This window comes from Balearica regulorum, chromosome 15 (assembly GCF_011004875.1).
Source record: "Balearica regulorum gibbericeps isolate bBalReg1 chromosome 15, bBalReg1.pri, whole genome shotgun sequence".
NCBI lineage: Eukaryota > Metazoa > Chordata > Aves > Gruiformes > Gruidae > Balearica > Balearica regulorum.
In genome coordinates, this window is record NC_046198.1 from 15255671 (window position 1) to 15499463 (window position 243793).

The 243793-nt window shown below is 40.0% G+C and overlaps 6 protein-coding genes and 1 long non-coding RNA gene across 11 annotated transcripts; 2 read left to right on the forward strand and 5 right to left on the reverse strand.

Moving 5' to 3' along the window:
- Window positions 1–38243: 38243 nt before the first annotated feature.
- On the reverse strand, window positions 38244–50023 carry NPTX2 (neuronal pentraxin 2). Its single transcript, XM_010297963.2, has 5 exons — window positions 49427–50023; window positions 47741–47957; window positions 43965–44209; window positions 42181–42360; window positions 38244–39882 (listed from the first exon to the last, which is right to left on the reverse strand). The coding sequence occupies exons 1-5, from the start codon at window positions 49877–49879 to the stop codon at window positions 39655–39657; spliced, it is 1323 nt and encodes a 440-aa protein (XP_010296265.2). The 5' UTR covers window positions 49880–50023; the 3' UTR covers window positions 38244–39654.
- Window positions 50024–107166: 57143 nt separating this feature from the next.
- BAIAP2L1 (BAR/IMD domain containing adaptor protein 2 like 1) lies at window positions 107167–146549 on the forward strand. Its single transcript, XM_075768101.1, has 14 exons — window positions 107167–107455; window positions 116691–116766; window positions 120380–120466; window positions 137965–138026; window positions 138109–138180; window positions 138500–138637; window positions 139994–140146; window positions 140613–140780; window positions 141548–141698; window positions 142884–143091; window positions 143408–143485; window positions 143829–143994; window positions 145237–145277; window positions 145788–146549. Exons 1-14 carry the CDS (start codon window positions 107405–107407, stop codon window positions 145861–145863), a joined length of 1527 nt encoding a protein of 508 aa, XP_075624216.1. The 5' UTR covers window positions 107167–107404; the 3' UTR covers window positions 145864–146549.
- On the reverse strand, window positions 122799–138629 carry LOC142604052 (uncharacterized). The gene is made up of 4 exons (XR_012837954.1): window positions 138448–138629; window positions 134699–134777; window positions 128446–128552; window positions 122799–122902 (listed from the first exon to the last, which is right to left on the reverse strand). It is a non-coding gene; the product is annotated as an uncharacterized LOC142604052 (long non-coding RNA).
- An 815-nt stretch (window positions 146550–147364) lies between the features above and the next one.
- BRI3 (brain protein I3) lies at window positions 147365–162414 on the reverse strand. Its single transcript, XM_075768102.1, has 3 exons — window positions 161892–162414; window positions 160122–160236; window positions 147365–147753 (listed from the first exon to the last, which is right to left on the reverse strand). Exons 1-3 carry the CDS (start codon window positions 162055–162057, stop codon window positions 147621–147623), a joined length of 414 nt encoding a protein of 137 aa, XP_075624217.1. The 5' UTR covers window positions 162058–162414; the 3' UTR covers window positions 147365–147620.
- A 3727-nt stretch (window positions 162415–166141) lies between these two features.
- TECPR1 (tectonin beta-propeller repeat containing 1) lies at window positions 166142–190279 on the forward strand. 4 transcript variants are annotated; one of them, XM_075767424.1, is made up of 25 exons: window positions 166142–166299; window positions 167921–168153; window positions 169588–169770; window positions 170284–170406; window positions 171088–171213; window positions 172733–172907; window positions 173004–173104; window positions 174561–174662; window positions 175055–175200; window positions 176043–176569; window positions 177402–177547; window positions 178470–178625; window positions 179161–179310; window positions 179958–180115; window positions 181293–181420; window positions 181708–181810; window positions 182487–182583; window positions 182974–183053; window positions 183380–183436; window positions 184939–185113; window positions 186304–186439; window positions 186780–186872; window positions 187595–187701; window positions 188168–188287; window positions 188978–190279. In XM_075767424.1, the coding sequence occupies exons 2-25, from the start codon at window positions 167923–167925 to the stop codon at window positions 189170–189172; spliced, it is 3615 nt and encodes a 1204-aa protein (XP_075623539.1). In that variant the 5' UTR covers window positions 166142–166299; window positions 167921–167922; the 3' UTR covers window positions 189173–190279. The 4 variants fall into 4 exon arrangements, with proteins under 4 accessions (XP_075623539.1, XP_075623540.1, XP_075623541.1 ...); XM_075767425.1 differs by having other exon boundaries at window positions 166142–166295; XM_075767426.1 differs by having other exon boundaries at window positions 166164–166299; window positions 169588–169727.
- A 3403-nt stretch (window positions 190280–193682) lies between these two features.
- On the reverse strand, window positions 193683–197526 carry BHLHA15 (basic helix-loop-helix family member a15). Its single transcript, XM_075767682.1, has 2 exons — window positions 197231–197526; window positions 193683–194975 (listed from the first exon to the last, which is right to left on the reverse strand). Exon 2 carries the CDS (start codon window positions 194937–194939, stop codon window positions 194439–194441), a length of 501 nt encoding a protein of 166 aa, XP_075623797.1. The 5' UTR covers window positions 194940–194975; window positions 197231–197526; the 3' UTR covers window positions 193683–194438.
- Window positions 197527–198850: 1324 nt separating this feature from the next.
- On the reverse strand, window positions 198851–241331 carry LMTK2 (lemur tyrosine kinase 2). 2 transcript variants are annotated; one of them, XR_012837819.1, is made up of 15 exons: window positions 240974–241319; window positions 226356–226480; window positions 225419–225563; window positions 223553–223626; window positions 222903–223021; window positions 221418–221505; window positions 214214–214347; window positions 211610–211694; window positions 211024–211145; window positions 209406–209555; window positions 206279–209168; window positions 204654–204789; window positions 204004–204252; window positions 202762–202883; window positions 198851–199799 (listed from the first exon to the last, which is right to left on the reverse strand). XR_012837819.1 is itself a non-coding variant. In XM_075767071.1 (14 exons), exons 1-14 carry the CDS (start codon window positions 241128–241130, stop codon window positions 202855–202857), a joined length of 4503 nt encoding a protein of 1500 aa, XP_075623186.1. In that variant the 5' UTR covers window positions 241131–241331; the 3' UTR covers window positions 201449–202854. The 2 variants fall into 2 exon arrangements, 1 of the variants encoding a protein (XP_075623186.1); XM_075767071.1 differs by lacking the exon at window positions 198851–199799 and having other exon boundaries at window positions 201449–202883; window positions 240974–241331.
- Between the last annotated feature and the right edge of the window lie 2462 nt (window positions 241332–243793).

A 243793-nucleotide genomic window follows, 5' to 3' on the forward strand; every position in this document is an offset into this window, starting at 1 on the left:
GCATGATTGGCTACAGGTAACTAGACACACAGGAGATTCCCAATGTACAAGTGATACCAAAATAACTACACAGCTCATTTTAATTATGATGAGTACAGCATGAACAGAGCATGAAGAAACAAGCACAATACTATGCTATTAAAATATACAAAGGACAGACAAATAGAGAAAATGGAAGAGGAGCAATAGTGAAACAACCCAAACGTCAGCCTTTTTGAGAAAACTTGTTTTTAGACCTCTCTAAATTAAAAGGTGTAGAAGAAAACACAGACCTTTTCCCCTCTCAGTATCACCTGCACTACAGTAACTGTGAAATCTCAGATAGAACTGGTATGTCTACTAAAAATAAGAGAATATAGACTGTAACATGATCACCCAGGAACAAGGCACTCAATATCTTCTGTTCCTTTTCCAAATGTACAAATTTTGCTCCCCAACTCATTCCTTTCAACCATTAAAACCAGGAATCATATGATAGAGTATTTGGATGACGGTTTGTTTTCTAATGGCTTTTAAAGCACTAAAACTTTTTAAAAGATCACAATCCATTTGATAGTAAATGTTCACCTCTAAATTCCATCAACTGTCTTCTACTCTTGAAACATCATTGGATCACTTGGGGATAGACCATATTGACAACAATTTCATTGATATGACAGCGATCCCACCAAGGAATTGTACCAATTGAGGTATTTCTAATCAAGGAGCAGGAAATGGAGCTGAGGAGATGCCCTCACCTCTTCCCAGTCTCTGTTCTGCACTTTGCTGTCGGTGTTGGGAGCAGGACTGGCAGAAGCTGCAGCGGCGCAGCCCTGGCTGCTGAGCTCCTGCCAGCCAAGGGCACCAGTTTGCTCTGGAAAGCATCCGGGCAATGGTCCTCACATTGAAAGCTGTGCAATTTCCTCTAAAAAATGTCATTCAAGTCTGTGGCTTTCAACCCCGTTTCAGACACACACATAAAACTGAAATGTGAAATTTCACTGAAATAAAACCTGGGGAGTTGGCCAGGCTTATCTAGGAGTTTTGTAGCCAACTAGGATGTCCTTGAGGCCGAGCAGCTCATGTTTGTCTGGAAGCTCAGGAATAAGCACACCAGATGCTCCAAGCAGCAGCTCTGGATTTCTTTGGGGCCAACACAAACTCAGATGCTACAGAAGCAACAAGCAATCACTTTCCCAGGTTACCAGCAACGCAGGGTTCGGATAGCTCCGCTCCATGTTTTCTGCTGCAGGCACAGGGCAGGGTCTCCCAAGTGCAGCCACATCCCCTTCACCCCAACTGTGGTCCCCAGCCCTAACGCAAGCGCAGCGGTGCTGCAGCCTCTCACGGGGGATCTCCGCAGGCAGCACCTTCTCCGCCACGCTCCCACCCCCCCAGTGGAAATCACAGACTGGACAACACTTGTTTCACACACAAACACCTCCAACCTACAGTAAAGACTACAGACCTTCCTATCTGTATTCTCATTAAGCCCGTGCCTAGAATTTATTCAAACTGAATTGCAGTTTAAACTCTGCTACAGCTATAAATATCTCCTAGAGGCAGGCAAAGACAACTACTTTTATGTTCTCACAGCCCTTTTTTCTCTAGTTTGGTTCACGTTGAATATCATTGTAGATGTTGCTGTTTCTCTTTTTCCCAACTGTAAATATTTGGTTCCATTTTCATTGCTTCTTGTCCCTTATCTTTAATATCACATAAATAGAAACCTGCACAGTTTCTCCATTTACAAATACATCAAGATTAATTTGCATGTTGAAAGCTTAAATCAAATATTTTAAACCGGACATGGATAAAACAGTAATCCACTGCTGGGCTGAATTCCAAACAAATAAATAAAATAGATTTCACATCAAAGCAATAAACAATAGCAACGCCAATTACTCATTAGAATTCCCGCTCTGCCAACATGACTGACAAATACTTTATAAAAGCAACGGAAATAACAACAAAAATCTCAAGCCCCCAAACTATCATTACTCTTCGTCCTTGTCTAGACCACATCGGCGTGCGTTTCCCAAATACCTGGGGCTCTGAAGCACTTAGGGGTTACAGTTCATTTAAATACCGAAATCAGCCTATGTGACGGGAAAGGAATCAATGCATTTCCATTTAATTTCTAATTCACCTGTAAGACAGCAAAGTGTCACGGCTCATTCTTTTTCTGAGCCATCAACGGTATTGCTTTTAAAGCTGCCTCTCTATCTGCTGCAAATATCCCCCTTTCTGTGGGGACAGACCGTGAGATTTTAAGTGCTGCCCTAAGCAAGCTATTACCAACCCAAGAGTCACCGTGACTCACACACATCCCCACGGCTGAGTCACAGCTCCTCCTCTGCTCTACTACTCCCTTCCAAGATCCGAGGGAGGCAATTCACTCTCTAACAGTAATTACGCCCGCCCGGAAAACAGAGAGGCTGGGTATTGCCAATCTGTAGTATTCAAATATTATGAGTCAGCCCCCTCCCCAAAGTCATGTGGCTGGCTTAAAAAGTCACGTAGTTTTAAAAATATTAAGTTTGTGGGATTTTTTTTTTTTATTCACTTTCTGATTGTTATTTTTAGCTGGTTTAAAGCATGCTTCTCTCTCCCACCTCCTCTCTTCTCTGCTCTCCTGCAAAATGAAAGGCGAGATTCTCACATATTGACTCGATTTCATGCTTCAGAAAAGACACTTCATAATACAGCAGGCAGGTTCAGACCACGTGAGGTGGCACCACTGGGAGCAGAGGGCCACCTTCCATCGTCCAACAGACGCAGTTCAAGCTAGGACGCCAAAAATTCACTCCAAATTTAACATCTTTTGTTCTTCGCCCCTCTCAATGCTCTGCTGAAGGAATAATATTTAGCTGTAATAGCAGGGAGTGTCTCTATCTATATCAGGGTTTTGTGGAGGATGGGGGAACTTGTTTCAAGCCCCCAGAAGCAGCAATACATACTGAGCAACGGCTGTTACCTGTGAAATCTCACTCAAATCTTAGGGCTTGCACAGGTACAATTTAACTTTTCAGCAACAATTCCTCTCCTCATGCTTCCTGCTCGGGATGGCCACCACACAGCCAAATTCCGTTAAGACCAGTTTACTCCAGAAGCCCCACAGCCTCCCACACGGTGACTTACACCACCGAGCAATGCTGTTAAACTGCAGCTACAGGAGCAGAGATCAGGATCTGCTCCGCTTCCATGTAAAGCCCACCCAGCCTGCAGATCCTCACGGATCAGCCTTGCCAGCTCCTCGCTGCAGCCCAGCGAGGGCCGAGTGGCCAGATGGGATTTTTGGCCTACAGCCTCAACTTTGTCTCCAGCGTACTGAAGTCAGACCTAAAAATTATACGATGAGGGGGAGTTATTCAGAATTTATATGTACGAGGGGAATGAGTACCCAAAAGAGCATCTCTGCAGTAGGTGACCGCCTTTTTGAGTGCCTGCCTTTAGGGCTTTTCTTCTTGAGGACACGCACAAGGCTTCTTGTAGCCTGGTAATGAAAATCCCTTCCTTCGCTGCTCTGTACTATTTCCCTACACGGCAGAGCTCAAAGCAAACGAGCACTGCCCAGGGCTTCATGAATATTGTAGCCTTGATCTCCTCCTAGGTCAATGGTTGCGTCAGAGAGGCTGCACGCTCGCGTGAGGATCCACCCCTACCGCCTGCAGGATTGGGGCACACGTGCTGGCTGTAGGGTTCAGGGAACGGAGCTGTGGTGTGACTCCATAAGGAAAATATAGACAAATGCAAGCACAGAAAGGGAGGCAAGACATGCTGATGTTGTTTCCATTAAAAAGGAAGAAATCCAGTATTCTCTTGAAAAAGTATTTGTTTGCTTTTTAAACAAAGCCCACAACTACAGAACCACTGCTCTTTTTCTTTCTTCTACTTCCCACCACAATTCTGAATCAGTTTGTCCTGCAATCCTAGTGTGGAGGCGGATTGAAGCCTTTGGTCAGGTTACCTTTCAGCATTTAAACAAATAGTACATACAAGGGCTATGTAAGCTGCTTGGCAGCAGTTTCTTGTCCTTTCCATTCACAAGGGTACAAAGAAGTACACAAGAAGCTTGTCCTATTCTGCAACCTCCTCCTCCTCGGGAAGGGGCAGTGCCTTGGAGTATAACACCATCTTCCTTATTCTAAACAAAAATCGTTATCAGTTGTCAGACGAAAGCAGCTCTTTCTCTGTTTCATTATTGGGATCACAAGACAACATACTCTTCCAAGAGTTTTACCCCCAGGTTTAGGCATGTCTGGCTTATTCATCCTAAAGTTTTTGAGTCCTTCCACTGCTAGTGGAAGAGAAATCATATAAATAGAAAATCATATGAATAGAAATCAAGAGAAATCATATGAATACGAAGGAAAAACTTGCCACAGTGCTCTGTATACCTGTGTACTGTCACAGCTGAACTGAGCACCTGTATGTGGGGATACACCTAATACACCAGTCAAGATAGACCACTCTATAGAAAAAGCAAAATATTATACAGTTCTAAATATCCATTTTCCCCACCAGTGACATTTCTGCAGGAACAAACAAGAACAGCCTAGTACTTACAAGTGCTTAACACTTCATAACAATGACTCCTATAAAAAATTTTAAAAATGATGTTGCAACATGAATATCAATAGATACAGGCACCAGCTCTTCCAACTGGACTTTTGTAGTCATTGTACCAGGTCACATCTGTGACTAGTTTGTAGTGAACAAGATGTTCTCAAATCCATGAGTAAAGAAGAAAATCTTACAATAGGGTAAACATTAAACCTATTTGGTGGGCAGTGATGTGTTGCTGTCTGAAAATGAATACTGTTCTCCAATGTTTAATCCCCGATGACTCACACACTCCAGTATTCTTTAACAAAGAGTACGTTGGCAATTTTTAGCCCACCTCCCCAAGGCATTTTCTCGTTGTCAGGAGGTTACTATAAATCCCAAGTGTCCAACTTGCTCTCATCAATGTCAGAAAAAGTCCTTTGAAACTTTTTTCCCCTGCAGGGAACCCTTTGCATCCTCATCCTAGAAATCCTTGCATCTATTTTTCAGCAGTATCAGTGAAATAATAACATTGAAATGCTATAGTACATCATTTTTAATGTGCCTGCCAAGCCCTACATGAATCAAGCCACCAGCTACAGTCAGGCTCCACTCACAGTGCACCAGCGTTACTTCTCACTACCGTAAATAATCTAAACAAGTAGTTTTCTCTGTAAGACTTTAAATCCAACTATAAACACCCTCGCCTTTGATGATCCCTCCCGATTCCCACCATGCCTATCATAGAAGCACGGTCTAGGTTGAGAGGTGTGGAAATACAAAGAAAAAAAAACCAACAAAACATTCCACATTTCGGTGTGTTGTGGCTTCCTCATCTCTCCAAGGGGTTGCACAATGAGGGGGGAGATCTAGTTAGTTCGCTTGCTTCCCAGTGGGAAGAAAAGAAGCTGAGACTGCCTTCCTAGCGAGTGCTAGTCCCATTAAGAGCTCTTGCTCTTGGCTTTCTCCCAGGCTAAGCACTGCCTCTCTCCCCTTCTGCAGTATTTTTCCTTGATTTTTACTTCTCAGAAGTATGGAAGGAGATAGCATGAACCAGTCAAACCAGAGTTTGCAATTAATCTGCAGGAAAACCCTTGTCCGTGCAGCTCAGTTGCTCGTTAGTTTTGCGCAGCTCATTGCCTTGGGTACCAACTTGCCGTTGTTTCATCTATCACCACACAAAGGAGCACTTAATTGCTCTATTTACTGTAAATGAAAGAGGTTAGTATATCCATCAACTTTAACCAGTGTTGCAAATGAACAAAAAATACACCCTACGTAACAGTGGCCATTAGTACCTTCAAGCAAAGCGATATTAAGCCCTTTTTCATTTTGAAAGCATTAACAACACAATCACTAACGGATTTTTAGTTACTCATGTTTCGGTCTCCCAAGACTGTCCCACAGGGGCATAAGGGTTTACAGCAGTTACGCATACATGTAAGAGCTTTGAGGGACCTCGATACAGTACACCAGAAACAATACCACATTTTTTGTGCTGCACAGCATTTCATAATTATCATCCAAATGTCAGTTAACTACGTGGCTTTCTATATGACACCTTTAAAAGATTAAATATTGAGGAACATGCAATTTGCTTTTCTGGGAAAATATGGCACAAAATCTGCACATGATAATTTCAAGGTTTTTGCAGGTTTTTTTTAAATCGAATAAAGTTTTGCTACTTTTCCAAGAAATACGTACAAAATAAATCATTGTAGCTGCATAGTTTATACAGGCAATAAAATATACACTGCTTAGCATTCAGGGCAATAATATATGATATGAAATGAATACAAGTACTGTAGAAACTTATATTCATAGTGTATAAATCATAAAGAAGTCTTATGGTCTGGTACTTGCAAACGACTTCCAAACTCAGAAAAGTTCCTCCTATACCATGGATGGAAACGTGGCCCAGTGAAGAATTTTGCCATTATTGCCAATTTTGCTGGTTCTTTTAAGCATTTAAGAATTCTTGGATTCTCCAGGCCAATGATCACATATGCATGTATGTAATTCCTTTACTCAGATGACAAAAGGAAAGTATACATGTGTTTGCATATTCTGGACTCTTCTGGCAAATTCCTAGCTGAAGATAAATCACCATCAGCCACTCTTCTGTTTGAAAACCCCTGGCACTTGGCCACTCCATTTGTTCCCATCCAGCTAGCAAAAGGAAAGCTCAGTTTTTCAGGAATGAACTTTCACCAATCATCACCTTACCACAAGCAAATGCTCCATCTCTTCTCTAAGAAGAAACTCAAAGTAGTAAATCACTCACCTAGTTTTCAGGACACAATGTGATGACAGCAATGAGTGGCTGATCTTCTGCCCAAACTCTGTATGGCAAGTCAGGTTTGAAGTGCCTTGAAGGGCTGGTGGCAAAATTTAGTTCAGTTCAAATTTTGGTCCCAGTTGGACTTGGAATTTGTACAGGACTACAGGAGGGAAGCAATGGAGTAACACAGACCAGAAACCGGTCTGATGCCAGCCTCTAGGGCTTGTGTCTCCATTACTTTGTGCCTCACGTCCTGACTTATCTCAGTGAAATATGGATCTGAAACATCACCATGCTGGAATTTTACCCTCTCAGTGTAAAATTACCAGGCAAAGAAAAATTCCAGCATTTTAAATGTCTCACTTTCCCAAACACGTCAACTTCTTTTTTCCCTTTCCTCTTTTTAAGAAGGAAAGACAACGTACATTTTCAAAAAAATTTAAAAATCTGTAACATAATCAAAAAACAAAGTGGCTGGAAAAATTAGAGCAGTGATAGGATCTCCTTGGAACAAAGTGGATAAGATCTAGAAAGCCACATAAACAGGGTCAATTTTTTAAATCCTTAACAGAACTAAGCTTAATCTGCCATCCCTCCACCTCTGATCTCAGTCCCTCATTACTCTGAGTGACAGCCATTGCAAGAAAGCATCATGAAGATACAAAACATGAATCTATATTGATTTTTCCTCTCAATACCAAAAGCAGTCTCTCTGGGAGAAGATACAGAAAGACACATATAACACCAATAATAGGTTATGCAGAATTTAAATAAAAGGCATCAAAACTGAAGGCCGGATCTTCAGCTGTCAAAACCAAAAGCAAATATATCCATGCTGATTTGCAGCAGCCATCAGTCCAGCCCTATGCAATTAGTCCCAGTAGGGTCTTTATAAATACTGGTTTTTAATTGAATAGACCTACAATTTGTATTCCAGCTTCATATAGAGACATACATATACCTTGGAATATTTTTTCTGTAACTGTTCCCACTTTTCCAAAATGGAGTCCTAAGAATTATTGCATACAAAGTATTTTTTATTGAAGAGAAATGCGAAAGCCAAAGCTCCACTCGGATTCATTTGTCAATGCAAAATAAAAATAAATCAAAGCTCAGCTATCATGGCAGTACTCATTTCAAGAAAGCCTCCTTTTAGCTTCAGGCTATATTCCTTCTTTGTGCTTGTGGCACAGGAAAGTTGTCAGTTAAATTACTGGCCTCCACAGTGTCTTTTCTACATTTTGTATGACTTCATGGCCGATTTCTTGAGCAACTAAGCCCCTCTTCCAACACAAGAGGAGAAATCTCATGGCTTGCTTTATCGTGCGTATCATTCACAGTTTATTTTTCTTCATTCAGTAGATTACTTCAGGAAAAAAAAAACAACTTAGAGAATGGCTTTTCAGGGAAGACAATTTCTACTAACGCCTCCTCAGTTTTTCTTTTACAAGAGAGACATTAGTACTATGTCATATTTAACAAAGCACTTTGTAAGCATTCATTAATCATGTAGTGCCCCTGAGAGGCACATTATGTAATGTTTAATCTGCTCAGCTGAGGCTGTAAGTACAAGAAACCTCTCAAAATGTTATCAGCTTTACAATACGAAGAGATGTATTTTAAGTATGACCAGCGCAAGCAAGCAAGCAATTGCTCTCTGTCCTCCAGGTCCCTGCATCAACAGTAATTTTTCCCCATTGATTGTAACAGAGCTATGTTAAAGTTCACAGAAAAGATACACTTTTTGCTTCCAAAAGCCACTGCAGATATTATATACACAACCTCTGAGTGCCCAAGGGTTGATTTGCAAAGATACCGACGTTTTCCTCACCGGCCACGTATTTCCACGTGCCACAGCCCACAGCGCAGCCCTCCCCAGCGCGAGCCCGGCTTGCAGCAAGCCCAAAGATCACCAGCTCAGCACCGGTGTTGCTCTCTATCCCCTTTTGTGGGTATTTCATGAGAAATAAGATCTCTGTGCAGAAAAGGGACACAGGCCATAGGCATCCACGAGTGGGTCATCCACGAGCGGGTCATCCACGAGCTGCCTCTTTCCACACTGCCAGAACAAACATCTCTTGTAACTAAACCCCTCTAAACTCTGCAGCAACGCTCTCCTTTCCCCCTTATCCCTCTGCAGGAACAGCCAGTCCTGACTCTTTGCACCAACGTCAGTGCAAGCTTTGGAGAAAAATCCATCCTCAGGAAACATTAAATGGGAAAAGACGACAGCTGTGAGCCCCAGACAGAGGCTTTGCACTGTGTCAAATAGGGACCAACAAAGATGTTGCATTAATTAATACACTGTTTTAAAGAATTGTTACTTGGTTTTCATATATAGTGACTGAAACAGTAAAGGCAAAGGAACAGAATTCACTGAATAATTCATAGGAAAGGTCTCCTTTGTATTTTTTGTTTTATATCTCTCTTTAAATCTGCATTATGAGTACAGAAAACATTTTGTACAATGGTATAAAAGCCTCCATAACTATTGATAATTTGGGCATGAAAACCTCCTTCCTTTTCCTCCTTACGATCAGCAGAAAAAAAATCTAAATTCACAAAATCCTTGCTTCCATCACAGTCAACAGATACTCTGAAATCACCTTGACAGAGGAATATAAATGATATTTGTGTAGGAACTTGAAGGAAGTTAGTCTTTGACAGCACCTCTGGAGACAAGTCATTTGTACCATCATGGCCACCTGCGTCCACTGATCCAAGACACACAGAACTGTTATCAGTCTCGTTTAGACATGGTCCTTCTTCTCCTGAGGTGAATGCAGTAAATAAATGAATAAAGACAGATCACCTTTATAACTCACAGAACTACTGAAGCCTAAAAATATTAGCATTTTCTAGTACGTAGGCCAGCTCTAGCCAATTTCATCCCTAATGAATGAGAATTCAGCTCTAAATCCAAACTAAATCCAGTGGAGCTACTCCACATCAAGCTGATAGCCAGCTGGATTTTTCTTTACTAGCAAGAACCAGCTTAAGCAGAAGCTTGCTCGATGGTGTCCTTCAATACGTGTTCATTCGCCGGCAGCCAGAGGAAGGGACACAAGCAGCAGCTGAGGGAGGAAGGTGAAAGCGAAGCACAGAGGTAGGCTGGGACAGGTTCCGCGGTCACGGAAGCGATGCTGCAAGGAATGGGGCAACTTGTTTGCGCAGACATGCCGGAAAAACCAAAGGGCTCAGTAAGTCGTCAGAGCTCCCTGCACAGCTCTCGGGTGAAGGACCCCGGGCCAGGACTGGGCAGTGCCAGAGCAAAGAGCGTCAAAGCAGCAGAGCTGCTCTCAGGGGCTCACGGAGGTGAAAGAGGAGAGAACTGCAGCAGCGTCTGCAGTGGGGACAGGGCTGCGACAGGGTGGGAAGCTCTAAGAGGAAGTTACTGACTGTAACTCCCGCAGTAACTCCCTCCTTCCATGCACTTAGCTAGTGTTTCCAAAAAAAGAGACCCTGGCTCAAGAGAGCTATGTTTCCTAACAAACATGCACGTGTTTTGGGATCAGGGGGCCTTTTAGTTATTATATTTTTCCCATCATTAATGGAGAGATACTGATCTGCCTTCTGATACAAACAGGTCAAATTTAAATCATTCCTGATTTAAAAGTGGACAACTGACCTCATTCTGTAGTGCATATCGCTTTCTGGGAAAGAAATTACCATTTCTAGGCTTTCTCTTCATTTCTGGTATTCCCCTCCCATCTCCCAGTTATCAATATTTCAGTTCCACTACATGAGAAGTTTCTGTGCCACTTGTGTTTCCTCTATTGCCACGGATCCCTATGCAGTCTTTAAACCTTCCATTTTAACCAGTTCTCTATTTCAAAACGTCTTGCTTTGTAGAATACAAAGCTTTTTAAAAGCTTCATTTTGTAGGTATGGACCTGCTTCCTGTATTGCTTTTATTATTAGCTGGTACATTCAGGCAAAAGCTGAACAATAGAATTAAGCTATCAAGACAACAGAGCTGTATATTTAAGGCATGCTATCTGTCCTATCAGCCTTTAAAAAAAAAAAAAAAAAAAAGCAGCAGGTTCACACTTGTGAGCTAGTTATAAGGGTTTCTGCAGCTCTCCTTCTTAAAAGGATCTATTTAAATGTTGTATGACATCTATTTTCTCTCTGGGAATATCTTTGTAGTGTTTCATCTATCTTTGCCATCAAAAAAAGAGCTGGCTATACTGCAAGCCGCTGGAGATTGCGTATTCTCAGGCTCCCTGGCAGCTGCTGGCTGGTTTCACGTTTTCTGGCATCACTGAATCTAGCACCTCTTTTTTACCATTATTCAATGAAAAGTTCAGGGAAGTAGCTTTGTTTTTTCTAGGCTTCTTGAATTCTTATTGTTCATCCAATGTGTGTCCTAGCATGCACACATCATCAGGGAGTTGCTGGCAATTAGTAAGAGCAGGAAACGAGGACACCCAAGCTCTAAGCTCAGCCCTGGCACTGGCACATAGTAGTGGCACATTCATTGGGGCAGGTCTGGGAAGTGTTTCTACAGTGCCAAGGAACTAGTTGATAATTTTGTTTACGAGAAAAAGAAAAACTCGGGGCGGGGGGGATTGCTTTCAAAGAGTCACAGGAACATTGACAAAAAATGAATCTGGAGGGTCCTCTTTTCAGAGCACGTCACGTGAGGTCCTTGGGACCAGACACATCACAACACCATCTTTTCAGAGAAAAAAAAAAAATAATGTCGCAATGTACATAATTATCTCTGCAAATTGTAGAGGATGTGTGACTGGCATCTATTCCTTTAGCATAAACAGTATTGGCCCATATTACAGTTCAAGCTGCCTTCTTGTTTAAATAAATTATAATAAGCCTGAAATACAAGATGACTTGGGGAATGGAGGTCAACCCGAGTTTAAAGCAAGGTATGATTCTTTAATGCTGGAGAGTGGAGAAGCGGAGTACTTATGCCCAAATGCCTGATATCAGATCACAGAGGCACAGCTACAGACACCCCATCAGTATCACCAGGCAAGTTCTGCACTGGGTAGAAGTATACGAGGGGCTGCAGGGTAATACTGTAGAAAGAAGCTACAGCCCTTCTTCCCCTGCTCTTTTTCTGTGCTCAGCTGGACACAGCTGCAGAGAGGAAGACTACGCCCCAGGGAAGCATCTCCGAAGCTGCACAGCCTGGAGCCTGCACCCACCAGGTCACGACTACCGGCACTCTCGCCCTGCTCCAAGTTCACCCCCATTCTTCACATGCTTACACCAGTGTGAATCAGAAATGCAACCCGCTTGAAGCCTTTGGCACCCTGCTAACGTGAACATGGTGCAGCAGGAGAGCAAGCCGTGCTGGCGGGGGGGGAGAAGACTGCAGGTACTGGTGGCAGAGAGCCCTAACAACGGCATCAGCCATTCGTTTCCATGATCACTGGTTTTTTGTTTGAGAAACACTTTTTCTTCAAAGCACTATACAGCAAGATTTTATAAATTGGAGCTCTGGGACTAGAGGATCTCTTTGGTCATGGTAGCAGTGACAGAATACAAATGTGTCAGCTTCCCCGAGAGCAATTCAGGTACCAGCAGAGGAAAATTTCTGCTGGTATGTCTGCTTATTTATTCCCCTTCCCTCCCTCTTTTTTTGTGTTGTTTGCACAACAGAACAGAGTGTTGTTGAACATAATGATATTATATGATATAACATGCTACAATAAGCAGTCTGCAAAGAAAAGCATCTTTGCTTTAAAAAAAACCAACAAACCACCACTTCCAAATAGTGTAAGATGTAGCACTGGATGTGCAGGAGCAGATTAGCCACTGGGAGAGAAAACCAACCCACTTAAATTACAAATCTACCTTTCACCATTTCATCTGAGGTTTGTATATACACACACAAAAGCCTCACAGTAAACTGGCATGCAAAACCTTCTATTAAATACACCACCACTCAGAAAATAATATTTCATTCCATGGAACAAAGGAGGAAAAATCAGCAACTAGAATGAGGAGAAACAAGCCCCATTGCCTGCCTCATTTCAGGCTTCCCCGAGAGCAGCAGGGACAGACTCCATCTCCTGCCGAGCTCAGCAAGGCTGTTCAGAGAACACCGCTGCCCTGATTTGGGCGACGCCAGTCACAGAGAAAACGGTTGAGTGCTGCAATGGGCACCACAATCAGGTTGGTCTGCAACAGCAGAGGGAAAACCTGCCGTTACCAGCTGTCCCAAACAAAGCAAGGCTTGCCAGGAGCGAGCAACCAGTTCCCAGTCGTACAAGACACCAAAAATGAAGGGGGTGAAGCTCACTGAAGCTGAACTGCAAACACGCAGGAGACCCTGCAGAGTTTGTGGGTCTGCTCGTGGGCGGCACCAGGGATTTGTTGTTCGTGCTCACCCAGAATTTCTCAGCCCACCCCAAGAGAGTTTGCTCTTACATTATGAATTAGGGATATGTCAAAACTCTGTGCTGAAGGCAACCAGGCCTTCAGATAATCGACACAGCAGTGGACTGGCACTCCTTGGAATTAATGCAGCTGAGCAAGGGCTTTGTTGAAATGAGAAAGCCTAAAAGAGATTTGCTCAGATCAAGATTGAAGTTTTGTCAGACATGTTCACCATGGCTCGGAGCTGCCCAGACAAAATGCAGTCAGCAGGTAGCTGTGGTGATTAGACAGAGGGAAGAGGGGGGGGGAAAAAACCCCCAAACACAAAAACCCAAACAAAATAAACCCCATAGAACAAGCAAACAAAACCATACAGGAGTTTGAAAGCGACAGCCTCACACTGACATGTGTCCATGCAGCGCAGGATACCTGTCCCCACTCTGCCCAGCCAGACCCACCCAGAGCCCCTTTGCCAGCCCCCAGTGACAGAGCCTCCACGACGCTGCCAGAGCGGGTGGACGACGTATGGATTTCACCTACGGCCATCTCTGGTTGCAGGTCTCACCTTTGTACCAGCCAGAAAAAGGGTTCAGTGACCCAGCTTTGCAACATTATCTGCATTTCAAGGGAATATATTCTGTCTCAAGCAAGGATGGGTTGCAGGACACAGCCTTTGTTTTAGCTTCACATCAAAAATAATACTACTGGCAATTTCCCATAGGTAAGCTGAGGTCCATAGCAAGAACACTCTTGAACACTGGAGAACCTCATCACTAATCCCATGACTTGGCCTGAGTAATTTTTAGGAAATTGCTTTAACTTTGGTCTACTCCCAGCAGTACTGGATTTATAACACTGATGGGTCTGACAGTGAGGGCCACAGCCCAGCTCCTGCTAAAGCCATTGCAGAGGATCCAGCCTGGAGTTCCCACCAGACCTCTCCATCCCAAGGTTCACTTCAGCTGCTTCCCAGTCAGCTTGCCCCATCTTCCAGGTCTAGGCAGGCAGCAGAAATTCTCAACAGGGCAGGGAAGCGATGCACGGAGACGTACGGCAGTCACTCCGCTACCCGTAGGTAGGCTGAGGCATCCCTTGCAGGATAACAAGCAGAACAGGAGGGGGTGCCCCGTTTGCCTCTGCAGTATTTCAACTCTCTCATTGTGATCAGCCACCCTCCCATCAGCCTTCCAAGCCCCTCACTTGGGAGGTCGGTCGCTGCCTCACGCTACGAGACACCCTGCTTGCCAGCTTGAAGAGGGCCCCTCCTAATTAGCGATGCTGCGCATGGAGCACACCGTACCTGGAATGGCTTAAACCTCACAAGGCTACATTTTAATTACGACTCTGTTAGAACAGAATCAGTTGCCTAATCAAGCTTAAATTAAATGCATATTTAGCAATTTTCATGCTAGCATTCCCAGAAATCTGATACTTGCACAATGAATTATTTATTTTGTAGAGGTCTCTAGTATTTTTTAAGAACAAAACCAGCAAACCAACACTCCGGCAAGGTAGGTAAATAGATTAACAACACTTTTCTGAATTATCATCTTCCCTGCTGTCTTGGCTGCCAGGCACTTAGAGGTCTCACAGTAAAATGAATAGAGAGCATTCAAAACCTGTCAACAAAATTACAGTGTGCGTTTCCAGTGTAAACACTGATGGAAGGATTCTTTTATTAACAACAACCTACAGGTAATATTTACTTTGTTTGCAAGGTTGGAGCTCCAGAGGCAGACTTGCTGCAGCAGCTGCACTGGGCAATACAAAAATAGATATTTCCCTGTTAGTAGCTGAGTTTAAAGCTCATAAAAGCCGCTGTCTAAAATGACAGAATGACAACAGTAATAGCCAGGTATTCTGCTCAGTGCACCATAAGCTGCTTTCAAGGACATGCCCTCATCTGCGCACTGATCAGCGCCACTGTCCAGCAAAACAGTTAACCTGGAGCCCAACAGGTACATAAATCCCATTGATTGCTAGTGAATTTTAGGAAGGATCACCTGAAAGTTAATCAAGTTGACCAGGAACTTCGGTTACATAGGCCCAGATGTGACAAAATACCTAAGTGATTGAACAGGGCTAGAATTCAGTGTTTCAGGTTATGCGTATAGATAGTACTTTGCAAGGCTGGGTATTTTACATCTCTGTGCAAATCTCTTCTTGTCTTTGCTCCAGCTTACCTGTCTAATAAGCCAGTATTACTGGGCTGTTATGAAGCATGAATAATATTGATTAACCCTTCAGGTCCCACAATAAAAAGCAGTATGATCTCAAAAGTATTGCTATGACTGCATAGCATTGTACTATAGAAGTAATAAGTATCGTTAGAGTTATACAGAGGAAATTTATTTTAATGCTGTGTAGTTTTCTACAGACTCCATTAATGACCAGCCATTATAGTAGCAATAAATTACCTTTTACAGTACTTAAGTTTTCTATGTTATAAGCAGTAGTCAAAATTTAACAGAAGCAACAGGTTGAATTCCCAGTGACACCTGAATTTTGTACATTGGCTGCTTTTGACAAACAGCAGCACGGAAAAAAAAAATCAATGTAGTAAAGCTTTCACTGGAAATAGAATGATCTTATTTCAGTTATCCATCATAATCCCCTCTGAAATTATTAAGAATGAAGGGAGCAGAAATCTGTAACAGAATCTTGGCAAAAGCTCAAGGGGATACTTTCTCCAAGCCCTTAAAGCTAAAGCTTGATAAGGTATGTTTAAATACTTAAACCGATGCCAATCAGATTCCATTATCAGTGATCAAAGTCTGGGTCCAAACCTATATTTTTCCCTACTATATTAAACCATTAGTCAAAGTCCACTGCTGAAATTTTTTAAACATTTTGAGTTGGTTTCAGATAAGAATGATTCAGATTTTGAAGCTCTTCGCTTAAACAAAACCCACACATGTACATGACAGATGGTGTTAGACACATAACACACAGCCTATAGTAGTGTAGCTATATATATATCTTATCTTTGCATAGCTTTATAGATAAGAATAGGTTGCATCACTTGTACGGTTAGTCACAAGTCTGGCAAGGGACCTGAAAGCTACAGAAAACTTGGACAAACAGCTCACAAGCGTCTGGTGTCAGGAGATTCCCAGGCACCAGAGGTTTGCATCTGGCTTGCTCCCTTTACATCCCAAGCTTTTGGAAGCCGGTTTCAACCAAGACACAATGATAATTCATAGTTATAATGTAACTGCCAGCTGACAGTCTCCAAGCAAAATGGTGCAATCTGGGTTACTGCTAGAGAGGAGCTAGGGTAGTGGCCTAGTTTCAGCACCTCATTTAGATCATCCTAAAGCCCTAAATGTGCAATCTCCTGATCAACACTTATCCTTAGTTTTTCCTTGAGAGCCTCCAGGTCACCTACAGACTAAGCCCAGTACCTGAGACCACAGCCCAAAGGGAGGTGTGAGACAGAGTAAATAAGACATGAATTTGGATAACACGGCAAAGATCCCACGCTCCCTGTAAATGGAAGCAGCCAAAAAAATCACACCTTGACTCATTGTCACTGTCAATAATTAAATAATGAACATTTTTGGAGACTGACATGAATATTTGCCTTCCGGTTTTGTCATTTGTCTAAAAAAAAAAATTAGTAATACTAAAAGACACTGTTCCACAGAGAAGAAAGTTAGGCTATACCACCTCCCATGTAAAATTGGTTTTTCATAACTGGATAAACTTGGCCTGCTTTTAAAAATCTGCTTAAGGGTTTGCAGATTCCTTAAAGGTTGTTCAAAAAACCAGAAGAATATGCCAGTCCTGAGTAAGTGCAGCACTGGGGAAAGGGGGTGCAAGAGGGTTGACTCCATTATTTACAAACTAAGAGAGACAGAAGACGACTCAAGAAAAAGGGACATTCGCTAATTCAGTGCGCCTAATCTTCTGGACGGTTGGTAAACACCTAAAAGAAATTTTTAATTTAATATTAAATAAGACTGCTATTCCCAGAGTAAATAATAGATAAGTCTCTTAATGCATTGGAAAACCTATTCCAATCGTTTGCAGCTGTGTCCTTTGATATGGGCAAACAACAAACACATCGGGACAAATCTCTCCTAGTGCACCTCTACTGGCATCAGAGATCAATGTGACCTGTAGTATTTAAGTGGGGGTTACCCTAATACGAACTCGCTCGTAAGCCTGATTCCAATCCATATTTAAGGAACGCAGAGGCTGAAGCAGATGTCATTGACATTAGCATCAGCTCAGTAACTGAGTCATTACATTTGATACAGGATCTGCTTATATCCCAGCTAAGATTAACTGAAACATGTGGTTACCTGTCAGGCAGACTTTGTTACACAAATAACAGTCATGCCTTCCAAACTATAGCAGTGAGATATGCCACCTCCATTATCTGTAGAAGTCAGATTGACAGCTGCAGCATTAGAACTAGCATTAAAATCAGCATTAGATAAAAGCAAAGTTTAAAATACACCTTCTTTATGCTGTAAAATGGACTTCTCTGCTCGTTCTCCAACCAAAGTCTGTGCACAGCAGTATTTGAGATATCTGCCATTTGCCTGTCCAAAGGGGGTTCATTTTAGCGCTAGTGGTACACTGCTATATTGCTGTACACTAGAGGTGCTTCATACTAGTAGAACAAAGATTTCTCGTGATTTATTAGTTAAAATTGAAGTTACTCCCCTAATCAGCATGGTTTCCCCTGCAAATATTGAGTGGAGGCTACTGTATTACTTTGTTTCTTGTGGTTTTCCTTTTTTGAATCATCTCAACTCCTGGAGCTTGTACAAGTTGATTCAGTAAACAAGTTCCAGAATCCCTGACCAGCACAGCTGCACCAGCTAAAGCCAGTGCATCAAGAATCATTTGTGCATTGTCTTCAGGTGAATTCAACATGCAGCTTTGCAGGTATAGAGCCACTCCTGGGAACACATTTGGAATAGTAGAGAAGCATTCCCATTTTGGTAAAGTACTCCTACCTACACATGGCCTTGCAATATAAAAATACTTAGAAGGAAAACAGTTGCTAGATATAATGAAGCTTCAGGGGATTGAATTTAAATATGTAAAAAAAGCAGTCTGAACATCAGACTAAAATATCTAGCAGGAAGTAGGGTAGGTTCGCTATTGAGATTTTCTTTAGTAAACCTGCATGTGTCAGTCAGACACATACATTATCGAGCAACCATACATAGAAATGTATGAATATTTACCAATATTTGTCTGGACTAAAGGATCAGATCTTGTCTGTACAACACAATCACACTTTTCAAACACTGGAAAAGTAGGAAACTTTCTAGAGGTGTTAAGGCTGGAATGGATGTTGGTAAACACATGGAGGTATTCCACAATCAACTCAGCCTAGACCACAGCTTCCATTCCTAGGCAGTATTTTGGCAAACAGATTAGCAGCCAGTGGCCTGAGCTAGAGCTTTGCTCTATCCTGCACGCCCATACATCTTAGCCAGCTCCTTATGAAAGGCTCTTTCAACTTTACCTGCGCAAGGCTGCTCATTATGAACTTGCATATGTACAGCACACTGTGCTGGTGAATCATTCTGTTGGACTGCTAAGACCAAGGCAGTCACATCCCGTGATAGAGGGTGATGCAAGGCACCTGGCAATGAACCAATCTCCTTACTGCTGAAGGGATGGAGGGAGTAAAGCACTGAAGCTTTTGAAATGTAATTAAAAATGTGTTGTCTTCGAAATGACTGCACGATCTGAGAATGGTTCTGGGAGCATTTAAAATAAGCTGTCCCATAAAAACAAGACCACAAACTACAACAAACTTGAAAAATATTAACGAGGTACTGTCTAATTAAAGTTAATTTGTCTGGATTAATTAGTGGACTGTTAGATATTTGTTTGTAAAGCTTTGTAGATATGAGACGTCTTCAGTACTGAGTATGGTTCATTCAGTTACTACTGAGACAAATCCCAAAATGCTTACCCAGGACTCGAGCTCAACAGGCACATGTGGTTATATAAAAATCTCTTTTTAAATTTCCTTTAAAGAAAAATTAGTTTCTAGCTGGGAAGAGGTCTCAGATAATGGCCAAATGCTGAAAAATCTGAAGGAAGAAACCCTGTAAAAGCGCGCTATATATAATGTGCATATTTGCATTTTAAGCCAAATCTGTGATTTCCTTAGAGTACCTAATGCTGAGAACACAAAAATTGTATAGAATCCAAAAGCATTCAATAATTTGGAATAGCTTTCTCAACACATACTAAAAAGACGTTGCTGAAGGATGCGTGCCAGGACCACAGACCGCTGGACACAGATTTCTTTGCTGTGCATATGGCTTCTCTCATACACCACTTTGGATTACATATTAGAATAAGGAGCGTAGAAAGGGACTGTCATATGTTGGATCCTGCACAAAAAGCAATATCATATCTTTCCATAAATCAAATTATCTTACTGGGCTTCCCAAAGAGGACTCCAACTTCTATTGCATTAAAGAAAAGGCATGATTGCTACCACTGCCAGTAATGCAATGCTAGTTTTGAGCAGACAGGCATGACATGGAGATCACCTTTGAATGCTATCATTCTCATTGCTTTCGTCCAGGCTGTTTCAATAACACCAGAAAATATTTTATTCATAGTCACAATAAAGCTTTAGAAGAACGCATATTTCACTTGTGTTACTGGCTAAGCGACTGTATTAAGTATCCTGGTTTTCAGTGACAGCCCAATTGGTAGAGTCTGAATTTGAGGAAACAAGCTCAGAAGGGTTTCCAATCAAAGGACTCCGTTTTACAGGGGAACAACCTCCATCAGTATCCTCTTAACTTGGGTTCTTTTATGACTAAGACAACAGAGGGGCTGAATTTGACCCCAGTGAAGCAACTTCCCAATACAAGAAGCAAAAAAAGCAACTGTAATTCTCTGCCTTGAAACTCCCTAAGCACAGGACTACTCTCACAGCACAGAGGAAGAAGAATACGCTTCAGGTGCTACTGTGCTTCAGAAGTCCCAGAGCTGCTACAACCGCCTCTCTGAGATTCTTTCCACAGGAAAGAAAAAAAAAAAAAAAAAAAAAAAAAAAAGATATCAACACTTCATTATTCTCCTGGATTACATCGACACTTGGCAGCCTAAAAACTTACAAACTTCTGCAAAAATAGTAACCAAAGGTTTGATTGTCTGATTGAATGAGTGAGCGCAAGTGGATGCTTGTAACTTACCCTATGGGCAATAATTCAGACTTCCCAACCTGCTTTTCAGATTTTCATGTTGTGAAATACATACAAAAACACAACAAGAGAGACTGGTCACAAAGAACTTTTTTTCCTCATCAGGGTGACAGAGGGTGCTATAGGCTGTGCTGCAATGGACAACTTTTCCAGGAAAGTTGAAGTGCCCTTGAGGTAGACAACATCTTCTCCACACATTTCCTCCATTAGTCTTAAACCAACAACAGCTGGAAATCCCATGATGGCACCTCATGGCATAAGGCTGATAACCTACTGTAACCTCAGTCTTGCCCTTAAAGCGGTGCTCACAACTTCCCAAAATAGAGCATGTGAGCAGATGTTAGGGAGAAAAGAAAGCAAACATCTGTCCTGTTAGAAATGTAAATCCTCCGTACCCACCCCCTGCCACTCTGCAGCTTGGCACCAACCCACCCTCAACTCGTGCAGCACGTGGGCGGACACCGGGAACAGCCCGATCCCCACGTCACAGCAATCGGCTCCACACTGGATTTTGGGTAACGCATAGCATTAGGCACAGCCCAATATCGCTAATGCGAACCCAGGCTTGCATCCGTATTATAGGATCTAAGCAAACAGGCTTGGGGTTAGCTGGATGTCCTAGCTATGTTTACCAAAAGGAGTTTTGCAAGTAAAAGGAGATCAACTGTTCGATCGTATGATGCCACGTGCACGTGTGACTCTGCTCAGTTGCTTGCGACATGCAATAAAGCTGAACAAGTGCAAGAAGTCACGGCAGTGCCAGAAGGAAAATCCTAGCTGCTGCTTTAATTGAAAGTGTTCTTGTTTACTATGTTCTCTGCTTGCAGCGCGAGCATTTTAAATAAAACATGACCAGTAATTTATTTAGCAAGCAAGTCTTTGAAAAGTTCTTTTGCACAGCTCTTACTAATTTATGCCACACAAGATTAACCCTCCTTTCACTCCATGTGTTTGGAGTGACTGGGGGCAAGATCCACGTTAAATATTTCTCAAAAATACAACATTTGGACACCTTTCTAGTTCTGCTCCAGCCACTTGCCTGCCTCAAAGGGTTTCAGAAAAAATACAATCCAGCCAAGGATTCACTCCCTTGTTCCCAAGATTCAGTTTGATTCTTATCCCAGTCAGTGCTTTTTCTTCAGGAATATACATTATTCATTCTACATATTATGGTGCTAATCAAGTGACTGTAGTGCATAGACACCTCTATGCACCCAGTACAGCTCCAGCTGTACATCTGAAATAAGGTGAAAGATTTTATGCTGTACGTACGAAGTATTTACACGCGCACAGACGCAAAGTACGTGCCAGTATCAGATAACCCACCCCAGCAAAGGCCAGAATCCCTGTGGTTACTTGGAAACATGCCCGTGAAGTTTAGCCACAGCTCCGTGCGTGGGTTTGCACTGACAACGTGGTTTAAAGCAGATATTGAATCTCTGTTTCAGCCGCTCTCTCTTCCCACATGTGAGGAAGCATGTGCATATTTGTGTGAACACAAACTATTTTATGTATGTGTGTGTACATGCATGTATATATGTATAAAATGTGTTCATACAAGACACAGATACATACACACAATGTTTGTATACACATAAAAGTTATTTTCCCTGGGCGGGTGGGGGGGAAGTCACACAACATTTTGCAAGTCAAATCATTCCTCAAAATGGCACCAAATTCCAAAATAATGACCACAATTGACCAGCAATTTCTTTGGCAATTACAGCCTGGTTCATCTTCCATTTTCTCTTCTATCCTGCCTATATTATTATCTAAATATATCCAGCCTCTCTTGTGCTGAAGAGGAACCTTAGTATTCTTGAAAAATTTATGGTAATTTTATGCAATAATAGGGTTAAGTCATTACAACTTTACTGCAAGTTAAGGGATGCACGCTTTATTTGTGTACCCTCGCGCCTCGGTATAACAGCAATAGCTGTTTACAGCTTCAGAAAGTTCATTTTATTACGGCAGTTTCTCAGCTATTTAGTAGAATTTCAGGAACTTTATGCTTTCTTTGACCAAAGTTTCAAGTTTGGTCAGCTACAAGCATCAAACACATGATAAAAGTATGTGTGTGTATACACATACTATAAAATATATACATATATAAACTTATACAAATATATAAGTATATATATTTTTATATACTATAAAATACTAAATTTGTTTATATAGTTATTATACAGTAATATTTATAAACTGTGTCTCACTTTTTGTAGCATTTCTTTTCAGATCGCATTTTGGGAATGCATGAGAGCCGGTCATTTGGATTTCTGTTTGTTCTAGCATATTTAATAGAAATCTTAGGAGCAGGCTGTAAATAAACTGAAAATAGCAATTTATAAAATTACAAACAATAATATGGTTGAAAGGCAGAACTGCCACCGAGAAGAGCTCTTCACCTCTCATGTCAGTGCAGACCATGGTATTCATGTCAAGAAAAGCAACCTTCTAAATACTTAAATTTTAGGCAGAGAACTGTAAAGACTTGAACAAAAAGAAATCTATTGAGTCCTAAGTCTTACTGCAAGTAGACCATCTCTCATACACAACTTCCTATTTTGTGGGGAAAAGTTAATTTGTTTAAGCCAATGTCAGAGTATGTTTCTCATTGAAATGCTTTTTCTTCTATAAACAGTCTCAGCTTTTCAAGCCTTGTGTAAAAGGCGCATAGTTATGAACACTGCGTTTACTCTGAGCCACGCTCTTTCCGATACTTCCCTTATGTGAACAGAGAGGCAGTCTGTGTACAAATACATCACAGCAGGTTGCTGCTACAAGTCCTTGCAGTATAAGGTAGTTTAGCTGGAGGAAAATCATGCCTGGGGATGTTCAAGCAAGCCATCAACTCCAGAAAGGCCAGCTGGTGAGAACAGCACATGAATGCCTTCTTGAACATTGCTGAAGTTTAAAGTTATCATTAAAAAATAATCATATTTAAAACCCAATTCAATAGACAAAGACAGTACAGGTTTTCAGATTCATGTAAATGAAGATCTCACTCAAATCGAGTCTTGATGAAACAAGGAGGCAATTTTAGGACCTAAATTGACTAAAAGGAAGCTTAGATCTCACTGCAGGGATGTCTTTGAGTTTCCCACTGCACAAACAAAGGCTGTACAGCCGCTAGCTGAGAACACATAGCACAGGTCAGCTCTTCCCACACAGGAGCTGCTAACAAGCCAGCTCAGACAGGTGCTTAGCTACCGAAAGCACAACAACCGCTCCATCTGAATTAAGCCTCCTCTTGAAAAGCTTTGCTCATCTCCTTCCATATGAGGATGCATTAAGCCCCTCTCGCTCTGCAGCACTCACTGGACAACGTCTACACATGTCCAATAGCTCACCGGCTCCGACCACGCTCCCGCTTCTCACAATTTGAGTCCGTGCTACAGCTACGTCATTTCCAAACAGGATATGCAGCACTGAGCCATGGTGAAATACATTTTCAGCAAGTGGCACTTGATTATTAGCCCAGGTGTCAAAGTGAAACATTATTTCTCCTAAAAATCTTTATTAGCAAACACATGCATACTAAATATTTAAGGCACAGTTAGATGATCTATTGCTTAATGTAAAGTGCAAAGAGGAAGCAGTACACTGATCTGTTGAACATAGAGCTTGGTTCAGCTTAAAGGATCATTGAGTAATAATCAAAATACAGCAGTGCTGGGCATTGTTTTTTCCACAGCACAGCAGAGATCATATTTAACAATAATGAAACAACAAGGAGGCCCATCATTTCTGTGGCTTCAATTTTATTGCTTTCGATAGCTATTTATGGGGTAGCAGTTGTGGAAAACAGGGTTCAGCTGTACCTGAAAGAAGTTGTGCAAAGCCTGGTTTAGAAAAGATTAAATCTCACTGTCACCTCCCCAGCCTAGCCAGGTGCAACTCCTCTGAAGTCTTTATAGCTGTATAGCATGAAACTAGCACAGATCAGCAGTAAGGGCCACACTTGGAAATCGTGATGGAAAGAGGAGGTAAGAAAAACATCATCCATCTCTTCCGAGGAATCTGTTTGTAAAATCAGGTGGGTTTTACTCTGTAAAACAAGTTGTTATCAACTCAAAATGCTATATTTAAAATGCAGTGTTATTTTAGACGTATTTGTTTGTGAAGTTGGTGGGGACGGAATAAGAAGGGAGAAATTCTTTGATCTGTACCTCTCCCAGATATTTGAGTGCCCAAAATACACACTACTTTCTGTTATTTGATTCCATGGCAGCAACCATTCCTTTTCCACAGCTACTGCGCTCATGGGCAGCAAAATCCCTTGGTTCCCTCCAAGCATCCAGCCCCCACCCTTGTGCTGCTGATACCCAGAAAATAAACCTACTTCATTGTGCCCTTATTGATTTTGTAGAGCTAGAACATCTTTGGGAAACAGAGTCTACAACTCGAACAAAGATGATCTGATTAATTCTGCAATTGTACTTATTGCTACTAGACCCTTTTTTTCTTCTTAACGGGATTATTGATTTAGAGTTTATAGCAACTTAAAGGTAATGACAAGACATGCTGTGCACAGAGATAAAGCAAAGAAAGAAACATTCACTTTTAACAAGGAGGACAAGATAATACTTCTCTAAGCATATAAACGAAGATAGCACAGTTGTTGAAAGAACTGATTTGTCAAGTATCTTCTTGTAAAGCCCAGGGATGCATATACTTGGTGGCAGTCCACGGGACAGACACTAGCTTTCACCCGATACCGCAGCACCTCCCTCCCTGAAGGTGCTTCTGTCCTCCCCAAGATGGGTGGCCAGTCCTGGTTAGATGCAGCCATGGGGAGAGGCCTGGCAAGGAGGAAGGATGCATGAACTGCCCGTGAACTAAGGGTGAGGGCCTTAGTTTGGGCAGCAGAGTCCCCCCTGATTTACACAAGCACAGAGAAAACAGGCCAGTCACCTTCTCTATCCCATAAATGAGATTTGCAGAAAATCTGAGACTTAACAAATAAATGCATATTAAGAAAAACATACCCGTATTTAGCAGTCAGCATTATTATTATTGACCCCTGAATTTTTACTTTTTAAATACACACACACAATAACACTTTAACAAAACTGCCTCTGGAGTACGGGACAACCACCAGATAGTACACATTGTGGGGGTAGGAAATGCAGCAGAAAACCACAAATTGTCCTCCTCAGTGGAGATACTCTGCAGACTAGTTACTCGACGTAAAACTTGCATTGTTTTGCAGAGCAAAAAATCCAGGCTGGACCTTCAAGGAAAATAAAAAAAAACCCCTACCCTGAACCACTGGACTTGATTCAGTTTCTTCTCCCCATCATACTGCTGTGATTTATGGAGAAAAGATTAAAAAAAAAAAAGGAAAGAAAAAAAAAACTTGAAAATTATGCATTTGCCCTAAAAAAAATACCAGTCTCCAGTCAAATTCTACAGTTAAGGTCACGTTGAAGCGATTCCCTGAATTAGGCTGGGAATATTTACTGGAGATGCAAAGTAATCCTATTTCAACTCCCACGAAAGACAAAGTTAACATGTACATCATGAGAGTTTAAAAAAAAAAAAAAAAAAGAGATAGAAAACTTCAGAGACATATTAAAGAGGAATTCAACGCTAAAACCTGAGCTTGCTGCAGAAATCTCAACGGAATGTTAATGTCGAGAACTACCTATTTGTAGGGAAACCGTACACGCTCTATTGAACAGTCTAAGAGATCCAACCCCTAAATAAGGGGAGGGGGAGGAATAAAAGAACGTACAAGTGAACAGGTATTGATCAGCTCTAGGGGAAGTGCTGGGAGGAAAGGCCACAAACACAAATTAAGCAGCTGGAGACTACTGGGATTTCAGTTTTAAGATATTTATTGTACCACTTTGTAGTTTCAATTAAAAGTAATGTTAAATGAATTAAGAGTGGAGGAAGTGACAGATCTCCAAAGTAGATGTCTGCAGGGAAGTATCAGCAAATGACTATGCTCCACATGGATTCGTATCAGGCCTGGCATAGCACCACTGCCATTTATAATATTGAAATAAACATATATTCTACCAGCAGCGAACTTACAGACTACATAAAGGACGACACAGCAGTAAATAAGGATGGAAAGATGCCAATAGAGTGGCCTGGATGGCTTAATAGATTGGGCTCTTTCCAACAAAATAGGCTTCAATAGAGCCAAGACACACAGCTATATGTCTAGCAAACATTCAGCATGAGAAACTGCATCCTAGAAAGACTGAATAAAGGATTTGGACAACATAAAGAACAAGCAATTTGTTAGGCATTCCCAGTGGCAAAGCTATCTAATATCACCCCTGAATATATGAATCCAAGAACAGCGTCTGGGAGCAGAGATGATATTTGACTTCTCTACAGGGCATTGGCAATAACCAATTCCTGCTTCAGACCTGATGTTGAAGACTCATGACAGTAAAGAAAAACGCCACAAAAGAGTTATGCACTACAAGAAATACCCGACATTGCTCCTAGCTGTTTATGCAACAGGCAGAAGATGGCCACAACTGACTTGCAAGGAAGGAAGGTGCCTAAGAGATAAGCATGACAAGGACCAGTGAATGAAGCCTGAAGCCAGACAAAATGGAATTAGGAAAAAAAGGCATACTGTCTTAACCCAGAGAGAACTGACTGGAACACACTGCAAAGGGAAACGTGGATTCAGTGCCTGCTGACATCTTCAGGCCACTTTCTGGGGAATCCGTTTCATAGACCAGATTGCAGGCTCAGTAGAGAAATAACTGGGACCTGCGAGGGTCTGCAGAGCTTGTTACTTGGAAGATGTTTCAAGCTGAGAATTGCAATTTACTTTGGTAACTGTTCTTATAGTCCTGTGCTACACTTTTCAGGAGTACACAGTGGGCAGTAAGGAATGTAGCCCTTTAAACTCCTTCCGCTGCCTGGAATGGCTCAAATCCAGTCCACCTAATGTTAGGCACCTTCTGTATCGCCAAAGTTAAGAACGTACTCAGAATTGCCAGTCTCAGGAGAAGAAAGTCATTTCCAAATAACAGCTCGAATCTTAAAGGCATCTTTAGAACATGTGTCTTTTCCATCCATTAAGGAGAGTTTCTATGATGACTAGATTATTAACTTAGATCCCTTGAGAAGAACTGGTTCTAATGCTAACTACCTGCAGGGGATGAACAGGATGCTTCGCTGTGCCCCAGGCCACTGGGCCATGCTTGGACCAGGCTGGTGACCTCACCCAAGATTTTTGTAGCTGCAACTTCTAAACCTTTTTTTTTTTTTTTTTTTAAACTGAAGTCAAATACTTCCATTTCATTTTTAACCCCTGTGTAATGACATTTTTTCCTCCGTAGCACATACCTCTGTGTTAATTCCAACACAAGACAGCGTCTGCTATTAAAAATTTCATAATAAATATTATTGCCAAGTGCCGATGAGCAGATGTTAAGCAGCATTTAAAGATTACAGGACCAAGGTAGGTCAAGTTATTTTAGTTCTCTCTGGAATCTAGAAAGCTCTTTTAAGCTGATTTTATGACGAACCTGATTGCCTGCTTTCATTACTAGAAATTCACCATATCTAATCCCCTTGTTTCATGTAGCAGAGCGTGCCGAGTGACACATGAGTGTTTCTCTTCGTTCAGTTTAATCAATCAGCTGCGGTTGCATTCAGTCACCTTTACTGGAGAATGACCCTTCACTCACTATGGCTTCATCTAGAGAATAAATTGGTATGCACGAGGAGACCAGGACTGCCGACGATTGTACCGCAACGTTGATTCAGACCTATAATAATAGTCTGTTTGCATCAGTGACCCAGGATACACGTAAACAGTTTGTGTAAGTCCAAAAATAATGAGCAATAACGCAAACTAATTCAGCTTGAAGCTGAATGGAGCAGTTACATGATCTGAATGCCAGTTTTTTTGGTGGAGCATCTGATTAAAGCTAGTAAGAACTCACTTTAGCTTTACGAGCCTGTTTGTCCTGTCAGCAGTCAGAGGGCAGAGAGGGGGTACCCTCTAAAGGACGACTGAGGAAAGCAGCCAGCAAACACTGGGTATAGCTCTTGGGAGGATGCCCAAACACACATCTGTCCTGTCTGGAAGTTAACTTTTGTGACCTGCACCAAAAATCCGTTTCAGGGTGGACAGCATGTCCGTGTCTCGAGCGTGCCCTGCTCGAGGACTCTTACTGACTTCCTCCTTCCTAGTGTCAGTCTGCGAGTAGCTTTCTCCTAGTTCAAGCTCTTGCCACCTGCTGCAGTTAAAGACTATAGTGGCATAGCTAGCTTAAATGAGGAGGGAAGCAAAAAGTGCAAACAGATACCACTATCGTGATTTTTTGTAGCAGTAGGAAGCATCAGGGTTAACAGAATCTTCCAGGAGGCACGAAACCTTTGGACAGACAAATCTGGTCTTTAAGGAGCTGTTACACTAAGATTTGGAAAGCTCACCCACTTACTGTAATGGAAGCAATCAACAGTCACAATGAAGTTTCCTTTCTTCGGTCCTCTATGTGTTTTAGAGGAAGAGAGACATCAAATCTAAATTGTGCGCATTAAAATATTACCTCTGCAACAATTATGACAGCAAAATACAGAGCAGAGTAGAGCTTAATGACTCTATTCAAGTATTTCTTATCTCCTAAGGGACTGTTTCAGAAACACAGCTGAAGTCAGAGGCATGGGCTTTGATTTCTTTCCCCCACCCTTCCAGTTCAGAAAATACTTTAAATTCCAGGAGTGCTAAATTGACCTTGCATTCTCCTCTGCTGCCTGCTAATTAGAGTTTAACAAGTGGTGCTTCCAGCCCTTCATAGCACATCCAGAACAGAAAGTGATGCAAATGTGAACTGATAGGATCAGAGAGCTTTACCCTACCATCAATTTCTACATAAATCCAGATGGGACATCAACAGGAATATTGCAGACAGGGGATGGCCCAAAGCCAACATGAAAGCAGCACTAATAAATCTTCCTGTGGTCATGTTGTTCTGTTACACTTCCATTCTTTTTGAGGTTTAAAATATTATAGCAATTCTCATCTGGGGGAAGGCCCAGAATGTAATTTCATTCTCTTCTAATGCTTTCAGCTGACAAGACTGTCAACAGACAAGTTTCAGTCGCTGAAACCAACATACCTTCAGTGAGCCAGGAACATTTGCATCTTCAGAGATGAACTGTGCATTAGCAAATACGATAAACCTTAGCATAGCTCTTAATTAAATCAACTTGCAGTTGTCACTTAGGCATTGATAATGCAACATATTACAGTGATTTTTCTAGGAAAAAAGCAAGATTCTCTAAAAGTCCCCCACCAGTCTTGATTTTCCAGCTCCAGCTCGATTTTCAAAATCATATTTGGAATTCACCCACCTTGTTATACAAGATCCATGTAGACTGTTCTTGGAGGTATAATTTGATTAAACAAAGATTTATGGGGTTTTGTTCTGAATTTGTATTTTTCAAAGCCAAAAAGCATACAGAAATGTTTTAATAATGTCTGAAATGCTGCTCAGAATACAGTCAGACACCAAAGAGCTCATATAACTAGATTTGTGCCATGCACTATTATAACAGCACTGCTAATCCAAGAAGATGCAGAGGTATCAAAGGGATGCTGAGGAAGCACCGTAGCAATGTTTCAGAATCAAGTAGTGTCTGTCAGCTCTCCAGGACACACAATTATATACAATTGTCACCAACAGCCTTTCACGCTTAGGAGGGAAAGGAGAAGGCGGTGCTGTAGAACAGTTTTCTGGGAGGTTTTTCCCCCCACATCAACAAGCCCTTATTAGAAGTAAAAACAACCTGGGATGCAACATATTGCATAGACTCCAGTGCACAGAGGCATTATGCTATATCCAAAGTCCACTAAAGCTGATGGATGGCTCCCAAAGCTTTAGCAGATTCCAGATCAGCCCATCATACAGTCAGTTCCCTGTCTTTCTGAACTGTAACATACACCTCCTGCTAGTGCCAGCTGATTTTTAGTAGCAAAGAATCATTTCTCAATACCACTAAAAAAATAAAAATAGCTGAAGCGTCTCTGTTACCAACATAGCCCCAGAAGCGCAGAAAAACCATTTGCGAGTCTGACACGGGTTTCTACAGCAACCCATTTTCACCTCGGCATTTAATTCAGACTGCTCTAGAGCACTCCTGCCTGCATCTGGAAAAAATAAATGATTGTATTTCCAGTAATGAAAAGAGATTTGATACACACACCCTACACAAGACAGTAGGATGGAAACAAGCATATCTGAAGTCAGTTGATGCAGTCCAGTCTCCTGAAATACAAACTTGACTCTTAGGCAAAGTCCAGGGGGAAGATGGTTCTTTCCATATCCACAATGATCATAACAGACATTATTTGCAACTCCTACTGCTGAATTCAGAGACAACTTTCCCCTTACCACATGTATTGTGATGGTCACAGTTTCCTTCCACTTCCACAGTGGTTTATGCTGTTTCACTCTCCTCCCTGTCCTCCTTCAAGTGCAAGAAGTCTGCTACAATGAACTGGGAGAAAGAACTACATGAAGAGGACTGCCACTTCTTAGCTGAATGAATGCTGTTGAAGTTTGCATCCTTCAACTGAAAAACAAGTACATGAATGACCAGCCTTTGAATTCAAGCACTGAATGGAAAACCCAGGACCCAATCCAAGAGACGTTAGTAAGATTCTGCTATTACGTATTACAGTGAAGGTAGATTATTTTTAGACTCCACTCACAGCTGCAGGGAACTTGCACCCAAGGGCTGGGACAGGGGAGGAGACAACAAGGAGACAAAGAAACCCCCAACACAACCCACCCACCAAAGAGGTAGCCCCAAGATTTACTAAGCAAATGCCAAGCATCATCCAGTTTCCCAGAGAAACAATCAAGGAAAGAAGCCAAGTTAATATTTTAATTAAAACAATAAATCAACCACCTTCTCTTGTTTTCTGAAATGGCTTGATATAAATTCTCATTTACAATATTTTTGCCTTATCAGAAAAGGTACCTGCTCATTTGGCAGTGATATTTGTTATGCTAGCACATTCCCCCCTTTAACAGATATAACCCATCACTAAAGACTTGTCTTCTCACTGTGTCCTCAAAATTACTGAGTAGAAATTAAAAAAAAGAAAAAGACATAACAGACTCCAGTGATTCAGAGTAAGCCACTCCAGCTTGTGTTTTTAAAAATAGCTTTAAAGTCACACCAGATTTTTTTGTTTCATTTTTACCAGCATGCTCAGACTTGTCTTAGTATCTTGTTCTTCTCCCATTCAAGTCTATGGAAATTTTGCCTTCAGTGTAATCAGAAAAGGAAATTCAGTCATACTCATTTCTCCAGGGTAAAGTAACCAGAAAGGCATTGAAGGGCATAGCCTAGTGCGGGCATCATTACATATCTGTAAATTCACTTTACAACGATCCTTTTTCAAACTCTGCCCTTGGTACACTACAGAACAAATCTCACTAAATTTCTGGGACCTAAACACCACCACATGCTGCGCTGGTTTTGGCTGGGGTAGAGTTAGTTTTCTCCATAGTAGCTGGTATGGGGCTCTGGTTTGGATTCGTGCTGGAAACAGTGCTGATAACACAGGGGTGTGTTCCTAATCGCTGAGCAGTGCTTACACAGAGTTGAAGCCTTTGCTGCTCCTCACACCACCCCACCAGCGAGTAACTGGGGATACACAAGGAGTTGCGAGGGGACATGGCCAGGACAGCTGACCCCAATGGACCAAAGGGATATTCCATACCATATGACATCATGCTCAGCATAGAAAGCTGCAGGAAGAAGGAAGGGGAGGATGTTTGGAGTGACAGCATTCGTCTTCCCAAGTCACCGTTAATGTGTGCTGGAGCCCTGCTTTCCTGGGGATGGCTGAACACCTGCCTGCCCATGGGAAGTGGGGAATTAAATCCTTGGTTTGCTTTGCTTGCTTGTGCACATGGCTTTTGCTTTACCTGTGAAACTGTCTTTATCTCAACCCATGAGTTTTCTCACTTTTACCCTTCTGGTTCTCTCCCCCATCCCACTGGTGGGGGGTGAGCAAGCAGCTATGCAGGGGTTAGTTGCTGGCTGGGGTTAAACCACGACACGTGCCAATTCAGGTCCCAGGTTCGCTCAGGATCAGCAGATTAAAATCATGGCTACAGCCCTCAACAGGTCATTGTTGCAGCACCCTGAATCTTCACCACTCCAAAGATCCCAGCCTCAGTCTCCAGAAGTGAGCAGCTAACATCTGACCCCTGAACCACAAGATGGCAGCCTGAGGTCTAAGAATCACGTATCAGCCCCTTCCACTTCCCAAGGGTTGTAAAATTTGGCCCTTGAATGTTTGCACAGGTGCCATGCTGTGGTGGTGATCTGCAGTCAAACCCACTCACATCAACAGAGCTATGCTTGATTTGCACTGACGCAGCTGAGGAAGCCTGTACTCTTCAATAGGTCGCTCTGTTTTGTACATCCTACTTCCACTTGTGCGCACAAAGCCCTGCCGGCCTTCAGGCAATTCCCAGAACAAATAGGCTGGTTTCTATTTTCAGCAGGAGCCACTGTCATTGCTTGGATTCACGTCAAGGCAATATTTTTCTTATGTTTTTCCAAGTCCCAAGCGGAGGGAAAAAAAGACAGACATTATCCTCCATGTAACTTGTTCAAACTGATGTGCCAGGTCTTAAATTAACAAGCGAGAGCGGCATTCTGTCCCAAATACTTTGTTTAAAGCTCTTCCAAGCTGACCTGTGCAGTCAGTGGTACCTGAGTAACCATAGCAGCGTATTTGAACAATGCCAAATACTTCTGAACAGACACACAAAAATTCAAGAGGTGGAATGCACAAAGCATGGATCTCAGTAAAAAGCAGAACAGCCACTAGAAAAAGCACCAGAGCTGCTGATGAACAGGAGAGCGGAGTCAGATCTGCTGTTTACTGAGACCAAAATGAGAGTCATGATGGGTAAGCAAGTGTTCTAGTGCAGCCTCAGAATCAAGATGACAGTGCAGATATATACAAGTAAAACTGGTGACCAAACCAGTTCTGGAAGGCCCCTGAATTTTCTGGATATCTCTGGCCACCACAGTTACCCAACTAGCAAGTTCTGATCACCTCCTTACAGAAGCCCTGTAGGTGCTAGTTTTCCACTTGACAAGAGCCCCCAACAGGCCAGAAGTCTGAAGCACATATTGACAGTTGTTTTCCCATTACATTAAATTACACTTGATGGAGAGAGGTATTTACCTACTGCAATTATCCCTGGAGCTGGAAGTAGCTCCAAGACCTGAGAAGACTTGAAAAAGCTAATTAATGCACTGCCATAAATAATTTGATCTCTTAGGAGGATATGTACTCTCTACACAGTAAGTTACTGCTTTCTTTAATGGAAAAAATGATGATTTGCCAATGCATATCTGTATTTTATTATAGGTGTTTATCAACCAAGTTATAATTTACCATAAAGAAAGTAGAAAAGGAAAAAAAAAGAAACCGTAGCCTAAAACACAGCACATTCCTGCAAGCTACACCATCCCTGGAAAGCAAATTTAGGTCTGTCCTGTTTTGTCAGACACAAATATCTCCCACAGGGAAATCTCACATGAAATTAAGAGTCAGTGCAGATCATTTCTCCCAGACCTTTTTGCAGTTGCAGAGGTAGAAGGTGGCTGCACAGGACAACCTCTTCCCAGGTCCACACCAGAGAGGAAGCAACTGCCTGCTCTGTGCCCTCTGAAATGGGAGGAAAACCAATTGCTTCCTCTTGCAGAAGGAACAGCTGCATCTGGGACCACAGCATGGCAGGCTTCCCACTGAAAATCAGCAGCAAACACCAAGTATGGTTAAAAAAAAAAAAGGAAGGTATAAATCACCAGTTTAGCTAGTGTTGTTACCCAGGAGGTTTTAGCATACTCTTTTTAAACACTATGCAGTTGCCTTTAAATAGGATTGCTTTTGTCCGGTGAGGTCAGGAGAGCAATCTTTTGTTGTGGAGATAAGCCTAGGTGACCAACTCAGTTGCAGTAGCATAAGGATTTTAAATTACTCATAAGCTGGTTTAGGTGTTTTGAAAGATACAAAGTAAAAGAGCATCTAGTACCTTAAAAACCACCTAAACCCTCCTACGAAATAGTCATTCAGTTAACTTTCTGAATCCTTCTTCTTAATAAGCACAGCAGAACCGCTGGTGGGAACACCTTAGTGATCTAAAAAACAGGGCAAAACTCTTGCAAACGTCTTTTAGTACAGAAGAAAGGCATACGCTGTGCCACAGACACTTGAGACCGCCCTTTGCGAGGTAAGCTCTGCTCCCTGTGATCCTGTACAGGCTAACCGGTATCGAGGGAACAAGTGGGTACTGCAAAGACGACTGCTCGGCATCCCTCACGTGGCACGAGCACCTGGGAGCAGCACCGCTAGGAGCTAAACTGCTTAGAGCCGCCTCAGGTGAAACGCCAAAGCATCTTAAATAAATAAAACAATTTCTTTCAGTGGCATCAAGCCATCAGGGAGCTTCTGTATTTGAAGCTTTGCCAAAACATCGGCCCAGCCCTCCTGTGGAGAAAGAAATGGACCTTTGAACTCCTTGTGCAAATTTATACTTTTCTAAGTGCAGTCTTTTAGAAACAGCTATAGCCAGGGGTGCAATTAATTCTTTCCAGAAGATTTTTAGCTCTGTAAAACTCATGTATTATTTAAGCCTTACAGCTAAATCATGAATGTTATGAAGGTCCGGCTTTTTCTTTGTACACCAAAAAAAAGTTTTGGTGAAAGGTCTCTGGAAAAATCCCGCAAAACTTTCAAAAACCCCTAAATTCCTGACTACCAATAGAGAGGGTAGAGGTCCTTTCATTTCTGCACGGAGTTTGATTGTACCTGACTCTCTCCATCAGCAGGTCTCTATTTCAGTGGGGTCCTTGCTGTGCCTAGTCTCAAGTTCCTACAGCAGCATCAAGGGAACATCATCTGTAGTAAAAGCATCAGCCAGGCCACTTTCTCCTGTATCTGTACTCCAAGCAAGATTCGGGTCCCCCCAGGGATGATGCCGTGGAACACCACTGATCTGCCCTCCCAACCTGGATAAATGAAATCAGCTGGATGAAGAATCCTTATATAGAGAGACAGGTACCATTAGGAAAAAAGAAGTAAGTCTAATCTGTAGTTATATAAACATTTTTTTAGAACAAGTTATCCTGATTGAGAAAGTACCAGCTTTAAACACCTAATACCATGCATCAGCTTCGCTGCCGGCCTGCCTTTCGCCTTTAGGAAAGGCCTGAGGGAAACCAGCTCTCTGGAGCAACACAGAATCAGCTTCTCCCTGGCAGTCTCACATATTTGAATGCTGAGAAGCATGTGTAAAAATGAGGGTAGAGTTTTAGTGGCAAGAATTTCTATGTTTTTTCTTGCATTTCTGAGACCTAAACTAACTGTTTAGCAAGCAAGTGCCACCCAGCAGAAAGACACCTGCACGTGGGAGCCGTGTCCTATTCCCAGCAGGATCCCAAAGGCACAGAGTTGGTCCTCCTCCCCTCAGTAACATTCAGCTCTGGTTAGATAGCAAGTGTGTAGCTAAAGCCTTCAAGCAAATACTAAACGTATGATAAGACCTACATTTTCTAATGACCAGCCAGTTGGTCAAAAACACTTAGCTGTCTCTGAAGAAATATAACATGGATTTAAACATACCAAATGCTAGCTCCTTTGTCGCTCAACACCCACCAAATACATCGAGTATATACAAAGAGAACAGTGCAATACAGAAATGGACTGAACAGTATTCACGCCCAAGAAGTCACCTGCAGACCTAGCCAGTTCACAGCGCCCAAGAGCTTGACTTGTTAGGATCACTAATAGCACTTTTTAGGAGCCCTAGCTCTGTCTGCTTTTAAACAGAAACAGATTTTCTAGAAATCTGCATTACTGCATGTTCCAAGTGCTGTAGCTGTCAGTCAGCTTTCCATAAGTTATTACTTCTGTGTATTCGGAGCGGTTTGGGAACTGAAGGTTGTCTTGTCACTTCCACGCTCCATAAACAGTATAGATGCCGGAATATGGTAATATTTACTCCTGTTTTGCCATCTGCTTATATATGCACATAAAACATGTGACTCCCAGAATGTGGAGCAGCAGAATAACAGCCGTAGCTTTTCATCGCAAGATAAAGGTACAAAAATCAATACACATCTTTTCTTTTTAATGAAAAAGGTACTATTCCACAAAAGAAAGGAGATATATATAGTAAAAAAAAAAAAAAACAACAAACAACCAAAAAGCCCCCTCTTTTCAACAGAACATACACTCCTTAGCTTTGGCTTTTACTAAAGAGTCAGCATCTAAAAAAAAAAAAACCCAAATCCCTACCAACTTGGTTATGTAATCAGTAAAAAAAAACAAACTGAAAAACAGAGGACTAAGTTGTTTATCTTCAGAAGAAAAGATCCACCCCGGCTCTAGGTCAAATTGCAACAGGATGAATGTCCCCAAACACCCTCTCACCTGAGCACCTTGACATACCTTAGAAAAAAGCCAACTTTTAGCATTGATTTCCATACTGAAGAGTTCTGTTACTCTCCTCCTTCACACAGCCCGAGCAGAACCCACAGAAGAAAGCAGCCAGCCACTTCCTGGCACCAGCCTAAACCAGCCCCCAGACCAAGTGTTCCCACGGTGCACAAAACAAAGCGATTACAGCCCCCACCCACAAACACCTCCCCATGCAGGTGGGGCTTCTTACTCAGGTGCTTCTTGTTAAAGTCAGTGCTAAAGACAGACCTAAGATTGGGATTAATTAAACTCTGCAAGATCAACACGGCCAGTTGAAGTGTAAAGACCTTCTGCTTCCCTCAACCAACACATGAATCCAAACAGTGACCTAGTGTTTAAAACAACAGGCCACATCCACAGGCAGGCTCCTAGCCATACAAGAAAACATCCAAGGCAATTTCACCATTGCACCTTTCAGGAAGAGAGTGAAAGATGCAAAAAGCCATTTCCTGAAAGGGCAGACCTCAGCACAGATAACTCCAGACTTCATTTCCTTCATTTTATTTTGAAAAAAAGCTGATAAAGGTAGATTGACTGGAGGGCTGATGCCTCTCTGCTAGTCTCCAGCCCATATGAGATAAGAATTTTGCACTCTCCCTGAGCTTAGGACAAAGATTCTTTGGATATTGAGGGGGTTTTGGTTGTTTTGTTTGCTTTCCTTCGTGCAGGGAAAGCACTGTTGTGGGTCAGGAGTTCTGGTTTAAGGCTGATCAGCAGGAGAACATTTGAAATGGTGCTGTGTAACATTTCATAGAAGCCTCAAACTCTCCATGGCAAGAAAAGGATGTCAGAGCTAGATAAACATTTCTGCCCCAGGTGGTTGTTGTCTTACAGAGCATGCCATCACATTAGCTTACCAAGCAGTGCAGCTGGTTTACTGCCAGACCCCACAGACACTGCACTTCACAACTGGCACCAGCATAGTGCCTCTGCTACCACATTTCAACTAGTCATCTCATTGTTAAGCAGTTCTTTTCACTCTGACTTGGGAAACAAGTTGCCTAGAACCAGTACTTTCACCCAGAAGGGTCATACTTTTTTCCTCATGACTGTAAAAATAAAATGTGAACATTTGCTCTGTGTCCTATCACACTCCAGGGGAAGTGCTGTATCTCAGGCCATGCCCTAGTGCCCATCAGATGGCTGCGTTAGGAGGCAGGTCTTGGCTTGAGCTTCAGCCACCCCACCACATCCGTCCTCTCCCCAGTTAAGGTTACATGCACACCTAAGCCCCTTTTAGTCAAAGGCTGATTTAAGACACTTAGGGAATAAAACGATAACTTCTTACAGGACTGTACTTCTACCAGTCTAGAGAGACAGTAACTGAACTCAGAGCAGCTGTTAAGGAGAACATTCAGTATCTTGTGTGACTATAAAGGAATTAAAAGACTCATTTTACAGTGCATTTTAATTAAAAGTTCATTATAAGAATTTTCTTTTAAGAACAGCATACTACATATTAATGGAAATATGCAACTTTATCTTACAAATGGGACTGTCACCATATTATTCTTACAATTCAAACATATGAAAAATAAAATATGATATTTAGCTTTATAAATTCCCCCTCCCACCTTTAAATCCTTTTTCTATTAAATAACAAAAGTATTAACTCTTTCCTGATACAGTGCATTTGCTATCTGCGAGCCACAAACCAAATAGTCACATCAATGCCAAGGAAACAGCAACACTGTTTGCAAAATACTGAGAGAAAATGATAAAAAATATAGTAGTCAGCCCAGTGCTTACAGAAGAGACAGTCAACAAGAACTGAAAAACCAGCACATTTTCATATTACATAGGACCATTATAGTAACATAGAAAACAGTGCAGAAGACTTATGTTGGAAAATATGTAGCGATTCTCAGCAAGCAGAAACTGAACTTTGGCACTTGCTCATAAAAAGGCCTTTCAAAGCAAAACGGAAATTCACTTAATCACAGCTTGTATATTTAAAAAAAATAAAGACATTGACTAAAGCAAGAGAAACAATAGAGAAAAGTTTTAAGCCAGGTCACTATGAATTCAGTACATTCAGCCTACAGAAGATACAAATACAATCTTTCACCCATCCATCTACACTGGGATCCTGGCTAGCGAAAGACAGGCTTTGGGACAGAACCTTACCTGAAGCATCTCTATTTCAACGGCACTAAGCCGATTACACAGCCCATTCTTCAAATTGAACTAGAATAGCCTGTCTCAAATACATTGCCTCCTTATCATAAAATAAGGATTTCTAATCTGCAAATTAAAAAGCAAGACCCTTGCACTCAGACAGTGGCTGTTCTGCTCTACCCATAGTTGCACCATAACCACTGCAGTGTAAGGATTAAGTGATTTCTTTAAAAAGGGCTAAAAAAGAATGGCTTCAATTCAAAGGGGAGGCGATAGACTGGGAGGAAGGATTTGCACTTAGCCTGTTAATCTTAGTGCTTTGTCAGCACTGCACGTTATCAAAAGGAATACTATAGATAACATGTGCAGGGCTGTTCTCCTTCCCTACCAGAAGAACTGATGTACTAAACTTGGGCCTAACGAAAAGGCTGCTGCAGGCCAAAGCATGTTTTTGGATCAGGCCATAAGAAAGCAAGGGCTGCTCTAGCCAAGAAGTGCTCCTGCCATTGTCAGGCTCAGTGCCCCAAACTAGCAGCTATCTTTGCACTGAGGCAGTTTACTCAATTTTTTTTACCCTTCTGAGGAGTTAAGATTGGGGAAGGGCAGAGAGAAAAGTAAGTGCTTTAGATTGCACAGAAGATTGTCCTACTAAAAGGGGGCACTTGAATGGGAAACGGTTGCAGCTATAAATCTAGCAGACGCTCTTCACATGTCTCCACAGGCCATTTAGTAGCACCTCCAAACACATCAACGTTGTTATCAACCCAGGGTATGATGTTGCCAGGCATGTTGGTAGAGCAGTTAGCAATATTCATGATGTCTTCAGCTTTTAAGACCCTGTCCCATATATTGAACTGGCTCATCTCCCCAACGAAGGCTTGAGTAGCATCAAATCTTCCTCCTACTGTGTCCTTTAGGCACACAAGAGTTAGGATTAGATAAGAGTATTATTTCAGCATTTTCTTCTTCAAACTTGAAGACCCTCCCCCCAGGCATGCTGCTAGAAGGATGTGCAGAGCTAGGTCAGACAAACAACTTCAAGTTTCTAGAAGGGCTACTTTAAACAAGATGTTCTATGGAACATTTAAAAGCTCCGATGTGAAACATGTCAAAACAATTCAAAGCAAACAGTAGGGACTGTATACCATCACACAAAGGCTATACATAACTAATGCTGCCCCCAAGCAGTAGAACAGGGAGGCAGCTTTAAATATTGAGGCTAATTTAGGAGCTATTTTGCAAGCTTGGCACAGGAAAACTTCAACAAGGACTGCATAGATGTGTAAGATTACTCCAAAAGCTTTGTGGCTATAGATTAAACTGTAACTGCAGCCCTTGACCAATTGCCTGCAGGGCCTATAAGATGCGATCTTTGGATCTAAATACACAAGCTTCTACCAGTTGTACCAAATGACTAAGTCAAACTGCTACTGCATAAGCCTAAGTGTTTGCTCCAGCCACTACTCAAGGACAGAAATCACACATTTTGTGCAATCACACTAACATGAAACCAATAGCATAGGATAGAACCAAGCATAGTACAGGCAAAAGGCATGAGAGGTACAGAAAAGATACCAGCCACTTAGTAGTGAGCTGGAGCATCTGCAATGCAGAGTACATTAGGATTCTGAATTCACCATTCTGTCACTTACATCATGGATAAGTATTTACTAAAATCAGTATCAGGACAAAACTAATTTTTCATTGCCTTGCCCCATTGTGAACCTGGGAATCCTGGAGAAAGGCTATTTCCTGCTACTCATTGTATGAATATTTTTTAGTGTATGTATAATCATACTAAGAACAGGTAGAGAAAAAGTGTGAAGACAAGAGCCACGGAATTCATAGGTAATAGCTTAATGAGGTGTTATCTAGAAGAGTGAGATTCAAAATCCTTTGGGTTGGGTTTTTTTGTTTGTTTTTCCCCCAATATTCAAAAAGGGCTTAACCTCATGAATGCTTTCTGTTGGCAGTATCAATATTCAAACTTCACTAGCATTTGCATTAGGAGAGTTATCTACCTACATCTTTAATGATAAACCAAATGTCTGATTTGGAGCTCATCTCTGACTTCAAACTCATCTTTAGAGATCAAATTCTGAATGAGCTACAGACTCCACAGTTCTAGAAATGTGTTACATACCTGAAAAGCTGCAGAGTTCAGTCTGGAGGGAGTTCTCCGTAGCAGGCCAAACTATAAAAGATCCTGATATACCCACAAGCACTCCAGTGCCCATAGTCACCCCACACACACACTTTACTTGGTCTATTCCAGGGCTCAAGGACTAACATTCTTACTATTCATGGGATAAAGAGGAAAGGGAGGGAAAGAAGAAGTAAACTGCTAAGGGGAACAGTCAATTTGTCTTTAATTGCTTTGATTTGTTTTAATTTTTTAATTGTACTTGGTCTGCTTTCAGCAAGTTCCTTTTTGACTGCTCATACAACAGCACTGGCCAATTCTGTCCTTTTCTGTAACTTCCGTGGCCACATTGCTAGTTACCAGCAATCTAGCTCAAAGGATTTAATTTAAGGCATTACTCAGATCACTGACAAAGTTGCACACTAGCATTAAGAGTGGCAATAGGAATAAGTGCAACATGAATATCTGAATATTTAAGGAATGTGCAGCAATATACACTTGCAGCCCAGAAAGCCAACCATATCCTGAGCTGCATCCAAAGAAGCATGGCCAGCACGTCAAGGGAGGGGATTCTCCCCTCTACTCTGTTCTTGTGAGACCCCACCTGGAACATGTAGTGACAGGACAAGGGGGAATGGCCTGAAGCTGAAGGAGGGTAGGTTTAGGTTAACTATTAGGAAGAAATTCTTCTCTATGGGGGTGGTGAGTTACTGGGACAGGTTGCCCAGAGAGGCTGTGGCTGCCCCATCCCTGGCAGTGTCCAAGGCCAGGTTGGACGGGGCTTTGGGCAACCTGGTCTGGTGGAGGGTGTCCCTGCTCATGGCAGGGGGTGGAACTAAATGGGCTTTGACATCCCTTCCAACCCAAACCAGTCTGGGATTCTATAAAACAAAATATACCCATGTGTGATTGCATTAAGAATTTGTTGCTTTGTTTTAATCTTTCTGATACCATGTATACAACAGGACTAAGTGTTTAACAAGACATTTTCTCACAGCTGCTGTCTGTTTAGGGAGTTTTGATTTTTATTTTTTTGAAACCCTGGAACACAGTGTCATTCACTCACCTGTTCCTGACCCAGGATCAAGACACCTCCAGGTTTAATTGGGTGCCAAGGAGCAAGATTCTCCCCAGTGCCAAGCTTCTCTCCATCCTGAAAAGCCTCCCACATTCCATCTCTGGTTGTCCATGTTATACAGATATGATGCCATTTTCCATCACTAATGAAGAGAGGGAGCTGAGCAACCTACAAAAAACAAAGAATAACGTATGTTGCAAACCAAGTCTACCGGTTCAAACACAACATTTAAAAAGTGACAGTATTTACTCTGTCCTCAGAGGAAAAAACTTCAGAGGCAGAAGTTAGTCCACATCTTTCTACTTGGTCCCAGATCTCCTGTATTCAGCAATAGAACCTTTTTATGAATGCTTTAAAGAATGCTTTTTATTCTAGATGTGAGCCTTTGTTTCATGTAGAATCTGGTGACACCAGTCCCAGTGTCTAAGCTGATTCTACATATTAGTCTGTGGCATTTGTTGCTTAAATCTCAGTGCTTAGTCCTAACTTTCCATCCAGTGCTCATGCTCAGTTTCTCTTAACATCTGGGATTTGCCTGCACCATTTGCAGTAACAACTCTGGCAAGTGGACCTCCTGCTTCCAGCAAAATTTGTGGGAACTGTTACATAGGGCTCCAAATAAGGAGGAGTTATGCTCCTTTAGGAATCTGATCCAAAAACTTACGCAAGTCAACATAAAGACACCAATGCAGTGGGCTATGGAGTAACTGTGATGTGGGAGAAAGAAAAGCCTCAGTTAGTAGTACTGACATAATAGTGAAGAGGAAAAAAATATTCCTAAGGACTTGCTAACTCAAGTTTCCTTCTCTTCCACAAAGCATTCAAAAATAGTCAGCTTTTCACTTTTATAGATTTGGGAGGATGATAGGACTGTGAAAAGTCCTTAACTAGCCCCATGATTGAACCACCTGAGTTGTGTTGTAGATGTGTAAACAGCTGATCCCTCAGAGAGCAGAGAGTTACCAGGAAACCTGAGGCCAAAGAAAATAAGGGATGGTGCCTGAAGGCAAGTTATTCTACAAAGTAGCCTAGCCAAGTAAAGAATTTAGTTTTGCTGTCACTGATTCAAATCAAGTCACTTAGCTACCATCAGCTATTTAGATGTCATAACTAGCCGAAGCTGAAGGTGGAGAAAAAGGAAGGATTTATAATCTGGTTTAATACCAAGTTTCAATACCAGGTCGTCTTTTCCTCAAGCATCATTCTGTAGCTTGTCAGAAATCAGTGGTATGAAGTAGTTGAGATAATTGTTGCTTTTTGTATCTAAAGTCCGAAAAAATTATATTTAAACTGATGTTCAGTCACTAAACATAACAAAACCGGCCACAATTACATGCCTTTTGCTTTGTCTTCTGCCAAATTCTTTTTAACATATCTGAACTTCTAGGATTAGAAAGACAGAAATACTGCAACTGGTTTGTATCTCACAGGTTTTGCAATAATGTGGCTTCAAATATTGCTTCTGTTTCATAAAACAAAAAAACAAGAAGCCAAGATCTGCTTGTAAATTCAAAGGACGTGCATAACGATGTGCACATCTAGATGTCATGCTGCTTTGTCTCAACACACAAATCTATGTACCATTTGACTTTCTTTCAAGTACTTTTATGAACTTGCAACAAGCAGATGGACAACAACATGCCAGTACACACTACCACCTCAAAGGCCCAGAGCTGGCTTCTCCGAGAGAATGAAAGAGTTACTAGAGAGGTACCAAGGGTTCAGGCCTTATTCTGATCACGTAGACATAAGAAAAGGTAGTCGATTCTCACCTTATCATTAATGAGCAGTTCAATTGGATTATTCCCCCATTCTATGAGGACAATTTCATTAGCCTGCCCAGGAACAGCATAGGAGAATGGAGTGCCAATTCCAGGAGAAGCAGTTGATCTCAACCACAAGCATACAGTAAAAGCATATAGCTCTGGAAGAGTCTTCTTGATCTTCCCATATAAGTAGTTTGTGCGAAGAGGAAGGGAGACTTTGAATTCATCAGGTGACTTAAATGCACTGTTACCTAGAATTACATTGAGGAAGAAAAATCTTTAACATTAACCAAAATAGTGTATTTGTAATTCAGGTTAAGAAACAATATAATTGATACTGAGAATCTTTGGGATTTTAATCACTGCAGAGAGGTATGCAAAAACTATGTTGAAGCAGCATTAGTGAATGATGATTCTGCAGCACAGAAAAATACCAGTAGATTTTATACACATCATGCTAATTACTTAGCTTATTTTCCTGCTCATTTAGAGCAAAATAATAGATGGCAGACAACTAATGAGAGGCTGTTAAATATTTTCTTTCTTCATTGCTTAGTTCATGGCTGGAGGCCTGCCCATTTCAAACAATTCAAACTGTTTTAAAAGATATTTACTGTTACTAAACATGGCTTCTCTGGTATGCTCATTATTAAAGCATCACAGCACTTCAAAAAAAACCAGTATTTCTTTTCCTACTACTGCTACACAGGGAGCTAGCAGCAGCATCCCCATTTTACAGCTAGCAGGCTGAGAAACAGGTTGATGCTCTCATTTTGGGTGGTCAATCTGAAATAAGAAAGAGCTGACATATTCCAGAAAGCAGAGTTAAATTCAGTAGAATTGATTTCTGTCTCAGACAAATCAGGAGATCTGAACAAAAATATAAAGCTGAAGTTCAAAGTGACCTGAAGAAAAATGCAATATAAAGTTATGAACTACAAAAACATTAGACATTCGTTTTAATATTAAAGCAGAAATTATTACTTAGCTTTTTCTAAATGATACAGTAAGACCCAGTGAGATATTCCACAGAAATGTTTATGAAATTGAGAACTCCTAAGACCAAAACTTCAGAAAGTTGCAATACTCTGATACCTGTGTAATACCATTTGCATATACTTCTGATGTAGTTGCTTGCAAGTAATTTTCTAGAATTAAATATCAGGAAGAGAGAAACCCCACATTGTGCCACAAAATAAAACCTCACAGTTCTGTAGTACAGCGTTACCCTCAACCTTTTAGCAACGTGTTCTTCTGACTCTCACTCATTTCCTTTACTCACATTCCTGAAACAAATTCAATCCCCTTGCCAAACTTCACACTCCAATCCAAATGAAGAGCTGTTGTCACAAAAGGTTGCCACAATTCTCATATGTAATTTTAAAAATATGTTGGCATTCTCTTAGTTCCCATTCTCAGAAGCAACTGAAGTGTTTTGACGGCATTTTTCACAGAACGAGGGGGTGGAAGAAGAAAAAGCTTGTCTGATGCTGACATCTGTCTTGAGGAATTTACAGAATTTTACAAAAAACCAAAACAGTCTAGATTTTAAGCAAAAAATCCCCAGGTTCTTAGGGCTAATGTTGTTTGAACAACCTCTACAAGGCTAGTACAATCTCACATATTAAAAAACCAAACAAACCCCAAACAAAAACATACTCCATTAAGAGCATTAGTCACTCTGAAAAAGTTTAAGGATGCAATAATGGATTGGAAAAGAACAAACAATATTAATATTTTTTGTATTTTTTGGTTTGTTCTCATGACTTGAGAACATCCAGAACTCAAGTGATAACAAGATCCTCTTGTTCTGGGCAGTGGGCACACGCACAGGATAAGACAATCCTTTTCCTAAAGAAACTGAATTATTTTTGAACAAGATGAGCAAAAAATATTGTTATTCCCCTTTAGAGATGGAGAAAATAGATTTAGACATAGCCAGTGACCTGTTCGTGCCTCCAGCAAAACTAGGTATCACATTTAAGTCCAGGCACTATTAGTTGCAGGATCATTTCTCCACCCAGTCCTGCTTTTTAATGCATCATCTACTGCTGTCAATGGAGACAACCAGTGAAGGAATTACCAGAAGACTTTGGGAATCACAAACTTCAAACTCTTGTGCCCCACCGGCAAATAAAAACAGCTGTCACAACTACAGATAAAAAAATCCAAAGGTCATAGCGTCACCTTATAAGGTTAGGTTTTCCTCCATTTATTTAGTCTCAGGACAACAAGGAGCTTATGACACTAGTTAGTTGTCAGGAAGAGATGCTAAACAATATGGCATTTAAAATAAAAGCACAATAGAAATACTATTTTCAAAAGAGGTCAGATCACTTCAAATATTGTCTGCATTTAGTCTAAAAAAATCATTAAGTGCTTAGATCATTATTACCCTCACTTTGATTTGACAGAGGAACCAAAGGCACATATCAGCTAAACTGCACTGCAATAGAAAATGTACTTACACAACTAAAAGAAAGTCTGTGTCTTGGTACCTGGCCCAAATTCTTCACTCTGTTGGAGACTTAAGACAGCCCTCTCCCCACACAAAAAATAAAGGTGGGAACAGGCTATTTTTGACCTAAATTACACATGCTTGTTCTCCCACCACTCCCTTTCTCTTTCTGATGACTTGCTGCTATGAGTCACATCTTTCAGAGACAAGGACTGGCAATACTTGCCACATAAGATGTTAACAGGCATTAGTTGAACATTAGTTGCAGTTTAGGCTTTATCTTGGCTCTCAGGAAATACTAAGTGACAGAGCCAGTAGAAGATCTCTTCTTCATCCTTCCCTTTCCCCCTCCTTCATGCTTTTTAAATGAAAAAAAATAGATACAATATTACACAAATGGACCCATTAGGCTGCATTTTAAAATTCATGAGATGTGTATGTTTCCACCAGTTTGAAAGCATGGCCATTAAGCTGCTTTTAAGTAGAAAACCTATTCACCTTGGAAAAATTACATAAAGAGTGGGCATTTACTAGAGGTCTGGTACTCCAGTCCTACACAGTCTACTCTGTAGGTGTATATAGTCAATATAGAAAGATAGTTCTGGTCTTCAGCTCATTTCCACGGGCATTTGCAATTCAAATAAACAGACTCTACTCAACCATCAAGATCTCAGTAATAATTAATCTAAGTATCTGAATAAGTGACTAGGATTAAGACAGTGTCCCCCAGTGGCACCATGTGTAATCTGCTGTAAACTCTGGAGGCTATACACTTGGGATAGGACACAATGCAAGTACCTGCAGTTACCCAAAGTCATAACCAGCAGCTAAAGGGAAGACCACCAGCAATACTTACAAAGCAGCAGGAAATGGTTCTGGTATAAAATGCCATTCGTTACATCATTAGTCATGCTAATTAAATTTAGCCCATATGATTTTCAGTCCAAATAAAGACAGGCAGCTCTACTTACATATGTACTTGACATTATCTAGTATTTACCTGACACCAGTGTCATACTTCTTCCTATTTCCACTTGCCTCCTTAAATATCTTCCCATCCCACAAACACAAAGAGTTTCATCCTAACCACCCACATATGCCAAATTAAGAGACAGGAAGCCAAAGCCATGCAGAGGCCTGTCAAGCAGGAAGCCTGTGACAAAAGGAAAAAGGGAATCCAAGTCACCTTGCACTGTCACCTACTATTTAGTCCAGCACCTTAACTGTCTCTCCCTCAAGGTCCACATTTAGACTACTGCACTAGAAAGAAGGAATAAACAAAATTCATCATCATGGGGAAGCATGTAGATTCTGTGCAGATTACCTTTTTCTAATTCAGAGACTCTTTCTAGCAATGCATTCAAGGCTGTCTCCGTCTTTTGCCGATGGGCTGACGTCTCGTTATGAAGCAAAGACTTTTCATCCTCAAGCTCGGCCACTTTGCTCAGCAGCTGGCGTTCCAGGTCTCCAAGCCTCCGTTGAAGCATCTCTCTAAGGTCGTTAGGTAGTGCTGCATACGACACGTTGGCTCGGAGTTGGTGCTTTAGGAGAAGTAAGAAGGAAAAAAGTCATTTCTAAAACAGAAACTGCAAAATGCGGATATACTCCTGATTCAAAGGGAAGAAAGCAAGATCACTGATTTCTCCAGCAAGTACAAGAGAGGCATTGCTTTTTAGCACTTGTCGTGTTCAGTGCTTTTATCAGCATTTCAGCAAAACAGGTCCTGAAACAAAAAGGCACTTTTGTTAGAGGCTTCCAGCATTTCATATGAAGGAGTCTTCATACATTTAAGTTCAATAAAATCAACGTAGAAAGCCAGGTTTGATGCACTTCCATTAGTATGGGTACATGTGGCATTATTAGTCAATTTTTGCTTTACTTACTGCAAGTGACATTGCCAACTTAAGTGAACACAAAAACTATTATTTCTTTTTAAATAAAAATTTAAACTGCTTCAAAAGCAGATTTACCAAATGAAAAAGTTTCCTTAGTTTTGATTTGCAGAGTAAAGAAGTCAGATGCTCTTTAGACCAACTAAATATGAGCCAGTAAAAGTATTTTTATTTAAACTGCAATCCCCCCCCCATACTCTCTCAATTAAGACTAGTATCTTTAAGGATACCAGGAAACCAACAGATCCACCTACCATATTATTCTCGTGGAGTTTCCCTTCTACAACCTTAAAAAAAAGCCTCAAAGACAGCAACAGTAGTAAAAGGATGTTACACTACCAAATCTTTCAAAACTGTACTTGAAAAGCAGTCCAGAGTGTTTAGACCTCACAGAATAACCTTTAAGAAGTTACTTGCCATCCTCACATCACCACTGACTGTTTGGAGGGCAGCAGGAGGACACACGTGTAGCTCACAGGGTGTGGAACATCCAGCACAATTCCTATGGGAATACTCTATAAAATATGTCTATGACTGACTGCCAGTCAACCATGGGCACTGTCCAAAGTGCTCGTGGAAATCACTGACCAGTGGGCTTGGACCAAATCCCCTTTCTATTCACAGGTACACAGAATGAGGTTGTTTTTATTCTATGTCAGCTCCAAATACATCATCTTATCTTCACGGTCTGCCCAACACAATCTCCTCATCCCTACTGGTCTGTTCAGCTCTATATGCCAGGGTCTTACTGCCCGAGACATCAGCTTTATACCTCAAACCCCACAAAGCCACATTCTCAGAAAGACAGATTTAGACACATTAATACAAAAACTAAGCTGGTGACAAGCAGGAAAACCATAATCTTCTCCCACATAGTGGGAGAGCACTTTCACAGAGGAGCCCTTCAGGTTTTTTACCTAGCAGATAAATAATCAAGAAAACAAGACAAGCCAACCAAGCAACACACTCCCAGGGCTTGGCCAGTTTGGATTTATCTCCAAGATTAAGCACACTTGTTGTGTCCACCCAGCGGTCCAAAGCCACTGATACACGTTAAGTAATTCCAAGTTTCTACGGGGGGGGCAGGGAGGCTGGCCCACCCCTCGCCCTGGCCCTACCTCCAGGCTCTCCAGCCGGTCCTTCAGGGTCTGCATGGTGCGGCTCAGCTGGTCGATGACCTGCGCCGGGTCCCGCGGCAGATCGCCCATGGTGTCCTTGCCCTTGCCCAGCTCCTTCTTCCACGTCCCCGTAGCGGACTTGCCGTCGGCGCTCTCGCAGCGGCTCAGCTTGCCGGTGAGCTCCCGGATGGCCTCCCGCTGGTTCCCGATGGTCTCCTTCTGCTGCAGGACGGTCTCCCGCAGCTGCAGCACCGTGGCTTTCAGCTCCTCCTCGGGGGGCAGCGCGCCGCCTTGCATGGGCACCGGGGGCAGCGGGCAGCCCGCGCCGGCGGCGTCCAGCGGCAGCGAAGTGCACACGAAGCGGCTCCCCGGAGGGCTCTCCTGGTCCCCCGCCGCCGCCCCCGGGCCGCCCGCGGCTACGGCGAGCAGGAGCCCGGCGACCACGGGCAACATCCCGGCCGGTGAGCGGGGCGACGGCTCGGAGGGGGACGCCGGGGCGAGGGCCGAGCCAGCCGCCGCGCTGACAGGAGACCGGTGGTGGTGCCGCCGTCCCGTCACACTCCTCACACCGCTCCCGCGTTCGCCGCCGGCCCGCGGCTTTTATAGGCAGGGCGGGCGCGTGGCGGGGGGGGGCGGCCGACTCGCGCCGCGCACGCTGGTTGGCTGACGCCGGCGCTGACGCCGCGCGGTCCCGGGGGCCGAGGCCGTGCGGGGGGGGCGGGGGCGGCAGCCGGACGGGAGCGGTGGGCAGCGCGTGCGGCGGCGAGGGGAGGGGAGGGCGGGGAGGCGGCCGGGGGGCGCCGCGCTCAGCCCCGGGGCGGTGAGGGCCCGTCCGCTCCGCCCGGTGTCCGGCCCAGCCTGCTGCTCAAAGCGGGGTCGGCCGGAGTCGGACCGGGTGGCTCAGGGCTTCGTCCGGTCAGTTCCTGCGAACTGCACAGCCTCCCTGCGCAGCCTGTGCCTCCGGTCCGGCGGGTCCGCGGGGAAGAAGCGTCTCCCACTGTCCAGTCTGAACCTCTCGTCCTTCAGCTTACACCCGATGGCCCTTGTCCTCCCGCCACACGCCGCGGTGAAGAGCCTGGCTCCATCTCCGTGACCATCTCTTGTCGATGTCCTTCTCGTATTGGGGCCTCAAAACCGCAGTACCTCGATGCGACGGAACCCGGGCCCAGCAAAGGGCGCTGGCTCCACGCTCCTGCTGCCGCGGCCCGGGACACCCTTGGCCTGGGTCAAGTAGCCGCTGGAGCTAGAAGATAATGCCGTCACAAAAACGGGACATGGTTCAAGTTATAGATCAGTATTCAAATTTATGGTGGAGGAGAAAGGGACAGGGACATTTTAAGGAGCTTCAGAAATTTTTGTAGAGTACCGTGAGACTATTGTTGGACCGTAAGACCATTGTGGTTTTAGCTATATTGTTCACGGTATCCAGTATTTTTAATGCCGATCGCAATTACTGTAAATTTATAATCCATGAAGGCTTGTATATTTTTCCAAGTGCCATACAAACATCAGCTGAATAGTTCTTGCAAACCTCTTAATGGCTATGCAATGAAAACTTACCTGTACCGGAAAAATAGAGAAACAATTTCCTTAGGCAGCAGCAGAGGCTGCTCTTAGGACTCTCAAACCTTCGAGCAGAATTTCAGATTTTTAGAAAGTTTATATATGGAAATTAAAGGCATTTTACTATAGGGTGAGTAGCTATTACTATGAAATACTATGAAATTACTATGAAATACTATGAAATAGTAAAAATAAGGAATAAAGACTATGTCAGTGAAAAGATTTTTAGCTTTTTTTTCAGTCAACATGTGAATTGCTTCATGTTACAGAATGAGTTAGCAAGTTTAAGGGGGTGTGTATCGCAGTGATAGGTAAATCTGTTTCGTGAAGTCCAGTTTGTTCACCTCCCCCAGCAGCATCCCGTTTGAAAGTCGTGTTGGTCAAAGCCGGCTGCAGACGCTGTTAAGCCACGCAAAAGAGATGCAGCTCATGTTGCTTATTCAAGGGGAGAGAACACGGAGGACGGGCGGAGTTCAATAAGTGACTAGAAGCTCCGGTTTCGGTCTGAACTCCTTTTGTCTGGAAAGCCCATCCCCAGGGACCGCACTACTTCCTGGCTGAACGGAGAAGAGGTTCCGCTCGGGCACAGAGGCTCTGACTAATTCCTGGTTAGACATCTAACTCCCAGTGAAATCAACAGGATATCGTTGCTTAATCAGTCTGCTGATTAAAATTCTGGATGCTGCAGTGAGGAGGACCGTGCAAGTACACTAGGAACATCTCATCTGTCAACACGGTGTCTTTCCAGTCCACAGAAGTCCAAAAAATATTAAAGCCTATACGCAATAATGTACCAAAATGTTTGTTCTACGTGTATGATTATTCAGTGTCTGTATTCCATTATAGCTCATTTCTCCTGAATGTCAGGTGAAGCAGTATGAAAAAACTTAATAAAGTAAAACTGTAAAATGCTGGGTTTGCCTGTCCCTAAGGCCTGTCACCCTTCTGTAGGACAACAGTAGTCTATTGCTTTTATACAGCTTGATTCCATCCTCTGCAATAGGAATTGTGGTGGTACCCTGTGAAAGAACCTCACATTACTTAAAAATAAACTCCAAAATTCTGATCCCAATTTTAAAACCCACTTTACAACTCAGAGCTGTTCCTAAACAGATTTTGACTCAAGGCATGACAATGAAAAAGACGTTGCTTCTTTTTAAATCCAAGCAATGTATAGCTTGAAGGTTTTGCTTAATTATAGATAGATTTTTGTCCTAATCTCTTATTCAGGCAAGCTGAGAAGTAATACAAGCAGCAGCAAGCAATAAACATCTGACTTCCAAAGTTCTGTAAGGTATATGGTGGTAGATTGCTCATGACAACAAAAGTATTGTCCTTTATTACTATACTGTTTCTTTTTGACAGGGGAGATCAGTAAAACAGGAAAGAATCCCAACCAAGACACTCAGAAATGTCATTCCCTGCACAATGGGGGCATAAATGTGGAGGAAGGGTGGATGCCATGGAGAAAGGCAGGTATTATCCATCGTCCTCCTCAACATCCTTAATATTTTTCCATGGTACTTCAGTGCTTTCTAAAAACAAACCCAAACAACACAAATTACCCCACTTTACCCCACTTCCAGATTCCGAGACCTAAATATAATGCATGGAATAATTTCTTGACACACTGATTGCGACCGTAGCCAGTGTTTTATCATGTTGAAGGTCATATCAATCTTAATATTGAGTGACTAGCATGCAGCAGTACATTATCATAAATAATAAATCATTTAAAAGTCAAGAAACTCTATGATTTTTACACCAATATATTACATGTTAAGGCATAAGCAAGCTGAATGCTTGTAATTAGAGATGTTTAAAAAAGGAGGGTTTTTTCCTTGTGACCGAGACGAACAGTTCATAGGCACAGTGATTGTATTTCACCGTAGCATAAAAGTTGATTGGGGTAGAGAGGGAAGCACAGCGAGTACTGATAAGTTACTATTGCATTTGAGAGGTTTTTAAAACTTCCTGGCTCTGTGGCTGTCAGGCAGCCTAGCATCTCTGCAGCCCACAGAATGGATTTTTAATTTTTAATTTAACTTTGACAGTTTCTACTGCCTTCAAAAGGGCTTTATTCTCTTCGGAAACAGCGTTTGCGTGCTAGCTGCTGTCTTTATCTTTGATGCGCAACTGTAATATCTAATACTGGAACTTCAATATGTATGTAAAATGCATTTGGATTTTCAATAATATGAAAGTTTTGTGTTTAGGATGAAGGTCTGGAATTCAGGAGATCTGACATAAAACTTTGCTGTCTGACCACAATCACACAATCTTGCAAAAACTTCTAAATAAATTAGGAGACTGTGCCTTATTTTAAAAGTATAGCTTAAGCACATGAAATGCAGTGTACAAGTGACTTTAGATGAGAGACAGGCTTTTTTTTTTTTTTGATACTTTGGTTTTGTTCCACTCGTTATTGTCCAGATGTTCAGTGAAATATTGGCCTAATCATCTGAAAGGCTCAACTTAGCCTAGACCTACAAATCCAGGTTTAGATCCTTTTTATAGGTGACTTAGAAATTCAGGTCTTACTGTAATAGAAGTTAAGTACTTAACTGCCTGGTGAAATTTTCAAAAGTGCTAACTGTCCAACTTTGTCAGTAAGTACCTAAATTTTACAGCCTGGCCCTAGGGACATTTGAAAAAAAAAAAAAAATCTTGCATTTCTCTGCACTTCATTTCTCTGTTTATAAAGTGAACATATTATTCCCTTTCCTCTCTAGCCTTTCTCAAAGTATAAACTCTCACCAGGCAGAAATTTTCTGTTCCTGTATGTCTGTGCATCACAATGGGACATAGTCTCACCCAATGCTTATTATTTCTATCAGAGTAGCGTTTATATTAGCTAGGTTATACTAGTTCGTTTAATCCATTTGATTCCAAGAAAATGCTACTTGAGCTGCCATTTACAACTCCCAGAAGTTAAAAGTAATTTGAGTAATTCCTTAAGCATGTATCACTTCGTCAAAAAAGACCAATTTCACTTGTATCATAACAAGTCTAGCAAAACTATGGAACTGTTCACCAGTGATGAAGCCCGAAACGATGAACTTCATTCAGTATCCTTCTTAAGGTGTTTGCTGAAGTAATCGGACATGAACAGACTCAGTCTTTAATACCTACTTCTGACTGCATAAAAGTCTCCTGGCTGCTGATTAGAGACATGCCACAAAACTGAGCTCCAAGATTTTTAAGCATGTTTCAATAAATTTGGTATCTGGCAAGTGTTAGTATCAGGAAATTAGAGGGGGAGAGAGGCAATTAACCAGTTACAGGAAAAAAGTATGAAACGTGGGTTTCCCTACAGAAGTTAAAAGTCACAGCATCCAGGGATATTGCAGCATGAGGATTTTGTTCAACATACTTTAGATGTTCTTAATATTCCCATTTTATATAGCTTTTATGGATAAAATACAGATAGAATATTAGAAGAAACCAATCGTTACGAGACATACTCCCTTTTTTTTTTTCCCATATCTTGGGCTGTTCTATGAAAATCATAAATGAAAAATGTATTCCCTTTTGAGTCAACGGGATTTTTGCCATTGATCTGAATAAATTCAGGATTTCTCTAGATCATCTAAATGATACATCAGTTTTCTGCGAATCGTTAATTAGGATGATCTTCCTTTTAGCAGAAGGAAAACAGAACTTACTGTAGGGTTACTCACTGTAAAAACTAACTTTGTCACAGAGATTCACTGCAGGAACTTTCAAAGAACATCAGATACTTAGAAGTTACTGCCTCCAGCATTCCCATATGGTGCTGGCAACTAAAGGACAGGAATAGGCGACTTTTCCAGGAATACTGGAAAATTATATCAGGAATTTCCTGATACTCATCACCAACCAGCAAAACAGTGTGTCAGCCACTGCAGGACCTGTTATCTTCCTGGTAGTCTCCAGACATTTAGCCCAAAATGCCAGGCATCAAAATACGTTTGAGAAGTGAAATAGGTTAGTTGCATAGAGAACAAACCTTGAGATCTTCACCTTTATTACTCAATTCTTTTTAAATGCATATCTCCCTGAAGTCGGAAGAATTTTGCCCAATTCCAAGTGCAATACAAAACACAGAATTTGGTTAGAGATATGTAAAATACATGTCAGTACATTTTAAAGTCTGCATATATAAAAAAATCTATTGCAAGGCATCAAATGCTTTTACATGTTCAGTACTAGATACTTATTGCTCAAGTTTCTTTTCAAAACTCAGTCCACTTAGATTTGGTGGTTTTGCAAAGTAAGATGCTACTGTGAAAAGACCTAATATTGCACTTTTTTCTGTAGGAAGTGAGATGCATTTCCCCTCTACTAACTCCATTAGCACCCCTTCCTGCACAGACTAGAGCTGTCGGTGCAGTAGCTGTGATACGCAGTTATTAAACTCCATTGCAGGTGTCTCAGTGCTTTGCACATGAGCAGGATAAATTACCTCCTGTTACATCTCCAGATACTGCAGTATGCACAATTATTACAGTCCACGCTCGGGCCTGCTTTGGGGGGTTTCTTGAGCCAATAAGTTTATGGGAGTCCCTTGAAATCCTTTTAGTCCTACAAACGTTAAAGGTGAAGAGTTTCCCTGTGCTAGCTGGGAAATTGTGTCCTCTGACCAGATGGTTCACTGTCATTACGCTATTGGAAAGTTCTGTTTTCTTTCTATTATACAGTTACATAAACCACAACTACATGTTTGTACCGGTCATTTGTATTACTGCATGTGAGTACTAGATGCACGCACATACTCACATATATATGTTAAATTAAATATATTTTCGAAGTCATCATGCGAGAAATACACACTTGGATTTCGAGCTAGAATTCACAGAATAGAATGTAATGTACCCACCTTGTGACAAAGACAGAAAAGAATACGTGAGAGATTAGAAATCCAGGACAAAAGGCAGAACAACTTTCAGTGCCTTTCCATTAGAGAACATTACTATAGAAGCAGCTCCGTCTTTCATGTCGGTGAGTTAGTTTTTCAATTCTGTCAGAAGTGGAGTGATAACCTTGAGTTCTCCCTACAGGGATTTCCCTCCTCCTTTCACTATTTTTGTGTCTCATTCTGTGGCTGACAATTAGAAATGCTATTATGTCTTGACCCATACGACATGTGAAATGCCAAAGCGCCCGGTGTTCTGAGATGATGTTAAGTCACCTCAATAGGTTTCATCTCAAGTTCTAATGAGTGTGACAAAGTAACGATCCACGGAGAGGCTCCATAGTGTTCTGGTAGGCCAAGAAAAAAAAAAGACATTGTCTGTGGAGATAGTTTTTGCAAGAAACTAGAATGCGCACAGATGGAAGGAGATTGACACAAGAAAATTACAAAATAAAGGGTTATGTAATTTTAGCAAAGGATTCTGTGCCAAGTATGTTTCAGACAAAACACCGGGGGCCAGGCTGTAGATTTGATAGTGAACCCGGAGATTAGGTTATTTACACCAGCAGCTGGATCGTGAAGTATTCTGGCTTTACCGTAATCAGTAGCAGCTCCGCTATTACCTGTGTAGGGTATTTCAGCCCCTGGCTCTGGTAAGGTTATTTGCACTAAGAGGTATTGTGTGTGAGAAGAGTTAACCAACCAAAATCTTTTCAGATTATAATTGTCAAAAATGTATTTACTTGTTACCATACTGTTCTGTTTGGCCAGGCTACAATCATATTTTCAGAGGGGTAGATCTAAAGAAACTTATTTGACTTAAATGTTTGTAACAGATTTACCTTACCCTGCCTGCCACTTGCTCGGTTCCATTTTGATTTAACCTGTTACCTTTTCATCACTTAAGATGACAAGATCTTTGGGGAAGTGATCAGTACCCAGCTAACTCCACACTATCATCAAATACTCATTATAATGGTATTACCCCCCATCTATATTTTCATTATCTAAGATCTGAATTCACTGGTAATTTTATACTGAATTGCTTTGTTCAGTGTCTTCCACACAGTATGCCATCATGAAATGATGTCACAGACTAAATTTCTTTCTTTGCAGATGGATGGATGTTCCTGAGAAAACATATACCAAAACAGCAGTAATGCAATGTAAAAATTTTCAATACTTTGCATTTCAGCGATTAGCAATATTTTATGAACATTATGAAATGCATGGCATGAAGATAATTAATTTGTGAAACAGATCCCGCTTCAATGTTTTCATTCTATAATGCATGTCAAAAATTTGCAGTTCAAATCACATAGATTTCATTTTCAGATAAAATGGAAAATATTTTGCCCATAAATCTTTAATCTTCAGCCTGTGAAAAATATCCTGGACTATGAAAGAGCATGTTCTACATCCTCGCTGTGCCTCAGCCAGTCTGAACAAAGTCTAATGAGTTTGGGAATAGTGTGAAAAAATCACTGATTCTCTGACTAGCTGACTGTAGGGCAGGAAAAAATCCTATTCGTCTAGGTTTGATTGAAACTTGAGTTAACTGTCAGTGCCCACACAAACCGGAAAAATAGGATTAAAGGCCAAAGAGATATTAACAGTAGACATGTTGTACATCTGCTTTGACAGATGATTTTCACACTTCACAGGTTTAACTAAAGATCACTTTCGCAGCAGTTCTTATGAAGCTAAACCCCTTCTAAATGAAATGATTAAAAAACCCCTGAGGATTAAAGCATTGAAATCTAAGCTCTCATAAAACTATTCAAAATGTTAATAGTAATGATGAACAAAGATAAAGTAATGATGAACAAAGATACAAATTTTCAAAATTATTAGATGTCTATACATCAAAATTCAATCGATCTGTTTGTACAATGCTAAGAGCCTTACTCATTTATTTCACTAACTCTGAATCATTAGCATACACCAAACTGATTTTTATCTATTTTTTCTGGAAGTACAATATGATTTCATAGGCTGTTAAAATTGTAAGGATGAGACCCAATCATCTTAGCTTCCTTCTGCTTGTAAAATGACTGCACCCAGATGCTTTCCAAACATTATGACTTGAAGTTATCCAGCACATGCGAGCTTAAGGATGGCGCTGTTTTAGTCTGGATCAACGGCAAATAATTCAATACAGAGCCACTGAGCTACCACAGTCAAGTAAGTCAGGGAATTTCTTTTCTGTTGTTTGATCTGATAAAGGGCTTAGCGTCAGAGCTGTTGAAGGAAATGCTACAAATCCAAAAATGTAAGTTCAAATCCTGTTCCTGGGTTGTGTGCCAAAGCCCACACTCAGAGCAGTGGTAAGAGAGTACTCAGCTGTTTGAGCCGGGAGGTCAAAGGCACCAGGCACCGTAGTGTGCCACAAGTTACTGATGTGCTTAGTTTGATGTGCCATCACCATGCGGTGAAGAGATGAGTGAAGTTCTTAAAACCAGGAGGAGATTTTGGAATCTCTTTCCTCATATATGAAGAAATGGCAAATATTTATTTTTATGCAAGAATATTTGTAACCTTTTTGTAAGTGCCACAACCATATGCTTCAATAATATTTACTAATTTGCATCCACATTTAATTTTTAGTGTCATCCTGCCATACTTACATAAAACATTGTTTATGAATGAAGGGCCCTAAAGGGAATATTCTAAAAATAAAGGGAAAAGTAAAGGGATTACTCTTAAAATTGTCTGACTTACTTGCCACTGTGCTACAACTCAGAGTTGTGCTTTATAACGTACTGCATTGGGCTCACTCACCAAGCCTGTTCCTCCATTTTCCAAGGTAGAAGACAGAGTTAGTGCAACAGTGATGAAACTAATTCCTGGGGAAATATCTTCTCTTTTGATGATTAAGGAACTCTTGTTGGAGGTTGTAATATTTCTGCTTAGTCAGAAAGATAGTTCAAGTGTGGAATTATTGGTAACTGGTGTTTTCTTTCTTTTTCTCCTAGATAGATTTGGTACAAGCTCTTGGTGCTCATGATCTACAAAATTAAAGTAAAATAGAGTGAGAACAAGTGTAAACACTGCTCCAGAGCAAGGCAGAGGGAGGGAGCTCTTGTGAACGAGGTTCGTTACAAAATCAGATTTGATCCGCAGTTTCCCTCCAATTGCAGTAAAGGCAAGATTTGTGTATCATTGCTGACTGCAGCACTGGGACTCTTGAATAAATGTATTAATCTTTACAGTAAGTGTATCTTTGACACAAAAAAGGATTGCTGAGCAGCAACCAGAAGGCTCCAGATTATGACAAGTAGAATATTCCAGTAAGAACCACTTAGAAAGCGACTGCCATCAAGACTTTATCTACAGCACAGTTCTTTGTGGCTGCTAAGAAGGTTGGGCAAAATTTATGAGATATTTAGTAACCTAGAGGAAATACCACAGCTCAAAATTCCAAGTCTTAACAGGTGTATACTCTCACTTGAACATTATTCTCCTGAGCCATAGTTTTCATTATTGCAGATGTTTATTTTCAATTTGATTGAAAATCATGAGTACTGCCAAATGGGACACTAATGTCCACAGGCACTATGTAAAAATGGGAGGCGTATTTATCTCTGAACTGTACACATTCAAACGCAGCGAATACTCACATGAGTCCCCGAGTTAGCATGCCATAAGTCACCACCCTGCAGGGTAGAGCTGCCTAGTCTAAGATCAACTCAGCAATCCTTGCACCTAAGCTGAAACCATAGCTTAGATCTTTTAGTAAGATACATTGGTTTATAATATGGTTTATTTACCCAGTGCTATTCATTCAGAAGTACTCCATTCTTCTAAAAATAACTCAGCATATTATATACATTTCTCAACAGACGTTGAATGAACTTAAACACACAGCATAAGAAAAGCAGGGTAGCTCCAAGCTCAACTGGGCAAGAGAAAGAGCCCCTAATTTGTCTGAAGCTAGCCCGGAGTATCTGGAAGCATTTGTTGAGAGAGATTTAAAAATTCAAGTACTATTTAAAAATCACACACGAGAAAATTATTTTGGAATAATCTGTTTCACAGGATACAAGCTGATGTATCCTAGGTGCATTACTGAACTGCCAGAAAGCACTGAACGTACTGCATGGCAGCCTCTAATTAATCCATTGAGTGCCATTAATCCAACTGCCGATGTGTGTGTATTGCTTGCATAACAAACACTTCGGAAACAGCACCTTCCATTTGAGCATAATGATGTGACTGCATGAGATACCTGGTATAATTTTAATAGGGCATGTTTATATTTGAAAGCAAATATATATCATATTAAGAGGGCATATATTTTGCACATTAGCTTTCTGGAGAACAATTTTCCACATTTAATTGAAACCCCTTTATACTTCTGTTAATTTGTTAACTCTTCTATACACGAGTCTAATCTGGAATTCATACTCTACTCATGATTTCTTTCTTCCTGACCGTTCACTGGTCTCACACAGTACCATTTATCTGCCAACTCTCCTCATCCCCACTGACTTCTTAGTCATGGGTCATTTTTAGAATTTTCTTCCAAGTTTTTAACATCGTAAATTTGACTCATCTGACTTAATTCTGCACAGATACGTTTTCTTTTTCTTGTTGACAGGATGAAATTTAAACATCAAATCTTCTGCGTTGATGCTGTATCTTATGGAGACTATTGCTGTGCTTACAAAGTTTATGCTGCGATTTTTTTGGTGAACATTCCCACTCATAAATCCTGCTGTCTAGAATATTTACAGAAAGGAAATGCAAGAGGCACCAACATGGCTAAAATAAATTCAACACAACATTCAAACAGTCACGAAACACATTTCGTTAAAGTCTGCTCAGCTGCTTGTGAGATTTTTGAAGCATGTTAAATTTCTTTATAGTGAAGTCACTACACTTCATTGTTTAAATCCCTTACAAGTTTTAATTATTTCCCTTATTAAAGCTGTATTTCAATAATCTAACCAGTCCAAGTATGTCCCTGGTTAAAGCTGTGTCAATAACACCTCTGTCTGCTATGTTTGAATAATCTATAAGCATATTAAGACATTATTTTATGTGGCATTTGTCATATATTATGCACATAGATGAATGTGGCAAAGGTTTTTGCCTCACGAATGAAGCCTTGAAGGAGCAGTTATGGTATAACTACATGGTCTCAACCAGAGGTAATTCTTTGGGCTAAAAGACAAAAAAGCCCACAATGTATTCCGAGTATTAATTCTCAAGTCTGTTGCTGTAGGGTTTGAGTGCATCCAGGAAATAATTTCCTGAACCAGAAGTAAAAGGCCACAAATAAGATCTATCAAAGAGTCCTTGTTTTGATGCAAAAATACATTTTGTCCTTCAATTAAAATTATTCCTTTGAGACCCGCAGCTTAAGAGGGAGATTCGGGATGTCAGATACTTGTTGCTTCCAAAAATCAGTTTTACAAGTGAAGAAAATTATATGTATGAAAAGTAACCTAGAACAAGAAGGCATGTATGTCATTTATGTGAGACCAGATCCTTTTATCTTTTACACTTGTGTCAGGATGAGAAATTCTACTTTGTCACCAGTTTTATATCAGTTCTGAGGAAGCCCAAAGGGAAACTAAATATTACACACTAAATTTCAGTTTAAAAATATAATCCTTTTTGCCTAGAACACTATTGTGATTCCACATCATATGCAGGATTTTGGAAGTGGATGAATTTAACTGTACATAATAACTCTTGACATAAGAAAGCATTTTAACTTACTGCTTTGGTCTTCAGTAAGCATAGCTCCATTGACTTCATTTTCAGCAATCAGTTCACTAACTTTCCTCTGTAAAATGAATGGATGGTTTTATTTGGGTTGGCTTGGTCTGCAGAGCTAAATAATCAGTTTCTTATACCCCTGTGGATAAAATCAAAGTCCTCTCTAGTCAACGAGAGGGTGATTTGAGGGCTTTGAGCATACAGATAAGCTTATTACAGCAGACATGGAACCTGTTCCCGGTAACAGCTGTAGAATCTGCTCATGCACTTACAACACTTGATAGGTGTTCATCTAATCTGCTGCCAGGGACTGAAGCCAAATGTAGATCAGACATTTTCCTATTATTTAAAACTTTAAGTACATATCAGTAATCTAATTACTATCTACTTAATGGCACTGGGACAGCCTGTTAGTCTATGCAAAAGGTGTCTGTATAGAAAAAAATATAGCAGTTTTCCTTTAAAAATATTTGAGGAAATTATATTGTCCAATTGCCAAACATGGCTGATCTCCAAAGGTCAGTAAGGATCCTGGTTGTGCCTCTGGCTCTGTACTACAGTAATAACGTGTTCTTGCAGCTCTGTCCTAGGAAGGCTGCTCAACAGTTACCCTTCCACAGACTTGATTTGAGGGCTCTCAAAAACATATATGGGTTTATGTATTTAATAAAAGTATTTTTCAAAATATCTGAGTGGAGACAGACAAAAGAAAAGAAAATGTGCATGAAAACTCTCCTTGATGGCACCCTTCTTTCAAAGATTGAAAAGCACGTACAATTATAATTCCACACGGAGCTACAGAAAGCTAATGACTGAGACACATCAGACTGTATTTTAAAAGTAACCAGAGTGTGAAGAAAATCCAAAAAGGGGAAAGGACAAAAAATTTGGGAATGAACTATCTAGCATACAAGCACATCTCAGAAAGCAGTCAAGTAACTTCTAGTTTTGAATGGTCAAATGGTAGGAATTCACAGAGAGCCAGCTAGTAATTCAGTTAACGTGCAGAAGTGGTCTTAATGTAGGGAGGTACATACATTCCTGGAGGAGAACTGGGAGGGGACTCAACTACACTTCTCTACTATTAATTTTTTATTCTCTATCTGCAGAAAATATGATAAAAACTACGATGTCCACATTACTGACCTCACAAAAAAAACCATCCATGTAGTAGCAGCAAAAAAGCTGCCCAGGTATTTTAAGTGTGTTGAGCAGAGCAGTATATTCCCTAATCCACACCAATTTTCTAGCTGTTTGGGCTGCGCAGGATAGCCTGTTACACACGGCCTGTACAGTCACTGTATGACTGAACAATATCTGTCTTAACACCTCATTTTTAACTTAAATTCCCACAACTGTAAACACTCAGTCACTTGTATATTGTACTGATATAAATCAAGATTTACAGCTCTTACTTTCCATTTCCAGATATGCCTCTGAGATATCCTCATAGCATTTAAAAGGTGTTTTTTCACTGTACACATATTAGCATATTATGAAAGAAATAATTAGCATATCAAATGCTGGAGATCAATTAGCTGCCAAAGCACCAGCCTAGACACAAGCGCCTGACACTTGTAATAAAATCAAAGCCAAGCTGGCCAAATGCTGCTGCTATCTCAGTATGGCTTCTCCGAACAGAAGCAGTAAATGTTCATTCATTACCCTCTGCACCAACAGTGCAGAAGCTGATTATCATCTGCTTCCATTTACTGCTATTGTTGAGCCAAATCCTAAATGAGTTCAGAGATTCAGTGACTATTCTTTTATTGTCTATGTCTATTGACTGCGTGTTTTTATTCCACAATTGCCACTTGGTTCCAGTAAGTCCTGCACTTACTCTTGAGCTCTCTTCAGATACGGCTGAGGACCTGTCTGCTTCTCCAGACCTCCCCATGCTGGAAAACAGAAAGCTTCTGGAGAGTGAGGGATGCACTCCTGGTGCACAATACAGTTCAGCTGCAAAAGTTCTGCTCTGTCAAGACTCTTTGAGGTTTTGAAGGAGTCTGAAGAGGATTTAACTCATGATGATGAAACAGGGCCAGAACACTGCACTGCACAAAGCAGAGATCAAATACATTTGCCCTCAAAAGAAGCGTAAGAAATTGTGAGAGCTGCAATGCCTTGGTGAGCTGAGAATGAACAGCCTGAGGCAATACATGTCCAGAGAGCAGCAAATACAGCAGAACAGCAGCTAAGCACCACATTCTGCAGTCTAAGTATGACCAATTGCTCATAAGATTTTCCTATACTTAAAAAAGAGAGAAGGAAGCCTTTTCTTTTAAAGAAAAGGTAATAAAATCAGAGATCAAATCTCTGCTCTGAATTCACCATACAGTTGTATATCAAATGCCTTCTGACAGCTAAGATTCTTCATTCATCACTGGAGCTTTGCCTTCTTTGAAAAACTTCTTGCACTTTTGCCTGAATCACACTTCCAGTGATACAGATAGCTCAAATACCCATTTACTTCCGTGGGACAATAATCTTTAATGTGCCATTATCAAATTTCTATCTGCAGATACTATTTAATATGGAATCATATTATATGACCGTGCATTCAGGAAATGAAGGCGACTGTCTCTGACTGGAATTTCATCCACGTGTTAAAGCAGAGACAATTCAGGAAAGAAACTGCAGACAGTGGTTTAGCGATAGATTTATTCACGTTAAAAAGGGAAAATCATGCAAAAGCTAAAGCTTGGTATGACTTGGTTACTTTATGACTCCCACAAAATATTCTCCAACACACAGCATTTTTCTCTTACCTCTTTTCACTTCATCCAAAGAATAAACAGCAATTCAGCACAGAAACTTTTTATTGTTGCTTTTATATGCTTTGTTTTGAACTATATCTCAACAGGATGCTGACAGACAATAAATACTAGGTTCTAGTCCTCAACTGGAACTTCTTTCTGAAAAGACTAGTCATACAAATTGACTACTTTGGGAAAATAATTCTGTTTTCACCCTTTATTAAAATGTGCAATGCCCATGTTTTTATTTTTATACGCTGCAACTCACCATATCATCTTATCTGAATGCCCTATATGTATATTCAGTACTATGTACTGATACCGCTACTATGAAATATAAAGATGAGTTATTTCTGCCATGGACCAACTCTCAGATCTATGCAAAGAAATTATACTACAACGGTTGCCAAGAAAGTCCAACTCCTTTTGCTCCTAAGATTTCCCTTTGTGGTTTTCTGACAGGCATCACCTTTCTCCCTGTTAGAAAAGTCAGTGTTTGCTCCTAAGTGATAGCTGGGACCTTATAAAGATTTATCCTGTGATTTTCAGAGGAATTTATGAAGGATAGCCTATTTATACTTTTGTCTTGTGCCTAAGATATACTCACATGAACCTTATACATTAAGGAAGCCAAACTGGATGGGGATAAAGGACTCCTAAAGGAAGAGAAGTCAGTGCCACAACACGTCTTCAATTATTTGTATGGTATTAAATGTTGGGGGCCGGGGGGTAGAGGGAAGGGATGCATTTTGATTTCACTTGCTGTTGTCATTAATGTGGATTTAATGTAATAATTATAACTCAGGTAAGATAAATTCACAAACATCATAGTAAGAAAATACATAAATATATTCATAATTTAGGCATTTTGAACAAAATCATCTATTACTTGTCAAGAACCAAGAAACTCCTAAACATCTGCACTGAGCTCATACAAAATACTACAAATTGCTAAGAATTCCCTGAATATTCATTTCATTTGTTTGTGTTTAATTTGCAGCATATGATGTTTTATGCTAGTAATTATATAAAATCAACAGTTATGAACACAGATAAAGACCTTCACAGCGTCTAGCAGAAAGCATAGTACTATGTAACAATGTAATCCATTTAAAAGCAAAAAAAACCCAACTGGCATAATTTCAAAAATGTAAAGCACTCTGTACAGCTGGAAGAAGCACTTATTATTTATACTCTGGAGACTTTTCATTCACATCTACCAACATGTTTACCATTTGGAATGAAGATGAATTAGCAAGGCAACAGCCAAAGATAATTATTTTTTTCCCCAATAAAGTTCAAATCCAGTAATATTCAGGCTAGCCATTCACATTCTTCATCTCTAGCGACTGACAGAGATGTGAGAGGCTGATTAAGATATGCTTGGATCCAAGTGGTAGATGCTGTGTCACAGTATAATTTCTGGATTTGGATATATATCTGAGGTTAAATGCTAGAAATACATTTAAGCTTGCCAAAGCAGGCTGGTGTCATGAATAATGTATTGCATTCTACAACAGAGAAGCCACCACACAGCCTTTTACTTCTACCCATTTAACTCCTGGTCTAACATACAGAGCATTGATTTTTTACACAAAAACCTGTCTGGGCTTTTTGGCTGTGGACACATGGCAAGTGACTGTTCAGAGCACCCTTCTGTCTAAGTCAACAGTATAAAAAATTATCAGACTTGCAGAAAACCACACAATTGTTTTTAAATCTGCTTGGATAATTTGTATTATGTTATGCTTTTATCAGACACAGCAATAAAATACATGCATTGCAACTACGGATGTACTCAGATGCACACAAAATAACGTTTCAGCAAATTGTTGAGAACCATTCAACTACCTCTCAATGGAGATAATGGCTGCTGAAAAGCACTTGTCATCTAAACTAGTTGGTCTTCACCTTATTTCATACTGTAAAAACACAGATTCTCCTGTGACCCTTATTATTGCAATGCCCCAACTTCTATAAAAGGAGTTTATACAATTTGGAACAATTTCTGCATATATATCTCAAACTACAACCAAAACAGCCTTGCCAGTTGCCTCCCAACCAGTGATGAGCCTCTGCTTCCCAGGCACTTTATTTTTGACCTTAAAGCTCCCTGAACACTTAGAGCTTCTCGTCCATGAATAGCTCGAATTACCCACTTGGAGCAGTTCTAATATCTAGTTTGCTGAGGGATCTAATCTCAGGGTATGTTCAAGACATCCTGTGGCCAGGATAACACAGAGTTGGTAAGTTTTTCTTCTAAAATACAGGTGCTTATGTTGATGCGTGTATTTTAATAATAACCTGCAGAGCAGAAAACTCTTCCAAGTAGTGGGAGACCTAGATTCAATTTCCTTGTTAGCCTGCAAGGCTGCAAACCGCATGCCCCACCATCCCAGGAAAATCTTCCAGGCTGTGACAGTTCTGGAGAGCAGGCAGCCTCCTCCTTTCCTGTACAGCAGTTGCTCTGCTGCGCAGAAAGGATGCAGGATTCACAGAGGAAAGTGAAAAAGCAAACGTAATGATATTATTCATATAAATTATTGAATAGAAATCTAAAACTATTTTACCATTGGCTATTTATCCTGCACAGCCAAACTATATGCCAGTTAGTATCAGCTGGAGGAACAAAGCAACTGTCTCACAACTAATTACACTGCCAGAGCCAATACCGAGTCCCAGTTTCAGCTACTACTGTGTGATCAAATTCCTGTCAATAGATACTAATGAAGAGATCCTACTAATTGTGTTGAAGCTTCTAACTTGACAGCAATCTGCCTCCACAAAACCAAAATGCATATACAAAACATGCTGAGTGGGTATGAGAAAGTATCTGTTTACTGATCACTACTTAATAAATTAAAAAAAAAAAAGTAATTGCCCTGTCATCTTCTAGTGTTGATGTACTTCAGAAAATAATTTTCAACCTACAGGCAGGGGGAAAAAACCCACTTAATAAGGTATGGTTTCCCCGAATCTGATAAACACAATCCCAAAGCATCTCTTAAAAAAGTCAGAGCCTGTACTTTACAGATATCTATGCTCCTGGCAAAATACCAAATTATACTTAGCTGGAAAGCAAAATCTACACTGGGCATCAGGGACTAACTTGAAGATGTAACTGAAATACTTCCTCAGGAAAAAAAAAAGGAAAGATGTGTTATAAAGAGAGAACGCTATGTGTTTGGCTTCGTTAGTGCTCAGAAACAATTACCTCTCCATTGCATGAACAGTGGATGAAAAATACTGCCTCCAAATATAATATGCTCTCAGAAGGTGTCTGTAGCTCACATTCTCTATCTAAAAGGGCTCAAGGTGCAGGAAAAGCGAGCTCTTTCCACAGTCATTACTGCCTCACTGCTGCAGGCAAGGTGGAAATAGCCCAGGGGAAGAGAGCTGGTGGACCTCAATCCCATCAGTAGCACACCATTATCAGCAGACAAGCTACAATGAAGGAGTAACCTGTAACACTGAATAGGCCCAGTGCAGATCGGTTTGCTCTGCAAAAACAGTGAGCTAGCAAAGAACGGCAATTGTGAGAGACAAGTTTCCTTCTTCAGCCTGTTTCTGGCATAGCAAATCTGTGTGTAGCACCATGCCTCCAAGCTGACCAGGCCAGCTGGTACCTGGAACGGTCTCGGTGCACCGATCGTACACCTCTCCATGCGCGTGGACGTCCTTCCTCACACACTATGGTATGTATATACAAGCACAGATTTTCATTCACTAGAACAGAGAAGCTAACCTAAACAGATGGGATCCACTTCAGATAAAAACAGTTCAGTCCAGTTAATTGAAAAAAGAGGCTGACAGTTCTGTTCACTGTTCACACCATACCATGGTAAGGCAGTTCACAACATTAAGATCAGGGCTTTATGTACTTAATCCAAGCTGGTAGTGAGCTGTCACTGGAAAGGTGGTCCTGTGCTGCCCTTGCCCCATGCACAATCACCCCCCAGACGCTGTACAGTCACCTCCTGTAAGGGATGCAACAGCAACGCATGGATAAAGACAGAAAATGGGGGAGGATGGTTTGGGAGAAGCTTGTAGTTACATCACATTAAATGTAACACTGAGCTGTGCTCCTAAAGCCCTGGTGAACCCTTGGATATACTTCACAGGCATTTTAGCATTTGCTTTATTAGTACACAAAAAAAAGGAATTCAAATGGGAATTGTAATATATATGACTTCCTTCCAAATTGCTTATAAATACTGGCCCTAAAACCAGAAGGATCAATTCAGTGAAAATCACACAGAGCGTGACTTACAGTCTCACAAACTAAGCAGGATCATCCTTGAAAAGTTCATAGATGTGCAGAAGACCACAGAAGAAAAAAAATCACAGGGCTGTAAAAACTGGCTGTGTCAATGAAGTATTGCTCTTCCCTCTGTCAGGTCCACACCAGCCGCTGGCCGGAACAGTTATCTTTCAAACTGCACATCACGTTCAAGTCATTGTAAATACCTCAAGACCTCAATACTGGACCAGAAACTAGCAAACTGTGTTATGTCTATGATCTCGATGCAGTTCTTAGGTGAGTTGTTAGGGGAGGGCACATGGACACGGACATAGGTACGTGTGTACGTGTAGAAGACAGACTTCTTTTACTGGTAAATAAACGGGGGGAAAAAAACCCCACAACTTTGGCACTGAATTGGGTTCCCTAGTGTCTCATCCTGCAAGTATAAAGACAAAGCATTGTATATTTTGGATATCCTTGAGTATAAAAGAAAGATGTATATTCACATTAGGATGGATGTAAACATTCTGACAGATGCTGAATGATTAATACACATCAATATATAGCTGGGTCCCTAGGGTGGAGGTAAGGAGACAGCATCTGGTTGGCTAACTGTATAGACAATGGAGGGAAGTACCCAGGTTAGAAGACTAAAGACAAGATAAAGTAAGAATTCTTAAAATTGGAAATAACTATATAAAAACAGGACAAGTCAGAACATGGACAGCACCTTCTTTAAATAATGTTAAGAGGTTAGAGCTTAATAAATCTGAAATAGTAAACAACAAATAATCAATTTAAACTCCTCTCTCTGATTTAAATAATACAACTGCAAATTCTTTATACTGCATTATGCAAACTTCTTTCCATTGATCTCACAAATCAGATTAAACATTTCTAAGAACTCCCCAAGCTGAAACTGAAGTCATGCACAAGATTATTCTCTACAACTCAAATGACTATTGCATTACAGTAAGTCAAAGCAATGCAGCGTGGGTACAGAGGAGGATATATATTCACTAATGTTGGATCAAAATATTAATGTTAGGATGGATGTTGATTACAGGTTTCCACAGTCCAATTTTATTGTAGCTTTGTGAAAAACACTGTGCCTCAAAACCTAATAAAACGTTCTATGGTACAAAACCAAAAGCTGTCCCAAGGAGGAGTTTGCAGAGGAGGATTTCTTCTAATGTTGGAAGTCTCCTGTGCAGGAAGTGAAGATGGAGTAGAGAGCTGGGAAAAGTATTCCTAAAACCTGCAATCCCTACATGGGATTACAACAGTCTTCTTGTCAGGGGACAAAAGGTTCAACACAAGAATAGTTTCAGGATCATGGGCTGTGACCGTAATTTAAAGCTTCCTTCTGCCCCCTCTCAGGACTGCTAAGCAAGTTCACAGATCAATTCACTGAGGGTCCCGCTACAGCTATGCTGAAGTCTGGCATGATAATAGATGCCAAGGTTTTAGCAGCTCTATGTATAATATTTCTCACCAATGAAGAAAGGTAGTCGATTTTCCAGCTCAAGGATTTTTTACTCATCTATAGGAAAGAACACAGTACGTAAGGTTCCTTTTTTTTTTCACATTTTTTTTAAAAAAAAGAGTACATGGGAAATCGAGGGAATGTGCATATTCTAGGGAAGCCAGCAATGACTGACATACGTAGGGAAGTCTGTATCTCTGCGTGTTTCAAACTTTGGCTTCAACCACTGTTGACAACCCAGAAGCACAAGTATATAATGCCAGGTCTCTTCCCCTTCTCCAGATTTTGTTTTCACTGCCTATAAAAAGGCAGCCAGACAATTAAGATTATGGCAACATAAACCTCCAACATTAATATAAAAAATCTATTAATCCATTAATATTCAAATCTGTTCAAAAGGGAAAGAAACAGCTCACATTGGTCTGACAGCCCAGTTGAATAGGTATGCTTTGCTATATTGCAAAAAAGTCACAAGATTGTTATGGCACCTTCAAAGAAGCAACAAGTTCCAAGTACTAGAGCACTATTGGTGAACCCCCGCCAATAATCCTTTCCTTGTCAAACTAACTAATGCCAAATCCAATTCAATTCTCTTTACTGTTGCAGAATGCCATCAGGAGACAGACAGCATCTTAGACACATCTCAAGATATATATGTTTTTCCCATTTATTCAATTTCAGAAAACAGATATACTTCCCTTAGAATAAATCTATCTTGGAAAAATCCATAGGAGTAAAAGAATTTCATTGTTTTGTCAATATTTCAAAAGAGTAAACAGTGTGACTTATACTGCTATGAGTCATCCACCTCAATATTGATTTCAAGGAAAATCATGCAATATCTGATTAAAGATTATTACTTACTCTTAAAGAATTAATTGTATTTTATAGTACTCCACAGGTTTTGGGGGAAGATAAGTCTTGTCAGATCAAATATTCCCACTAACAAATGACAGAAACTGTTGACAACATATTTCTGAACATGTTTTAAGCTTTGAACTCAATACCACACAAGTTTCTGATTCTGAGAGACAGGAATACTTAGAAATTATGTGGCAATATCAAATTGGAAAATACTTTCTTGATACTACATTTCTTAGTAAGTAATTATCAACTATTTAGAGTGAAAAGCTACCGAGAGGACTGATTCTCAGCCCATGACATAATATTCTTTTATTACAAATATAGAATTAAAGCTCATAATGTTTGCAAAAGGAATAAGGATGGATAGAATGGAAAAGAGTGAACAATAACACAACAATATAGTTTGCTTGGTAAACTGAACTCAAAGGGTTCTTGTAAACAGCCAAATACAAGGCTTGTAATGTCAAAAATAAACACTGTAATCCTCGACTCTTAAAAGAATTGTCAACAGTAAGTATCTGAATATGAGCTACCGATTCACAAGTTGAACCAATAGCTGCAATTTATGATCTGTGGTTTTGTAGAGAAGTGTATTAGGTGGCCATTATTCTAAATGTTATTACTTGTAAAATCTATAAGTAACAAGTGCTACAGAAATCATTTGTGCTGTGTTTCCCCCATGTAATCTTATAATATATTACATCAATCATAATATTGCTGCTGCCATTATTGACAGATTTGTAAATTGGAGTTTGTTCTTTAATGTTTTTGCAATTATAACTTTGATACCTGGAGCATATCAGGAAAAAATCTATAGTAGACAGCTACGGGCTTGTCAAATTTCTCACATTTGATTTAAAACAAAGCTGCAATGGGTTTGATCGATGATGTACTATGCTGATCCTGGACACAATTATTAACAACATCACTAGCATTTATATAAATAAACTTTCACAATTTTCCCAGTAAAATTACAAACCTGTAATAACAGAAACTTACAGGAGCCAAGTCAATGTCAGCTTAGTTCACTGTATTTTATGGCTACACAGAGCTCATATATCACTTCTTTGTAAACACTCTGTTGGCCTTGATGCAGTATGGCTTCTCATAATACAAAAATAAAAACCTTTTTAATTATCACAATGAGAGGCAGAAGTAAGGAAAAACAATGCTATTCATTAAACCTTCCCTAATTAATTTTTACATAGTTTTTTCTACTCAGTAAAATACATCATAAAAGCTAAGTGTAACTATTATTATTCAATTTTAAGATTACCAAAGAAGAAAATGTTGCAGAATTTGTATCAGATTGAAGAAAGGATGTACAGCTGTTTTCTGATACATTTATGGCATAAATTGAAAGAAACACAGATATAAAGACCAAGCTCTGCAATTTGCAATTGTAAAACAGAGATGGATTGAAGTATTAGGGGGAAAAAAAAGCTCTTTCAAACCCTGAAGATTGTGGTTTGGAAGCATCTTTCTGGTAATATTTCATATTATGGTAGATATTTGAAACACCACCACAAAGCAAGTCTGTTGGGGTTTTTTCCTGGACACAGGATACAATGCACAGCAGTAATGTTTAAAAAGCAGATCAGAGTATTCTCATCTTCCATTTTAGGAAAAGGCTGAAGGGATTTATTTGCTTCCAATGGCACCTCCACTTTTTCTAAATCTATTAACTGAGCTCTGCCAGAAATGATATATAACATAAGCTCACTTACGAGGGGTAAACATTTGTCTTTGCAATAATGCAGCGTACGCAATGTGCTGGGTATTTTCAAAGCATTTTCCCAGGCACATCACTTCTACCCAATTCCACATCACCCTTTTTTCTGATTCTGTATGTTTCTCAAGCTCAAAGGCAAACCGTAACTATTTTCTGCATGGTACACAAAACTGTTCACTTAGGAGCATTGCCGAAGGTTATGAAAGAGTATCTTTGTTAAGTGGAAAAACAGACAGGCTGTTCAATTCCTTTCTTTTCTCTGTAACTAGATTATAATGGTTAATTTTGTTAAGAACTGTTTTCTAAAATAGTGGCATTGTCACTGTCACATGATGAACACAGATGGTGCAAGGTAGAGTGGATGGGAGAGGATGCTCAGGAAGGCTCAGTGTACTCCGTGGAGCTTGGAAACGTGAGTAACCATTGAGTAATGCTTTCTTGGACAGAGCAAAATGTACTTCCCAACAGCTGGAATCATGGAAGTTTTGCAGCGTGTTTCACACACCCACTTCTGCTGAAGGATATTTAAGAAATACTTCTACTAAGTTCTAAAAACAAATAGCTTCAATTCTGAGTTTACAGCAAAAGATTTTATGAAAAGGGTACCACAGCACACTTCACACTGATACCAATAACAAATGTTTAAATCCCATCAAATTCCAGAAAATACTGAAGCATTTCTTCCGAGTAGTTTAAATGAACGTATAAAAGGCACATAAAAAGCATATAGGAGAAGATTCTTAAATGGTTTCCTGACAAAGGAAATGATCTTCAACTCAGAAATAAAAAACTAAATTCCAGAACAGGTATAATTATAGATTGAATGTGAAAGTTTAACCTCAAAGAGAAACTGTTTTCAATCTGTAACAAAGAAAATGGATCCAATCTATTGCAAAGCATTAAAAACCAATTAGACAATAACCAATCCAAGTTTAAAAAGACAAAATGATCACAAGAACCATTTGTCTGAGGGTATTCTCATGCAACAAGAAGCCATATCTCCAAGTAGATAAATAAGAACAGGATGAGGTTTTATTAGAATAAGTATGTTGAACACTAACTCCTAGCAACAAAATTCTAGAACAACATCCTGTAACAGATTTTTGCCAGGATCAATTGGGATCTGCAAGCAGCTTTGTACTGCTGCCCTTTCTTTCACTTAGTAAACTAAACCACAGCAAATGAGGTGAAATGCCAAACCACTCTGGAGAGCCAGGACTAGTGACCCCTGGTTAGTTTAGTAGCCAAACCCTTAGTTACGCTGCCTTCCAACGTTTCTTACAAAGCAGAAACAAAGGGCTTTAAGAGGCTTCTGATGTGCAGTCTCTCTGAGCAGAGTTCATTAACACAATAGCTTTTATTTTTAGAAGTATAAACATCTGGTAGTATGCTTAATAATACAAAGTATCTCACAAAATTACTGTAATTTTATGGCATGTTGGTAACAAGTGCTAGTGTTGATATTAGAAAACATTCCTTCTTTACATACTACTTTTTCTTCTTGTATCTCTATTTCTTCATTATCACAATGTACCATATTTCTAGAAACCATCGACTCCTAGACCAAAAACAGTATCATAAAATATACCTAATAAAACATCCCTGGCAATTGAATAAAATAGAATTTTAAGAGTCTACACTAAAATCATTACAGAACAATTTTATTCCTAAAAACAACAAGATTTTTTAAAAAATTCCAAAACCCTGTAATTAGATTATGTTGAGTTTACTATTTTGATTAATAAGGAAACTCTAACCCATGACAATATTAATATCTCATGAACTAAAAAAAAAAAAAAAAAAAAACCAACAAAAAAACCCCCCAAAAAACCCTGTATGGCATTAATCTCATGAAGAGATTCTAAATTATACATTTTATTATCCTACGGAGATTTATACTCCCATTATCTCTTACACCCACATAAGATAAAGCAAGTGTAAATCTGTCTTTCTCCATGCAGGGAATTTCTTAATGCTGTATTAGAGAGGTGATTATTCTATCCTCACATTTCATAACACTGTTTTCTTAACCAGAAGCACTCTCATTTAATAGTAAGACAGATGTTTTGACTGAGAGCAACTATGGATATGCACTGAAACTAAAAATGAAAAACCCATATGAATAAATATTGAAATGTACATTAATCTTTATTCTAAGGGTGATCTTCCACCACCAAGTAAGATGCTTAGTGAAGATTTCCTCTAAATATTTGCAGCAGCTGAAAGGATTACATTTTTATGCAACTTTTATAAATAACATTTACTCATAATTGCAAAACATCCCATTCTTTCTTCTACTGTTAATTGTACGTAGGGTAGGGCCATCACATCTGTGCCAATTTACACTCATATAAACAACAGAAGTACGGGCTGAGTGCATCTAAATTTAGGCAAAATTTTTAACAATGCAAATGGTATGAGAAGAATTTTTTGTAAATATGTCATGTTGTGGGATGATACAGGAAAACATATCAATTCAGCTGCGATGGGCTTCTGACTGAAAAGTTAGCTGCCATCCATTTGCATGTGGTAACTACTTGCTCAAACTATTAAAAAATTTCACCTGTCACGATGTTCCCTGGAGAACAAGGTGGTGTCTTGGGTAGATACAGTCAAGACTTTTGGGTCATTATAAATTAAATTCATGCTGTGACTCAGAGATTTAATGGGTAAGCCAGTTTAACCATGAGAAAATAATATTAAGAACTCCTAAAAATTTTTTGATTGGTATTGGAAATAATTGTAGGAATATTATAATAAACCAGCAATATTCATAATTCGAAACATCCTAGGTTTCTTGCAATAGCACTACAAGGACATTCTTTGTTCTGTAACACTTGTTGAAGTCACAAATTGCGTAGTAACTGAAATGTAATTAATGGAGAGGTATTGCAATGTGGTTATACGTGCCATTTTATAAATGTACGTTACAGGTTTTTATATGAACTAACATTTTCATGCAAGAGAGCAGAGTTTAATGAATTGCAAACCCATGTACTTGAAGCAGCACTAACACACCTTAGAGAATACTCTTGTCTTGATGCTTGAGAAGGTTTTGCATGCAAAACAGCACTCCTCAAAATGAAAATATAAAACTCTGGCTTCTCAAGTAAAAATTATAATTCACAGACTGAATTTTTCATTGAACCTGAGATGCACCCCATATAGGCAGGAGAAGAGGGGGCACATTCCCTGCTCTATCCACTAATCCCAGAGCCACATCCGACTCAGTGCAATAAAGAACAGCATTAGGGATGCTCTACATTACGCCAGCCCCCCAGGTCATTCTAGCAGTTTGCAATCACCGGTGCCCAACAATACTCTAGCCAAATGCTTTTCAGTACCGCTCCAATCAGGTAATCCCCTGTTCTAGTTCTATGTCTCCTCAGGATAGTCTTCCACAGGGAAATCCCCAACCATCTCGTTAGCTCAGCTTTCAACCAGCTTTGATCCAACAAAGTGGCTCAAAGCAGTAAGGAAAAAAAAAATAGATATGCCTCTCAGTATTTTGCATATATTGAACCAGATTCTGATCCTAGTTTGATTAGTGTAAATCCAGAAGAACTTCACTGAGGACAGGGATACAGATCAGGGAACATTATTTTGTTGTTTTGTCCAATATTAAGCACAGCTGGATTTTAAGTAAACAAAGAAAATACCATCACTGTGCAAAAAATATTTAGCTCCTTTAAATCAGCGTAGCTTCACTGAAGTCAACTGAGTTATGAAAATTTACATCAACTACAAATTTCTCCAGTATGTAACAAATAGCGTTCTGTTTGCTGCCCTGGGTCTCAGCTCAGGCTCTATAGGAATACACAGGATTTTTTTTCCAAAGTGAGTATCAACACATTTTCTCTTGAGTCACATATTCTTAGCTTCTACATGCTGCACATTGCCAAGATGACTGAAAAAGCTTTAAAAAGTAATTAAATGTTTTTTCAATAAAAACCATCAATGACACGCTTTTCTTATACAACTTGGAAAACTCACCTCATTTTATTGCCATTTATTGTACCAGAATGCTAAAAAAGCAATTTGTTGTAGAAAATAGATCTCAGGATAATATACAGTACTGAATACTATGAAAAAGGAAACTTTGAAACAGAACAAACAGCACCTTAAAAGGCCACACGAAATGATGTGGTGTGACTGATTTTAGTCAGGAATATAAGGAACAAGATACCAATAAAGTTATGATGAAAAAATTAAGAGTCTGAACACATGTAACTAACTGTGATCTTGGAACCAAAGTTGTTCTTACATTGATTTTATGGATTGAAATTTATGTACAAATATTTGGATTTCAGAAGAGAAAGTAGACTAAGATCTCCTCCATTAATAAGCAGGGGACACTACATCACAGAGTCCTGAAGCTGGAAGCCTGTTTTTCAAAGAAAGTAAAGGTCATATCTGGATGTCAAAAAACATCACGTTATTATGTTTTCATATAAAAATTTATCATTAATATTTTCAAAGCATTCACAATACAAGATTTGCAAATTTCAGGAAAAAGTATATATTTTAAGAAGTCCAGACACTTCTGTGTATATCATTATGTTGTCTCATTAAAAACAACTTCCAAGCAGACAAAGAAAGGTACCTACTCCATTTCAGGTAATGTACACGTAGTCTGTCTTGAAAAGTATTATTGACTCGTGAAGTCAAGTACGCACAAGTTAGAAAGCATCAGAATTAGATCGTTTGTGTTTATTCAACTTAGCAAATCCTTGTGTATATGCTGAAACACCGGGTTGTTACCTTGCTTTTCACATGATCTCTTCTTGTAGTGCACAAAGCAGCCAATCCTCACGGTTAGGCTGGCTGCAGTAATAGGAAGGGTATCCTTTTAATATAGAAAATGTTTGATTCTTAAAGGCTTATTTCTGCTGCATTGAAGCCATTACCAAAATGTCAGTCAAATCCAGAGGGATCATGATTAGTCACATTAAATCCTGCTTGAAAGTCTACAGATCTTTGTGGCTTACCAACACTGTTTACAACGGCTGAGTGGTCAGTGCGGAGGGACAACCTTACCTATTCCTAGTAAAGTCATCTGCCAGCCCATTAATACATACTACTCATGAGTCACAGGCTGACATAGCTAAATAGTCTCAGTAAACCTGGAGACAGAGACCAACTAAAAGAAAAGAAGTTGCCAGCTCCACTAGATAGATAAAAATGATTTGTTAGAAGATTTTCAACCAACTCTAACCAGCAATGTTTCCATCAGAAAGCTTAAAATATAAATGCAGTTTTTGTTAATGTCATAGCAAGAACAGCATTGTCTTCAGGAGACAGACCTTGTGAAGTTAAGATTTGTAATGGCAGTTCTCAAAATTCACCAAGGAGCAGGATACCATTCACAGAAATAAACTGAACAGTTTCATGTATAGTCAAGAATTATAAGAAAAATAATTACTTTTTTCTTTTTTCCTGTTTTAATAACTTAAATCTGAATAAGAACTTTATTTAACATGAAGTTATGGCCTTTGTCTAATTTTGGTTTTGGTACAATTTCTATTTATATAAACAGATTATGAGATCTATTGCAGCAGGAGGCATCTCTCTCTTTAAAGACAGAACATTATGAATTCTAATGTAGAAAATTTTGGGCTAAACTATCTTCATTTGTATTGGTTAAAATATACTCAATTAATTTCAAAAAGCAACATTGGAATTACAGTGGTATGGACTAGTAAAAAAAATTAGGCTCAATGTGGTTAACAGTATAATATCGCTAAAAGCAAACAATAAAACTAGACATTCATAGTTTTCTCAGAATACTTACCACATACTGGTTGGAAACTACAGAGGAGATGTTTGTTTTCTTCAGGAAACCAGGAACAGTTGGAAGCAAAGGAGGCAGTACAACACTTGAATAGAGAACTGGCCCAGACCTCTGAATTCATTGGTTTTCCTTCCAGCTGTATCATTAGCTTTGCAGGTGACCTTGGATAAATTGCTTCTTTCCTTTCTGTCTCAATCTTCTCATCTGCAAATAGGTACAACAATCCTTTGTAAAGCCCTTTTTTAAATCCACAGGCAGAAAGCACTGTAAGAATTATCCTTGCCCACCACTTACGACGAGTGCAGTTTCTTCACAATGGAATGGAGTCTGCAAGATCTTCAAAGCAATGTTTTCATGCACTTCATTTATGTTTAAGTTTCTTAATGCATTTCTGAGCTATAAGCATGTGTGTTATTTTAAAAATGACCACAATTTATGATACTTAATGATTAACGAATGCTAATATGGTTCTGTGAAACCAGATGCAACATACCTCAGTGCCCCCTAATACACCAGGGTCTCCGTATTTGATTGCAAAATAAGCAAAACAATCCCCCATTAAATAGCTAAAGTTATAAAATATTTACATAAATATTTAGAATATATACCACAACCACAAGGGCATATTATTTTGCCTCATCCACCATGCAATGACCAAATAGACATAATTTTAACTAGTAAGCAATAAATTTTGCTAAAATTACCATCACGTATTTGAAAATCTACATTAAAATGCCAAATTGCAGGAAAAAAAACTAATGAAGTGTAGAACCTGATTTATAAATACGGATGTTTCAATGGAATATACAAATATTGGAGATTGATAGCAGAGTACTGCCAGGTTTTCATGCAGTCTCTAAGTAAGTTAGATTCAGAGAGGGGAATGATGGATAAGAACTGGTTGTGGCACAGCTGCATCACAGTTCTGCTCATACATGTGTAACCTGGGCCAGGAAGCCAAGCTGGGGTTCCCCAGAAGATTCCATACTAGCAGAATTCAGCATGTGAGGGTCATCCCATGTAATATCCCCTGCCATCTCCACAGGGCAGAGACAAACACATTAATCTTCCCTTTTCCAAACCCCCCTCATTGTTCAGTCTGGTCTATGATGTCCTTGCTGATGATAAAAATTAAATTTTGGTCATTTATGCCTAAGTATTAATTTGTTTAGCCACATCCTTGGAAAATCAAGTCTACAATACCATTTAAAAGGCATTTAAATACCATTTAAAGGTTCTTAATATTGGTATTTCTCCCCTCTTTTAATTATTCTGAGAAAAAAAAACGGATGCAGGAAGGAATACTCTCTAAAATACCCAAAGTTGTAAAATGATTCTGTAAGGTGTCTTACACTGCACTGAAAACAAACTGAAGCAAGAGACATTACCCCCCAAAAACCCAACACATGAAGAAGATAGATAAGTAATTTTAAGCTGCTCAAGTTTTTTAAGACCCAGGAAATCAGTTTTTTTCCGCTCATAATCAGAACCAAAATGAATACTAGCTTTGTAGAAATAAGGAGGAGATGAGGTCAGAAACATCCCATTAGGGTTTGAAAGAGATTATAGGGTCATTTGCTTAGGTGAATTGACATTATTGAGCATCTTATATCCAGACTACTTATGCTGTGCTCTTTTTTCACTTCAAGTCCAATTATAGATGCTGCTGTTGATTTGTAAAGTCTAGGCAGAAAGTTACAGACTGGTTTTGGCACAGAACCACCAAACTTGGAACACTCTCTGACCCAAATTTCTTAATTTTTCTCTTCCCAGCATGAAGCCCATCTTCTCCCCAGAATTTTGAAATGGATTTGGACTGGAGGCCAAAGTCGTGATAGCTGATGGCAGTTAAGTCATCTTACTGCACTTGTTAAAAATAGGGTGGAAAGATTTCTGTTCTTACAACTAACAGTTGTCATTTTGACATAACACTTTTTATGATGTGAAAGTGCTCACAGAATTGGGCAACACTTCATTTTTAATATGTACAGAATCAAGAGATACTTTAATTTCTTCTTTAAAAGGATGAAAAGTATTTCTAAAAAGGACTAAAAAGTAATTTTATTCTCTTTTAAAAGTGCTTTCAAAGAGGGTGTTAACAGCTGATTTATTTTATTCCTCCTACATTCGTCTGTTTGTCTTCATCATTACACTTTAAGGAAAAGCTGTTCCACTGTTTTAACTTGTGGGCTGTTATTTTTTTTTTTAGACTGACTAGCGTTGTCACATCCAATTTCTCTGTAAATCACTCCATAAGGCTCTGCACCTTTCATGAGTTTTACTTTTGCTACTGTTATCTGTAAAGTCTGTATCAGAACAATGATTCTGCTCGTCTCATTTAAACTGTTCTACCATATGTCAGTGATATGGTTCCAAAATACTTTTTAAGTTTTGCATTCTAGATAAATACTCTCACATCTGTTTATTCACAGCAGCAGCTGATTCAAGAATTACTGTTGTGTTGGGCACCTAGAAGTATTCAGCCTTAGATGGACGTGCCAGCGATACCTATGTCTTTCCTACTTACTTGATGTGAAATTTGCCGTCATTTCTACCACCCATCAGCAGGTAAGCTGAGCAGTTTTAAAACAGCCATTTCCAGATGCTCCCCTACCTTCTGCTGTATGGGATTGCCTCCATGAGGAAGCATTTATGAGCCTTTCGTTAGGCAAAAGAAAACAACAATGCAGAATTCAGGAGAGCCACTTTGCCTGGAAATGGAAGCAATTAAGTTGAATGGCAAAGCCCACAGCAGCAGTTCATTTATGAGTATCTTTTCAGTGATACACTATCTGAATCAAGTTCAAGAAAAAAATCTGGGTTTAGTAAGTTTTACAAGTACACTGGTATTGCTGTGAAGAGCATCCTACCCAGAAATGTGGGTTCTGTTGTGTTATCTCATTTGATTCAGTTTTGCTTTTAAAATAAGACAATGTTGTCTACATGGACTTTTATCACAAATATGTCAATGATTCTACTGCCTCTAAGTATTAAAAAAGGCTGTTTTCTAAGTGCGATGGAAGACATTGTCATGAATTAATCATTTGGATTCACTTCCTTGCTCTAACACAAAACTTAGGCTGTGTTCAAGTCGTATGACTTCTCTTTGCCTTAGTTTTCAAGCTGTGAAAGAAACAAGAAGTCTCTGCATTTACCACATAGTACTACTGTAAGGCTTTATTAATTCAGACCTTGTTTTTTCATTCCTTACAATAAGTATCATTTCTACAACTAGTCCCATTAATTCTAGTAAAAATTCTCAGGTGGACTTCTATTGCTCTTTGTGCAGGACATCATAGAACATTTTTTATTAAGAAACAGCAGTTGCTTCCCCCATTCAATGCTTTTTCCAGCTAAAAGTACGTTAGCTACTAGAGAGCACCAGAAAGAAAATTATATTCTCCTCAACTTGTATTTCTTACCTGCCCTTCTTAAAGGGGCAAAACCCCACCTTACAACTAAGTCAGTCGAAGCCCTGGCAGCAGAAACAGAAATTTTCCTTTCTGCACTACACTTACAAACATATACAACTTCCCTTTTCTTTTTGCTTTAGCCTTAGGCTTCAAGTATGTAGAAACCTGCTGCCTAAAATGAAACTTATACATTTAATAAGAATTCAAGGCTGTCTGAAGAGAATTGGCTCTTTTATTAACTACATAAGTCTGAAACTCAGTTAGATACTGTTCAGAGTTCTGTAAATATAAGTCTATATTTCACCATGGACACGTTCAGAGACTTAACAGCAATATAAACAGGATAATTCCCAAATGAACATGGCATCTTTTTCTCAGTGCAGTCATATCCATCCCAGTTACTGGGTACCTTACTATACTATACTTTATTTCTTCCAATGTTCTAGTAGGGTTTTTTGGGTGTTGGGGGTTTTTTTACAGGAAAAGAAACTTGCAAAGAATCAGCAGCATGTGAGCAGCAAAGTCATTGCTCATGTTTTTATACAACATCCAAAATTATAATTACTATATAGACAATGTTGGTACAACACATTGTTTTGGTTATGAATAGAGCTACATTTCTGTGCTACCTAAAAAAAAAACCAAACCAAAAGAGACTGCAAAGGGAAAGAAATTCCTTCCCTGCCTACACTGTAGTGCTATAATGGCTCCATAGCAGGATATCATTAGAGTAGCCCTATCTTCATTTAAAAAACCCCAAACAACCAAGTATAAAAGAGAAATTTCTTAAGCCTAATGTTTCAGGCAACTGTTGCCATTGGCAAAAACTTTTTGGGTACAAATGTTGAACAATTCCTAAATCTAAATACCCCCCCCCCAAGGTTCTCCTCAGAAACTCAGGGAAAACCATGCATTTTTTTCTAGACACACTGAACCAGCAATAGTTCCCTACAGAAAAGCTCTGAATCTGTCTGAATCTGCAAAAGGTGGAACACCTTGACCCACAGCCAGAGGCTGTGTATGTGGAGGGCCGACAGTGTGTTGGAAAGATGAACGTGCAGCCACTGGCACAAGACTCCACCAGGCTCTGGCTACTTCTGCAGCCCCTTGGAGAACTCCTCCTCACCGGCCAGCCTTACAAATCCACTGACAATTTCAAACTGCAGTGCTGATGGAAAGAGGCAGCATCTCCCAGTCGCAAGTACTCGTTTCCATCCCCGTGCCCCTAATCTTCCTTCGAGCTGACACAAATACCTGCAGCAGTAAAAACACAGCCACACGACAGATTATGACTAATGAGCTGAGTCTGCTCCCTGATCCAATTTACTACCTGAACATCGTACCCTCCCACTGGGGAGGGAGAGGAGAGAAGGTGGGATTGCACAGCTGGAACAGAAGTTAACGCAGGGCTGTAGCCTTCAGTGGTGGTTTAATTTGCACGGAGCTAGAACTGGACACTAGAGTTAGCGAGGAGAGAAACTGACTGTAAGACTGATTTGACCTTCATGATTTGAACAGGCACAAAAATTATTTCCACAGAGTCTGAAGATAAAAAGGATGTAACACGAGCTGCAGCAAATAAAAAGGGTGTAAAAAGGGACCACATAACATGGAAAACATTTCTGGGCCATGAGATCCACAATGTTGAAGGACAAAGACTGTAGAAACTGCAAGAATGTACTTTTCCTACTGAATATGTGCAAATAACTACAAAATGCAGACCGCCCTGAAGAGTGATATCAAAGGATTTCAATTAAAGGTAGAAAGGATTTATTGCTGCCATAATTTTACAACAGAGTTATTGAAGACAATGTATAAGGACTGAAATTGTAAAACATTTTAATGCTTCTGAAAACAGGCAGAGAAGAAACCTTTTTTTTTCCCAGACAATATTAAAACATATAACAGTAAGCAGTCTATATTAATCCTCTGTGTTGCAAAGCAAGCTGGTCATGTATTATTTGGGAGTGAATGACAGATTTAGCTGTACTGGTGAAACAAAGCACAAAAGTAAAGAATTCCATCAAATTATGTGAAAAGGCAACCAATATCATTTAAGATGGCATCAAAACCTTACCTTAAAAACTGTTCCAAATTTTTTTAAATATCCAGAGACAACCAAAAATAGAGACTGAACTTGTTCATTATAAGGCTCTGGAACTATAGCCAAAATTAACTGCGGTGACTAAGCATACTTCTCTTGCCAGCAACGATAAAAAATAAAATAAAAATGGGACATCCTTTATCCATGATGATTTCAGAATAGTTATTATTAACACAGAACTCAAGTGATCAATGTCCTCTCTCTAAAATACAGAATTTTTCATATTAACAAGTGATAAGCATTTGACAAGGTGAGCAATCTCACTGGAGCCCAAATATAAATGGGTACTGAAAGGGAATATTTCACACTGAATGCACACTGCAAGGACGACACGAAGACTGCTGAAGAGTTTGAGAGAGCAGAAGTCCCCTCCAAGACTTTTACACAGTAGGCAGGGATTGATAAAGCAACAGAGAAAATGTAAGTAATGTCAGAACCATCAGCAAACACAACAAGCAGACTATTCCTTCAATAGGCAGTAAATCAATGTATATACAAGGCTGCGTGATTTAAGGGTCACGTTATCAAGGGTGCTATTATCTTTCCTTAAAGGATTTGGAGTTTTGGAATACATTGTGGGGACAGAATTACATGAGCATATATGGAATTTCCCAATATTTCTTCATAACTGTGTGTTTTGGCCTTTGTTTTCACACCCATCATCATCTAACTGGGATTGTTTCCCTCTTCAGTTTAATTAATTTCTTATGTATAGATGAAATATATTCTGTCGCTTAAAATGTCTAAAAATCACAGCTATTAAATAAAATATCAACAGATAAAATCCATTAAAAGTTTCTACAAAAATGTGACATACACCATATTGCATTTATAATTTCAACTATATATGCCCCCACAGCATACATACTCTTAAGACTGTGAAAAATGTATGTCATATCTACAGATTAGCCTGAACTTGATTCTGAAAAAAACTTTTCTGTGAATTTAAATCCAAACTCTGGAACTTCTGCAGTAAACTAGGCCAAAATGCATAGCCTTTACATAAGATTCCAAAAATTAAATTCAATGTGCAGTCCTATCTTAGCATTGTTACTAATCTCTCTTGTGAAATTCAATTTTAAAAACTAACATAAGAATAACCCCAAACAATTTTATAACCCTATGTTTTATTTTAAGCCAATCCCATGATTTTCAGGAGATCTATCTTGCTTCAGAATGCCTGAGACTGGCAGTACTATACTTGGACCTTGCATTAGTGATTTGATGATAAACACTAGCAGCATAAGCACTATGCATTATCCAACAAAATGCATCAGATGGAAAAACTGAGCTGGCAGTTAAATTCTTTGCTTAATGCCAGAAAAGAGTTATAACTCCTGCCCTAGATTTTGCAAACGTAAGACTAATTTCTCCTCAGCCAGATTTCTGTAACTGTTTAGAAATTTCTTTCTGAATGTATGATTTTGCATGAGTTTTTTTTTTTAAACAGTCATTATTTCTTTCCTTGTAGAAACAGCAAATCTGTTCTTCCCTTTTGGAGCTGTTGCTTTTGCAAGATAATGTTTAAAAGTACTGTTGTTATTTCTATTAATTATCTCTGCTCTGTTATGTTATCTACTGATGAATCAGGTCAGCAGCATAGTTTCTTCCCACTCTACTTACAAACTGGAAAGCTCTTCTTTCCCTGGTGTTTTGGATTTGAAGGTTCTGCCAAAAGAAAATACTTTTTGAAATTACTTAGTTTTTCATTGGATGTATAATATACAGAGGTTTTTTGCACAGAAATATCTTCAAAGACCGGAAGACAACCAAAATTTGATTTTTTCTACTATGTAAATCACTGTAGGTTTAATAACATTAATTTCCAAAGTAATGATCTTTTAACTTCCTTTATCATGGCTTTTTTCCCCCTATTGCAACTGTGTATCAGCTCTGCTTTATTTCTCTAGACTGTGTTTGATATTAGTAGATTAAATATATTAAATATGAAAGACTGTAACAAAACATGGGCAATAATATAAAATTTCCATAACTCGCACTTTTTAGGTTTACTATGAAAAACCTAGAAGAGATCTATATCTTACAAATGCAAACAAGAAATCAAAGGGAATACGTAACCAGCTGTCTGATTTTTTTTTTTTTTAAACAACAAGGTTATGTAATTTCATTATTTATGTTTGGCTGTGGTAATTTTCCAATTCTACAACTTTTGCTCCTTTTAAAGGATATTTTAAAAAGCTGGAACGAGCCAAATAGCAAATAATCGTGTATATAATGCCTACGCATATGTGTATGTAATACCAAAATTTCCTTGTGCAATCTGAAGGGACATCATAGTCCAGTCCAATTTGCATTTTGGTTCACTTAAAAACACTTTCCTCATTATATAAATATCTAACGTAGCAAGCAGCAACAGGCTTCATGAATAAGCACAAGGCTAAATACTACCTAAATCTCTTCATATTGTGGTTTTTTTAAGATAAGATCATGCCACAGACAAGATTTTAAATTGGATTTGCCTGTGCTCTCCAGAGGAGCTACACTATATACTGGTAGAGAACTGAGAAAAGACTTAGGGTCAAATCTGCAACTATTTAGTTGTAAGCACTCTTACTACAACCACAATATACAGATTACACCAGAATTTTCATTCTAATGCACAGGTGTCTGAGTCTTGCAGGTGATACCCTGTGCTCACCATCTGCTGCAGAGTTTCTGGTGGTTTCAGGAAAGCAGCAGAGTTAAACAAGGCTGAAAAATACTGATTTTCATCAGGTGGGCTGAAATTTCCCAGTCTTGGTTCCAGTTTAGAGCTGTTATTTTTAAGCACTTAGAGATACGAACTCAGCCATCTTTTCATTATGGAAAGTGAAAAACGATGCTTACAGTATTACCATGTACTTGTAAGGCTATACCCTGCTCATGCAGCTTGACATTTTGGAACTTGCACATCTTGACGGAAATAGCCTCCCGGAGCTTGGTTAAATCCAATACAACTCAGAAATCTGTTCTCCAGCAATACTTACAAAATATAAGCACCTAAATTCTATCAACACCACAACTCAGATAGGTTCAGAAGCATTTCAGTGCCTATTCCTAGCTAATTAGGATTCAGAAATGATATGTAAAGATGCTGCCGCTCTGCCTACATCTCTGCAGAAGCCAAATACAGCAGGAGTCCCCTTCATACTGAAACTCAGCTAGGGAGGGAAAGATGATGGTTGTACTCCCAGATCCCTGGATTATTTGTGCTTCCTGACCAGTAGATTCCCTGCCCATGTAACTCCCAAACAGATTGCAGAACCAAGTGTTTCTATTCATGCCTTCCTTCTGGGCCCATTTTGCATCACAGCCCAGCTTCAGTAGACTGAGCCGGCTAACCTTCCACTGCTCACCACGCTGCCCACAGCCCTCACTGCAACATCCTTCATCTGGACCTAAATTCTCAGATTTGAGGAGCTGTGAAACAGCCTATTATTGTAACTAGTTAGCATAATTGAAAACCATAAATATAATTTTCAGGACAGACCTATTTTTCTGTTCAAAGCTTACAACAATCTGTGCATTTAAAGCTTTTACCAGTGAGGTGATTTATTTCCTGTTTAGCTTTGGCAGTTTACAGACTGAAAGGTCTAATATCCCGCTGTCCACTTAGGAGCCAAGAACTGAGTCCATGTCTGAAAGGAGACACCTCCCCGAATTTCACAGGTTTGGTGTCAGAATGACAAGCTTTGGAAAATCCATGACCTCACTATAGTTGGGATTTTTAATTTTTTTCCTTTTGGGGGGAAAAAAAGACAAAAAATTTACATTAATGCCTGAACCTTTACTTTTAAATCTACAAGCCAGGTACCAGCTTGCCAAGCAGTCCATTCTGAATGGGACTTTGGTGTTTGTACCAAGCCACTCAAATGTGGCACGGCCTCATACACCTCGAACGCTTTATAGCATCACTCCAATCAATAACCAAGAAGTGCAAGAATACAGCCCATACAATTTTAAAATATCTATGCCTTTATTGCACTTTTTACTATAATCTTTACTTATATAATCAAACCATTGTTTCTCAAATAATCCAATATAATATCATGCACTTTTCTTAAGGACTAATTTAGAAGTGCGCACACTGAAGTGATTTATATTTTAATTCCCATGCACTCATCTAAATTGAATTTAATCTGACATCTTATTACCAAGTTCTATTACATTCTCCTGGAGCTTTTAGTAATCTTTTCTAATATTGCTTAATTTAAATAAATTTATGACATTCCCATGTATTGACATTCTGCTTTTCAGCATTACTCTAGGCAGATAAAATAGTAATATATCAGTTGGTGTACAAAGCCCCAAATAACCCCAATGTCTGACTTCTTTCTAGTCCTTTCCAGTCAGAGATCTTGCTTTTTATGTCTCCTACCTCTTCATGCATTTTGCATGACTGGCAAAACATTTCCCCCGCCTCAGTTGCTCCAATTTTCCTTAATAACTTTGTATGAGTTACTTTAGCAAGAACCTTTCAAATGTCTAAATATATTATAGCTCTCAGTTGTCTTTTATTCTATGTATCATGAAATCCTTCAAGAATTTGTAGCAGTTGAAAAGACGTCATTTAACTTTATAGAAGCCATGTGGATTTGTCCTTTGAATTACTTTATATAACATCACTCATAAATACATATATAACAGATTTTTGTTATCTTTTATGATCTTCTCACCTGCTTTCCTGGGTCTGAACAACAATTCTTCATATTCTTCTAAGATGAATTGTTATCTTTTAAAAGGATGACTACAAATCCGAGTATGCATCAATCTCTGGCACAGACGCAACTGGTAATAGGAAGTTATGGTCTTGCTATAACTGTTACTCTGAAAAGTCCTGGAAGATTTCCACCAAAACCTCCACTAGAAATTTATCACAATATAGATTTAAAGCCAAATTTCTTCACTTTTTCCCTCCTTTCTCTTTTCTCAATTTCCGTCCCAGCAGAGTAAGTACTATCCTTCTGGGTCAAACCAAATGAATGAAATGTCACCTAAATTTCTATAATGTCCTGAAGAACATCTTTATTTTCTTTAAAATGCTTTTTTCATATTTGATATGACTTGATGAGCAAACAGTCTTCATATCATGACTGAGCTTAGCCTTGACTGACTGCTCTTGAAACAGACACAAAATAAAATTCGCTAATTGGACCCATTTTTGAAACAAGCATATCACTGGTATAGTTGCTACTGTGGTTATTGGTCAACACTTTAATGAACAGAATAATGCTGCTACAGAGCTTTAAAGATGAAGAACAACTTAATTTGCAGAGTATCGAGGCAAAGATTACCTGCTTGAGAAGGATAAAAATAACTAGCAATTTAGAGACAACCTGTAGGTAACACCATATGCAAAATGCTTTTTAATTCTGCTAGACGTTAGATGGCTTGACGAGAGCCAAAGGTATTGCAGGTTGATAAAAGAAAAAATCATGTTAGTACAGAAGAATAGCAATCCAAAACATATGCAGCTTCTTCTAATCTATACATTACAAAAGATTTTTTTTAATTAACTGTGAAAGTTTTAATCATTACTAAACGCGAGAGGTGATCCCACATAAACAGAATAAATTATAAAAGATCAAGAATTTACAAGTTCCTTTTCTTGTTCTTGACTTTGCAGTAAACTTTGCATGAGTTGTGTAAGCTGCTTAAAATAAGCTTTATATTTCCTATCTTCGCAAAGGCCTTGAGAGGCCTGAGAAAGGTTTTGACTGAAAACATCTGCATTTGTTGTTAGGAGATGGTACAGGAGTGTAAAGAATCACTTTACTGTTTCCATTGGTGATAACAGAGTGTTTCTGAATTAATACAAATAAATGGGTTGGGAACAAAGCTATTCTACAAATTCCAGTGAGAAAGGACAATTTCTTACCTAAAATAAAGACTTTTAATTAATTTACAGTATACTCTCACCAGCAGTTATAACAGTTTTGGCCCTAAGAACAGCTGTCTAATCTGCCTCAAAATGTCTCTGTTGATGTGGCAACACATTGTCATTAACTGAAACACAAAACTATTGTCAAATAAATCCAACACTACCGTATAGATCATGCCGGGTTTTTAAAACTTTTAAATGAAACTGCAAATAAATCTGGAAAGGCAAAACACTGTCTTCCTATAGAACAGTGTGCCTGCAGCACAGAAAAGATTCTTCCATAACACAGGACAGATGCCTACACATGCTGGTCAGCACTGAAAAACACATTTACTTGGCACTAAACACTATAAAAGCCTGTTAGAGGAATGATTCCTCAGAACAAACATGACAGATGCTATACTCATTATTCTAAGATTGAGTAAGAAGAAAATATAAAAGGGTACTGTTCCATGAAACAGGCTACAATAAAGGAGAGAGGATGCAATAAAGGACTCAGGAACATAAAACCTAAGCACAGCTAGCCTTTAGGGGTGACCTATGTCCTATATAAAAAATAGAGGGAAAGTTAGACCCCTCAAAATAGCATTCAGAACAGCAGTATGGTAAGCACAGAGATGCCTAAAGTCAACACTTGAAGCAATTGTCCAGCAAAAAACATTGGGATCCATTAACGGTTGGACTTGATGATCTTAAAGGTCTTTTCCAACCAAAACGATTCTATGATAAACCAATTCTATGATAGAGATAGGTGCAATCCCTGTCTAAGTAAGGGGGCTGCAAAACACTACAGCTGCAACCGTATTTAGAACAGGAACACAACATTACGTGGTATTAATGAAAAGCAGGTACAGAGGTTATAGATGCTCAGGTACTTCTCTCATACTTCTGCCATCACCTAAATCCTGCTGGTTTTCTTTCAAAAAAAAATAGAAAAAGGGCTACCTACATTCTTCCAAAAAAAGCTTGGAAACACTGTGCTCATTCCACTTTCAGTTTTATAGCTCTTACCCAACATGCAACAGACCCAGGTTCAAGTCTTGCTTCAAGGTGAAGTAACTCAAAGCTATAGTTGACATCTCTCACTAGAAAATTATTATGCTCAATTAGAGTGTCAACTCTTTCTGTATTTCACGTAAAATAGTTACTGGATAAGCATTAAGTAACTAGACAAAATATAGAAACAGCTCTAGTAATAAGGTCTAGATTCGAAGGCTTTCCACTCACAGCTGACTTCATGAATATTATGATCTAGTTCATCTCATCCTTATATTCAGTAATAATGAATCTCAAATATTTTTCATGCATAGTGGCACACTTCTGACCAAAAGAACCGCAACTTCAGGTGTCCTAAAGTTGAGGCCTCAGAAAGTTTTAAGATCACGATTTTAGACAGGAGAGCCTACACAATAGCTAAATTTACTCAGCTTAGAATAATTTTTGGCTCTGACATTATATTCCTGAATAACTGAAATGCATTAACTGTCATTTTATAACACATTCAAAATAAATGTCATATCTAGACTTCATATCATTTGAACACTAGAGTTCTTCAAAGTTACTGGAAGTTGTGACATTTAGCACACTAAAAGATGGCTGGTAAATGGGGGCTGAAATTGCACTTATTTGCCTCCCCTGCTCTCCTCTCTTGAAAATACTCAAGGTCAATGGCAATGCTGGGGATTATTGTAAAGACAGATATCTGTAGAGAAATGTTCCCCTTGGAGTTCTTAAAAATCCATAATAAAGAAAATAACAATGAAAATTATTTGAATATAAATTGAAAAATGTATTATTTCAGTTTTGTAAGTTAATCAGGCTTAAATCTCCATGGGAAACTTGCAACACTGTTCTCAGTTTAAATGCTTCCCAACTACTTACAGCTTCAGTTTGCAAACTTTTCCCCAAACCAAACTCACCTGAATTTACACCATCTAGAAGGCTCTTCATGCAACAGCTGCACAAAGCATGCGAAGAAGAGGTTTAATACATTGATGAGAAATAGTGCAGCAAAAAGCAGCAGTTCATGAAGAAATAAAAGATAATATATTATTATAGTAAGTATACTCAGGTAGATTAAGTGACACGTAATTTCCAGTGCCTAGTCACTTCTGAAAAGCAATGCAGAGCCCAGGTGAAGCTCTGAGCAGGAAGCCACCTTGAGTGAACCAGTGGGAAAGAATATGGCACTGAGACTCAGGTGGGATCAGACCACCTCAATACAGTTCTGAATTTCTTCTAGAAATAAACCACACAGTAGATACTTACTTTGTTATTTTCTTGCACTGTAGAAGATGCTATCTCACCCTCAAATGCCACCTACGCATTTTAATCTACATCATAACAATACTTATGCATGTATTTATACTTACACAAGTATTTATACGCAACTTTATAATAAAGAGACTGAAAAGTAAGAACAAGAGAGGTAGGCAGGTTACAGTGAACATGCTCTTCTAACCAGGTGTAGGCCCAGGCCCCTTCCTCCTGCTTTCCTGTCACAACACTGCCAATGTGTACACCAGGGCCACTGACTGAGAGAGCACAGCAGACAAATTCCACATCCTGGACAAAACTGCAAGACAAACCAACATCCTGAAGAAAGGTGCCACGTGATCACAACTAGGAGCTGTATCTAACATCTACCTTTGCCAAAGCAGAACAACGTACCCCTGACTTCAGACTTGGTGCCATGCGAAGCGGACTTCACTACACGTACAGACAATCACAGAAGTAAGCATTGCAAAAAAGTAAGTGGGTTCAGAGATTAAGGACCTCCTAATTAAACAAACAATGAATTGTCAGCTTTGGCAAGCAACAGAAAATAATGTATATAAATGATCACAATGTATTTTTGTTACACTGCAATGTTTTTCAATGTTTTCAATTTATAGTCCAAAAATACTAGCACGTATCTTACACAAATAATATTCATATTTTACACAAATATCCAAGTTGCATACTACTTTTAAACTGCACTTCCAGGTGCCAGAAGGTCTATCCATTTCACATCTAGATAAAATCAAAAGTCATCCTTTTTATTGAGATGAAAGATACCTTAGAAACGTATCACTACTTTCTAGGTTTTAGATCAACATTGGCATATCAATTGTCTTCTTACATTTGCACATCTTTCTGTGACGAGAAATGTTAATTAGCATTAGGTTTCTCTGACCTAAAGCCCATCATTTGCATCAAGGTGAGAAAAGTATTGGGGGGGAAGACAGACAGAATGACACAAAAGCTACTTAAAAGATCAACAAAACTTAGTTTCTCGCACTTTGTGTAGATCTGCTAAAACGATTCGAGCTGTGAAACTGTCATAGCGTAGAATCTGTTCAAAATCTCTGTTATATGGAGACTAGGTAAAGAGGAAGTGTGAATCAACAATATACTATAGCTTAATCTATTTTTCATTTTTCTCTCTGAGCCAAAGCATAAAAATGTATCATGTTGGAATAAATGCCAACACCATTAGCTTCAATGTATTTTACTTATAAAGTACATAGGGCTTTATGATTAACCTAGGAAGGCAATACTGCCAATAGATCAGCAAGGATTGGTGTTCCTTCCCAGCAAGCAGAAGCAGAGCCAGTATACACTGAATTTTCTTACCAGGCCCCAAAGAAAAGTTAATTCTAAATGATGAGTTTTGCACTTACACTGTTTCAGTTCATGAAATTAGCAAAACCTGAATCAAACTCTTAGTGCTGAATGAATGCTGCGAAGGCAGTAGGCACCTGCACCACAAAATCTACACGTACGTTGCTCTGCTGGGAAAATTTTTTCTCCTCCTCTTTACATCCCTCTCTCATATGCAGTCAGGGTTTGATTTCCAGTACAATACAGGTGTAACAGAAATGTCTAAGTACAGAGAGAAAGCAATATAGCAGGAATCATCAAGATTGATGAATATTAGGATGTGGTCCTCGAAGTGGATTTTGTGTCCAGTGATGGCTTATTTGAATATACTCAGAATACACAAACACACAGAGATACATGTTTTGCAATAAGAAAGAGAATTTCAGCTGTATTTTCACTACAGATTTTGGGGTTCCAAATGCCTGTTTCCATAGTGAAACAAGACAAAAAGGCTAAAATTAAGAAAAAAGGAAAAAAAAAAGCAGGAACTGATAGTTATATTCCCAGCCACATAACTGTATCCAGGAAAAAAAAAGATGTTACATAAAATGTTTCAACATATTTATTTCAGATTTTAATCTTCTTTTAAACAACATGGAGAAACCCAAACATAAAAAGATTTTGTTTCACTGTAATAAATGACATTAAGCAATTTCAGGACTAAAGAAATGATTACTTTTTTTCTCAAAGACTAAACCATCTCTCATGTAAAAGTTCTATTTCAATTAACTAGCCTTTCTAACAAAAAATATTTTTAAAAAAAGCAATCAGAAAAAGAATTAACTGTTCCAGCTATCAGTAGCTTATAGACAATTAGCAGTTATTTGATGGCTTTCTTGGCCAAGATATTGGGAACTTCATGTGCACCCACTAGTTGCCGAGTTTTACATGCAGCTCTTCTGGAATTGCATTTTCATGCTAGTTCCTTCAATGAAAGACTGAATTCTATTACCTGCTTCATCACTGGCTGTATTTGGTTATTATTCTTACTTTCTTGGCAATAACTGTACTTAAGCTGAACAACTTGCCTTCCCTAGGAGCAACTTCTGCTCTAAGTCAGTCAATAGACTAAGTTCCTGTCTCATTTTAGAAACCCTGTGTGACAGCACAGTATTTATAACTGCAGTTCAAAAGTCTGCATTTATATACGGTAATAACACTATTGTGCTGACCTTAATCTATATACAGGTTAGTCCTTTTGAACCTCAGAATCACAGAATCCCAGACTGGTTTGGGTTGGAAGGGATGTCAAAGCCCATTTAGTTCCACCCCCTGCCATGGACAGGGACACCCTCCACCAGACCACGTTGCCCAAAGCCTCATCCAACCTGGTCTTAAACACGTCCAGGGATGGGGCCTCCACAACCTCTCGGGGCAACCTGTGCCAGTGCCTCACCTCCCTCAGAGAGAAGATTTTTTTTTTTTCCTAATACCTAATCTAAATCTCCCCTTCTTCAGCTTAAGGCCATTCCCCCTTATCCTGTCACTCCATGCCCTTGTAAACAGCCCCTCTCCAGCTTTCCTGTAGCCCCTGTAGGTGCTGGAAGGTGCTGTGAGGTCTCCCCAGAGCCTTCTCTTCTCCAGGCTGAACAATCCCAACTCTCTCAGCCTGTCCTCATAGGAGAGGTGCTCCAGCCCTCCGATCAGCTTCGTGGCCTCCTCTGGACTCGCTCCAACAAGTCCATGTCCTTCTTGGCCTGGGGACTGCAGAGCTGGATGCCGTACTGCAGGGGGGTTCTCACGAGAGTAGAATAGAGGGGGAGAATCCCCTCCCTTGAACTGCTGGTCACACCGCTTTTGATGCAGCCCAGGACACGGTTGGCTTTCTGGGCCACAAGCACACATTGCTGGGTCATGTTGAGCTTCTCATCAACCAACACCCCCAAGTTCTTCTCCTCAGGGCTGCTCTGAATCCATTCTCCGCCCAGCCTATAGATGTGCTTGGGATTGCGCCGACCCACGTGCAGGTCCTTGCACTTGGCCTTGTTGAACTTCATGCGGTTCACACAGGCCCACCTCTCAAGTCTGTCAAGGTCCCTCTCAAGGGACCAAGGCATCTCTTCCCTGCAGCGTGTCGACAACACCACACAGCTTGGCGTCGTCGGCAAACTTGCTGAGGGTGCACTCGATTCCACTGTCCATGTTGCCAACAAAGATGTTAAACAGCGCTGGTCCCAACACCGATCCCTGAGGAATGCCACTCGTCACTGATCTCCACTTGGACATCAAGCTGTTGACCGCAACGGTGACCATCCAGCCAATTCCTTATCCATCGAATGGTCCATCCATCAAATCCACATCTCTCCAATTTAGAGACAAGGATGTCATGTGGGACAGTGTCGAATGTTTTGCACAAGTCCATCTGATCTTGTTTAAGAATATAACAACACAGCAACCTTGACAAAATTTGAATCAACTGTTAATTAGTATTCCATTTAATGGAGATGAAAGCCAAAACATTCTGACTAAGAGGATACCACACAAGGCATTCTGACTAAGAGGATACTGCACTTATTACATTAAGCTATATATAACTGCATCAAATGGAATATTTAAGCATTTTAACTTGAGCATTTTATGCATTAGTAATTCACTTAATTATTTTCCCTGGAGAACAAGTGGTATAATATCATGCTGATGCATAGGGAGTTATACGAATAAATCTTGAGGCATCAGGATAGGATCAGATACCCAAGAGCCTCACTTAAATCAATAAAAGCAGGAGGAAGTAGTGGGAAGGATGCCACTTCCGCCTTATTTCACATCACTCTATGTACAGCAGGTACACAAATCATGCTGGAGACCTAGTTGCCTTAACTTAATAAAAATATAACTCAATTTTTCACACCTTCATAAAAAAGAAAGAGCTACCTATCTATGTTACATTCTCATTTAAAGTCTATCTGCTAGCCCTCCTACTTCATGGTAATCATGTTCTAATGAATTTGAGCTATTTAGGTTACATTATTTTTCTACATGGTCACTAAAATCTCAGAAAACAGGTGAGAATGAATCAGTAGATAGAATGAAAGGGGGTAAACAAGAAACTTCACTAACAATTCCCTGCAAATAAATAATGTGTCACTATTCTCCAACACATAACCTTACTAACTCAATTAAACCAGCCCCTCTCTAAAATATTTTCTGCACTGTGGCCTATTTTTATAGCTCTGAAACTGATATAGGAAATATTACATCTGTAATCAATGAGTACAGAGAGAAATTGAGATGCAAAAGAGCCATCAAATGAGCAGGAAAGGCAAGGAGAAAGGGAACATAATGTTAGACATCTGAAAAGGTGGCACAGGACTTCTTTTAGTTTGTGTGTATGTGGTTTATTTTATACAATATTTTCATTCTATTATATTGGTAAATAGTTCCTGTAGGTGGGGCAGGAGAAATTGAAAATTCAAGAAAATAGAATAAGAGACTGACTCAAAACTGGCAAAGAAAGAGGAGCTCAGAAACTGCAGTGTACCTGATCCCAGCTGCATCTGATACTACAGGCTGGGTGGCAGCCAGGGAGCTCCATCTTCAGACCTCAAACTCCACAGCAGCTGTGGTAAAATCTAGATCACAGTGTGAGTCAGACTAGCATTAACATCAAACAAAATTCCAGCTACAGCATTGCCCTAATTCATATGCTGCTACCCACTTTCTTGGTGGACTGTGCTTATAGCTGAGATTAACTCAGAAGCAGAAACAAATTTCCAACTCCCATTTTGCTCAGGAATTTCAACAGACTGGACACTGGAGAAAAGTTGACATTAAGGTGCTATGGTAGTTGTCTGTTATCGAGGGACTCCTCCTATGGAAGTGGAATTCCTACCTAGCCACTTTGTCTGCCTTTGCAACTACTTTGTGCTACTGCGGAAGAAGAGATGTGATTTTGGCCCACATTGTCTAGAAGCTAAGAGCTAACAAAATATTGCACGTTTTTACATTAACCATTAACATTACCCAAACAGCACAAACTGTTGGCTCTACTCAGCAAGCTGAATATTTCTGAATATTTTTGGAAAAACATCCAGCTGCTAGCTGGTGAATCACCATAACAAAATGTTCATTTCTCTAAAAAGCTATCCATCAGTGTAAGCGATGTGTGGTTTTGAATTCCCAATTACAGATTATTTGACTTGGTCGTTTTGACGTCATTCCTGATGTGATGCTAGGTGGTTGACATAGTTCTCTTGAAGTCTTGGAAAATTCCCCACAATGAAAGAAAATTTAAAAAAATTAACTATCCTTTTATCCCCTCCTTGCTGGCAGTTATTCCAGTAATTAGTTTCATTGTTGCTACTAATGAAGGTGTTGGAGATCTCCTTGTCCATTTGCTGCAATGCTGCCTATCTTTCACCTTTTTGTTTTCTGTGAGTACAGATTTTGATCCTTGACTGTCAAGGATGCTTTTATTCTTTTTATAAGTATTATTCCATTGTGAATACATAGCCAACCACAATAAACCCAGATTTCAGCCCTCCTCTTGTAACATTGTCATTGTTGCACTGTTACAGCTCTTATCTTACCGTTATAATTTGCAATATCCTTTTTTGCCTAAAGAGCCATCCACGGGACATAGACAGACCTAAGCTGGTCACACTCCCCAGAACGCAGCTCTCACAGTAAAGTAGTTCTGCTGCTGAAAGGGCTTATATAATAAAGTTTGGGGAAAAGAGGTTGTAGCTACTCTCCCTGTATATTTCCCCTACAGTGCTGAAGAAGTGCTACTCGTATTGATATTTTCATCAGCAGAATTAATTCTACACACCATCTCATCCCTTAGATATTTCCAGAAAAACCAACAAACCAGGTTAATACTTGAAGTGTTAGCCATGAAATTGAGAATTAAAATGGACTAGAGGTATAGGACTTGAAAGAAAGACCTATCCCCAGTTCTTTGCAGTGTGGATTTTGAAGGATTCAGAAATTGTAGGAGATAGATGAACCATCTGTTCTGTCAACTGGGGGAGGAAGGGGACTTAGTGTACTGATCTGGAATAAGCTCCCAGTAAAATATTACATCTTCTCTGGGTATTCCAAAAAGGGGACAATCATAATTGTCTTTTTTTAATTCATTACTATGTATGGTAATATTTTTGTTTCATCCTTGTGTCTTGGTCTGTAAATGCTATATACAGAACACCCAAAAGCAGAACCAGGTCACACTGATGACTTTTCACACTTAAAAGTATAAAACCAATGTCAGATCCCTGAAATTTTAGATCCAAACTGAAATCTGAATTTTGCAGCTTAGGCCCTTCTTTCTATTGTAAAGAAGGGGTTTGAGTGGTTTTTCACTGTTGTTCTTTTGATTTACTTTTAGTTGCTAAGCAGTACTACAATAGTAACAAAGTGGGCAGAGAGATAAAACTTTATATAAGGCGTTAGCTGCAAAGTATGTATATTCCTTGATACTAATGAAAAACAGCTTTACAAAGAAATTCCATCTCCATACACAGCAACTGACTGATGAAGGGCAGGCAATAAAAACATGGCATGTACAACAGCTCTCTCCTGATATTTTAAGAGTCAAAGAAGGAGGAAATAGTATCAAATTACGTTTCACAAATCCTATCAGTGTAAGAGTTTCTGAGGAACTGTTTTCTCTCCTAAAAGTTCACATTCCTCAAAGTTTAACACAAATTAAGAGAATAAAAATGAAAGCTGGGCTTCACTGAAACAAATAAAAAACTCCCATTGGTTCTAGTTCAACCAAAATTTTGTCCTAAATTTAAGAGAGACATGAATCTCATAGACAAGATTGATGAAAAGAATATCTACTACATGCCTTCTTTCCTAGTTTGGACAAGAAGTATCATACAGGCTTTCTATATGAAAAAAAGCTTCAAAATTTAACGTATCATCCATTTAGAAATCCCTGAAGTTAATGAGAATCTTAATATTTGATTCAGTCAATTCTAGCATGGAGCAGCAGTAATATTCAGCATAGAAACAACTCCATTCATCTCCTGCATCCAGACGCACGGTTCTCTGGTTCCAGGACAGTTAGTTCTGAAAGCTCCCCAGGAATACCTGAAACTGAAACTATAGTCCTTATGTGAAAAGGACAAAAGAAGTAGTAAAATGCATCTTCCTCAGAAGCCATACAACTGAGCAGCTGCAATGTCTATATTGTACCACAACAAAAACAATTCTTACCTAGTAAGTTATAGATAACTCTAATAATTCGCTGGCTTAGTATTATTGAAGAAATATGCTTTAGAACCCTACTTAAAGTCAGCGGCCCACTGCACAGTTATCAGAAGCCAAGTGCTTTCTTCTCCTCGCGTGTCAGGTGAGGATGACAAATAATGTCCGTAGTTCACTCCTAGATCCCAGTCCCCTGATCATCTACATAACATGTGTTACTTTATATGCAGGATCTCTTCTGCTCCTAACTTTAAAGTGAAGTTTGAGCTGCACCCTGAGAAAAGCTCATTGCAGGGACCCACCTTAAAGGCCGAACACGTACAACCACATTGGATTTAGCTGCCTCCACTCAGCACACTGCTGTAATGCTCTGGAGCTCAATCCACCCTCAGACTCTCGCATCCCTCGTGCCAAGCCCCAGGGCACGCACCACATATCTGCAGTATCATTCCATGCAAATGCTACTCAGGCAAGCTACAACACAGCCCTCAGATTAGTTCAGGTGCTTTGAAATGAAAAACAGAAAACAAAGTAATGGTTAAGGGTTTACAGCCCTACGGGTGGAGCGCTGCGGTGACCCAAACCAAGTGCTGGCCAGCATGGATGCAGTCAGAATGCCCGAGAGCAAACCCACCAAGAACCAGGTGGACTTGAGCCATCCCACACCACTTTGCCTTGAGGCTAGGAATCGCTCCTTGTGATATAGCCCACATTTTTTTTTTATTTTCAAATGAGAAAGCTGAGCAGAATTATGAACGTCAAGCCAAACTCTTTCAAGCAAATCCACAGGAACTGTACTGACTTCAATGAAGACAGTTAATCAGAGGCTGAAAAGCCACCTGTAATCACTCTAACTTCCCTAACAGTGCTCTCTGCCCAATCTCAATGTGACTGGAAGTGAGGTAGTTAGACCCTGGAGCTATCACGTTTCGGACAACCAGATGAATTGTCCTCTCCATCAAAATCTCCAAGACTGCCTTTGCTAGTCTAATCTAATCATTATCTTCCTAACTTTGCAGAACAGCCCACTGCCTCCAACATCTCCCTTCTCCAGCAGTTTGCAAGCCAGATGTAAGACCTCAAGGGGAGGCAGTAACAGCGTCTGCTTTGGAGTCTGCTATGGAGACATATTCAGTGCATGCCATCGCGCTGCACACAAGCTTGTGATAGGCATGATTATAAATATCCATCAGAGGCTGCACAGATTTCTCCCAAGATTTGCGTTGTTGAGCATCAACCACCTCTGCCCATATATTTTCTAGAAAGCATTGCTAGTATTGCCACTAGCCAGTGGGTGTCTAGAAACAAGGAGTGGGCAGGCACAGCGGTGTTATATTCTACTTCAGCAGCTTCCTAGAACAGCAACTGAACATAAGAGGAGAAGGCAGGCTTTTAAGGAGTCCACACAAAGAAACTTCAGTATGGTTCAATCCAAAAACATCCACGTATGGTTTTGGAATCATCCTATTTTTATTACTAAAAAATAAAAATGGATTACTTCCTTGGCATTAGTACAGCTTCTAAAAAATGTTCACAACCAAATGATAAGTTACAGGAAGAATGTAATGGTATTTTCTTTAAATTGTTTATTATTAATACAACCTTCCCTGAACATTTTTCTAGTAATTCCCCATTACAGTAAGGCTGCATAAAAGAGAGCGGTTAAGGAGCTACAAGTTTCTTTTCAATATGGAAATGCAGTTCTAGGATTTTTGCCATTTTTAAAGTACAAATTATTGGTATCATGTACTTGTTCTGCCTTTTTTCTAGCTGTGAAAAGGAAGAGGTAAAGACAGCATCAAAATTTATGTTTGAGTTCTTTGAAAATACTCACAGAAATGCTACTTTACACCTGGTGCATATTTAGTTCCCAGCCCAGCAATAGCATCACATCCCAGTTGAGGTCTTTATGTTCTACCGCATACCAAACATTGATCATTCTTACTCTGGTTATAACACGCAATCTATTGATATGACTAAGATCAGCGATGTGCAGATGCTATGTTTAGCTGCAGTGCTCTACACTCAGCCTCAGGCAAAACCAGTTTATCCATTTGGAACAGAGTACACTTGTTGTTAGTTAATCCCCAGTTGACAAATTACAAAAGGGAGAATAACAAATACGTAGTTATTTAAAACACTGCGTTTTTGGCATGAGTCACCTCATAAAACCCTGAAACCTAAATGGATTAGAAGTTTATAACAAGAGTTTCACCAGGATGTTGGCTTGCTACTAGTGCTGACTTCCAAAATAAAGTTACAGATCCCAAGGCATATTTAGATTTTAATAACAAGAACATCCTAACAGCACTTACACTCTTGAGAAAAAATTCCAAGGCTGTGTATGAGCAATATAAAGGCTGTTCCATTTGCTTACCACTAATATCTATCTTGCTACATTATAAAGCACTTTGAGAAAGCCTTGAGCATAAAGATTATGCAAGGTTTTTTTGTTCCATCATACATAGCTTGCTTGCCATCTAGTGGACACAGCACATGAATTAAAGTGAGCATATCTACTTTCTGCAAGAAATGAGCAGTCACCAAATGTGTGGGTATAACAGTTTTGAATTAAATATTTCAATTAGCAGCAGAAAAATTAGCATTGCTAACAGTACTGACTATTAGATTCCCTTGAATGCTAAATTTTGTTTAAATCTCAAAAAAAAACCTTCTTAAAAATGCATTCTTCTTTCCTGTACATTCTTTCCAGTCTCATAAAATAAACCACAATGAAGAAATCAGATTATAATTAATCTTATAATATTGCCAAAATAATTTGCAACATGAGACAACTGAGACACAAAATACAAACATCCAAAGCATTCATCTCCAAGACAAAACCATCATCCCATTTTTAGTATGGAGGAGGAGGAGTTCATAAAAAGCATTTTGCACTTCCTTGACCCCCCCCAAAGTACAGTGAATTAATTACATGTTTAACTTAAGCATTTGATTAAGTGTCTTCCTTGATCAGAGAGCTCAGTATCTTATGGAATTGACCTGTGGTCTGAGTTACAGCTCATTTGCTTTGAAACCAGCTCAGGACAATGAAGAGCAGGGAACAAAACAATTTTGTACTTGCTTGCATCAGTTTAAAAAATGGAGTAACTCCATTTAATTCGCCAGAGCTGAATCAGACCCATAGGTTCAGTAAGCCTTCAAAAGTTTTATATACTTCTTTTGAATGACACTTTGCATCAGTGCTTTCGTATTGTCAGATTGAAGGGGATTAAAATACTTGAAAGTCAACAGAGGACAAAAAATACATATCAATCAGAAAAACAAGCAGGTAGAGTCACTTTAATTTCCTGTTGTATCCTGACTCTGAATGTTGTTTGATATCACTAAATAACACACTGTGTACATTTTTTTTTTTCTTAATCGAGTTAAATGTCTGCTAATGACCACAGGGAATGAAATAGGCCACAGCTGGCTATATCATGCATATGCAATTGCTGCTTAGCTACAATTTATGTAATTAGTTACAGTCATATTAAACTATTTAAAACACATGTTAAAGATCTAATGATGAGCTGACATTAATGGGTCATTACAGCATGCTTAAATTGTTTCCAAAGAACATCTGAATATGTCACTGACATACAAACAGGACACTTACAGAAAACAAACATGCATAAAAATATTACTGATTTTAAAGAAATACATGGAATAAATATAAGCACTTATTTGGAGTTAGTCCCTTGACAGCAGTTTTGCTAGCAAAATCCAGCAGCTGATTCCATGTTGGCCAAAGGCAGAATTGCATAGATTTGCTAGCAAACTCAGTTGGACGGCTAACATACCTCAGGGGATAGCCCCACAGAAAACATAACAAGTAATTGTCTCCTATAACACTGTACAGGATTTTCTTTACTTGCTAAGTTACAGGTTGTTTCAAACAGAACTGTTTCAGTTCTGTTCCTCAACTTTTGCTTCCTGGAGACTTTCAAAATTCAAATGGATGAAGCCCTGAGCAACCTAATGCTGAAATTAGCCCTAGTGTGATGGGGGACTGGACCAGGTAAGCTACTCACCTGTCAGGTTCCCTCTAACCTGAATTATTCTTCAGATTCAGTTATTGTTCGAGGTGCGGTACAAAGATAGACTCAACAGATATCATTATACCCCAGCATGGGTTCACCACCAAAGTAAGAATATTCCCTTTGTCTTTTCTGGCCATCGAAATTATGTTAAAAGTAAGGGTCAAAAAAAAGTAATTAGATTAATTTTAGTTCCAATCAGTTCAGAAAGTGTATATGATTAGTGAACACATCTAGACTCTGGCTCTGAACTCGTCCTCTGAGCAAAGTTAGCAAGTACTCTATAGAGTCTCAAAGAAACAATTCCAAAATGCACAACCCTGAGTACTCAAACACTGCTGCACTCAAAATTCAGTGCTATGGATGGATACGATAAAACAGGAACTTCTAAATAAAAATAATATATCTCATAATAGCATGTTTATTATAAATGCTTACAGTAGTATGTAGGCAACAGAGCATAAAGATGTATTCATTAGAGTTTCACATTTGCAAGCTATTAAATATTCTGTCCTGATCAGACAAAACACATTGGTATTTTGGACTACTACAGGACTACTGCACACACATTTAAAAGTAAGAGCATCTTTAAGTAACTTGCAAAAATGAGAGCTCATTCAACCATTCTAAATTCACGTTGTTTGCACACATCAGGATTAATTCTAGCTAAGTCAGTAATGTAACACTAAACCTAACACAATGTAAGATCAAAAATCCCTATTAAGAGAACAAAATATTTGCATTTGTATTACAGGCTCAAACAGACTTTTTTCCTAAGTGAATTTGAAAATTTATGATTTATAGCAAAGGTCTAGATACTTGTAAATTAAGAATTGGATTGGCCGGTCAAGTTTCAATTTTTTCAGCCACACAGTAAAACACAACACTAATCTAGAACACAGCTATACTACTAATTATTACGACCGATACATCAAAAATTTCTAACACCACAACAGACACAAAATACAGAAAATGCTTCCAAATGCTGTATACACTTGTAATATTCTCAAGATTTGGGAAAAACAATATCACACTATGGTGACAAAGGAAAACATGCATAAAGATATAAAAAATATTTTCCACACTATTGTTTTTGTACTAGCATCTCATTTCAAGAATAAAACAGGTTGTTGGGTTTTTTGTCAATAAACAACCTAATCTCATCATGGTTCTGCAAGTTATTATGCTCATTTCAGAAATCTGAAGAAAGCATTCTTAATTCTTTTACTTTAAAAGGAAGGTCAATCCTGCTGTTTTCCATCTGCTAACATTTTTTCCTATGTTGTCTCAACCACTTATGGTCATTTTTATTTTAATCTGTACATAGATGAATTAATAGAAGCAATCATTACTGCAAATTAAGGATTCTTCCTTGCTAGCTTCATTTCCCACTTAGGTATACTTTAAAACTGCTTCTTCTTGTTTTCTTTTTTTTTTTTCTTCACTACTTCACCATTGCATTATTAATTTCAATCTTTATTTTCCCTTTTTTTAATAGTCTACAGCACTAAAAACTTAGAGAAGATTACATAAAACCTCTAAAAATTATATATACATGAAGACCGCAGAAACTAATACCAAAGGTCAAGAAGAACACAAGAGAATACGAAGTTCAGTAGACCTTTAAAATATTTACATCTGCTTACAAAGTAAAAAGACCTTTAGAAATATATATTTTGAAATGTTGAGCATCCCCATGATATTTTAAGTATCATAACATTTTTAAACAATTCTGTCTACATAAATTATTCATATAGTTTCTTTCTGATATGCATATTTCATTAATACTTACATTGCCATTTACTATGACTAACCTTAGCACGCGAACTGGAAACAAACACACTGAATCCTAGGTGAGCTCCTAGAGCTCCATAACGTTCAGAGGAAAGAAGACAAATGCTTTGCCCCTAACGGGAGTAATACACTCCCTGCTATACAATATACTCCCAGCTCCTTTAGCAGGAGTCAGGAAAGGAAAAGTCCTTTTCTACATTTTCCTTTGCGTACCTGCTCCCTCAAATTTGAATACCAGCCTGTTAGGGAAAAACATCCTTTTCATGCATTAGCATATGGTAACACAAAAGCAGTAGTACCCATGCACAGCCTGTTTCCGGAGTTGTAAAAAACTCTTCAGACAAAAGACTTGGGAATAAACAGTGCAATTCTTCATCCCACGCTCAGGCAAGCAGCCACATCACATTTGATAGGACTGTGTGTATGAGCAAACATAGCTTAGTGGGAACATAAATTGTAGATTTGGGCTCAAAATAATTCACTGTACCTATAGGATAACATTACAAATTGGATTATTACAGTGATTAATACCATAAATACCAGAAGTCTGCAAGACTTTACCAGGGAGCATGAAGTCTCATGAAACTCCTTCTCAGCCCAGCATTTTAGCTGTATTTAAGATAACACTCTAAGTGCACACTTTTTTCCCAGAAGGTAAGTTGTAGTTCTAAAGGTATAAACACCTGCACGTGCTTGGATGAAAACATTTTTACAGCTCTTAAAACCTGATAACAATCCTCTCCCACACCAGAGTCCAACATCTAGGGTTCTGTTCCAAGTCCAGTTTTTGTTGCATGCCTGCCATGATTTTATTGCTGCAATAAAGTGGGAGAAACAAAGGGAGAGACCGTGACCAAGAGAAGGCTGTCCAATGCGTACGGATGTTGATTATGCCTCACGTGTTCAGTACTTGCCACTGTGTCCGAGTTTTAAATACCCAAGGTTATGAAATTCCCACAAAGTCCTTCAAGATAGTGCTGGTATTACATTATCAGAAAGATATTCCAACTAGCATACTTTAAATTAATCGCACAATCTCTGGACCATTTATGGTCCACAAAAATTTATGGCTTACCCCAGCCTTCCTCACCCTCCCAGGCCCACAAAGGCCTCATGAGTCCTTTCACAGAGGAAAGATGATTGGGGGCACTGTTTTATTCGCGTGCATTTAAAAGAAATAGAAAAGTTAAACATGTAGCACAAAGTTCAAGTGGTTGCACTAGACCAGGATTCAGGACAAATACATTTTCGTCCTTGCCTGAGAGGCCCTGAGGAAACCCCCAAGCCTCTCCCTCATGTGGGACTGACTGTGGAAGGGAGAAAGGGGACCACCCCCAGCCTCACTAGCACCGCTAGGGCTATGCTAACTAACTCTGACAAGACTAATTAATTAATTATTACTGAACCCTCACTTAATTGCTGGGAGGAAGTTTACCTCCGACTTCGCTGGGCACCCACAGCAGAGCTGCCTCCTGAAAGGGCCTCCACACGGCACAGGGGCACTTCGCGGGGTCACGACCACCGGAGCCCCGAGGCTGCAGAGGAACGGCTCGGCAGGGGCTCCCGCAGAGGGAGGCGGGGCGGAGAAGGCGTCCCCAGCGCCACGGACGAAGCAGGCGGCGACAACTCAGGTAGAGGCGGCGCGGGCCGCCTGCCCTCCCGCTGAGGCGAGGTGAGGCGATCCCAGCCCCGCCGCCGAGCCAGTCCTGCCGCGTCTGGCAGCCGCGGCCCCGCAGGCCCCGCCCCGGCGGCGCTGCCCGGCTGGTTCGACAAGTTTTTGACAGTTTCTTAGGGGCGGAGGGAGAAGGCCAGTCTGCTGTGGCGGCGCTGGGCTGGAGTGGAGGCGCTCTCCGGAGGACGAAGCTCTTCCCACCGGCCGCCTCCTCGCCGGCACCATGTCTCGGGACCCGGAGGAGGTGAACAAGCTGACGGAGAGCACTTACAAAGTGAGTACGGGCCGGGGAGGGGGCTGCCCGCCAACGCCTCGCCTGAGGAGACGGTGGCTACCTTTGCCCCCGCTGGCCGGCACCGGAGGCGGCTGAGGCGGGGGCCGTTGGCCGCCTCCTCACAGGCGAGGGCCGCGGGAGGGCTCAGGGCAGCCTTGGCTCTTCACGCAGAAAGGGAGCAAACTTTCTTCTTTCTTTTTTTTTTTTTCCTCTTCCCTCCCTTGTGAGTGATCTCGCCCACCCTAGTGTGTCATACTGCTCGTGCTCGCTTGTAAATGACGCGAAGGGACTCGGGGCGGAGGCAATAGAGGCTCGGCTCCCCTCGCTGTGGTACGGCTGAGGCGGTTTGTGCCCCGGCCGCCTCCTCCCCGCCGCCGCAGCGTTCTGCCGGGCTTCGCCGGAGCCCCCCGGGCGGGCCCGACCGCACGGGTTGGGCCGCTTTACAGCCAGGAGCGGCAGCTCCGGGACAAGGCAGGCTTTAGAACTGGTTGCTCCCTCTCTAGCAGGCTCAGCTCTCCAGAGAACCGTAATTCCCTCAGTGTGTTTTGATGATAAGGTGGTTTGGAGATTTTGGTGCTTGTGGTCCTGTGCTTAAACCGTTTCTTCATACGGCCCAGAGCCTAAAAATGGCTTAGCGCTCAATTAAGTCGCTTGCCTGTGTCCCGAGCTGATAATCAGATTTATGGTGGTACACTCGAGCACTGCCACAAAGTACAGACTGGTGAGGGTAGTCCAGTTTCTGTTGGTAGATTTTTAAACTTTCCAGAATGCCTCGTTATTTGGAGAATTAAAAATATTTTGCATATGGGCATTAGATGCTTGTTTTGAACTTTTTCTTTCTATAAACTCAGCCCTTCCAAAACACACCAGTTCTAATTGGGCAAAATTCCCTTAAGAATCACACTCTTGGTTGAGTAGCGATGGCAGTGTTGGATCTGTAACCTTCATTCTGTATGGTGTGTTGTACTAGGGAAAGCACTTAAATTTGCAAGTGCATTTAATCATGCAAATGAACTTAACAGCTGCAATGCATTTACAGCTTTGAGCCCAAAGGAAAGCTTTTTGGGGGGGACTGTTCTATTGTACTATTTACCAAATCTTACTGGTTTATTATCAAATGTTTTCATATTTCTGAAGATGTTGTTATCGTTTAAAGGTCTGTAAAAACATTTACTGGAGTATTTTGCTGTTAGTTCTCCAACAGACTTAAGTTAACTCTACTCCTTTAAGCAGTCCAGTTATATTGGTATCATGTTGTATTGACCATTTACTTTCTTTGGATTTAGATATCAAATTCATGCAAAACTAGTGAAAAAATGAGATGACTTTGCTATTAATTTTGTCCTCTGGAATTGGTACAGGTCATCTTAAGCAATCTGGTGCTTTTTGATATGTTATGTTCATGGCAAGGCCATAAGCAAACATAAATTCCTTTTTCTCAGAAGAGCAGCTTGTAAATACAGGCTCTCAGAAGAGAAACCTGGGAAGCTGACTGTTCAGGGCTGTGCTGACAAAGGAATGTCCTACCCTGTCTATTGACTTCCAGAATGTAGCTAAAACAGTTTTACAGAGGAGAGACAAAAGAAAGTATCTTGCAGGTTTTAATGGATATAATATAAAATAGGCTTTAAAGGAATGGCAGACCTCTAAATAAACAGAACCTTCCCTGTTATTCAGTACTTATTTCCTGGGAAAGTTTATCCTTTTGTTTTGTTTTTTAAACTAATTCGAAGGGATACTTAAGACTGAAACAACCAGCAAAAGCACAGTAATACAAAGTTAATGTTGACAGTGTGATGAAATGTCTCCTATGTGGGTACTTTGAGAGGTCTGGTATGTTGCATCACATAGCTAGTACTCACAGGCCTGGAAACCCTCCTGCCCTGCCCTCATTAAAAATGGAAACCTTCTCCAGATAAGCTGTAAAGGCTCCTTCAGAGAGAGGATGGATTCTGGGTCTACTTTAAAGTAGTTGTTTCTACATCAAAGTTAAAATCTTGAAATTTGTTCTTTACACCTTACAGGCTAGTGTGCTCTACCCTTGTATTTGGCATTTGCTCTGACTGTAATCACAGCTCCGTCATCTAAAACAAATGAATGCCTCTTTGCTGTGCTTTGGTCTGCATGGTGAGCATGCTTTCCTTTGTTTAACAATGCTCACGTAACTTCTACTCTTGCTGTGTGCCATCCTAGCAGTACAGCGCTTAAAACGCCACACTGGTATTGATAAAATCAGCAGCAGTGTTTGTGTTTCTCCTATCAATAAGAAGAAAGGCTTGGTCTGGGGAAACCAATTCACTGCAGGGTAGTGATGGCATCTGCATACTCCAGGACCAAACACGGGCTTTTGACTTCTCAAAAAAAAAAACCCAAACAAAAAATCAACAAAATAAACAACTTTTGGGTGACCTGGAAAAATAATAGAAAATGATTGAATGCCTTGTTAGTCTGTTTTCCTTTTTTTTTCTTACAGTGCTAATCCATTGGATTTATTAAATACATAGTAACCTGCATTATACAAAGCTTCAAAATATACTTACAGAAGTCATCAGGTGGCTAAGTAATGCCCTTGTATTTTTTATCTTATTCATCCTTCTCATTGGTAACAACATCAGAAAGTGAATACCTCAACTTTTTTTTTTAGCTAACCTGACTAAATAAACAACATAATCCATAAATACATGCATGTGTGCACACAAAAAACAAGGCTGACATTTACTCTTTATGTAATACCCAAAGAATCACTTTAATGCATGATAGGAATGGCACGTGCAAAATGAAGCCTAAGGGTGTGGGAGCTGATGACTAAAGTGGGCCTCAGCCTCCCTTTTGCCAAGGAACTGCTGAGAGGTTCTCTGTTATGACATTGCCCTGCCCTTGTCACTCACTGCAGGGATGTGGCATGCTGTGAGGGAACATTGTATGACCCCCTCACACACACAGACTATGTCAACCGGTAACCCCAGGAAAGTTGTTACGTGTTAGTGTGTCACTACAGCTCACAGTTTCCTTTTTCCTGCTGTATATGGGGGGGAAAGGGCTTGGCACCCAGCTACGATACACACAGTGCGGGGGAAAGGGGACAAACCAGGAAAGTACCGCGTTGCAGACCTGTCATTCTGCCCGCACGGTCTAAGGGCTGGGCAGGCAGCTTGCATATTCCTCTTGTGGTTTGAGGTTTCTGGAGCTCTTGATAGTAGTGATAGTTCTAATTCATTGGTGTTGGTAATCTTGGATTTTAAAGATATGTTTCTCTGTATTCAAGTAAATCTTACCCAGAAGTTTTGATTATCAACCAAAGTGTAATTTAAAAAACAAACAAAACAAAAGAACCCAAACTTTGTTTTTTTCAATGGAGTGCTGTGCTCTCCTGAGGGTCGTGTGTTCTTTACAGGGGTACGCAGAATTATTTTGGTAGGCTATATTGTTTTATCATAGAAATACATTTGATAAATTCAGTTTAAAGCCCTAAATTCCATGTTTCCATACTTAAAAAAGACTTGTGATTAAACTACCAGACTTACCAAAATTAAAATTCACCTATAGACCTAGCGTGTGCTACAGTAAGGCTGTCTGAATCGCTGAAATATAAAGCTAATTTGGGGGAAGAGGAGCCTTTAGGAGTTTGTGTGTATAAAGTCCAGTTCTATCTTAGTGCAAATTATTTATTTTGACCTTAGAGTTATGCCTACTTAAGAGTCTATCCTGAGTTATGTGTTCATAACATGAAAAAGTTTGTGTTTGAAAGACACTGATGGGTGATATATTGGTGTTTCATTTAAAGAAATGTTCCATCAAGCTAACTAATAATTAGTCTTTTTGAATAAATACTGGCATCCTGTGTTTTTTCCATTCTGTTAAACCTGTTGTAAAACAATATTAAGCTTACTTACAACTGAGCTTAACATGAGACATGTTGAGGGTTTAATCGTGCCCTTCTGAAAACTACATTGTGGATTTCAAAAGCTAAAGGTGGAGATTAAATGTGATAATGTACAAAATGCTTCAGGTATAGTATACAGCTTTTTGAATCTTCTCAAGTGGGTTCTCAGACATAAAGACTTTTTTCAAAAACTTAATTTTACTGTTTTCCAAATTGAGGAATAACAATTTAAATTATTAGTAGCTATGCAAAGGTTAGCTATGAATAGCTATAGTGATGGCAATATGAGTAATGTTAGACATCAAGATCTACTTTTCTGTGCTAGTTCTATAATTTCAGATTTCTACTCAAACACATTGTTATCTTCTCTTGCAAAAGTGCCTGCAGGATGTAAACTTGAAACTACAGGGAGTCTATGCATTGTTTCGTTGTATTCATACCTGCTGAGCTATTGTTCTGTGAGGTGTGTCTTTAAGTAAAAAGCAAAGCTGAGCATTTACAGGAAGGCACTTTTACAATGGCTGTCATTTGTTTTGAAGATTAACGTTGTTTATGTGACTATCAGGAACTGCGGAAGATATAATACCTATATGCAAGTGGAAATACAAGGCTTGTTCCTCTTCGGTCAGTTCCTTGCTACCAGGCTGTTTAACTCGCATTGGTTTCATGTGGTGAAAGGCACATAGCAACTTTCCTACTGCATTACAGGAGGATTTATTGACCAGAATAGGTTTCTCTTATGCTTTTTCCTGGAAGGTTGCTTTTGCCAACTCTTAAAATTCTCTGCATAAAAAGATGTTTCCAGTTGCCTATTTTGAAAGTGTTTCCCTTTATTTCCATTCATCCTAAATAATAGAAAGCTGTAGGATCTGATCATGTGCCACCTCCTTCTCTTCTAGTTAATTACTCTGTTCATGGGAGGTAGTGTGTCACTAGAATATAGGGCACTACATTGACGATTAGGAGGCCTGGTTTGTGTTTCTCACTGTACAGGCAAATGATGTTTTGTGAACTACTTTGGCTCTCCCAGCTTTTTTCTTTCTTTGTCATGTCCGTTTGGATTAAGACGGAAGTTTTATTTCCATGACTTTGTACAGCATGGCAGACAACACAACTGTGATATTTTCTGAGACTTAATTTTAAATTAGTGGTTCTCTTGATCAGAAATTCTTCTTTGTTCCTCTGTCTCTGCTTTTTTGAAGTTTTCAGGTCTGGCTTTACTGTACGACTTGCAATTTTGCACTGGTGTTCAGTCCCACTCATTTTACTGACCTTTTCTTTAGACTGCAAATAAGGGAAGCTATAAAACTGTAAGATATCATCTGAAAATAAATAGCTATACATTGATTTTTGAATGGCTTTTTTCCCCCCTATAACTTCTGAAGCTGAAAAAAGTATTACAATAATTTTAACTTCTCAGAAATGTCTTGGCAATATCAAATTTATAACTGATCCTGAAGAGGGGGTTGCCTGCGAGAGTTTCTTTTATTTTTTTTCTTTTTTGGAAAAAGTGCTCTAGATATTTCTTCCTGGATGGTACTTCAAAGATAGCAACAGTGGTTAACTGTGTAAAAAGAGCACTAGAAGCAAGGTCAAGTTTTTGTTTGCTTTGAGAATCTAGTCTTCAGTAGAAAAAAAAAAAATCCTTCTAATGTTGAAGAGAGGAAAATCATCCAAGAATTATTTCATTAGATCAACTTGGAGACCCAGCAGGGGCAGGAAGCTAAGTCTTTCTATCAAACACAAACCCTTTGTAGGAAAGTAGATGAGCCTTGCACAGTGAGGATCAGCTAACATACCCTGTGTTAAACCAAGCAAATTCCAAAGGGGAGTTTCCATTGCGAAGGTTTTTGCTGCTTCTCGGGCGTTCACGTCTAGAGACTGGTGCAGATGCTTCTGCTAACAATCAACCACTGTGGCAGCGCAAAGACTGAAAAACTTCCAGAGACTGCTTGGTCTAATGGAGAAAAGATCCATTAGTTGTATGCCGGCCAGCTACTGAAGGCACTGAGCTATAAATTGTTTCTTCATCTTTCCCAGCAGTCTTATATATACGTTGAACAGATGTGATGTACTGGAGCCCTTCCTCAGAGTGTTCTGTGTTTCAGTGGACCTGTTGTGTTTCCACAGCGTGATCTATAGCTGCTATACATATGTACCCAATACGTATCAAGTCAGCTGGTGAAAATAAAGAGCTATGGCGTCTGGCTTCAGAGAGGGGAGCCGTTGAGGGCATTTTTGTTGGGTTTTGTTCACTTCCTCCTAAGTGAGAACAACAAATGACACAGGTGCAATCACTGTTGTCTGTTTGAACTATGAATTAGAAGATGTTAAGAAAACTGGAATCATAACCCCTGAATCCTTTAGACAGTCACTCCAAAAATCAGTAGTTCAAGACTAATAATTATCATGTTACCATTAGAATTTTTTTGGGTAGGTGGCAGTAAGGGTTCTACTCTAGAAGTTCTTGCTGCAAGGCATAGGGTAAGCAGGGGCAGAATCTGTCTTTCAAGAAAATTATTTTCAGTATATAATGGTAATTCAAGGCGGCATTGGGATTCTCACCTGCCATGCATACATAAGGTTTCTACATCATGTACACCTTTCTTCTCTCTCATATGCTTGGAATACAGGACTCTCTATCCTAACATAATCCCCTTGTTCACCCTTTTTTTTTCCTTGTGATTCACTGACTCCATATATGCCAACAGACATCATCTTTAGTATGCTGCTGGGAAGAAATGGCAAAAAGTTGTAATAGGAAGAGACAACTTACCCCTTGGAAGAAAAGCCTCACAGTTGCACTGCCTCAGCTACGGGGAGGGTAACAGAGGCACTGCAGCAACCTTTACAGTAGTAAATTAAAGAGTTGGGGTGGGAGGAGGGATGTTCCCAGACACTAGAGCTTGAAAATCCATACTGTTGTTAGAATAGCCCTTGGCGTTGTTGGCCCGACCTGAAACACACTTTCCCAAATGATTTCTGGATGTGGTTTGTGAGTTAACACAAATCAAGGGCCTGGGGACAATAGGTAGTTTGCTTGCAGTGTTTGTGTGGGTAAAGGTTTAATGGTGTAGACCAGAAAATGATCACAGTTGTCTTTAATTTATACAAATAAAGGCAGTGGGGCTAGGTATTGGTGTTCTGTGTCTGGTTTTGATGTCATATATGCTATACCAGTATCAGAACCAAATAGTTTTACATCTTTTTTTCTTAAAATCTTTCACTCAATATCTCTGTTAAAAGTATTATTGGTGAAATATGGAGTTAATTCTCTTTTTCACTTTTTAAATTGACTAGAGTTCAGGTATAGCACTGTCTTTGAAAAGTAATAATGAAGTTCTGTCTGAATGACCTTGTCTGAAAATCAGACAAATGGGATGGTGTTCCTGTTCTTTTTGGGTTGTATGTACTCAATATAAATATTTGTGTGCTGTTAGTTGTGTAACAGACAAAAGCTTGATACTATTTCACTTGTATTTCTTGTAAACAGAAGGTATCTGCTTTGAATTCCTTGAACTTGAAAGTTCTGCTGTGTGAACAATATCTAGAAAGATGTGAGTTGTGTCATAAAAATGTTGTTATAAAAATAGTAAGAATAACAATGATGTCTTCAGGTATCTCGTGATCTTCCTTTCACGACAATAAACTTTTACAGAGTAATGTCACAGCTACAGTTTTGTTAGGAAGATTCCGGGAAAAGAAGGTCCAGAATCTGCAAAAACTTTTAAGGGTCTCCTCTATGGAACTATAGGGCTTGTATTATATTTATTTGTAAAAGAAAATATTCATTACCAAAATGTTCCTGAGACTTAGCAGCCAGTGTTATATGAAATTGTACTTTGTATGGAAGAGAGAAAAGAAAGGATTAGAATATCATGGTTACTTGACTAGTAAATGACCAGACACATCTGGCAAATTCTAGAATACTTGTTCAGAGGTAGTTATTTACATACATACAAAGGGGCTTTTGTTAAACAAACATGCTGTGTCTTTAATTCAGACAGCGAATCTACCTGAAGAAACCAAGAAGCCACCAAGTAAGTGAAGCTCAGAGGTCTCCCTTTCAAACTTATTTAGCATTGTTCAAAAGTTAACTGCAACATCCAATATTTTGGAATATCGCTATTTATGCTGCGTATGTTTGAGACATCTTAAAGGGCGTGATTCTGAGATTCTGAGGTGTGGATAACTACTGCATTTATATCAGCATGTCAGCTTCCCCCCCGCCCCCAGTGCTCATAACAAGATAAAAGTAACTTTGGAATATTGATTTGGGGTAGGGGGGAGAGTTATTGTCTTTGACCAGAAAGAGGGAACCTGAAGCTCTCCTATGAGTGGGGACAACTCATAACTTTGTGGGTGATTTTCCTTTTTGGAGGGGGCAAAACCTGCTTCTCCTCTTTTCTTCACCCCCCAACTTTGGGACAATTCAAATTTGCATTCATACTTCATGGCTTAACTTATCTTCTACTTTTTACGTAGACTTCAAACTCTTGTATTTAATGGTGTAGCTATTTTCTTGCACTATGAAACTGCCAGTTGTAATTTCTACCACTTCATCAGTTTATAGAATTTGCTAGGTATGAGAGAAGTCATGCTTGGAGCTGCTGGATTTCAGATTCTGGTTGTTTTGGCCAATAATTGTATTTAACAGCCAAAGCAGCTGCAGTGGATTTTTTTTCTCCTTCTATTTAATAAAGTCATCATTTTCTTTCTGAAAGAACTATGGCTTCACACAATAAAATGCAGCATTTTCAGACTTTAAAAAAGAAATCAAACAACTAATTTCCTTAAATGTTTTCTGTAACTTAGATGAATAAAGTGCTTGTCCCCTAATCAGATATCTGGTGGATTTCTTTTATTTTTTCCCTTTTTCCAGCATTTTTTTCTGGGGGGGGGGGGGACGGGGACGACACACACACCTAAAATCTTGAACCGTTGTCAAAAAGTTCATGTTATTGTCTGACTCTATAAAACAATTAATGGATAAAGGTTTTTCTCTCCTCTGTTATTTCACCATCACCTACCATAAAAGAAGGATCTGTGCAAACTTTGTTCGCATACTTGACATCCTTTTATATTATAAACAGCCAGATTCCTTTTTACCCCTATTGAAATAGTTTACCTCTTTTTTTTCCTGTTTGATCTTAAATGCTCAGTTTCTTTTCCCTTCCTTCCTTTGCTCTCCTCTTCCTCTCAAGTCTTCTATTTTTCATCCATCCACATACTTTTCAGAAGTATGCTGTACACATGAAACATAAAAGTAGTCCTACGTGACACTGAGGAAATACTTTCATCCACTGTTGAATTGCCTTGGTTATAACACAAACTTTGTTTTCTGTTCACTAGAATGTTATGGAACAGTTCAATCCAGGACTGAGGAATTTAATAAATCTGGGGAAGAATTATGAAAAAGCTGTTAATGGTAAGTCTTCTAGGTGCTAACTTTAGAAGGAATGTTTAATTTTCATTTAAATATACATATTGTATATGGGGGTTGTGTATAAGATTAATTTCCAACTTGAACTTTGCATGTGTTGAATTAGGGGGAAAAAAAGGCACAAACACCCAAACATATGTACCTTCTTTCCTCCTCCTCCCCCCCCCTTTTTTTTTAAACTGTCCTGCAGAAGTTGCATCCCAAACACTTAGGCACAGAGCTACTGCAAAATAAACTGAACATGAAGTGTGAATAACCCGCATTGGAATAATAATATAAATGGAAAAAAACAGTTATGTATGTTAGGTGTTCTCTTTTTTCCCCTGGAAATATCTTCTGAAGGTATTTTACATTCTTAGATCTGTTCCTGCTTACCTATGCACATCACTACCTAATTAACCCTGTGAACAGAACAACTTTAATGAGTAAGAGTTGCAGGAGTGGATTAATCTTTTTTCTTATCCATACTATGCCTGATGGTATCTTTTTAATGGAGTCAAAATCAGAGTGAATAAATTTGAATCTAAGGACCCAGTGTCTCAAACTTTTTATAACGTGGTGTTTTACTTCCGTTACTGACTTCACAGAAACCATCTATCTAAGATTGGCTTTCCAAGACTGAGCTGTATTCCCAAAGCTTATATGGTAGAACCTGTTAGAGCTTGCTCCATTTCCCCATGCAGACCTGTTGAGCTGCTTGATACCATATTAAAGCAATGTAAAATCTCTCTCGTTTTGCCTCGTTCAAGCCTGTGGCATGTTTTCCCCCTACGTGTAATCTAGTACTCTGAGAAATGTGATACTGCAGTAGTGCATAGCCAAATAGACACTGAAATCTTTCTTCATGCAAATTGCAGACCAGGCTTCAGAAAAAGATAAAACCAAAGCCTGCTGGAGATGAAAATAGGGAAATGTTGACTTACTTGCAGTAATGCCTAACTTGATGGATTAACATTGTGGTTACCTAATACCTAACCTTAGGGATTATAGGTAGTACCAGAAGTAATAACAAATGTTTTCCTGTTTGGCTGAAAGATTTTTATACCAGTTTCTGAGGGTTCTGCTTTTCACATACTTTACTGTTGATATGTTACATTGTGCCTCTTCTCTTTTAATTAAATTTGTCATCAGTCATTCCGAATGTAACTGTGCACAGCAACAGTGGAGAGGCTGATAGGTACTGCGCTCTAGCAAGTTTGCCTTTTAAGACTGGCTGATAAAGCATATCTTGTATGAATGCTTAATTTCAAATGAATAAATGTTTACAGTGTTGTAACAACTGTTGAGAAACTATGTTGAAGTAATCTTTGGGTTCTCATAAATTGTTAATCTTTTCTCCATAAGTTCTGTGTGGTATAAATAGATCTGTAAGGAGGAGTAAATACTTCGTTGCTAAACAAATATTTTGCAGCTTTCCAAACAAGTCAGAGTAGGCTGACAGAGAACACAAAACTTACAAGAACTTCTGATAGGTTTATAATGTATTTTTATAAATTTTAAGGATAAAAGGTGAAAACTTCTTTTCTGCAGAAGTTGTTTACTAGCCATAGTACCAGTGAAGAGACTATACAAGTGGAGCTCTTGATTCAGCTTGATTAGCGTGGGAGAAATCACACATTGTCTGACTTTTTTGTGTTATAGGATAAAAGATTGACTTGGGGCTGTCTTGAGAAAACACTAGATAGGAAGAGTTGGAATAGCATAAAATCTTTGTGTATGGGTGGCTTACTGCTCCAACAGTATAATTCTGTTCAGAAAGTTGGAATATAGAGCACCTATGAGACGCAGCATAGACAGAAATTACTCTTGTCTAACGCAACAGAGCCTCAGAAAGAATCTTTGCTTCATTTGGAAGAGTTTCAGACTTTTCATTGAACATACTGTTGGATAACCAAAGATGTCACCTTTGCTGGTAAAAAACTATAAAATACAGACCTAAAATACTATAATTGGCAATTCCCAATTATATTCCTCTCAGAAAAAAAGTATTCTAAAGTCAACAGTGAGAGTGCTTGGCTTCCAGTTCAGGTTAAAAATATAATACTACCAAAAAAGTTAAAGCTGCTTAGTTCAATAAGTACTTTTTCACTGCCTTTTACAATAAAATCTCACCAGTTTGTCCCTGTTATTTCTGTTCTTTGTGGTGTGCAGATCAGTTCTAGATACTGTGAAGATGCAAGGCAGCCATTGCATGGTGTAGATCTACTACATATGTAATTTGTTTCTCGCTGCTGGCCTCTTTGCAGTTTGAATCTTGATGTTTCCGTGTTCGTTCTAGCAAAACTGGCTTTGCTGTTTAAATCAGCTATAACCAGGAAATGATTAACTGAGAAAAACTGAACCTCAGTGATATATATTAAGAGCTTATTGTTTCCTGTAAAACTAGAATTGAACTATAAACAAAAAAGGGGGAACTGTCTTGGCGGGGGGGCAGGAGCAGATGAGCATCCAAGTGTTAACTCTAGGGTCAAACCTTCAGGTTTCTTCTTAAACTGTATATGTACCTGTTCCCTGAGGTTTTTTTTGCTTAAAGTACTGGAATTCAGATTTCTCTGCCATGCTGAGTTCAGTGACAAAGGTAGAAGTAGGCACTTTCCTGAAGTGTCAGAATAACTTTGTTTAGAAATTGTATGTATCAATGCTAATTTTCCATGTCTGTCCAAGAAACCAGAGATCTTCCAACATTTAAGCTCACTAAGTTGCTGAACAATGTAATTTACAATAATCTCAGGAACATGGATATGTTGAAAATTGAGAAAATAATGCCAAATGGGTTATCTCCATGACCTGAACATCAAAAATTAAGTCTCTGAAAGATGAAGTTTTAGTATTTAAGGCCTAAAATATCCTTAAAGTGGAAAAGTTGGTGTTTATATATGGGATCCTCAGATTTCAATGTTATTGTTTTGACACGAAATCATATTTGTCATTACAGTATATGATGACTGTACAGTGTATCTATAACAGTAATTTTTAGGAGTGGCTGTATCAGATGTATCAAACCTTTTACGTTTCACTTTTAAATATATCACACTTGGCGCACTATATTTCATCATAGCTGAATTGTTTTACTCTTTCAGCTAACTTAAACGGTACGTGATGATTTGCTTTTGAAGGACTCCTTGTCTCCTTGTTGCAACTGTAGGTCCATGGTCTCATGGCCAGTAGCCATTTCAGATCAGTGGTCTGGCTGGCTGGTACAGAGCAGAGACCTTGGCTTAGTAAGCTTGGGATTGCATTTTGCTTTTTTCCAACAGTTTTGTCTGTACCAAGGAATTTTGTTATGTCTCCTGACCAATGGCTTATGGCTAAACCTACCCACTGGATGCTGATTGCTCCTGGATATGCATGGAAGCTGGTATTAAATAACAGGCTGAAACTTATTCTATATATTCAATATATTCTGGTGTTCTCATTGTCATAGCAGGTAGCATGGGGATTTAAGGAACTTTCTGTGATAGCAGGATTTCCTTATTGCCATTACCCCTCTATCACTTTGTGCCCTGGATTACAGAATTTCATAGGAGCTTAGATTAATGAAAATGGAAAATACTTTGATTTTTTTTAACACTTTTTTTTTCTCCTCCTCCCAAAAAAGCTATGGTAGTGGCTGGAAGAGCATATTATGATAGCCTTGCAAAGATTGGGGACATATCAGCTGATTCTCCAGTTTCTAAAGAACTAGGTAAGTGAAATCTCTGTTTTAAATTACTTCAAAATATAAAGTTTATTTTTGTTTTCCTGCTGGCAGTTCACAGAACTAATGTGAAAATAGAAAAGGATTGGGAAAAGTGTCTTTTAAATAACGTATAGATGGAAGGGATTAGATTCCTTTAAGGTATATTATTTCTTAAGAAACTTAAAAAGTTTTGACAAAATCAGTTTTGTTTTTTTACTTTTGTGAATATACTCCTGCCTGTGCATTCAAAAACATGCATTTAAGTTCACATAATTCTATAATAGAGAAATATGAAAAATGTGTAGCTTGACTTTTTTTGGTACAGAGGTGAACGTTGACATTTTCTGCAATAGAATATTGGTGTTAGGACAATTTTCTGGATGAGTTCCATTGTGAAGAGTTTAGCTCTACTTCAATATTTTTGATCAAGTATATCACTAAAAGTTCTCAGATGCATTACTTATTTTCTAGTTGAGCTTTTGAAAGAGAGACTGTAGGGTCAAAGATGTAGTACATTTATGTTAATGTAAAATTAATCCAAGGTCTGTACTTCCCTGAAAATAACTTCTGAATTTTTGAAAGCTCATCATCAGCACTTCATTTTGTATTCCTTTGGCTAGCATTGAAATGATACCGCTCAATCTACGAAAGTGAAGTTGTCATCGAAGTATTGGTAATATTTCTGAGAACAGATTCTAACACGACTACAAAACAAAGAAGCAGGAGCTATACTGTATAAGGGAAACATTTAAAGCCTTCATTTGCTTTTTGACAAAAATAACTTGATGAAGTGTCTTGTCTCTGAACTTTTGATTATGGGCAATGTAGGACTCTCAATGACATAACATGCATCTGTTCCTGTAACTCACAATAGTGTTAATTCAGCTGATTAAAAAGGATGTTTTTAGTAAATGTTTTTTAATGATTCTGCTGAAGCAGAATTAAGGCGAAAGACTCTCCTTGATGGTGGCCGCAGGTTTCTGTGTGCCTGCATACGTTTTTGATTTGTTCAGAAACCATTTTTGTGTGAGTGTTAACATTCTGTGTTGAAGGTTGGGAGCGGCAGAACAGCAAACAGTACAGAGCAAACAGTCCTAACATAGTCGCTTTTTCTGTATTTGCTTTGCAGGTTGTTTACAGAAAGCAGAGTTGCTGGTTTCAAACTATAGAACAAAAGTATGAGAAAGTTAAAAGTAATAACCATGCAGAGTCTTATAAAAATATCAACAAATACATAATTACAATTGTTGCAATCAAGCAGTTAGTCAAATGTATGGAATAATCTATTAAGGACCTTTGTATGAATGTGGGATATTGTCTGCTTGTTTGAAAATATCATTGGATAGTCTCGGGCTGAATTCTGAAAATAACTGGCTTTCCATATTATTGGGAACAATACAGAATTGTGATTGAAAATATATTTTTGTTTAACTATGAATCCTTCCCTGCAATTATAAACATTTTTTGACATATACTGTATTGAGAGAACATGGCCCTTTTCAGGGTCAGGCCTCTAACTCTGCTGTTTACCCTCTACTTAAAAGATTTTTCTGCAGTTACAGTTTCTTCTTAAAGAAAACAGCAACTCTGGATTTCTTCCAGCATACCCTCTGATAGAATAGTTACCTTAGAGATAAGGAAAATCAATGAACACTGGAAAAGGCAGGACAATGTGTTTAGGAGTCTGACAGAGATCACTTGCATTTTCTTGAGAAAGTCTTCATAGTTCTGAAGCTGGGCTACAATACTGACCTATTTAGCAAAGAAATATGATACACCCTGGCTGTCTCTAAAAGTATCTTTGCTTAAAAAGGAAAAAAAGAATTTACTGCACCCTTTAGTATTTTAAAAATGTTAAGATGCATGCTGAGCAGTATCGGATGTGTAAAGGCTAGATCAGACTGCTGTGATTTGCTCGTTTGTGGACCCTGCTAACTCTAGTGGAGTTACTGTAGGCCGAGCCCACTGTGGAATTGTCTTTTCTGTGAGTTCCTCTAGGTTTGCCAAAAGACACGTTATTTCCCACTAACAGCTCTATCATGCATAATACTTCTCTTTGCCAAAAGAGGTCAGTTGTCATCAGTTACGGTTTGTGATATGCCTGTGAACTGCTTTTCTGGAATGTATTCTCCTGAGCATCAGGTGAGCTGACACCCTCGCTTGTTTTAGAAGAGCAACAGTCTAAAGGTGACAGGTGAAGAAGCAGAGAGGAGCAATTTCCATGATTTTATGTGTGCGTGTTATCTGTATCCAAATCTGATGTTTGGAATATTTCTGAAACTTTCTACTTTTCCCTTGTTTAAAGTGATATTATAAGGCCTCTTCCTGTATCCTGTATCCATGGCTTACCAATTTAACCCGTCAGGACAATTGGCTTATGGATGGCAAGACTTCATAGTTGTCAGAAATCCATGGTGCTGGTTTTTTACCTCATTGTATCACCTATAGCACAAATGAGGGGAAAGCATATCTACCAATTAATTATCTTTGACTCCTCTTAAATGTATGTGCCACCTCCACTAGGTTTGTGTTTCACCTGTCAGCCACTAGGTACTTTTTGGCTGTAAAAGATGATGTTAGAACAAGATTCCCCCTTTTCCCTGATATTTGGCATATCAAGCTGTAACTTTTGCAGATACAGTTCATACTAAAATTGGTTTTCTGAATAATGAACAGGGGAATGAGGCAGGGACCAAGGTTTCAGGTCTCTCCTGTAGCAACTTCACCTTTAGTAGGGACAGATAAAAAATAATGTATTATACTAAATGCAGTTGTGGTGTATTAAACTTCTTACACTTAATTACAAAAGGACTACAACGCTCAGATGGCTAAAACACAATACTGTTTAGAATTTATGAAGAATCTTTACTGGAATATTGCACTGAGTCATTTTACAGTTCAAACCCAAACCTGCTGAGTGACCTAGAGTGTATTTACTGCCAAGTGTGATGTAAAAGATTTGTATCAAAAACACAGTCAATCTTTCCTTCTCATAAGGAAACACAGAACATGGTTGTCTTGTAATGAGACAGTAAAATGGATACCAACCCCACGGCAGGGTAGAAACAAAAATGGAAAAAAATTAGGGAAGAAAATTTTTGAAGGAGGGGGGAAAATGCATAGTGGGCAAAAGTCAGGCAAAAGATCAAGTAAAAATGCCAGAAAGTGTTTTCACTGTCAAATGAAATTGGAGCAGAAGAGGGAGACGAGAATGAAATGGAAATCTGGATATTCCAGCTGATTCAGAGCTGTTGTACTAAGTATCTGTATCTTTCAAGACTGGTTGAAGCTCTCGGAATTATTTTAATACAGAATAACTTAATATGAGTAAGTTGAGGAAGTAGAAGAATATACTGCATTCATAATACAATCCTTACTCATAAGAGATAAGCTGATTTAGGTCAACATTCTTTTTACTTTTTTATTTCCCTAAATTTCTTGCTTGTAGTCCCTCAGACTTTGCTATGAGCATTTAGGAACATAACCTGAATTGATGTAGTTAAAGTTATTCTGCAATATGAAATTTGCATATTTCTTTCCTAGGCACCTTTTGGAAATCCCACTAGGAAGAAAAGATAGGAAACAAGAAACTGCACGTTTAAAAATGTTAATATTTTATACTATTCAAATTTCAGCATACCACATCAACACAATAAAATCATGTTTTAATAATGCACTAAAAATAATTTCACATAGCTATTGTACCACTGATAGAGTGTTAAAATAGTAACTTTCATGATGTGTTGCTAATCTTTTTTGGCTTGCCCAAAATAAGAGTTTGAGGCTTTGTCTTACTGATTTTTAGTGCTTATAATGTTAATAAACTCTCTCCTCGGGTAACAAAGGCTGTCTTTGTAGCCTTCACTTGCTCAAGGAATCAGGAAGTTATTTCCTGCTCACTCATTGAATGCTACTTCTCATATCTTCCCAGCTATCCTTATTAGCACCAGCCAGTTATTGTAGCTACAACTCATTATACTGTGGGTGTAAAGTCCCAATTTGTTTATGGTGTGGCAATGGTATCTATAGCAGACACCCACAAATGTATTACGGGTCTGTACCTAGAGCTTATTGCTCAAGAACTAATAAGCGTAAACTATTACTTGCTTGTAAAACTAAAAAAGTCAAACTGTAAAAAAAATATTACATTGCATGGTCTTGTCCAATGAAACTAAACTGCAAAAGTTCAGCATGTTAAAAGGAAAATCAGAGAAGACAAAAATCTCTTCCCTAATCTAACCAAGATTGATAATTCATTTAAAGATTTCTCTGTGTTATGGGTTGATTATTTTTGTTCATAGTTTCATTGTTAAAACTTATCTGGAAACAGGTATGCAAAAGCTTGTGTTCATCTACAGTCTGAAATGTAAGAATTTGGAAAAATTTGGGTTCTCTTTAGGAGAAGTTTTCTGGTTAAAAACTACTACAGGTGATCTAGAGAAGCAAGTATTGGACTAAGATTGCTCTGTGTTGAGGTAGTCCCAAGATTGGGAGAGGGGAGAAAAAATCCAAAAATTTCTAATGGTGTGCACAGTAAGTGGAATTCTTGCCTGACAGAGGATGAGCCCTGAACTTAATATTCCTCTCATGCATAAAAGAAAGGATGTTCTTAGGGTCTAAAAGACAGTATTTGAACACATTCTCGAAATGCGGGCTTGCTCATGAACTGGTGTAATTTTAAAGGTCTCAACAATGTTGTCATGCTTTGTCAAATACAAAATCTCAATTGTGAAGTGATATAGTAATATGCAAAGTACCATAGTAACTACAGTGATACTACAGTGTGGATAACTGGGGGCAGGGGTTCTCTATATGCACTTCTCCTTTTTGTGAGAGCCCTTATACTTCTCTGTGGTTAGCCAAATGTCTATAGTTATTGGGGTCACTGCACATTCATTTGAGAGTCAAGGTTGATAAACCATTGGTCAGTTAAGAGACTAAGCTAATTAGTGAATTATTAGAGAATAAGCTATTCAGTGCAATTTATCTAATAGTTAGCATTTCTTATGAATCTCTGAGTAAGCTAGTAAGAGCTCTGGAGTAACATCTAAATCTAACAGGATCATAGAGATCACCTGGTAACTGTTTTCTAGCTGGTTTAAAGCAACTAACAATTAACAATTTGAAAATAATGTAAATCTAATACTGATGTAATCAGTAGTGTGAAGTTCAATCTATAGAGTTCTAGCTGATTTTTATTTTTTTTCCAGTGATAACGACTTCATTTTACATTTGCAACTAAGAAAAGCCCTGTGGACTTCTCTCTCTCCTCATTTCTATTTGCAGAAATGAAAAATTTTCTATATCAGAAACTGTGAGCTTTAAGTGGCTGACTCTCAAATTTTGGAACTGAATTGGAAAATTCTTATTTTGCTAAAAACCCCCATATCTCCTTGCTGAAAAATTTCTAATCAGACCGTAATGTAAGGCAATACCTTGTTTTTAAAACACTATCTTGCTAGTATTTGTCACTCAAACTATTTCCTTCCTGATTAATAAGCAAAATTGCCACTTGAGTGGGTACTTCTCAAAGCTGTAGCTCTCTTGCTAATTCTGTGATATAGCCGTGAAGTGTCACTCTCACTATTGAGAAAGCCAAGCAGAAAAAGAGAAAATTCCATCATTTAGGATGAATATGGCTAGTTGCACTTCCATTAAAAAAAAAAAAAAAAAGAGGAGGAGGGGAGGCCAGGAGTTGTTGACTTGCTGTATAAATTGTGTAAGTTGTTGTATAAATTGACCCTTTGAGCTGGAATCCTATTTCACTTGTCTTAGAAAGATGACACCTAGCACCCTTCCCTGCACTGGCTCAGTTAAACTAGAGAAGAGAGATCTCTCATCTTGTCCCATCTTACTGCATCAGTGTCAGCTCTCCCATAGTATAAATGTTCTGCTTTTGGAACGGCTTGTTGGATAGAAAGGCAAGTGAAAAGTGCCAGCAACGACAGAACCCCTTTAGCACCTCATCTGGTGGAAACTTCTGGGAAACTGGCTTAGAGGCTGGAGTTTAGGTAGTTAATGTATCAGGCCAGCTTTTCCTATGGAGCATTAATAAAACACTCCTCTACCGTATTTATAATGGAATTGCATTGGAAGAAGCCACTCCATCCTTTTCTTATAAAAAGAAAGTACACAGAGACCTATCTTGAAAAGGAAATGCAAAGTAGTTGTGTGTTTTTTCAGGAGTGAGGTTTTGTATCTTCTAATTTTACAATAACACTTGGGTTTGTGCTATATAGACCTCCAATCTGCTATAAGAAAGCTAGAAGGAGATGAGCCAGCCTTTCCAAATACATTTCTCCTGATGAAAATGGGAACTGGATTAGTGGAAATTTCCTGTTATTTATATGTTCTACTTTTCAAGGTCATTTACAAGGTTAAAGTAAGCCAAACTTTTCTTTCTAGAATCAGTACTGCGGTTTTTAATGTTCAGTATTCTGCATGTAAACTTTGGATAAAAGTCTGCTGGAAGAAAGAAAAATTTCAGTCTTAAATTCTTAAATATAAACAACTTAACTCTACATCTAATAATTTTCCTGACCACCTACTGCAGAGCTATTGGAAGCTGTATCTATTCACCGATTACTAATCAATTTAACTATTCAGATATTCATAAGCGTGTGCCCTGCCAATGGCCTGACAAAAGCTCCTGCAAGTCAATGTTCACAAATAGTGGAGAATACTTGCCGCTGTACTATCAATAAACCAAAAAGAAGGGCAAGAGGAACCTGTTCCCATATTGATATCCAGAACCATTATTAACAAATAAACAAAAATCACAAAGTGATAAATAATCAGTGAAGCACGTTGCCCGAAACATGTCCTGGACAATGAGTGGTCAGGTGGCATCATACAATGAAGCTGAACTGACAGTCGTTAGCTTAAGATCTTTTGGTGGTTGTTGTTTTTTAAGTTCTGTAATCTTTCCCTGCTAAAATATAAAACAGAAACAATCCTACCAAGAAACAGAGTGAAGAAGAGGCGGGTTTGTTCTTAAACATAAAGAATGTAAATGCTTAAAAATTTATATTGCAGCTTGTTCTTATAAGACTACTCCAAAGTTTGTTCTGTATACAGTCGTGCTGTTGTAACTTCTCTTCTGAAGACTTTCAGATAAGGTGCAAATTTTCTGGTTCTAGAAATGGCTGAAGGGAGGAATAGAATACGAAAATAACACAAGGCTCTTTGGGAACAATTGTGGGGCACTGATGTTGCAGAATACTAGCACCACGGGAAGAAAAGATGACAGGTATTCATAGGACTTTAGTGATATTTTTCCAGTTGCTTTTTCAGATGAAATTCTAGATAACTGTCACTTCTGAGTCAATTTCAGTATTGTATTCCTTTTTTTTTTTTCTTATAGCAGCCTATAAACTGAAGCTGTTTCTCCTGATTTAGGCAGTGATGAGATCTGAGTGCAACATGTACAGTATATAGCCCTGAATTTCTCCGGGTGATTAATTTAACAGTTCACAGGCAGCACTGGCTGTCCTGTTCCTTGTGATGTGTGGTTCCAGTGCTAGAGCTCTGACACCAGTGCACGTGTCTTTGCACTTGCTACTGTAAGCACACCTACTTGTGTACAATGACTCTGGAGTTCAGCACAGAACATCCATAATGATAGATCTGACCACACACCCTCAAGGGAAAAATCTGATATTCAAAACACCTACAGTGAATGTGTACTTAATTGATATCTTCATGCTATGCCTCAGAGGCCTGAGAAAATACTGAAAATGCCATGAAGGGCATCCTTAAAGATTTTCTGACTATATCAGAACAGTTACATTTCACATGACTCTCATAGGTAGCAAAAACATCTTTCATCTCACAGTGGGGACCCGGGAAAGGATGCCCTGAGCTTCACCTGTGTGTATACGTAACGTTTTCTAGTGTTTGTCTAGAAGAGAGTCCTTCGGAAGAGTGAGAAGTGGCGCTCTGCACGCACAGCAGGTGCGCGTTCCTCGGCAGCTCCTTGAACTTACCCAAACATAGTGCGATCACGAGGTGCCGGGGCTAGTACAGCAGGCAGGAGGCTGTTCTCTCTCAGCTCATGCGTAGCAACCATAGTTTTTTCTTCACCTGGGTATGTCTGTTGACAAAGAAATAAGCCTGAGAGCCTGTGTGGAGGAAAATACACTTAGTTGTCTTCTCAGAGAAATAAATGGAAAATGGAAAGTAAATGACGACATCATAAAGAAAATGACATCAATATATAACTAGCTTGTAAATCCTTTAACTGAAGGTCTAACTCTGTTTTGTATGTACAGTCAGCTCTTCCTGATGAATTACTTCTAAACACAAAAAAAATCAGTTGTGGATGTCATTAATGTTCCTAAGGGGCCGGGGGCAGGGAGGAACCACCAGTTGTCTTGGACTTCTGAGAAAAAGACTTTTCTCAAAACTTTCAGCTCAATTTGGGTGTGGATTTTTCTTTTCTGGGACACTGCTAAGGCTGGGGAATTTGATGGCAATTCCAAAGTGCTGTAATAAAAATTGCAGTGATTCCTTGCATTTTATTGAGTATCATGTAACGTTTATAATGATGACTTCAATATTTATCCTCTCTAGTACTGGAAATCCATAAAGAACTTCAGATTTTGCAGTTTACCATGATTTGTTTGTTCCAGTCCTGCTGGAAAACAGAGATTAGCTCTGTTGTATGATCTTCCCTAACTAACCTGCCTAAACCCAGCAGGGCTGGCAAGTTCAGGCTTGTGGCTGTATTGTAACTTATTTTCTTTGCGCTGACTTGTGTACGGATTACAAGTCACTTGTTTAACACCATGGCAGCTCAAGTATGAAAAGCTATTGTATATAAGGCTTTCAAGGCCCTATGAAAGATCAGTCTCTGACATACCTTAATATATTGTGTTTTCATATGTTTGGGTAAAAAAAATTTAAAAATGCCTGCAGCAGTCTTCATATGTATTAATAATGGAGTTAACAGGTGGAAAAACAAGTTTGCCATTTTTCATGTATTATTTATGTGGCATATGCTTTTCCTTTCCTTTTTTTAAACATTAAAATTTAGTTACCATGCTTACTAATCATCTGAAACAAGATGAATATTTCATGTTAATTAACATCTGTTCAATGATATAGTAGGTTTAAAAAATTCTAACCTCTGAATTCTTTTGACATAGAGATCAAAACAGCTTGAGAGCGAAAGGAGGATTAGACTAGCAGGCTGAACTTTGCTGAAACTGTAATAAAATCACATTCCTCTTTAAAATATAACGTAAGCTAATATTCTTGTTGTGTTTAAAATTGTTAGGTAAGAGCATCATACCAAGAACAAACTCAGAGTAACTGGAGATTGTAATGGTCTTGATAATCTCTTAAGTATTCACTCTTGTAAAGTCTTATGTGGGAATAGCTAATTTATGAACAGTTCTTGCCCACTTTATAGTATGTAGCGCATGGTAGGAATTTTGTGGTCCTTTTTAAAATCACTTGTGTCAAGCTGAAAGAATTTGGCATTAATTTTAGTCTAAGTAAAGTATATTTTAAAAGCAAGTTGATCCTTGGGTTTAACTGATTAGATTTTTTTTTTTTAATAAACAGTCATAGGCTTTCTGAGGCATAAAGAGCTGAGGAGTTCTTTGTGTCTTTTAATACTTAAATATTGCAAAGTTTTAAAGAAAAATAATAATTTTTATTCAAGTAATTTTAATTCTATCTTATATATTGGGAAGGTACTTCGTTATGCACTTCTACACTATTTTCTTTCACATGACCATCAACAAAGTTTAAGGACAAGGAAAAGATTTCTACATAAGTAACTACAAAAGAAATGCTATCATAAATAAGAGGTGTTAGGCTACAGTAGAAGTGAACTGTGCTCTATCCCTTCACTGTTTGTCCAATTATGAAATGGGAGAAGGATTTCTGAATAGCAGGATTCTTTGATTATATTCCTCACACAGAGAGCAATGTGTAATCTAATGACAGGGGAAGTGTTTAAGAGAGTATTGCCAAGTATGTGTTCTAACAAGTTTTATTCCAAATAATATGCAGCTAAGGTGCTGAGAATTGGTGGCTAAGCTTTTTGGTTTTCCCTTTAGAGAGATAAATTCATTTTGGGTAAAAGCCCAGCCATCATCTTATAACTGGTCCTGAATGCATTTTTCCAGCCAGTTCCACAACACACTAAGCCTGTGACTAGAAGATGGAGGTCCTTGAGAAGATGCTGATGCAGTTGAGCTGCCACCACCTGTGCCATTTACCCAGTTGGCTGAGTGCTCCTGGCTGGGTCTGAGGAGCTTGTTAGGAGAGAGGCTGACCAAGAGAAAAGAGCAGTGGTAGCCTGCGACCAGCCACCTGTATTTTCTGTATTTTTCTCTGATGCTGTTTGTCTCTGGTGCAGAGGAAACAGACTGTCAGTGAGACACAGATAGATATTTGTATGTATATGCTATATATGTACATATCAAAGTAAAGCAAATATTTTGGGAAGCATAGAACTCAGTGTACAGCATTTGCTATAAAACAGTACAAGGTCCTTTTCCAATAGAAGAAAGTATGTTGTACCTAGAAAGTCTCTGCTGATTGAGAGCTGTGGACCCCTGTTAAAGTATGCTGGCTGTGATGTAGCTGGAAAGAAATTATTTGACTGGATAAAAACAGAAGCTATACTACTTTTTTTGATTTTTAACTTCAAGCAGATGAAGTTTTGACTTTGGCCAAACATACGTAAAAACTCTGTGGTTGAATAGATTTATTTTTTTTTCACTAGGGAGGCCTATGAGGAACACAGGCAGTGAAGTTCTATGAGGAGGAGAAAGTAGAGCGGTAGGAGTTCACCACCACCTAACACCATAGGTGTCCAACTCACAAAAGTAGCAACAGGGTCTTGTACAATCCTATTTATTTTGTCTGGATATGGAGGCAAGATACTTAGACTTGGGCATCTTCCAAGGTCTTAGGAACTTTGGAAGACTGTTTATCACTTCTGTATCAATGAGACTGTAAAGTATCTAAAAATATTTTAAATATTTAGCAGCAATGGAACTTCTGAAAAAATAGTGATAAAATTGAGCTATGGAGAACTTGAAACTTCTTAACTCTGAGCATTAAATCAGTTTCAGATAATTACTTGAAATACTGTGAGCTAACTTTAGACGAGAAGTGCTTTGAAAGCAACTTCATATAAAATGCTTACGTAGTTAAAGGGGAGCTGAAAGCATGAGACGGTACGTTAAATGAATAATTGCTGCAGTTTAGTGTGTGTGGGAGCCTAATGTAAACAACTTTGACGACACATGCTGTTAACAGGTCTGCATTTTTATATCTTTATATCTCTAACTTGCATAGGACTTAAAATTTTATTTTTTCATGTCCAACAATATCATAATGTTCAGTTTTATTCCAGTTCATAATCAATATCACTTTTGGATTTTATTTTACTTGACTAGTGCTTGAATACACAGACTTCAGCCATTGTCATGAAGGTTTTTTTCATTTCCTTTAACCTGTGTTTAATCTGTTTTAAATTAACTTATTTGCTTGTTATATCGCAGAAACATAGCTGTTGTTCACAGCCTCAGTGAGAAGTTTGCATATTCTAAATGGCATTCTCAGATCAGTTTTTATTTTAGAACGTGAAGTTCTCATTGCTTTTATTTTTGTTTTATTTACAGATTTTATTTATTTGCTGTTCTAGCAAAACATAACTATCTATTTGGAGGTGCTGCTTCAAGGCACTACATCTAGGATGTATAGTGGGCCTAAAATACTTTATACTCTGAAACCTCTTCCCCTTTTCTCTATTGTAAGCTTTTTTCTTTTTTTTTTTTATTCTTCCCCTTCACCTTCTGCAGTCACCTTCACAAAATGGCATTGAACGGTCATGTGTCAATGCCATTTCATAAAATGAACTATGGAGAGATTTACTCCTTGCTTCCTATTTCATGTTCGTTCATGCAGTAAGGAAAGGCAGGCTTGACTGAGTCCTATTGATTTATGTGCATATTAGTATTAATTCTACAGATCGTGGGGTTTTTTAAAAGTATTCTGGACAAATTGTATTAGCAGCAAAGTACAGTTAGAGCTTGGGAAGTTTTACGTTATTTTGTCCTTTATGATTTTATTCTTTCATGTTAAATTCCACTAAGGCTTTTTGCCTTCTTTAAGGCATCCTTTGCACAATTAAATCCTGCCTATGATGGAATGATAAATTTAACGCATCTGAGGCTTAACAGATGTTTTGTTCAATCATATTGATTTGTTGTACTGTATTCCTTTGAAGCCAGTAGCCCCTGAAAGGTAGTAAAATTGAAAGTTTCAAAGGACTCTGTTTCTTCCTTTCCCTTGTCATAAATGCCTTTCTTCTGGGCAAAGTGTAACTTGGAAGAAAGAGAGCATCTTGGCAGAAATGGCATCTAATCATAGACTTGAACTACATTGTCTCCATGTGTAGCTTTGACTCGGCCTTTCATTCTGTTGTTTAATATAAATAATTGCGTGGTTTCATCTCTAAACCATGAAGTTACTAGACCTGCCCTGAATGCAAAATAGGACAAGAAGAGATAAATGAGTGATACAGTTCAGCACTTCGTCCATTCCCAGACATCTAAGAAAGCCTCTGTATTAAGAGACTTGTTGGTAGCTATGCCAGAACCCTATTGATTGAGCTCCATTTTTGTTTCTAACTTCAACTAATTCTTCTACTCTTTTATTCATAAGAACAGTCAACATAAGCTAAAAAGATAAATAACCAGCACAATCATTCAGTGCAAACAGTGAGGTTGAAGTGTAGCTGCTGCAGAAGTTCTGTATTCTGACCTTAAAATGAGTATTTCTGTTAGAAATGGCTTTCCTTGTGTTTCGTCTACTGTGAAGACAGTCTTTTAGGGATGTCGTCTTGCTCATGGGATGCTGTTTATGGAGAAGCAACTGTTACACTTTGTGGGTTAGTGATTTTTTTTTTCCATTTTTTTGGTAACAAAACCAACAGCATTAATGGAATTCTAGTCTGTCTTATTTTCTCAATAGAAAATATAAATACAACCAACAGCTCTGGTTAACCCTAAAAATATTCCACAAACTCCTGAAGTTTCAGCCTAAAAGATCTTTCTACCTGTGCATTTAACTTATTTGAAACTAAGATAAATTTACCATGGAACCTGGCATTACTGTTCACAGTCATATTTCAGATTATAGCTGTATTATGCAGCATGGTTTCGAGAATCATGCATGAGAAATGTTTCTTTTATTAAGTTATTTAAGCTGAGATGTTCCCCTAACATCTCTATCTGAAAGAGATTACTTCTTCTCTTCCCTGTAGTGCACTTATTAGGTAATAGGAAAATAAGAGAAGTAGTATCTACATAAACACAACTACATTTTTGTTTTCTAAAACAAATGTGGGCATATTTAATGTACCTCTACTCTTCAGGGTGCAGGGGAATGGAAAGCAGAAAAAAGTATCTTTGAAAGGCAAGTATTTTAATAGTTTTTATCATCCAGATGGGTGGCTTTGGTTTATTAATTCATTGCATAATATGTCACCTAAAACTGGTTCAAGTTAACACTATGTCTGCCACAAATTGGGCTGAAGTGGTCTGTTATCATCCATTCTAGTCATGTCATTATGTTTGATAGCTTTGGGGTTTGCCAAGAAGTGATGACAAGGTTAATATTTGGTTATTGTGTACTATGAGCTCTCATATATAAAACTTGACCATGAGCAGCTTTAATATACAGCAAAATATTTTAGTTGATGTGAGAAATACATATTTGTCTTCACCTTAAGTAGTTTTCTGTACCTTTATACAAGACAAATAATTACTGAACATTAGAGCCTGGCCTTAGGTTATGCTGTTATTAATCCGGAGTAACCCATTGTCTTTATTAGAGCTATTCTATAATTCACCATTGTAATTAAAATCAAAATATTATATAGAATTTCCATTCCACTTGGCCACTGTTACATATAAGCTAGGGGTTGTTTTGCCTTTCCTGAATTAGTCTTCTACAAAAACCTGTCTCCTTTTGTAAATCTTACTTGGGAGGGCCATCAAAATGTGGCTAACCCATTATCTTAAACTGGCAATAATAAAACATGGCAGATGTTCACTGTAAAAATGTTCTCTAGTTATTTGAAGAGCAGAATCTGACCATAATTTAAACTGTAATTTAAATCCTAATAGGTCAGAGTCTGCTTACTCTGGGTTCTTTTCAAAATGTTGATTCAAAACATGAAAGAGGAAATTAAATGGCTGAGCCAGTACATACAGTGCCTGTGGATCACCGGTGGCAGTAAGGAGATTCCAGCATGAAAGGGCTTTTGCCTGATGCACAGCATACAGGGAGTCTTTGGTTGAGAGAAAAAGGAAATGCAATTAGAGGTACAGTCACTGATATCTAAAAAATACTATTTAAGTGTTCTAGAACGCTCTAAAATAAAATCATAAAATAATCCAGCACAAACCGTTTAGAAGGCAGTGTAGTTTTTAAAGTTTTCTCAATTTCAGGACATGTTTTGGCAGTATTCTTTGTAATAAAGATGAAAAAGCCTGTTTCTAACCAAGCATCCAAAGCTGAAAGACTTGAAGGCTGCAGTCAGTTCAAGTGCCGTGTGAGACAAAAATAACAACCACCGAGCGTCAGGTTTTCCATTCTTGACGCACCAGGTGAATGGGTTGTTTTATTGAGCGTTTACACTGTGGTGGCAGGGCAGGCCAGAGGAAGGGAGTGTGAAAGAGCGATGCGAGAGCTGAGTCAATACCCGACGTTGTTGGGTGTCTGTCAGTACTTGGAAGGCGAGGGGTGGCTGTGTTAGCCTTGCCAAGTATTAGCTAAGTGCGCCGCTCTGGCAGCGGGTTCTCAGAATGTGCTTTTTACAGACAGGGAGAAAAAGTTCATTTTACAAAGAACAGAAATCTGTAAGGGCAGTTATTTTGAGGGCAGTTTCAACACTCACCCTGAATTTCTGTAACTACCCAAATAGCTTTCTAGTCTGCCTATTTAAAACCAAACAAACATTGTAGCTTTATTTGTATTTCTTGATTACTTTTTTCCTGATCTCTTTTAATACTATTTTCCTTTTTAAGTTGCAGATAAGTGTTTACAAAACTCTTCTAATTTTAAAAGCCCATTACAGTCTAAAATGTATTTTTTCAGTTGAGTTCAGAGAAACAGAAACACTCTGGACTAAAGTGCATTCACTTCTACAGCCTTAAAATAACACGGTGGCTTACTCATGTCTGTTACTTCAAGTGTTTATGTAACTACATTGTATTTACCTTTCTACTGCATATAAGCAACTAATTACTATAGCACCTCTTGCTTCTCATAGTATTTGTATTTCTGTAGTCACCAGCAACTCTAAATACGAACCAAAAAAGCATAGCATGCTGTGGGTTGTACAGAAGGACCCAGGAAAAAAGAAAAAATGTATAAAAATACAGCATCCCTCTGTCTCTCCCATCTGCCATCCTGAGTTTGAATTCCTTTTTCTTGTTAATCAAGGGGTTGGCTGTTCCCATTGTATTCTGATTCCTTCTTCCAAGTCTCCTGTAGTCATTGTGCAGAGAGACATAGAGGTGGGGATTCGGTCACAAAGAGGGATTCCAGAAAAGTCAGGAGACGCGTGTTTTTCTTCCTGAACCGCCTCATGTTTCCCCGTAAACAGTAAAGCAGACCCATGTTTTACATTATTTAGTTAAAGATCTGCTGTGTTATCTTACTTCACAGAACAGGAGATACAATTCTCATTCTAAAGAAACTAAAATTTTGAGATGATGTAACTTGAGAATGACAGGTGAGAAGGGCAAAAGGTGGTAACGCATACCCAGGCACTATGGGAACGCATCGATCTTATACGGGAAGGTGACCAAATCTCTAATGTGCACTATGGGGAGACAGGTTTTGATGGTTGGGGAGATGCTGAGAAAGGAGATGATATGAGCATCTCATGAAAAGTTCTGTCATTCATTTTATTTCACCATTTTTTTTAATTATCTGCATCTTTTGGGAGCTTTTGTGTGCACCTGAAGGATTATAGGGTAAATCTTTGCTGTCTAACTCAGGAGGGATGGTAGAAAACAAGATTTGTAAACCAGTGTGTTGAACAGTTAATACATCCTTTCTTTTTTCTTTGAAAAAAGGAAACTGGGAATCATGTAAGATAACAAATAAAAGGGGACACACAGAGCAGTCCCACGCAGTGACCCTGCCAGTGATACGTAATTGGGATTACAGAATTGTGTGTAGCTTTTTAAGGTCTACCTGTACATTAGGACAGCACTAATGCAGGATTGATACTGCGAGCACCTGTATGGCAAATACTTCATGGTGGGATAACTCCAAGGGTGACTGAGGCATAGACAGATCACTGGAGAAGGCATGGCAGTGAACCAGCTGTGGAACTGAACCTGCCTTTCCTGCCATGGCAGTGGGGTGACAGTAAAACACATCCCTAGTTGAGACTTTCAGATGTGACAGTTTGGGAATCTGGTCGTGGCCCCGGCGCTTCCCGTTTTTTGCCATGGCTCCTGGCTGAGACCTGGAAACTGCCTACAGGTCCCATCTGTGTGAAGTCAAACTGGGCGCTCAAGGACACTTCTGACTGCTCCTCTCAGCAGTATGTTGCAATCTCCCAGACAAGACTGGCATACGGGCGGTGTGTCGGTGCCAGCGCAAAGGAGGGAGCAGGGATGATGTGGCCATCTGTATCCAGAGCAGGGTGATGTGGCTGTCTGCATGCAGGGCAGGACCGCAGCAGGCAGTTTACGTTGGTTTGCATGCAGAACCACACCCCAAGGGTTGAGGTATTTTTCCTCTGTACCCTCCTAAAGCAAAATGAAACAGTCCGGCTTTTAACTGCTCGTGGTTAAAAGCAAGCTGTGCAACTTTGTGCTGGGCGACAGCAGAGCATGGTGGGGATACTGAGGATCTGTTAAGAGGATGCAGAGAAATCTGCCGCCTCTTGGCTGCTGGTTAATGCTGTACAGTCAGGCTGTAATCGCTGATAAAACAGTATGGGAAATTAATCAGCATATGTATCAGCTCCGGTTTAGCAGGTGTGTTGTGAACGAATGTGAAAGGTTACTCTGTTAACTCTCAAGGTGCGGTTAGTTAATAGCTATTAAAGTTTAATTTTCAGACTGAAAAAAGGGATAGCAGCTATTTGGATAGTAACAACTATCTCCAGTTCTTGTGTGCTATTCTCTGACTTGGCAAGAAGAGAGGCTGTTACTAAATCAATATGAGCTATTCTGGACAGAAGGAAGTATTTATTTTGTCTGGCACTCCATGTTCCTTTTGCATAATAATGTATGATTAATTACTCTTCTGTCACTTAAGAGTTTCTTAGTTTGTCTGTGGCCAGATAGAGTCATTTATTTAAACTGCTGTGATGAGCAACAGCAAGAAATTTCCTATTCCTCTTAAATATATTCCAGTTAATAAATGCATTAAATATATTTTATTACTGCTTTTTGATAATTAACTTCAGAACTCTATGAAAGAAATAAATATGTTTGTATGTTTATCAACAGGCCAAGTTCTCATAGAAATTTCAAGAACACACAAGAAACTTAATGACAGTCTAGAGGAGAGTGTAAGTTAAACAATTTCTTTTTCTTTTGAAATTATAAAATTACTTTTGCCAATTTTTAATAACTCTTCATTTGCTTTTAAAGTTCAAAAAATTTCATAAAGAAATTATAGCTGAACTGGAGAAGAAAACAGACCTGGACGTCAAATATATGAATGTAAGTACATTCATAAACCTCATATTTTATTTATCTATTTCTGGTCAAATAATTTTTTGGAAATTGTTCCCCAATAGTTAGTTAATCAATTGATCTTTACATATGTAAACATGGCAAAAATTTTTGTGCCTATTTTGAGTTAAAAAGGGAACCAATGCATGACTTAATAGCATTTTTAAACTAAAGTTGAGACAGGCAATTTCCTAACTCGTTTGATGTGTATTAGCGATATCTTGTAGATTATGGTAATGCTTTTTAGTCACTTACCCAGTTACACGGCTGAGTGCATTATGAGATGTTTTAAATGCTTTGATTGCAGGCAACTTTAAAGAGGTACCAAACTGAACATAGAAGCAAACTAGATTCTTTAGAGAAGTCTCAGGCTGAGCTGAAAAAAATCAGAAGGAAAAGCCAAGGAGCACGAAATGTAACAAAATATGAGCATAAAGAAATGGAGGTCAGTGTATTGTCTCTAAGTTGTTTCTTTCTTTCTTTGTATGAGAACTGGTCAACAGAAAATGTTGAACTATTACAGGTCACATCCGAGTCTGTTTTAAAACTTGACTTCTGAAGCTTACCACAACTTATGTACAATGTTATTAACTAATTACACAGAACTTCTCTGCAAGTTTGGCAACAGTTGAACTCTATGGTTTCAAAGAACCTGCATTTTGGGTTCCTCAAATTGGTTTATATTAAAGGTACTCCTAATGTACATATTCCAGTTGAAATTAAGCTCTGGACTGCTCTGCATATTCAGAGACCTCTGCTTCAGTTTCTAAGCTTCATCCCTTCACCACCACTATTTTTTTTTTTAAGGTACCTCTGTAACCACACCTTTATGCAGAGCTTTACACAGGGAGCCAGCTATGCTATGCAAATTCAGTAGTAATTTGCTATGAATTAATTTCCCCAAGTAGGCAGATGCCAACTTCTGGTATCGTAATTACCTTTCCTACTGCTCCTAAACCAGCATCGCCATCTTGAGGCGAAATAAGAAATGGCAAGGCAATGGAGAGAAACTATTTTAAGTAGTAAGTCATATTCTGGTGATGTATCTCTCGGAAAATACTTGCCATTGATATTTTTATTTGCACAATACTTTTATTTCGTTCTATCTTAGATGTGATTTTCTCCATATTTTTCTATTTTAATTTTCTTTTCAAAGAAAGCTTTGTCTATAACAAGGTACAGTAATCGTAAATAGTACTGGCTCCTATTTCTTACTATGTATCTTTTAACCTGCATTCCTAACAGTTCTTTTTAAGGTATTGGACTGAGAATTCAAGGATTAGCATTTAATTACAGTTTTAGCCATGAATCCTCATATCCTCAGACAAATAACAGTTTAATCTTTTTTGTAACTCATTTTCCCCTCTTTAAAATGAAGTAGAGATTCATTGTAGCTTTGTGAGAGTCAATGTAACTGCTATGGAGCAGATAAAGGTAATTAGTCTAATTGGAACACCTGTGGCCTTAATTGCTCAGCACAGTTGCTGCTTTGATGTTGTCATCTTATTTACTGCAGCATTTTATTTAGAGGCTAAAAGACTGTTTCTTGTTTTGCTTCACTTCCCCCACCCTGCCCCTAAACAGATTATCAACGGCCTGTAGTGAGAATATACATTTACCGGATGCGATTAGGGAAGGTTGGGGGTGTGCATGGGAAGAGGAGGACTTGGAAGCAGAGGCACCCTACAGCACCCTGCCTTTCCAAACCCTTTGTCTAAGGCTTTTGGAGTTTGTTTCGGTAATTGGATAGAGTATCAAATTAAACTCAGGAACTGTATGTGGTTTTTGTTCCCCCCCTTAGTATTTGGAAACTGTGAGCTCTCGACAGAGTGATATTCAGAGATTTATTGCAGAAGGCTGCAGAGAAGCTCTCCTTGAAGAAAAAAGAAGATTCTGTTTTCTGGTTGACAAGCACTGCAGCTTTACCCAGCACATGCACTTCTATCACGTTCAGGTCAGTGGCATGAGTGTGAACAGAAATTAAACAACTGAAATCTAATCATACAGGAGATCTTGAGTATCTCTTGTAGCATGTGGATCAGACCGCCATAAATAGCGAAGGTAGCACTGAGGAACACTGTAGTGCCAGACAAGCGCTGTGATCAGTTCATAGAAAATGCTCACAGTGCAATATTCTCTTAAATATATTGTAGCAACAATAAAGGGTCACTGTGACTTTTAAAAATCATATTAAGAAAAAAAAATGTACAGACTGATGTATTTCTGGTATCTGGCCCTGAAGAAGGACAGTCTCTTTCTACAACATGTTATTTGTTTCAAAGAGCTATTACTTAGAAAAATCTTTGAAAATATTTCCATTTTGCTGGTGTTCTGTTTTTGGTATAATGAAACATAACAAGTAGATCTGTGCAATTTTATTGAAAAGTACTTTGACAAGTACCTTTTGAACTTGGATGCAGTGTGCGGACTTCCTAAAATCCAAGCTGCCTGGGTGGCAGGAAATCTGTAGCGATGCCACCAAAGTGCCTGAAAAAGTCAGGATGATGATTGAGGAAATAAGGACGCCTGGTTCCACTCCAGTGTCAGGAACTCCACAGCCTTCACCAATGATAGAGAGAAATACCACGGTACGTTGTTCTTGGATGGCTACAGGTTCTCTCTCTCTCTCGAGTGGGAGCAGAGTGGCTTCACTAACTTCTCTTGTACCAGAGCATTTGGGATCGGGTCTATAATGTCCCTCTGGAATGTACTGGGGCTGGGGATGAAAGCAAAATCACTAAGCTGAAGCTTTGCTGCTGGAAAAATACGCACTACAGCAGGCAGAAGCACGTATCCAGGCAAGGCTCAGCTTTTGGTTGGGTGCCGAGGACTCTTTCTGCAGAGCCCAGCCTCAGAACTACTTTTGTTCTAACCTTTCCATTTCCTACCTTCTTATCTGTAAGTAAGAGTAATTACATTCTCAGTAGTTCAATATAAACTTAAAAAAAATGTTCTTTCCTTTCCTTCTGCCTTCCATGATTCTTATCAGTGTATTAGAGTACAGGTTAAGTTCTAAATTTTACCTATTTTTATGTTGTGTCACCATTAGTTGTTGAGTTTCTAGATGATATCAGTAAACATCTAATTAAAAAAATCTGGATGTTATCTAAGTGTAACTGTGCTATTTGTGGAAGAAAGGGCTACCGTAGCATTCCCACTAACAAAAGTTTCTCAAGGGACAGAGGCATCTTACAAACTAGTCTATTAGCAAGTCAGAATGTCCTCATGTTCCTGTGAATGGCTCTAAATATGTATCATTTGGGAATATTTAAGTATTGCTTTCTAGAATTTAATATTGCAAATAGGTTGTCGCTATCTCCTCAGTGTTGTGATACTGTTGTTTTTGTGACTCTAGATTGGAAATAATTTTTATCCTCATCATGAAAATGCATCAAAGGTGCCCCCTGCCCCTACAGGTAGGGCGTACACTAGTCCACTGGTTGATATGTTTAACAATCCTGCAACGGTTCCAAAGACATCTTCGGAAAAACTAAATAATTCCGCTGGTGAGTGTCACTGTTGCAAACTATGTAAGTATGCCAATGACATACTAGTGTTTGATGAAATTATCTTACAACTTCTTGACTACTCTGACACTGTGAATTCCAGGACATACAGAGGAGTAGGACATGGTCTTTACAAAGGATTTATTTAAGTTACCTCACAGGAAAAATAAGTGTTACAAGAAGCAAAGAATTGTTTGCAGTAAAATACAGGTCAAGATAGGTAGATTCTATTTTAATCATGTTCTGCATGTCCCTGATTAACCCAGCTTAACTGTTCTTCTGACTTCCAATCTTATCAGAAGAATATGTTCTATAATTTTGAACAAGATACATCTGAGTGTTTATTTCAGTGCGCACAAATAAACATTAACTACCATTACCGTCTCACTTTGGTTTCCTTCAGTTAGAGAAGAATGCACACGGGACAAGATTAGCAGAGTCTTGTATTTCTTTCCTGAAATGTAAAATCCTATTAAGATTTGTTTTCTAGGTTTCTACAATATTGAGATTTTTTATTTTTTTTACTCTCTCAGCTGTGGGGAAGGAACTAAGCCTAGTTCACAACACAAGCAATGCAGAACTCTTCAAAGTGATAATAGCAATTCCAGCACTTCTTCCTTGAAATCTGTTTACGATACACCATACTGGTCAAAACCACACAATATTGAGACCTCCTTTAAGGTGTCTCCTGGTAAACACCTGATGTCTGCCTAGTGCCAAGTATCTGCAACTCCCATCAATTCAGCTGAAGTTGAGCACTAGGCACATTTGAAAATGAAATCTTGGGACTTTATACACAGTTATTTTTTTCAGAATGGAAAATTTTCAAAGGTCTTTTATGGCTGTGAACATTTAGCATTTTTCATGCCAAAAGAGGGAAAAAGTAGCAAGTTCAAACGTACCTAACTTTTTATATCTGTTGGTTCAACTTTATTACGATGAGAGTGCGTGTATATATAAACGCACATGCTGTTAAGAACTTTGATAAGAAACATTGGCAGATAACTGAGAGGTGTCTAAGTGGAAACCAAAGCAGTACAAAGTCTCAGAACTTGATTTGCCCTGACATGCACTGGAGTGTTCCTTTACTCTTTTTTTTCCTGTCAGATTACTAATTGTATTTAACTTTGTTAGTGTGTAGCTAATTTTGCCCTCTTTTGCCTTTTTTTTTCGTTTTTTTGACAGAGAATTCAGATGATGCCAGTTTATCACGTTCAACTTCTGTTGCCACGGGTCTACATATAATGAAAAGGCAAAAAGTAAAGACAATCTTCCCACATACTGCTGGAAGTAACAAGACATTGCTTAGCTTTGCACAGGGGGATATCATCACACTTCTGGTAGCTGAAGAAAAGGATGGCTGGCTTTATGGGGAACATGACACAACTAAAGTGTAAGAGAATCAATACATTAACCAATTTGAATGTGAAGGAAAAACAGGTCTGGTCAGATTTTATTAGCAGATATTAGTAAATGGTTTTCCACCTCTTTTTGCCGGCTGTCATTGACTGAGGACTCAGAGTCTTGCTGTAAGGTAAATCACTGCACGTATTTTAGGGAGATTCTGTACACTAATTTAGTATCATCAGAAATTGAGCTTTAAAAGTTAAATCTCAGTTCATGGAGTCTGCTGTTTTGTCCTTTTTTTTTTTTTTTAAAGATCCTTCCAATTTTATGTATTATGAAATTGAAAAACTTTCCCATTACAGAAAAGGATGGTTTCCATCATCGTATACTAGACCGCTAGAAGAACCAGCAGAAGAAAAAGCTTTTGTCCCAGTGCCAAGGTAATGTTTTGGGTGGGACTTGCAGAAATGCCCAAATCTTCCCTAACATTTATTAAAAATGTTATTTTTCTGCTCATGTTCTTTGTTCAGTAACATATACAGTAAATACTTTTTAACAGTCTTGTAGTATGATGCCTTGATTACATTAACATGTGTTATTGGTTACCCAAAGATCCAAGAACTAACTTCACCCCAACATTAATTTAGACTCCCACTGATTTCCATGGGATTGCACGCCTTTAACTGCCAGCTCGTGCACTTTTGTGCTTTCCTGGGGCTAAAGGTAAGCGGGGGAGATGTACCACAGGAGCTGAGAACGTTATTTGTTGGTACTGTCTTGCAGCCCTGCACCAATCCGAAGTATTAGTTCTGTAAATCTTGTGGAAAAAGGTGACGTTGTCCTCCCACCACCAGACTATCTGGGGTCTTTGCAAACAGACAGAAGAATGGAGTCTTCCAAAGGTACCACTGTTAAATCACCAACTGACCGACCAGAAGATACAGGTCCGGTAAGTAATTGATCCCATGGATCCACATGTTTTGCCCTGCTTACTTTTCTTGACCTACTTAACTGAGCTCTTAAGGGAGGCCCTGGAATATTCTGCCTTAGAGACTGGTACCTGAATTCAGCAGCCCTTCCACGCAGCTGTCTTCAGGAGCAGCACGGGCATTTGGCATTTCAATCCATCTGTAGCAATAGGAAGGGAGGAGAATTGCTCAGGGATATAGCTAAGAGTACTAGATTTACTCTGCATAGCAAACTTCTCTGGAATGGAATCTGTGAAAAATGGAAAGAAATTCTCACAGAAAGTACAAATCTATCATCTCAAGTGATTTTAGAGTTCTGGTGGGATGGGATTTAAAGCAGCTGAAATCTGGATTCAGAAATGCTTTGTGCAGCCCCATGAAAGTTAGTGGCATGTTTGTGGCTGTTGCTGAGGGATTGATGTACTAACTAATGTCTAGGTTCAGCAAAACCACAGCTGAGTGGAAATACATTTTTAGGACTAGATAATACTATGTAAAGGTAGTATTTCTGCTATTAAGTCAACATTCAAATGATTCAAAATGAAAACTAATCAAACTAAGCGATTCCTAGTCTCTTGCTGCTTGTTTAAATAAATATTTTGCTGATGCATATCTAATGGTGATAAATGTTTGGGGGGCTTTCTTCAAAAAGTGTCTTGAAGCAGAGATCACATTTTCATGGCAAAAAAACTTTCTGTGATTTTTATATATCTATTAAATATGGTTGTCACTGCTAAAACTGTGAGACTGTACCGGAGTAGGATGCAAAGTTCCATTAGTAGGTACCACAGCAAACTTCTCAGAAGTCAGGAATCCTACAGTTGGCTGACAGTAGCTAAAAAAAAAAATTATTTTATCATTTATTGGTATGACAATAATATTTTGTATATCAATATAACATCTGCATATTTCTGCTTCTATGTGCAAGAATGTATGTTCAGATTTTCACTTTGACCTTCATCTGACACCTACTCAAAGCAATGCAATTAGTTTGCAGTTTGAAATATGTCAACTGCTAACACCATTTTTTAACTTTCTCATTTTGGTGTTCTGAGAGAATTCTCCCCTCCACAAGTACCTCTCCACAGTTCAACTGAACTACACAATAATTACTCTGAATGGCTTTAATATTTTAGCCTGCTTGAATGACAGGGTGTCTCTTCCTTAGCAGGACAGTGAGATCGCCTGTAATGTATTTTTGTAAATATCTTTTTCTTTTACAGAAACCTGATATGAATGGCATTATAAAACCACCTTTTCTAAGGTATATTTTTAAAACATTTACACTAATGTAGTTGTGTATTTTTATACTGGCTGATATTATTATATCGATTGTGAGAGGAAATCAGGATGTTTTTCCTGAATTACTGTGACCTTTCCTAGGCATTGGTAAAGCATTACGGCTAAAATTGGTTGTACTTTTCTCAAGAGTGGCATCCAATGCCTAGGCTGTTCTCAGCAAAATAAGTTTCTCCAGCAGTTTGACAGGGAGCAGGACTTAAGCTATGTCTCTGAGGGTTAAAAACAAAAATCTTTGAAGCTTGGGAGCTGTTTAAAAAAAATATGCACAGCTCTAACTGTGTATTAACTTCCCACATCTTATATCACTGCAAAGTGACTCTTCATGTGTAAGCTTGTTTTAAAAATTTAAGTTAAACAGAGTTAAACAGAGTTCTTCAGTCTAAAACTGTAACTTGGATGAAGAAACTGCATGGCTTAACTTTGGATCTGTGTCGTAGCAAGCCTTCTAGTAACTGTGTGCATTTCTTTTCAGTGGAGAAAATCCTTTTGCGACTGTGAAACTCAGACCAACAGTAACAAATGACAGATCAGCACCAATTATTCGATGAATATATGGTCCATACACATGTACTTCTTCCTTATAAACATTATTTTCAGTAATAACAATTGCTATCTAAACTTGTTCTAAAAACTTATTTAAATTACTGTACAATAGAATCACATTGGAATGGATTGATTTTTTTAAAACCTATACTTTCTAATGAGTTAATTGCTTTGGGCTAATGTTTGAGCACTTTGGCTTGATTTTACAGTATGCCTTTTTTGTAGTAGGAATTGTGGAAATACTGGAGCTAGCTTGGATACTCTAGTAAACCAGTGTAACTGATAGCTCACAAATCTGAATCTTTTGGCATTCATTATTTGGAAACTGCAATGGTAAGTGCTAGAATATAAGCCTGCGTATGTTACTTACTAAAGAAGGTATTCCCCCCGCCCCAAACAGAACAATGTAAGAACTGCCTTATTTCAGAATAGAGAATTGCCTGTATAAAGTAATTATACATTATTTTGTTTAAGAAAGACACCCTAGGTTATAAATAAATATTTATCCTTTAAGAATAGACAATTTGTAATGCTTTGCTTAATGTTCAGATACAAATTTTCAAGTGTTAACATAAACCTATTTTAAGTATAATGTTGTACTGTCAACACATTCTTCAATGATAATTTTTTCTTTAAAACACATTGTCAAAGTTTGGTCTTATAGAAAGTCATAATAAAACAGTGCCATGAATTCTTTCTCAAATGCTAATATAAAAAGCTGCCTTTGAAGTTACTCCATTACTGTAGCCTTCCACAAAAGAAAAAGAGATGAAGTTGAAAAATTTCGGTTAAAGAGCCTACCATGGCGTAGTGTAGTATCAGAGTGAAGTGAAATACAGCTTTTTAACAAGCAGAGTTGTATGGTTTGTTGCCTTGGGCTTGTGTTTTCTAAATCCAATGGAGCTAGCTTCTCTAAAAGACTTTTCCTACAGTAATAAATCTCAGATGAGCCTAGAATGTTAGGAACTGCCATGGGGTGCTTCTATCACTATACAGTTCAGGTGGTACGTCCCACCTGCCCCATGAAGTCTGTATTGTGACTACTGCTGGTGATTAATCCTTACTGTAATTCATTCCACTTACATATGTACATGCTGCCTCCACCATGCCATGGCTACTCACTTTGTGCCTGCTTCTACTACTATAAACAGTGAATTCAAGTCATGTGAAATGCCTTTCAGTTCCTGAATATCAAAAATAGCACATGAGCAGCATGTGATGGCTGCAGAGGTAGAGTCCACTCATTCCCCCTACCTTTCAAGTTCAAGGCAGAGGACACTTCCTTTGCTGTGGGACCTTGCATAAATAGCTGTTATCCCCTTTTGAAACACCAACTTTTCAGAAGTATAACCCCACACCTGAGCCCAGTCTCTAAAGCATATTAGAGGCAAACCACCCTAGATTGTATAAGCTTTCAATAATTCAGTATCAGAACTAACTAATCTGCTTAAACAAGTACAGCCCTAAACTGTGTCATTTTCACATACTTAATAATCCAGCCACAAGTTGAGGATTGCAAAAGGAAAAGCAGTTTTATTGAGTTGTCAACAGGTGCCACTAAATATGGAAAACAAGTTGGGTTTTCACATTTTGCAATGCACATGCTCATAAAAGATTAAGTTTAAATTACATGCAAGAGACTAAATTTCTTCACACTTTACAAAACAGGTCTGAAGCAAATAAAGTGATTGTACATGACATTTACATTAGAAAGAGTATGCTAACAGTTGTAGCTTCCATAAGCACGTCCACGTTCATCCACTTAGCCAAAAGCTGCCCCACAATTAGGGCATCTTCTCTGCCTCAGTGCAAGACAGAACAGAATCCCAATTGGAAAGAATACAATGGCACACAAAACACCCAGGCAAGTGAAGGTGTCCTCCAACACGCCAACCCTGTAAAAATGGAAAACAGACTCAGTCAAGGACACCCACCAAGTCAGTCACCACTTTGTGATCTGGCAGTCACTAAGAAACATACCATTTTATAGAGCAAGGTAAGGTACAAAGTTTGGCTGGTTGTGTTTCCTTCCCCCTCCCCTTTAAAAGGCTTTTTTTCATAGCTTGCAGCAGAAGGTTTTGAATTATACCACTTAAACAGGAAATTTGCAGGTGATCAAACTTTAGATAAGAAGTCTAAAAGATTTAATACAAACTAGCTGTTCAGTTCTAGACAGCAACTCTTTCTCACTGCAACCCAGGACTGGTACTTAGAACCAAACACAGCCACCACACCTCAGAACAGTTCTATCACCTCCAAATACTGGTTAATGCAAGTACCCTGAAGAACACCTGCACACACAGGTGTAGCACCTGCTCTACAGGGACCAAGTCAGAAAGCTGTAACATGCAGCCAGCGCTCATCCCTAAAGACACTGGAAGTCCTGTCTCTTCTGTGTCCTGGCATCCTTGCTGGAGTAACTACCCAGGAATAAAAGCTCCCATGTTCAGGACAGAGACTGTAAGCAAGTATCAAACTTTATTCTTTGCTAGCCCTTCTTGGGGTCAAGTTTTTCTGTACAGGTAAGGATACAGTTTTCTTGAACTAAACTTTAGCATCACTAAGTTTTACTCTCATAAAAATGAAAAGAAGCCTGCTTTTGAAGTAATTTACTGACTCTTCTGGAATGCTACAGTGCTAAAAACTGTACCAGTGTTGGTACGCTGGTTATTGCACACCAAACAACTCAATTTCTCAGCTTTTTAGGTCTTTTACATCAGGCAGCAGTCACATTTGTGTCATGTGCTTTGCCTACATCATTTCCACAATTATCCTGGGGTGAGCCCTCTCAGTTCATTCAACCACAAGTCTCCCACAGTGTATGTGCACTGGAGCTCTTCCAGAAAAAAAGAATCCTTGTTTTCTGAATGTTTTGATCTGATGATTTGGTGCTTTTTCTCAGCCTCTTCCCAAGAGAGAGGTCTGAATGGGCAGAACTGTGTAACAGTGGTTATGGGCTTCTGCTGAAACACACAGCTCATGCTTTCACTAAGCAAAAACCACTGCAGACAGCGAGATGCAAATAGATTTGTTTCTGCCTGTTACTTCAAGTTCACACGCAACTTGGCAATGTCTGGTTCCTGCAGCTGCCGGCACAGTCTCTCAGGTGTGCTGGCGTATCTTTCTTCAGGGAGCACACATCAATATATAATTAAGATGCAGAGGTTTAGGTGCACTGGGCATTTAGGGCTCTGACCAATTTAGTAGCATAAAGAAGGACTTAAAAATTCTCACTGTAGCTTTACAGTGGAAGAGCACTTCAGATGTCACCACTTGGTTGTGGAAGGTGCCAGTTAAGAGTGTGCAGGACCATGCTAACTACTCAAATTCAGACTTCCTAAGTCACCAGAACAGCTCAGAGGCACAGCACTACTGTCATAAGCTGTTTAACAGGTTTATTTCTGGTAGCTAGAAGAGTCCAAAGGCCAAAGAAGCATCGCTATCAAAATAACCCTCTAAAGGTGTTCCCAGTTTCTACTTCCAAAAACTGATGTCCCTTTACAGCTGCAGGAAAACCTACAATTGATGTCATTTGGCTCCAGCTGAGTCCCAACTGAATCACTACCCTGTTTCAGCACAGTTCTGCAACAGCGTAAGTTTACCTGAACAGACTTCTAATTTCTGAAGTGCTGTATCTAAACATCCCCCAAAATGAAGAGAGACAGTAAAGCCTGAGTATTCAGTCTGAAGAAATTTGAGCAGCTCCACTAAATAGTCAAATTTGGAGTTTAGCAAAACACTTGTACAAAACATGTCCTCTTATATTCCCTGGTACAGTGAAAGTCAACAGAAACAGAGCTAAGTGACCTTGAAGTACATGCTACAAGCAAGGTGCCAAGACCAACAAGTTGTTGTTTCCCTACAGACAACCTATTGTACACATAAATAGATCAGACTCAGAGACTGTTTCTCACTGCAACTGGCTAAAACATTACAACTTTATTAAACTTCAGAACCATTCTGCCTCCCCCTCATCAGAAGTCAAAGGCTTTGCAAAGCATTCTTGATATTCTGCTGCTTATACAACTTCACATTCACCTTGAGCTTTCAACATCAGTCCCCTCCTTTTGATGAACTCACTTTACTTCTGTTTACAGAGCTCTTGTGATAGAAGTTGACTTTGTATTTGGTATGAAGGTATTGTCAGGGTATGGTTGATCCCAGCAGTAGTTTTATCATTTCATACCCTCAAATAACACTCCTTTAAGGCTACACATTAAAAGATGTGGACTAATGCTCAAATCACCATATGGATTCTAGTCCGAGCACGAGTGCCCCAAAGCTCAGACTTCCATAGCCTGTGCTGTTCCCTTGTGGCTACTCCTACAAACGCGGCATGACATCGCCCCTCTGCTCGTCAGGCAGGCACGCGCACTACCAGAGCTCCATCTGTCAGTGCAAGCCCTTTATTTTGCCACAACAATGTGAGATTACTCTGGAACACTGACATCTCTGTGTCCAGAGAGGTAAGAACAATGAGAGATCAGCTCTGCAGAAGTGTTCTGCTTTTATGACAAATTCCCTAGGACTTCAGATCCTACTTTTTTTCCCAGAGCTGGAACTGTTTGTAGAATTAGTTTCAGTGGTGTAGGTACCACATTTTTTCCCCATGGCTCTAAAGCACTTCATGAAAGGCTCCTCAAACATGGAAAGAGTTTCACCTCTCTCTCCAGTCCCTTTTTGCTCTTATTCCCATACCTCTATCACGAAATCACAAATCCAGGAATCAACACTGGCTTAAAGTAAAACTAAGAGTATCTGTGATACTGCCCAAATTCATGAAACCACCTTTCTCCAGGATGGAATCGCCATATTCAGCACCGATACAGTCAGCACAGGTTGTAAAAGACAACCGTTCCGGGGTGTTATCCACAGATACTATTGTTAATACTAGAAGTACTAAAAACCCCTAACATTTACTGAGTACTTTGTACAATAGTTGTGGTATCAGTAGTATCTTATTCTTCAACTGAAGCAAGAGCTATGTTTAAGGAATCAAGCATAAGGTAACGGTGGAACTTTTTTCTTTATAAATAGATTTCTTTACATCTCCAAAAGCACACAACAGTCTCCACTGATGAGACCTAAACAGACTGCCATACCGGATGGTTGGTCCAGCTTACCTACCAGGGTTTTGTATTCGATTCAAATTACCAGTTCTTGCCACAATGAGTGGGTGACTTACAGAATGTATGGAGTTAACACACAGAAACCCACTTTCATTCCTCATATTTCTACAAGTTTTAATACTGACCGTCGACTACAGGCACACTCGGCAGCAGCAAGAGCCACTTTCTTGGAAACAACACCACTGATTGTCTTCGTGATGCAGTTTACCAGAGCTCTCTTCTGTAGGTCAGGTTTGGCAATGCCTGCATCTATCCCACTGATAATGCGAGCATTTCTTGTGGGAACGATGAACACACAGTTTTGTGTGCCATCAACTAGCCCTCACACTTCTGCTGCCTTGATGACATGTCCAGTGGGTTTACGAGGATCAGAGAGAAAGGCGTCACGTACCCCACCTGGCATGCAACGCACTTCTACCTCTACAGCGAAAGTGCTGACAAATTACACTATATGCCAGCAGACAAGAAGGAGCCAGGCCATTTCTGCTGCAAAGCAGGAACTCACCCTTGTCTTGGCACGTTAGTCACTGACTCACGGCACTTGCCCTGCATCACCTCAGCAAACAGCACTCAAGAGAAACTACAGGCACTAGGTTTGCTCAGCTTGGTTAATATTTCTTTTTAGTGTGTGTCTAGTTCTGCTACAAAGAACTTTAATCCAGGACCCTGGGAGCAGTGCCTGCTTCCCTTCCCCTCTCACCACAGAGCATTCCCCAGCAAAGTGAAATACAGATAGGGAAAACAGAGGGGATAATACTGCCGAGGAAGTAGGTACAGAAGGAGTTATTGAAAAATTAGAAACAGAACAGCAGTCATTGTCACTACTAGGAAAAAGGCAAATATACAGGGGCATATCATGAAGTAAACTTTTCCCATATACTCTGGATTATTAATGCTTCATCCAGAACACTGTATACAGGACTTCAGTCCTCATTTAAAATAAATTTTTAAAAAGTGGATTAATGAGAGAGACTCAAAAGGAAAGAAAAATAGTAAAGAAAATGTAGCTCCCATCAACTTATCCTTGCTACCCAACTTTCAAGTCCTAACCCCAAACCAGTTATACCATTAGCCTGTACCAGGAAACATCAAAATCTGCCTCCTAGGTCGAGTTCAGAGCATACTAACCCAAGCAGAGATGCTCTTGTTAGACTGACTTTCAAAGCAGAGTTGAAAAGCCCCCTATTGACCCTTGCTTCCAGAGATTTCCAACTAGCTGTCCTACCTGAGCATATTGTTGTGTGTGAGAGGGTCATGCAGCATGGCTTAAAGGAAAGCTTCAGCATCATTTCTTTGCTGTACAACCTCTTTGCCTAGGGCATATCTGGACACAAACTGTAAGATTACATCGCAAATGACCCTCAAAATTAGACTGCCATTGAAGAATGGAGTCAGTAAACAAAGCTCTCATACCATCTACTTCATCCACCAGGGAAAAGATGTGCTACTAGAAGCACCATCTCCTGGGAAGAATCTGCTGACAGGACTGAAAGGCATAGTGAGTCAAAACTGCTTAAATAGCCAGACTGGTTACAGACACAGTGACAGAAAGGACACTAGCATTCAACCAAACTGGCAAGCCTGGATGCAGAAGTTGAACGTGGCAATTTGTACTTGTGGAAAGACACTAAATGCTGAGCACCCTCAGAACAAATGAAAACCAGCAGTAGAAGCTCAGGAGGGGAGGCCTCTCCTTTCCCCCTCCACAGGTTAACCCAGTAACAAACGCTGTATGTTACTGGATTACTAGGTATGTGCATCTGTACCGAGAGGCTTAGACACAATCTAGATGTTTTTGGGGAATTAAAGATTTAGGCAGTTTTCAGTACTACAGATCTGTCCAAGAAAGGCAAAGTCCCTTTTCCAGGCATTTCAATGACACCAAAGATAACATTACTTTGGAAAATGCATACTGTGTGCAGTACACTGCACGTTAAGGCTATTTGTTTCCCACCTTGTTTTGCTATTACACTACTGCCATCTTCTCCATTCACACACCCTGAGCATTCCCTTCCTGCAGGCATTCAACTCTTGCTTTGTTAGTTTTGAAGTCTTCTCCTGTCTCTTAATAATTCCATATTTAGTTCCTGCCCTGAAGTCCGCCTTTGTGACAAGTAAGCCAGTATGTTTGGTTAGGAGTATAAGCAGCCTAATTTTGATCTGACCTTAAAGAATAAACACACTAATTAAACATCAGAGAGGGATTAATCAAGGTACTTCTGGTCAGCCCTGAGTAGCTGCAAACCCAAGCATAGATGACTGCTGCCTCAACCATTACAATCAACCTTAATCAGCTTGCAAGGCCCAAGTCTATTGGTCATGACATGTCCTTGACACTTCAAATAGGTTTAACTCCCCCCTAAACAGAGTTATTCAGGAAGCGTTTTGTGGTAATGCAAAATGCCAATTTAAAAAAGAAAAGGGGAAAAAAACCCCATTGCCATCCATGTTCAAGAGCAGGCGCAGGGAAAAGGACCAGCGAGGGACAAAGCAAGCCGCAGGACGTGCTGCTGGGACAGCGCAGCCAAGCAGCAGACCAAGTCAGCTGCAAGTGACACGCACTTGGAAAGCTTACCAGAACTGTGTCTGCATGACCTCCACCACGACATACCTGTTACTTCAGAGTCAGTTCCTACCACATCTATAGCAGCGTGACTACTACTACAGCACTAGCTACACAAACACTTTTGGGCTTCTGTTGATTTGTGTCACCACCTAATTTTAGATGAACACTTATCCAATCACTGCTTAGCCAGTTACTAAGTTTAGAAGGAGAAAAAACCCAAAACGCTTTTTATAACAGAGAATGAATATTTTAGTTTTTGCTTGTGCATCTTACCTGAGCTGCAGAGTAATTAGAGATTCCATATTCAAACTGTAGATTCACTAATGTAACCAAACATAAATTTTGTTCTACAGCATAAACCACATAAAAGCTGATTATAACTGCACCACTCCCAATCTAAAAATAAAGTGGAATGGTTTATTTATACTGCAAGCAGCCTCCTGGATTTAAGCTATGACTGCAGCTGCCAACTCCATAAAGTAAGGTCAATTATTCCCACTGACAAGTATTTAAAACCGAATTACTTTTCAGACAGCCCCCTTTTTGAAAATACATCTTAAAACATGACTATCTTAAGTCAAACGGTGAGGATCAGAGGGCCAATAGCGAGCTCTGCAGACACAGCATCAGTACAATTTAACACGTGCATTTTTAGACTTAGCACTACATCACTGTATTTAAATGTGGGCTTATCAGCATTTTTCATCCCTTACAAATAAAGTCAAAGGGTCATCCCAGCTAATCAGAGACAAGCTCTGCAAGACCTGAAAAAAAGCAGCACTTCACTTAAGGGTGTCTCCAGCTGTCTTCTACACAGATACTCCCTCACTGACCGAGCGAGTGCAATTTTCAAATCAGTATCCCATCTCTCCTGCCACTGAGGTTGGTTGAGGCTTTAGCTTTAGCTTTCAGTGGAAACAGCAGATCAGCAACAAGCACGGACTTTGGAAGCTGCACACCAAACCTTTCATTTTAAACACGAAAACAAACACAGATACCTTTTCTTTCTGTCTTGGCTAAAGCAACAACAGCAGCTAGGTTAAGCATGTTTAATTTTCACCTGCAAGCAGCAGAAGAAAATGAATTGACAATTATGTATGCAACTACTGAGTAAGCACAGGATGTGTACAGTTTTTAATTTTCATGAAGAGAGATGCCAGCTCCTCTAGCCTCAGCCTGAAGGCATATTGAATGGTTGTTGATCCGTATTCACAGACAGCAGTCTGAATCTATACGTAGCCACTGGCTTTGCCCTCCTCAACACAAGCTGGACATATATGTAAATGCAATTATCCTTAAAAGTCACCTTCAAGTAAGGGACACCACAGTATTGGCAGATTTATCTGAACTTCCTTATGCTTCAGGCCCCACTGCCTACACAGAGGGCAGGCTGCAAAGCCAGGGACATTCTGGCAATGGGAACAGCCTGTATGTAGCTGTTGTCTTTCTTGAAATGCCTACAAACCACCAGCTTTCTCTAATGCAATAGCACCACTGCTTTAATTCCAGTGCTGAGAACACACTAATTAAGAGACAAGCTTCATGGCTTCACACCAACAGCCTAGCCTCACAAACGAGGCTAAGCGTGCCAGCTAAAATTCTCTGTAGATGGTGGACATCTACCCACGATGAACTGGACTGAGACCTGGTGTGTTTTTTCCTCACTCATCTGCATGCACAGCCAAATCAGTACCACCTCTGGTTACCAACAAACACCACCGGTTCCCTACTCTCACCCAGAGCAACTCATCGCTACAAAGAAATCCTAATTACCAGAACACAGACATCAGGACAAATGGTGACACTAATAAAAAAAAAAAAAATGCTATCAACTCAGGCCCAGTGGCAGACTGGGCGTTAGGGACCAGATTATCATTCTTACAGGGAATACATTGCATAAAGTCTGATTTATTAGAAAAAAATGTGTTTTGATTATTGACCACAAATCAATTCAGACTAGTAGAACAAAAATCCTCAGAAACAGCAAAAGCTATGCTGTTCTCGCTTGGGACCCTATTAACAGGCTTACCAGCCCCTCCCTCCTGGGCTTAGGTAACAGACGTCCTGCTAAGCGGCTGCGTGCCTCTGCTGTTCAGCTGGAGGAAGTTACAGCTACCCCAGTCAGTAATTCCGAATGGCAGATTCATGGCATCTGCTCAAGCCTGCTGTATCAAGGCTTTCTTCTTTGCAATCACGTGCGTAAGTCATCGCTGAATTTCACGCCCTAACTGCGCCAGTCACCAAACTACAGCACAGCAGGGATGAACGCCCCAATCTGCCTGAACGTTTACAAAAAGCTGCAAACTACAGTGTAAGGGAGCGACACCAATCCCAAGCACAAGCTCACCATCTTTGTGACAAAAACCAGTGTCAGGAGCTGCTGCACGATTACAGCTATTTTGCTTTACAGTGCCCTTGAAGTGGTATTTCAAAGTTGGCTTTACTGACAAGATTCAAAAGGATCTCTAGCATGTCAGCCTGCTGTTAGAAACCAAAAATCTGCAGGTTTTCTTCAGAATGCTCTCTAAATAGCCTTTTTTTTTTTTTAATTCCTTGCATATTTAACCAGTACATATTATGGAATTATATTAAGAATATTTACATAAAGTTTAGATATAGTTGTTGTGACTAACTATAGAAAACCTATATCCTGAACGGCCTTCTACTAAACCACACACACACAGAATTTGTAATTGAAATAACTGAAGTAAAGCCAGAAGACTGAAATTTTGAAGATCACATACGTGCAATTTTCCCAGTGTCTGTTCTCTCAGGAGAGATGCACTTAATTGAAAAAAAACTCAAAGCTGAGAACTTACTATATTGTCAAGTCAAAAAAAAACCCCAACAACAAAAAAACCAAACCACAAACAAAAAAACCCACCACCAAAAAAACCCCACCCCAAAACAATACACCTGTAGCAGGGAGAAGGCTGTGAGAGATCTGAGACTAAATACAGCTTTTGACCAAACTCGTCTCATCTTCCAGTCCTGGAAGAAGCTTCAGTGGTGTTATAATTTGGGACCCACAATACTTCTCAAGCAGATGTTTTGTAACTGTCAGAAGAGAAAGCTGTCACAATGCAGCAGCATTATGTCCTTTCCCTCACTCTTTCTTCCAAAGAACTGAATACTTGTTAAACAGGAAAATAAAAACCCAGTAAGGCCTATCACAGGCTCTTTACCAGATTTCGAAAGAACCAGCTTTTGCAAACATCAGATCAAGAGAATGTTTTCACAATTTTTAAAAGCATCTTTCTTCTGTTAAGTAATAGGGAAGCAAACATTCCTTTGCAGTTTTTTCTACCCAACAACACAAGATGGAGAAAAAGAAAATGAAAGTGACCACAAGAGAAGCAGCCAGACTGCATTCTCCAAGCTAGAAAGATAATTAGATGGCTGGATCTCTAAAGCTAGTGGCTATAATGACTCAATCTGTACTTGGGAACATAAAACAGTTCAAAAGCAGGACTTGGCCAATCCTTAGATGTCAACTACAAGCAATAAATCTGACAAGATTCTGCAACTCAGTTTAATTCTCTGTACATCAGGGGTGGGAGAAGAACGCACACTAAGACAACAGGACTACAACCACCCAAGACATTTCAATAATGCAAGGAAGGATGGAACATACATCAATAGTAAAGTCTGTAATTAGAAAGCAACACTGACCAATGATGAACAAGGATGATCTGACTAATGAATAACTCTAAGCAAGAAGTACAGCTTGCAAGACAGGACAGCAATGCTTCAGAGAGAAGGGGGGGAAAAAAAAATGCAATTACATAGTGACCAGGGGCATACTACCTATTTGTAGAGAGGCTGCTTATGGAAATATTTTGTACTTTTTATGACTTCATACCATAAATAAGCCTAAACAATTGTACTGTAGCTAGCTTATTAATCCCAACATCATGCAATAAAATAGACTCCTACCCAAATAACAGACCCATACTGCGTATTTCTCCTCAACGTCATATGTTTTAAGTTGGAAATCATTTTGATTTCAATTAGCAACATTCATAAACGCCATAGTACAAAAGACTGGTTTGTATTTCTCGATGAGCTTTATCCTACTTTATCTGTCACGTTATGCCGCAGCCACAAGTAAGGTTCTTTCCTCATGATCCAAAGCAGATGGGCTTCTCCAACAGCATCAAATCAGAAGAGTAACAGGATGACTGACTTAGCAGTTCAATAACACAGTTTTTTTATGTACCCTCAATAGTTTATGTTTATCAATGTCATTTCAACAACTTTTCTACTCAGTGTTGTATTCAGAGTACAGCTGCATGTTGCATTCTTCATAAAATAGGTTTCCAGGCCAAGGAAATAAACTAGGACTATGTTTAAGGTCTTGAGAAGTCAAAGAGGATTATGAGCTCTCTCTCCAAGAGAAGCAGCCAGTGTAACCTTCCAGAACATGAACCCCGACCTTTCAGGTTCCCGTGAATATTTCTAATACCATGCTTCCACCCAGCCTCCCTGTCCTTTCTCTTCAAGTACCAGACTATCAATTCCTTTGCTTGTCTTTTGGCTAGTTATCTGAGATTCTTCTCCTCCTACCCTGACACTTTGACTCTTCCTCTAAAAAAAAAAAAATTAGGAAAAAACATAGTGATACCACAGACAACTATGGCACACCATTACTAGATACCGTTACTCTTGATCGGAGAATTCCAAGGATGAGTATTTCAGAAGCACTGAGAAGAGTCCTACAATTTAAGCAGTGCAGTACCATGCCCCATAGTAATCAATGTGTCAGTTCTCCTCACAACTTTTTTTTTTCTCCACAGCCTAAACCAAAACCTGAGAATCCATGAGTAAACAAGGTTTTTGTGGAGGGTACTTTGCTTTCAGAAAGACCCTACAACATACAGAGCACTGGGTACTTCTGGCTGAGCCAGTCTGATGACTTGAGAAAACTCTTCGAGTGAGGTCACTTAAAAACACCTTACAAAAGATAGCTCATTTTCCCAACTTTAGCGACAGTTAGATATTGTACTTGCAAATGATCATTTCAAAGGTGTCTCCTAGAGCATCCCAGGATAACTTCCAGAAAAACAGGGAAAAAAAATCCTAAGAATAGCAGCAAGAGTCTACAAATCTTAAGTTACTGCAAAGACCACTTCCATAAACTTTTAGAGATTTATTTGGTTTAGGGCCAGGTCTGTATAAATGCACTGCCTGCTTCTTACCAAGCAAGGCATAACATCTTTCCTGTCTTCTGGTTGAGCTAGAGCATAGGCATTTTAATGTAATTACTCAGGTGGCAGGATCTACCGCATCGTCTGATGGTTATTTTCCCTCGGTGTTTAAAATGTACAACTTCAGATCAATAGCTCCAGCTGGTACAGGTTTTTCAGCCTTAACTAGGGGCATTTCAGCAGGCACCTGTTTTTACATAGCACCACAAGATACTTCTTATTTGAATCCACCTTTGAGGGCAGGTTCTGACTCTCAGACAAACACCAATTCTAACAAAACCACTCTGCCACTATGACGGTCTCTATCGCATTCATCACGCTGAAATCTGGTACCGTTTCAGCTATTCTAGGAAGTCCATTCCCAACGCATTTTGAAACGGATAAGCAAGGGCTCAGACTTGCAGAATATTAAGTGCCTACTTGCAAGAGCCCACAAGGGTAACTCCCATAACATTTTAACAGAAGGGCAACAATTCTGCATTTGAGTCAGCTGGCCAGGCACACCACTGCCTGAACCACACCAGCAGCCACCCAGCTGCCCCCACCCATTAGTTAACGTCCCAGGACGAGAGCAACTGAGAAGCGCAGAGGGACTGCAGCCGACTTGCAGCGCTCACGTGGAAACAGAGTGCCTCCTTCCCTTTTTTATGGCTGTTGATCTCCAAGGGGGAAGTTGTTCTTTTGTTGCAACTCCAACTAACAGCTGATCACTTTTTCTGGTATTCATGAGATTAAAAGATTCAATTCAAAGTGTTAATCTCCCTGTTCTTCTTCTACAGTAAAAGGACTTTTAAAGTAAGAGATCTTTTAAAGCCGCGAGATACCAATATGTTTTTGACCAATTCTGATGACCACCCTGTCTGGGTGCTGGGAATGGGGACAGACCACAGCAGCGGAAGCCCTTCCACAAGGCTGCCAGATAACCAGAAGTGACTATGGTCAAAGATTAGGGAAAGTTTCACAATAAAATCACGCTACTCACTATTACTGGGCAGAAACACATCAGAAAGGACTTCCTGTCATCCTCTCCCTCAAGAACTGACCCTTTACATCTGACTGAACTGCCTTTTCATTAAAAATACCACTTACAGATCTTCCTCCATCATAAAGAACAAATTCATGTTTATATATAAAGTCTATTGTATTAACGACAGCGGTTGTCCCAAGCCCGTTAGGACAAGCTCATACTACGTAAATTAAAGCACTCCACTGCTAAATTTTACTGCTTTTTCAGCTAATTCAATTCTAATACACACTCACAAAGAGAAACTATTGAAAACCAAGGAACTATATGGATACCTGTAATTTAAAAAAATAAACCCCAAGACTGAGTTTATTTCTCAACTAGAGAGCTACTTTACCTGCAGGCAGGACAGCCACCAACTACTACTACAGAAGTGGTGGTAGCAGGCTGTTGAATAATGGTGTACGTGCTCGAATAGTTTGGCTGTGACATCGGTGGAGGAACAGCATACCCTAAAATAAGAAAAAAGGCCCCTCAGTCACCACACATAAGGCACAAAGAACAATAATGAAAAAATATGGAAACAGAACATAGAAAAAAAATGAACAGAAACAGTCTTGATTGAGCATTTCAAGAAGCTCTATCAAAATTAGAGTTGGAACACACTACTCGGCACATCTAATAGCAAAGCCACTTTGAAAACCCAAGTATCTAGCACAATTTAACCACCTAAAAAGGACACTGAGCTAATAATTAACTTTGAGAATTTGTTTCAACGGTGTTTGAGCACCAGGAAGAAAATAGTTTAAACAATGATTGCAGCTTTCACTTATGTATCAGGTATGCCCCGCTCCAGCACACAAAGTAGTTGAAAGAGAATGAATCTTCCTCTGGTTTCCAGCTCAACCTCCACATACTGAGTTTTCAACTGGAGAGAGGCAGGAGTGATAAGATGCAATCGGAAAGGAAGCAGGTTGCATAGCACAGAAAAAAAAAATATCTCAGAAAGCTCACTTTGTTAGCTAGTGAGTGCGTCATTTTAACAACTGTCGTTAGAAAACACAAGCCCTTAACTTCTGCACTAACATTAAAAATTATTTTTAAAAAAGAAGCTTTTTAGAGGGATGGTTAGACGTATGCAGTGTAACCACACAATCAAGGTACGCTTTGCCCAGGTACAATCCATTTTGAGCTTCTCTGCCAGGGCACAGCGCTCAGCTTTTCTTCAATCCGGTACCAACCTCACTACTTAAAATTAAACTGAACATAGCAAAAAATATTTATACCATAAGAAAATAAGCTTCAAGTTATTAGCAGGAAATCAATGAATGACCTCAAGATTCAACCCAATGGTCGATGACTGGGGACAGCGTCTGCTCTATTCAGCGTATTTCTTACAACTTTTGGAGCATTCCCTTAACTCTACTGAGTCTTTCCTGAGAGGCTACTTCTTTCTTTGATGGAGGTTAGTATTAATTCAGTTAACAAAAGTACTGTAGCTACTCACCTGCTTAAGTCTCTCCAAGACTACTGAAGTGTATCAGAAAAAAACAAACATTAACCAGAGCACACCGAAGCACGTGCAAAGAAAAGTGCAAGTCCGGGGTCTGTTTTACAGCTGGCACAGCTGTGCCTCTTTGCCATTGTTTTGAGGCGGAAAACCCACACATCGGAGGGATGCATGCAAACTCAGCCGGTATTTTGGGGAGGGCAAAACACAAGCACGACGTTACACCCCAGAGGCACGGAGGGAAGGAGGGGAAAGGGAGGTAGCGCTTTCAAACACCTGGATCCCCCGCGCACCCTCCTCCCTGCGCTGCTTTTGAGCGTGAAAACGACCCGACCGCCTCACTCCCGCCAGGGAAGCCCCAGGCGAGAGGCTCCAGAGTTTCCCCCCGCTCCTGCCAGGCGGCCCCCCCTGAGGCGCAGGCCACGGCCCTTCCCCAGAGCCCGCGGCCGGCCTGCGGCCCCGGGGCACCCCCCCGCTCCAAGCACCGGCGGAGGGGGTGTTTGTAGGGGGGAGAGGGCCTCTCCAGAGCCGCCCCCCGTCCCAGGGAAGCGGGGGGGGGGGGGGGGGAAGCGGGGCTCACGCTCTCCTCCACCCGCCGGGGGCCCCTCGCCCGCCCCCCAGCTGGCGGCCGGCCCTCCCCCGCCGCCTCAGACCCACCTGCGGCAGTCGCGGCGCCCGGGTAGGGGTAGGGCGGGGGCGGTTGGAAGCCGGGCTGCGGGGCGGGGATGGCGCCGTAGTTGCTCTGCCCGTAGTCGTAGCCCGCGCCCTGGGCGGCCGGGCTGTAGGCGGGGGGCCGCTCCTGCAGCAGGGGCTTGTTGTCCATGCCGGGGCGGGGGGGGCGGCGCTGCCTGCCGGCGGAGCCGAGCGGAGCGGCGCGGCGAGCGCCGGGAGGGCGAAGAGGAAGCGGCGCCCTCGCCTCAGCGCCCAACTTGGCGGGCGCCGCCCCTCCGCCCCGCCCGGGGGCGCCGGAGCTCAGCGGCGGCGCGAGCGCCCCGGCAGCGGCGCCACGCGCATTCGGGGCCGGGCGCGAGGGACCGGCGCGGGGGGGAAGGGGGGGGGCGGGCGGGGAGGCGGCGCGAGGAAAGCGGCGGAGCGGCCCCTGGCGCGCGGGCGGCCCCTCCCCGAGCGCCCCGCACCGCGCGGCCGGCCCCGGCTGCTGCGCTCGCAGCCGGTCACAAGACTGCGCCCCACGTGACGCCGCTCCCCAGCGGCGCCGGGTGACTCGCCGAGAGGCGCGGGGAACCCTCGGCCTTAAAGGGGCCGCGCCGCCGCCCGCCAGCCCGCCGCCCCGCCGCCAGCCCTGCCCTGCCCTGCCCTGCCCCTTCTCCTCCTCCCGGGCTGGAAACCGGCGGCCTGAACGGGACGGGGATGGGACTCGTTACTGGCTTGGTCCCAGGCACGAGGCTGGAGGGTCTGCGCGGCCCGGGCACGCCCCGAGAACCTAAACGGAATGAGGGGGGCGGAACGGTGCCCGTTCTCCACCTCCGGTAATGCCAAGAGCCACCGTGAATCGTACAGTAGCCAAAACACTTCTGCTGAGCTCTGGGGAGGTGGAGAGGTTGAGGGAGTGTGTGTCCATATGTGTGTATACATATATATGTATAAGTTCTGTGTGTGTCTGTGTTTGCGTTTACTCAGAACCCCCAGTCTGAGGAAAAAGCAAAAACGAGCAGGAGCCAGTGCTGCGTTCTGCAGTGACTTCTGCAAACTCTTACATCCCCACTGGGAAGAGCCGTGCTCCGGAGCTGAGGGGAAAAACCAAGAGCTCTGGGGGGGCAGGTGGCACAGAATGGGAATGTTGCAAAAAGAGGGAAAGTTTTGGAAAAAAGATTGAAGAAAAAGCAGAAGAAAACTCGCATGGTTTGAAGAAACGTTAAAGCAGCACTACAGGGAGGAAGAGGAAGGCAAGGAGGCTGCTGCTTTCTCCTGTGCAGCAAACTAAAGGAACGAGTTCAGCAGCCCTTTCACCGGGCTCGGCTGCTTCTGAAAGCCAAGTTCTGGATGGCTGGACAGCTCAGGCCAGATGTTGAAAGGATCTTAAATGTCTTTTATCACTGCTAAACTCTGGCCTCTTCCCTCCACACCTTCAACCCTTGAGCTGTCCGATTCACCAAATCTTTTGGCTTTGAAATACGCGCGGGTTTGTCCTTCGCTACGGGTACCAGCATGGCCCCTGTCAGCACGGCAAACACTGGGCGGCCCCCACGATGGCAGCCCCGTGTAGGGAAGGTTTAGCCCCATTTCATATGAAAGGGGGAAAAAAACCCCAGCCATAAAAAAGGAAAGAGATTAAACAATTTGCCTCAAAATCAAACAAATTCTTGAAACATAAGGGATGCAGATGACAAGCCCCAAAGTGCAGCACCACGGGGTGGTGAGAGGATCCCTGCCCTCTTGCCTTCCATCTCCTCCCTCCGGTTTGCAGTGCCTGATTCATCTGGAAGGGGCACCGCTCGCAGCTCGCAGTGACATTTAAAGACCGCTCCTCCTCTGGGGAAAGCTTTTGCTTACTGTAACTGTAGCAGTATAAATATTACATGAGGTTTTGGAAAGAAAAATCTGAAAGCATAAATGCAATGCAGTACTTCCTCTTTAGGGAAAAGATACTTCCCTAAAATGAATGTCAAGTGACAAGGAAAAATCCCCCTTTTAAAGAAGTGAGATTTCAGAAAGTGTGGAAGAGCTGACAGAAGGGAAGCTACCCATACAAACCATCTCCGTCTGCATGACGACAACAGCCGCAAAACAGGATTTAAAATATCTTGACTATGCTCTGGACAGAGCAAAGTCTTTTGTAATAACAAGAGATTTACAAACTCAGAGTTAATTTTGGAGCACTCGAGCCTTGCCAAGGTCGGGGATGTGTCCCAGGCACAGGGGCAGGCCTCCCTTAACTGCATTTTCAATACAAACCGTGGCTCTGTCGTGGTACGCCGTAGGTTGTATTTATACAGCTACAATTATGGGCAATACTGAGGGAAATCTCCACAGCCGACAAGGGCTGGTAACCTTAACGGAGTGAGACCTGGTTCGCTGAAGGTAACTCCTTCCTCCTGACTCACGTCGTGACCACAAGACCGAAGGACAGAAATAGGAAAGGGTATCCAGGTGTTTCCTCTCTCTTTTGCAAGGCCTCGGAGCCCCATTCAGCAAAGAGTCGGGGTGCACATTTCACAGGCCACAGACTGGAACTGAGGTTCACATTAACCCAGTGCCCCGGGATTATACAGCAAATCCACTGTTCACATTGATGGCAGAATGAAAATCTGGTTAACATTTAGCTGTTTGATTTTGCAAAACCTTTCTCTTGTTAGCTCCTTACAGAATGGAAGTCTCTATTGCAACAACAGCAACTGAACAAAGCAGGGCTCAGCATCGGACACCCAGAGCAAGCAAGAGTTTTCGTAAGGCATCAGTTCATTCCTTTTACATCGAATTACAGACCTAGCAGAGCCAGCATACTTGTTAGCTGAGTACAGAGCACAAAAAAGTTACGTGCTGCCAGTGTTATGGAGAGCATTCATTCAGTTTCACATGCAAGGTCCTCCTTACAATAAGCATGAGAAAACTCTACTGGTTATAAATGACTTCTCGTGCGAACTCCTTGCATTATCAATCATTCATGCTGCCATCCTCTACGATTACAGGACTGTGGTTCAAAATCCAAAATGTAAGAAAATCCCAGAAAATGCTCCTTAAATGCTCCGCAATTCAGTTCCCATGGAAAACAACAAAAGTCTTGTTTCCACCTGCTTAAAATGGTAACTGGGTTGAACACATGTCAAATGTACCAGAGTCGCAACTGCTACAAATCTCACAAAATTCATTTCCTATGATCTAAACAGTACTTGATCTTTGTAAATATGTTTCACTGCAATGATCAAATCATCAATACATGACTAGGGAGCAAAAATTCTGTTCGAGGTAGGCACCAGTCTGCGCAAGGGACCAGACCCCAGCAGTGCCAGTCAAGTGTCCCTGTGCTTCAGAAGGAAACGACCCAGACGGGATGGGTTTGCCTCACACGGGCATCATTCTGGAGAACTTAATGTGTACATCAACCCTCCGAACCGCAACGCTCTGCACATCAAAACCATACGAACCTACAGGCCACGGAACAAGAGCAATGCAGACATATTCTCTTTAACCAGCAACCAGAGACTCCTCAGGCTGGATTCACAATGGATCTGCCCGTTCCCTTTGGAAAAGGCCAGAAATGAGAGACGACTTCTTCTCCCCCCTCCTTCGCTGCACCTTTGAGATACACAAAGATCTGAGATCCTTTTTATTTGCAGATCTCTTTCGTGTGTGGTTATTTGAATAGACAGGCATGGAAGTTCTGCCCGTCTTGTTACGATTTTCTGCATCACTTCAGCATGAACTAGAACGTGATGGCAAGACCCGAGATTTATAAGCAAGCACTTTGAAAGGGAGGTTATCGGTTTGTAGCAGGCAAGTACATGGTGACCTGCAATACATGTCAAAGCAGCACCTTTGGTGTTCTTCTGGGAAGGACTGCTACTATGCTGCCACTGTACTGTGACAGTAAAGGCCGTCACCTTCCTTATACCTCAGGCAAGACATCTGATGCATCAAGAGCAAACGTCATTTCAGGCAAACGCTATTTCCCCTGACTGCAGTCCTTGCCCCCTGCGCGCAGCAGGCTGACCGGAGGGGTGGGCTCTGCCTGCGAGAGCCCCTTTCCCCGGAGTTTCCTGGCAGCCGGCCCCGGCTCTCCCCAAGGCCAGAGGCGCGGAGAAGGGGTGCGGGGGGTGGCGGGGCTGTGCGCGTCCCCGCGGGTCCCCGCTGAGCCCGCTGCGGCCCCGCGCCGCTCGCGCAGCCGCTGCCCCGCGCGCCGTGACGCGCCCTCCGCGGCACCTCCCCGCCCAATGGTGACGGCGCTCGGAGCCGCCGTGCGGCGGCGCAGCCAGTGGGAGCGCGGGGCTCTCCGCCGGCCGCTGCCTCGGCGCCGCTGCGGGGTCGCCCTGGCGGGGCGCGGCGCGGCGGCTCCGTCTGCCGGGAGCGGCACCGGACCGCGAGGAGAGGCGCGGCCGGCGGGAGGCAGGTGAGGGGCGAGCCCCGGGAGGGGGGGGCCGGGCTTGGGCAGAGCCGCCCGCTGTGCACCGTCCTGCCGCTGGGAGCGGGGCGGGCAGGGCAGGGCAGCGCGGCTGGAGATCGGGCCATCGCCGGGCCCGGCGCAGCTCCCGCCGTGTCCGTGCCCCCCCCCCCCCCCCCCCCGCCGCCCTTCCCGGCGGCTCCGGTGCTGGCGGGAGGGGTGAGCGGGGCCGTGGGGAGGTGCCGGCGCCTCTGCGCAGTTCCCCCGGGGAACGCGTGCGGGGGGGGGGGGGGGGGGTGGTCCGCGGGGCGTTTTCGGGCAGCGGGTTTGCACCGCCTCCACCGGAGACCCGCTCCCGTCTTCTGCCCGCGGCTGCGGGGGAGCGGCCGTCCTGACCGGCCGCCATGTCGGCCCCGGACCGCCGAAGGCCGGCGAGCAGCCCCCGCGCCCCGCCGCCCCAGCCCGCTGGGCGCTTGAGCCGATGTGGCCTTAATGCCCGCCTGAGAGAGCAGCGTGCGCCCCCCGCACGGGGTTGCCCCGGGGGCTGGTTGCGCCTTGTTGAGTTTGCAAAGCGCTTTGAGATCCCCGCGGGCGTACAGCGGCGCGTACGTGGCTTTAGGTGAGTAGCGGACAGCTCGCTGTGTTCGTTTGGGACGGAGGTAGAGTTTGTCCGTGCCACCCCTGATCTACAGAGCCCTCTTTTTCTACCTTTCCCCTCCTGGTCCCCCGCTGCGTAGTTAATAGAACTGGGGGCAAAGTTCATACTACTCAGTAGTAGTTCTGTTGGACATACAGAGCAACCAAAATTTGTTCAGTTTAATGGCACCCAGCAGGCTGAGTGACAGAAATACGCTGGCCTTTCTTGACTTCTAAAAGGACTGGCCTACACCCACCTCGCATAAAATGCTGCAGGGTAGGGCTCCAGTGCCCAGAACATGGCAGGTTATTAAGTGATAAAACTGGAATGGAACTCAACCAGGTCTCTGCCGTCAAACCACGTTCTATATATACTTAAATAAATAACACACCTATGTATACTAAATAAAGATCAGATCCCAAAGTGGTCACCAGAATGCTTTGGAAAGAGGTTTCCCGGCAGCAGTAGGTGATATGTCCATGGGTTAAAACCAGATGCGTGCTTACGGACATGCTCCCTTTCACATCTTTTCCTGTGTTGGCATACGCCAAGAGGAGGCTGAGAAGGAAATACCATAAGATGTCATGGCTTTGTGGAACTAGCACCACCAGCATTACCAGCTCTTGAGAGTGAAGCCTTCTGCTATAAAATAATATGGTCTGTGCTATTCCATCTCAGTTCAGTGCTAACGTCTGTCCTCGGCTTGCCAAAGCTTTCCTGTTCGTGTTGTGAGCTCTTGTAGGATGGACAGCAGTGTGCTGGTAGCAAGGTTTTCGCGTGGATTTTCAGAGCCATCTAAGAGGTGTAACTGCACGGCTCTGACTGGAAGAGATCTGGCTGCCAGCTTTGCACAGGTTTTTTTTTAAAAGATCATTCTTTACATCTTTATTTAATTTGACTGATGACGGCTCAGAGCAGAACTGATACACCGTAGGTTCAAGACACATTTTTAAAAACTGTCATTTCCATTAATACCTCTTTTTTGCCTTTCAGACATGGCCATGCCCAGTTCCCTTTTGTGGGGTGTTGACATTTTTGGGAGGGTTTACACTCTGTCTACTGTTGGCCAGTACTGGGAGCTCTGTAAGGACACGCAGCTGGAATTCAAACGGGTCTCTGCTGTCAAACAGTGCTGCTGGGGAATAGCCTGTGATCACCAAGTGTACACCTACGTGTTCTCGGGTGACGTTCCCATTAGATACCAGGAAGAAACCTATGAGAATCAGGTATGACGCGTTCAGGGTGCCTCCACCACACTGCCACATATTGGTCAGAAAGGAATGACAGCAAACCCATACATCAGCTGTCTCTGCACGTTTTTCTCACAGGAAGATTGTTTGGGTTTATTTGGTTTTGTTTTTTACCTCATGTTTCTGAAGAGTATATATGTGCCAAATGGCAGGCTATTCTTCTAATGTTTTAATTCCGAAAGGAAGGTTATACTTCCCTACTCTTACCAAAAGCAACGCCCGCATGTACCACGGGCTGTTTTATGCAAGCCATTTCGGACTGCAACATTGACCCTTTGCACCTGATGTTTTCCTTTCCTTAGTGACAAATACACATTCCCCTTAAGAAAATGTCCAGTGTAACTTCTAGGCAACAAAGATACATTATCAAAAATATATTATTATTAAGAAAAATGCTATTTTTTAATGTTTCAAAGAATTCTGTAATAAAGGCATAACTCTCCCTTAAAGTGTTAAGATGATCCTTCCTATGTGACACACTTCAAAAGAATGTCTTTAGAATAGTATCTTAAAGGAAATTTATCTATTTTGGTTTCAAATTAACCAAAAGTTATTTGAGGAGAAAACCAGAGGATTTTCTTGAGCACCTTTCTCTGATTTGTAATGGGCAATGGGATAAACATAAGTTGAGAAAAGACACTAGTTCATCTACGTGGGTAACAATACCACAGATTAATTTTATACATTATTTAACATTGATACAGCTTTCCAGCCATTTAAGAATGTTCTTTTTGTTAGATAAACATGTTCTTTTAAAAATGCAAAACTTCAAAATTTGCTTTGTTATTTTAAAACTTTTGTTTGTTCTATGAAAGAATGGAAAACAAAATACTAGAAGTTAATAGTTAATAGAAATTAATAACTAGCAAGTTATTTGTTCTGTAACTGATTAAAGCCAGATTTGGAAAAAAACCCCAACCCTCTCGGTATAACGTAAGGTACAAGGAAGATTTACTGATACAGTTATCTTGACATAGTCTCTGGCACAGAAGCTATGTGGTTTTTCTAGCACAGGCAAGATGCTGGTCATCTTTCTCACAGGGAGTAGATGAGAGATCCCAAAGCCATCTATACGGCATTATCCTAATGCTGCAGTGTCATGGTGCCACACATCACCAAAGAAAAAACCACTGTTAGTAGTAAAGTAGATGGTCAGATGTTCCTGTTTATGTAGCTGAAAATGGCTTGGTTGGGACTAGCTCTGCAGTCAGCTCTTCTCTGATACTTCCTCCAAAGGCTGTGTTAGGTAGGGGCTTACAGTATGAACACTTTCTCATTCACCTCAGGAATTTATTCCTCTTCTATTGCAGAAAAAAAAGAAAAGTATTATTTATGATTCCCTGGGACTCTGTAATGTACAATGATATGATGTTCTCTCAAATAAAATATTTTATTTGTTATTTCTGACAGCGCTGGAATCCAGTTGGTGGCTTTTGTGAGAAATTACTGCCCAGTGACCGCTGGCAGTGGAGTGATGTGAGCGGGCTAAAACATCAGCAGCTTGATAGTTTCACACTGCCTTCACCACACTGGGAGTGGGAGTCTGACTGGTATGTGGATGAAAATATTGGAGGGGAACCAACAGAGAAAGGGGTAGGTGAACAATACCAAAAAGGGGTCTGTTCTGGGAATCCTTAGTCTGTAAAATAAAAGGCAGTTTTACAAGTAAAATGTCTGTAAAATAAAAGGCGCTTAACTTGCCAGAGCTACTTCTTTCTGGGAAATTGCTCAACTGTAATAGAAGATAATGAAGAATCTTGTTTGAAGGCTTTCGAAGTCTATAGGAGCTTCTGCAGAAGCTTTCTGCTTTTGATCAGGCCGGGAAATACTGGCAATTGGATACCATTGCTACTTAAGATCTTTACTATGAAGAAAGTAAAATGCTTTCCTGTGTCTTGTTTGTTCTGTGTATATCATGCAGAGGAATTTGGACATGATTCATAGATCATTCATGGAATTAGCTGATCTGTTAATCAGGGCTGTTGGGACATGCACAGTAACTTGTGCTGTATTTGTAGGAGTGACTCTTGTGCAGAATTGCTCTGAGTTATGATTTCAAGCTTTCCCTTGGTACTGATTTTCATACAAGAAAATCTCTGTTTGCAGGGCTGGACTTACGCCATAGACTTCCCCAGCACCTACACAAAGGATAAGAAATGGAATTCTTGTGTCAGACGCAGGAGGTGGATCAGATACAGGAGATACAAATCGCGGGACGTTTGGGCCAAGGTTCTGGATATCTTTTAAATATTAAATAAACTGATTTTCTGAAATAATCAATTATAAGTGCAGGGAAATTAATTTTTTATCACTGCTCTGTAGGCTGGACCTGCATTCCTTGACTTCCAATTTGTAATTTGTGCAAGCGTAAATGGAAGGCTGGGATTTTTTCATAGAAACCTGAGGTAATAAGGTGCTAAATCTCATGGTAATGCAGTTGGAAATAGATGCTCAGCTCCTTTGCAAATTTCAAACCAACTTTTTAACTTCCTTTGCTTGTTTGACAAAGCACTCTTTTTCAAGGTGGCACCTGTCTAGCATCATTCACCAGTTGTGTCCTTTATCTGTATGAATACCTGTTGAATAATTGTCGTTCTATTCTAAGAACGTACAAAAATTGTAATTTGTGATGTTCCAGCTTTCTAATTAAAAGAATGTCTGTATGCACTGTTCTGTGAGTAAAAATTTCCTTTAGTTAGGGGATGAAACACAGACTTCCTCGTGCTGCATCGGTAGTGTTTCCCCTCTCTCTGTACATAGCAGCCTTGAACAAGAAGAAACATGGCCATGCTCAGCCACTGTAGTAGGCAATACATAAACCAATCTGCACAATACAAGTTAGGCCACCAGCCAAATCATTTGTCTGTTTGCAGTGTCTCCTCTTCTCAATCGTCCTTCTCTTCGCTTCAGATCATATCACAGGATGAGCCAGATCAGTTGCCAGACCCTTTCAATGACATCTCCATTGGAGGATGGGAAATCACCGATGAGCCTCTCGGCCGTTTATCAGTATGGGCGGTTTCTTTACAAGGAAGGGTATGTGCGTGTTCCCTGAGTTTTCTATTGTAAATTACTGCTGAAAAGGAGTTAAATGCTTTTAAAGCAAGGCAGGTCTGTTATTGTCTTATGTTGGTAAGGAAATAAGCTGTTTGTGCATCTGGCAGAGGATGTAGAAGCTGCTTTGGGACAACATTATGTAACGCTTGTGTTGTAAATGGAAAGGCTTAGTATCTCATAGGGTTGCTGTTTTATGGAAGCCTTAAACCTCTATAAACAGGTGAATCTTAAAAACTTGGGCTGAGTAGTGTCTTACATCCTGACAAATGCCCAGAATGCAGGTTATGGCACTGGTAACAAAGAGAAGGAGCCTTAAAGTCTGAGACAGGTTCTTGCATTGTGCCATGTCCCTGTGGTGGGGAGTCAGGAATGATTCTAGAAAGAGTTTACAAAATGCTTTTCTAAGACTTACTGATAAGAAAATGGTAACCTCTTGACTTGGCAATGTGGAATCCAGCTCTGGAATGTTTTCAATTTATTTTCTATTGAAAACTATACTTTTTTCTTTTTTTTAATTTTTTTAAGGCCTACCATAAGGTCTCTCCTCAGTGCTGCGGTAAAGACTTGATTCTTGGTTTCCTTCCCTCATCCTTACAGCATGTATCTGAGTAGCCTTTCTTTCTCTCTAGACAATTTCTAACTTGTGGTCTCACAGGGAATAATGTAGTATTTTTAACAAATAGCCTAAGATTTCAGTCACACTTGACACTGCCTGGGGAGGCAAGCAATCTTAGTTAAATTGTTCATGGTAAAATTCCCTATGCCTCTTACTTACCAGTAATAAGGAACATGCATCCCACTCTACAGGCTTACTTGACTGACATTGTAAAATGCTTTCATTTCCCAAGTAAAAGTCCCCAGAGAAATAAAGCATTTCTAAAAATGAGGATTTAGCACTTAGCAGTCATGTTTTAGAGCACTCATATGACTACTTCAGGATGCTTTCTATCTTTGACCTTCCTGTTTTGACTGTGATCTACAGAAAAGTGCACAGACAGCAGGACCAAGACTAGCAAATGGACTGGATGTCACTGAAGGCTGCACAGAGAATGGAATTTTTTACCCATATTGTGGCAAGCTCTGTTCAGTAAAAGTGAGGTTGGGCTATCATCTAACAGTAACATTTTTGTGTTATTTATTTGTTCATTCTTGGTTTATATAACATGCCCTGAAATACACTGAAGTGATTTTTAAATGTTGAAATATACACAGAACTTGTAGCAATAGGTTACTGTACCCAATCCAGATTCGCTTCCATGATAAAAGCTAGCCTGTAAAACAGCTTCCTCCCTTAGTACATAAGGAAATAGTCTTCAGCTGCATAATCAACATCAAAAAAAAATACCTCAAAAGGTCAGAGTGCATACACTGCATAAAAAGCTCCCCTTGTCAAAGGAAGACTGTTCTTTCCAGTTTGTCTTCATGCTTGTCTCAATGGTTTCATTGTTGTAGTGATATTTTTCTAAGGTGTTGGTTTTTTTTTTTTTAAATTGTCTAGGTATGGTACAGAGAAAATGTCTGCCATCACAATCCAGAAGGTTCCATGTGGTCCTTAATCACCACTCCTGGTGAAGTTGTACAGATCAGCTGTGGACCATATGACCTCCTTTGGGCAACTCTTTGGGAAGGGCAAGCTATTGTGAGAGAAGGAATTGATAGGAATAACCCTCAAGGTAAAGTTTGTTAAATTTACCTGGAAACCTCTTTGATTTGTATAGGGTTGAATAAGAAACTAACCTACAATGCCTTCTGGGTTTTGTTTCTTCCAGGCATTTCCTGGAGTATTGTGGAGTCTCCAAGCTCTGAGAATGGGATTATGCACATCTCTGTGGGTGTTGATGTGGTGTGGTGTGTTACAAAAGATAGAAAAGTAAGAGGTGTCATATTCTGGTTCTGTTTTTTTCTTAGCTTTTTCTATCTGCTTTTCTGAAACAGACATGTAACTTTCATAGGAAATATTGGTGATTTGGACTCACTATCCCCAGGGCTTGAGGAATTCCAGTCCCCCTTGATTTTGTGGGAATACTCTGTGGTTTGTGATACACCTGGCTGCATTTAATTTGAGGAACACTTTCTGCTTTTCTCTTGCAGGAAATTTTCTAAACCCAAGTCAGATGTGGTAGGTGGGTGGGGATGTAATAAAGGACCTACTGCTAAGGGATGTCATGCATTAAAATTGAAGGGACTCCTAGCTGCTCAGTCTTGTTTCCACATAGTCTGAAGGTTACATCAAAAGCTGTATGGGGACTATTTTCATTTATGCTTTTCTATATGATCCCATTTTTTTGTCTTCCTGCTGTAGCTGTGCCCTCTTCATCAGCCTTTTAATGTAGTTTTTTTGTATTTATTGACATAACTGTTATGTGTATGTGTGATTACTTTCTTACTGGGGTTTTAACTTAGAATCATAGAATTTCTCAAGTTGGAAGGGACCCGTAAGGAACATCGAGTCCAGCTCCCTGCTCCTCGCAGGGAGTCTTGAAAGTGTTAAAGCCTTGAAGAATGTACTGGAGTGTTCTTGTGCTGGTAGCAATCAAATCCCTTCATATTACATTGAAAAACATAGATGAATTCTCTGTATGTATAGCAGTTTTAAGTGATTGAGTTACTCTGGTTTAATGAGTTACTACTTGCCAGCTGAGCCATGGTAACAGACTGTGTCCAGCCTGCTCCATCTGCCAAATAAAACCACTATAATAACCGTAGATAAGGTAGCACATTTTCCTCAGATCTGCCACAAGATAGTAAAGTGCATTGTCTGTTACATGATTCAACCAACAACTTCTAAAGTAGCTGCTTGCTACTGTATGACCATATGTAAATACAGATGGAAATTTTTCCAGGTACCCAGCCCACGGACACTTTTGGATTGGTAAAAATTAATCTAAGGGGAGACAATTTGAAGAGCTGTATCACTGAAAAGATCCCTCTGACAGTTCCCTCCATCAGCCCTGCTTCTAAGGTTTGAATGCAAGAACACTATTTAGAAGCCCAATCAGAGTCACCAAAAATAGCCTACAGTTGACATGTAATAGCAAGTATTTTTCCAGTGGCAGAGAAACTAACTCTGTCACAGAAAGGCATAACAAAAAGTCACCTTGTGGCCTGTTCTGGCTGTAGTTGGTCACAAGGACGCACGGTCTGGGTACTATTAAGAGAATTATTTTATCTTTACCTGATGAACTAAGGTGGTGAGTGACTTCTTAAGGCAATGCAGCAAGTCGGTATTAGAGATTAAGACTAATCCACTAAGGAAAATAATTCCAGCTGTCTGCTTGCTAATGCAGAAGGAGCAAAATTTACAGTTTCTGCTGTTGTTGTTGTAGGTGTGGTTTAGAAGAGGAGTGAACTCACATAATCCTTGTGGGACAAGCTGGATTGAAATGGTTGGAGAAATGATGATGGTAACTGTAGGCTTAAATAACCAGGTAAGACAGCTGTGTACCAGTTGTGAGGATATTTATGTTCCCCTTTGTATAGGCAGTATTCAGACATGGCAAGGACTGTCAGCGGTGCCAGTACGGACAGCTGAACAAGAGGTCCATGTGCTTGAACTGCTAGGAAGCAATGCGTGGCTGAATTCTCCAGAAGATACCAGTCAGCATGTCTCTTGTATGGCACATTCAGGTGCAAACAGTTTTCTCTTGACGGTACAGAATTTTATACTGCATCTACAATATCAGCATTAAGGCAGAACACAAAAGGAAAATGCTGTGTCCAACAGGTTTTTGTGCTAAATTTTCCACCACTGCACCTTTTCTGTAGCTGGTATCTATCTGCATTCCAGGCCATTTCCTTCACCAAGGCCTTTCCTTCCTAGGTCTGGGGAATTGGCTGCGATGATAGAGCAATTTATTTTCGTCAAGGTGTCACACCAAGTGAGCTCAGTGGGAAGACATGGAAGGCAATTGTATCTGGCCGAGAGAGTGACAGATCTCAGACTGGGAGCTCAACAAGTCTGCTCAGGTACTTAGTCCACCAAGAGTTTCAATGCTAGGAGATATTTCTTTACATTCAAATGATACAGATTGGGGGGAGCGGGGAGGCACCTCTAACTATTCATGTATGCCAAAAAGCATTTGTGGGTTTTTTTTGTCATTAAAATTAACAATAAGCAGCAGTTGTTGCTCTCAGAGTAGAAACTGAAGCTCCCACTTTGGAATTCACTGCATGCTTGCAGTAAAGCATATTTCTCTGGGCTTTACTGTCACTATCTGGATAATAAGAGAAAAAGTTACCTGTGAAATACCATGAAGGAGTGTCAACTCCATTTAGGAATTATCCCTCTCCTGAGTATCACTGTACGTTTCCTTTCCTAGAGAGATGAAATAACTAACTCCCCGCTGACTGCTGGCCTCTTGGCTGTGCAAGACATGCCAGTGAAGCTGGGAGTGCTGCAGAAGCTAGCTGTTTGAGTCAGAATGTGCTCTGAGTAGAAGCCTTCTCTAGCTAAGACAAAAATCATAAAGTTAATAATGGGCTTTAAAAAAATCCTCTTCATTATTTCATATCCAGAAAATATGATGTTGTTTCAGTGTTTTTCTGAGAGTTGTAGGCAGCCACCAACAACAACTCTTTGAAAAGATCAATGAAATACCTACCTGTGTTTCATATATACTAGACTGGTCTGCCAGATTTGTGTTAGACTCTTTCCCTTGATGATAGAGTTTGATGTTTAAAAAAAGAAGCCCGCTGTTTCTCTCCTAAAGCTGAAACACTAGGTTGATTTCTGTATGTCTGTGTCTAAGGCCTGTGCTAATTTTTAATGCCTTGAATGATAGTTAATTAATTATCTATTTGTCCTTCAGTGCTGGCTGTTTCTTTACTGATGATATTCAGAACCAAACAAATGCGATCATTCAGGGTGATGCAGATACTTCCTCTGATACAGAGCTTCCAAGCGTACCCGTGAGCCTTGCCGACACTCCTCCGATGGGAGCTGCAGGCAGCAGCAGTGGTAACAGCACAGGCAACCAGACAGCAGAAACACATGCAAATGTGACAGTGGATCCTCTGGACTCTGATCAAGGAGAAGCCACTGTTGCTTCGACTAGTAGTGAGAAAGCTAATCTTGAAATCCATACATCTTCTACAAACGCAAATCCTTCTGCAGAACTGCAGTGGACAAACATTGACTTGAAGGAGGCCCAGAAGCATCCAGTCCTCTCCGTCAGCACCTTTGCAGAAACATCCAGCCTGTCTTCTCTTGGCATGTTCTCGGTGGGAGCTGAAGAACAGTATGGAGCTGATGAGCACCCGCTGTGGGCCTGGGTGTCTGGGGGAGGCTGTCTTGTAGATTTGCACAGCCCACTGAAATGGTTCACTCTTCCGTCAGGTACTATGCAGTCACCACGACAGACCCTAATTCCCAATGCTCTTTAAGAAAAATGTTAGTTTGGGTTGAGTTTTTTTAAACAAAACCAAACCGCAAAACTTCTGATAACCCATTTACTCTTAGTGCAGTTTGTTAATACACTCCATGTCTGAGGATAGTGCTGCATGTAATTATCTGTAAAGCACTTGGATTGAGACATATAAATGTGAAGGTGATATTTTCCCTGAGTTTCTGTAAGAATTTTGTAAAATAATCTGTGCTGGATCAGCATCTGATTTTTAATCGCACTGAAATTGCAACTTCAGGCAAAACCCATAATATCAGTGATTAGTAACCAAAAGTAGTGGAAAAAGGCTCTCTTGAGAGATGCAGATGCTACCAATAACTGCCTTGCTCCTACCATTCCTACTGAGACAGAGGTAAGATAGAGGAATTACTCAGAGGCATTGTGAATGTAAGCCCAGCTGATAACTGGATGGGCTTGGGATTTAGATTCTTGAAAAACAGTGGAATATAACCATATTTTCAAAATAAACCACGATTTGTGGCATCCCAGTATTTAATAACAATGTAACTCCTAATGGTTTGTATTACCTAATTATCTTGCAGTTGAGTGACAAAACTCCCAGCAAAGGTTATAGCTTTGAAAGATTCTATATAATTATCTAGTGATCCCATTTCCATGCATCATTTACAAAATTTGGCTGTAAAGTATAATTAGAAAAATTATGTTAGACTGGGTTGATACAGTCAGTGTTCAAAGCAGCATCATGTTTTACCTTTCACAGAACTGTATTCAAAGCTCACTGGAGTTTATTTGGTTCTGTTCTAGGTTTGTCATCCTCCGTACAATCTCTATCTCTGTCTATCACTCCAGCACAGACAGCAGCGTGGCGAAAGCAGATCTTTCAGCAGCTCAGTGAAAGGACAAAGCGGGAACTAGAGAATTTTAGGCACTATGAACAGGCTATTGAGCAGGTGAGCAGTGAGGACACTCCTCTCCTGTCTGCTAAACACATCTGTGGATACGGGACAGCAGTAATACATTTCTGATGTACTGATCTGAACGTACTGTCAACTTTATATTCTTGTCCTTATTTCGGTCTGTGACAACTTTCCTGAATTATCACTTTCTGACTCCCTGTGGGAAACTAGCAGCTTATCAAACATTGAGCTGCAATCTTTATCTAAAAACATTAGCTGATAGTTTTGTGTAAGAGCAAATGAAGCATCGGTCAGCATTACTCGAGTACACCGAAACCTCAAATCCACAGAGAAACGTTTGCAACAGTGGAACATTGTCTGAATTGTTCCACCACAAGATGTGGCTTCTTAATTGAAACAGTGACTCAAGTAGGTGAACTTTCCCTCTCTGTGACCATTAAGGGATTAATGTAACTTGCATAAATAAAGCAATGGTGTAAATGTCGATAGCAGCACTTAAATAGCAACACTTTTGTTTGATGTCCCCTTTGTTATGACTCCTTGGATCTTCTCAGATTCATTCATGTTTCTGGCCCCTTCGTTGCTAATTGCCAAATGACATCTGCAATTCATTTGATTAAAAACACTTGGAGTTCAGGGTGTTAATCAAGTTTTAAAAGATTATGTCAAAAGTACGCTAGGGTCAATTAGTATCTGTGTGCTGCTGCGTTCTTGCAGAGGTAAAATGCCAATAGTGATGGGCATGTGCTACTTCACACCATTTTATCCAGTTTTGTCAGTTTTCATTTTGTCTTCAGCTTTCTGAACACTGGTACACTCTCTGTCAGAATTAACTGATACACTACAGCCTAACCTGCAGCAGAGATTTCTTGTGATCACAAAAAAATAGTATTTGGGAGAAAGGAGAGGAGTCATGCAGTTGCCTTACTCCTGTAAATTTGTGTTTGCATTGCAGTCAGTTTGGGTTAAAACTGGGACCTTGCAATGGTGGAGGAATTGGAAGCCTCATAAATGGATGGATGTTCGAGTCGCACTTGAGCAGTTCACTGGGAGTGATGGAATGCGTGACAGCATCCTGTTCATCTATTACATGTATCATGAGGAGAAAAAGGTGTGTTCAGCTCGAGACCCCTGAGAGAGTTGCATTTGGCAAAGGAAAACCTTTCAAGGCAAAGCAGTATTCTTAAGGGAGGCAAATTGTGGTATGCTGTTGTAAGTTTTGGGAACCAATTCAAATGTAGCCCAGGGTACTAGCAAGCTGCAAGCTTTTCTGAGGTGTACCTATGTTGATGCTATATCAGAAATGCCCTGTCAGCAACCATCCACATTGCTTTAACCATCAGATTTGCACCAATTATGAATTCTTTTGGAAGTTCAAAATGTTCTTGATTGTGAAGAAAGAGCCAAGCTTTGTTGGCCAGGGTCTTCATGAACAGTGTTAATGCATATTCATATTGCATGGGCAGTATGAATCAGAGGTAGTGCAGCACTGGAAATTGAGCCCCATTCCTTCTGCACCAAGAATTGATTCTTTGCTATCTTTGGCAGGAATGCCTTGTTCATAATCCTGAAGTGCAAAAATGCTGTCACTGAAGAAGGTATATCTGAGTTTGCCTTAGTTGCAATTTTTTTTTCTCTTGCTTTAGTATATCCACGTGTTCCTGAATGAAGTCACCATTATAGTTGAAGTTCTGAATGAAGCCAAGCACTCCTTTGCACTGTATACACCTGAAAGAACAAAGCAGCGATGGCCAATCCGCCTAGCAGCCACAACAGAGCAAGAAATGCATGACTGGGTAATTCTGTGAATTTTTCATTTCAAGCTGGCAATATCAGATACAAAACATAAAAGCTAGTCTCTGAAATCTGAGCATTACATTTACAGTATCTAGGCTACTTATCTATTTTACAATTTAGATTAATAAATATATATAAAAAATCTGTTCAAATTTACTTAAGAGGCACCTGAGGCTTCCTGTCAGCTCTGGAGTTCGCATGCTTTCTGATGCTGCAGTTATCCACAGTAAAACTACTATTGTTTTTCCTTCCCTTCCTGTCTCCAGATATAGATTAGGCTACAAACGGGTTAGGAGCTTAATTCAGTTAGTCTATTCTTCTGCACTGGTAGAAGAACTGTTACCTGTTTTCACTGTTGTAGGGAGTCTTACGTATAGGCAGGCAGACATATATACACTAAAGCAAGGGAAAACCTGGAAGATACTTCATAATGATCAGATACTGCAAACCACGTTGGTTCCAGTGATTGCATTAATAATATCTAAACCGCTGAATTCCAGTGCCTTTGAGAAAAAGCTGCTGATTCACTTTGCTGATTTGCAGGCAACCTGCAAAGGTAGAACTTCATTTTGTAATACTGAAGCATCTATGGAAATTTTTGTTCTCACTGTAAATGGAAGCTTTTGGTTCTGTGCTTGTTTTGTAGCTGTCTTTGCTGAACATGTCCTGTTGTGAAAGCAGACGGATTCAAGGCCCTCCTTCTCACCATGCCATTTGGTCAGTGACTTGCAAAGGAGACATCTTTGTTAGCGAGCCAAGTCCTGAGCTGGAGGCCGGACCACACCTGATGCCATGTGATCAAATGTAAGAGGTTTCAGAAGCTGTTCTTTCTGCATGGGATGCCATCCAGCAATGACCGTCTTTCATGTCAAGTCAGTGGCTTTGATGTGCTGTCGGAGCCTATAGTATGCTGTCAATGACAAGGTTAATGGCTGCCTTCATAGTCATAATTTGAAGAGATTCACCAAATCATATTTTAATTCTTAGATGCTGGAGCTATTCATGCGATTTCAAAAGCCTTTTTTATTGTGATTGCCTCTTTACTGCCATAATTATTAAAATTAGAGATGGCTTAGTCTAAAACCTAATCACTGTAAATGTAGTGTAATTTGAGCTTTCAGTTTTATCTGAGTCAGGAAACACGAAATTCTCAGTCCTCCATAGTCACTACAGTCCAAGAGCAGCTCCTTTACAGTTTCTATCACAACTAAGACAATACAGTACTGCAAACTTCAAGCAAAAAAATACCAGCCTCAGAACTGGTGGGTTAAAGGCCAATCTTCAATTTAAAAAATATCCCCAGTTTCAAGTTACTTGCACAAAATGCCTTTGAATGACACCTGAGAGATCCTACAGTCCTTTCCCTTCAGGGTAGAGCACTTTCAACATCTGGCAAATCACAAAGCTGATGTGCTCTTGCATCCTAGTGTGGGGGATCCATGACCTAGATGATCTCCTGCCATTCTGATAACTAAAATACTACTCTGCTATCTCTTTGTTTTCCCCATTCTTCCCCAGAAAAGTACCATGGCCAACTGGCTGCATCAAGCCCCAGAAAAGGATTAACCTGTAAAGATTAAGAGAGTAGGAAGAATTAAAGCCCTTGTTTTTACCAGGCTCCATAGCTAATATATAAATAATTTGTTTTCTTGTTGGGTAAAGGCAATTCCTAGATTTTAAAAAAAGGAGGACAAAGTTAAAGCTGAGTAGTTGATGGCCACTAAGATGTAAAGATTCTACCAAAATACCCTAATTAGTGTTTAAAACAAATTCCAAGTGGAGGCAGACAGGTTCCTTCCAATGTACTTTTCAGTAGTTGTTCAGAGGGAAACGCAACTGGCAACTGCCTTCGCTTACAGATCGCACAGAGGGTGAAGAAACAAGCATATAAAGTTGTCCTTAAGATTGTTGAGTTGTAGGAGGCGAAAGGATACATTCCTGATGGATGTGGTGTGGAGTAATGTCGTCCTTTTTCTGGCAGGTTTTGGCGTCAAGTTGGAGGTCATCTTCGACTGATAGAGTGCAATACCCGAGGCATAGTGTGGGGCGTAGGATATGATCACACAGCTTGGGTTTATACCGGTGGATATGGAGGTGGCTTCATTCAAGGTATGGACAATTGGTTTATTGAGGTGTGCGTGTTTCTTATCTTCCTGCCCGCGTCAGCTATTCAAGCTATTTTAGCTGTCCTTCCTTTAGCCTAACTAACACGCAAGGTTATACAGTGAGCAGGTCACACATTAGGAAGGAATTAGTATTGCAGTTTTATATTTACATTTTCAGCTTAAGAGTGAAAAATAGGATAATCAAGCAATATTATTGTGGCTATTGGAATTTAAAATGTAGTGTCTTTAAGGTTTAGCTTGACTATAATCCAAATGATTTATTTCTTACAGGACTGGCCAGTAGTGCTGATAACATTTATACACAGTCAGATGTGAAATGTGTTTACATCTATGAGAACCAACGGTGGAACCCAGTCACTGGATATAGCAGCAGGTTATTTACTCAATTTATTGTGTTTGTTTACTGTAATGTTTTACTACTGTCAAATGAAACAAGGGATTTGTTCTAGCTTTTCAGAATAGTTATTAGTTATTCTATCTTCAGTCTCCTCCAACATTTATTGTTAACCTGAGAGGGAAGGAGTAGTTTTTCTCAATGTTCTATATTACCCACTCAAAATGCATTTGTAGCAAAACATTACAGATTTGTGCTTTGTGAGTGCAGAAACTGTGCCTACTTGCAACAGCTTTCATTATTAAGGCCATACAGAAAAGTCCTTTTTAGGATCTATATATTCATATACATACTGTGCTAAGTACACTGGGTCCTTGAATAGTATATTTGAACCAAAGTATTGAAACAGCATTCACATATATGGGTGTCTATGCCAGAGAAACTCAGGATTCACCTTCCAATTTTAAATAGTAGTGAGGAATATCACTCTACAGAGAAAAGTTTACGTGGTCCTCAAGTTTGGTGTAACTGGAAGCAATTGTACTGATTCTTTCCCGCTGTCATCACTCACATGATATTTCTAAATAGAGATTTGTGATGGAAGACTGTTTCATGTATGAAAGTAGGAAGTGCTACAAACAGGCTCTTCTTCCCTCGCCTTTTAAATTCTCTACTGTAAATGACCTTGCATTCCTTATACACTGTTTCACCACAGAGGTCTGCCCACGGACAGGTATATGTGGAGTGATGCATCTGGCCTGCAGGAATGTACAAAAACCAATACCAAGCCTCCTTCTCCGCAGTGGTCTTGGGTAAATTTTGTCTTAAGTCTTTTTACTAAGAAGGCAAGTAGGATACAAGACTTGGGCTCAAGTGACCCAGATTTTCTTCCTGGATTTTTTGTAATATTTAACCTTGGTTTCCCCATTTATACAATAGCAATAATCTTCCATAGTCAAAAGATTGTTAAGCACTGAGTGGGATTTTTTTTGTTTAGTGGGACTTAGACTGCTGTTCTGATCCTTTTCTCTTCAACTGAATTAAAAAGACTTGGGAACCTCTGTATGAATTTATATTGCAAGTATTAGAAGGTTTCTAGCAAGTCATTGCACTCCAAAAGCTGGAGGAAAATAGCAGAAGAGGTTATTTTTATTATACATTAGGTGTTGATTGTGCTTGTTACTGTCTCCTTTTGACAATAGGTATCCGATTGGTATATCGATTTTAATACTTCAGGCGGAACTGATCGGGAAGGCTGGCAGTATGCAGCAGACTTTCCAGCGTAAGGAGATACCTTCTTCTACCTAAAATACTAGCAGGCAAATGCCATACTTAAGCCCTCATTTCCTCTTGTTTGCTGTTTTGCACATTAACTGTGCTTTAACAGGGAGAGGTGTGCCTTGATTTCTCCCTTTTTATGGGGACATTAACACTGAAGTTTGCCAGGGAGGTAGGGCAGCAAGGTGAGCTTAGGAAACTATAGTTTCAAGCGTTTTAAAGTCAGCAGCCATCTGGTGGGCAGATACACAGACAGTGCTCTCAGGCTGGCACTGACATCGGAGATGCTCTGACATCCTCATGAACACCTATTTAAATCTGTTTTGGTAGGTCCTACCATGGTCACAAGACAATGAAAGACTTTGTCCGACGGAGGCGCTGGGCAAGGTGAGGAACTAAGATATAAATAAAAGTTTTGAATTTCAATGCTGACTGTTCCCTAGAAGTCTCCGTTAGTTACGAGGGGAAGAGTCTTGTCACCCAATCAACAAAAGCAGTAGTAAAGAAACCTGTAATAAACAACCCATCTCCAATAGAGAAGCTGATGATCTTTAGTTTTATGGCTTTCATTTTAAGGTTTTGTGGATAGATATCCTATTTGATTTTGTGGGATCTGTAGATAAAAGTCAGCTAGTATCTGTATCTGATTTTCCTTATGGTAAATGATTAAGGAATAGTAGAGTCTAGCTATATTAGTACATATTAGGTCACTTGTAACAACTGGTAGTATCTCTTTTTATATTAATAGTTTTAATATATGAATTCCACATACTGCGTACTAGGCCACAGATATTCCCAACTCCACTTAAGTCACAGTACACTATATTCACGTGGAACCTGGAAAATAGCAAACTGCCACTATATTCTATTCTACTAAGCAGGGAAAGTCTGTGCATTCACTGTTTTTTGAGTTTTTCTATGCTTTCCATACTAGAGTATCTAATAGCATTCACGGCTAATAAATTGCTGTGAACTTAGGCATTATTCTGTTACTGAGGCTACAAAGCTAGTATTTTGGCCCTCGTCCAAAAATCTTTGAAGTAAAGTCCTGAAACATCAAACTGTTGTTCCAGAATGTGCAACAAAACAAATGACATCCAATCAATCAAAATGGTGACTTGAAATAAAATAAGCAACTTGAGAAATACTCAAGCCTAAACATTTCCTCTTATTTTAACTGTCAGTTGAAAATTGAAAACAAATAGGCGACAGCTCAAGGCTGGATCCAGTTTTTCAGAACTGGAGAACGGAGGAATATCCTGAGTTTTCGAGGACATTCTTCGTACACAGAAATCACTGTTGTGATGATAGAATCTAACATAGTTTCTGCAGTTTTCACAGAAGAAAATACACCAATTCCCAGAAAGACCTACCTCCAACTCTTTAATTTAGAGTTGCTTTATCTCTGCCTGCCTGAAGATACTACGTAACTTTTTAACAGGTCCCACCAAAAAGCTAATTGTAAAATGATTCCCTTAACCAGGACAGAGGAAGGAATGAACCCGGTGTGGAGCTCTCTCTGCAGTGGGATTCTCAGCTGGGGCCAAATATTCATTATCCAGCAGTTGCCCAATGAGTTTGAGAGAACTAGGGAGCAGTGTAGCACAAGCTGCATTCTAGAGTGGCCTTGGTTTTATAAAGTAACTTTCTTTAAAAACAGAAGCTTTGAGAAATCAGTAATAGGTCAAAATTCAAAACCTGATGCAAAACATGATTGATTGTTGTAAACCCCTTTCAGATTAAAAATACTAACACTGACTGTACCTGCTTAATGAAAAAACTTGAGGATTGTTTGCACTGAAGTCAACAGTGGACCAGGTGACAAAATTCAGTTATAGAAAGTACATACTTCTGATGGGTTTGGGGTTTTTTGTTTTTTTTTTCTTCAGAAAATGCAAGATAGTCACCAATGGGCCATGGCTGGAAGTGCCTCCTGTTACCCTGTGGGACATCTCCATAATTCCCAGTTCAGATGCAGATGATGAAGAAGCAGTAGCACTGTGGGCAATCGGTGACAAAGGAGACGTGCTCTGCAGGCTTGGCGTGACGCAGCAAAATCCAGCTGTAAGGCTCCGTTTATTTTTACTGCTTTATTGATGTACTTGATGCAAGTACATACACACTGTCGTGCAGTATCTTCTCTCATAGCACCTTGTTATTTTTTTCCCTTTTACGTCCCAGATTTGAAAGTCCTTGTCCATCAAACGGCATGCAGTTTGCTGCCCACATTTCTTACAATAGCGCTTCTCTTGCATAATCTACCTTAGCTTGTGCCAGGTCACTTGCAGGAGCCTGTCTCAGCCACTGTATATCTTCTTGTGAAGAATTTTACTTCCGCTTTCTGCACTGATAGCTTAGTTCCTCTTTTTTTTCTTTTTTAATTGTTGATAATGTGTGTATCCCATTTAAATGAACTGCTGAGGGACAGAATTTCTCTGAAGTATGGTCCCAATCTAAGGCCTGTTGATATCAGTAGGAGTTTGTTCGTTGACTTTTCTGGGCCTGGAACTGACTCTGCTTAAGACAGGTGGGCATGGACTAATCTACAGATTTGACTTTTTTGTGTGTGTACTGGGACAGAAATAATGAGCGAATGCCCAGTAAAGTATGCAAAAAGGAACAAATAGTCCCACTAACTTCAACAGGAATACTTATTTCCTACTAATAGACACATGCTGAAACACCAAATTAGGGTTGATTGATATGCACTGATTTTAAGCCATATTTACAAGGGAAAAAAATCTAACAATATACTTCAGTGGAATTTGGAGAAAAACTGCAAGAAGTGGAAAATTTATAGGAGCGACTTTTATTTTCTTCCTGTTCAATCAGTTACAATAGCACAGATCTGTAAGGCAGTGCAACAGCAAGAACTGGAATACTGTGTCTGGAATCTGAAGCCCCCTATCAGTTGATTTTTGTGAGACTATTGTTCTGTGTGATCAAAACCAAGGGATTATTAAAACAATAAAAAAGGCTCTAGCCCAGCTATTCAGAGACATGTCGGTGCCTAAATTCCAGTGATATCAACAGAAGAGGCCCTGTTATAGTCCAACATAGCTAATTTCAAAAAGTTATATCCAAATATCTTTGAGATCAGCGACTTTGTTTCTGTTCAGTTGTAAAGTTATCTAAGATTACTCTTCAGAGTCTTTTTCATTACGTAGGGTTTTTCCCATTTGGTAATAATCAGCGATATTTTGTGATGGCGTTTTTAACCATTGCTTCACAATTCATCTTCCATGATTTGTTAGGGAACATCCTGGCTGCATGTGGGAACAGATCAGCCCTTCATTTCCATCTCGATTGGAGCATTTTACCAAGTGTGGGCTATTGCAAGAGATGGTTCTGCCTTCTATCGGGGTTCAGTGTCTCCAAAAAAACCTGCAGGTAAGTACTTGTACTTTTTTGGTACAGTCTTCATCTTACACATTGTGTACGCTCGACTACACTGCCATGTCTGAAAAAGACAAATGTGTTTAGCAGAGGCCTTTCCAATAGCTGGGCAAAACAGTGCATATGCATCATACTCGTGATAATTATAGCAGTTAGTTTGCTCTTCACTTACATGATTTAAACTGTTTCTAAAAACAAGCTAGTAAAAATACATTGTGTAATGTCATTCACAGCTTTCTTGCAAAGCTATGTATTTCAACTGCAGACATTTCTAAAACTTCTCATACAAAATTCTGTCTTCACAATGTTTTACTCAAGTATTTCTGACCTTTAGGTGACTGTTGGTACCATATTCCTTCACCTCAAAAACAAAAGTTAAAACAAGTCTCAGTAGGACGAACATCTGTGTTTGTGTTGGATAAAAATGGTAAGGATTCTTAAAAATTATTTATCAATGTTACAGAAAATAAATCAGTATGCATCAGATTGATTTAAAAAGGAGAGGCTAAGTTAGAGCTTCTGCTTGGACAGATGATTACTGTTGCTCCAAGAGGAGTAATATTTCACACTGAAAGAGATGGAGTAGGCAGCCCACTTAAGTACTGCTTTCGGAGGCTTGTTTTTCACTATATCTGGTAGTGCCCTAAGTAGCAACAATCCAGCATCTATGCTGTTCTTGGGGGGGAGAGATAGATGAATGTCAAAGAAGAGAATTGCATGGCAGGATTTTGTCTGAAACCACAGAACGTACAAAATTGAAGAGGAATACCTTTCTGTTGCAAAACCTAGTTCATCATTGCAAGATAAATTAAGAAGCATCCTTTTATAAAAGAAACAAGCCTTTAAAACCAGTCTTCTGCAGAGATTTTCATCTCATTTGCTTTACTTCTCTAGTGCATGGGTTTTTATATGAACATTTTTCCCCAAGAACTTTCACAAAACAGAGTATTTGCTGTTCTCCAGAAAAGTTATAAAGAACAACTATAGAAAATACTAACTTCATTGTCCTTCACTGCAACACATTAGTCAAAACCATAATGCACTTCCACAGAACACAGAAAGTATTCACTACTGCTTTGTTAGGTTGTTTACTAGCACTTCATATAAAGCAGACATCCTGAGCCGTAACCGGGACTATTTATTTTACAGGCAATCTTTGGTACCGGCAAGGTATCACACCAAGCTACCCTCAAGGATCTACTTGGGATCATGTTTCAAATAATATCCGTAAAATGTCTGTAGGGCCCCTGGATCAGGTATGTATTAAGCTTCCTTGTATCTCATTAGTGTATTAAAAGTTATGCTTAACATATTTTTGTAATGAAATTAAATGCTCTTCAGAATTACTTCTGTTTAATTTTATTTATTCTACAAGGTGGTTGTCTAAATGTTGGACTCCTGATAGCAAGGCAAAAATCATGCCAATGAAATAGTGATACAGCCAGCCCTTTGCTGTAAAAAGCCTTGTGGGTTTTTTTTCTTTTTTTTGTAACAAGGCTGTTTTATATATTTAATCTCTTTCCTGCCAAGTCTTACTATCTGGCAATGTTTTGATTATAACACTGGTATCTAGTTGCTTGTTTGGGTGTGTCTCTGACTAAATGAGAGCAGATTCAAGCAGATCAAGACTGATTTGTGAAAGTGATCAAACAGACATAATTTTCACTTCTGGGGGGAGGAGCATAAAGAACACATTTTATTGCCTCTCTTTGCTTTCTTGAGGTCTGGGTGATAGCTGACAAAGTGCAAGGAAGTCATAGTTTGAGCTGTGGGACCGTCTGCCATCGGACTGGTATTCAGCCAATGGAACCTAAAGGCCTCTCATGGGATTACGGTATTGGGGTAAGTGCTGGGGGCATAATACTGCCTAAAAGTTGTAAATCCAGATACTCATGGACACACTTGGAAAGAAAAGTTCATCCTGCTCCAGCTGGCAAGAGTTCTGAAGGTTGCATTTACCTGCAGGAAATTGACCTTTGTTCTTCAGTTTTAGGTTCCTTTTTTTAAGTTAACGTAATGGCCTGTGCAATTATAGCTGGCAAGTCATTTATTTGCGTTTGATAAGTACTCATTTTAAATAGGTAATTTCAAAGTTATAATGGAAAAAGTAGTAACGTAAGCACCATTTTTAAAAAAAAGGATTCCTTCCGAGTCTGCACGTGATCGTTCCTCGTTGTTGTTCCCTTATTACCCTCAGCGTTTTGGGAAAGGCTCTTTCAAGGTTTTGGCCCCTTTGAAGTTAATGGAAAACTTGCAATGGCTCTGTTATGTATGCCTGACCCTACTAATCTCAATTCCCTGTAATAAAAATAATCCCCAAGTTTACTACCTATATACTACACTGTCAGGGAGGTATATTGTGTTGTATTTTGTTTTACAAGGAGCTTTTTTTCTGATTCAGCCCAAAGCAGGATTACTTTCCTCGTGAAAAAATAGTATAAAACTAGTAGTGTACATAAAGCATCACATCAGATATATTGTAATTGCAGGGTGATGTTTACCCTTTTATATTTCTTTATCAATATTTTACAGGGCGGATGGGAGCACATTACAGTCAGAGGAAATGCAACCGAAGCATCTAAGGTCGCTATGCATGACAGTTCTGAGGAAAGCCCTGCAGTATCAAAGGATGTGGATGAGGAGAGTAAAAAGAAAATAGAACACTCTAAAACCCCTCTGATGGTCAGTGAAAGTCAAGAATTGGACAGAAATGCTGTTAATTGTTAAGTTGTCACCATCTACATGTTGCAAACAAGCAGTAGTAAGTGTAATTTAAGAAGAAACTGAATGTCTATTGCCTGGAGAGAAAAACGATACATTTTTGTGCTACTTACTTGTGTATTTTACTGAACTTGAATTTGCAATGGGGTGTTTTAAATACTGACGACTTCTACTACATCATGTGTAAAATGTGACTTGATAGAGCTAACAGTTTTGTCAAAGCAGGCAAGCTTTTTAGCCACAGTGTATTTCTGACCCTTTACCATAGCTGCTACACAACCATACGTATGTGAATATCTTTGCAAATGATCGCTATATTTACTTCTTCTTTTATGTATATTACAGCTTCCTTCCCTACACCTCTCTCGTATTCACACACCTTGCACATTATTCTTTAGATTCATATTTGAGCAGATATGAAAATATGATATCAACTGCAGTGAATTACAGGCAGTTCCAGTGATTCGTACTGAAAACATAACTGGTCCTGATTGTATAAGCATTTATACATGCACATAACTCTGCTCATTGTGAGTCCTCCTTATAGAAGCACGTAGCTTGGGTCATGCCATTCTAGCTCCCATCAGTAAAATTAAATTCTATACATCTCAGCTTAGGGTGCAATTACCAGCAAAGGCCAATTTTTGGTATCTTTGCTCACGAGTAATACCTGGACCAACAAGTGGAACTACTGGTTTCAGCAAGACTATGTAGAGAGCACGGTTCTGTTCAGTCTAAGAGTGACAAAGTCTCATTCTAAATTGTCAGTCCAGACCGTGGTAAATCATGTTTTCCATCCTAACTGGAACCATGACAACTGAGGTATCCACGATGCCTGCCTAATGAGGGTGAAAGGCACCAGATACTTGAGGAGTTAGGCTGTGTTCCACATCGTTGCAAATTATGCTTTCGTAGTGTAAAACACAAGAGGAGGTATTGAATAAGATTCTGACTTCACGGTGGTAGGAATGCAAAACAACTTTACTGGTATCAGTGGAGTTTACCAATGTATACTAATGGGTTCAGAATAAAATTCTGCTCTTTGCTTTTGGTGATTGATTCATCCCTTCTTCAACAAGAAACCACTTTTTATTCTCTCAAAAAAAAAAAAAAGCTTTTTTTCCTGTCTTACGATAATTTGTGCTGTGAAATTATTATTTGAAATCCAGTCCTTGGGAAGTGCTGAAAAAGCCTCTCCCGATAGCTTCAGGAAGGCACCACGTTTTTCCCCTGGCAGCATCATTTTTCCTCTCTGTGTGTGACTGTATATGGAGTTATTTTTATATGATGAGCAGTGTGATGTGGTCTCAGTACTGTATTTGTAGAAGTAAAACTTATGTTTGCACGTATTTAAAGAATATATTTGGTATTTTAATGCCAAGGAAAGCACTGTTTCCAAGTCCAAATGTGAATGAAGATTCAAGATAATTTACTGTTTAAAAAAACCTGTTGATCTTTACAGTATGTGATTAGAGATTTCTGGTTTATACATACATTGTGGAAGTACCAGAAAGAACATGTTTGCATTAATTACCATATTAAGTTTTGCATAACTTGCACAGTATCTTGTCCAAATAAATAACTTTATCTCATGTATTTTTAGAGAATTACTAGGATTGTATTTTCTCTGCATCTTAACTTTTTTTTTCTTTTAATAGCTGGTGTTTACATATCCAACAATCAAACTGATTTCATACAATAAGTTTTATAATGTACCTTTGCATTTTTCCCTGCATTGCCAAGTTTCACGTACTTTACTGTAAAAAGCTGAGTTTAAGTGAACAAAAGATAAATTGTAAGTTGTTTATGTACTAAATATTTGCCTTCTGAAACTATGCTTTAGAAAATTATTTAATTTTAAAAATGTCATTGTTATAGCTATTTAAGGAAAAGTGACTTTAAACTGAAACAATTTTGAAAAATAAAAGTAATTTATCAGAAAAAAATGCTTCTAATGAAATCCCTTCTGACATGCCCAATAAAGCAGCATTTCATAGCAAAGTACCATCGTGGAACTAGCAGTTGTCATTCCATCAAAACATATACGTCCTGTGCCTGACTGTCCATCAGGGATGGCTCTGTTCAGAAAAGGGGTAAGCTTCATGTGTCTGCTACTGTATGTATAGCTAGGTAGTACATCCCATTTTAGGCTTAACATTTGAAATAATGCCTTTTTCTTCACAGGAAGTCCTGTCAGAAGTACACTGCTGCAAGCCTTTAAACTCCCCATTTATGGCAGCAGTATCAGTAATTGGTTCTTAAAGTGATGTGCGATTCTTCTTTAACGGCACTGTTACAATACTGGTTTTCCAACTCATTGGTTTCCTTCCTCTGCGAAAGTAACCAAACAGCAATTCCAACACGGCTATCCTACAGGAACATTTTAGTATCTGGAAACACTCAGATCTCCCTTACAATGCACTGGTCTAGTGGACTAATGACCTTTAAAGAATCCTACAAAAATGACAATAATCTACAAGTCCTTGAAGGAGTCATTTATTGTATGACACACACAAAACCACAGAATTTAGGCTGGAAGGGAGTCATTTGGTCCAACACCCTGTAGGGGCAATACAAGCGGGCTGCTCCAAGTCATATCCAGTCAATCTCTGAACACCTCCAAGGATGGAGGTTCCACAACCACCACCCAACACCGGTATTTGAAGCCACCACTGCTGCAGCCCGGGGCAGAGGCCCCGGGCCCTCTGTGCAGGCCACACCTGGGTAGCAGCGTCCTTCTCCTGGGACAGAGGTCCCTGCTGCGACGCGGTGCCAGGTATGCCGCCCTGCACTGCCTTCACACAGGCCCCAAGCAGTCTTCAGCAGAGCTGCTGGACCCCTCCGGGACCTGCCGCTACGTGCCGGCCCGAGCGCCCCGTGAGTCTGTCCCTCCGCCCCCCCTCAGACACCAGCCTCCCGCAGCAGCAGGCGCAGCCGAAGGCGCCAGAAGCAGCGCCGACGCACACCCCCCCGGAGCCCCGCCGGGCCAGCCCGGCCTCCCCACGCTCCCTCAAGAGCCACAGCGTCCCCCGCTCCTCTCGCGAGAGGACGAGCCCGCCAAAACGCCTCACGACCGCGGCCTCTCAGCCCCGCCGCCCGCTCCCTCCCAGCGAAGCGACGCCGCGCAAAGCGCCCACCCCTCCGGGCGACGCCCCCCCTTCCCGCGTACCTCCCCGCCTCCGCTGCTCGCTCCCTCCGGTGGCGAACGCCGAGGTCGCAGCCGCCACCGCCGCCCTCACAGCCGGGGGAAGACCACCCGCGGCTCGCGGGGCAGGACTCTCGCCACGCCCCTTCTGGCGGGACGCTGGCGGCCCGAGCTGCCCGGGGCCCGGGCCTGCAGCGGGGTGCGCTCCCCTCTGCAGCCACCGCCACCCTGACCTGCCCGGCGTGGGCCCGCAGTGCCACCTCCACATTGCCCCAATGCTCCTCTCCCACCATTCCAGGCAGAGGCGGGTCTGTTGCTACCAACAGCCCCCGTCAGGTCCCGCTCACGCTGACCTGTGCGCTGAGAAGAGGCCAAATACCACCCAACGTACGCTCCGACCTGAAGAGATGCCAAGCAGGACAACTGAAAGAAAACGCCTTGGTGTTACTGATTTCTCCCATTATAGTGAGACAACATATAAATACATTAAGGGCCTTACCAATAAGGAGCAGCTGTTGAATGCAGTAAGATACAGCACTGTTACGGCAAGTCAAACCTGTAAGAGACTAGGCAATGCTTTCATTCACAGTTGAGTACTAGAAGGGCTGATCACAACTATTTTGGTGTGAAAACAGTTTAGAAACTAAGAAAATCCCCAGTCGAGGCAGGATAGAAATTATTTCTATCTCCAGTAAGGCAACCACACATATAAAACATTACATTGTTCACATCATACCTGTAGATCACTATGGTGGAGAAAAATAATTCACATCCCTTGCCAGCCTGCCTGGGAAACCTTACACCTTTTAGTCCACTTTTCCAGCCCTGCTGGAGCAAAATAGCTATGCAGCGCAGCATACCCCTTCTGTGGTGGCTCCGATCACAACCCTTCCTCAGGCACCGTTCCTCCTTGGATAGCCCTGCTTTGCAGGGAGAAGGACCACGCCGCACACTATTATCAATCCATCTGGTGCAGGAGATGCCAAATTCTACCTTCGCTATCTGCACCACGGAGCAACAGGACTTGAGGCAGGAATGGCCGTAAGTCAGGGTGCTGGAGGCAGCGCTGCTCCAACTGAGGGCACCTCAGCTGCTTCTTCAGGTATGAGAATACGAGAGGAAATGAGCTCCTCAGCGACGTAGAACTTTTTACAATAAGATGGGAGGGGAAAAAAAGCGCAGCTCATTTTCCTTTTTTGAAGAGCTCCTGCTTCATTTATTGTGCTTTACAATAACAGAATCTAGCGCTAACCCAGAAAGAATCCTGATCACATTACAGGCTTCATTAGCAAATAATTTGTAATTGCATAGGTCATTGTCTAACTTATGACTATACTGAAGCATTTTTATCATAGTTTTGGCAAAGATAAGTCCTTTGTCCCTTATTTGTTATTTGTATTACAATGGCACCCAGAGACCCACTAAAGAAAAACTCAGCAAGGCTGGATGCTCTGGAAACACAGACCAGAAAATGTCCTCACTCTAGAGAGCTTACAATCTAAGAAAGCTTTGTAGATGTTTACATTAACAAGTACTTTAAAAGATTTTATGTTTCTCAAGGTTCAAAATTATCAGAGCAGATCCAAAACACTCAAGGCAAATATATTCCGATTTGGTGGCCAATTTCCCTTATGTGCCAGTTCACTCATCAAGTTAGTCAAATGCTGCCATCAATTTTCATTGCCTCAGTAGCAGGACAGATAAGAACAGTCACTGACCAGTTGGTGAACAGTGCTACAGCCCAGATTCTCAACAAGCTCCAGTGAATTCACGTGACATTGGCCCAAATGCTCAACTCACAGCCCTTCGAGGGAGGCTAATTTTCAGAAGTTACTAAATCTTTCAAGTCAACTACAGTGTTACAGGATGGGTTTCCAGACCCTGACGCACCACACAAATATCTCCATTAAGCTCTGAAAAATTCATACAGTTTAATGTAATTTTTTATGTGCCATATAAGCTATAGCCATGAGTGTTACCTGTTTGTCTTTTTAAGAAAAAATAGGGGATAGCTGGAGGCAAAAATAATCTCTTAAAACCTCTATGTACTGCCACATATTATCATGCAAGAAGGAAAAAGAATGATAGCAGTAGCTAACTGCAGGTGTTTTGACTGAAGGCATGAATCTATGTGGAGTATTTTTGTAGATGTTCCTCATGATCATCATCCCCATGTTGCTGTTGATAATGCTGATACAATTTGGACCCCCAGGCTCCCCCCATTCCTTCTGCTGCAGGAAAGTGTCCATTGGACATATTGAGTATAATGGAGGTCAAGGATTTAATGTAATTTTTGGCCAGTGTGAGAGTCTCTATTTTGGAGAGTTTGTTCTCAGCTCTCACATGAGGGATCACCTCCCGCAAAGCCTGGAACGCGTTGTTGAGCTTGTGCATTCTCTGCCTCTCCCGCTCATTGCTTTCCAGTCTCCTCAAATGCCTGTCCTTACTGCTCCAGGGGTGCTTGGCTCTGGCTGTAGTCATCTTGCTGCTCTCCTTATTTCCCCCATTCCTCCTTTCTTTATGTCGCAAGCATTTCACCAGTTCTTTTTTTCTCATTGCTGTCTCCTCAGAAAATGCTTCTTTGTCAACAGTATGCCTTTGCTTCTTTCCTTTGGTTTTAGTCTTCATGTTTTGGTAGATGTAGTGGTACTAAGCATCAATGCACTAAGCATCAATCTATCCTTGCCAGAACCAGGACAGCTGTAAAAACATGACACCGATATCTTTAACTGTTGCACAGTTCCATGCTGAACAAATGATCTGATGTAGGTTTGATATGTTTGTTTACTTGTTCACTACCAGAAAACCATCATTGGCTCATCAATTTAGTGATGTTCATTATAGAAGTTCTGAATGTCATTAGTTAAGATGACCTGTGCAGATGAACAGAGGAGAAAATCCCTTTTTAGAAAACAACAGATCCTCCTTCAGCGGGAAGGAAGAAGTTACTTACAGAGGGAGCAGAGGCCAAGTGAATGGAACCATTGAAACAAAGCTGCAGTGAATCCCCTACTGGTGTCCTCACATATGAGAAGCCAAGTGAAAAATAGACACCTCTACTTTCTTACGAGTAGACCTCAAACTAGAGATTTCTTCTCTCTCACTGCACATAAGAAAATGGTCTCCAAGTTGATCCAGTGTTCCTGTGGAAAGAGTGAACCACAACTCAAAAAACTGCACGAGTAAAATGGTCAATAGGTTTGATAACACATTGCCTCTGTTTTTTTCCTCTCACATGCTTCTGTTTTCTTCCAGCTCTAGTTACCACAAGTTACAATAAACCCATACACCGCCTCATCATACGCAGGCAGGCTTATGTGGGGGTGTTAGAACCTGAAGGCTCTTACTCAGAAAGTAATTTCTCCTTGAACTCCTGGTAATTGCTTTTTGTAGGAATAGGCTCCCACTGTATTTGTGAGCAGTCCACTAGAGGGAAACGTGACGCACCAACTCAGAGGCGCTCAGAAACGCCTAGCCAGTTTTCACCACAGCACCTCTGCATTCTGGGCTAGTCCGCACCACACACACAGAAACACAAAAAAGCATTTCCCTCTTCCAACAACCATTAAATAATGGTGGGGCTCAATTGCAGTTTCTGCCCCAGTTTAACAGCAGCAGAGCAGTACTTATTCTCCAGGTTATCCAAAAAGACACAGCAATGTTCCTTCCTCACATGTTAACGAGGCAGATGACATCACTGAAATTTTACCCTCCCTCAGCCCAGATTCGGTGCCAACACTGCATCTGAACACAGCAGCCTCATAGCAACCCTGCCTCTAACACCAGTGATCTATGGTACTATTTCCAAAATGCTTCCTTCCACTTTCTTCCTGTCCACATAGTCATAGAAAGGTTTGGTCTTTAAAAAAAAAAAAAAGTATTTTTATGTTGATGCTATTATGTAGGAGTGGTTAGAGAGTCAGTGAGCCAATAAAAACCCAAACAAACTAGCCACAGGTGCTTCACTGTCCCAGTACAGAACATCAACCTTAGCTGGAGCAGGTGGTGAGCAGTTCCCGGGTGTGCTGCAGTAAATATCACTTCCTCTCTCATTTCTTTAGAGACATCTTCAGCTGCTTGGCATTCACAGTGACTCAGTTCTCTGCCTGCGAAGGCATCCTTGCCATCCCCGTGCTCCTTCCTACCAGGGAGGCAACTTTGCCAGAAAGGACAGGAATTCACAAAGCAGCTTGGTTAGGGTAGCAGCCAGGTGACAAATGCCGAGAGAAAGACAGCACCAAACAGCTTGTGTTGCGGGAGCCTAGAAGAAACGCTAGGCACGCACAGGTATCTTAAGCAAGAAAACAGGACTAAAGCCAAGCACTGGGCTTGTTCCGGACTCTTACTCTAACTCACTTGGCAGAAGAGGCATGTCTGCAGGACAGAAAAGTAAAGGCGGGCACAAAGGAGACCAGTCATCTTCCCCCCCTCCAGCACAAAAAGCACTGCGGGGGAGAGCAGAGAGTGAGCAGCTGCTCTTTGGAAGGAAAGCAGCCCGCAGGACTTGGTGACGAGGAGGTTCGCAGAGGCAGCCAGCAGAGAAAGCTGGAAGAAAATGGAACAGAAAGGACGCTTCAGCAAATTGTGGGACCAAAGTTGTCTGTAAGACTGCAGGCTAGGGGAAAGCAAACAGGACAATGTGGGATAAGTGGGTGCTTAGCTGGCCAAGGCTTGCTTTTGAACTGCTGCACGCTGCTGTAAGCCCCTGAAAAACTACCTCATGGAGCCATAGCCAGGCTGCCGGGACCCCCATGGAGACAGCATGGGTGTGCAAGCAGGAAACAGAGATGAGAGGGAACCAGGACCAACAGACTGGGGGGGGTCATGAGAAACCAAAGAGAACGAGCAGCCAGATACCAGTGAATTTTCCACCCAGTGCACCCATCCATCAGGGCTAGCATCCCTCCTCAGTGACTTACCGCTGCCACCAGCTGTGGAGAAGCTGCCTAGGGCCCGAGGGGTGACACAGCAGAGACCTGTGGGAAGGCAGGAGCAGCAGGAGGGTCCGTGGGGGCAGCAGGGCAGCTGCCTGTCCTCCGGGCTGGGCTAGGCTCTGTCAGCAGGAGCCTGGGAAGGAACCAGGACCCACCCGGCGCTGAGAGGAAAGCCCCGGGGCCGGCGGGCAGGCGCTGCCCAGAGCTGTAACCGGAGCAGCGGCCAGGCCCCGAGCCCCGCCGCCCCGGCAGGTGCCTGCGCTGCCCCGCGCCCGCCGCGACACGTCGCTTTAGCGGGGGGGCGGGCCCGGCCCGGCGCAGGCGGGTGTCGCACGGCTCAGCGGCCGCCCTGCAGAGCCACCGGCCGTACGGGGAAGGCGGCACGGCTGCGTGGGGGCGAGGGAGTCGTGCCGAACGGGCGACCTCCTGCCCTCACCCTTGTTAGCCCCAGGGACGGGACGGGACAGGACAGTGCGGGGGAGCCAGCAGCCAGCACGAGGCGCCGGGGCTTTGGATGTCACAGGGCTCCGAGTGACATCAAACCGGCGGGGAGGGGCGGGGTGCAGCGTGCATCGAGGTGCTGCCACCAGACTGATCCCCGGGTCAGCCTGGTCCTTACTGCAGCAGGTGGGGTGTCCTCGGGTGGGGGGAGGCAAAAGCCCGTCTCAGCTCCGCTCTGCCAGGGCTGCGCAAGCCATCGCGCCGCCTGCGCAAAGGGCCCGCAGACAAGGCGCTGCCGACCCTCAGGAGACAACTGCTGATGGTAAAGATCGCAAATGCTCAAATTGTTTGCTAAAAGGTTCTATAGCAGACAACCACTCTAGTGCCATGGGATGTTTTACACCTGTTCTCAATAATGACCACTGTCTTGGTCAAGTTTCAGCCCAGTAGTTATATTTTACCTAATGAAGTTAAGTCATCTTGGTATCAGTTTCTCATTCCCAGGACTCAGAACAGCTGTGACACAACCTGTGGGCTTCCACAACAGCCCCACCACCTACCGACATCGCCACAATGTGCCAGCACAACCTTTAGGTAACAGGCAAAGGGGGAAAACCAGCGCTCTGCTCCTGCCCCATGGCCTGTTTCAGCCTGGGCAGTCTCAATCTCACATGAAAGCAGCTACTAACACACACAAGGACTACATTTTCCTGGCGATCTTCGGTCCTTTCAGCACATGTACTTCAATTAAAACAAACAAGAAAATCATCTTCTAGAAATAAATTCAATACACACTGAGAAAAACATCATTAACGTGTTCCCTGAAGGGTACTTAAAAAGTTTGAAATCTCCATTCTTCCTAGAGGATTAAAAGAAATATTCTGGTTTTAGAATTACAGTTTGTATTTTAAGTATTGCTTCTGTACTGACTGCGTATACACGTTACCTGAAGTTCACGCAAGGGTGATATTAGAAGAAATTAAAGGCAAATACACTATTTAGTGTGGACTCATCTGCTGGGACTGTAGCCTTGAGCTCTCAGTACTTTTTCAACCTCTGGACACTAACAAAGATCTAATAGTAGAACTACACTAGACTGTGGACCTGATCCATCACTGGCATCTGTTTAAGAATGAACAAACATAGACAAAGAGATTATAAATATATAATTGTATTTTATTTTTAATATTAAATATTTTTAAATTACAAGCAGTTTCTTGAATCACACTATGCATGATAATCAATATACAGTAGAAATTACAATTTAAAAATGTACACAATTTAAAGACATTTTGACCTGAAATTTATTAACTATGATATATTGCCATAAACCTCATACCTGTATTAAATTACAATAGGAAAACCTCATACCTATGATTTTGTTACATAGTTTCTCATTTACAAATAGAATTAAACATTATATATACACACACATCAGTACCATTTATCGTTTAAGTTACACCTACATCTGTGCAAGTTCAAACAATTTCATAAACAAAACTAACTGTAAGTCATATTCAAGTTTCTGAAAAACAGGCTGCTGGTATTACAAATACTTATTTTCAATAAGTTTATATGATGTTTGACTCTCCTCTAGATTTTTTCCAGTCTTGTACCAAAACCATTAACATACAGGGATATTTCTGTATGACTTAAAGCTGAAGTAATTTTGTATACTCCATTCTTATTTAAGGCTATTTCTTATAAGGCTAATATACTTGGATTCCACCCTTCACCAACTCCAACAAAAATAGCCATGTCACTAACACCTGACAATGCTGACATTTTAGCGTAGTGCTTAATTATTAAAAAAAAAAAAGTCTTCCTACCAACCAGCCTCCTCATGAAAAAGATTGAGTACTACATAAAAATCTGCTAAAAATACTGATAAAAAGAATGAGACTTAAATGGCTTTCATTAGTGCATCAACAAGGATATGAAAAAATGTTTAATTCGCTCATTTCCATGAAAATGGCAGTTTCCATAAATGCAGTGATACACACAACTTATCTGCGGCTTGGGGATGTGGGAGAGTACAGGTGTTTCCATTAAAACTGGACACTCTTCTCGCTGTTGGCTTCCCACTACAGATCCTTGGTTCTAAACAGACTTCCTTAGGTGGGAAAAATCAGATCTTTTAAATAACATTAGTAGCCAAATTGAGACAATGCCTTCATTGTTCAAGTAATCAAGGTATTCTACTAGAGAAGGAATTAAAATGTAACCAGTCCTCATAATAAACCATTGAAAATAGATACATGTACTTCTAAAATGGAAACCATGCTTAAGTAGCTAGTGCAAGAAATTACATATAGTTTAATGAATGATTTGTAACAAATCCCCTTATTATAATGTAACATGTTGGAATTACTGATTGGTCTTCGTTGTGCCACTGACTGCTAGGCAGATACATTTAAATATTGCTAGTAGTTGATCAGATTTTAAACTATAAATTTTTCCAAAAAAAAGATCTTTTATATTATTGCAATCCAGCCTACTGGATTACTGAAATTAAAAATTATCATTTAAGTGAGGTGAGTCAACTTTAAATATTTCTTTCTTGTCATTGTACAGCTGAAAAGGACATTGCCTTGCTTAGTACCATACACATCCCAGCTCGTTTTGGAAAAAAAATGGTCCTTTGGCAATTCGTGAGCAACGAGTCCACTTGGACAAAGGAGTAAACTTTCACTTCCTATGAAAGATTTTCTTTAAACCCGGGGTAAAGAATAAAAATCTTAGATTTCGATCAAGCAAAGGAAATTCCTGATGTGCAAGATAAACACCTGATTTTCCAGAATTTTAAGAAACAAAATGCACAACCAAATTGTAACATTCTGGAGTACAAGCTTTTCTTTAACCTTGGACTGTATTTTAAATCAAATGATTCAAAATTAAGGCTGAACTCCAGGTCTGATACAGTAGATGTTTCACCACGCAAGGCAGATAAGCCCACCCATTCTTTGCAGACCATTATGGAGTTTCATTCTTAGTTTTGATTTTCCACACAAAGTACGCTGAGAGTTATAGAAGACAGATGAGGTACCTTAATCTAGCTGTATTAAGGAGTTGTGTTGGAATTACGGAATTTCTAAGCAATAATTTGTGCACGAAGTCTACTACCTATATTTTTAAACACTGAGTAGTGCACAGCTTCCTTAAACCCTCTACAGTATATACTGTAAGCCTGTATTAAGAACTACTTGGCTTTGCCTCTTAAAGCATGTTTTGGGAAAAGACCATGAAAAATTCAGTTCCTTACTTCATACTGAAGAACAGTTCTGACTAACTTCGAACCTGAGTATCCCTTCAGAAAGTTCTCAAAAACACATTGGCAACTTTAAATAACTAAATCATTCCCTTTTGATCAGTATGGAAACCATTCTGGTTAAGGGCTAAATAATATTGGAAAAAAGCATTTAACATATTCCTGTCATTTTAAAACATACTTAAAAAAATCAAAATACATATAGAGGTATACAAAACCAAACTTTACACATCTGAAACTATCTAGTCCTCCCATACTTCACATGATGAAGATTCTCTCATGACTGGATCTGAACACAGAGCACCTGGACCACCATCATACTGAATACCTGCCAAAATAGCCACTAATACACAAAGCACTTCGTATTTCAGTAGTTTGTATTTTAGTACAGTAAAATACAAATGTACAAAGCCAGGCAAACTGTTCCTATCAGTGTCTCCTACAGATCCACAGCTGCATAAGGCATTCCAAGAGGTCAGGGATTTATTTCTCAACTCAACTTTTGAGTAGTAAATAAGGATTTCTTGTTTTTTTCCAAGCAGTTCAAAGGACTAAACTAGCTAAATGCATGGTAGAGTATGAAGGTTAAAAAAACTCTACATTGTACTCCCTTCCCTATAGACAGCTTCAGAGCAAACTGTACTATACTGCATCTTTGGGTCAGTATGCATTTCAAGATGTACCACCGAGCCTTGCAGACATCTTAAAACAGGTCTGGCCTTTTAAAGGGTGCAAAATTGGGCATTAACCATTAATCTAATTCTTAGTTGTCATAACATCACCGAGAGGTAGATTTACCACAGGCCTGAATGGCAGCTCCAACCTGCAGTCAGCAGAAGAGTGAGCTTCAAAATTCACAGAATGTACAACTGAAGGGCCAAGCACGCCCAAATCCAGTCGATTGAAATTAGTCTTTTTCTAAGATTCATAAATTCCACAGTTTTGTACAGCCAATTTTTCCTCTTCTCTCTCCAAGGCAGAAATTGTAGTAAAAAGTGGAAGGCCCTTAATTATGATATAGTCAGATGCTATTACAGTTTAAGCAGTCAGTAGGATCATATTCAGGAATTAAGAGACATTATCTCTTTCATCTAAAAATTCCAGAGTATATCATATATTCTTTTCCAGTTTCCTATAAAACATGAACACTAACAATCAATCTATAATCATTATCATTTAGAAATGGTACTGAATAGAAGATTTCAGCAAGTCTAACGTAACACTCAGAAGTTATGTACGTTTTACAAGTACCGTGCATAGCAAAGGCTACAAAAGGGACAAATTAAACTGGGTAACTGGGCCAATTCAACTTGTCTTATTTTCCTTGAAAGATTTCAGATTTCAGTTCTGTACATCATCAGGAAATAAAGGAAGAATAATCCATAGTGCAATTGTAATAAGCAAAGTAATATGTAGTGATATCTTTTTGAATAAATATGGCTCACTACTGCTCAACTATCATTCATACAGTTTCAGCAACACAGCCACCTGTTGCACAGGACAGTTATACACAATTCTACAACAGGTGTATGTTCAAATAGATAATGAACTACATGGAAAAATATAAAAAGAATATTATACAATCTCATACATAAACCAGACTGTAGTGTAATTGCTTTACTTGTTTCTTAAGTTATCTGAAAAATACTTCAAGTACTTGAAAACAGCGGCAGAATCATCTTTCAATGAAAAGCAAAATTGCACTGATTTAAAAATACATTACAAAGTTAAATACACATTCAAATTAATGTCCTGATTTAACATTGCTTTCAGTGTTTACTTTCATTTCTTAGTACTTCTTGATTACCTGTGTTACTCCAGGAGGATCCAGAGTTTAGATAAAGAAGTTGCAGACAGTCTGTGTGTTTTAGGTATGCAGTCCGAGGAAGTTTTAATTTATTTAATCCTTTTCTCCATCTTCACTGCTTCCTATTATTAGTAGAGGAAAGGTCATAAGGTACAGTGAGATTCTTCTGCACAAGCCTCACTTCTTTGCGAGACTCTTCCCAGAACTTGGCATTCTGCTATTTCGCACTTCCAAGTTTTGGTTAATCTTTCCCTCGAGCTTTCAACTACTGTAAACATTGGGTACATTTATACCTAAACATCTGCTTAAATCGCACAGTTCAATGTCACTTCTTAGGACACATAAGGCACTGTAGGATCTCCAAAATAATCTCTCTTATCTGTAAGTTACTAAGCAGCAAACATTATCTAATCAATAAGCACAATACATGAACAATACAACCCTATGTATAAACACTAATTACATTTTTATAGACATTGACCATTAGCAAGGCTCAGCGAGCAGTAATATTTATTTTTAATAATGCAACATTTTATCAAGATTAATAATATGCTGAACTGATTCAGTTTGTTTATTTTTGCTTCTCTTAATCCTCAAAAACATACCAAAGCTTAAAAAAAGGTTTTTGTTACAGACAAGAAAGCTTCTGTTAATCAATACTGCTCTGAACAGATTGTTTGGCTCCCCTGACAAACTATCCTACTCACAGCTCTAGAAAACATGCTGCAACTCTTGAATGTCAAGAATACACTTTCTAAAAAGCCATGTGAAAAGAAACCGAACTGTAAAATAAGCTTAGGCAACAATGGCAGGAACATTACATTCCCAGCATCCTCATCTTGTCCAAAGAAAACAAAATTGTTACTTATGACAGTGCCATCGTGAGAATTACTCAACTGTCATAGCGTGGCAGCTATACAGAAGTGCTTCAGGACTGCATAGATTTCGTTCATAGAAATATAGCACTAGGGGGGTTTTAACAGAAAAATTGTGGGCTTGTCCTGTAAGTTTTCCGTAGAATATTCAATCACAAGTTTGTAGCAACTTGGATGCAAAAAGCCTCAATCTAAATGGAAAGCTAGGTCTTAACTGAAATACAAGACCAGATATAATTTTCATAGTGTTCAAAATGCATTTTTAACTTAACTATTTAAAATAGAACAAGATTTGTTATATCTATTACTTATACCTTTGCATAAAGTTTTTAATTTGTAGTTTTAAAATAATAACTAAATCACTTACCTCCTTGCTCTATATCTGAATCTGTAAGATGCGTCAGAGAAAAGCTTGCCATGTTTGCAGGAGAGATAGAGAATCTGGAATAAGGGGATGAATGTGACCAGTTCTGATCGAGAGTCCGGGAGGGTGGAGGTGGAGAGAAGTACTTTGATGACTGAAGAGGTGATTTAGAACTGATAAGACTATTAGCTGCCTTCGAAATAAAGGATGGCTCTGGAGAAGAGAAGTCATCATCCCATTCAAAACCCCCACCTGGGGGGAAAAAAAAAAAAAAAAGAGGCAATTTATAGCAATGTGAAGTCATATAGAGTTTTAAGAGCAAGCCCCTAGAAGGCTGCATTAACCCAAAACAAAAAACTTGTAGCTGTTCTGTTCTAACCTAGAACAACTTGCAGCTGTTCTAGGTCACAAAGCTTTGTTGCCTCTCAAGATACCCTAGACACATCAATAGATAAGCAGCCGGTATTACATCACAAGCTTTGATAACCAGTAACACTGCTATCGGAGCCCAACTGAAGTGTACGCTTAGGATGCCAAACTGAAGCCGGTATGGTACAGTGAATTTACAGATCACGTATGATTTAAATGACATTTCATTAAGAACTACACGTAAAACGTCTCAGCCCCTGCTGTGTATAAATATACTCAGGTACCTTCTTCATCTGTTGAGCTTTCTGAATTTGCAAATCTGTTTAAGTAACCAAAACTCGATGATGGAACAGGAGTGCTGCGAGAGCCTTCGCTGCTCAAGTCTCCTGCACGGTGTCCCAGCTCCTTAGTCGGCGTTTCCTAAGGCAAACAAAAGAACTCCTATAACTCTTGTACACACAATGTATGCATGCCTATAGATGCAAGCGTTTGAAAAATACACTCCCCCATCCCCACTATCAAGTCTACTGTGGAATTAAATGTAAACTCTTAAGTTATTACCACACAAGAAAACTTTGAGTTATGGATTAAGTATATGCACATACTTCTATTTCTAAAGAAAGTGGTATCAAATCTATGCTAAAATGCATACAGGAAATTATTATTTAAATATTATTTATGATACATAAAGGTTTCATATTTCTAGGAACAAAGCTAAAACATCTTCCAATTGAAAACAGTTCCCTTATCAACGTGACACGGGTAGGGTTTTTTTTTCTATTTAATAAAGCCTTATCCCATCTCCCAACTTTTTTTTAATGTTTTTTTTACCCCTTAATCATGCTTCAGGATAAAGAGACAGACTTTGTATGACCGGTATTTGAAGCGGCCAACATTTTATCAGTTACTGTAATAATAAGTAAAGAGTTCAACAACTAAGAGCAGTTTAAACACAGCTAATTTTTTTCCTTCCCCTCTGACAAAAGGATTACTATTCTACAGACTGCCTAAACACAAATATATCACCCATGTTTTCTATTCCATAACACAATTATCTCTAATATTTATGTGCGTCATCATAAGCAACATTTCCAAAGCTTGACAATGTGACTGTTCTTTTAAACTCACTGTACTGGTTTACTTGCCATAATGTTAAAATGCAAATCCCCTCTGTATCAAGTTACAGAAGTTAAAAACTGATAAAGCAGAGAGGGAAACAAAGGTAACCTTGAATTTTATAAGCAGATCGGTATTTCAGTGAACTTGAATCACATTGGATTAAAAAAAAGTAGCATTACCATCTAAATACTGCTCTAATCTTTATGGTTTAAGGTCAATATACCTTAATGCTAACTAACACAAGATTCACCATTAGGTTGTGGTTTGATCTTTGGGGGATTTTTGTTGGTGATGGTTTTTTTTCCTTCTCTTCTTTTGCAAAGGCATTTGAACTTAAACTCAAAGTCCTCAAACTCATTAAACAGATAAACTGCTTCTATGAAGTTACAACAACATTCCAGTAAAATAAATTAATCAAATCTGGTCCACAACAATGCTGTCTCACATATTCAAATTAAATATAGCTTGTAAACATCACAAAGACATCACTAAAAGCCACATTTCGTTCAACACATGCAATCAAGTGTTCAAAGGCAACGGAGATTCAGGATTTGGAAACAAACTCTGCTCAAAGCAAAAGCGTCCTTCACTTCAAATTAGTGCTGCTATTTACCACCAGCAGACAACTGCACCTAACCAAGAAAAGACATTTCTTTTTTCTTTATGAAGAAAAAAAAATAACCCACAAACAAGATAGTGACCTTGTGACAGCATGTCCACAAATAATATTAAACTATTCTACCACATCAAATCAACAAAAACTTTACTTAGTAATTAAAAAAAAGGATACCTGATCAAACAAATAGACCGTCACATCATCAAAGAATGTTACAGCCTTTTTCTCATTTTTCCAATGCTCATGTTGCCTTTCATTAAGAGGTTTTGGAAGTTTCAACAAGCTTCTCAGATGTTTTCCATCATCCTTGTCAGTAAGTATCTCAGGTACTTGATGAACAGTTTCATCTTCACTGTCAGAACTCAGACTATGCATATGAAAAGTCCTCATGTCATCCTCAGAATCACTGTTTTCATCTTCCTCATCCGCATCATCACCATCTTCTAAATCAAGCATTCCAGAAACATCAAGTTTGCCAAGGTATTTTCCTTCAATATCTGGCTCTTTCAGTTTTTGTCCTTCAATGTGATAGAAGGACTTCTCACTGTTACTCAAATCTAAAGGACTGTGTACGTTATGCACAGACTTTAAGTCTCTGTGTGAAAGAAGTTCTGAAGTATTAGTGCCAACACAAGAGACTGTTTTATGGGAAGTCTCAGATACTTTTACTTCACCCCTTAGGTTACTTTCCACTGATATTTCCAGGGAACTCAGAGGTGCCTCAGCCCACCCCTGCATCCTCACATCCATCTCTTGCATCTCCAAGTTGTGATTTGGTTCTAGTTTGGCATTTTGATTGTCGATATCCTGGTAATTCCTTACATCGCACCTTTGCTGTCTCTCTTCAAAACTGTAATCCTCTTCGGTATTGTTCTCTCCTCTACTTGAGGAAACACCACACACAGTCTCTCTTGACAGATTTGCGGCCTCTTCTGGTTTTTTATCTGGCTCAGAATCATTATCAGAGAAATAGGCAGAGTCTCTGTACGAGTTCTGATTTCCACCAAGAAAAACCTTTGGGGTTATTTCAAAATTGCTGTTCACTGCATCTAAACCAGCTGCTGCTTCTGAAACAATTATGACTGGATTAGAAGGTAAAGCACTGGCGTTGCTCTCGCTGGCAGCACAGGGAGTGGTATCTACGCTAGAAGCATCCTCAACAGCGATATGGGAAGTCCATTCTGGAGATTCCAGGTTCTCCGTTTCATAGCCACTGTCAGCAGGTTTATCAGGTGGCAAAAGTTTCTGAGGACTTTGAGCCTGTAAAGATTCTAAAACCTCATTTACATCTAAAGAATCCAAAGAATCAGGTGTCTCTAAGGCTTGCTCTACAGTTTGTATAGGAGATGGGCTGTCTTCCAGAAGACTATCCTGACTAGTACAATCTGAAATTAAGGTCACCTCTTCTGGAACATCCTTACAGTTCTCAAAATGATTTGATGTTTCTTGTTTTTCCTCCAATAAACATTCATCTTTTAATATGGGAGACTTATCTTGGAAGTTTCTTTTCATATCTTCCTGATCACTACATTTTTCTCTACCAAAAGCTATTTCATCAGACTTGAAAAGCATTCCCTCTTTTATTTGTGCATCGCACTCATCTGTTTCAACAGCAACACTGTAATATGGATTGTTTCCAACATTATTATTTTTGGCATTATTGGATAGCTCTTCTTGACAGAGAATATCAGCATTACAGGACATGACTTCGTTGACTTCCACATTTAAAAGTTTTCCCTCATCCTTCAAATAAGGAAGATTTGCACGTTTATCACATAACTTGTGTGCTGCTGAAGGACTAGAGGATGCCTGCATCTCTACAGTAGTCTGAGACTGAGAATTCAGATCTTTATTCATTGTCACTGGGTTAAAATTTTCATCTTTCACTGTTCTAAGATTTTCATGGATTAAAGAAAAGACCTGTGCATTTTCAGCCAACACAGGCTCAGGCTCTACAGAGTTTCTATTTGAGGTTTCTAATATACTTTTTAGAACATCTTCTGGTTTTTGCCCAAAATCACTGCTGGTTTTGTTAGACAATAACCCTGTTAATAAGTTTTTCTCTTGAAGAAATAAGAAGTTATCAGAAAGTTCTTCTAAAGTTACCAAGTCAGACTGGTTAGAGACATTTTCACATAATGAAACTGTTTTGTTTTCAGAAGCATTAGAATGCTCCTTCTCAGAAAGGCCCACTGCCTGTCTAGCATCCGTGTTCGAGTTTAAAACAACTGGTTTGAAGTCTTTAGGAGTATCATTTGTTTCAGCAAAACCAAGTATTTTTCTGTTTGTCAGTTGTTCTGCTCTGTCAATGTCATTAAAGATATTCTGGAAAGGACTTTCTGGACTACTAGCAGCAGGCAGAAATTCCTCTTTAGGATCTGTATTGTAGTGGAAGAAGTCCCCGTCAGTGCTAGATTCTTCAACATCAAGATCCCTGAGAATCGTGAAATGAGAACTTTTTTCTTGTACAGCTTCTTGATGATCAACTTCCGTAGTTAGTACAACTGACTGGTTATCAAAATTCATGCTGCAGCCACTTCCTTTTTCTTCTAATTGGATATAGTAGTCATTTCCAACAGAAAGCTTGTGTGCATCAAACACAGGTAGCACCCCAGGGACAGCAAGTGATGCTTCCTGACCGCTTCCATCCTGTGCTCCTGACCCTTGCTCTGAAAGCGACCTCTCAAAAACCTCCACCGGAAAGAAAATACTTGTGTATGTCATTGCTTCATCAGGATTCACATGACCACATTCATCAAAATGATCATGCTTAGCTGCCTCCCAGATATATTCAAAGCTGAGACCTTGGCTTGTTTCGGTTACAGTAAGAACTTCCTCCATCTCATGGCCAAGTCTATCTCCTGTGAAGTGATCTAAGATTGGAAATGCAGAATTATTTGTTTCTCTATTTGAGGTGTTTGGTTTAAGAGCATTCCACTGCTGTTCAAAATCAACCTCCGAGTCCCTCTGGCTTTGCATGCGAAGGTAAGTCAACAGCCTGTGCACTTCTTCTGCTGTTGGTCTCTTTTCTGGAAGTAGCCAACAGAACTGCAGAACTTCATACCTACACAAATACAAAACATATTTCAATAAGCTTCACACCAAAAAGGAATTCATAAAGGAGTAACAATTAATATCGCTGGCAGGAACTTCCATCAATAGCAACTCCTTTTACTCTTGTCTAGAGCTTCCCTGCCAGGAACATGATTTCACGTAGCAATTTCAATATATTAAGAGAACTAAGTAATTTGAGAAACTTCTTCAGCAGCTTTAAGAATAAATAAAAACATTTTAAGTTTACCATCTGTCAGAGTATGGCTGCTCCAGGCGTGGCTTGAAGAGTTTAACCTGCTTCTCCCTTATGACATGGGTTAGGACTTCTCTGTCAGAAAAGTCTGAGTAAGGCTGAGCAGCATTCTCAAACAGCTCCCATAACGTGACACCCAGGGACCTGAAAAAGAGAATGCAGAGTCATTTGCTGCTAAGAACTATTTTAAAATTGCTTTTTAAGATGATATTATGCAAAGCATAACTGGCAAGAAGAAACAGATATCACTCTCCCATTGGCTCTGTAATAACCTCAGAACCTGTTAACTCATTTTGTTTGACAGAATGCTAGAAGCCTCAAAAATAAAGTTGCTTGAAGGCAAGGACAATGAAGGCAACAAAATATAAAAGGCCCCAAATGATTCAACTATGGAAGAAATACCCACATATTAAAAGAGTAGAAAATGCCTATTTAGAGAAGCAAAGTGAAAAAACCTTATGGTTAGTCCAACAGTAGGAAAAGCTTTCATCAGAAGTTGCAGTTATGGATCAAACTGCTAGAAAACTAATCTTTGTTTCAGTTTTCATAAAATTACTTGTTTTTAAGCTGCAGTGGTCACAAGCCACCTCTTTGTTCAGTGCTGTATACAACACTAACCACATTTTCAGTGATTAGAGTTGATGCTGATCTTTGGGCAACCTTTCCTTGCTCAAAAAGCAAATTAACTAACTCTGCACATGTTATGGTAGAATAATTTAGATTGGAAAGGGTCTCTGGAAGTCATCTAGTTCAAACCCGTTCAAAGCAGGTCTGTATAAAAGGCAGTAAAATTCAAGTTGGAAACCTTAAGACCCGAGGCTGCTTGTAGTTTAGATGAACAGTATGATCTGAGGAAGCCTGCTTGAAAAAAATGCAATAAAATCAGTACTTTGATAATTTCCATCTATCCCACTTGCTTTCTGCAACCCTAGGTTTAAATTAGCAAATAAGACCTAGTTTACTATTTAATATCCTTAGAATATAAAAGCAGGAATTTAACTACAACATTTTCAGAAACATTAGCTTAAGCCCCAATTTCCATTATCCAAACTTCTTAGCACTGGAGAATTGAAGCGGAACTTGGCAATTAAAAAAAAAAAAATTAATCTTCAAGATTTCCACTAGCCTTTGTCTATGAACTCTTTGGTATCAGAGACAAACAGTTAATTGCAGCCCTCAAATGCTGCAGCGAGAAATTAAGATGCTACTGTTCCACTAATGGAACTTAATCAGACTCTAGTGGGATCAACTTTGTGTCATCCACAGTTGTTATAGTACTGGAAAAGTCATTTACCATTTCCTTCCTTTATAAACATTTGAAAGCGTTTGACAAATATACAGTAGTTACTTTTATGAGTATGAACACCTATTCTTCCACTAAACATTTTTTCTTATTCTAACTGTTCTCTCAACAGATTTCTAAGCATCTTTCCAAAGCAAGATACAGTTTCAAGTTAGAGGAGATTATCCTACTGTACAGCGAATGAAATAAAAGAGCAGTGCATCAGGCCAATATTCAATTGAACTATAAATATTTTTTACTCCTTTGTATAACATTTGAAAATATGTTCATGAATCTCTCACTGGAATTATTTTAAAGCCTACTACATACCATATGTTACTGTATTTATTTTGCTCTGCTGATATCAGTCTGTCTTGAAAACTTGTTATTAACTCAGGTGCAGTCCATCGGAGAGGAACAAGTTTCTTCTCATCTGTCTCAATATAATCTTCCTAAATTATCAATAAAAACACAGAAAAAGACTGAACAAACATTGGATCAACTTCTAGAAGTTGACAGTCCTACCCTTAATATTGTTTTTAATTAATACCCTGAATGTTTCACTTTCTTGATATATTTAAATATTTTGAACATTTTCCTTAAGAAATTTGATTGAATTTTTCCTTTCTTAAAACATCACAATGAATTTGTGCATATTTTAGGACTACTGTAAATAGGAGCTAAATAAAGATAGATGTAACCAGAAGCTTCCTTCTACAAGCATAAATTCCACTCATCTCGAGAAAGATCTATTCTGTTACATGAGCTTGCTACAGTTATTTGCCAGTTATACTTTGAAAGTCCATTATTCAAATAAAGGACAACCTAGTATCAGTTCATAACTTTAAAGTAAGCTTGTTATAACCTTAGACTCCCAATCCTTTTTTAAAATTGGTACATGCCTAGATTAACTTACCTTGTATCTACTGAATCCTATACCATAATCTCCTACTTTGACATTTAAATCGGATGTAAGAAAGCAATTCCGTAAGGCCAAGTCACTGAAAAAGCGAACAAATAAATAATGAGACCAAACCAAGAAGTCTTCAACGCACATTTTTAGAAGAGAATCAATTTAGAGCCACACAATAGAGCAGAATCTGTGCTCTGGAATCCAAATAGAACTAAACATAGTGACAAGGCAATCACATTTTAAAATTTTATACGAAAACCTCTAGGCTATTATGCTGTCCGTTATAAAAAAAGTTCAAAATCTAGTTGCTTCTTGAGAGTAGCGAAGTATACTCTTAAACACTCCAACTACATACAGAATTCATATGCAATTATTTCATTCTACTAATAATCCCATGATGTAGTTTACTTAGACTGTTCACATGCTAGAGTGATGTAGGTCCCTCTTTACCTAACACTTGTCAATGCATGTCTTGTAAATTGTGAAGTATTTAAACCTGAATTGTTGATAATTTTGCTCATGACAAAATACAGCACGATACTGAACAACTAGTAATAGCTTATACCTACAGTCACGTTCCTCTACATAACAAAACCATACATTACACAAACTAGAACTACAGATACTCTTTGAAAGACCATCAGGAAGATTCACGTATTTCATAAAAAGTCCTTTAATAAACAAATCAAAAAGCTCTTGAATACACACAGAAGTTGTTTCCAGTTTCCACCATAAACCAGACCACAAGCACTCACAGCCAGCAGTGCTGCTGTAATAATACCAAGAAGTAATATTAGAAAACCCATCATACAAACTCAGAAATTTATGCAAGTTTAATGAGGCTGCATGCTTACTATGGAACTGTGGCTGTGACAGCAAAGAGCTCAGCACACTAACTGCTCAAATATTTTGCTTCTCGGTTTCACAGAGGGGTATCAGACAATTAAGAGCACTGGAAAAACACTACCATTGCTTCTGTGTGCCTTAAAAAAAAAAGTCTCTAAAGTACAAACAGTCTGGAAGCCACACAGTTTCCCTACTTAAAAGAAAGAAAATGTTTTCCTTTCCAGGGTCATTGAACTACACAGTTCAGAAACAGATTTGTAACCCTCAATTATGCCCCAAAGCTTTCCAACTTGTTTTATACCATTTAAATAAATATCCTAGAAGAGAAATAAAATTTTGGCTGCTTGAATTTACCACTAACAACAAAATCACTGATGCTGGAGCTTTACCACTTACTCTGACAGCATCAGGATAGTGTTGCTAGAAGTAAACATTTACAAAGAGAATCTTGCAGATCCACAGGTAATTATTTATCAAGTTTAACCGTATTTCACTGAAAACACGCTGTTAAATGTAATACCTACAAAACTGCTGCTGCAATACAAGAAACAGTGATCGCTCAGTTTGACAGGCACAATGGTTACTACTACCACCATCTTCAAGTCATTTGAAATCGTTAAACAGGTTAAAAGAACAGCTCTGCCCATCAGCCACCAGCCAGCCCAGGCTTCGGGGTTTTCTCAGGTTACACTTGCATTTTTTAAGACTGGGGTTTAATAGTTCAGCTTCTCCCTGAACCCAAAGTGTCTGCTTTCTCTGAGTAGCAAGATGTGCACTGATAAGCTCTAGCACAGGTTCCTAACTTGCTGGAAGGGATGGTGCAAGTGCTGTTTTTACAGCAAAGAACAGACTGACCCAACATAAAACCAAAATAAACTATCTTGTTATACCAAAGGTTTCATCAGGTAAGCCACATTTGGGGAACAAGTACTCATTAATATTTTAGTCATTAAAAGTCTAAGGTTGATGTCTTCCAGCTCCTTAACACCTTTTCATTTAAAACAAAAAACCCACCCCATTCATTTTGGCATATTTCTGAGCAATTAGTTTCATGAATACATTTTCCCCCAGCCTTTTACAACTACTGCCTTTCTTTATCAACTACATTAACTTTAATTAAAAATAAAGAAGTCTAGCATTTTCCCCTCCTGATTAAAACAGAATTGTACTCCCACTATGAATTCTTCTAAATCTGACCACCTCCATTACTGAAGATTAAAAGGTTACATGAACAATAATTCAGTGAGAGAACTGCTTCAGTCAGATTTTTCATCTAAAGTCAGCTTCTCCCTTACTGCATTAGAAAGGCAGCGTTTTCATTTTTCTCCCCATTTTTAGTAGCAAAGGTGACAGATTATCAAGCATTAGTTCTAAATTGCTATAATCTATAAAAAATACACAGCAGATAAGAGTCATTCTAACAAAATTTTAACATCCCTCCCTCCCAAATAAACAAAACATTTAACTTGGCCAAGAATTAATCTAACAACTGCATCTTCTGGACTGGCTTAGCAGTAGGTTGTGTTCTATGGGCTGCAAACCTAAACCGTAGGTGATCAGCCTTCAGCCAGGTGGGAGTTGTAATACCACACCGCTGCAGTTAAATTAGCATCTTCATAAGTATCACACAGTCATGACTTAGGATATATAAGTTAGACAGAAGTTTGTTAACAATCTTCAATACACACAGATTTTAAAGAAAATATCGACATGAATTTTAGAGTGCATCGTAACTAAAAGCAATTTATCTGGAAAGTATACCTATGCACAAAATTGTGTTTATGCATTACAGCAAGTCCAGCAGCAATCTCGCACGCCATTCTCTGTAGCAGCATTATTTGTGAATCTCCTTTAATGTGTTCCTGTTCAGTGCAGATATAAGTTTTTAGGTCACCCTGTAAAAGAAGTTGAAAATACTTATCAACCTTGTATGTTGGTTGCATTGGAAAAATATTTAATGAAGAACCAACTAATCACATTATTTATTACCCCCATTTGTGCTTAATAAAAAAAAAAAGTCAAGTTACCAGTCTCCATAAAGATTCTTATAGAAGTCATCTAAGGCATATGGTATTGTATTTTTAAGGGCTTTTAATCAAATCATTTAGTAATTAACATTCTAGATCAGGCCACCACATAAAACTTAACTGTCACACAATAATACTTTCCATTAAAAAACAGTTTGATGAGCCTCTGTTTTTAAATGAGATGAGTTTTCAAGTGCAAAGCTGACTGTCTGGAATTTGCAAGGGGATAGAAGGGAAAGACCAGAGAAAAGGGTTTTGGACGTTGCCAGCTCACCATAGCTTTACATCTAAAAGAGCACTGCAATACAGCCCACTCCAGTCAAGGAATGCAGAGGATGGCAGCGGTTCTTCGGAATGGAGGCAATGCTGACCAACAGCCACACAATTAATGTGCCCACAGAGGCACTCCATAAATTACTAAAAAAAGACCAGCTTTGAAATAGAGGGAAGATAACTGAAAGTTGTCAAACATTCAGGAAAAGCAAGGCTATAGTAAGTGAATCCAAGTGAGGCGGGAGAACAAGTTTCTCATGTCGCTGTTGTTCCTGCCTTCCCAGTTGAACTTTTAACCCAGCACTGCTATATTTTTGTTATTGCAAATATACACTTTCTGTAAATTTAGCAAAATATTTCAGAAGGTATCACAACATATTACATCACAACTTTCACCAGTGTTAACATTCTGGGCTCTAACTGTCCAGGTCCATTTTCTGCCTAAATCTTGGGCCAGGAAGGAGACCAAAGGGAAGTCTTGAGACTGACCAGACAAGAAGGCAGTCTTTGCACTGGCTAAAAAGCACTCTGATGTTCAGGAAAGACTGAAGATCACTAAACTTCCTTTTCCTCTGGTGCTCACGTACATTATGGATCTATAACTGAAGCATCTTATTCCTCCTTACCACGGTTAACCAAGGATAACAATTTACCATTCTATTAATTCAAGCAGTAGAGCTCTGTGTGGTACATTAAAATCCAACAGTGCAGTGACAGCTGAAGCGACTGGCTGGACAGTCACGAACCTGGGTTATATCTAATAAAATAAGAAGCAATGGGACTTAAAAGAAGACATTACTCCTATGTAAGACAACTTCATTTTAATTTTTTAAAACATGCATACATTCTACAGTACACACAAGCTGCTATTTGATCTTAGTTTATACATACTTCTTGTGCTGCAAGTAGTTATACCACCTAGTGAGAAAGCATCCATAACTTCTAACACTGTTTAATGTTGCAGAAGCCTTCATTATCTTCTCTTTATCCTGATTTTAGCTACTAATTAAGTAACATTTAAGTATTTGCATCCTACAGAATTACAGTTTTTAAAATGTTTCCTGAAGATTCTTCTGATTTACAATTACAGCTTTACTATCAGACTGGCTCATGTATATATGTATAAACATTCTATAAAAACACACACATCCCCCTTTCTACCTTGCCAGAGCAGATTTACCAGACCAGAGTTCCAAAGAACTACAAAATGAACCGTGGCCATAACACGCACAGATTCCCAATTGTGCAGCCTAAAGAACAGAAGTACAAAACACCGAGCTTAACTGACTCTAGGTGGCAGCAAACACCTGAAGAAAGTCAAACTCTCCAAAATTGTTGTCATTCATTAAAACAGCACCTGGTTACTTTGGGTTTGTCCCAGGTGGATTAAGTTCCTAAGATGCCTGAAACACACCAAGGAATTACTTTTAATTTTTAAATGCATTAGTAACAGCAGTGCTGTGTGGCATCCCTTGTTTACTAAATAATTCATGTAGACACACATTTTTGTAGGAAATACAACTTGTATTAAATCCAGCATCTTGAAACATACTGGTTCTATTTTCCCCACTCTATTCTAATTGAGGCTACAATCAAGGTTAAAAGCATAAACCAGTTTTTTGGGGGTATTGCTTTAAAAGGATTTACTTATACCAAACTAGGGGGAACCAATGAGTACACTCAAGTGCTGGACTGCCATCCAGAAGGACCTGGACAGGCTGGAAGAGAGGTCCAACAGGAACCTTATGAAACTCCAGAAGGACAAATGCAAAGTCTTACACTTGGGAAGGAAAAACCCTTTCCAACAACACAGACTGAGGACTGACCAGCTGGGCAGCAGCTCTGCAGGAAGGGAGAGCAAACTGAACATCAACCACCTGTGTGCCCTGGCAGCAAAGACTGCCAGGAGCCTCCTGGGCTGCATAAACAGGACCACAGCCAGTAGAAGACCCTCCTTCTCCTGGGACTCCATGAAGAACTAGGTTTCGCCTTTCCTCCTGTTCTTCCCAGTTCTAGCACAATCAGTTCAGCCATCTTCGTTAAGTCTTAATATGCTTTTTCTCTGTAACAGCCAGAAGCTAGGGACATATTTACATGCAGTACTCTTGGGTACTTTTCCGGTTCGTGCAAATTCCACATTTGGTTCATCCAAAACACCCAAATAGCTGACATGACTTTTTAAACCAGTAGGTACCGGTGACAGGGTTTTAAAAGTGTAAAGAAGTTACCAAGTTATGTCTACTGGACACTTTCTACCAAGTTGGAAAGATACCTGCTAAGTCACACAATGCCAGAGAATTGCTGCTTTCGAAGTTCTTAGACAACTAAAAAGACTAGCCCTGCCTCCCCCCTCCAATATGGCTTCACAGTGTAAGTACCTGTAGTCACTACCATTAAAATGCCTGAAAGTGCTGTATGGTATAGAGCACCTATACCATCAGAAAGTTGTTTTGGCATATATAAGTTTAAGAAATATTAAACAGTTCTTAGAGCACAAAGAGTCTTTGAAGCCAACAGCCATGATCTCTGAAGTTGTCATGAATTGTCAACACCCCCCCCCTTTTTTTTAAGCTACACACTACTGATATATCTACTATTTGCCTCATATTGGTATTGACTATAATTATTAAACAGATTTGTTGAACCTTTGGTTAAGCAGTTTTCATTCCAAAGATTCTTTTTTCATTTGAAGATAATGTTTTCAAGTGGCAGTAATTAGAAAAAACCCAAACAAAAGAACCAACCACTGCAGGCAGGCACCTTCCACTAACAGCAACATCCCTAAAGCAAGCTACAGGGCATTCTAGGCACATACTGCATCCTGCTGATCTCATCTGCTCAGGGAATTGCAAGACTTGAAGACATTTCTGTAAGAATTTGATAGGCAAATCAGCCTCACAATATACATGCTAGTTCCACATTTGAATAACTTTCCTTTACTCATAAATTATGTCACTCCATTAGAGGATTTGCTGTGCTGACAAAATGCTGGCCACACACGGCTGAGTAATATATTAAAGTTAATAAGCCAGCTACCACTATTTTTAACCTGGCATCATTCTACAATGTTTAACAGTGAATAGTTAACTATTCATAGAAGACTGTACCAACATACTAAGCAAACTAATACAGGGCTGGGAAGTAAGAACTTACTGAGCATTTCTTTTTATATTTACCATTTTTTAAACAATTTTAACACAGGCAAAGGAAAATTAGGATTCAAAAGCTTTAAATCATGTATGTGCAACTGACCCCTCTTGCTTCTTGCTCAGTTCTGCAAAGCAAGGGACATAGAGCAACATGGATTACCTTATAAAATAGGCTAAATGCTAGCAAATACAGTTACTGCACATACAACCAAGGAATCTCAAGTTACAGAAATACATAAGTGGTTTATACGGCCAAGACGACAAGTAAGTTAGCTTGCATGACATTCAACATTGCTACCGCGACAGCTCTGGTATCTCTGCACTACAGTTTCCAGTGCCTCTGATCAAGATGTTTCAGTGCCAAGGAGCCTGGGAACTGATAATCCAACAGGGCTGCCCAAGCAGCCAAGACAAGGTCAAGTGGCCCTAAAAAGGCTGCGAATCCTGGTAAGAGGAGTTGCAGAAGGGGGACGTGCTGAGAGAGTGTGAAGAAAACAACCGCTGTACCCTCTAGACTGTGTTGGTCAGTAGAATAGCCACATTTTTTATTACTTAATATGCCAAACTTGCAAAATAAAGTCTACATTGCCAAAAGAACTTCAAAAGAACTTGTCATCTGAAGACATTTAAATTTCCTATCCAACACAGTTAACATATTTGCCACCTCTTTTCTTAACCATCAAATTCTTAATCAAAAAAACTACAAGGGATTAAAACCAGTAACAAGGTGCAGAGCTTTAGCATAACATTACACTATTGCTAGCGAAACATATTTCTCATCCCTCCCATTTGAACAATAGGTAGTCACCACAGACACTAGAACCTTTAATCAATCACTTCAACTACATCCACCCCTATGGTCTTTCTGCTGAAGAATCAGACTTGTATGTTTTGGAAGCACCTCCACATCCCTGATTTACCTAATTTCAGGAGGCGGGGGGAAAAAAACAAAAAAAACCCCAAACAAACAAAAGAAGCTACAAGCTTTTGAGATCACTCACTAAAAGCCTGAAAAATAAAAGTAACTGCCATCCCAGCCACATTGATAAAAAGCAGCTTCTAGAATATCAGCCTACTGATGCTCCACTAAAAACCTGTCTGCTAAAAATAGCTATCTAGCCATACCTTCTATTCCAAACGGTGCCGTCTGGCTTCCTTCACATTTCTCCCTTCTTCATGTCTCTCCTCTCCCCTCACTCCGATATTGCTACCTCCCACACTAGGCCCTGGGACTACAACACAAATTAGCGACATACAGCGACACTGAGCTAACTTACTGCACTCATATCAATCTCTGCATAAACCAGCCAAGTGAGCACTGGTTTAGTCTGCTTAGCCCCTGCACATTTGTGCGCACAGTGAATAAAATACTACTATGTCTAGGAGATACTCAGCTCTACCAAGTAAGAACTCTTCAAGTGAGCCAGACTTTCAGTATGAAAGTCATGTTAAACTCACTATAATACATAATTTTCTAAAACCAAGTTTTAGTTCACTTGGAATAGAAATCCGCACACACATTTATTTTCCATTCCAAAGAAATTACCTAACTATATTCAAATTTATAAAACTACTACTTTGGCTGTCAAGCTTACTGCCCCCAGTAAACTTTAAAGTGAAAATCTATTTTATCCCCTTAAGTAAAATCCTTTCCAGATTACTCTGCAGGATCATGACAATTTCTGGCATTAATCATCAGGCATCAAACAAAGATATTATTTTTTTCCTGTATACTTAGAGTAGGGCAGTCTTTAAAAGTTACTCCATCTTCAAATTCAAAGTTGGATTAAATAGCATAACTATTTAAAAACATGGCAGCAATTAAATCTGATTAAATATTTGGATGTATATCTGTTAGATTCTATAAAATGCAATTCTTTTTTAAACGTCCTTTTAAAGAACCTCCAATTTGAGTAGAAAGTTTAAAACCAGTAAGAAGTATTCCATTTCTACCTATTGAAAAAATATAAAACCCATTATCTGGTTAACCTCAGGCACCTACTTTTTAATTCTTCACAAAACCGGAACATTTCACTTTGATCAGTCACTTAAAGTTCAGGCGTTTCTTCCATTTGGAAAAGAATATTTTTATCAGCATTTCTGCCTCATTAATTTACCACAGCTAATAAATTTGAGCAAAAGAGCAGTAATGAAAAACAGTTATTTGAGGCCACAGATTAACATGTTTCTCAAGAAAACTCAAAAAGTTCATGTTAACTCTTATTTCCATTGCTTGAGGCAACTAGAACTGTATTTGTGCACCTGAGTGTAAAGGAAAATTCTGTACTAGTGAAGCTGAAAAAAAGGATCTTGCTGATATCCAACTATCTTACTTCTCAATAACATATACATGTACTCCTGAGTTCACTTCTGTCTTGACATTTTTCAAGGAACTCTGCTTTAAATGACATCTAGACCACAAACTTTAAAAGCAGCTACTGAGCCAATGTTTAGATCGCCACCTGGAGTTCTGGGTTTCTTTGTCTTTTAATAACAACATGTTATGCTACAATGAAGCAAAACTCAAGTCCTTCCAGGCCATGGATCCATCACCATATCCACATTTTAGTCTCTGAAGACTCTGTGTATACTGGGTGCAGTTCAAAGTTTCTGTACATGCCTACCACTCCCTTTCTTGCAAGGTAAATTCCAGCACATGCCCAGGAACACAGCGGCTGAGCAAGATTTTTGTGCAACTATCCTTCCCATCTTCAGTGGCTTTTGTGGCACTAACAGCAGGGCAGAAAGCAGCAAGAACACCCTTCACTGTGCTCTTAGCATTTCCTTTGCTGTCCGGGAAGCATAAGGCAGCAGTTGCTTGGGCGATGTGTGGGAGGGAGGGAAAGAAAAGAAGGATAAGAGTAGGGAAAAGAAGAATACAGTAACAGAAAGGATCAAGAAGAGAATAGGATGACGCTGAAAATTCTAGCTATTAGAATACACTCCTTACTGATTCAGGAAGTGAGCTCACCACTGCATTTTAGCCCAAAGCTGCAGAGGACAGTAAAATTTGGGCACTCTGAAAGGGGAAGAGGCAAAAGGTAGGAAATTCTTTCCATTTCCTCAATTAACATTTTCATAGAAATGATAGTAAAAGCGCAATAAGGCTGCACAAAGAGAATTTAGGATGTGATTGTGAGCATGTGCATGTGATACTGGACCACAATAGAAAGCTTCCTTCTGTGACCTCCTTTCCCCTCACAGCTCCTTGCTACATGATGTAGGCTACTGAAAGAGACTAGTAATTCCGTTATCAAAGAAAGTAGAATTTTCCTCTTCAGAACATTCCACAAGCACCTAGAATTTACATGACGAATTGAAAAGAACATAAACAAAACATTACACTTGTGGTCTGACTCTAAACAAAAAAAAAAGTCTGTCTTCTGAAATTTTGGTTATTCAAAAAACTTCCCAGAAAGAAAGAGAATCATTTCATGAGTGAAGGGCAGTAAATACACTACATATAATTTACACCCATGGAAAAACAATGGCAACCTTTTGTCTAGGTGCACTTACCAAGTCACAGAACTCAAAAACTAGGAGATAAGGGATGGCTTCCACACATTGCCCAAGGCACTGGAGAACATTTGGATGCTGAAGAATGCTGGGAGTGAAAAAATACAGTTAAAGGCAGAAAGATCACAGTATACATTATTTGCAGTATAACGCACCACGCTGAAATCCCTACCAGAAGTTTCAACACATAACATCGGCGGGGGGGTGGCATGAACAGAAGGTGCAAGTATCCAAAGCCACAGATTCCATTTGCACCTTTATATCTCCTTTGTATTGCTGCAGCATATCATGGAGAGCAGCTGAATCTCAGAGGATCTCAAAACCAGAAAAGCCATCACTGCCACAAGGCAGTCACACCCATCCTCCCACCATCCCTCATACCCAGAATAAACACATGTAACTGGTTCCTGGACTACGCTGAGGAACTGATATGGCTAAAAGCTAAACCTTTCTTTAGCCAGGTTAGTTCCCAGCCAGATCAGTTACTTTTTCTAAATTGCTTCAAAACCACTTGTGCCAAGGCAGCAGAAGGCATAAGATTTCTTCTTCTGACAACTGCCAACAATTTCAGCCTGAATGCAAATATAAGTAGGACATTAGAGAGCATTAACATTAGAAAGCTCTCTGACCGCTTGCTTGTAGCGTATTCAGGCAAGGTAAACCACACTACAAGGTATGTCTGGTGAACTATGATATACCTCTCTCCCAGTCATCTACAAAAGCTGTTGACTTGTGGCAGTTAGCTCTTCAGGGAGCTCCCACTATTCCCAAAACACAGGAAGAGAGATTACGCTCCCTTTAATATACCAAATTCCTTTCTAGTATACAAAGACTCAACCCCTAGAAGCAAGTATCCTCCAAGTATAACACAAGAGGAAAAGAATACCAGACAATCCTGTTTTATTGGCATTTCCAGTCAGATTTCTCAATTGTGGAATGCTACTGGACTGAAGTTAATCTAATTCTGGTTTGGGTTTTTTTTTGCACACAAGCCTCCTTGCAAGCTACCTGAACAAAATTAGTTTTTATCACTATGCTGCATTTAATTTTTTGAAAAAGGGAATGTTAAAGAAATTAATGTGTATCTGGTAACAGATGAAGTGTTGCCAGTTCCCCTGCTTCTAATAGGAAAGCCAAGTACAGGAGTTACACCTCATTTCTCAGAGGCAAATAATTAGGCATAAGGTCAGTTTGCCATACCAGGAGTTTGTTCCAAACAGCTGTAGAAGAAAATCTGATAAACCAAACCAAGTGCGTTTTCCAGTCACGAACAATAACTGCCAAACACATTTAAGCAAAGGGCTTATTTTTATTTCTAAGCAAAGTCAACTTTCGCTCACTTTGGATTGACTGTATTTCACTTTTTAAAGGCACAAATTTCAGTTATAAGGGAGGGCAAGTAGACACAGTAACACTGAACAAAAGAAATGTCCATAATGCATATGCAGTAGTATGAAGTGTATAAGTTAACCAAACATTACTTACTAATATGGTTCTCCACTTCTTAAAAACTGTTCTTGTTCCTTGGGACCCGCACTTGCCTTCAACTCCTTCACTATTACCCTTGCTACACTACTGCCTGTGTAGATCTCTCCAAGCAGAACCTGAGAAAAGATAACCATTGTGTCTTTAATCAGAGGGGAAGAAATGTTGGAATTTCCCTGCAAAGAAAAATGAAAGCTAAAACATCCTGTGAGAAAGTTTTTCTGGCTTTTTTGTCAATGCATGCAGAGCTTTTGATAATTAAACATCCATACTTAATACCTCTTGACAACTGATCTTCACATCAGCTATCAGAAAACATGTTTTCTGGTGAAGACCACTTATTTACTCAAGATTTTTTCCTAGAAAGAACTGGTAATAACAGGAACGTATTAATTCACATCCATGGAAGTGAAATGTCTACCTAGTAAGTAACTCTGGTAAGAAACTACATGTAAATTAAAAAAAGCACTGATTGGTGCTGTGATTACAGTTAAAAAGTGCATGCAAGGAAACATCTAATTTCAACTTCAGTTTTTTTCTTATGCTATTACTTTTTTTTTTCAGGGTACCATTTTAAAGGAAATACAGTAGCCTAGTCAGTTAGGAATAAGACTCAAACCACAGTACAATATTAAAAGATAACTGCTCACCTTTCCAAACCAGCCATTTCCAATTTCCTGGATGTAGTTTAGACTCTGACGTGCAACTTGAGACTTTGATCCATCTGTCACACACAACAAAACAAATGTAACACATATCAAACCACTCAGTGGCCAAAATTATCAACTCTTGAGGAAATAATGCAAGCTCCTACAGTATTTATTCCCAATTACCTATATACATCCAGACCAAGCAACAAAATCTAGTTTTACTTTCATACTTTATGTATGTCTCATTATGACAGTAGCACTCAAGTGAAACTTTTCTCAGCTCCAGCTTCTAATCCACACTAGAATACTCCCCCTACAACACCACAGCAATTCTCCTTATGAAATGTAAACTTTTCATTTATCATCACATTCAGTAAGAAAGCAAAAAAGCTGGAGTTCCAATTCCAATATAAAAGTGTATCATACCCGTAGCTGGGTAGAGCAAATAACCTACTTACAAAAGTTTCCTATGTAAATAAAAGTAGAAAACCCAAGACAACACTCATTGCTTGTACATCTTAACGTTTATAGTTATAGACAGTTCACTTCTTAGGAGAAAGGGTTGGATTGCTTGTACTCTTCAGCCCAACTGCCCTACTTATAGCTACCATCTGGAAGGAGGACATCTTCTGACTGAAAATACTTCACATAAAGAGCCTGGAGAGGGAAAGGATAGAAAAAAAGACCCAGCCCTTGGCAGAGGACGGACAGTAACACTGACAGGCTCTATAATACAGAGGAGGTTCAGCAGTGATTATCCCTCTGCTACCTAATTGGTTAGGAACACTAATAGATGTACACAAAAACTTTCCATCATTACTACTTGCCTAACTGAGAATTCTAGCCCACATTTTTATTTCCATAAACCATGTTTACACCAGTATTATTTTACTGGAACAGCTATAGCTGCCAACACGCTCCTGAGTACAGACAAGCCTCTATCAGTACAACTACATTTTTACCAGTGCACCTTACTCAAGCACACTGCCTTACTTCTAGCAAAATAACTTCTAGTGACAGAAAGTATCATTTTAACAATTACGCAGCATAGAAGAGCTCACATAAAGGAAAAGTTTTCGCAGATAATTTCCCCCCTGCTCACTAAACCACTGCGTAACATTTCTTTCGTATTAAAGGCACACTGACAGTTTCTTGAAATTTGTAGGTACAGAAATTTTACTAGAAGCTTCCCTGAACAAAGGATTAAGCAACATGACCAATATATGTAAAAATTATATGTGAAATAGTATAACATGAAAACAACTACTGTATGCTAAGCTATGCTTGTAATATTTAAGATGCTTGAGTTTCCTCTTAAGAAAAATTGTATTTTAAAGAATGCATTCCAAAAAACCCTTTCACACAGGGAAAAGAAATCTAATGCTCTGTCTTACCAATATCACGTTTCCATCATGAGAAGTCTACGGCGACATCAAGAAAGTGATGCAGGTGAAATAGTAGCACTGCTGTCAAGTCAGAGATTCACTCTTGCTTCCATTTAAGGCTAATGGCGAAAACCCAGTGACAACTTACCCATGAAGAAAACCACTGAGGAGCAGAAGTCACTAACGCCCTAGAGTACTTCAAACCCTTCATGTATATAGGGGCACAATCAAAGTACTCTAGAGAGGTTTATTTAAGCTGATTTCATTCTCTCAAGCTACCTTACGTGGCACCATGCTGCAAGTTAACATTTCTGAAATAATATTTCACATTTTATCCTATACCCTTCAAAATATATTTACTCAGTTTATGTAAGTTTGTAACAATTAATTTCTTACAGTAAAGTCAAACATAATCAGCTACACTCCATTTTTGACATTGAAATTGCCTGCCTTTGGTTTTTCATTAAAACCAGCATTTTACCTGTACGAGATGGAAACTGGGAGGGAGTTGGTAAAGCAATATTGGGAACTGAAAGAGTAAACACTTCTGCTGGAGACTGAACAGATGGAGTATCTTCTGCTGGAGGTGTAAAATCTATTTCATCATCAAAGTTATCTTCAAATTCCTGCAAAAGAAAATCTTAGTAAACAAGCTGATCTTTGTCTTAAAATTAGCACCAAAACATTTTTCTTAGTTTGAATGAGCAATGGTAAGAAGGCTTAGCTTTTTTCCAAGGAGAGAGAGATATTTTTAGTTTTCTCTTTCTTATTTTCAATTTATTTCTGATTTAAAGAGATTACAGCATCAAGTATTACTTTTAACAAAAAGGGGGTTTTTGTTTGGGGGTTTTGTTTACTTTAAATGCTGTCCCTGGCTTTGAATTAATTACTGTGAACTGCCGAGGCCAGATATTTTCCATTTAGAAATAAACGAGAGCAAAACTCAATTTTAGGAACACCGATAATCGATGTTCCAGAAGTAAGTGTTCTTCTCTCATGATAACAATTCCTCCTCAAGAGTTTTGCTACAGTGGATATGTATCTTATGTATCTTAAACCCTGTCAGCAGACTAAGAAAAACAAATTTAAAAAAAAACACAGAAAAACAACAAAAAGGTTCTTTATAGCAAAATTGTCTCAAGGGTATACTTTCCTACTGATCCTGATAGCTAGTAATGATTTTGAAAAGACATTAAGGATTCTTACTGCAGCATGGACGAAATACTTAAATGGTTGCAGCAAGATTTCACAGCATGTAGAAATACAGTTGCTGGCTATTTCATAAGAGATAACATACAGTGGCACTGAAGCGTCAATAACTGCAGGGTACTAGCACAAATAATCAAGTAAGTATTCTGGATATCAGAACACAGTCAAGAATATCACTTGAATATACACTTGTAACTTCAGATGCTTACCTTGAAATCTATTTCAGGGTCTTTACAGCAGGAGACACAGTTTGCAAGCAGTATTACCAGTACTACCAGAGTACATATAGACAGAATCACAAAAGATGAGGAAATTTCAGCTGTAGCTCCTTCTCCTAGAAATAAACATGTATGTAGTATTATATGAATGTTTATCATTTCGAGAAGTTCCTTCAAAACATATTATCCATCTGCATTTATTTAAAAGATTGAGTTTGAACATTTAACTGTGGATATGATCAAAAATAAGAGGAAACTGAACAAAATATATCTATGCTCTACCACATACTTGCACTGTTCTGGACTTATGCGATTCAAGCTAAGAGGCCGCAGACAACAGGATTTACTAAAGTAGGCAATGAACAGTGATAGACCCAAGCCTCAGGATTCTGTTTAAGTTTTATAGAGGTAACTAAACACAGGTATTAGAAATATCTGGTCTTTTTGAAAACACTTCCCATGAGCCAAAACACCTGCTCTAAGAGAAAAGGCAGCTAGAAGAAATCCTCACTTAAACTGTGTACAAATTTTGATTACTATAAGGCAGTACTATCTTTTTCAATAAACACATTCATGACACTGCCAAATACACAAGCTGCTGTCACAAGTGCAATGGATCTAACCAGCTCCATCCCATTTCTATTTCTTGCAATTCAGTAGGTGATTTGTCTCCATTTCAAGAATTTTAGACATGATCCCCAACCATTTTGCAAACACACTTCCAAATACTTTTCCTAAATTTTATATATAAACATTGTACAACACACTTTCTATGATTGAGTCAGGTTATTACTCACGCTGGATCAAAAGCCTCAATTGACATTTCATAAAAATCTTGTCTTTGCCAGGGGAATTAAACCCATTTTCATCCCTGTTTTGATCTTAAGTTGAGAACAAAGATACGTAGTTCCCTAGGAGACCACAGCACACATTGGGAGGGTTTTTGTTGTTGCTTTTTAAAGAGGTACTGCCACAGGGACTGGAAGAGTAGGTGTACCATATCGGATTAAAATATATTTAGATATGACATCAGTGTTAAACAATGTCAGGTGACTTTGAGTGGATTTTTTAGGGAACGGCTGAGCATCAGAATACAGTATAAAGGAAGCCTCAAAAAAAAAATAAAATTAGAAGTTGATCACTAGTTAAGGGACAAACTTGTCCACCTACCTCTTAGTTCTTCAAAAAACCCTACAAAAACTAATTAAGAGATTTCCAGAAAAAGCTACAGCATTTCATTATGTTCCACTTACAGAGTATTTACTGATTTAAATGACATGTAAAGAGTAAATTGACAATCAAAATACTGCCTTAAAAAGTGTTAGCATACTTTCAGAAGATCACATTTTCTGTACAATAAGTTAGGAATATTATCTATACAACAATAAAAGTTAACCAAAAAGGAGGTTTACAAACAAGCGATCCTGTTTCCAGTTTCCACCATAGCTCTGACATTCATTCTAACCTCATTAGAGGTCACAAATACTCCATTTATAGATATTAGGTACTGTTCAAACACAGATCAACCATGATGTGAGGCTACTCGCCACCTTTTAGTCAAAATTCCGAAGAGAAGAAAAATCTCTGGAGAGAGCTCTGAATAGAATGATTTATATCCATTTCAATCAAGTCTTCTAGATAACATCCATGTATTTTTCCATTTGTAAGCATCAATAAGAAAAAAGGAGAGGGTAACAGCCAATTTATGTTTACTTCCTTCAGATGTTCAGTAACCTAAGACTGAAAATTATCTAAACCACAAATACAAGCATTTTGTGAAGTCATTAGCTAAATTACTGTAACAAACACAGAGGTAACATAGCTTTAGATAAATATAAGAGATTCCTTTGAACTAACTGAAACCAAATAATAAAAGGTAGCTTTACTACAAAAAGAGTAAACATTTATGTTACCAGGTAGTACTAATTAAAATTACTATTTTAAAGACATTTTTCCAAAACAACTCCACCTATTTTCCAAACAACTTCCTCACCTTCACCACCAACTTCACTGAAGTGAGAAGTCAACTCACTGCAGATCATCTACTGAACAGATACAGAATTTCCCTAATAAACACCCGCGAACACATTACCACAACTACAATGTATATTCCTCCCAGTAGAAGATGAAGACTCCTGAACCCATAGAATGTTTCATCCAGTGTACCAGATGCATTCGGGAAAGTTAACCAAGCAAAATAAATCACTACACGATGAACTCTGACACCAAGAATATGTTTTATTATTCACAAAATGCATTACTAGCATGTCTTAAAAGACTACTTCAAAAACTACTATTTGAAGACCAACATCAGACCAGATCCTTAAGAGGGAGGTATAAAGCACCTCACCTATGAAGTGTATAAAACAAAAAAAATCCTATCAAACTTCTATTTTGGGTTTATGGTACACTATGATGTCTCCTTTTTGATGCCCACACGGCTAACATGAATTTTTCAGCACCTTCCTGTTCCCCCCAGGAGATGAGCATTATCACTTTTCATTAGCATCCTCCCCTGCTCCAAATACTGTATCTTCTTCTATAGGGTCTTTGTGACCAGTCTCTATCAAAACTTGGAGCAATTCTTCAAAATTTGCTTTACTGCTTTCAATCTTACTGATTCTCTGCCAAGACCTGACAAGGGGCTTGTGCACCAGAAGTACATCTATTGTAATTATAATTGCTGGTCTAGTACAAGATGTTATCTCTACCTACACACTTCTGCCCATGCCCTTGGACTATCACAACTACAGCAGCATGACCACGTATTTACACAGACATTACCATGCACATTTCAACTTAGGATCCCTCTTTTGACCCTGCAAAAATTACAAGTTATCACAGCAAATCTAACTAGGAGGATTCAAGCTCCTGGTGGTCTTATGCCAGTTTTCTGGTTTAGTTAACTCAAAATGAGACACAATGAGCACTAACAATCATAAGCTGCATTTACTGTACGTGTTAGATACACTGCACATGTATTCAGCTATTTTATATGAAAAAGAGAGCATTTTTTGCTGGAATTCCCTCTGTAAAAAAAAACCCTGCACATTTATCAAGCCTAAAATCTACGTGTTTTATGCAAGTTATACTCTTCCTCATGATTATAATCATCTCCTTTAAATGTCCTGGAATAAATACAGAAAAAACCCCACTGCTGTTCATTATGTTACTTCCTAACCTTACAGACCTTTTATAATTCCCAAGAAAAGAAAGTGTGTGAACTAACAGCAATTAATTGGAGAAAGTAATGAAGTTAAAAAAAGGAAAGCAAAGATCACCTTTGAAAAGGCAGCTAACAGTTCATTAAGATGGAAGTCATCTAAACTTCCAAAAGCACAAGGAAAATTTCACATACAAAGTTATTAAAAGGTGCTTTAATACAAGAAAAACACCAATTATCATGGGCAAGTTTCTGCAACACAGAACAGCATTTCAGATGACTCATACAACTGAGAGCTACTAACTAAGAATTACAGAATCCATCTCTATTTGGATAAACTTTGATGTCTCTCACATAGTCATTAATAAGTGATATTTTTTAATTTGCATTTCTTTTTAAAAAAGAATGTAAAATTAAGTATAAAATTATGGCAACCAATAACTGGGCTAAAATTTATTATAAGTGAAGTTATTTTAATAGCTTGCATAAATACATATTCAGTGATGGAAGTCACTGATTAAGTATTGGAACTGGTGTTTGACAAAGTGCTGAAGAATCTGCTGCAATATAACCTCTTTTGCATTTTTCAACTATTTCTATCCAACGATTAATTCACTGGAGCTTAGTAAAATGCTGCAGAACTGAAAAGGGAGATGTTTAATACCTCCTTTTGTTTGTAAATTGTGAAAGTATGAAGGAATGACAGCTATTTATTGTAAGATCCTGACAGAAAAAGCAACCAGAAAGAAATCCATTCAATAAAACGCAGAGTTCTATATAGTTATTACAGGAAATAGTTTTAATAAAAACACTTGTTAAAATATATTGTAAATTTAATTTAAACCTAGATTAAAAAATCCAGTAAATATCACTCTCAACTTCATAATGAATGCAGAAGTTAAGAATCTTAACATAATAGATTCTAGAAGTAGAGAATTTAATAAATTCACTCAGCATATCATCTCAGTTTAAAAACCTACCATATTTAATGTAACCCTACACAGTAACAGCCTACTACATCTCAGGATCTATCCAGAAGTCAGAATCTGGTCTTTAGGAAAGGAACTGCAAAACAGATCCAAAAAATACTATATATAAAATGCCAACAATATAAGGCTTCCTGTCACTTAATAGTCTGCTTTGGTCTGGTATATACAAACTACTTAAGCAGGAGGAAGAGGCCTGTATTATATCACTACTATATTAAAATAAGCAGGAGATGCAACGTGTCTCTGTTACTATATGTGTTACTGCAAGGTTGACACAACATAACGTTTTTACAAAGAACTCTGTGCTAGTAAACGTTCCATCTCAAAATGGCATCTAGATGATCCTAAATTATCAACACAGAAAATAAGGTCTTTTTTCAAAGCCTCACAGTATTAAATACTGATTCTATGCTGTTATTTAGCTACTTCTAAAAAGTACATAAACAACTCAAAGCCCTGGCTGAGGTAGGTCTTTAATTACCAGCTACTGAAGCAGATTCTTCAACATCTCTGAGGACTGCCATTTCATAATAAGTTTTACACTGAAGTCTAAATTTGAGCATAGCACATCTGAAGTCAAACCCTGTGCGCAGGCAAGAACATGGTCACTGAAAAAACAACAATGATAAATTATGCTGGCATTCTCAGGATAAAGTATAGACATGAGAACATACACTTCAGTATTTATCAGCATGTTTCAAGGAGTGGAAAACGTTATTTTCATACAAAGTATTTTTCAAAGCAATGTATATAGGTCAGGATTCTCTATACCTTCCCAAGTTTCTTTCAAGTCTACTTTCCTTATAAGATAGTTCACTGACTACCAAATGCAACAACTAAGCAAACAAAAGTTGGTTCCTCACTAGAGCTGGTTTCCGTCTCTATCTGATTTCCCAGTCTGCCCGCAAGACTCCCAAATACCCACGTGTGTCATCTACCTGTGGCTTCCTTTGCTCCCATTTACGAGGAGCAAGAGGCATGCCAGCTTGCCAAATGGTCCGGTCACGTCCACTTGCCAACCCACAGCCACCACGCTGAATGATACAGGACCAGGCGTAACTGAGGGGCGGCAGGCCTGCCCTCCTTCTGCGACCAGACTATGAAAGGCCACGGCACTTGAACTCTGACTCTTTCAAATTTGGTTCAATGTGATTAATCACATTATTAAGGTCTCAACTGTCAGGAAACTGGGCTAAAAAAAATGCATGACACCGCACCGTTCTAAGCTTGGGGGAAAAAAGAAAAGTAAATGTACATGACAGACATTACTGAGCACACTAATAAAAGACATTCACTACTGTGATAAAGGTAGTGCAAGGCCCAGATAAATTAAGCATTATTAGGGCACAGCGAACTTGAAGGGAGCATCTGATTTTAAGCTTCCAGCACAGTAGTTGCTATGCGACAACAGTCCCACTGCATAGCAAGAGCCTCTTTGCTTTCAAGAGCAGCTATATAAATGGCAGTTCTGCACTAATAGCTATAACTATTTCCAGCACAAATCTAGCATGACAGCAGTCACTTGAACTGTCTCTTGGACGCCCTCAAATTATGATCATGAACTGAGGTGTTACTTTATGACACCACGTCAGAACAGAGTAGCCTTTAAAATACTAATGAATGACCAAATCTAACTTTGCTCCCTCGCTACTTCCATGGTATCTTTCATAAACTTCACCATTTACTTACTCCCTGTTTAATGGATACTAACATAACCAGATTAAAAAGTGTACTATCACCCTAGTTTATAGTGGTTTTGATAAATATGATTTTAAAAGCTATCCTGACTTTCCTAAATAATACTGTCATTCTCTCCTATGCTAGCAATTAAGCAGGAAAGTGTTCTCAACTCCTACCCAGTTGTTCACAAACCAGATCGAGATCATTATCTTTTCCTCACAAAGGGTTTCTCCTGTATTTATTTACTCCCTGAAATCTTCAGAGGTTTGCTACCAATAAGCACAAAACCAATACAGATACAACCAGGCCTGTAAGTTCTGAAGGCCTATGAGTAACAGGTAGAATACTAAAACAAAAGCCTATTCAAAACAATTTTAGACGCATCTACGGTGTAATGGCTGATTTGTATGACAAGGTAAAGCACAACATGCATTGCAGCTCCTGTATTTCACAGGAAAAAAACAAAACAACTCAAGAGCACGTTCCATTAGTTACTGCATTCCCGTCATCTCATTTTTTCCTGCTATGCTCCATTTAACAACTAAGCCAAAGAACAGCATCATTTTTGAGAATAAGTTTTGAAGGAGTGTTGTTTGCACTTCAGACATTCTTTTGAGAAAAAGAAAAAAAAAAAAGACTTGTTGGATGAGAGAGGCACTCCAAATTCCAGTCAGCCCTCTGATTTGAATGGCCGTTACCAGTACAAGAAAAAGAAACATCCCCAAGATCTCAGATGACTTTCATTGACTTGACGTCCTCAACACTATGCCAGCACCTTAATGAAATCTAAAACTGTTTCCAAATGCCCAAAATATTTCAAGCAGAGACTGGAAACGTTCCTTCATTGAGCAAATCCCTAAGAACAGACATATATAATGTTCCTTGAGGGACATTTATGAGGTTCTCAGTTTATACCTGAAATTTTCAGCTTTCAGATTTTTAGTACTTATTGCCATTCAAAGAAAACACAAATGTTTAAAGTTTTGAAAGAATAAAAATAACCTGGAACAAACTTTTGAAAATTTTGTTAATTGTAGAGAGTTATTTCAAAAGTCTATCCTCTCATGACATTATTACTACTCTTGTATTGGATAATGTAAAGTTTGCATAACTAATAGAAGTAATATTATAATATATACTAATAGAAGTAATATTGTAATATTCAGTATGAATATTACAAATGTATCTTTATGCAAAACCACTTTATCACTTGATTTTATTTTCCCTTCTTCCTTACAACTATGGAACATCCTAATCACTAGATATAGTCTCAAGAAAAAAATCTCTTAAGTACAAATAACTACAGCTGTCCAAGTTACATATGCACACTTGCATTTAATCTTTCTGTATACAAGAAGCAGTAATTAACAGTTTGTCAACAAAACTATTTCCTGCCTAAGTCTGAATTGTGTTACAGGGCCTAAATCAAAGCCTCATGCTTAGAAAGATGCAAGTAAGATGACAAGACTTTCAAAGGTAATGGAAAAAAATGTTAAAAATCAAAAATCACATACAGGTTACTCTTACTATATTCTTCTAAATAGAAATCAAAACATTTTACCTCTCTAACGCAATGTGTCCATTACAATCCCTATCTTACCCTACAACTCAATTAAAATATTTAAGTCGCTTATGAGGGAGGTGGGTAGGATGAAAGGCCGATACACACGCACAGACAATTCTTTTGAAAGGCCACCAGCTTTTCTTCTTTACAACAGTTAATCATCAGAAGTCAGGGTAATGAAGACAGCAAGTGGCAACTTCCTACAGAGTTTTTCCCCATGAAGCAATAAAAAACCCTCTGACACATTCCTCCAACCCACCTTGTGTTCTGGATATAGTTCTGCAGTGACAAAAGCCAGTTTCATAGTTAAATGTGTTTTGTGGACATGTGACCCTGAAATCATTACTGTCCTATGCAACAAGTTAAAATACATTCAAGAAGAAATATTACCTACTTCATATCACAACTGGATATGTAACTCTATGTTAACAAGTCTTGGCAAATTACGTCAGTCCTCCCATTTGTCCTTACAAAGAATACAACAAGTCTATCCTGCAATCTAAGTCAATGCTTTTTCAAACTATTTTATCCCATGCTCCCCCTAAATACTTTTACAGTGTGCTTCAAGGGAGTTTCTGGAGCTGCTTAAGTCCACCTTATATGCAAGGATGGCACAGGTTACATACCTAAGGCAAGAATATCTGGGGCAATGCCAGATTCTCATGTCATACAGCACCCTCAGAACAACACAGCTCCGATCCTCATTTTTTCTGAACGCTTGTCCTGGCCTAAGTGTTGGCTGAACAGTTAGTTACTAGCAAACTGTGAGATGGGGTTAGTTTTACATTTCTGTCCTTATTCTATTACCCTTAAAGTCTTCCCAGTAATGTCAAAGAATTACTCACACAACAGCATACTGCTCAATTTTAATAAGGACTAAATATAGGCTAGTACTTCAAGTGTTTACAGAGTGAGATCTGTTTGAAGTTTCAGTGTTAGAATCTCATGTTTGCACAAAGGCATCTTAAGGTAAAAAAAATATGCATGTTAAATAATTATGTATCCTATGCCTTCATGGCAGTGTTTCTGGAAAATCTGGCTAGCATTATCATCTTGCAAAGGTACTGGCTGATTCTTAAGAGTGTGTGTGTATATATATAAAATAAGTTCTGCAGAGCATACTTTATATTTCTAGATGTTGGTTTTGTCAATTCCTGCACAAGTACAGCATGTTTTCATCTGCAATACTATTTCTCCAACAGTGAGGCACAGGAAAGCTTGGAAAGCAAAACATCAGTGTATCTCTCATCATTTGACAGGAATACAACCTATTAAGATATATTGGTTTTGAAGAGACTACTTTCTTTCAGTTCATGTGAAAGGAATCCATACACGCAACCTTCATGTGATAGGATTTTCTCGAATCTTGATTTTACAGTAGATGCATTTCCAACTCTGATGTACGACTGGGTTAAGAAACGTGGGAAAGAAAGAAGGCAGCAGCATTTTGCTAAAAGAGCTTATTCAGCTCTGTTTTCTCATCCCTATTCATAGCCGAAGGAAGAAGGACAGGCCATAGGATGAATAACTGATTTTGAAGAACTGGATCTGGTCTACAGGCTGAAAACTTAAAAGTCAGCACTCAAAAGTCTTCTGTTAAAACTTTCTACACCTCTTTCATACCGAAGAAGTCTCACAGTGCAGAGGTAGTCCTAATAAAGTCACGTCACTGTTAAGTCACTGCAGTGATCATAGAATGGTTTGGGTTGGAAGGGACCTCAAAGATCATCTAGTTCCAACCCCCCTGGCTGCGGGCAGGGACACCCTCCACTAGGCCGCATTGCCCAGAGCCTCATCCAACCCGGCCTTAAACACTTCCCGGGATGTTTCCTTACCACTAAGGAAACTTCTGTAAGCCCGTAGCCTTGGACAATGTGTTACTTTGTACCAGCATTTTATACTGAAAATCCCTCAGAACACAATTCATTGACATAACTCGCTTCACACCACCACCTTGCCTAAGCCACAAGTGGCACACCAGCTTGCTACAGGTAGTGCTTGAACTATGCATGTAGACTGAAACAGCTATCCTGACACACTTTGCACATTTCTGATTATCAATGTGTCTACAAAATGTTTCTAGTACCACTGATGTTGCTCAAGACCTTTCATAACAATGAAAACAGAGTTTACACAGAGCAATAAAACCATCAAAGCTATTGCAAATTGTATCCAGAATCAAATTGTATCCACACCAAATAGAAAGGCAGACCCAAAATAAAAATCTAAGGAAGACTCCAGTACTCCATGTGCTGTCCTTCTGCTGCAGAATTGGAGCACTAGGACTGAAACAGAGAACTATGATCTCTGGAGCCTCTGGCATTATACTGACTGAGGGTCCCTTTATCCTGTGCAGGTAAACCACGTGCGGACGGTGACTGAAACCAGACTACAGCCAATGTCTAGAAAATTACTTCTACTCAAATTTGCGTCACAGTTCATCAGTAACCCCCCAAAATATAACTTGTTTTCTGTGATTTTTCAATAGAATGCTGGATCTCACTATGTAACACCAACACTTTTTTTTTAATTCAGCATCAGAGGCAAAATCAGCACTAATGGGCCCTTTCAAACCAACGACCTGTGCCTGACACTATGACAATATACCTTTAGACCGCCTCTGATCAGTGCTACCTTAGTACGCTGCAATGATACCTGAGGAATTATCAAACACACCCAAGCACTCAAGATTGAGAAACGACCTCAAAAAATTACCTCCTCCTCTAAGGACATCTCTAGTTGTAGGGAAGTCCAGACACTTTACAGCCAGAGGCAGAGAAAGTAGACCAAGCCTGTGAACAAAGCCTTGCATGGAACATCCCTGCAGGCCAAAGAGTCAGGGTTGGCTTCTTACCTCAATCACAATCTCACAGATAGAAACAAAAGATAAAAGACAACTTAGCAGCTCTGGCTCTACAATTATTAGGCGTCTGGGACAGAAGTTAGAAGAAGAAATATAGTGAGAAGTAAACAAGTTTAATGCTTGAAAGAGAGAGAAAAGATAGACCACTCCCAAGAAAAGTATATACCACTAATTAAAATCCACACCTTACAAGCAAGATTTTTCTTAACTTCGAGTGATCAAGTCACTCACTTGCATATGCTTAGACGCTTTTCTTGTTACGTGCAAGTGTCCCATACAGTTTACACTGTACCTAACCATGGGCCACAACCACAATTGGGCCCCAGTCTGACAGAACTCCAAGTGAAACATCAAGCCAACTCAAAAGCAGCGGTTTTCCCAGGAGTATATATATGCTACAGAACTTCTCTTAACAAATTAAAAAAAGTGACTTAATTTCAGAGGTTTAACTTGTCATCTATGGCCAGCTGACTATATTAGATACAGCTGCATGAACATCTAGGTACTTTAGATGTATGTCTCGGGATACTACACACCAATTTCTAAGCACCTTTTCCTGGATTGCACACAACCAAGCCCATCAACAAGGACTCACTGCCACGACATTCAGCTGGTCCAGGAGGGAAGTCCCAAGACTGAGGTTCTCAGCACAAACCAAGAAAGCGGGTATACACCAGTCCAGCTGCCTCAATTCAACTGAATAGACTACGAAATTCATAACAAATGTAAAAATGAACACACCTGCTACAAATGCTAAGACCTATTTAAGTTTTACAGGAAAATAAGACTATTTTTGAGTTCCTGATACTTTGTATTTGCAGAGACTTCATAAACGACAGAGATGATAGAAATACTTTGTCTGAAATTATACACACACCCCTGGTTCAGATTCTCAGCTTTCTTGGAGAGGCAGCTGAATTAAGGTCAAGTATGGAAATCCAAATCAGAAGAACAGAGAGCCTGAATGTAAATGTAAAGCTTTAGCACAGTAAAGCAGACATGTCAGATTAGAATGCACTATGTTTGGCTGCAAAATACTGCTGCTAAGGAGTAGCTCCCAAACGCCCTTACTTCAGCCACACAGTACTGAAAGTGGAAGACATCTTAGTCTGATGCGTTCAGGCAAAATCACTAATACTCCACAGGCTCAAAACAACTACAGCACTCAATTCTGCTAACTATTTTCCAGTAGACCTGCCCCCAGCTCTCACCTCCAGTATAAAGTAAAACCTTAAATTTAGAACTATCACAATACATCTCGGCATCCTCCTTTTCCATTCACAGAATAAATTAAATCTAAGTTGGTCAAAGCATTTCTAGCTAGTAGCATCTTCAACATCTTGTTTTTCCTATATTCTACAGTAACTGCTATGAACCTCACCAGGGAAACAGTTAAAGCCTTATTTCCTTTACCTCCTCTCATTGTTGAGAAGAAAAAAAAATTAAACATGTGTAAAAATATAACCTCAAAAATTCAAGATGAATATAGAACACATCACCAATGCACACCTTCATCTGCAAACACTGTGAAGCCATACTTAAAAAGAGTGGCATCATTCATCTCTATCAAGGCGCTGGGAACTTGACAGTTCCCCAGCCATGCAGTCTGGCATACTTCCACAGCAGTTCTACAAAATGGAGCATTTTTGAACAAGGAATCCAATCTAGTCTTGCTAGAACCTGCCCATCACCACTTCCTGCTTTCCAGCTTCCTCCCCAGAAAAGAAGTTAATTTATTGCTGGTATATTCTATGAGCTATTCCGCAAAGTTCCCTACAACTACAGACATCTTCCTCCTTTTTCTGTGGATTCCCACCTTTCCTGTAACAAGCTCAGGGCAACACACATCAAAATGTTTCTCTGTTGTCAAAGAAGTAACCCTTCTTGCTAAGTGAAGAATTGTGGGATCCTGAAATAATTCTGAAACCAGTTACTAATTATTTTAGGAAAAACCTACTAAATTCTTCACACGTTTACAACTTGTATGTATCAGACTGAGCGTTATGGTGAACAGGTAAAACTGCCAAGGCCCAGAACAGAAACCATCAGCAATTGCCAGTCCCAATACAGGAAATCAAAGCAACCTGTCACAGGATACACGAGAGAGAAATTCACAATACGGCTGAAGTTGGTTTTAAATACAACTCATGATTCTTAACCCAGCAAAATAAAGTCACAGGTTTGTCTTCTAGACAGGTTGTAAGATTTGCCTAGTATGGCGGAGAAGGTTCAAGACAAAAAGTCCCACTGTCATCCACTGGTAAACTATTCAAAGGAAGGGAAAAAAAACAGGTCCTTGTAGCTTTCTAACTGGTTACTGCCGTAGTGATAATATGGGACATTGCAGACTAAGAATCTGTTGCACAGAAACCCATTTGCGCACATTATTTCATTCAGCAGGAAGTCTTCCCAGCAAAAGCTATGCCAGTGAAACTGGAAAAGGTTCCTCTTGAGGCCTTAAAGGTTTAAATACTAAATATCTGTCAATAAAATAATCTAAATACATTGCATCTTACTATATGGGCAAAGACACAGGAGAAAGCAGCAGTTTATTTCCTGGAGTTCATTGGGTTTTCCAGGATAGGATTTGGCACAGTTTGCTAAACTTCAGATAACATCCCATGTATATATACTTTGTGCTAAAATTATAACCAAAGACAACATATAAAATGACAATCTCTCATTAATTTTGTATTAGTCCAATATTACAACATAAGTCCTTCTCTTTGTAGTACTGCACTTAACATATCTGATTCAGCCTTTTAAAAAAACAAAGTTAAAAAAAAACCCACCAAAACCACTTTAATACTATCTCCTGCATTTTGTCCAATCATCTTTTCAATATGAGAATGAAGCTTTTTACCAGTGTCATGGAAGTTATGTTTTGATCTCCCAGCTTTGTAAGGTACATAGCATAGTTCTGACAGCAAAGAGAAATTTTTATTTAAAAAAAAAAAAAATGAGAACACTGCATGCAGACACTCTGACATCTACCTTTAAATAGAAAAATTAACCACGTTTCAGGAAAAGCAAGACACAGAAAAGATGTCTACACAGAACTGATTCTGCTGTCTTACCTTACGGCTTGATGACAAGTTAATATTATTTGGACAAATTTCAAGTATTTCATAAATAATAAAACTATCGTTTCCTATTCTCAAAGGAAATACAGATTTGACTGACAGTTTTCTCTTTTTCAGAAGTTTACTTCTATAGAACATAAGAAAGACCTCACAGAGGGTTGATGGAGGGAGTAACTTATGAACAATTCAGAAATGTTCTTGGGAAGAGAAAAAACTGGGAAAGAGGCATAGGTCCAAAACCAAAGGAAGTATGGGTTCCACTCCCAGTTTTGATACTTTCCATGTAACAGCTGCCAAATTACCAAATCTCTGCACTTCAGATCTCTCCCTCCCCACTGCTCCTCCTCCTCCTCCTCTCTGAGCATATTGTCTATTTCTGCTGTTCAACTCTTCATGGCTAGAAATGAATCCTGGTACACATTTAAATCAAACTTAACAAAATTCAGTCTCAATCCAATGTTATGTTTGCAAGCCCCAATGATATATCAAAGAAAAAAAACCTGAATCAAAGAGATGGTTGTTATCAGTACTAATAAGCCTCTGATCAGTAATTCATACGACTGAGGGGACACATTTTTTAGTTTGTACTTTTAAGACAAACAGGAAAATTGGCAAGAAAATTGAAGGAGTTAGCGTTACCTAACCTAAGAGACAAATAAATGTGAACTACATGACTATTTAGAGAGACTGGGCCGGGGGGGGGGGGGGCTGGGGGGGAATCCGACTAATCTGACCGGAAAGGAGGGAAGCGCTGTCTGCCCTGAAGAGCCTCCACCCAGGAACGGCAGTCCCGGTGATTCACAGTTACAATAAGAAAAAGAAAAATCACGCTGAGGTCTGTATGGGCTAGGACGGTAGCCGCTACAGAAAGGACGTATGTGGGTAAACACGGGGAGAGAACGAGCATGCACCTCAGTCGAAAGAGCCTGAGATACCTACAGCGGGATAGCGCTGGGTGCCACAAGCACAGACGTGACCTCCCGGCGGGGAGCCGCAGCCCACCGTGTCGGGGAGCCCCATGCACCCGCCGTGCCCTTCCCGACGCTTCGGCGAGGGGAGAGCGCCGAGCGCGGCGCGGAGCCCTGCCCGCAGCACGGGGGAGGGACGGGGGCTTAGAAACCCGCAGTCCCCTCGCTCCCCCTCCGCAGAGCTCCGGGCCCCAACGGCGGCCCCCGCCGCTGCCCCGCTCGCAGGTTTCCCCTCGCAGGCCCCACCGCGGAGCCGCTCCCCCAACCCCGCTTCGCTCCGCCGCCTCCCCGCGCCTCACCTGCACCTGCTCGCGGAAGCGGAGCCGCCCCGCCGCTCCCCAAGAGAAGCGACAGCAGGAGGACGAAGACAAGCCCGAGCGGGCCCCGGGCTGCGAAGGGCAGCGGGCCGCCCGCTCGCCGCTCGGCACCCCCGTCGAGCCCCCAGCGCTTCTTCATGTCCTCCGCTCCCGACCCGAGCCTCGGCGCTGAACGAGGGGCTCAAGGTTCTCAGCGTCTCCGGCGAGCCCCCGCGGCAGCCGCTGCCTCCCGCCTCCGCGGCGCGGCTGCCCGCGGCATCGGACCCCGCAGCTCCGCTCCCCTCAGAGAACCCCACCGGCCCCCGCGGACACCACCGCCGCCGCCATCTTCCGGGCTACCTAACCGGGAGGGGATGGAGCGCGCTGCTGATTGATAGCCCAGTGTGCCAATCAACCCTCGCCTCACGCTCTGGGGGCGGGATCACTAGCCGGGGCGGGGCTAATCCGTGATTGACAGCCAGATCAGCCAGTCGCTCTGCACAAGACGAGCTAGGGGGAGCGAAGGCTGCGGCGCGAGAACGACGGACTTTTGCCAATCACGTCACAGTCCAGTCGACAGGAGGAGGGCGGAGTTTCCCCCGGATTGAAGGCGCTCTCTACCAACCGGCTGGCGGCGCGGTTCCCGAGGGCGGGAGCAGGAGGAGGGGGTTGGCTGAGCCCGTGCGCAGGTCACGCGGGAGGAGCGAGATCCGCACCGCCTGGGGAAGCGGTGCCGGCCGCAGTGCCCGCGCGGAGGCGGCGCCTTCCGCGCCCCTGGCCCCCAGCCCGGCCCAGCCGCAGCGGGCCCTTCCCCTCCGCGGGGATCCCCCGCGCCCGGGAGCACTGGCCCAACCCTGGCCCCTCGTGTCTCCGAGACCGGGAGAGTCCTGCTCGGCCCGGGGGGCCTTCCCCGGGGACTGAGCCGGCGCGGGGTCGCGGCCGAGCTCTCCGCAGAGCGATCCCGTGTTCCGCTGCGAGCTCTGTGCAGCCGCAGCTGGGCTCCGTGCGTGAGCCCGAGCGAGGAAACTCGAGGGAGACGGTGAAAGGCAGAGCCTGGGCCCTCCGGCGGAGCCTCCCCGGAGGAGTCCCCGCAGGCGTGGGGAAGCGGGAGCGGGCACACGGCTCTCCGGTGCTCCCTGCACCGCCGGACTGGGCGCGGGTTGTTGGGCCGCTCTGCGGAGCGGGAGCGCGATGGGTTCGACAGGGAGGTGGGCACGAACCGCCCTCTGCGGCCTGCGTGTTCCCAGGCCTGGAAACGACCCTGTGAAATTAATGACACAAGCAGGATTCAGAAATGATGGTTATTCTGGTTTAGGGTTGTCATCCTGCTGAACTCAGGAGTATGTGGAAATAAGGCGATGGTTTTAAGTAGCACAAACGGAAGCGTTCATCCTAAGGAATCGGGCTCTATATGGTGAGGAAGTAGGGACATACCATACAACTCAGAAACTAGATTTCCATTTTCCAAATAATTTAGCAAAAAGGCTAATTATGTCAAGATTACATAATGACTTTGGGAGCACAGATTGTCCTAAGACATACACAATGAGTGCACCCCTGGGACTTCATGAAGGGAAGGTTTTGTGCACAAAGTAGTACTCGGAACATGATGTCCAGGAAGACAGAGCATAAACCTAAACCTCTCTGTCGCTAAGAATTTTTTCTAGGGTAATTTTTCTCCTACCACAGGGATGTACTTAAACTACTTTCCTCCTACCAAGTCTGTGCCTACCCTCAGATATCCTCTCTCTGGCTGGAAGACGTTAATTGTACTACCAACTGACCCACATTTTTTGAAATGTTCTAATTATTTTTTCTTCCTGGGCTGCATCAAAAGAGGTGTGACCAGCAGGTCGAGGGAGGTGATCCTGCCCCTCTACTCTGGTTTAAGCTGAAGGAGGGTCGATTTAGATTAGATGTTAGAAAGAAATTCTTTACTGTTAGAGTGGTGAGGCACTGGCACAGGTTGCCCAGAGAGGTTGTGGATGCCCCATCCCTGGAAGTGTTTAGGACCAGGTTGGATGGGGCTTTGGGCAACCTGGTCTGGTGGAGGGTGTCCCTGCCCGCAGCCAGGGGTTGGAACTAGATGATCTTTAAGGTCCCTTCCAACCCAAACCATTCTATGATTCCAAGGGAAATATTTTACTTGAATAGTCATATGGAAGACAATCTCCTCTTTTGTTGTTTCAGTAAACTATTAATGCATTATGCTGCTTATTGTGAATTATTTTTTAAAAGCAATATAAGCCAATCAAGTATTCCTTGTCTGGCTGGCTCTAGATTTCATGGGCCAGGAAGGCAAAATGCAGTCCTTTCCCTTTAAAATCAGTGATACATAATATGCAACACGTAACACATCCGTAAATAATTTTGAGGTTTATAGCAGCTACAGACATAAAGTTTAAAATTTCATTTGTAGCCTATCCGCAGGTTTACAATGCCAGGGTGTTCTCATTTCAATAGTGAAAACAATTCATTGCATTTTAAACACAGCAGACTGCTTTCTTTCCCAGGCCACCCTATCATCATTGAATGCTAGGCCGTGATGTAATTTTCTGATAAAACATCATGTTGCAATATCACCTGGGAAGTTATGGCAGCATATCATTAAAAGGACTTGTCAGAGCACTATTCTGTAATGATGGTACACTTATGGTTAGCTGGGAATTAGTCACTGGTGGAAGCCAAATAACCAACCTTCCGATCCTTTGTTCTACGTGTTAGTCACAGTTACTCCCTATATTCACGTACACCGCGAACATCACAAAAAGCCAAAGCAGCAAAGCCTAATCTGCCATCATCAGGAATGTGACGATTCACCCA

Excerpts from the sequence above, each read along its gene's own strand:
- BHLHA15 (XM_075767682.1), bottom strand. The coding sequence starts at position 194,939 with ATGAAGACTAAAACCAAAGGAAAGAAGCAAAGGCATACTGTTGACAAA.
- BRI3 (XM_075768102.1), bottom strand. The coding sequence starts at position 162,057 with ATGGACAACAAGCCCCTGCTGCAGGAGCGGCCCCCCGCCTACAGCCCG. Across the intron at positions 160,237-161,891 it reads GGGCGCCGCGACTGCCGCAG|GGTATGCTGTTCCTCCACCG; the intron begins GTGGGTCTGAGG and ends TTCTTATTTTAG. Across the intron at positions 147,754-160,121 it reads GGTGGCTGTCCTGCCTGCAG|GGTTGGCGTGTTGGAGGACA; the intron begins GTAAAGTAGCTC and ends CCATTTTTACAG.
- BAIAP2L1 (XM_075768101.1), top strand. The coding sequence starts at position 107,405 with ATGTCTCGGGACCCGGAGGAGGTGAACAAGCTGACGGAGAGCACTTAC. Across the intron at positions 116,767-120,379 it reads TTATGAAAAAGCTGTTAATG|CTATGGTAGTGGCTGGAAGA; the intron begins GTAAGTCTTCTA and ends CTCCCAAAAAAG. Across the intron at positions 138,181-138,499 it reads TGGACGTCAAATATATGAAT|GCAACTTTAAAGAGGTACCA; the intron begins GTAAGTACATTC and ends CTTTGATTGCAG.
- NPTX2 (XM_010297963.2), bottom strand. The coding sequence starts at position 49,879 with ATGTTGCCCGTGGTCGCCGGGCTCCTGCTCGCCGTAGCCGCGGGCGGC. Across the intron at positions 47,958-49,426 it reads ACCGGCTGGAGAGCCTGGAG|CACCAACTCCGAGCCAACGT; the intron begins GTAGGGCCAGGG and ends CTTCTCCTAAAG. Across the intron at positions 44,210-47,740 it reads AGTCTCTGAATTAGAAAAAG|GTAACAGTGCATTTAAGTCA; the intron begins GTAATCTGCACA and ends ATGTAATTCTAG.
- TECPR1 (XM_075767424.1), top strand. The coding sequence starts at position 167,923 with ATGGCCATGCCCAGTTCCCTTTTGTGGGGTGTTGACATTTTTGGGAGG. Across the intron at positions 172,908-173,003 it reads TGATAGGAATAACCCTCAAG|GCATTTCCTGGAGTATTGTG; the intron begins GTAAAGTTTGTT and ends TGTTTCTTCCAG. Across the intron at positions 181,811-182,486 it reads GTCACTGGATATAGCAGCAG|AGGTCTGCCCACGGACAGGT; the intron begins GTTATTTACTCA and ends GTTTCACCACAG.
- LMTK2 (XM_075767071.1), bottom strand. The coding sequence starts at position 241,130 with ATGAAGAAGCGCTGGGGGCTCGACGGGGGTGCCGAGCGGCGAGCGGGC. Across the intron at positions 225,564-226,355 it reads ACCCTGAAATAGATTTCAAG|GAATTTGAAGATAACTTTGA; the intron begins GTAAGCATCTGA and ends TTTCTTTTGCAG. Across the intron at positions 223,022-223,552 it reads GAAATGGCTGGTTTGGAAAG|GTTCTGCTTGGAGAGATCTA; the intron begins GTGAGCAGTTAT and ends ATCTTTTCTCAG.